At 40.7% G+C, this 238,782-nt stretch overlaps 1 protein-coding gene and 1 pseudogene across 2 annotated transcripts; one reads left to right on the top strand and one right to left on the bottom strand.

The window, feature by feature from the left end:
• Positions 1-7,270: 7,270 nt before the first annotated feature.
• Positions 7,271-7,803, bottom strand: LOC101427969 (protein tyrosine phosphatase type IVA 1 pseudogene; annotated as a pseudogene).
• Positions 7,804-48,772: 40,969 nt separating this feature from the next.
• Positions 48,773-212,030, top strand: TMEM131L (transmembrane 131 like). 2 transcript variants are annotated; one of them, XM_004471448.4, is made up of 35 exons: positions 48,773-48,985; positions 49,732-49,802; positions 56,530-56,573; positions 121,221-121,289; positions 133,559-133,682; positions 134,719-134,835; positions 135,694-135,804; positions 155,955-156,032; positions 156,234-156,387; positions 157,685-157,743; positions 158,050-158,158; positions 159,821-159,920; positions 160,427-160,580; positions 161,163-161,333; positions 162,642-162,711; positions 163,815-163,932; positions 165,443-165,584; positions 167,657-167,766; positions 168,759-168,831; positions 170,757-170,884; positions 173,238-173,380; positions 175,742-175,928; positions 176,127-176,312; positions 177,620-177,769; positions 178,095-178,714; positions 184,840-184,991; positions 194,036-194,160; positions 196,441-196,607; positions 197,624-197,809; positions 202,017-202,095; positions 203,014-203,096; positions 208,332-208,452; positions 209,546-209,637; positions 210,809-210,948; positions 211,620-212,030. In XM_004471448.4, the coding sequence occupies exons 1-35, from the start codon at positions 48,862-48,864 to the stop codon at positions 211,893-211,895; spliced, it is 4,833 nt and encodes a 1,610-aa protein (XP_004471505.2). In that variant the 5' UTR covers positions 48,773-48,861; the 3' UTR covers positions 211,896-212,030. The 2 variants fall into 2 exon arrangements, with proteins under 2 accessions (XP_004471505.2, XP_058136389.1); XM_058280406.2 differs by having other exon boundaries at positions 48,780-48,985; positions 210,848-210,948.
• Positions 212,031-238,782: the final 26,752 nt, after the last annotated feature.

Raw genomic sequence — 238,782 nt, 5'->3', positions numbered from 1 at the left:
CCCAGAGAGACTGATGAAGCTTCACACCCCTTTCTCCCCTACCTGGGGCATGGATGAAGCTGCAGGTGTGGGCAGTAATCTGTGTAGTACAGGTCCATGATGACCACAGTTGCCCCAGTAGACTTTTAATTATTCAGTTAGTGCCAGCCAGAGGTACCCTCAGTTACCTGGATAGACTGGTGCTGAGCTAGCCAGCCTCCTCCCTGCCAGAGGTGGAACTGAAGCCTAGGCGGGCTGCAGGCTGATCTGGGTGAAAGAAACCAATTCTTACCATCACTGTGGTATTTGGTCAGCCCGGATTCCCCTCAGGCTGGGGGTGAGTCAAAATGGTGGCCACTGACCTTTTTCCGAATTGGACAAATTTACACCCCAGCTATTCCTAGGGTTATTCCTTAGCCATCCGAGGCTTCCAATCAGTAGCTGAAATTGGTGGCCAACCGTCTCCTCCTCCCCTGTTTTTGGGAAATGGAGCTTCCAATTCCCGTCACAGAACAGCTCCTGGGGCGACTTGCACCACCAGAGGAGGACAATCACTGGCTTCCACGGCTTGGCCGGCAGTTTCCTGGAGAGGCTGACGCAGGTCCCTGCAGCTTCCTCCCTGTCAGAGGAGGCACTGGGTCTTAGGCTGGACCTGCAGACTGACCTGGATGGAAAGAAGCTGGTCCCCACCAGCACTGGGATTTTTCAGTCTGTCCTGCTTCCCCTTGTGCCAGGCGTGGAGTTAAGATGGCGGCTCCCTGCCTCTTTCTGACCTGGACAGGCTCAAACTTTAGCTGTTCTCAGGATTATACTGTAGCCCACTGAATTTACTCATCAGTAGCTGAAATTGGTGCCCAGCCATCTCTTCCCCCCGCTTTTGGGAAGTGGAGCTTTCAATTCCAGCTCCGGAACAACTCCCGAGGTGCCTTGTGCCTCCAGTGGAGGATGGGCGCCGGACTCCGGGCCGTGGAGCGCTCTACTTAAGAGTCTTCTCTGCAGATGGGCAGCCTCTTCCTTCCACTCCTTCAAGAATGTTGCAGGAGGCTCTTCTGGCCTCCTGGAACCCCCAAGCAGGTGCTTCAGCTAGCTCCAGAGAGCTCTGGGTGTTTGCTAACTGCCCGGTAGCAGGAGCTGACTGTAGGAGCTCCTTAGTCCGCTGCCATCTTGCTATAATCCTTTCTCATTCATTGTTAGCTACTTAGAATTCTACTGGCATATATTCCGAATTTTATTTAACCAATCTTCTGTTTAAATATTTGATTACATCCATTATTTTGTAATCACAAATAATGCCATTATGAATAGTGCTGTGCATATGACTTTTAATTTTGTTGGAGGTTTTATCTTCAGGGCAAATTTCAGGGTGTTTCTCCTTCAAAGGCAATTGCATATGTCCCGTTGTTATCTATTGCCAAATTACTCTCCATAGAAGTTGTAACATTTTGCATTCCTGTGATATATGAGTGTGTGTTTCACCATAGATTTGCTGGCAGAGAATGTTATCATTTTTTAAATTTTGTTAATCCGATGGGTGAGAAAAAGTGTAGTTCCATTAGTGTAGTTTTTTGTTTGTTTTTTATTTCTCTCCCCTTCCCTGCCCAACCCCTTGCTCAGTTGTCTGCTCTCTGTGTCCATTTGCTGTGTGTTCTTCTGTGTCCGCTTGTATTCTTGTCAGCAGCCCGGGAATCTGTGTCTCTTTTTACTGTGTCATCTTGCTGCGTCGTCTTGCTGTGTCAGCTCTCCATGTGTGCAGCGCCACTTCTGGGCACGCTGCACTTTTTTTTTTTTCCCCACAGGGCAGCTCTCCTTATGGGGCGCACGCCTTGCGCGTGGGACTCCCCTTCGCAGGAAACACCCCTGCGTGGCATGGCACCCCTTGTGCGCATCAGCACTGCACATGGACCAATTCATCACACAGGTCAGGAGGCCGTGGCTTTGAACCCTGGACCTCCCATGTGGTGGGCAGACACTCTATCCGTCAAGACAAATCCGCTTCCCCCATTTGTATAGTTTTAATTTGTATTTCTTTTGTTGTATGTGTGTTCACTTTTTTACATTTAGATCTCTGATCCATTTTGGAGTTTATTCTTGTATGTAGATGATGAATGGATCTAATTTCATCTTTTTCCAAGTGGCTATCCAGTAGTTCCAACACCATTTATTAAAAAGTCAATCTTTGCTCCAGTGACTGAACATACCACCTTTATCATAACCTAAATTTATGTATGTACTTGGGTCTGTTTCAAAACTTTCTATTCTGGTCCATTAGTCCATCTATTAATGCTCCAGGACAACACTATTTTAATTATAGAGGCTCTGTAGTATGTTTTAATATCTGCTGGAACAAGTCCTCCCTCATAGCTCTTTCTTTTCAGGACTTTCCTAGCAAGCCTGACATGTTTACTTTTATCTATGAACTTTTGTTCCAAGTTTTCTAATTCCAGAAAAAAATCTTGGAAAAATGTTTTGAAGATTATATTAAATTTATAAATCAAGGAGAATTGATGTCTTGATGGTGATGAAACATCATGTCTCTGAACAAGGAATATTTTTCCATTTGTGTCTTTCCAGGGGTTTTAGTTTTCTTCACAGAGATTTTTCACTTTTCTTCTTAGATTTATTCTTAACTATTTTGTATTTTTTTCTTGCCTTTGTAAATAGTTTTCTCTTCCATTTTATCTCCTAAGTGGTTATTATTTATGTGTCTGGAAGCTATTAATTTTACATATTAATTTTATATCCTGCTATCTCCTTAATTCTTTTTTGTTAAAATTCATTTTATAATTAATTCTCTGGAGTTTTCAGGTATACTCTACCATCCTCAAATATTTATAGTTTTAATTCTTCTTTTCCAATTCTTGTGCTTCTATTCATTTCCTGTTGTTAAATTGCTTGACTAATACTACCCATAATGCTGTAGTAGAAATAGTGAACTTCTTTGCCTTTCTGCTGGCCTTAGTAGATATTCATTTAATATTTCTGCATTAAGTAAAATGCTGGCTTCTTATAATATGTAATTTATAATGTTAAGGAAGTATTTATCAAGTACTATTTTCTCAAACATGTTTTATAATGAATGGTTGTTGAATTTTGTAAAAGGCTTTTTTAGCATCTATGGAAATAATCTTATCTTTCTCCTTAGACCTACTAATAAGTGAATTATAGCAATATATTTCCTCATACTCAACCATCACACATACCTGGCATAAAACTCATTTGGTCACATGAATTATTTTCTTAATGTGGTGATGGAGTCTCTTTGCTAACATTTTTTTCTAGAATATTTGCATCAACATTCATATGTTATATTGGTCTATAATTTTCTCTTTATGTATTATCTTTACGATTTGGGTATCGATGTTATACTTCATAAAAAAGTTTTGGAGGTTTTTCTTTATTTTCTATGCTCTTAGACAATTTATGTAACATTGAGACTAGGTCTCTAAAGGTACTCAACTATATTTTTAAAACAGGAACAAAAACAAAAATTAGATCATTCTGTATTTATTGGTCAACAACTGTTTTGTCTTTAATCTAATTCTATTATTGGACATCTTTACATGTCAGTCGTATAAATTTACCACATTTTAAAACTTGCTATATAGTATTTCTTTGTAAAGATATGCTGTATTTAATTTAGATGGATGGAGATTTAGTTTGTTTCCAGTTTTGTGCTGTTTCAGACAATGCTTTCAAAGAGTATTTCTGAACATGTCTGTTCTCACATTTGTGGGAGTCTTAAGGATGAATTCCTTGACCAATATAAAAAAGAAAGAGTACCTACTAATGAAGAACTGACCCTCAAAAAGCAATATGGGCAATATAAACGATATCTGAATTTGACAGAAAAGAAGAGTAAGAACTTTGAGAACTTTTAAAATTGTTTTTCCCATGGGTTTTCAGAAATTAACTCTAATTTTTTATTAAAATGATTTGTATAAAATAAGCTAAGACTCTATTATCAAAAACAGATTTGTAAAAATGACTGCCTTTTGGCTGAGAATTATAAATGAAAAAGAAAAATTTGCAGTTAATACTCATGTATCTTTAGGTTAAAGCTTTTCTTGGCTTTTGAAAGCCCTAAGTGTTTTCTGAAAAACCTCTTTAAAATATACCTTACCAATGTGGACACTAGATCTGATGCAGAAAGGGTGAGTTATTTTGCAAGCCTGAACTTGGAAGGCATTCTGTTTCTCATAATGTTCTTAAAATTGACTATGGGAACTTTTTACATATTTAAATTAAACAGACATGTAATTTTTTTTCTGTCCAGTTGTGGTTGTTATTGTGTTTAAATAGGCATATTTCTTACTTACATGCGTTTGCTGTGTTATGTGAGGTCGGGGGCCCACACCTGACCAAGTTTAACTTGCTTGGTTAGTTTCCATCTGAGGAGATTTGGTTTGAGTCTTTGGTCAACTTGAGTACCCTAGTAAAATCAGTTTGTATCTACCAGGATTGAAATTATTTATTATGGGGCAGTGGGGTTGAATGGGACCTCATGTTTTTGAATGTAATATTTTTTAAAAAAATGAATTAAATAAAAAAAAGAAATTATTTATTATTTATTTTTTTATGATAAATTCATTACATTATTTAGATGTTTAAACTCTCACACTAGGTTTTTACAAACAGGTGAAATTATTTCTCCCACAGAACTATTACCACACATTCTAAGACAGAATTATATGGTTGATCTAGCATTAATGCACATCACCATTTTATCAATTACATAATAAAATAAATTATCAAGGAGAGTGGATTTGGCTCAGTAGATAAGAGCGTCCGCTTACCACATGGGAGGTCCAGGGTTCAAACCCAGGGCCTCCTGACACATGTGATGAGCTGGCCCATGCACAGTGCTGATGTGTGCAAGGTGTGCCATGCCACACAGGGGTGTCCCTCACGTAAGGGAGCCCCACGCACAAGGAGTGCACCCTGTAAGGAGAACCGCCCAGCACGAAAGAAGTGCAGTGTGCCCAGGAGTGGTGCTGCACACATGGAGAGCTGATACAGCAAGATGACGCAACAAAAAGAGACACAGATTCCCAGTGCCGCTGACAATAATACAAGCGGACACAGAAGAACACACAGCATATGGACACAGAGAACAGACAACTGGGGAGTGGGGCAGGGAAGAGGAGAGAAATAAATAAAAAATCTTTAAAAAAAAATTATTAAGTATCCAAATATTAAGTTACACAACTTAGAAGGCCTATAAAATATTAGATGTCTGCTGAATTCAATAGCAGAAACCTGATTTTTTTTCTTTTTTTTTTTTTTTACTGAAGAGGTTGGAAACGGGAAAAAATCAGAGTTAAAACAAATTAATAGTTGGTAAACAACTTCCAAGAGATATGGAAAAATTTTAAGAATTTCAGAAATTTTATGATTAAGAATTATTGTAGCTACCCTAACAAAGCATCTCTATCATTTAAAAATGATTACTAAATTAAAGAGCATATTCTCCATGTTCTGCACAAGACAAAAACAACTTTTACTAAAAAATTTTTATTAGCCCCTCTTACTCATTGGCAGGCCATCCCTCTTAAGTTGTAACCAAAATGTAAACCAATTAACTGTAAGGTTTTTTTTTTGTCTGGAGACATTAAAGACATTTAGACTTTCAAAATGGAGGTTTCTGTATTATCACAAAATGAGATTTATAGATAGACAGTAAATAATCACCATAGAAGACTCCGTAAAAATCCAACAAAATTCAGTGGTTGGGGAAGTGGATTTGGCTCAACTGATAGAGCATCTGCCTACTATATGGGAGGTCCACGGTTCAAACCCAGGGCCTCCTGACCCATATGATAAGCCGGCACACGCCCAGTGCTGATGCGTGCAAGGAGTGCCATTGCCACTCAGGGGTGAACTCCACGTAGGGGAGCCCATGCATAAGGAGTGCACCCCGCAAGGAGAGCCACTCCATGTGAAAAAGCATAGCCTGCCCAGGAGTGGCACCGCATATAACGAGAGCTGACGCAGCAAGATGATGCAACGAAAAGAGACACATATTCCCAGTGCCACTGACAAGAATGCAAGCAGACACAGAAGAACACACAGCCAATGGATACAGAGAACAAACAACTGGGGGGGGGGCGGGGAAGGGGAGAGAAATAAATAAAAAATAAATCTTAAAAAAAAAAATTCAATGGTTTTGTAACCTGCCACATATACTGGTACAAATGTGGGAGATTTAAACATAAGTGAACAGAAAAGTAACAATGTAGGCCCTATTTTCAATGTTTGAAGTGACTGAAGGAATAAACCAAATAAGGTCTAGACTGGTCATAATTCCTGGGACTTTAAGTTCCAGTATGATACTAAAAATATACAATTATTGTTCTGGGTATTTTGACACTTAATGGTGCTGCAGGGACAGATGCTGGACATTGTATGTTCTGCCATGGCCCACTGGGTGGGCTGGGGGAGAGTGTAGACTATAGTGTGGACTGTTTCCAAGTGGTACAGTGGTGCTCCGGGGTGTGTTCATCAAGTGCAGTGGATGCCCTGCAATGGTAGGGGAGGTGTTGATATGGAAGGAGTAGGGTGAAGGAGGTGGGGGGTATATGGGGACCTCTTATATTTTTTTAATGTAACATTTAAAAAAAAATAGAGGAAAAAAAAAAAAAGAAGACTTAAAACTCAATAGTCTGGGAAGCGGATGTGGCTTAAGCAATTGGGCTCCCGTCTACCATGTTGGAGGCACCGGGCTCGATTCCTGGGGCTTCCTGGTGATGGCAAGTTGGCCCGTGTGGTGGAGAGCTGGCACAGCAAGATGATGCAACAAAGGGACACCAGAGGAGAAACAGTGAGAGACGTAGCAGACCAAGAGATGAGGTGGCTCAAGCAATTAAATGCATCTCTCCCATACTGGAGGTCCCAGGAGCAGTTCCTGGTGCTTCCTAAAGAGAAAGCCGAGGAAAAAAAGACAAGCAGATGTGGAAAGAACACACAGCGATTGGACACAGAGAATAAACAGCAAGAGCGCAAACAGCAATAAGGAGGGAATAAAAAGAACCAACTCAGTACTCCATGATTTCAGAAAAGGTCAAGTGTTACAAACAATAAACACGTTTTCAATGCTGAGCAGCAAAAATCTTTTGCTATGTGTCCAAATAGACTGATTGTAACCCAAACATAGAGATTGAAATTCTGTCAAATTAGCTGAAACTGCTTTTCAATACTCCTGTGAAAGTTTCATTTGACTTACTCACCAACACGTTGGCTAATATGTATGACAAATTTAGGTCCTCTCTCAAGTTCTACTTCCAAGGCAATAGCATCAGGCACCCCAATTCCATTGAATTCGGCAGTTGTCGCTATGACAACTGGAATCTTTGAAGCACAGCCGCATTTTAGGACCATACTTCTCCAAATATAAAAGTTGCTTGCTGTTAAAAGTTCCCCAGGGCTTTTGTCTTATCCACGGCACTGCATCTTCATATTCCATTCCACCTTAAATCAATGCTAGGGCAACAAGCACTGGAGTACTCCCAAGACCTGCAACACAGTAAACAGCAATACAGCAACCAGGTTCTTCACAAAACTTAATTTCTAAAGGACTTAACCTGTCATCTGTAATCTGGTAGGATGGAGGTACACCATCATCCAAAGGGTAATAGAGAACATGATTTCCTTTCTCCACAAGAGCAGTGTTGTAAGTTGCTTCACATACTCTTGCTATTATGGTAACCTCATACTTCTTAAATTCCTCTATAAATTTGCTCAAGGTTGCATTGGTTGGATTATGTGTAATAAGAAATCTTGTGTTCTGGTAGTGACTTCCACAGGTGCTGGGTGATTCACTGGAGCCATGTAAATTTAGTTGAAAAACACTCAATGGGGTTATGAAAGAATTCCAAAAATTGATACAGAAATGATGTAAAGAAGCCGAAGTCTACCTCAATATACTGCACTTGAAATTCTCAGTGCTTTGAGTTTGAAGTTGGGAGTAATGGGACATGAAATGAACCTCCTAAGAAGAAGCAGCGATCATCCATCCAGTAATACTGGGGCAGTACAGAGAAGTGCACTGAGGTTTACCCCATCCGGGTCAGAATTCCTGTAAAATGCTCTGCGGATTTCAATTCAACACTTGTGTGTCCAGGATGACCACTCCAATGGGGGCTTCCTGGTGGAGTAGTAGCGAATTTCAATTCATTTCTCGGTGTAGAGGCGGTGCTGTGCCCGGCAGGAATCTCCATTGCCCTTCTGAAACTCCATAGATGTGTAACTAGAACACCACGGAAAGGAATATGTTGGCTCGGTGAAGACTGTGGCCTAAGCACCCACCCAAGGCCAACAGACGGCTGTGGCACAAGGCCCTATGCGGCGGCGAGGGGCTCTAAAGGGAGCCCATCGCCCAGTCAGCGGCCGGGGAAGCCAACACGAGCGCAAAGGCCTCTTTGACTGCTTTTAACAGATAAAAATATATTGTTTATAACAACGCTTCCCTTAATGAGTCCAGAAAGGTAATTTCTCTTTTGAAGCCATATTAACATTTGAGCAATACAGCTTCAGGAATAAAGTGCCTGGATAGTAAAATTATCTTACGTTACCATAACCGAAAGTATCTAGCAGGTTGCTTAACTTTTCTCATACATGGACAGAATATTTACAAACAGTGACAGCCATGTTATGTTGCAATGTTGCCTATGTTACAATAAGACAATTTTAGAATCTTAAGGTGGTAATGTTGGAACTAAATAATATTTTGAAGGTTCAGATGCCCGTGTCCCAACTACACAAAAGCTCTTTGAGGGCATGTTGAGTTTTCATCTCTGAAGGCCCAGAGCAACTCATGTAATATTTGACACAGAAGAATTACAGATTCGTAATCTTCAATGTCAAACGGACTTTCAGCATTGCTTATCAACGTTTTTACATTTACTTAAATTATAATTGGCCTTATTCCAGAAAGTCTATAAGGCAGCTGTTACTTTCAATCAGCTTTTCCTTTCAGCCCCTACAACTATTTCAAACATTTGCCACTCTCCTCAGTCCCCCCCCCACTCAACCCCATTTTCCTCAGTATTCTCTTCCAATTTGTTAATTTTTAAAAATTCGAGCCCTTCAGACAAAAACTATCTCAATCTCCTTCTCCTACCTACAATGATTTCATACTTCCTGTTCAGGCAAACCTCTCCACCACTGCCTGTGACCCAACCCCTCCTGGTTGCTCCGAGACCTTGCTTTATTTTTTCCTCTGCTCCCCCGTATCTTCACTCTTTCTCCCTCTGCTGCCTGATCTTTCTTAACACATCTACACAGTATTTTACCAAACTACATTGCCATATAGAATAAAATACCATTCCTTCCCCTATATTCAGATACCCCAGACTGTTGATGAGATCAGCTAAAGAGTACCTGTTATTCACATTCATTCAACAAACATCCAGTAAATCTTTCAAACCTTCATTTAATATCTAATATTTGCTAGTCTTTATATTATATGTTGGTTATATAAAAAATAAGCTCTATAGTCCTTGTCTCAAAGAATTCACAGTTGAATGACTGAGACAGACACATAAGCAGGTAATCATTAAAAGCAAAGAAAACCAGAGTGAGATGAATATAAGGTAATGTGGTAGCAGTGAAGAGGAGCATCCAACTCACCAACCTCAGCCCATACTCCTTAGGAAAGATCCATCGATACAAAATTGACTCTGGGTTTGTCCACCTCTGGAAGTTACTGTCCCTATTCTGGACCCCAACTCTTGGTATTTATTTAATAAAAGAACCCTGGGAAACAGCATTATATGTTAACAACTAAACTTAATCATTTTAAATCATAAGTTAAAAGCCATTTCTCCAGACCACATGTTACATTTTAATAAAGGGAAAATAGAAATATATATTTATAATTGTATATGCACAAAAACTCTGATAGGATGCACAGGAAGCTTATTAACAGCGGTGATCTATGGAAGAAGGGGAGGGCTCCTCTATTCCTTTCTATAAATTTTATTTTTGAGCTCTATTATTATATGAATTGTTTAAAAAATTAAATTATCACAAAGAAATGCTAGAGATCTCTGCACCTTCAGGCGTTAACTTTTCCAATCTTATTTTTAACTGCTTTCCAACGTCAAACATCTCAAGCTAGTCTCATCTCTTAATTAAACCATCATTAGCCTGCATATTTTGCTGATTAGGGCCCTTCATTGGGCCTGCCCTCTATCTAAGCCCATTTCTTCAAGACCAGCTCAAGTCCAACACCCTTTGTGGGACCTTCCATGATAGCGTCGGCTCATGGTAGCCTCCCTCTGTTGCTCTGAACTATATGAGAATTTAAAACTTTGGCAATTCATCTGGCACTGGTCATGTACTGCTTTGTAAAAATCACCTAAATGTTCACGATTGTATGTTTTGTTGTGTCCACTCGATTTCAGGCACATGCCTCCACCTTACGTCCTCCACACAGAAGGCATTTAATAATGAATCAATTAATGCTATCTGTTCACTGAGGGGGATTCTTACTGCCTTAACTATGGAACAGTGGATTCAGAGTCAAGTGGGCTTGTGTTCAAATCCTGACTCTTAACTGTGTGACTTTAGGCAAGTTACTTAACATCCCTAAACCTTTCTTCTTTCTTTTTTTTTTTTAAGATCTATTTTTTTAAATTTCTCTCCCCTTCCCTCCCCTCCCCCCCCAGTTGTCTACTCTCTGTGTCCATTCACTGTGTGTTCTTCTGTGTCCCCTTCTATCCTTGTCAGTGGCACCAGGAATCTGTGTCTCTTTGTTGTGTCATCTTGCTGTGTCAGCTCTCTGTGTGTGCCATGCCATTCCTGGGCAGGCTGAACTTTCTTTTGCGCTGGGCGGCTCTCCCTACGGGGCGCACTCCTTGCGTGTGGGGCTCCCCTAGGCGGGGGACACCCCTGCGTGGCACGGCACTCCTTGCCCGCATCAGCACTGCACATGGGCCAGCTCCACACAGGTCAAGGAGGCCCGGGGTTTGAACCGCGGACCTCCCATGTGGTAGGCAGACGCCCTATCCATTGGGTCAAGTCCACTTCCCTCTTCTTTCTTAAATGCAGGCACAACAATTGCCTTCAGAGATGTTGAGATTGTTTGGAGAAATAAGTGAAATAATTTAGACCCAGCAATTAACACACTTGCCTTAGTGTGTGCTCAATAGAAAGTAGTTACATCATTCTGGATACTTAGGGAGATTTTGCCAGGAGAAAACAAATCCTCCTTAATGCAAGTACAGTGATAGAGGTCACTGCCCTCTGGGGCGGGGGCCCCACCAGTCCTCTCCCCCATCTCGGAGCCCTTGCTGTTGTCCTGGAGGAGTCTACTTATTCCCACCCCTCCCACTTTCACCAGCACCTCCTCCCAACCAGCCTGTGCATTCAGGGCTTCCCCTACTCCTTCCAGAGCAAGAGAAGATGTGTTACAGAAATCCCAATTCAGAAGTCAGGAAATATTTTCTTCTAGAAAAATATTATTATATATGGTGGTTAGGGTCTTTAGTAAAATTGCTTATGGGCAAATGGGTTCTTTGGCCATATCTGGAAATCTAAATCACCATGTCTAAAATTGTTTCTATGGGAAATTGTTCCAAGTTCCTAACAAGTGACTTAGAAATGAACTATTGGAATGCAACTTGTTTAGAGACTGTCTGTAGGTCAACTTTCATAACTTGTTAGTGAAAAAGGAAATGACATTTATTCTGCCATTACTGAAGCATACTGCACATGTTTTCCTATAACTATTTTTTCAGGACACTGAGTATCTGAAGTTACTTAAAATAGCAGCTATATACATTTAAGGAAAGATGCAATCAATAGAGAATTCAGCTATGGCTTTGTTTAAATTCTTGCAGATTGCATGTTCTTACAGTTGCCTGCTGTTCAGGAAAGGTATTTTTCCATGAAACTTTTTTTAACCTTTCAGAATATTGGCACATAAAAATGATGTAATGGGAAAGTGGATGTGGCTCAAGCAATTGGGCTCCTGCCTACCAGATGGGAGGTCTGTGGTTTGGTTCCTGGTGCCTCCTAAAGAAGACAGCAAGCTGGCACAATGGGCAGGCATGGCAAATTGATGCAACAAGAGACACAAGAAGGAAAACGTAATTAGAGATACAACAGAGCAGGGAGCAGAGGTTCCCTTTGCCTCCTAAAGAGGATGAGCAGGACAATGAGCTACCATAATGGGCAGGCACAGTGAACTGACACAACAAGATAATGCAACAAGAGAAACAAGAAGAAAAACATAATAAGAGACAGAACAAAGCAGGGATTGGAGGTGGCTTAATTGATTAGGTGCCTCCATCCCACATCAGAGGTCCTGGGTTTGGTTTCTGGTGCCTCCTAAAAGCAACAAAGAAGATGAACAGACACAGCAAGTGCAAACAATGAGGGGGTGGGGAGAGAGAAATAAAATAAAAAATCTTTTAAAAAAATGATGCAACGATTTGTTGATGTGAACTTAATGATGTTGCTCAATCAGTTTACTTCCAATGTGACCTCCTGTCAGAGGCCCTAAGACCAGTGAAAATTAAAAGGATTTCAAAACTTTCTATTCTGGGAGGTGGATGTGACTCCCTCCTACCACACGGGAGGTCCAGAGTTCAGTTCCCGGGGCCTCCTAAAGAAGATGGGCTCACAATGAACAGATATGACAAATGCAATGAGGAATTACAGAGAAATAAATAAATAAAATAAATAAATCTTTTAAAAAACCCAAAACTTTCTATTCCTACCTTAAACCTACTAGCAAACTAGGACTGTGATAGGAATGAATGATATGAAGAAGAAAGTTTGACAAGTTTTATTTTTCAGAATCTGCAATGTATCCTTTTAAGAATGTTGGTGAATGAGTGTGAAGATGCTAGAGAAACAAGGTGCTGATGCTAGAGAAACAATGTTCAGATATCCATTTTAAGTGTCCTTTCACCACCTGTATGTTGTAGAATTTCAGATTAGGGCACTAATCATATTTCTTTAATAAGAGGGTTAAAATTACAACAATCTTTTTAAAAAGATGATACAGTTCTATATTTACTGTGCTGTTCCTGGTCCTAAGTGGAGCCACTTAAACAAGTTTCATATGTATTTTTTCCAGTGTTAATTCTCATGCATTGAACCCTTTGGAAATTTCCTTCCATCCTGAATGACGAATGGAAGAGGTCATATATATTACCATCTGCAGCAGTTTGATATGGTTATGAATTCCAAAAATGGATACTGGATTATGTTTGTAATCTGGTCTGTACCTGGGCGTGATTAAGATATGATTAGGGCTTTGACTGGGCCACGTCATTAGGGTGTTGAGTCCCTGCCCCTTTGTGGGTGAGGACTCAGAGATAAAAGGCATGGCAAGGGACAGAATTGAGGGTTTTTGATGTTGGAATGTGATGCTGAAGCCTAAGCTGGAGCCCTGGGAAGTAAGCTCACAGAGGAAAGAGAAGCTAGCCCCAAGAAGGAAGGAATCTTGAACCCAGAAAGACGCAAGACCCTGGAAACCAGGGAGCCTGAACGCTCACAGATGTCGGCAGCCATCTTGCTCCAAACAGACTTTGGTGAGGGAAGTAACTTATGCTTTATGGCCTGGTATCTGTAAGCTCCTACCCCAAATAAATACCCTTTATAAAAGTCAACCAACCAATTTATGGTATTTTGCATCAGCACCCCTTTGGCTGACTAATACACCACCTTATCCTTGGGATTTCACTATCTTCGTGTTGAAAGTTCTGTATAATTGTTAAAATCTATGAAAGAATAAAAAATGGATTTAAATTTTTTTAAAAAAACAGCAGCCACATAAGCCGATTAGGTTGAATCAGTATTCTAGGTCTAGTTATATTTTTACTACTAACTCCAACAACTCAGATATGCTTGTTAGGTGTCCTTTAGGCATTTTTAGAATTTAACATTTTTTAAGGAAGGCTGAAAAACCTTTTGCTTTTGCAGCTCCCCTTGTGGTTATGTAACTGCTGTGGTGAAGACGTGACCCCCTCCTCCACTGCCCTCCTCGGAGGCTTTTCTGCCCGTGTATGGTAACTGTTCCACAGCAGTTCTTGGTACTGAAGTTAGCAATTGAACCCTTATTAGGATTCAAGCTTAGGGGCTGAACAGCTCAGGGACTAAGATGAAAAATCTCCTGTGTAGAATCCTGTGGATACCCTATGATTTGGGACAGTTTTTCAAAGAGAAAGGAAGAAGTATGAAAATGAATGATCTGGATGAGGTTGGTGTCCTCACCAAAACCAATCTTTTGCCCTGTCTTACGTTCATCCTGTCTTAAGTCCCAAAGAAAGCATTTTTCTGAGGCTCTTTCCTATTTTGTCTAGCTACCACAAAAAGTATCAGCTATGTCCTTTCTTTACTTTTTCTTCTCTTTTTTAAAAATAACCATAATTTTAATTTTTTAAAAAAAGAGCAAGAGACAAGTGGAAGAAGGCATCTTCCCTGCACTCTCTGCTATTTGTGGCAGGTTTACACTCAGCCCCCACGCTGCTCACTCTCTTTATTTAAATTAGTTGTTCTACCAGGGAAGAAAAAAAAAGCAGAAGTAGACAGAGCATTAATTCTCTCCACCCTCTTGTCAAAGCCAGCTCTGAAGAAGAGTAAGATAGAAGCATTATTTAATACGCACGACAACACTTAGTAAACTACCCCACACAAAGCGTTTGCCTTTCTCTAAGGGGGTAGATGAACGTTTTTCAAAATTATAGAAATGAAGCGAGCTGAAACTTTTCTCCCCAAAAGAAATTCTTAGAACACCAAGGATCTCCAGTCACTTATGAAATGCCTCACTCACACCTTTCACAAAGATGAACGACAAGGCCTAAATACTGGGGGAAAAAAATTAGGCTTAGTGCAGAATAAGAAATGGAAATAGGTAGTTATATATCAATCAGTGCTGTAATAAATATTTCAGAGTTTGCTGGGGAGTCCAGGAGAAAGAGAATAACTGTCCAAGGAAGTCTCTGAAGGCCTGGTGGAAGAACAGAGGGCTACTTGGGCTAAGTCTTAAAGGCAAGGGGTGTTCTGGAGCAGGGCAGACCGACAAGAGAAAGGCCAGAGATTCCACGAGGTGATCTCCAGATCCTCCAGGCTCTCGTACTCTGTGGAAGTAAGTGTGGGGTGAGTGTTGGTATCTTTTCAACTTTCATTCAACAAATACTTATTGGGCACATATTAGGTGCTGGGAGTTACAGTGGCGAACATGCCCTCATGGACGTTATACCTTAGCATGTAAGAGGTTGGCTGTAATAGCAGAGTGCCATGATGGAAAATGCAGGGTGTAAGGAAGAGTTTAACTGATGGACCTTTTGTATTAGAATGGGATGTGCAGAGGGGTGGGGATGTGTCAGGGAAGGAAATGACATTGGAACTGAGAGGTTGTGTGAAGGCAAGGGAACAGCAGACTATAGCCCTTCACATAAGGTGGGTGGGACAGAGTCCCATGCCTGGGAACAGGGGAAGTAGGTTGTAGGGGAAACCAGAAAAGTAGGCAGATCCTTCAAGGCTTGTAGGAACTGTCATGATTTGGGATTTTGTGGACAATGAAAAATTAGCAGTTGAAGCAAAAGTGTTAACATGATCAGATCTATATTTTAAGAAATCACTCTGGCTACTATATAGAGTAGTCACCACCAAACTTTTTTTTTACTGTGGTAGCATGTATATAACATAAAAATGGCCATTTTAGCAATTTTTAAAATTGTCATAACATATGATACAAAATTTCCCACTGGGACCATTTTTAAGTGTGCACGTCAATGGTGTAAATTACATGGACAATGTTGTACCAATATCCCCACCATCCATTTCTTAGACTTTTCCACAACCCCAAACAGACACTCCATACCTATTAAGCTAAAACTCCCATTCTCCTCTCCCCCCGGCCCTTGGGAAACTCTAACCAACTTTGTATCTCTATGAATTTGCTTATTCTAGATATTTTGTTTAAGTGGAATCATGCAATATTTGTCCTTTTGTGTCTGGCTTATTTCACTCAACATAGATTATGCTATTCACATACTTCCACAAAAATGTTAAAAATGGAAGGAATTATGATTATTACAATATGTAGCTGGCAGGCATGCATTGCATATTTCTGGAGAACTACCTGGGAATCCCCTTAATAGGAAGCCTTTGGCTCATTACTTACCCATAGGCAAATGTCAGCTACAGATAATATTGAAAAAAAAATCCCTTTAAAAACTGCTTACCACTTATAGTGGTTATGAGAATCTGAAAAGAAATTGAATTATAAAGTATTCTGTGATTTTTTAAGTACTCCTGGAGTACTGGAGTAGCAACTTATATAGGAACTTTATACATCAACAAATGAAATCTGAAAAGCTCTCATAGCACAGTTTTGTGCTATAATTTAAAGTCTGCTAGAATGATTTTGAATTTGGACTGATATTTAGGATAGAAGCAGGATGATTCTAGATGCATATTGAGGAAAATTAGGTTTTCTATGCCTTGTTAGATGTTTGCAATTATTTTTGCTTCACTTTCTTGATTATCGAATTTAGTAAGCAAGGCACAGATTTGGACCTGTTCAGTGGCCCTGCAAATCAGAGGAATATTACCTATATTCTTAGAAATGCTTGCTAAGTTTCCCCAGAAAAGATAGTTTGAATAACTCTTGAACTAACTTTATTACTCTACATATACATGTTTACATAAACAAGGGTCTTCTTAATCCTTTAGATACCTAAAAATCATTTGTAACTTTCGCTTTCCTGTTTGTACTCAAACACTGCTGCTGAGAAGTGACCTAAAGTTATCCTTGGGCTCATCTGTTTCTTGCTTTTCAGGTGTGGCCTGGTGCTCATTGTTTCATTGGCAGTTCTGGGAAGCAGAAATCCCAATTTTTATTTTCAAGGACCTGGGCCCTAGAAAGGGTAGTGGATTCATGGTTGTAGATAAACCATATTGCTTTAAAGCAAGGGGGAGAGGATTAACTGGCAGAGTCCAAATAGCTTGGCCAGAAACATGAAGGGAGATTTCCTCATTATTAGAAAGAAATGCACCTGGACTGGGAAGAAGAGGAGAAAGAGAGGGCAGTTTGTGTTCCTGAGAGATGAGAGAACCAGTGCACTGCTTCTTAACTGCACTTGCAAAGGAGAAGGTAATCCCAGAGAGAGAAGGCTACGAGGTGTGCCTGGGCAGACGGGAACATGAGGTGCGAAGATGGGCAAAGATCCCCACGTCCTAACCATGGCGCTGAGGCAGCCAAGAACGGCTAGACCTGAGTGGACAGCTTCACCGCAGCTTGGGTCTATGAAGAGACACAACTCTCTGGAGCTGGGAAATGAGGAGGGGAGAGCCGCAAGAAGGGCTCAAGTCTCCCTGTGGGTAGAATTGGGGCTTGAAATGGAAAATAACTAGATGTAGAAAATAAAGTTATGGTTCTTGGGAACATGAATTTGTGGACTGAGATTTATAACTATTGCACAGGGTAAACTTTTTTTTTCCATATGAAGTGCAGAAATAAACCTGAATTAAGCATGCCCAGGCAAGTGTCCACATTTTGGAATAGTGGCATATGAATGACTGAGGTTTATCCATGCAGCTTTCTAAAATGAATAGACATGGAAAGTGTTCTCATGCCAAGCCAGAGTCATTTCAACAGTCAACTGAAATGGGATTTGGAAGCTTGTACAGGACTGGAATTTTTTATATAGGTAGCAGAGGTCCTGGTGATTTTAGGCTTCAGAGGCAGCTTACCCAATAAAACTCTATTTCATTTCTGCTTTCCCAAGATAATAGCAATAAGGTGAAATAGGGACTGATAGCTCCAAAAAAACTATGGGAGGTAATGTCTTCCCTAAGAAATCCTTCTTTGACTAGCCAAAGAGCTCCAGAGAATTTCATATGCATGGAAGAGATAATGAGGTTATCTCCCTTTTACCCCGCATATCTGATGGTAGTTAGCAAAGGAAAGCAGTGAGAAGGTGAAAACGTGTCAGGAATCGCCAACTGGGACTGCAGATATTAAAGGTGATATTGAAAGTAGAGTTGGGTTTGGTACAGAAACTGCTTGTCAACACCTCCGGGGAACTGGGACTCAAGATCTGAAGACAGAGAAAGTAGCAGTAGTGGGGGAGAGAGACAAACTCAGCAGAGGCAACAAGGAGGAAATGAAAGGGAAAAGACAGGAGAGGAGAAAGCATTACCATGGCATGGGGATTTCTGAAGGAGGGGAAGTGAAAAACGACAGAAATGGAAAGAGGAACTTGGGGACCTGAAGGTCTCATTTCCTGCCAAGTTCCCCCAAAGAAGCAACCATATTAGGGGAAAGATACAAAGGAAATATCCTTTTGCTCTTGGAGCCTGCTTTTGTGACTGGATAGGATGTCATTTCTTTAATAGGGATTGCCCGCCTAGGTTGGAATGGTATGGGGGAATGTTCTTGGAGTGGAATGCCACCTGTTGGCATTCAAAAGAGGCAGAAGTTCCCATCCAGTTTTGGTGCGATACTTGAAAAAAAGGGGAAAAATGACAATTTGTCATTTTTTTAAATGTAATACTCATACAGGCAAGGAAGAGAGTAGGAAAACAGGAGGGAAGCCGCATCAAAATCAAGTCTCCCAAGAAGTTATTTTATCAAGTCTTTCATCAGCTTTTGCTCAAGGCATTGTGCTCCTCTACCTTCAGCTTGCAAACTGCAGCTGTGACTGGAGAAAGTCACTGTTAAGTGAAGATTCAAGCGATGTTTACTGAGAGCTAAACCAAATGCATGAGTCTCACCCTGTGTTTTGGGAATGAGACATAGGTCACCACCGCTTAAAACATCTCGAAATGAGCCAGCATGGAGAACTGTCACCAGATGAGGGCCTACATTTTTTAAGGGAAAGGCATGATACACAGAATCGTCTTTTTCTAAAAATAATAATAATAATAATAATAAATAGATACACATGTCTATATCACTTTTTAAAGACTGTCAAAGCAATGAATGGTTTGGGTGTTTTGCTTTTTAGTATTTATTAGGTTAGCAAAGGAGGCCGGAGCTGCACTTCAAGGTGGGATATTTTCTAGATTGTCTTAGTTTCTGAGATGGGCTCTTTCTAATCTCATAAAAAAATCAAACCAGATATTTTTCTCTTACTGGATGAAATGGTGCTCTTAGCTAACACTCAGTCCCCCGTGATCTCTGCTTCCCCTCCCCCTACCTCCGCTGACCCTCTACCCGCAAAATAGTTTTCTGTTTAGGATATATGGGAAGAAAACTAGCAGGAGTCAGGCCTCCTTTTTTTTTTTTTTTTTTTGCTTTTGATCTTTTTATTACAAATATTTTCAAAATGCTATGGAAATTTTTATTTTCACTTGAAGAAATTACTGAAGGATATCATTCATACATGAACATGCATATTACCATGCAGGGCTCCAACACGTCACCTCACCACCACCATCTCGTGTTGTTGTGAAACATCTGCAGCAAACTGTGAAAGAGCATCATCAAAGTATTCCTACTAACTATAGTCCATATTAACATTTGGTTTATTTTTCCCCAACCCACTCTATTATTTTTTTTTTGTTCATAAACTATATAATTTATCAAAAGTGTACAATCAATGGCATTTGGTATAATCACAGAGTTGTGCATTCATCACTTCAATCAATATTAGAGCATTTTCATTACTCCAAAAAAAGAAAAAACAAACCACTACCATACCCATATGTTAGCACTACTAATTACAAATCAGTCACTATATTTTTACAAAGAATTCTTTACAAAGGAATTTCTTTCCTGAATTCAGGTTTTGGAAATTTCTATTCTGAGTATTGAGCTAGATTTTGGTCTTTAGATAAAGAGAATTAAACAAATTAATAACTTTTCTCCTCTCAACTCTAACTTTAAGCTTAAAAGCCTATTCCTTTTACTAAAACAAAATTCTTATCAACTGTAACATTGCCATAGTAGTGACTTTAATTAAGAAAAGTTCCTTTTTCTTCAATTTGCTGCAGGGCCTCTGCTATGATAGCAGATGGAAAGGCATGTTCATTCTCGCCTTGCATATTTTTTTGTTTTATATTTTTAAATTTTTTTTTAAATTTAATTTTTATTAGAGAAGTTGTGATCTTACAAAACAATCATGCCTAATATGCAGAATTCCCATGCCTCACCCCTCTACCAACACCTTACATTGTTGTGGAACATTTGTTTCAGATTATGAAAAAACATAATCAGGCTATTACCACTAGCTATGGTCCTTAGCTTACACTTGATATTTTCTTTTCCGTACACACCCTAGTATTAACACTTGTTATAATTCATAAGAGAACACTTTCATATTTGTACTGTTAACTGTAGGCCATCTACCCCCACATGGTTCACTGTTATACAGTCCCATGCCTTATACATTCTATCCAAAGTGTACACTCAGTGCCTCTCACTTTCCTAACAGAGTTTTGCAGTCATTGCCTAGTAAACCTTTGCACGTTTTCCTTAGTCCAAAAGAAAAAAATCCCATACCCCCTATTATTCTTGCCTTGCATTTTGAAATGACCTAGCCAGCCCTGAAAATAGCCTCCAGAATGCATTAGGCTCTGAAATTCCTGTGACCACACACAGCATCCCGGCAGTACCAGGATTTGTCAATAACCCACTGGCCCAGCCACTCATCCCTAGAGCAGGAGCCTAAGAAAATATGAACATTTACTTAAAGCCATGCAGATATGTTTCCCATAGAAATAAATCAAAGGAACTAGGAAAAGGAAATGGTGGACTTTACAGTTTATATGCCTTTTTAACTTTAAAAATATTTTAGATTTATTTGTTGAGGGTACCCTTTCAAGTGCCCTACAAGTTATTGGAATTGTTTTAATCTAAAATTATTTTCAGATATATTTTCCAGAACATTGAAACTAGTAAAGCAGGGCTAGAAAGTCAGTGTATCTTCTACCTTTCGAAGATTAATTGAGGAAAGGAAACTAAAGCTCCTTGAAGTTTTACTTTACAAGTTAGTTATCCACTGATTGCTCCATGAATAAAGCTGGAAGATCTAACTCTGGGAGTAGAAGGAAGGGGATTCAGCAAGGAGAAAATTGGAGGATGAAAAGTCCCAGAAATTCATAGTTCTCAACTCAAGATGGCTACAGGAGACAACAATCATGGACTTTTTTTTTATTAGAGAAATTGTAGGTTTACAGAAGAATCATGCAAAAAAAAAAAAAAAAATTAGAGTTCCCATAGACTGCCCCTATTATTAACATCTTGCTTTGGGGATGTACATTGGTAACAATTGATGAAGGAATATTATTATAATTGTATCATTAACAAATAATAATAGACTTGTAGGCTATTAACGAACATTTATGGTTTACCCCAGGATTCCCTGTTAGTGATGTACAGCCCTATGCTCTTTTTTAAAATTTTATTCTAGCAACATATATACAACCTAAAATTTTCCCTTTTAAGTACTTAAAAGAAATAATTTAGTGACGTTAAATACATTCACAATAATGTGCTACTGTCACCACCATCCATTACTAAAACTTTTCTACCATCCTACATAAAACTTTACCCTTTAAGCATTAACTCCCCATTCCCTACTCCCTCCTGAGCCCCTGGTAACCTGTATTCTAGTTTTTGACTCTAACAATTTGCTTATTTTACTTATTTTTCCATCAGGGAGATCTTGCAATATTTGTCCTTTTATGTCTGCCATATTTCACTCAACAAGATGTCTTCTAGATTCATCCATGTTATTGCATGTTCTGGAACTTCATTCCTTTCCACAAATAAGTAAATAATATTCCATTGTATGTAAATACCACATTTGCTTGTTCATTCATCTGCTGATGGACACTTGGGTTGCTTCCATTTTCTTGGCAATTGTGAATAATGCCACTATAAATATGGGCATGAAAATGACTGTTCAAATCTCTGCTTTCAGTTCTTTTGGGTATCTATCTAGAAGTGGTATTACCAGGGCATATGGTAACTCTACACTTAATTTTCTAAGGAACCATCAAAGGGTCTTCCAAAATCTCTTCTAGATATTGCATCATTTTACATTTCCACCAACAATGAATGAATGTTCCTATTTCTTCACACGCCCTCTCCAACACTTGTTATTTTCCATTTTTTAAAGTAGTAGCCATTCTGGTGGGTGTAAAATGCTATTTCATTGTGGTTTTGATTTGCATTTCCCTAGTGGTTAATGATGTTTAGCATCTTTTCATGTACTTTTTGGCCATTTGTATATCTTCAAAGTAATGTCGTCTTTTGCCATTTTTTTAAAACTTTATTTTTAAAGAAGATTTAGATTACAGAAAAGTTATATTGAAAATATAAGGGATTCCCATACACCCCAACCCTCCCCTTTTCACATTTCCCCCAATTAATAATATCTTACACAAGTGTTGTACATTTGTTATAATTGATCAACAAATATTGAAGCATTACTACTAATAAAGGTTAATAGTTTACATTATGGTTTACACTTGGCACCATACAATTTTATAGGTTTTGACAAAATGTATAATAGCCTGTATCTGTCATTGCAAAATCATGTCAAACAATTCCAATGCCCTAAAAATGCCCTACCTTCCACTTATTATTCCCTCCTCCTCCCCTCAGAAGCTGTGGTAACCACTATCTTTATATGAATATAACAATTTCTTCCATTACTACAATAATAATAAGTCTGCTTTGGTCCATGCTTACATTCTTCCCTTATGTTTGTTCGATCCTCAATCTTGAGGATTTTGGAATGGTGATGCCCACCCTGCTTCAGTTTGAGAGGGAGTTAGACCTTATGGGGCAGATGGAAGGAACTGTTTGCCTTGTAGTTGTAGATACTCTCTGTTTTTGGGGATGGGCATTGTCCATCATCATAGTTTTGTTAGTTGTGCTGGGCGAGTCCTATGAACTGGAGAGTAGGTGTTGGCTGCAACTCTGCTGAGATTCAGGGCTCATCTGGCATATGAACAGGCCAAACATTTAAGTCTCTGGGACATATATTTACTGGGTATAGTGCTAATTATAAGTTCAAATAAAAGAGGTAGAAGAATCTTGTGTAGGGAAATTATAAGAGAGACTAACTCTGTTATAGTTATATATTCCAAGGAGGTGCTCATTTCATGGGGTTGCCTGCCTTTCCTGTAATGTCCAGATGTCCCTAGAGCCCTTAGGAAAACCTCTGTTTGAGACTTTGTTTACTGTGACAGTTAGTGAGATCTGCTTGAGATGTGCATAAGTGTAACTTCTGGAATAACCTCCTCACTCACTCTGAAATCTCTTAGCTATAAAAACTCATTTGTATTTAATTTGTGCTCCTTTTGGTCAAGGTCTTTTTCCAAATGCCTTGCTGGTTGGTGCTTGGTAATAATCCCTTCGTGCCGGGGAGGCTCATCCCCAGGAGTCATGTCCCATACCAGGAGGAAGGTAGTGAGTCTATTTGCTGAGTTTGGCTTAGAGGAGGCCACATTTGAGTAACAAGGAGGTTTACAGGACCTAACTCTTAGGCAATAGATATTGTTTGGTTACATTTCAATTGTACAAGAATAAGGTTCATAAGTACAAGTATTAATATCGAGGGCTTAAGGAATACAGTACAAACACATGGGATAACATGGATGAATCTTGAGGACCTTATGTTGAGTGAAGCAAGCAGGCATTGAAGGATAAATACTACATGACCTCTCTGATATGAAATAAGCATACCTAGCTGTCTCAGAGAGCTATAGACTGAAATTGGGAGTCGGGAGAGGAAGGTTGTGAGCTGATGCCTACATTGGTGAAATCTATGATAAAGTAGAGGTAAGTAGTTGTACATGGAAGGGATAAGACGAGGGCATAGGGATACTATTGGGTGGGGCTTTGCAGGCTTGAGGGGAACTAGGGTTGGGAGAATGGGTCAGATGGCCCAAGGAATTGGCCGGGACAGTGTAGTGTGTCAAGCCCTCAGCATTGTTGCAAGTACTGTGAAATCTGGTCCTTCAAGCAGTGAAGCTTGGTTGCCACTGTGGGCCCTGAGGGGAAGGCGAGAGAGGAATAGAATAGATGGAAGCAGGGGTAACTGGGGAGCAATAGAAGTATTCCACAAGATTGTGCAATGATGGATACAGGACATGTTAAATTTTACCAAAAATTTATAAAAGTGTATAGTCTAAAATATAAACTATAATATAAATCATAATGTAACTAAAAATTTAGAAAAGTGTACAGTCTAAAATATAAACCATAATATAAACCAAAATGGAACCATATTTGGTAGCTATGTTTCAATATCTGTACATCAGCTGCAGCAAATATAACATGAACATGTAAAAAGATCATTGCTGGGTAAAGGGGAAAAGATTTGATGTTGGATATATGGGAGTCCCCTATGTTGTGTTATATCATTGGGTGGAGACCCAAACACTGTGTGGGAAGGTGTACCCCTATCCTGGGGAGGCCTGATGTTCTCGAACATAGGGAATTGTGTCTCAAGAGAATTGGTGGCTCACAATGGGGGAGGATAGTCTAGTGTGTCAAACCTTCAGCATTGTTGAAAGTATCTGTGAATCTGGTCCTTCAAGAAGTGAAGCTTGTTTGTCACTTTGGGCCCTGAGGGGGCCCTATTGGGAGCCACCAATTCTCTTGAGAGACACCCTTCCCTCTGTTTGAGAACATCAGGCCTCCCCAGGATGGGGGTACAAGTTCCCACTCATTGAATGGGTCTCCACCCAATGATATAGCACATTATGACAAGATGAGCAATCACACACTCCCTAGAAGCCTGCCCCTGTGCCAAATGCCCCCCATTAAGCACCTTAAACAGGTAACCCTTCCTTATTATATTTTCTAAAGAGTTTTCTCAACATTACAGTTTCAGCCACATACCCAACAATCTCCCATGTTCATCTGCTACCCCTAACCCTCTCCCCAATTCTTGGGCCATCTGACACAACCTCCCAACCCTAGCCCCCTCAAGCCTGCAAAGCCCCACCCAGTAGTATCCCTATGCCCCCGTTTATCCCTTCCCTTTACAACTACTTACCTCCACTTTATCATTGATTTCACTGATGTAGGCATCAGCTCACAACCTTTCTCTCCCCTGCAATTTCCTGTAAGCCTATCATCCAGTCTCTAGCTCTGTGAGACAGCTTGGTTTGCTTATTTCATATCAGAGAGGCCATGTAGTCTATGTGACTTTACTGTGATCTAAACTTTTCTGAAGACAAAATAAAAAATTTTAAAAAGAGGATGTGAACACCTAGGAAGAAATGAAAGAAACTGCCTTGCCACTGTACATACAGGGCAACACCTATTACAGTGATGAAATGCAAAACGTCAAACCCAAAGTTTTATGATATTTTTCATTTTTTAATACCCCAATTTATTTTTCGCTTTATTTTAGTTTTTATAAATTAGTATGTATTCTATTTCTAATCTTTAAACCTATCATTACTATTTCATTTTCCTACTAATTGAATTTGGCAATATATTAGGCTCCATTTTCGAAGAAGTTTTGTACCACAGAGGGGTTCAACTATGGCAGGGGAGGAACACTGGTGGGGGTTCCTGAGGAACCGCCAATCCATTCTCCACAGTGGCTGCACCATTCCGCATTCCCTCCAGCAATGTATGAGTTCCTGTTCCTCCACATCCTCTCTAATACTTCTAGTTTTCTGCTTTTTATTTTTAAATAGCAGCCTGTCTGATAGGTGTAAGTTGATATCTCACTGTAGTTTTGATTTTTTTTCCTCTCCCCTTCCCCGCCCTCCCTCCCCCAGTTGTCTGCTCTCTGTGTCCATTTGCTGTGTGTTCTTCTGTGTCCACTTGTGTCAGTGGCACCCAGAATCTATGTCTCATTTTGTTGTGTCATCTTGCTGCGTCAGCTCTGTGTGTGTGTGGCACCGTTCCTGGGCAGGCTGCATTTTTTTCGCACAGGGCGGCTCTCCTTATGGGGTACACTCCTTGCACGTGGGGCTCCCCTATGCAGGGGACACCCCTGCATGCCCTGCACTCCTTCACGCATCAGCACTGTGCGTGGACCAGCTCATCACATGGGTCAGGAGGCCCTGGGTTTGAACCTTGGACCTCCCATGTGGTAGGTGGATGCTCTATCCATTGGGCCAAATCCGCTTCCCTGTAGTTTTGACTTGCATTTCTCTAGTAGCTAATGATGTTGAGCATCTTTTCATGTTCTTTTTGGCTATGTATATTTATTCTTTGGAAAAGTGTCTATTCAAATCTCTTGCCCATGTTGCCCAATTTCAAATTGGGCTGTTCGTCTTTTTGTTGGAGAGTTGCAGGGTTTCTTTATATTTTCTGGATATTAAATCTTTAATGGATATGTGGTTTCTAAATATTTTTTCCCATTCTATAGATTGTCTCTTTACTTTCATGATAAAGTCCTTTTTTTCTTTTCCTTTTTTTAAAAATTTTTTTGAGAACAACAGAGGCTATTTATTCACATGATAAAGTCCTTTGATGCAAAAAAGTTTTTAATTTTGAGGCAAACCCATTTTTCTTTTAGGAGTTACCAGAGATTGAACCTGGGACCTCACATATGGGAAGCAGGTGCTCAACCACTGGGCTAGACCTGCTCCCCTCCATTTTTCCTCTCATTGCTTGTACTTTGGATATAAAGTCTAAGAAACCATTGCTTAACACAAGGTTCTAAAAAAGCTCCCCTATGTTTTTGTTCAGGAGTTTTATAGTTCTGATTCTTACTTTTGTATATGATATGAGGTATGAGTCCACCATCATTCTTTTGCATATGGACATCAGTTTTTTCAGTATGATTTGTTGAAGAGACTATTCTTTCCCCATTGAGTGTACTTAACACCCTTGTCAAAATCAGTTGCCTGTAGATGTGAGGGTTTATTTCTGAACTCTTAATTCAATTACATTGACTTATTTGTCTATCCTTGTGCTAGTACCATGCTGTTTTGATAACTTTTTGCTTTGTAATACATTTTAGGAGGTACCCAGGACCTTACACATGGTAAGCAGATGTTCAACCACTGAGCTATATCCACTTCCCAGTGAGAATTGGGTTTTTCATTTGTTTGTTTTGTTTTTAGGAGGTGCAGGGATCGAACCCAGGACCTTGTGCATGGGAAGCAGGTGCTCAACCATTTGAGCTACATACATTCTCATGTAGTAAGTTTTAAAATTGGAAAGTGTGAGTCCTCCCACTTTGTTCTTTTTCAAGATGGCTTTGTCTATTCACGGCCCTTTACCTTTCCATATACATTTGGTATTGGCTTTTCCATTTATGAAAAGAAGGCTGTTGGGATTTTGTGGAATCGGTAAATAGCTTTGAGGAGAACTGACATTTTAACAATTTTTAGTCTTCCAATCCATGAACATGGAATGCCTTCCATTCATTTAGGTCTTCTTTGATTTCTTTTAGCAAAATTTTATAGTTTTCTGTGTACAAGTCCTTTATTTCCTTGGTTAGATTTATTCCTAAACATTTGATTCTTTTGGTTGCTATTCTCATGGAAATTTTTGCCTAGTGTAATAAACCTTGCTCCACCCAGCTAATTTCACTGGTATACTTCTTCCAGTCATGACTGAAATTCCACATAGGTAGACAAGAAGAGAATGTATTGATCATCCATTATATGCCTATTGCACTGTATCCAGATTCAGGTCAGAAGTCTATCTTCTAACAGTTGCCATCTCACCTTCTAAGAGCATTTTTTGCAGGAAAGCTAATAATGTTACTAGAGTCTTAGGAAAAAACAAACAGGGTAGAATATTTTCAGGACTATAAAATAAGAATTTTCCTAAAAGTGACATTGTTCAGTAATTAAAAACATGTTAGGGGAAGTGAATTTGGCCCAACAGATAGAGTGTTTGCCTACTACATGGGAGGTCCAAGGTTCAAACCCAGGGCCTCCTGACCCATGTGATGAACTGGCCCACGCACAGTGCTGATGCGCCAAGGAGTGCCGTGCCATGCAAGGGTGTCCCCCGCGTAGGGGAGCCCCATGTGCAAGGAGTGCACCCCATAAGGAGAGCCACCTTGTGCGAAAAAGTGCAGCCTGCCCAGGAATGGCACCGAACACACAGAGAGCTGACGCAGCAAGATGATACAACAAAATGAGACACAGATTCTGGATGCCGCTGACACAAGTGGACACAGAAGAACACACAGTGAATGAACACAGAGAGCAGACAACTGGGGGGGCGGGGGCGGGAAAGGGGAGAGAAATAAATAAAAAATAAATCTTTTAAAAAAAAACAAAACGTGTTAGTTCAAGCTTTCCTTTATGGGTGCTTTAAAAATCCTGTACCTCTAAGTGCAGAGGCTCCTTCATATTTTTTGTATAAGCCACATCCGGCAGATAGTATTTAAGAACGCTTCATTTCTCAATTTTGTTTTAAGAAAATTTTAAGTAATTCTATCACCTCTTTTAAAAATTAAAGATTCTAAAATGGAGTAGCTTAAGAACTATGTCTTTTTCTTACTGGTTCATTACTCTCCTATGACCTCTATCCACTGAGGAACACTATTAGGCTGACCCTAAACTTTCTCTCCCTTCAGCTAGATGATTTCAATTCCTTTGTCTATTAATAGACACCTTTGCCTACGCTTTAGTTATGGTGTTTCTCACAGCGGTTCTTCTCAGAGCCCAGCCCAAGTTATTTATATCACTTTAGTTTTTAAATGTAGTAATAGTGTCTGTTAGCACTACTAAAAATAAAACAAAACAAAACTCACCGAGAGTTTACCAAAATAGGTTTCCGGATTAGAGTCACTGGTGAAAGGCATTACTGCTCCAATTGGGCCACTGAATTTCACTCTTTCTCCCTGTGACTTCCTCACTCTTAGTCCCACTCTCCCTCTGCCACCTCAAGTGTGGTCTTCTCTTAAGACCCCAGTCCAGACTTAGATATACACTTCTTTCCTTAGTTCTCTACCGTTGAAACAGTTGAAAGTGTTAAATTACATTCTCCAAAGCAGACCTGAATTCAAATATTCTGACTATTATTATACCTCATGTCAGTTGGTGTGATTTGCATTTTTGTTCAGAAGATGTTGTCCCACCTATTAATAGAGGCTTAATGCAGGAAAAGGCCCTGAAGCATCCTAAGAACAAGGTTTGTGTCAAGATCATTGTGGTGTTTACTCATGCTTGTGCCCCCTCCCAGCCTGGCCCCTTGAACATGGGTCCTCAGTGAATATTGGTGAAATAAATGAATGAGAGATAAGTAGGTCTTAGGAAGGTCATAGTCTAGCCCGTGGTAAACAAAATAATCAAAAAGTAGAAGCGGGAGCAAGTAAGGGAAGTTAGAGTGAGAATAACTTCTGACTTACAGTGAGGATGTGGGCCAGGTAGGGAAGGTGCTGCAAGCCTGAGTGGGTTTGAATTTGAGTGTATTAGCCAGGCTGTGACACGTCAGATGATGAATAGAGATGCATAGCAAAGAAAGGGCTAAGGTGCTATATGTGGAGCGAGAGCAGCATAGCAAAAACATGGAGATGGGAGATTCAGTGAAATTTTCAGGGAATGCAATTAGTTCATTCCTGGAGGTTCGGGTGACTGGCAGAGAAGACTGGGAGTAAAGGAAAGTGTGGCCAAGAATTAGAGTGTGGATGCCTGTCCTGCCTCAGCTAAGAATTTGGACTTTATTTTGTATGCAGTGGGCATTCTTTTAAAGGGCTTTTAAAACAAAATTTTTACTGGGAATTATTAAGTATTTTGATCTTAGTTAATCTGATGTATGAAAAATATCTCATTTTCAGATTTATATTTCTTTGATTATTATTAAGTAAGGTTCAACATCTTATAATTTTTGTATTGGCCAAGACTGTGAATTGCTTTTTGCACATCTTTTCATGTTTATTGGAAAATCTGTGAATTGTTTATTCCTGCTCTTTTCCATTTTTAAAAATTGTGACTAATAAATTTTTTGTATTAATTTATAGGCATTCTTTGATATTTTGTATAGTAATCTATCATATATAAATTGGATTGCAAAAAAATTTTTTACTATGTTTCAATTTTACTTATGGTGCTTTTTAGTTTTGTTTATGAGCATTTTGCTGTAGGACATTTAAATTTTTATGTACTCAAATACATTGATTTCTGGGCATCAAATCATTATTAGAAAGGCTTTATTGTTGTAAAATTATACTACATATTATATATAGTAATTATATATTGTTATGGTTACATTTAATAATACATAAATCAACATTTTTATTGTGGTAACATATATACAACATAAAATTTCCCATTTTAACCACTTTCAAGTTAGCAATTCAGTGGTATTAATTATATTCACAATATTGGGCTAGCATGTCACCATCTATTACCAGAACTTTCCATTACCTCAAACTGAAACTCTGTACTGATTAAGCATTAACTACCCATTGCTCCCTCCCCCTCTCCTGGTAATCTGTATTTTACTTTCTATCTCTAGAAATTGGCACATTATAGTTATTTCATATAAGTGAAATCGTAAAATATTTGTCCTTTTGGGTCTGGTTTATTTCACTCAACCCTATGTCTTCAAGGTTCATCCATCTGTAGCATGTATTAGAACTTCATTCCTTTTTATGGCTGAATAATATTCCATTGTATGTTTATACAACCTTTTGTTTATCCATTCATTTTTGTTGGACACTTGAGTTGTGCCTTAGTTTTCCAGGTTGCTATGAGAAAGACTACACTATGGGCTGACTTCAACAATGGGACTTCTGTTGCACTGTTTCAGGGGCTGGAAGGCTTGTTTCCTCCTGGGGTTGGTAGCCTTCTGGTGCTGGCTTACTGCGATCCTTGGGGTTGGGGTTCCTTGGCTTTCCCATCACATGGCACTGTCCTCTGCTTTTTCTCCCAGGTTCTCACTGACTTACCACTTCCAGATCTTCACCCTTGGCTGTCTCTTTATAAGGTCTCTTAGAATTAAGACCCATCCTGATTGAGCTGGTCACACTTTAACTAAAAATGGCATCTTCAAAAGGTCTTATTTACAGTGGGTATGAACCCATTGTGCTTAAGGAATGGAATTAAGATTAAGAACATATTTTTTTCTGGGGTATATAACTTAAGCTGCCACAGGTTGCTTCCATCTTTTGTTTATTGTGGATAATGCTGCTGTGAACACTAGTGTACCAATATCTGTTCAAATTCCAACTTTCAGTTCTTTGAGGTATATACCTAGAAGTGGGATTGCTGGGTCATTGGGTAATTCCATGTTTAGCTTTTTGAAAAACTGCCAATTTGTTTTCCACAGTGGCTACACTATTTTATATTCCCTTCTACAATGGAGTAGGGTTCCAATTTTTCTGCATCCTTGCCAACGCTTATTATTATTTTTTCCATAATAGATATCCTAGTGAGTGTAAAATGTTATCTCATTATGGTTTTTACTTGTATTTACCTACTGGTTAATGAAATTGAGCATCTTCTCATATACTTATTGGCCACCTGTATATATCCTATAGAGAAATGTCTACTCAAGTCTTCGGCCCGTTTTAAAATTGGGTTGTTTGTCTTTTTGTTGTTGAATTATAGGGGTTTTTTATATATTCTGGACAATAAAACCTTATGGTTAGTTTTCCAACTATTTTCTCCCATTGTGTAGGCTGTCTTTTCACTTTCTTTATAATGTACTCTGATGCACAAGAATTTTTAATTTTGATAAAGTCCAATTTATCTATTTTTTTCTTCTTGGCTTGTGCTTTTTGTGTAGTCTAGGAACCTATTGCCTAATACTAGGTCCTGAAGATATTCCCCAATGTTTTCTTCTAGGAATTTTATAGCGTTAGCTCTTATATTTAGGTCTTTGATCCATGTTTAGTTAATTTTTGTATATGGTATGAGGTAGGTGTCCAGATTCATTCATTTGCATAGGGCTATCAAATTTTCTCAGCTGAAGAGACCACTCAAAGTTTTAAAGCAGGGAATTAATTAGATTAAATGTATGCTTTGGGGGACCACTGGCAACCACATGGAGATGGACTGGAGTAAAGAGAGGTTAGAGGCAGCAACCATCAGTCTGAGTGGAGAGTGGAGGGACACACATTTAAGAGAAAATTCAGAGTAGCATTATTAGTATTAAAAGAATGGAAAAAGTTGAAGATGATATCAAGTTTCCCATTTGCATTTGAGCATTATGTAAGAAACCAAAATAGGAAATAGAAGAAGAGAGGCAGGTGAGAGGTAGAAAAGATTATTAATTCAGTTTCGACTATTTTGAGTTTGAAGAACCTACATATTTCCAGAGAGAAACGTTGAATATGTGGTCAGCAATACAGAGCCCAGGAGGAAAGTTGGGGCCAGAGGTGTAGTTGGGATGTGGTAGTTGGAGACAATTGATTGAAAAAGAAACCCAGACAGATCTTATGGCGAGAGGAGAAAACAATGAGGCCTAAGGGGACTTGAGATCCCAATCCCCCCTTTTTAAAGTTCAATGCCTTTCTCCCTGTTAGGAAAAAAATTTTTAAATCCACAACTGGCCTTATTCAGTAGAGAGCACATTAACTTTTCCCCCCAAGAAGTTCTTTGTTTTCTGGCACTGTAAGACATGAACTGGCACTTTCAGATTCAGGAGTGCTAGTGAGGATTCTTTGGGAGTTGACTGCAGTGCAGTTTTAGGATCATGCAAGCACTTCTGCAGAGTCAGCTCATCCAGGAGTTTATCAGTGGCCCCTGAAGATGCCTGCACATGAAATCCCAGGTGCAAGAGCCAACCCAACACAGAGGCAAAGCTTGAGTCAGAGCACAAAACAATGGGGTTTTAAACTCCCTTTTATTGTTAACTGTTGAAATGTTTGACGACTCTGACTGCAAGCCTTCTAAGCTGTTTCTGATGGTGACCTAAGGAGACCTGCCACAGGCAGGGGATGAGGTAGGGCCTGAAGGCACAACACAGTCCTGGAACACAGCAGTAGTAACGTCTGTGGAATTCTCGGAGAAGATGAGTACAAGAATTAGAGTTGAAGAATGGAAGAACTTAAAAATAGCTTTGTAGAACCAAACTCAACAGTGATCTCATGAATAATAATATCAATTAATTAAAATATATCATTACAGGGAAGCGGACTTGGCCCAGTGGTTAGGGCGTCCGTCTACCACACAGGAGGTCCACTGTTCAAAACCCGGGCCTCCTTGGCCCGTGTGCAGCTGGCCCATGCTCAGTGCTGATGCGCGCAAGGAGCGCCCTGCCATGCAGGGGTGTCCCCCGCGTAGGGGAGCCCCACGCACAAGGAGTGCACCCTGTAAGAGAGCCGCCCAGCGCGAAAGAAAGTGCAGCCTGCCCAAGAATGGCGCCACACACACGGAGAGCTGACACAAGATGACGCAACAAAAAGAAACACAGATCTCCATGCCGCTAACAACAACAGAAGCGGACAAAGAACATGCAGCAAATGGACACAGAGAACAGACAACTGGGGGGGGGGCGGGAAGGGGAGAGAAAAAAAAATGAAAAAAAAAATCATTACAGATAGCACTATTAAATGAAATAGCAAAAGTATATATTGCTAGGGATATGCCAGGGTAGGTTTCTGGGAGGGTGTGGAACTGGAAGTAGTCCTTCAGTGATGGGCACATCACTGTGCCCATCACTGTGATGGGCAGAGAAAGAAGGGTGGGGGTTGATTGTTACAGGCAGGGAGAATGGTGTGAACACAAAAGAACAAGTTTGTGTACACACTGGAATGACACAGGGATGTTTTAGCTAAGACGGAACTCAACCACTGAGCCACATCAGCTCCCCTCCGTTGGTTTTATCATTTGTTTTTTTTTTAGGAGGCATAGGGAACCAAACCCGAGACCTCCCATATGGGAAGCAGGTGCTCATCTGCTTGAGCCACATCCATTCCCCTGGATATTTCATTTTATTACCACCTTAGTTGATGACAGTACCACTCTTCCAATTGTTCAGGTCCAAAACCTTGGAGTCATCTTTGACTCCTTTTTCGTTTTCACACCCCATAGCTAATCTCCATCAGGAAATCTAGTTGGCTCTACTTTTAATCTGGAATCTGATTACCTCTCAGCTGCTCCACAGCTAACACCCAGTCCAAGTCAACTATAATTTCTAGCCTGGATTACTTATTAGCCTCCAAACTGGTCTCCCTGTTTCATCCTTGTCCTCCTACTGTCTACTCTCAACACTGCAGTCAGAGGGATCTGATGACATATATGTCAGTTCATGTCATTTTCCTTAAAACCCTTCAACAACTCCCCATTTTACTGCAGAGTAAAAGCTAAAGTATCCACAGTGGCCCGCGAGGCACTGTCCAACCTGCCTGACACCTCACCCCACACCTCGCTCTCTGAACTCATCTTCTGTTCTCTCTCCCTACACTACTCCAGCCACACTGGCCTCTTGTAGGCACTCTCCTGCCCAGGGCTCAGGCTGTGCTTGCCTGGAGCGTTCTTCTCCCACATTGTTGCAAGACTAACTCCTGCTCGGTGTCATCTCTTCAATGAGGCTTGCCTTGACCTTCCTTCTTAAAATTGAGTCTTCCCCTATCTGCTCCTTGTACCACCACTAACCGTATTCCCCAAACCCCAAAGTTATAGTGGAGAAATTTCTCCAGCTCCGACAAAGGTTACTAGGATACCTCGCCTTAAAACCAGTCGGAGCAGACCTCCTTCATTTCAGGGAGTTCCCATGTTCTACTTAGGGATGCAGTCCTGAGAATCCAATGGCTTATATTAATGGCTTTGACAACAAAATGCTAACCACAGTATCTGTCATAATAGAATAAATAGAAATAGATGTAGAAGAACATTTCTCAGGAGGAATTTGAGTATATAGACTTATACCTAGATATTTAAGAATAATCTACTTTTATTTTTATACACTCTAAATCTAAGTTTATAGCCATTGTTCATAATTGGACTTTTCAAGAAATGAAAACACCTATTATACTTACACTGACTTGAATTATTCTTTCCTATTACAATCTTATGTGTTGCCTCCCTCAAATAGAGGGAGTGTGCCTCCCTCTTTTAAAAATTATGTGATCAGGTTAGAGTTCCTTTATTTTGATAATATACACACCTCCCTCAAATATTACTGTCTTCATTCCCCAGAGATTTTTAATTAGCAAGATCAAATAAAGCAACCTAAGAATGCACATTAAGATCTTTCAATGCAGAGAAGAAACGATCAATAAGGGAAAGAACCATTGCGGATGCACCACCAGCCCAGCTCCTTCATTTTGCTGTTAAATAGCAAACCTGGACAGCATTAAGTGGCTTGTCTGGTTGGTGATAAGCTGGTCCTGGAAGTCAGGCCTCTTGAAGGCTGGTGAAGTAATGTGTTCATTATCCCCAGACCACCTTCAAAATAGTGTGGGATCATTGTACACATAGCCAGATTTTATTTTTTTATGAGTTAGTACTAGCTAATAAATTTGGGGAAAAAAAGGCAAAACCACCATTACATTAGTCCTCTTCCATAATAATGAAATTTCATTTGAAAACATGCAGAGCACTCTTCTATAAAGTCTGAGTATTTGCTCTGGCAATTCACCTTCTGGTATAAGCCCATTCATCACTAACTCCCTGTTCCTATGTGTGGCTATGTGAAAGAGTTGGCCCAAAAGGGATAGGCTAATGTTCACCATGTGGACAAAAAACGGTGACCTGGTCAGGTGAATTTGTTGGAATGGAATGGTGCCACCGTGGTAACCAATTTGGGACTCCTCAGAAACAAAGGAACTGGGGACTTCTGAAGAGATTCTATCAACCTCCTTGGTTGTCCCAAGATTTTCCAATGCCAGTATGCTTACTGGCACTTACTCTCTTGACTCTTTCTTCCTGCATTGTATTAGCATAGTCACGAAAATAAAGACAAGTTTTGGCTATGTGTGTTTGCTGATCATGCTTATTTCAGGCCAGGAATAAATCGACAGAAAACCCAGGTTGTCAATGTGGTATAGCCCAGAACTGAAAATACGTTTATTCTTTACAATGTCATCTGTGCTGAGAGTTTGTTTCTAGAGTAATTGCAGAGATTTTGAAACTGTTTATATAGCACTTGAAATCCTAGACTTCCACTCCCATGAGACTATCATAGTCAGACTGTTTACGTCTCTCATCGGTTGAATGAGGGTCTCTATTATCTTAAATGTGAGCTCCCTTCCATCTTGCTCTATTTCCTGATACCCAACCTTCACCAAGAGATTGAAAGTAACCTAACAATTGAGGGGACTGGAGATCTTCAAGATAAATATTCACTAAGGTATAGAGATTTTGTCGGCTGCTCTATGTGTTCAGATAAAAACATTCTAAGAATCAAAAATGTTTAGCAAGCATGTTCATACTTACACCAAATTAAAGGGGGGAAACATGGCATATTTCTATTCTACAATTAAGTGCCCCTGGCCCTTGGATATTTGGAATGTAGACTGTGCCCTGTTGGCAGGGATTTGGAATCAATTTACAGTGTGTGATATGATAACACATGTTCTGGATCAGTGGCAGGGGAATGTTTGGAGCTGTAATTCTGTCTGCCTCCCCATTAGCAGGAAGCCTCACTAAACTCATAGCTGGAAAAGTGCCTAAAAAGAACAGGCTTTTTGTGTGTGCGAGTGTGTTTATTAAGATAACACAAAACCCAGCCCCAGGGATAAATGCTTAGTTAAGGTTATTAAAAATGAAACAGTACTTTCATCACGTGGATAAACGTGATGTCTCTGATCAAATCAACTACCTTTCTCAGCTAGAAGTGCTGGTCTACACTTTCATACATTTGGGCTTAATGTTACTGGTGATATTTAATAAGAAATCCCCTTAGCTCCAGTGGTGACAAGAAGAAAATCAAATGAAACGTGGTTATTCTAATAAGGAATCAGGTGAGGTAGACAAGTTTCAAACAATGTGAATTGAAACCCGATATCCTCGAGGCAAGAGGTAAAAGCTGACTCTTGGCTCCAGGAAGCCAAACATTAAAGAAACATGTAAGTGCGTGTAAGTGCAAGTGTGTAGCTAGCGTGATTCAGAAGGCTTCATGAAGCCAAATCCTAAGCTTAGGCAAGAAAGATCTAATGTTCTTCTTGGAAAAGGTATCGGTTATTTCCATACTGAGATAGCAGAAAGAACAGTTTATGTAATGTGGCCCTCCTTTTATATTTCTCTTTTCCTGAAAAATGAGCTTACCACTTTTACCTTACTTACATAGACACAGTGCTTTTTCCATGGTTATCGTGAATGACTGACTGTGCATGTGATTTAATATATTCAGACTAGAAAAGTCATTGAGCAAATTATGGCTGACTTTGGAGTTTTTAGACTATTTCACTAATTCACAACATGATCATTTATGGCTTACAGATTCACCGAAAATCTCAAGAGAGTAAATCAAACTAAATAGTAAAGATAAAATTACAGCTTCAGGTAGAAAAAAAGATTACATTTGCTAAACTATGTTACCATTACCGGTTCAAAAATTAAAACTAAGAATTTTGGAAAATCATCCGCTGAATTTGGATTATGGTTAAAGAACACACTGACTAACTTTGCAGTCTTTTTTTTTTTAGAGCGAAACATTAGACTCCAAGGCAAGCATTTATGAAGCTATTCTTGGTTGGCAAAGTGTTTCCATACACAATATTTTGCCTAATCCTCCTGACCTCTGACCGTTTTATGCCGAGATACCATCTGGGCTACTTTCTGGAGGTGGTCTGAAGTTTTGAGTCTATTTGAGCAATGTATTTCCAGAGTCTTGTCTCTATTACATCAACTTCCTCTGACAACTAAGAAGACTGTCTTAGCCATTTCCTGCTCAGAGCTCTGCTTCCTTGAGCCACTGAGCTGGGTACCAGCTTCCTGTTTCAGAGATGCCTTCAGTTCCCCACTTATTTGAAGTCCAGCGATTGAGCTCCCTTCCCATTTAGGTTACCAACTCTACCCTCTCACCCATCTCCTGTTTAACCAACCATTCTGCAGTCTTCCAGTCAGGATCCTACTAAACCATGTAAAATACCCCGTCCATGCTTCGATTGAATATTTAAAATAATTTGAGAGAAAAATGTGCAAACTATTCGCTTATTTCTATGGCGGCCCATACTTTTGTGTTTAAATCCATATGCCTCATGTATATAGATCCTCACCCTCACAGCTTTTGTGGAGCTGCGCCTACCTTCTTCTCCTTCACCAACCCCAGGTTCTGCCCAAATCGAAATGCTTTCCTCTACTTTTCCTGATTTTATAGCCTAGAAGTCATGTGTGCATGTAGCATTCCCTTCTACTTTTTCTCTTTATGGTATTTCCCAAACTCTATGTATTTGTCATTTTATTGAGTACATGGCTTTCCCACTGAACCTTTGACATTTCCCGGTTAATAGGCTTATTTGGGATGTTTCCAATTTGGACCTATTATATCTAGGAGTGCTGTGAATATCTTGCAAAATTCCTTTCATTTAAAATTATTTTCTCAAAATAAATTTCCAAAAATACTACTGTGTCAAAGAGTATAGTCATTTTTATGTTTCTTATTTCATTATTCAGTTTGCCTTGAAGAAAAATATCAACTTGCCCAGCCCTTGGTGCTATAAGAGTGAGCTTCTTTTTCTAAATCCTTCCCAATTTTGGATTTTAAAATGATTTACTTTTTTTTGTAAATTTAATTATTTTATAATGAGACTTCACAGTTGCCTTAATTTATATTTCTACGTCTCTAGCGAGGCTGACCTATCCTTCTACAATTTCAGGACTGAGATAATCATTAACATACAGCAAAAATCATTTCCAAGGCAGTGTTGGGGTGGGGAATCATTCTTTCAGATCTCCTGGGTTGACTCAGGAGTATTTGTTTACACATGGGGGAGGGAACTTTTGATTGCTGTTTTGTAAAATCTCTGCCTCTGCTCTCCAGGTGCTTATCTCCTCACACACAGAGACATAGTCAGTTGGTCAACCTACCAACCTTCAGACTTATACTCTCCAAATCATCTATGATACAACTTCCAGGGAAACAGTGCCCTAGAGAGGGAGGCGAGGGGCACGAGGGAGGGTCCACGCATGCTGCCACTGAGAACTGCCACCTATGTCTCCCTGATCCCAGGCCAGTGTTCCTTCTCCATCTCATACTTGTCACTCCTTTCTGGGCGTTCAGAAGTCTCAGAAGGGCCTTAAAGCCCCTCCTTACAGTCCTTGGCTGCAGTAGCAGCAGCTACTGCCTGAGGTTCACGCTCCTGCTGTTTGTGATTCTGCCCCTTTGCCTCCTGCAGGTCCAGAGCATACAGGCCTCTCAGAGCTGCGCTCCCGCTCCTGTTTGAGATGCTTCCTGCTGTTACCTTCCAGCTATTGTTGGCAGTCTACTCGCATCAGATTGTGATCCTTACATCCCTGTGGCTTCCCGCGTTGTTCCTCTCCCTCTCTACGTCTGCCAGGGTACCGTGCGGATTGTGAGTGGCATCCACCTGCTTTCTCTGTGCTGGTGGAGGCCCTTTCTAATGCCTCTCTGCAGCTTCTGAACCTGGGACTTCCCATGTGGGAAGCAATCGCTCCAAGCCACATCCGCTCCCTACCTCTATTATTGTTACTACTTGAAGAGGAAGGGAGATTTTAAAAAGGACAGACACATCTCACATAAGAGGCTCCTTTTTCATTTGGAGGTCAATTTATTTTGCGGGTAGAGAGAATTCAGAATGGTTGGGGGTCTAGAATTTAAATATGCCTCTTAACTGGAGGCACAGAGACATTTTCACAAGCTGGGGGCATTAGTTTCACATTGACCTGGCATACAGTTGATTTAGCAGAAGCCTCACTTGCACTCCTCTCCTGCAGTGCCCATCTCAGCCCTTAGGCTCGACCTTCTTCAAGTTCCCACTTTGGTTTTCTTAATATTTAAAATGACAACAGCACCAAAACAACATTAGATACCAATTACTCTGTGCCAGGCACAGTTCTACATACCAAGTAATTTCATTACACAACCAATGAGGTAGACACTAGTACTAGCCCCATTTTACAAATGAGAAACTAAGGCACAGAGAGGTTGAGTCACTTGCATAAGGTCCCACAGATAAGACTAGATTCTACCAGCTGTAAACTTTGTCAAATGGCCCTGGACTGGCAGTTCAGGTTTGCACCTAAGGCAAGAACAGATCCCCCTTTATCACTCCTGTTCCATACCATCTGGCTCCCTGCTGCTGACTTGGCAGCTTTTTATTTGAACTTCATGTGCCAAAGTTAACAGAACTGTAATCTGAAGGCACGCAGATTCAGGAAGCTGTGAAATTGTTTTACTCAGTGGATTTTGAAATAGTAAGAAATGATGAATGTAAAAGTTTAGTCTTCTTGCTTTCAAACTATCAGGTCAGGGCAGAATATCATATGACATCGGACCTGGTAGGGACCTTAGAAGTCTTATCATTTTATGCCTTTATTTTTAAGATTTTATTTATTTCTCTCCCCTTCCCTGCCCCACCCCAGTTGTCTGTTCTCTGTGTCCATTTGCTGTGTGTTCTTCTTTGTCCACTTCTGTTGTTGTCAGCGGCAAGGGAATCTGTGTTTCTTTTTGTTGCGTCATCTTGTTGTGTCAGCTCTCCGTGTGGGCGGCACCATTCCTGGGCAGGCTGAACTTTCTTTTGCACTGGGCGGCTCTCCTTACGGGGCACACTCCTTGCTCATGGGGCTCCCCTACGCGGGGGACACCCCTGCGTGGCACGGCACTCCTTGTGCGCATCAGCACTGCACGTGGGCCAGCTCCACACAGGTCAAGGAGGCCCGGGGTTTGAACCGTGGACCTCCCATGTGGTAGACGGACGCCCTAACCACTGGGCCAAGTCCACTTCCCAGCCTTTATTTTATAGGCAAGAGAAAAGGCCCAGGGAGGTGAAGTGCCCTGTTCAAGGTTGTGAAGCATATTTTTCATAATTACAATAGGATTGTTTAGATGGGTAAATCAGGTAAGGTTTGTTGAAATACCTATTATTATGATCTTATCTGGTTATGGAAATTGATACATGGTGTTAGTTTGGGGAGCTCATACAACAACATGGGTTCTTAATTCATGACTTAATTCATATGCTATATCAACTTAACTTACCTGGACAGAAAATTCCAATTTCCATTACTGAACTTGCCATTGTTTCTTGAAGCACAACATATTCAATGCCTAGAAGTTGGTTATGCAGTATTGGCATCCTCTTAAAAACAATGTTAGTTTTTGTTTTTGTTTTTAACAGTCTGGCCTTATTCAGTGTTTCCAATTTCACTGTGCTTTGTACACATATATAATCATTATTCTTACAAGAATGTTCATAAAACTTAGGCAGGCATACCCTACCTATCTGTGCCTCTCTCTCTCCATTTGTAAAATCGGGATCATACTAGTATATATACTCACATGGGGTTGTTGGAGGGATTAAATGACTAAATATATGCAAAGGCTTGGCATGTCAAAAATGCAATATGAGGTTATCAGTCATTATTTCCAGAAGAGGAAGCTGAGTTCCAATAGAATCACTTTGGACTATAAATTGGTGATGAAGCTGTAAAAGTACTTAGCAATTCTGCCTCCCCAACTAGGTCTAGGCCTTGTTTTAGAGCTCAAGCAGAACTTTAAATAACAGTTTTTTCAAGATCATCTGCAAAGAAAATGACTAAACATACATCATTACAATTCTTGCAAACCTTCTGAAGTCTACTTCTATATCTTTTCCAACAAGGAAGAAAGGAAGAGAGAAATAACAAAAGGAAGGAATGACAGAAAAAGAAGGGAAGGAGGCAGGGTGGGAGGGAAGGAAATGAAAAATAATTTCCATTCCCTGGTAGGCATATTGAATCCCTAAATGGACGATTTTAATAATAAATGCAAGCTATCAAAAAAATCAGTGCAGTCACTATTTTAGAGGTTCATACAATTATATTTCCCAATAGTCTGCAACTATTATGCACAAAAGTTGGAAGAAGGGGAGTTTGGCATGTCCAAAAATACAGTGGTTCAAAAGAAATACGTCAAATTTTACGAGATTTTGTATTGACCTTAATTTGTCACCTGGAAGGTGTATAGGTGGGGGGAGTTTTGTGGCTATATATAGCAATAATAACTTATTCCTAATGACTATAGCTGGACCTTCATAGATTTTTCTAACTTTCCCAAAAGCATTCTAAGAGAAAAAGAAGAAATTAAAACTTTAAGAAAATGGAAGTTTCCAAGAGAATTCTTGCTTCTTCATCTTTAGAGAGTATGGTGCAATGGAATTAAGTCAATTTTAACTCTGGATTGGCAACTTACCTCTCTCAACTTCCATTTCCAACATGTAAAATAAGGACAAAGATAGTAATCCTATTGTTTTCTTTGAGGTTTACATAAGACATGCAAGTAAAATAAATGCCCAGTGGCTGTCAGTTCTCCCTCCCCTGAGATATAATATATATATATTTTTAAATCAGAAATATGCACTCACTCTAGGAGCACATGGCATCACAGGCAAATGGCTTGGCCACCCAGTTTCTTTGTGGAATTAAAAGATGCTTCTCTTGCTCAGGTAGCCTCAAGTCAGGATCCAAGCTGGTGAGTCAGAAGAGCTGGATTTCAAGCCTCTACTCCTTGTGCGCTCCATGTACAATCACACATGCAGCCCTGCTTAAATGAGGAGGAGCCAGACGTATGAAAATCAGAAAGAAGAGCCTTCAAGGTGGAGAAAACGGCAAGCACAAAGGTCCTGAGATGGTGTCTCGGCTAGAAGGCTTGAGGGACAAAACGGCCACTGAGCTGAAGAATAGTTACCAAGGAGAAAACTGGTAGAAGATGAGGCCAGGAATGTAGGGGGCAGATCTTGCAGCCCCTTGCAGGGAAAGGAAAGGGAGTCACACTTTATTCTAATTGTCTAGGAAATCATTTGTGGATTTTATGCATCATCTGAATTCTATTTTTCAAAAGATGTATTTACTTATTTCTCCCCACCCCCTTGTTGTTTGCACTTGCTGTGTCTATTTGTCTTCTTTGTTTCTTTAGGAGGCACTGGGACCTGAACCCAGGACCTCTGATGCAGGAGGGAGGTGCCCAATTGCTTGAGCCACCTCCGCTCTCTGCTTTGCTGTGTCACTTATGTTTTACTTCTTGTGTCTCTTGTTGCGTCATCTTGTTGTGTCAACTCGCCACACCTGCCTGTTGTGCCAGCTTGCTGTCTTCTTTAGGAAGCACCGGGAACTGAACCAGGGACCTTCCATGTGATGGGAGGGAGCCCAATCACTTGAGCCACCTCTGCTTACCTGAATTCTATTTTAAAAAGATAATTTTGGCTCTTGGTTAACTGAGAAGAGGGCAAGAGTGGCAGCAGAAAGATCAACAGAAGCCAATTGTAGGAGTCTACATGAAGGATGAACTTCTTAGATCAGGGCAGTTGTAGAAAATGAAGAGGATAAGAAAGGGAACTATGGAGGTGAGCATCATAGGACTTATTGATAGACTTGAGATGTGTGAAGGAAAGAGGAATCAAATGTAACTCCTTGGCTTCTGGTTTGAGCAACTGGGTAGATGGTGGTGCCAGAGACTTGAAATTAGGAAGACTGGGATAGATTTGTAGAATAGATTTGGATAGGTGGAATCAAGAGTTTTGAAAATAATGGGTTTGGGATGCTTTTTTTTTTTTATTTTTATTTTTTTATTTTTTTTAATTTTTTTTTTGGGATGCTTATTAGACATTCAAGTGCAGTTGGCAAGTAGGCAGTTGGACATTTGAGTATGGAACTTCACATTAGGGTTAAAAATATAAATTTTAAAAAATATTTTTATTGTGGTAACATACATACAACCTAAAATTTCCCATTTTAGCCACTTTAAAGTATACAAGTCAGTGGTGTTAATTACATTGACCAATGCTGTGCTACCATCAACATCATCCATTACCAAAACTTTTCCATCATCCTAAACAGAAATTCTGTACCTATTAAGCATTAACTCCCCATTCTTCAGCTCCGCCCCTGCCCCTGGTAACATGTATTCTAATTTCTGACTCTATGAATTTGTATATTCTATTTATTTCATGTAAGTGAAATCGAACAGTATTTGTGCTTTTGTGTCCGGCTTTTCTCACTTCAAGGTTCGTCCATGTTGCAGTATATATCTGAATTTCATTCCTTTTTATAGCTGAATAAGTATTCCATTGTAGGTAAACACCATATTTTGTTTATCCATTCATCTGTCCATGGACCTTGAGGTATTTCTACCTCTTGGCTCTTGTGAATAATGCTGCTATGAACATTGGTGTGCATGTATCTTTTTGCATCCCTGCTTTCAGTTCTTCTGGGTAGAGAGTAAAAATACAATTTTGGACTCATCAGCTTATAGATGGTATTTAGACACTAGGGCTGGATGAGTTCATCTAGAAAGAGAAAGTATAAAGAGTGTCTGAGACCAAGCCCTGGGATATCCTTATATTTACGGGTTGAGCATAGACTGAGGAGGTAGTGGGAAAATATCACAGTAGTATCCACAGCTGTATTTTGCACAAGCCAGGAGTGTCACTGACACAGATTTAAGGTGATAGTTCTGGTGGTAGCAGATTGTCCTTTTGGAGAATAAACTAATTTACTAAGTGATAAGCATTGTTTCTCTGCTGCCATCTAATGAGTAATTGCTTTTGTTACTTTTATTTTCCTAATTTGGTATAAAATGATGCATGATAGTTTTTTTTGTTTGTTTTAGGAGGTACTAGAGATTGAACCCAAGACCTTGTACATGTGAAGCAGGCACTCAACCACTGAGCTACCACTCATTCCACAATGATAGCTGTTTTAATTTGTACTTGTACATTAAACTAAATACTAAATACTAGTTTGCTAAATACTAAATACATTAAACTAAATACTAGTTTGCTATTTATTCTTTGTTAGATGAACAATCTGGTTTTGAGATGGGTTATTGTTAATAATTTTCTTTTGCTTTAATTTTTGTATTGGTTGCTTAATTCCCCACCCCACATTTGGGATTGCTTTTGGCTGCAAGTAACAGAAAAAACTGACTACAGTAAGGGGTTAATTTTGCTTGCAAAACAAAATGTCTGAAAGTAGACAATCAGACAATGCCTTACTTCCATCAAAATCCAGACCTTTTCTACCTTTCCAGTCTACCATCTTCAGCACGGAGCTTTCTTCCTCAGGCTTGGCTGATGGCTGCTGAACCTCTGGGCATCACATCTGTCTTCCAGCAGGAAAAAGGACACAGAGCAAAAGGCCTGCTCTACTTGAGTCTATTCCTTTTCATCAGACTTCCTTTCATTCTAGCTTTTCTTGAAGTCAAACCAATAGATGTATACTTGTATTTCATTGACCAGACTAGGCCAGATGGCCTAGTCTAGATGCTGGGCCAGACTAGGCCAGATGCCATGTTGCAAGGGAGGCTGGAAAGGTTTTTCATTCATGTGTCACTCATCTAATCATATTTAAACATTTAGTAGGACTGCACCCAAAGCATCTTATATAAACTACATTCTAATCTCCCTTCAAACATTTTTAAGGTCTTTATTTTCTAATGTACACACAGAAAGATTTGCTCTTCTTATTGTATAGTTCTATGAATTTTGAAAATAGCAGAGAGAAAGGTGACTATTTTTAACTGTGAATACACCTGGTCCTCCAAAATTGCCTGATGTTCCCATAATGGAAAAAGACAATTACTCCATGTAATAGAGTGGTTTTAGAAAGGAGAGAATCTTTATGCAACACACTTAAGCAGAAGCTTCCAGAGATGAGATGAAATGATACACTTTGCATCTCAAGAATACACACCTATAATCACTAGGTTTCTGCAATTATAGAACAATCCCTCCTGGGCATTTCTTCCCCAGGCAATGACCACACTGGGATCCCATCATTGGTGGTGATGGTGGTTTGGTGAAACACTTGATTTTGTTGTCTTGATTGGGGAAGGCCCAAAATGGATGGGTAGATGAGCCAGCAAACAACTTGCCCATCTACATTACCATTCATCATTCCCATTTCTGGCATGTCTAAGTGAGAAATGATATGATAGTGATCGATAATAAATGCGTAATTCAAGTAATTTAATAGTGGTATCAAAGATACCATTTTAAAGAAAGGTTTGGCATGCCCGTACAATGTGACTACAGGATGATGTCATTACTATCATTCACGGAGCACCTATACTATATGCTTAACACGCATTATCTCATTTAATTTTCATAACATTCTTGTGACTGGTGTATATTGCATCTTCTCTGATTAGAGATAGACGATTTGGGCCTGATACTTCATTGTTAATTTTATGTAGGATACATTCATTGAGTGTAACTCATTTAAAGCTTTGCTTGATTTTCATCTGTACTCATTAAAACAAAAGAACAAAGCAAGTTGCAAGCATGGTCAACATCTTGCTTATTTAAAAATAAGTGTAGATTTAGCTAAATTATAGGTGTGTTTTTTATAAACTATTTTTAGTTTATATAGATCTAACTTAAAATCGATTTATTCAAAGGTATCTCTTTGTTGCCTCTTCTATGCTTAGCCATGTATATATAGTTTTCATATTGATTAAATTCATGTTTACATTAAATATTTTTCACTTATTATTCCATATATACCTTCCCATAACTGCCACTAAAAAGAACTCAACAACTTGGATATTTCTCATCATCTAATGGTTTCAGTTTCTTCATCTGTGAAATGAGGCAAATGGGCTACTAAATGATTTCAAAAACTTTTTCCAGTTCTAACATTCTAAGACACAGCATCTACTATCTACAGAGGGATAATGGAAATACAGTATAAATGAGACAAGAGCCTTCTTTGGAGAACAAGTTTACTCCAAAATATGGATGCTGTTTAATGGGCCGTAACTTTCCTGTTGTTCATGAGTCAGCATGAAAAATAGCTCCAGAGAAGGCTAAGTAGGTCAGATTTATCTAAGAAGACAGCTGTGTAATCCTGTATCCCTCTCCAACCCCATGGCACTGCAGATACATGCTTCTAGCTTTTTGAACAACAGTCAAATAGCATTACTCACTTAGTAAAGTCCAAAAGACCACAACTTGAAAAAGCAAGCTGGCCTTAAAGCTTCAGCAGGAGAACAAAGTAGAGTATAATTTACATATGGTCCACAGCAATGTTTCTCTATATTTTTAAAAAGTCATTTCCATTAATGCTATGATATCCTTTAGTGTGGGAAAGACTTCAGTAAAGTTTTGCATCATGACTTATTATTAAACCTGTTAGGCTATCAATGTTCGTTTGCTTTCCTTTTTAAGGAGTATAGTCATAAGAGGACTTGAAATTACATATTGTAAATAAAGATGAACTTTTATTTAAAAACAAACTTTGAAGGTGCAGTTACTACCTAAGTGAGCTGTGCAAGTGTTCTTGTCTTTAGAGGTCCCTTTAACACAGTGGGGGACCTTCAGGGCTCAAGGGATAAATACAAACCTGAAGAGGTGAAAAAGGAGGAAAAAATGAAAGGTCACATTGGGACGGAGCTGGAGGTCCTTGATAAGGAAATGAAGTTCAGGGAATACAGAAAAATAGAAAGAAAAATTTAAAAAGGCAAGGAACAGAGAGAATGCTGGAGGTGGTCAAGTGGGATAATGCAAAGTGACCTTTTTTTCCACGTAGAGGACTTCTATGCTAATTCTTTTCTTCCAGATAGAGGGCTTCTATGCTAATTCTTGAAAGTTAAGTTCTGGCCAAACAATTAAGGTATTTAACCTGGTTTACTGTTATTTCTAAACAGTGTGAAATTCTGTTAAAGGTACTGTACCATGTGCTTAGAAGCGACTGGGATCCATAATTCTCAGGCATCTGTCCTGCTATGCAACCGCTGCTTTCCCATTGTCTAGACTGTAAGGCACCAGAAGCAATTAAATAGAGGATCAATGCTGGCAGACAGGTGTGCACCGGTCACTTGCCCTCTCTCCACTAGATTGCTCCTATTCTCTGAATTTTATAAAAGCGACTACGGAAGCTGCAAATTGATAAAATATTAACTAGGATTGCTAATACCTCCAGGTTTTGCAAACCAATTGCTGAATAAATCCTTGTTTATGACACTGTTAGCAAAGCCGTGACATTGAGGCATCAGATCTCTTTTTGGTATAGGCACCAAGAAGATGAGCTAGAATACACAATTCCAAGAATTACTCTTATTATCCTGTTAATGTTGGAAACAAGCAACCGACCATGTTTCAGAGGAGGGTGACTGATTCGGAATATGATTCCGAAAGGGAGTATTTGCAGGGCCTTTGAAGCGATAGATCCCCTAGGAAGAGGCTTCCCCACCTGTCACCATCTGGACCCTCTCCATGGAGGGTGCCGAGCGCACTACCGCCACGCGGTGCTGAGGTCAGCTTCCCGGGTCTTGGGAGTGCTCTTTTTATTCTAAATTACAGACTTTGCAGCCACCGGATATCCTTGCTGCATAACTGGCAGTAGCCATGTGGCTGCACTCGCGTTTCCTGACAACCACTGCATTATTTCCATTAATATCCTGTCTACTGCCTCACACTGGGCGACTCCTCACTCCCACCACCGCCGCCAGCCCCCCACCCCAGGGCGAGATAACCTGCCCGTGGCCAATGCGTCCAAACAAGGCGGAAACGACCAGAAAGTTCATTAAAACGCAGCTGGTGAATGGGGCCTCCTATTGCCTCCGACAACCTGAAGCCTCAGACAGGGTCTCCACGCCGCAGTTTTGGGAAAGAAGCCGGCTTGGGATGCGGGGCTGGCCCACGGCCCTGTGCTCAGGGCGCCGGGGCGGGGCGCACGCGGCGGCCGCGTTCGCCCGGTCGTCGTTCCCCGCACCCCTCCGCGTCCCATCTCTCCCTATCTGCGGCGCACACGCGCTCAGAGCGAGCGGCGCGCCCCGGGCTGGGGCGGCGGCGGGGGCGGCGGCGGCGCGGGGCGGCGCGGCACGGCGCGGGGCGGGGCGGGGCGGCGCGGGGGCGGGCCCGGGGCGAGGAAGCCCGGGCGCCAGCGAGTGAGCGGCGAGCGCCGCGAGCACCCGAGAGGAGCGCGAGCACCAGTATGGCGGGGCTCCGACGCCCGCAGCCCGGCTGCTACTGCCGCACCGCCGCGGCCGTGAACCTTCTTTTGGGCGTCTTCCAGGTCCTCCTGCCCTGCTGTCGCCCGGGAGGGGCTCAGGGACAAGGTCAGCCTTGCGCCGCTTTGCTTGATTTCCCTCTCCACCCCGCCCCCCCTTCTCTTTCTTTTAAGGAACTGCTGAAATCTATGAGAAGGCGAGGGGAGGAAAGGGAAAGGGGCAGCAGGAGGAAGGAAAGCTGTTGCAATTCTCGGCTGATAACATTTTCTAACCACATCACTCCTTTCCATTCCCCCTTCCCCCCAGACACACAGAAAGACGGGAACTCGTGGGGCTCCGCGCAGACCGCTAGCCGCGCGCGTCCGGGAGTCTTTGTGCGCGGGCCCGGGGCACCCCGGGCGCAGCCCCCGCTTTGTGTGGCGCGCGCTGGTCCCCCTGCCGCGGCCCGGGGCGCCGCGCTCTCCCGCCGAGCGTCCTGCAGCTTTGTTCCCCTGACCCTGCCTGTCCGGTAGCCAGACCCGCCAACGCCCGCCTCCAGATGCTGCGGGATGCGGGGCTGAGATGCCCGATGGGGTGGCTTCATCCTTCCCCCGGCGCGGTAGACCCCGGCGCTGCCGAGGGCGGAGCGCAGACCTCTCCCCTTGCTGTCAGAGGGGCTGCGGGCTTACACCCCAGTCCATTGTGTTTTTATCCTCGTCTTGCTCTTCTGGTGGCTTAGAAGGAAAATGGGACTTTTTTTTTTGGTGAGGCGGTTGGCATTGGGGGACGGCAGTGGAACAGGAAGCCTTTAGTTTCCATGCATTAAAAATGCAGTGCAGTTGTATTTATTTATTTTATTTTTGGTGTTCGTGCAGCGATTGAACCCTTGCCGAACGTGGTGGAGCTGTGGCAGGCAGAAGAAGGGGAACTCCTGCTGCCCACTCAGGTGAGGACGACCGGGTGACGGGCGGGTGGGTGTGTGTGGGAGGAGAGGCTGGAGGCCGCGGGTCCCCAGGCCCCCCGCGGCATCGGCGCTCAGGCCACTTTGCTAGGCAAATAAAACGTCGGGCCGAGCCCGAACACCTGGCAACGGTAGCCTTCCCGGCCTCCTCCCGCTCCATGTGACAGGGCGTGAGTCACGCTGGGCCCCTAGATCGGGAGGTGGGAACCCGAGCCACTTCAGGACGAGGGAAGGGCGTGTTCCCCGGTCCCCGGCGTGTGGTCCTGGGTGGGCGAGGGACGTGTGCACTGTTGTTTCTCAAGAGGAGCTGGTGCTTTGTGAATGGCACTGCAGGCTGGAGGGCTGAGGACCTTTTGTGATATAAAATCACTTATATTGATTTATCAATATTAGTGAGTGATACTTGATATTAGCGTTAAGTAGCTTGCGGATGAAGATGGGACTTTAAAGGATTGTAATCGTGGATTTTTTCCAAATGCCTTTAATCCACGTTAGAATACACCCTCTTCAGAACTTGAATTTCGGGTTTGTTTGTTTGTTTTCTATATGATAGAATGATTGCATGTGGGAAAATAATTACTAGCTTGTTTGGGAATCTGTCGCATCATACAGGCATTTTGCTGCCATAAGACAGTGCTGCCCAGTTTTGCTGTTTATTTTATGACAAAGTTTCATTCACTGCAAATGTATGCCTTTTTCTGCAGCGACTTAAAATGAATTTTGGGGGTAGTTTTTTTGAATTAATAAGGGAATGGTTAGCTTGTGTGTGGTTATTTTTGAGATGTAAATTACTTCCCACATTGGTGGTATCACTTAATTCTCTATTTCTTGTGGCTGTTTAGAAAAGCAGGAAGTCCAGCTATAACCTCACTGGAGAGGCTGTGAATTTTACACTTCAGTTTTCTCTTTCCTACTGAATCATTGAGAGTCCTGGTTCTGAGATTTTTGGCATATTCGCTTTCACCAGGACTAATGAATAACAGCTTCACAGGGAAGAGGTGGTTTTAGAGGGAAGTTTTCCTGGACCTTCTCTGCAGGCCAGCAGGCTGAGTGAGGCCAGTCCTTTGAGAAAAGGCCCCGTCAGATTGGGGAGCAAATAATCTTCCCTCCCTTAAAAGTTGTTCCTAACTGGATTTTTTTCCTGATTATGAATAATACATGTGTGTTGTAGAAGGTTTGGAAAATACAAAAGATACAAAGGAGAAAAGGGAAATCATTCCTAAGCCTGCAAAACCACACTCCACATTTGAAGTACTTATTTTTTAAAAAAAACTTTGTATTTGTGTAGATCAGGGTTGCTCAAGAGCAGCACTCTTGGTGTTTCTGGCTGGATGATTCTTCGCTGTGAGCTGTCCTGTGCATTGTAGGGTGCTTAGCCGCAGCCATGGCCTCTGCCTGCTAGATGCCAATAGGACTCCCTCACCCCCCTCTTGGGGACATTAAAAATTTCCCCAGACATTGTCAGGTGTCCTTGGGGGACTTAACTGCCCTGGTTGTGAACGACTGGTGTATATCTGTATGTATTTGCATTTTTACTCAACTGTAGCCCCCACATCTTACTGGTTAGTGTTGGAAGCCAACCCAGACCAAAAGGAAAGTGCATTATAGACTTGCCTAGTTTCAGTAGTTGAAGATTTAGTCACAGTGCTCAGAGATGGAAATGTCAAGGCCTATGATATGATTTAGTGATTTTATTTACTGCTTCAAAAGTTATTTTATAAAATTCTTGATTTTTGTTTTGGTTTTTACATATAATACAGCTTGTTTTGGTTAAAAAAAAAAAAAGGTTGGAATGGAAAAGCTGCCCTTCTGGAATACTCCCTATGGAGGCACTTATAGCTAGGTTATTTTAATCAAAGCTATAATGAAAGTGAAACTGGCATTCAAAATAATTTTCCAGCTATTTCATCTCTATATATACACCTTTTTTCCCCCCTTTTTCTTTTTTGAGGTGCCAGGGATTGAACCCCAAACCTTGTCTGTGGGAAGCTGGCGCTCAACCAGTGAGCCCCAGCGGCTCCCTCTCTGTACCTTTTGGAAGCAGTTTTACCCTGTACATACCTGGGCAGGGGTGAAGGGATAAATGTATGGCATAACTGCAGAGACTTCTGAGGAAAGTTATTTTTGAGAAATTGTTTTCAAAGTATTTTGAAATGTTTTCAGAAAAAGTTCCCTTGTGTGTCATATAGAATTTGTTGAAAAGAGAGTATATTTATAGGTGCTTTTTGAGTTTTCTTTTTCAGGTAACCAGAGTTTGGGCTTCTTTCCTTGAGGAAGATGGATTTAGAACCTAAGTTGAAATAGGAGCATCAGCAGATTTGGCATTGAATACACAGAAAAGAACACTAATAGATTTACCAACACTAATTGTTTATACAATTATTTGTTTTGGAAATATTTTCTGTTGAATCAGGGCTTTCTTTCCTTTCTTAGTTTTAACTGGGTTCCTTAATGATGAGGAACTTGAATAATACGTCGTTGGTAAAACAAGAGATAACAGTTCATTTGTTATACACTGCTAGATCCTCTGCCCTGGCTGCCTAGGTTTGAATCCTGGCTCCATCCTTTTTAGTTCTGTTAATTTCACAGAACTCAGTTGCTCCTCAGTTTCCTCATCTGCAGAATGGGGGCACTAACAGCGCTACTCTCAGAGGGTTTTGTGAGGATTAAGTGCCTCCAATTTAGTAAGTACTTAGATAATGTTACCTTTTATTTTGGCGGTATCTCAATGGACTTGATCACAGTAGAACATGGAGCAGCTTTCCTGCTTTGGAGGGGCTGAACCGGAGTAGATCGCTTAGTGCTGTTAAGTGTTTTATAATACTATACATAAGTCTTATTAGTTGCATCTTTTTGTTATGTATTCTTTTATATGTTGTAAAATATTTTGGTGTCAGAATATATGAACTGTATTTCTCCATGAAATGATAATGAAATGATACTGAGAAGAATGAATGAAAAATGTGTCAGTGATTTTTTTCCTTAGAGTTACAGAATTTTTCCTCTCCTCTAATACTTCAAATATGTTTCAGAGTGGTGATGGCATAGAAACCACACAAGTGGTTGCATTAGATTATTGTCAAGAAGAAATTGTGTGTGTGTAAGATACTACATTGTGTTCCTTCTTGCTTCATCTTCAAGGTCAAAAGCCTGGGATTCCCGTTTTCTGCAGAGTGATACCTGCTTGACCTGCACTGGGCTCCAGGCCCTCTGGTTTTACCCTTGCCTGCTGCTCTGGTCAGGCCTCTGGGTGGCTCGTTCCAGCCTGGCCCTTGGCGAGCAGCTGAACGTCTGTTCATCTGTTGCCTTGCTGTTGTTCAGGGCCCGTTCTTCCTGGCATGCTATTTGCAGTGGCATCGCCATACCCCCCCTCCGCCCAGTTGAGTTTCTTGTCACATCTTGCCTCTGGATTTTTTCCTTTGTTTTGTGTATGCGAGTTATTTTCCCTAACTGGGTCCCTCTTAAGAAGGTCTGGGTTTCTAAGACTTGGTGGCTCCATTGTGACCTCAACGTTCTCCATACAAGAGGCATTCAGAAGTCAGCTGAGGACGTCTTCCTAGCGGAGGAGAGGCACTTTTCCCAATCTCCCGCCCAGTTCCCTATCACGAGGTTAGTTCTGAAGATGACAGGCAGAGTGCCTTAATGGTCAGATTCCTGTTATTACTTAGTAATCACATTTTCGTGTCAGTTCGTGCAACAAGGAGGGCAATCTAGAATTTGTTTTTTTAGTCCATTCAAACAGTGCGGAGAAGTCTTACTTCTGGTTAGCAAATTTTGGGCACAGACATGTAGCATGCAGGAGCAGCTGCCACCTGCTGTCAACTTGTGTTGATTCTCAGGTCTGGGATGAGGAGGTTCTGGCCTTGTTTATTAATTTACTGAATTCTATGGGCCTGGCCCAGTTGGGCCCCAGGATACAGTGATGAATAAGATAGTTTCTGTCTTTAAAAACCTCATGTCTCCTTTATTTTCTTCTTCTTCAGCCTACGGGTAGATAACGGAAATTGGTAGAAAGTGAAACAGGAAATGGTACACTGAACACTTGGGCTTTCTTTATCATCTCAGGTACTTTATTATGAAATAGTATCTTGCTCCAGTTGGTGAATCATTGACTAGTATTTGGAAATCTTTTTGTCATAGATATTTATTTTTCATGTAATCTACTTTGCTACTATCAACATAAAAAAATAACAGCTGACATGGGTTGAGCACTGCCACCATTGTGTAAGCGTTTAGTGAGTATTAGCTCATGGTAATGTACTAAAATCTATGAAGTATTATGACCTGATTTTACAGGTGAGGATATTGAGGCACAGAGAGGTTAAATAACTTGCCCTAAGCAGTAAGAAAGTGTTGGGTGGTGGGATTTGAACCCAGTAAGTAGCTAGCTCCAGAGCCCGTGCTTTTAGCTACCATGTTATTGTAGCACAATCTGACCAGGAGAGTGGTTTTGTGGTGATAACAGTCCCTGTGTCTGAGGGAAATAATTTCATGTTCTCTTTTGATTTAGAAAAAAAGTTTGCTTCATGAAATTTTCAAAAATAGTCATAGCCTCTGGCACATAGAAGAAAACTAGATTGTACTTAGCTCTATAGAAACTTCCTAAGCTGCTTTTATGGGCCAAGCACTGTTTTAAAGTACTGGAGATATCACGGTGAGCAAAACAGAAAAATCCCTGCCCTTGTGGAGCTTGCAATCTACTGGAGGTATATGGATAATAAACAAACATTTTAATAACTTAAAAGTTATTTTGTCTGTTAGGAGGTGATAAATGCTATGGTGGCAGAAGAGAGGATAATTTTAGAGGTGGGCTTGTGGTGGGAGTTGCAGTTTTACTTGAGTGGTGAAAGTTGGACCCTTTGAGAAGGTCATATTTGAGCCAAGTCTTGAAAGAGGTGAGAAAGTAAGATCAGCAGGTGCAAGGGCCCCGAGGCACTGCCAGGAAGGCCTCGAAGAACTTCAGGATTTGGTTCCCTTTGAGAGCTTAGTTTTATCGGTGAGATAATGCTGGTAATACCCGGAGACAAATTCAAGTGGAGAAATGTAGGAAATGAAGGAGGAACAGTATCAGTTAAGGTTTAGGGGAGGAAGCAGTCCTAAGATTACATCAGCAAACAAGTGTGAGGGGTCTACCCAGCCCAAAGCCTCATGGAGTAGAGTTCCGTGCTTTCCCACTGACGTCATAAATGAGATCCCAGAGCGTAGAGGCAGGGGATGGGGATGAGTATGTCAGGCCTCTGTTGAACGGTGCTGGTCACAGGGTTAAGGAGCTTGGAGTGCAGCTGTCTAGCAGGTACATTGTAAATTCTTGATTGTGGATTAACACGATGACATTGAATGCTGGGTCTGTACCACCTGCCGGGTGATGCACAGGATGGGTCCAAGGCAGGAGAGTCTTACTTAGAACACAGCGGAAAGCCCTGCCTGTTGTGGCAGTCGAGGCATGGGGTGCTAACGGTGAGGGCTGGCCTGGTGGCAGGAGGGATGGAGAAGAAGGCTCAGGCCTGAAGTGTTCCAGATGAGCGGGGCAGGTCTTTATGTTGGAGGTGACAGGAGGAGAGCAATGCCGGATGACGCCAAGGTTTGCCCCAGGGCTAGGAGCTGATGGTGTTGTGGGTGGTGGGTTAAAACAAGCCAGCTGGAGGGACGCTGGAGGTTGGTAAGTCTGATATTGGTCATAATTGTTCGTGGAGAGCCGAGGGTCACAGTGCATATAACCTGGTGGCTTTGAAAGTCAGACTGGAGCTGTGATGAGTTCATTTGACAAGAATCGTGGAGTACCTACACGTGCTGGTTGGGGGGTTTTACCTGTGCTGAAGGAAGCCGGCTGAGTCTTGGCTTTTGTGGAACAATGGGCGTTTATCAAGTATCTGCATGTGCTCATTGGGTGAGAAGTTGGGGCTGGAGATAGGGACTTGGGCCCCCTGGTGACACCCATGATAACCTTCTGAGGTCATTAGTGCGGGGGAGCCTTATGAGGTCCCAGGCTGTGCCCCGGAGGATGAGGCAGTGACAGGTGGGAGGGGCAGGACAGCCAGGCAGTGCTCCGGGGAGCAGGGGCGGGGAGCAGCTGGGGGCAGGAAGGGTCAGTATCCCTGAAACCGGCTGTGGCAAGCTTCAGGAAGGAACAGCCTGGTCTGAGGTGAAAGAGCGTGATCACAAGTGTAGCCTTTCGTTGGATCTGCACTTTTGTTTTTGCTTCAAACACCTCCTCTTTTTACCTTCACAGATTTCGGCATGGTAAGCCTGGGAGATAATTTTGAGAGAGTTTTTAGGTACGGTATTTATGCCATTTATAGAACAATCAACCCTTTTACATTGAGGTGGAGACATAACAGCTATTCACTTAAGAGGTTCTGAGTTAAACAAAAGACATATTCTATATTTGGGGACTTTAGTTGCTGTTAAACATTTAAAAAAGGCTCTTGGAAAGAAGTGGTGCCAGCCCTTATTTTAAGATTATGTTTAGGTTGTGGTTTTAAATGGGGTAGAATATTTACTTACAGTGCCCGTCTAAGGGATCTCTTAGCAATTCGTGACTTATTACTAGTGTCAGTTTTTCACATAATACTTATTGAGTATTATCTGACACGTGCCAGGCGCTATTGGGGCATTCATTACAAGCTCATCACCTCTAAGATTTGAAGAACTGTTTGTTTTGGATATTTTGTGTTCCTTTGAAGCAACCGTTAAATTGTGTTCTTTTCAACAGGATGATTCTGAAGAGGATTTGGAGGAGCAGTCTCAAGAACAAAGGTAAAGAAATAAAAATGGGAACAAATGCCTGCATGCTGCATGACCCTGCCCTGGGGTGCCTCCTGAAGTCTTTTATATATATCTATGTTTGCGTATCTAATGTGTTCAGTAATATGCCCTTCTCTTTGGCGTTTGTGGTAACTATACTCTAATATTCAATATTGCTTTTGTTTTTAAAATGAGGTTATACAGAAAACTGTTAGACCACTCACCCCTCCCCAACTCCATTTGTCCTGTGACACGCTCATATCCTCCCTCTTGTTCATAAATACCTACTGAAGGTCAGGCGCTGTGCTGGATGCTGGGCATAAAGCATTGTAGAAGACCTGCTGTGTGTGGTGAGAGGCTTTACTGTAAGCCAATAAAATAATAGTGCTTGTGATGAGAGTTCCCAAGAATCAGATGCCTGTAGAGGAGAATGAGGTAGACAGGGTTGTCCAGGGAGGTGACGTTCAAGCCGACGTCTGGAGGATGTGTAGTTAGCGGCCAAGCAGCAAGCGAGGATGAGTGTCCTAGGCAGAGGGAAGAGCAAGTGCAGGGGCCCTGAGGCAGGAAGTGCTGGCCGTAATCCAGGAACTTGGAGAAGGCCAGTGTGGCTTGTAAGGTCGTGAGAAGACGTAGGAGAGGTAGAACCTTAGAGGCCATTTCATTTCAAGTGCCCTGTGAGTTGTGAAAGGACTTTAAGCAAGGGATTAGCAAATCAAAAAATGTGAATTGCGTTTTTGAGAGAAAACTTCCCTCAATTGTAATCCAACTGGGTGACGTCTTCTCGTGGAGGTATGAAAACTCTCTAAGTGGTATCTGGGTGTGGGGCTTTCTCTCAGGGAATCGACGTCTAGATCCTCCATATTCATCTAGCCTCTTCCTTTACTACCTCTCTTTTCACAGTCTCACTTCTCCACTTTCCAAAAGGAAGGCAAATCTCTCACACATCCCTCATCCTCCTAGGGATAGGTCGAAACACTGGTATTGGTTCGGAGAGAGTGATTAACTGATTGATGGCAGATTAAGAACTCTGGTCGCTTTCAAATCTTTGCTTTTCGCAAAATTGAAGGGTCACCTAATCAAATTGGCAGCTGATAGATCTACAAGTTATTTTTAATGGTAAATCACTATACGATTTTTTTTTTTTTGTAGAACACTGAGGGAATTTAGAGAATTTAGGGACAGCGCTATAACAAAATACAAAATGCCTTCCATTTATATCTTTTTACTTGAACAGATTTTCTCAGTGATACTAACTCTGTCTCATTCTAACAGTAGGTATTGTTCATTCAGAGATACATCAGCCAGTTTGGGGTGGGGGTGAGTGGCCTTATACCGTGATGGTCACAGGAAATAAAAAAACAAACTCAATTTATATTCTTAATTTGTTACAAAAGGCTTTGAACATAAAGATATATTAGATTGAAATCTGAGAATAGAAATGAGTTCAAGGAGGAAAAGGAACAATGTAGAATATCCAACAATAAAGAAGAGCCTATTCATTTATTTTCAAAAAATGAATGATAGATACCACTGCTGTGGTATTTAGAGTCCATCAAATATATTTAAAAGAGTGGTTGTATTTTCAAAAGTCAATATTTATAGTATGCCAGAAATTACCTTCTTTGCTACCATTTAAATTCATAGTATAAAATTTGAAATGTGGGAAAACGTCACGGTTCAGAATTTGTCAGCATCCTTTTTGGGTCTATGGGAGCAAAAGACAGTGAGGACTCTTGGTGGTTCGGGCTACGGTGGTAGCAGTGAGTATGGAGGGACGTGGAAAGTTTTGAGATGTACTTTTGGGGTGGAACAGATGTATTACTGGTCATATTAGTTTTGGAGTATGAGGGAAAGAGAAAACTCTTAGAGAACTTCTAGAATTTGGCTCGCACATCTGGGGAGATGATGGTGACTGTGACAGTAAGGGATTTAGTGGGAGGGAAATCAAGAACTGTTTGAGGGGCGGCAGACTTGGCCCAGTGGTTAGGGCGTCCGTCTACCACATGGGAGGTCCGCAGTTCAAACCCCGGGCCTCCTTGACCCGTGTGCAGCTGGCCCATGCGCAGTGCTGATGCGCGCAAGGAGTGCCCTGCCACGCAGGGGTGTCCCCCGCGTAGGGGAGCCCCACGCGCAAAGAGTGAGCCTCCGTAAGGAGAGCCACCCAGCCTGCCCAGGAATGGTGCTGCACACACGGAGAGCTGACACAACAAGATGACGCAACAAAAAGAAACACAGATTCCCATGCCGCTGACAACAACAGAAGCGGACAAAGAAGACGCAGCAAATAGACATAGAGAACAGACAACTGGGGTGGTGGGGTGGGGGGAGAGAAATAAATAAATAAATCTTTAAAAAAAAAAAAAAAGAACTGGTTGTTTCCTAGGAATCTCAGACTTGAAATGACACATCCAAGTGGAGATGGCAAGTAAGAAGTTTGAGGGTGTGAGTGGAGCTTGGAAAGACCTTGGCTGCAGATCCAGGTGTGGGCGTCCTCAGCCCACAGAGAGCCTTGCTGCCTGGGCCTTCCGATTTGTTCTCTTCTTTGGTAGATACATATGCATCTCTCCACTTATTAAGTTGACCTAGTTGTGTCTCACCAGTTTTCTATCAAATATAGAGGTATTACTAGCATTTTGTCTTTCCTGGTCATTTGACACAGGTTTTCAGAATGGAAGGCCTGGAGGTAAGAACTGTGAACAGTGACTTTCACAGTTTTTGATAGCAGCTCAGCAAAGTAAGAAATAACTTGTACATCACAGCTCTGTACTTACACACAGGTATATATTTATGGATATATGAATATGTGCATCTATATATATTTATAAAAAGAGAACTAAAGCTTCACAAAGTAGTATTTACCCTTATTACCTGTGATGTACTGTTTCTTATTACATTTCCTTTCCTTAAAAACTACTTGCTACTACCAGTGTTGATTTTAAAACTCCTTAATGGATCAAAGGTCACAGCTTGATCAACTCTGATGTGTATGCTCTTTTCTTCCTGATAACAGATATTCCAGTATTTTGCTGTTTCCCTGCTACTTTTCTTTTAACTCGACTTCCAAGTTTCTTTGGCTTTTTTTTTTTTTTTTTTTTGAGATCTGTTCCTTGTGGGCTGCTGCTATTAGAAAATCTTCATTGTTTCTGAAAATGTAGGTTCTGGAGTTCTGTAAAGAAACTGTCTCTGTAAGTGTAATGCTCTATGATTGGTAAATTAGTCAACTCAAGTATTTTCTTCTCCTGCACCATTGAGAATTTTTTTAAAATTAAATTTTCATTTTCCTGAAACTCCATATAATGCTTTTCTTCCTTTTGAATAAACTTTTAATTTTAGAATAGTTTTAGATTTACAGAAAAGTTGCGAAGATAGTACAGAGATTCCCATATAGCCAACATCAAGTTTCCCCTAGTGTTAATATCTTACATTACTGTCGCACATTTGTCACAACTAAGAAACCTACATTGGCACATCACTGTGAACTGAGCTTCATGCTTTTTTCAGATTTTACTGGTTTTTTCCAAATGTCCTATTTCTGTCTCAGGATTCCATCCAGGATACCACTTTACATTGAATTGTCTTGTCTCCCTAGGTTCCTCTTGACCAATAGTTTCTCAGCCTTTCCTTGTTTTTGATGACCTTGACAGTCAAGAGGAGTACTGGCCAGGCATTTTGTAAAATCTCTCTCAATGTGGCTTTGCCTGACGTTTTTCTCATGCTTAAGTTGGGTTGTGAGTCTTTGGGAAGGAAGACCACAGAGCTGAAGTGCCATTTTCATCTCATCATATCACAACTATCTCCTGCCATGTTACTTGTCACTTTTTTTCTCATTTTTGAATTAGAGAAGTGAGCTTACAAAGCAATCATGCGTAATGTGCAGAATTCCCATACCTCACCCCTCCGAACACCTTACACTGTTGTGGAACATTTGTTACAGATTGTGAAAGAATGTCATCAGCCTGTTACCACTAACTGTGGTCCACAGCTGTACGCTTGGTATATTTTTTCCATACACTCCCTGTTATTAACACTGTGCATTATTATTGTACATTTGTTTTGAGAACATGCTCCCATTTGTACTGTTAACCACAGGCTGTCTTCCACCACATGGTTCACTATGGTATACAGTCCTCTCTGCCTTGTACATTCTATCCAAAGTGTGCACTCACTGGCTCTCACTTTCATCACACAGTTGTGCAGTCATTGCCCCAGTAAACTTTTGAACGTTTGCCTTAGTCCAAAAGAAAAAATCCCATACTCCCCATTATTTACCCTTAGCGTTGATATAGTACCTTCTTTGACATTGATGGCAAGAATATTACAATTTTGCTGTTAACTATAGTCTATAAGTTACATTAATTGTATTTTTTCCATACCTCACTGTATTCTTACCACCTGGTAACAGTGACTCATCACTTTCGATGGTTGTTCTTGATCTGGCTGAGTAATGATCATCAGGGTTCTTTCCTGTAAAGTTACTCTTTTTTTCCTCCTTCATTCTTTGCCATACTCTTTGGGGGCAAGTCCTTTGGTGTAGCCTGCACTCAAGGCTCTACTGCCTTGAGGGTGGAGTATCTGCATAAATTATTTGGAATTTATTTGCTCTCATTTATTCAATCATTAATTTATATCAGTATGAACTCATAGTTATTATATACTTGTTGTTATCATCCAGTATCCTAGGTTTACCCTGCTATTTTAATGTCATCTAGTCTTTTTTTTTTTTTTTTTTTTTACAGGTATTGAAAAATTTTTTTTAGAGAATCTTTAGATTACCTAAATGTTACATAAAAAACATAGGGGATTCCCATATACCCTATTCTGTCTCCCTCCCACACTTTCCCACATTGACAGCACCTTTCATGAGTGTAGTACATTTGTTACAATTGATGAACACATACTGAGCCACTGCTCCTAACCATGGCCTGTAGTTTACATTATAGTTTCACATTTTGCGCTGAACAATTTTATAAGTTTTGACAAAACGTGTAATTGCCTGTATCAGTCATTACACTGTCATGTAGGACAATTCCAAGGTCCCTAAAATGCCCCCATGCTACACCTAATCTTTTCTCTCCCTCCCCTCAGAACCTCTGGTGGCCACTGTCTTTATATTAATGATACAAGTTCTGCCATTGCTAGAATAATCATAAGTCCACTTTAGTTCGCAGTTTCATTCCCCCCTTATGTTTGTTTATTCCTCAATCTTGAGCATTTGGGGATGGTGATGCCCACTGTGCTCATTGAGAGGGGGCTTAGATTCCATGGGGCAGGTAGATGGAACTGTCTTGCTTGCTATTGTAGATACTCTGTTCTTTTTTTGGGGGGTGGATGTTGTCCATCATCAGCCTTAAGTTAGTTGTCCTGGGTGAGTCCAGTGAACTGGAAAGTAGGTGTTGGCTGCAACTCTGCTGAGATCCAGGGCTCAACCGGCATATGAACAGACCAAAGATTTAAGTCTCTGAGAATGTCATATATTCTTAATCTTATTTATGAAGTCAATAGTATCTCTCTACATTTTTTCCAGCTTTTTGTGGTTTTGATTTCATTTACTATCCCATAATGCCAGTTCTTACTGATAGTAAGCTGGACTTGAGGTCAGTAGAGCCAACACTTTAAGTGTTGAGAATGAGTGTATCTTCTCTGAAAAAACCAATATAAAAGTAGTTACTAACTTGGGATTTGAGAAATAAGCTTGACTACAGAAACAGTCTCACTATGCCTCAGGAAAAGTATAAGTGTTAACTGACCTCAATCACTGGACAGAATGTAGATCCTGAAGAGAGCTCTGTGTTTTACCTCAAGGCTGCCCAGGGTGGGTCCAGAACCAGATCTCCATTAACTCCACAATGGCGGGTTCTAGAGCAGCTTGCCTATTATCTCAGATACAGTTGGGGAAAGCTTTCAGGGTAATTGGCCTCATTGAAGTTTTTGTTTGTATTATCTTGACTTCATCTTCTGTGGATACTATGTAATTGCACTTGGTTGAAAGCCAGAAAAGCAATATTTGGAAAACTTTCTTCCCTCTTTCCTCTCCCTCCCCACATTTCTCCTGGGTGTTCTCGAATATCAGCAGTAGACTATTCCTTTGCTTATTAAGAAAGGTTGCTGTTGGGGCTTCAGTGATGAGAGCAAATGGGAGCTGACTTCAGCTCTTACTCAAATTCAATACCCTCTGGGAAGCTTGTCTGGCTTTCTGTGTATATAACTCAAATAACCTCCCCCTCCCCTCAGTGTATTTGGTAAAATAAGAAAAGTTGAATGGTAAAGTGTGAATAGTATATTATTTTATCTTTTTAAAATGGGTATAAAAATCGTAAATACTGACTAGCTAGGGATGGTGTCTATGAAAACTTTTTTTTTTAATGTACTTTTATCTGGTTATCTAATGATCGTCAGGGTTCTTTACAGCAACAAAAATGTATTCTCCTGAAAGATTTTATGACAGGTCCTAAGAGTCAGAACCTGAAGAAAATCTTCTTACCCTTTGAATAACAACATACTGAAAGATATAATTGCAGACAGTAAATGACTTAATCTTTAGGGAAACTTCCTTTTGGCAGTACAGGGTATCCTGGAGCCCCCATGGGGAATCGAACTTTTCACTTCTCTTTGTTCTTCAGAAACAGAGCTCTGTGTTTTCAACAAAACCACAAAGGTCCTTAGCTGTTGATAGGATCTTATACTCTTGAACCTGAACATGGCACTCCCCAGGGGTCCACCTTGGACCCTCTTCTCTTCCCATTCTGCCATCTCCCTAGGTAATCTAAATCTCACCTGGTTTGTTGGTTTTTTTAAATCTACATAAGGAAGTTGGGCATGGATTGTACCTTCTCCCCAGGGGTCTTGCCTCATTCCAGGTGGGTCGATTGCCTACAGAGATCTCAGGTGTCCCACAGCTAGCGTGTCCTGACCGAGCTCCCAGCTCCCTGCCTGTCCCTCTCCACCAGGCCCCTCTTGGTGAATGGCAGCCTCACGCATTCATTTGTAGAAACCAGAAATCAGGATGCCTCCCTTGGCTCTTTTCATACCCTCACCTTCCCAGGATGTGGCTGGATCTTCTTCCAGAGGTCCCATGCCTCCACTTTGTAGCTACCCTAGCCTGTTCTCCCCAGTCCCACCAGTTCCTTTAAATGCAGCCTTTGTGGACTACATTACCTAAGTGCAGACTCAGCTTGTCCTTTTGTGGTGTAGGCCCCGCTCCCTCTTCAGCCTCCCACTCGCACTGCTTCTCGCTCTCACACCTGTTTGCTGAAGCACTCTTCTCTTCCCTGAACCCCCCTTCACCTGGCTCACTCACTTGGTCTGACTTCACATAGCACCCTGGGCACTTACTCTTCTTCAGAAATTGCCTTTTTCAGAACACCCAAGTTCCTGTCTGTGTCTCCTTCATCTCTCCCTTTTTTTTTAAGCAATCAATTTTATTGATACATATTTATAAAGCGTAAATCCATCCACAGTGTACGATCAGTGGTATTTGGTATAATCACATACTTGTGCATTCATCACTTCAGTCATTATTAGAGCATTTTCGTTATTCTAGTAATAATAATAATAAAAACAAACAGACCAAAAAAACTCATCCCTTGTTTCTTTACGCTTCCCCTGCCGTACTTAGCTGCTATTCTGTTTTTATCTCTATAATTTATTTGTATTTATGCTTTGTAAAAACAGTCTTATATATGCAGTATTACCCATATTTGTATTTCACATGAGGTTTCACTGTGTTATTCAGTCCCATGTTACATTCTTCAGCTTTCCTTCTAGTAATATAAATGTCCTAGGCTTTCCCTTTCAGCCACTGTCACACCCATATTCTCATTCATCTTAGATTCCCCAGGAATACATAGGTAAAGGGCTGCTAAACGAAGGAATGAATACAAGTTCATATTTTAGAATTTTTCATTTTTTAAAGCAAAATTCACATTTTATTTAGATTAAAATTGTGCAACATTTTGTTCACCAAAAATAACAGTTTTTCCTGTTATTCCTAGATAAACCACAAAACACTTATTTTTGTAGGCTTTCCAGGTTTTGCTTATAAATCAAGATGAGGCAGTAGATACAGCCATGGAAATAGAAAAAAAAGACAAATCACTTGTCCCCATCCATGGCCTCTGATGCTATCTTGACCATGAAACAGAAGTGATCAACACATACCTGCTAAAAAGCTTAGGAAGCTGTAGGCTGTGGAAAAAGGGATTCGAACTTTAACTGCAACTTGTTCCTTTGAAGGTTCGTTTGATAAAGACAAAATCTACACTGAAATCCTTGCTTGGCAAGCTCTGTTTCTCTCACTCTCTGGTAATTCCCTTAATTATCCAATATAAATTTTTAACAACATACTTAAAACTGCTACTAGTTCAAGGTCATTTGTGAGCATGGATCACTTGTTCCACAACACATGTTCTTTCATATTCATATTTGCCATTGAAACCACACTGTTGGTATTAGACGTTGTGGTTTTTAAGTCGGTTGTTTTATTTGATGTGTCTTTAAAGAGAATGAGTCATTAGCTTTCTCCATGTGTGCCTGAGGTACCATCTACTGGGTTTGGGGACCCTGTGGACCCTGAGAGGTTTGCAATGTGAATATGCTCTTAGTCTTTGTGGCTGTAACAATGTAAAGTGAATTTTCTTCGGCTGTAATAGATCTCATAATTTAGATGCTTTCCTTAACACAATACAGGTGTTTAAACAAGGTTCTTGCTTTATATTAAAATTGTTTTCAAGCCACAAAGCCCTTTATAGGCTTTTTAGGTTGTGAAATCTTTTACAAAGTTCTCAGCGCTTATGTATATATTAATTTAGTTCTTAACTGAAATCAAGTAGAAAAATAGTACTTAGTACAATAAGATCGGAATCCAAATTTTTGTTTTCATTGACATTTTTACTTCTCCTAAATATATCTTTTTACACAATCTGGAGAGAGAGGGTCTGTACTAATTTTTGTCTTGACGAACATCTTTGAACCTTTAACTATTCAAGGTACATTTTGAAGGATTAACTTAGAATAAAAATAGGCAAAACACTTCATTAGTGTCAACATTCCTGAAACAAAAAAGTGGAATTGAATTCTGTAGAGGCTGGACATTGTAGGTCAAGGTGGCAAATCCAGCACCAGAACCTTGGCATTTGTTATTCTAGACTAGCAGTCTAGGGGTAGTGCTTTAACCCACCACTTAGTCTGGCTCTGCTGGCTTCCTTTCTTAGGCCACTCAGGGGCTTGACTGGTTCTGTGTTGCTACATGGCACAATGTTTAATGGTAAAATAACTCTATGGAATCCTTTTGGTCAGATGTGCATTCTGAGGAACAAGCCAGGGGGATTCAACAACCCAGAAGACTTGCCCATATAGTTAAAAAGTACAAAAAAGACTAGTAAGAAGTTGATATCAGGCAAGAGTGAAGGTACGTCTGTAAGCAGGACATGGACTTGGGGCCCAGTGAGGCCTAACTGATGTCTTATTAGATATAAAAAACTCTTAGTCACAGATGAGCTGACATCACAGATGAGCTAGCATTTTGCTTGTTTTAGGGTTCTTTCAAGCTTTGGTTTCTTCGTGGGTTGTCATGATGGGTTGATGAGGAAAAGTATTTTCTCAGTATTGATTAGTTATGTAAAACTGATCTAGATGCATTGTGACACCAAGTTTCCAATGGTTTAAGAAGGTGGCAGGGCTTAGGTGTTAAAGGTTCAAAGGAGAAATATAATTTCCCAAGGTAGTATTCTCTGTCTAGGAATACTAATATTAAGATAATGGGATCTCCTGGGGCTTGTTACTTAGTTTTAAATGAATTGTCAGCATATTATTAGTAGGTGTTAGAGTGTTCCACAAATTAAATAGGACTCTAGAGTAATAGTGATTTCCCCTCAATAAATGTAATGAAAAAACGTTGTCACTTTATAGATAATTACCATGGTAGTCTAGACAGTATTTCAGTGGTGCTCAATCAGTATGTTCTTGGAACCATTGTTTTAGAATTCCTTTGTAACCAATTTATAAATGAAACAAGGAAAAGTCTTGTTTGTTTATTGTAGTCTTTAACGTTTTCCCCCATAGTGGGGATGTAGTTTGAAGCTGTCTGCTGTAAACATGAAAATTCTTCAAATTAAAAAAAAAAAATCAAAATATATTGAAGATTTTCATTCATTTAAAAATCACTCACTGTTGTTTTTTTTTCCCTCTCAAGAAAATCTTCCAGTAAAATTTTTGCTCCAGGAAGATGACCTCCTTTATCTCATGGTATTGTTTTCTCTAAAATACACATATACATATTCCAGTTTGAGAAACATGGGTTTCGTGTGCCATGCCTGCTTTTTTCCCTTCCTCCCAGTTCTTTTTGTTTATAACCCCAGTTTATACAAATACAAGTATGTCATTCAGAAAACATGACTGAATGACATCTGGCTTTTGAGCTAAAATTAAATTTCTTTAGGAAAGACACTTTTCCACTTCTGAAATGGTCAAAGGAACCCAGTGATAGATTTGAAAGGAGTGCCAGAGAATAGCTCCAGTAAAAGCAGAGTCACTGTGTGTGGCCTTCCAAGATGACCATTGTGAAAATATACATAGTAAATAGTTTGTCATGCTGATGTCATGCCTGGTACAACATTGTCTTTTAGGGTTGTACTGCTTGTGGATATTGGTTCATTTAGCTGCCACTTAATGATTAACAGTAGGTGAAGTTCAGTTTGAATAACAATGCAAACAATGTTCCAGTTAATAGTTTTGGAAGATTTCATAGTGAAATAATTCCTCTGGGATCATGATTAATCTTTATCTAACAGCAGGCTATGTTAATCCAGTTAATCCATTAAAAATTGGATTTAAGTAATTACCCTTTTATTGGCCCTTATGGTTTACAAAATTCTTTCACATGAGTTACCCTTAAATAACCAGGTAGATATGTGGTAGTATTCTGGTTTTAGAATTGAAGAAAAGTTCAGAAAGGTAAAAAAACAATCTGTTCAAGATTTAGAGCTCTGAAATGACAGAACTGGCACATAATCCTAGGTATCCTCTTTAGATAACACCTGACTACCTTGTCATATATACCTTTCCCTTAAGCTGGAAAACGATTTTTTTCCTCCAATTATATATACTGTAGTCTCCTCTCTATAGAAAGAGACTAAGTCTAAGATTGATTTGGGGAAACAGTTGGATTCTTTGGTCGTAAACCCCGAAAGAAAAAGTGAACATGGCTCATAGAAGAAAAGGAATTAATATTCTAGACTTTCAAGAGTCAGGTCTACAGTAATACTTAACTGTATATTGGAGAGATTCTTAATTGTAATTTTACATTATTTCTAATTGTTGGTAATTTGCTGACTTTCAGTTGCGTAGCTTTTGAAATAAATCTGGAAAATTTAAATCTGGAGTTCTAAGACGATTTTGTCAAACCCATGCCTTTGTAATATGTGCTGAGAGGTTGCCTTGAGTCCTCAGACATGCTCTTGTTAGCTTGCTTTGCTTTGTGATTAGATATTTTCTGCTGCAACTAACAGAAAACCCTGACTCAACCAGCTCAAACAATAAAGAGTATTAGGTCACCTAGTAAGAAGCCCGGAGGCAGGGTGGTTCTGGGTTGGTTTGCTGAGCAGGTGAGCGTCATCACGTCCTGCTATGCTCAGTGGGAGCTGCCCAGCTCCCTCAGGGCTGCAGGAGGGCTGCTGGCTCACAAGCTCACAGCTTCCCCCTTGAACATGGAGGTACGGACCCTCTTCCTTGTGCCTTTCTCAGATGCACCCTTCAGCACGCTTCTTCTCACATCTCACAGGTTAAAAATGGGTCCTGTATCCAGACTGACCCGACTGCTGACTAAGGAGTGTGGGACCGCCATCACCAGCGTTGCCCAGCAGTGTTCACCCACATCACAAGGCGGGTTGTGGTCTCTGGAACAGCCAGGGATTTGCCTGTCCAGGAGCAGAAATGGGCATTGGGAACGCAAACAGTGGTGTGTGCGCCGCTGAGTTAGTCACTTGAACTAAATGAGGGAAGAGAGGCGTAGGGCAGTGAGTCTAACAGTGTAGTCCCTGGACTAGCAGAATCAGCATCCCCTGGAACTTGTTAGACAGGCACACTGAGAACTCACCCCAGAACTCCTGAATCAGAAGCGCTAGGGGAGCGGCCCAGCTGTCTGTTTTAACAATCCTTCCCCAGGATTCTGATGCATGCTAAAGTTTAAGAACCATTGACAATCCATGGAATCACATTTCAAAATGTACTTTGCGTTGAAGATTGAATAATGGGGAGCAGAAATGGTCTTATAGGTAAAACCTTGGAGCGTGAGTTGGAAGGTACAGGTGGTTTTTTTAGCCTTGCTCACGGACTCTTGCCCAGGATTTTAGCAAACCTAAAATGTTTTATTCTCCTCACGCGGCATCGGGTTTCAGCCAAGTGATCCAACTTCTGTTTCTGCAGAGGGTGTTCCAGGATGAGTCCTCCTGCCCAATTTGGGATCCAACACGCCCAAGCACTCCTGGTAAACAGGTGGATTAGGCTGTCGCAGTTTGGTTTCCAAGGGAAAACTGAGGAAATAGCTCAGGCCTAGTTCATTCATTATAAGGGAAGTGAGTCTGGCAGAAAACCTTGTCGCAGAAACAAGAAGTCTCAGTTATTGGATGGGCGTGGCCGTTCCTAGTCCAGGGTGGTGTGTACTCACCTGAGTCCCCGGCCAGTCTCCTGCGCGCAGGTGGCTGAGGGTGTGTGTGCACGCGTGCGCCCGTGCAGAAGGGCTTGAGGACAGGTCCAGAAGTAAGTAAAAACTGAAAAGTATTTTACTAAAAATTCTGTAAGAAACTGGTGTGGACGGAAGGAGCACAGATACCTTCCACACCCAAGGGGACTCCCGTGTCCTGCCCTCAGGAGCTTTAGTTCCTCTGGGGCCCAAGTGCCTGAGATGATGGTGGGTATTGTGCAGCAGATAAGGTGGAACAGAGGAGGCCCCTGGGAGCTGGAGGGGAGGATTAAAATTGAGGTGTGTCATGGCAGTGACCTTGGGTGGTCCAGCTTGTTGGGGCTAACCAACCCAACCACAGACTGGGGCTTCCCTGCAGCTTCGCGTGGTGCAGGGGGTGCATTTGCCAGTGGAGGGAGCTGTATGGAGGAGAAAGGAAGAAACTCCAGTTACATTGTGGCCAGCAGTGAGACCCTTCGTGAACCTAGGATGGGTCCCTTCCCCTTCTCTCCCTCCTCTCCCCTCTCTCCATGGCTCCCAGGAAGTAGCTTTTATGTTATTGGTCTGGTGCTCTGTTACGCGATAGGTTGGGGCTCTTCGTTTCTTAGAGGTTCTTGGAATTTCATGTCTTAAGACATCTGCTGTGACCTTGGATTTGCCAGTGTCCCAGCACAGGTTTTCTTACTGGCACTCTGAACCTGGACTTTAGGTCGAATGGGTTTTATTTTTAAATTATTTCTGAATGTATTTGTAGGCGTATTCCGAGGGAATTCTTTATTTCACTTACGCAGGTTGTGAGCACGGAGGGAAAGTGTTTTGTTTTGTTTTTTTCCTTGTGGGAAATCAGTGGGAAGATTTCTTTCAGGAATATTTCTATATATCCTGGAGCTTAATGAGCAAATAGGCATAGCCATGAAATCAAACCACATTCCTTTGATTAGAATTCAAATAAATACAGCTACTGAAACTGCTGCCAGGCTGTGTGTTCTGTGGTGTGGCTGTGTATGTATCTTAAACGTGTTTTGTTACCAATTTAGACTTAGTAAATAAATATGTGTGTGTTGATTCACATTCTGAAGCAGATCCTGTGGGTTGTGGAGGGAGGATCCTTTTGTTGTTTCCTGAAATTCTGTGAAATGCTTGTATCGAAATGCATCTCTGCTTCCTATATTTTAACCCAAGTTGTCCTTGGGCTGGGGGGCGTCTTCATATTTTAACTAGTTTTCCTAGTGTATAATGGTGCTACCCCACAGGGTTACTGCTGTTACTGTGAATTTTAGTACTTCACCTATAAGTTTCCTTTTAGCTAGAGAAATGTCACCCCCAAATTGCCTGTTAATTTGACTTTCATGTAACCTAATTAGCAGATTCATGTTTTGGGAACATCTCATCTTTGATCCTGAAATTGGTTGAGGTTGGTGTAAATCGCGGGTAATTAGGCCCCTTCACAGTGACTTCTCCATTCATCAGAAAGCTGGGGTAATTTAAGGTCGAAATGTAAGAGTGAGGAGGGGAAGGCCCTTGCCCTCTCTGCCTTAATCTTTTAATCCATTTAACCTGGCTAGTAAATTCAGGCTTCATTTAAATTCGAAAGTAGGCTTAGATAGAGAAGTGGTTTCATTAATTCACCACATTTAGACCATAGCTGTGGGAGGAAGTTTACTGCTAATGCCTAGTTGGGCAAACTTCTTCAAGTTTGCAGCCATGAAGGGTCCAGGAAAGTCAGCTTGCTCCTCAGTGAAGACAAAATTCTAGATCTGAAAGCTGAGCTTAAAAGCAAAAGAAACACTCCGTTCAGAGCTCTGTCTTGGATATTGTCCCTGTTGAATTCAGGAGATTTGGAATTTAGGGAATAGAGTTTAGGGATGCCCTGCTGTCGGTAATCTGGGCTCTTGCTGAGTTTGAGGCCTCTCTGCCACTTCAGTGCACACAGTCGACACTATTTACATTTTCTAATTTCTGCTTTCACGTGGGGAATGAAAAGGGAAACTGGAGAAGGAGAGCCGTGTTCCAAGAGAACTGAACACCTGTACCACTGACAAAGAGAAAGGGGAGTAGTAGGTGGGAGGTCAGTAAATAGGAAACTGATGAAGAAAAGCAGAAACCCTTTTCTACGCATTGCTTAGGGAGTTTGAATTGCAAGTGTGGGGTGTTGTGTTTTGTTTTGTTTTTCCCTGTCTCTGCACCTCTCCTCCCCTTTAGGGATTTTGATCATGTAGATGCTGTTGATAGGTATTAATCATATGACACTAAACCACCAGTCTTTTGTATTAAATGTTTTCTCAGTGATCTTTGTCAGTTTTCTTTTTCCTTGTGTAATCATTCATGTCATCAGTAGAAATTAGTTTTATTCATGTAAATCTGTTTAGGACAACTTTAAATAATCATTTTATTCCAGTTTGTACGGTTTGTGCATATATATGTTTTTAACATTATTGTATTGTAAAGGCCCTCTGTACACATTTAATTTAGTTATTCCCTGGACTGCTTTTTAAGGAACTTGTTTTGGAGGTACTGGGGATTGAACCTGGGACCTTGCGCATGGGAAGCAAGCGCTCAACCACCAAGCTACATGGCTCCCTTTAAGGAATTTTGCGGTAGAGATTGAAAAAAACCAAACTCTTAGCATACAAAAAGTTATTTAGGCTCTTATAGTATGTTGTTAGTTTTCTAAACTTCTCACTTTTGGAGTTTATTCCTACTGAAAACGAGAACTCTGATTAAGATACTAAAGCCTTCTTACTGTAACTAAATTATTTAGTTTTTAAGGTAATTCTTGGAAATTGAAGATGTATTAAGAGTTAAATTTTTGGTGGCCTTTGGGGAGTGGGACTGCAGGGGGGTTGGCAGACTTGAGCTTTTTACTTCTTGCCACTCCACACAGGGTTGCAGGACCAGCTGTGTGCATGTGGAGCTGTGTCCTCCCAGAGGGTGCGCCTTATTCAGATTCGTACAAAAGCACCATATGGGCAAGTCCTGAACTTGACTCCGCTTTAGACAGTTCGAGTATTTTTATTAAAATGCACATGTGTTTTTTTGGGAACCTAAAAAAATCACTTTAAAATTAAAATGTTCATTTTAAAAATGAAATATACTTAAAGCATGCTGTTTTTCCTTTGTAATTGCTCACGTTGTATCACGCTTTTTAGTTTAAAGCACAATGGTGTGTATTCTCATAATCTTGTAAAGTGGATCTCGTCTGAAAAACAGGCACAATGAAACCAAGATTCTGGGTGCAGAGAACTAACATTTATCAAACACTTCATTTTTTGGTTGTTTTTTTGTAAGTACTAGCTTATTTAATTCATAGACCCTTCCATGAAAAAATAAACTCTTCCATTTTACGGGTGACTCTTGAGACTCTTAGATTCGCTGTTCCTCTCTCTGCTTCTCACGGTTTCAATTCTTGCCACAGCTGAGCAGCATGAGAGCTGAGAAGGAGCCAGAACAGGCCACCGGAGTTAGAGTTTCTCACATTTACAGGTGTGAAGGCAATGGAAATGATGTGGAAATTTTCACTTGCACTCATGTCTTTCTTTTAGTCTACTTGTCCCCTATCCTAAAATGAGGAAAAGAAAAGCAAGATGGGATAGTATTATTTATTTACATATATCTAAGTGTTAATTCATATAAACTGGGAAAAATGACTTAAAGATTATTTAAAAGGACAGTTTAAATAAAATGAAAATACATCATTTAGCTCAAGGGGGCTGATTAAAACATCCAGGATGATAGCGACTTGTGAGTAACATCAGTTTGTTTGTAGATAATACTTAATAGTTAAAGGCTTATTATCTTTTTTCTCTTCTGTTCGCCTGGATTAAAAATGGAGTTTGTTAAAATTTTGAATCCAAATCATTATATTTTCTGAATTGATGAGGTTTGAACTAGAGACATTTTCAAAGAATATTTTAATCTGTATTATATTAACAAATATATGTAAAACTTTGTTTAAATCCTAGTCTGAGTGTCAGGGTTCTGCATGAAACATTCCAAATGTGGAAAATAAATATTCAGTTATGATCGATGGTTAGAAAATAATATACAGGTAATAAGAAACTGATATAATCTTGGTTATTAGAAAGCCCCTGAAGCATATTGGTTAAACTGGTAGGCTTTAAACATAGTGTCAGCTCTCAAGAGATGTAGTTTTTTTTGGGGGGGGGGGAGTGGGGAGGAGGAAAAGCCTAAAATTATTATTTTGTCTTTTTGTTTTTATTTTTTTTAATTTTTTAAATTTTAATTTATTATTAAATTTATTTACAAACACTCCGTATCCACCAAATGTATAGTTTTAAGAGAAAGAGCACATGAATTTGAATACACATAAAAAGTAAGGTGTGGTGTTTATGAGCTGAGTTTTTTAGTTTTTTTTTTTTTTAACATGTCTTTTCTGACCTTGTGTAATTTGATTTAGGGCTGGGAGAGGATAAAAAGAATAGAATAGAAAATGAGGACAAAATGGGAGGGTTGAGTTAGTCGTAAGAGAGCAGCAGACTGAGTAGGGAAAGGAGGGAAGTTAGGAGATGAGCCAGAGTCAGGATTCTTTCTGGCAGGAACCTGAGATGGTTGTGGGTGGGTCTGAGAAATAAGATGGCAAGATATAGGTGGATATGGTAATGATTATCTGCGATAGTTTTTTTTCTGACTCCAGGGTAGGATCCTGGCTCAGTGGTTAAATATTGTGCTTAGAACCAGATCTGGTTTGAATGCCTTCACACTTATTAGTTGGTGACTTTTGGCAAATCTCCAAACTTCTCTGTGCCTTGGTTTCCACCTCTGTAAAATGGGTGTTAATAGCACTTCCTCACAGATGTGCGGGGCTCATCATGCTCTCATATCAGCTGCCCTGAGACTGAGAGGGATGCCTTTGTTTTAGGTGTGGCTACTGTGTAACGGCAAGGTACTCTTAAATTGCCTGCATCCTTCCCTGACTTCCAGGGAAGAATCCTTTTTAGGAATTGTTGCATCTGAGAAACCAGAACTAGGGTGGTTAAGGACCAGGGCTTTGGGTTTGAGTCCTGCTTTGTGCTGCTACTAGCTCTTTTATCCTGTGCCTCAGTTTTCTCATCTGTAGAATCAGGACAAAAATAGTACCTACCTCACGGCTTTGTTGTGAGGATTAAAGAAGTTAATACAGATTAAAGGAACTCTTAAAAGTGGAATTTGCAGGTAGCAGTACATAGCAAAGTGTGGGTTTCCTTTGACCCAGAAATTCTACTCTTAAGGGTTTCTTAAATAAACAGTACAAGTTGAGAGATGTGTTTACGAATTGTTTATCTGTTTCTGTAAAGTTAGAAACAGTCTAAATGTCCAACGACACATCCATAAAGATAATGTAGTATGGCAGTTGGCAGAGGAAGATGTTCGTGATCTGGAATTTTTATTTAAAAAATGAAATCCCTTGTGCAGTCTGGAAGAAAACACTCCAAAATGTTGAGCATTTTGGTTTGGTAGTGAGATAGATGTCATTTTCTTCTTTTTGTTTGTGTTATGAGGTACATTAAAAAATAAGACAGTCTGCCTTGGGGAAACAGTGAAGAGAAGCAGCAGACATATAGAAATACCTAATTATAATACGCGTTGTAACAGTCTTATGTACTGAGTGCTAGGGAACTGGGGGCACGTCTGTTCTAAGTGTGTTTGCATCCAGTTGCAGGTCTGTCTTAAAGCTACGGCACCTGAGGACTGGAGGTTGTCTTTTTGCAGATGAGGAGTGATTGTAAGATGTGGGAACAGAAAATGTGTGAAAAGCTGTTTTCCTTGAAGAGGGTTTGTGATGTTGATGTGTCTCTCACCCCTCTCCCTCTCTGTAGGAGAGGGGAGAGGAACTCCAGGAGAGCTCATGCCACCAGGACTTGTTAGAGCGCTGCTCTGACCGTCTGTCCTGAGGGGGTGGAGTGGGCATTCTGGGGGCCCTGCTCTGCCGGGTATTTCCCCTTTCGGTGGTCAGTGCTGGGGAGGAGAGGAGTCTGGGGGAAGAGGCAGCAGCTGCTTACCAAAGAAGTATGAAACTGTTCCAGCATGGTAACAAGGATGTGGCTGTATCGGTGCCTTGGGACTGGATGTCAGCCCTGGCTGGGAAAGAAGTCTGAAGACGGATTCCTGGAGTGCCAGCCTCACTTCTAGGGTGGTGTAACTGAAAATCAAAAAGTGGTTGATTTAAGAGAATTGCATTTAGAGTTAAGGTACCAAAACAAGTTAGGTTCTGGATTTAATGGATAGGAATTATTTAGAAAGTTATTAGGATTGTACTTGCCTAAACGTTACCTCCAAAGCTTGCCCTAAACTACAGGTTTTGGAAAACAAAACCTTTTTTTTTTTTTTTGAAAGCCACTGAACACTCTGTTTAAACAGAATTTTCTGTGGGAGCCTGGTACACGAAAGATCAATGCAGGGCTGCTCTCTTGCTTTGGAATAGGGGAAGCCTGGAGGCGCACTGAGGCAAAGGCATGGTTGCCTTTCAGCAGCCTCCCCTTCCCCTTTCAGTATGTTCACATGGGGCAGCCGCATCCTGCAGGGAAGACCTGGCCCACTCCAGCCCTGGGGGTGGATCGCCATTAGTCTGTCAGGCGCGGTCGTTCCCTTCAGTTTTCCCAGCCAATGATTAATACTTGGGTGTTTACAGAAACATTTTTGAAGGGAATGTTTGAGGACTTTTAGGGAGTTTTTTTCCCACTTATAAAGGACATCAGTGAGGATGTGATGCTAAGGGGAGAGCCTGACGGCAAAGAGGGAAGGATGCACAACCTTGATACGTCATTGAGCTACTACTACTTCAACCTCTCCTGGACCCATCTGCTTCTAGAATTCAGCTCATATGAAAGAAATACTCTTATTTAAGTTGTTCTGAGTTAGCTCTCATGCAACTTGATGCAGAAAACTTCCCGTCACACCGATGTTTTAGGCATCTCCTCCTCTGGCTCCTGAGATAAACTTCTGAGGAAACCTGTGGCTCTGTAGCCCAGTTTGAGACTTCCTACTCCATATGTTATTCCTATTTTCAGGGACATAGTTTTGTAGTCTGCATCTTAGCTAAAGTATTATCCATTTAATAGATTGAATCACGAGAGGTTCATGTGTCTGCTTGTGCTGCTTGTGTCCTGTTCTGGAAAAAAAGATGTGTGCCGAGCTCACAGACTTGAAATTAGAGAGTGATGATGAACATCAGTGCCAGCTGTTTCTTTTTATCCTAGCGTATGTACTCTTTTCAGTTCTTTACTCTTGCACCTGTATATTATGTATTTCAGAATACAAGAATACTTCATTTTTGTCTCTTTGTTATGAAAATTTTCAAAAATAAAGAAAAGTTGAAAGAATGGTACAGTGAACACATACATCTGGATTCTGCTTCTGTTGACATCCTTACAGTTTCTGATCGCAGAGGCCAGGGTGTAAGCATTTTGATGTTTCTGACTAAATATAGTAAAAATGTTAGGTTGCCTTCTCTGCCTTTTAATTTTGTCACATTTAAGGCACAGCTCCTTTCCAGTCTGCTTGCTATTCTCTGAGTTTATGTAAGTTTGAGGAGGTGGATGGGAGCAGATGTAGGAGGATGGAAAATGAGCATCTTGCGTTATTCACAATCATCGCTCAGTAGGGTAGGTCCTGCCCAGAGAAGGGATTTTGAGGAGTCCTGAGCAGGGTGCCCTTTTTCTGCTTTTGCACCCTATAAGGGTAAAGAGATTTTGAGGGGCCCTCCCCTGCTGAGAACTTTTCCTGCAAGTGTGCTTTGGGCAGAGAAGCAGGGATTGTAGCAGCAGAGCCAAGGAGGGCCGAGGCCAACTTTCCCTGCTCTCCCACTCATTTCCGGCTCACTGTTTAATTTGAAATCCTGAAACATGTGTTTTAGTGAATTGGTTCATAAAAATGTTTTGTTTTTTTTTTGCAGGATTCTGGAATAGAGGCTGCACATTCTTGAGTACAACATACATGGATAATTGCACTATTGAAGTGTGTGTTTTTGGAGGTGGGTAGGGAAGTAGGGAGCGAGTACAGTTTTTTAAAGAATGCAGTGTGTTTCTTTCCTTGGTATCTCTCCCTGCACTCTTGGCATGTGTGAACAGTGAGGAGTTGAGATCCTTGACCCTCTGGGTCCCCGGAGTCTTCAAGCGCGGCCTGTCTTAGCAAGGCTGGAGTTCCCATTGCCCTCATCTTTTTCCATCTCAATCATTTTGGAAACTTGTAGTTAGAAGCTGGAAATTGAGAATTTACCATTTAAAAGTGTATGCAACATATGCAAAAGAGAGTCTGTTCCAAACTTTGCAGTTCTGTCAACTGAGGGCTTTTGCCGACTTCTTGGAAAAAACCCCACTGGAATAAAAAAGAAACCTCACAACACTGCTCGGCATAGCCCGTTCTGCATTTCTCGTATTTAAGCCTGGAATTGTGGAAAGTTGGAGGTTGCCCCTTAGCAGCACTTCAGTGTTAATGTTTGTTTTTTTTAAATTGTTCTTTTCCTTGTATTTATTCTTAGGTAGAGAATTTTGGCTACCTCTGATTTTCTGATACCTCTAGATTTGGCTTATCCTAGGTAAACTCATCTTTTTCCATCTCTTTGTGTATATGGGTGGGATTCCAAGACTGCTCCTTGTGTCTTGTGAGTGCTTGTCCTAGGTAGTCACTTCCCCACCACTTGCTCCTGGTTCTGCTTTCTGAAGCAAAACAGAACAAGTCCACTCCCTCGCTATATAGTACAACTCTTGATAAATTTGGAGACAGTTATTAAGTCTCGTTTCTAGATTGGTTTAATTTTTTTTTTTAAACTTCTTTAGGTTAAATTATACCTCATTTTTCTCAGTGCTAATATTAACTTGGTCAGAACTTTTCTTTTAGTTTGGCCAATACTAGGTAGACATCCAGCTATGATCTGAATTGTGCTATATGGGGTGACTCCATTTCTTTCTTTGTCTGGGCTCATTGACTTTAATGAAACCTAGTATTTCATTAGCTCTTCTCATGGTTTCTTCCTACTTGAACCATGCTGATTTTATGGCCAACAAAAATCTTAGGTCTTTTTATTTCTTTTTCTTCTTTTTTAACAGGATCAGTTGTTAAATTCTCTTTCTCACTGTACACTTAGGTAATTAATTACCTCTTTTTCTTTTTTTAAACACCTTAAATGTAATTGCTTACATTTAGGCTTGTTCATTTCATCCTTTTGGCTTGGAACTATCAGTCTGTGAGACTCAGGAAAAATGCACATACCTTTTTCCCCTTAATTGTGAAAATTGATTCAGTTTTCTCTTTCTCCTGAGACCCCATTTGATATGGGAGGACAAGAATTTAAAAGGTAGGAAAAAAGCCCATAATGAAGAAACATTTGGGAGGGGAGCTATCAGCTGGTAAGTGGATTTCAGAAAGATTCTGGAAGGTAGAAAATGGATGAAGAAAATAAGAAGGAGGCAGAGAAAAGCCTGCAGCACGGAATAGGACAATTATGAGGGAGCACTGCGTACCCTGCACAGTGGATTTAAAGACTCATCAAGCATATTGTGAAATTTCAGAACACCAAGGACAAAGAGAAGATTCCTCATTATGGAGAGGGAGTAGGATAGTGGTGGGGAATTGGTCACTAAGAAAGAAACGACAATGGGCCTTCTCAATGGAGAGGGAGTAGGATAGTGGTGGGGAATTGGTCACTAAGAAAGAAACGACAATGGGCCTTCTCATTTACCACACTGGACCCTTTAACTGAGGAAATGGAGCTTAAGCTACCTACCTCTCAGGGTTGTTGTATTGGAGGAGATAGTGCATGTGAAACGGCTGATGTTTTATCTGGCATACAGCTCTCAGGACTGTGTGTGCAGGTGTCACCTTTGCTATTCTTACCATCACTGCTACTGCTATGACATTAAGAAGGACATCAGGATTAGGATCAGCCTTGTGGGATAGAAAGCCCAGTGGCATAAAAAAGGTGTAAGTGAAATAAACTAGATCATTTACCTATGGACTACTTCTGTGATGGCTCCATGATTGGGGTGGTTGCTGCTGCTTCTGTTGTGCTGCCTCCTAGCTGAGATGACTGCTCAGCCTGCAGTGTTAGGTGGTCATATCTTCTGCCGAAGAGAGGAAGGAGATGAAGTAGAATTAGACCCCAGCCTCTTCTAATGTTGCGTCCTGGTTGGAGCCTACCAAACACCTCTCTGTATTTCCAGAACTTAGTCATATGGTTGTATTTCAGCTGCAAGGTAGTCTTGGAAAAGGAGTTTGTCTTCTGGGCAGCCATGTCTCTATCTCTAGCTCAGAATTTTTCTCTAAGGACGAAGGGAAAGATAGCTATTGAGGTTGGCAGCTAGCGTTCTTGCCACAAAAAGCCTTTAATTATCAATACACTACATCCTAAGCTTCTGGGATATAAAATCTGTTTGAACTATTTGAGTTAACACAAAGGTCCATTGACGTATTAACTTTTACTTTAGTTGAGATACGAATTATTATATGCTAAAGTAGGCATAAACCATAAGCTTTTAATATGGCTGGAGGGCATTTGAATGGCCCCTGATGAAAAAGTTCAGCTTGACATAACTTTTAAAAAGATCTGCAGAGTAGGAAAAAATTGGAGGGGCCTGAAACTATGTTGTTAGACTAGTATTAGTAATACATTATTATCCTTTTGGTATAGAGATAGTTCATGTGGATTGATTGTCAGAGGACGCTTACAGCATTTGGTTCATAACTTATTGGTCTCTCAGCCCTGAGACTGCAATAACTCTTGCTTTTTATTCTTGGAAAATCTGCATCTAAGGTTTTTCATATAATTCCTTTCTGCTAGGAGGATAACTATGGGTCCATGACGCTGTTTCTAGATATGAAATTCCTAGAAAGTCCGTTGCTGCAAGATCTCAGCTGTATCATCTTTTCCCCCCTGCTCTTCCTGACAATGTTTATTTCTGTTGACCAGTATACTTGAGATATACTTTTAGTTGGAAAAACTCAGAGATGCCTAAAAATTAATCTTACACTCTATAAAATGTGCATTAAGACAAACAAAGACATAATTTCAATTTCTCACACTTGGAGAGTGCTTTCTCACTTTGGAAATTTCTCAAGAACCTTAACACTTGTCTTAATGCACATGTGATATTTTCTATTGCTGTAACTTTTCTTTTTTTCTTCACCACTTCTTGCTCATTTTTAGAATGTAAAGAAATTTTCACATTTCAGAGGTTTAGTTATTCCTTCTTGCCCTTGGTGTATAATGTAGCTTGTAAAATCTTACATAAACCACAGGATTAACCATTTAAGCATGGATAGAGGGAAGCAGATGTGGCTCAACTGATAGAATGTCCAGCTACGATATGGAGGTCCAGGGTTCTATACCCAGGACCTCCTGACCTATGTGGTAAGCTGGCCCACGTGAGTGCTGTCGCACGCAAGGAGTGCTGTGCCACGCAGGGGTGCCCCTGCATAGGGATGTCCCATGTGCAGGAGTGTGCCCTTCAAGGACAGCTGTCCCACTTGAAAAAAACGCAACCTGCCCAGAAGTGGCGCTGCACACACGGAGAGCTTATGCAGCAAGATGACGCAACAAAAAAGAGACAGTTTCCCAGTTCTGCCTGGTAATACAGGTGGATGCAGAAGAACACGCAGTGAATCGACACAGAGAGCAAACAAGGGGAGGGGGAGAGAGATAAGTAAAATAAATCTTTTTTTAAAAAAGTATATAGAATATGTTTAGGTTAAGTTCCATGATATGGATACCTGTTTAAAATATAGTAAAATGAGTAGATTCTGTTGATTTACCATCATTTTCAAATTCAGACGTAATTTATACCAAATTCTCCTTTAAGCAATTATGATACAGCTTTGAAAAATCTGTTAGGATATACTGTTAGATAAACTGAAATATTAATAGCCAAGAAAAAGCATTGGGTATATATTAAATTGATGGCTAAATTCTGTTTTGTGGCTGGAGCCAGGACCAGGAGTCAGAGGATCTGGGTCCTGCAACTTACATATGATGTGATTTGGGCAAGAAATTTAGCCTTTGAGTCTGTTTCACCCCAAACAAAATGAGACTAATGTCTGCCTTGCCAGCCTTATTTCAAGAATGTAATGAGATACTGGTTATGAAATTTTTGAAAATCATCAAGGGTCATGCAAATGTAGGTTATATTGAATAAACACAATGTCTTAGACTAGAAGTAAATCTTGCATAAGGAAGGAAAAAGTAATTAGAAAATCCTTCTGTGCTCCAAGTTTTCAATAAATATTGAAAGCCTTGCTTTTTAAATGTTTACCAAATGTTAAATGCATTTGTTTTTTGTTTCTTATCCCAAGCAAGAGAAAAGTTGGCTTATTAGAACTATGATTATTTTACTTCTTGGTTAGTCTGAGTTGCAATATAATTTTTCTTATAAATGACTTCTTCCAAAGAACTAGTGAAATGTTAAAATTATTTTAAGTAGGTTGTCAGATTTGCTTCCATAAAAAAACTTTTCCACAAACTGATGAAACTTACAGTATATAAAAAATTGAATCGGGGAGCGGACTTGGCCCAGTGGTTAGGGCGTCCATCTACCACATGGGAGGTCCGCGGTTCAAACCCCGGGCCTCCTTGACCCGTGTGGAGCTGGCCCTTGCACAGTGCTGATGTGAGCAAGGAGTGCCCTGCCACGCAGGGGTGTCCCCTGCGTCGGGGAGCCCCACGTGCAAGGAGTGCGCCCCGTAAGGAGAGCCGCCCAGCGCGAAAGAAAGTGCAGCCTGCCCAGGAATGGCGCTGCACACACAGAGCTGATGCAGCAAGATGACACAACAAAAAGAGACACAGATTCCCGTGTCACTGACAACAGAAGCGACAAAGAATACGCAGCAAACAGACACAGAGAACAGACAACTGGGGGGGGGGGGGTGGGAAGGGGAGAAAAAAAATTGAATCTTTGACTTTTTGCCTCTTCATCTCACTTATCAATGACAAGATGCTGTCGTCAAGAGTAAATATATTCACTTGAATCTCAACTTGTTTTTCCAGAGCCTTGCTGAGTGGGAACAGAAGTTAGAGTTGCAGAGAGTGATGTGGAAGGAGATGATAGGGTTTGGTTCATCGGGTATAAACTGAGCAGGGTATGGAGAAAGTGTCTGGGGTTTTTGGTGGAAGGATGATGACAACTTCTGGAATGAACTCCAAAACTGTAAATTCATTCTTGTACTGTAATTTGAGTGTGCACATGTTTATTATCATTCAGATTAAAATTTGAATGCTAAGGGGGGGAAACCACCTAGGTCATGCTTCTTAGTATTCAGGTTCTCATTTTGTTTGGCAGATGAGTTTTAAGCCCATATCACATTAATGGTATAAGACAGTACTAAGATTTTATTTCCCAACTAAAATGTCTAATACTAAAGGGGTTAGGCAGTAAATTATAAAAATTCAGCAAAGGGATGTCATTTAGGGTAAAAATGGTGAGAAAAGGACTCATGAAAAACTCAGGACAAGACTTGGGAAGAACCAGAGATGTAAAATTGGAAGCAAGTAACAGTGGTTTCAGGAATTGGTGAAGAGACTGCCTGGCCAGAGCTAAGGACTTATTTTGAACACAAGTTTCATAGATGCGATGCCAGATTCTAAAAGCTTGACTTCTTGCCCAAGAAGTTAGAATTTTTTCCTGAAGTAAAAAGGATCAGAGAGAAAGTTTTTGAAGTAGAAGACAGACAAAGAAAAAACAGCTTATGTATAATTGAACTGCGAAGAAAAAAAAATAGTGGAGTGGAGCAAATACTTAAAACTAAGATCTGAGAAGACTCTGAAAATAAGGAGACCTGAATCTGTATATTGGAAGACCCCACCTGGTACCTAGGAAAATTGACTGAAAATTACCAACTCTGAGACATTTTCTAGTAATATTATTAAACTTAAAAAAAAAAAAAAAATTCTCAAGGACTTCATGCAAAAATATTGAATGACTTACAGGGGCAAAAGAATTTGACCAGCATCACATTTCTCAAAATGACATACAAAGCAAGGCCATCATGGGAGCGGCATTTAAAAAATCTCTTAAAGAAGGTGACAGCCAAGGATTTTATATCTAGCCAAGCTGTCCTACAAGTACAAGGTTGGAAAAAATTTAAACGTATACAAACCCAGGGGATCCTGTACCTTTGAGCCCTTTTTGAGGAATCCATTAGAGGACAAGCTCATTCAACCAAGAAATGACTGGGTAAACATCAGCAAAATGACTGAAGGTGACCATTTAATATTTTATTTGTGGATCCAAGACCAAAATGGAGGTAGGGACAAGGATGTAAGAATGAAAACCTTCCCTGTAACCATAACTGGACACTCTGGGAGGTTGTTTGCCATTGCAGTTTGGGTTCTCTGGTAGGAGATGTGGAGACAGTTTAGTGTTCAGGGTATTTATTAAGGATTAACACCTGTGGAAGGGAGGGGGTGGAAACAAGATTGGGCAGAGGGAGGAGTTAGAGTGCAGCATGAAGGTCTGCAAAGCCTTGGCCAGTACTGCTGGAGGCTTTGGAGTGTTTAAGGCCCAGCAGAACTTTCCAAAGTTGGGCTTAAGTAGCCAGGCTTTCCTGCCCCTGCCTTGAGCCACCGGATGTGGACTCCCCGTTTGAAGGCCATGGTTTTGGCTGGCTGGCTGGCTCTCTGTAGCTGAGGCAGACTCTGAGGGACCTGACTGCTGGTGGCTGTCATCTGACAGCTAAGGCAGCGGGTCCTGCCTTGAAGGGCATCTGGGTAGTATATTCACCTAACTTGCCTTTTCTTTAGTGGAAAGCCATGATCATTTAAGAAGATAAGTGTCTTCTTATTGCTGTAGATTTCTATTATTTTGTGACTTTCTAGAATGATTTGTACATCCTTTCCACATTTGGATAGCTCTTTACATTGTGAATCCTTACTTCCCAACAGAATATAAAGCAAAAACCCAAAAATGTGAAAATCAGTAGAACTGTATTACCTAGCTCTTCTTACTGTTACGGTACATTTACTGTTTAGATGATTTAAGTTCTGCCAGTTGGAGTGAAGACCTCCTAGCAAGACTTGGATTCAGAAGGGAAATGTGAAAAACCAGGCAAGGCGTATATGGTACCCGTTTTGATGGTGCTGGTAGCTGCAGAGGCAGCTGCCGGGTCATTGGAGAGCTTGGGTGGTTCTGGTTCCTTTCCACATCGTTTCTACAGTGTGGTTCAGCCCGGATCCTAGCACTGGGAGTGACCTAGTACCCTGCTGTAATACATTGCTATAAACTATGTAGAATGGACACTGTGGTTGACAATTAAAACTCCTGACATGCAAAGGGTGGGTTTTGGGGTTGAGGGCAAAAGATTGAAGGTGGGGAGATCAATTAAAAGGCCGTTGTAAAATCAAAATATGAAGAAAAACAAAGAATGAAAAAAAGACTTGCATAGTTCAGGTGAGAACTGGAGGAGACCTTCGCTAAGATGGACTTAATAGAATGTGAGAATGGATTTAAGGAGAATACGAAAGAAGGACTGAATCATATTTATTGATGGCTAGAATAAGGACATGAAAAAATATCAAAATGTCTTTCAGTAGTTACCCTTGGGGTGTAATGTAGACTTTTCAGTTTTACCCTTTTCTATGTTGTGTTTATTATATACTTAACACTTTTCATGATTTTTTAAAAAAGGTACCTTTAAGGTTTGAACTAGAATCACTAGAATAATCATGGTATCCAAATATCAAATTTTAGGTTGTGTATTATACCTGAATTTGAATATATATATTTTTTCCTAATCTGAAAAGTCATATTAAGTGAAATGAATGAAGACTGTTAGGCTGAAACTGTAGAGTTAGATCTTTTCCATCTGATTCCTAAATACAGAACTTAAAAAAAAAAAGAATTACTGAGTTTCTGCTGTGTTCAAGCAATGCGCTGAGTTCCTTATATATTTTCTTAGTTAATGCTTTCTTCTCATATCTCTATTGTAAGTAATGTCATCCGATACATGGATTCCCAATATGAATTGTTTAACAGTGTATCACTTAGGTTTCCTTGAATTGGGGATGTGATTTAGTGTTTTACGTTAGAAGGTCTCTTACCAAGTAAGTTAAAAAGTAGTGAATTATTATCTGCATAGAACTCTACCACCTATAATGCTTTTTATTAATATAGGTTAATCTTGAATTAATCTGCTAATTAGGTAACATATACTATCACCTCCACAATTAAAAACAAATTTTAATATATGGGTATTAATTAGTTCAGTGATTCTCAGCTCCTGTTCACACTTAAGAATCACCTGGGGAGCTTTTTAAAAAATATGGATTCTACTACCCATACCCTAATGTAATAGAATATGGGACGTCAAAGGTGAAACCTTTGCTTTGATTTTGCTTCATTGGAGTTCTTTTTGTATTAGAATGGCAGCTGCTTTAAGTACCTTTGTTTTATTTTTTCTACCTGGAATATGATCCATCAGGAAAGGAACTGTGATGTTCATTTTGTGGAAGGCTAAATCTTTGTATCTTCATTTTAAAACAAAAGCACATCTGATGATGTGAAAAGGTACGAAAACTTTCATCTTTATATTAATTTTGATACCTGACTCTCATTTGTCGGAGACTATGTGTATGAAACTGATAAAATTAGGATCTGCCTTTGGGGTGATTTTTCTGAGTCTGCATCCTGTGCTTCCCAATCATCCCCATCTGCCTTTGAACTTAAGGTCTCTCCACACAGGTGACTTAGAGCAGTGGGCTTCAGACTGGAGGATGCGTGTGTACCTGGGAGTACTTGAAGACTTTTCAAGAAATATTCAGGCAGTGATAATCTAAAGGGAAACGTTTGGATTCTTGGATCTCCCATGTGATCACTCCTAAAATTGTCCTGCCAGAGAAAGTACCTCTGGGGCGCAGTGGTCTCCTGGTTCTTGGAAGGCATACCTCTCGCTCAGCCCTAATCTTCAGGGTGCCATGCAGAGATAATTAAAATATTGCTGTGGCTGTTGAGAAAGGGAATGACTCTAATGACTGAGTAAAGGATCATTTTACAAATAAGTTGGTTTTGCATTCTTTGCTTTCAATAAAATTGAAAAGACTTAATCTGAGTTTGTGTCAGCTGTTAATGTTTTAAAATATTCTACCCATGGATGCATTTACTTTTTACTAGGAAAATCTTTTTCTGTTTTCATCTACCTACTTAGGTGAATACATTTTCTCTTGCTTTAAATCTATAAGAATTAGACATAATAAATAATAGATTTGGGGATGAATCTTCTCATTTCAGTAATAAGTAATATTCTGCAAAGAATGAAATAATTGGAGGGAGAGTTCCATCTAAAGATATACATTTTCAATAAAATTCACTTATGCTAGATAATTATAGACATTTGTAATATTTCTTTTGGTCAGTTTTGTCCTTACCATAATAAACTGTATTTAACTCAATTTAAGAAATTTTAACACTGAGTTTTATGGTTAAATATGTAAGTTTCAGTTTGTTTACAGAGTAGTATGATTGACTTTAAAATACATTGTATTAGGGTGGAATACTGTGGGGGAGGTGGAATGGAAAAATGAGATCAAGGAGAAAGGGATATGATGTAAAATTTCCAACTATTAAAAAGTTTTGTTCATTTATTTTTTTAAATGGATACTGGGGTATGTTGGAAGTGGTTATGGCATTTAGACCAGAATGGATACATTTAAAAGTGATGTAATAGTTTTATGTAAAACTCAGTATTTACAGTATGCCAGAAATTATATTCTTTGCAACCATTTAAAATTACAATGTAAATTTTTGAATGTTAACTTAAAAAGGTGTGAAGTACATAGTTTTTCTAAATTCTTTTTAGGGTCATGCACACAAAAGTGGGGAGAACTCTGACTCATGTCAAGTTGAACCCTGGGCACGTCCTGTCATGAGGCCTGGGGTGATGAGGAACGCAGTGGTCATTTATTTTTCCTTAGTTAAAATATCTGAAAAGGTGATCCGATTGGGTGTTTTTAAGCCTGTCAGCAATACATATTTTAACAAAAGAGCATAATTGTAATATACCTAAAAACGCACTCTTTTCTAGCCCATTCCACTTCCCTGAGCCCATGTCTGTGTCATTCTTTACTTTTCTGTATCTTCCTTCCTTCCTTCTGTTCAAAATTCTCTTACTTTTTTGAAGATGTTGTTTTAGATAGTCAGGCCTTTCGCATTATGAGTAGAGGTCAATGGCCCCTGTCCTGCTCCTGTATGCCTTATCTCTTGATGATTTTCTTTTTTCTCTGATGGTTTTAGTTATTGAGGAGTAGTTAGAGAGATTGGGGAGACCGGAAGTGGTACAAGGAGCCCTGGGGTAGGAGTTGGAGTTGTGATCTGATCTTGGTTCTACGGCTAGCAAGCTTTTGGAATTTACAGATGACTTTGCAGGCTGTTATGTTAGCCTAATGGGGAAAAGAAGTGACGTTTGCCTTTTTTTGCTGCCATTTCCAGAGCACATTTGTGAACTTAATACAGAAAGCTGTGATACGTGACTGTGATAGGCTTATTCTGCTGGCTCTTGGTCTCTTTTGGGTGGGTGGGGAGGTCTGTAATTTTCTAGTTGACAGTTTGGGGAAGATAGAACCATAAAAAGTATTTATCAAATTAGTAAATTAAAGATTGATGTAGGGCAGAAGGGGTTCAGGTTGCTTTTGCTTTTCAAATTTCTTAGAGACATTAAGTATTAGGAAAACAGTATTGTTTTCTTAGTCTGAGTTCCGATTGTTCTGAGGTTGCATGGGGATGCAGAAGCAGACATAACATGAAAATAGTAATAACTGTGTAATGATTTGAGACTGTGTGGATCCCAGAAAAGAATATTCTTGCAGCTCGTCTATTTGTGGGTATAAACTTATGATAGGTGGGGCCTTGTGATTAGGTTGCTTCAGTTAAGGTGTGGCCCAGGGTCTAAATCCTCTTTATACACGGGATGAATGTGGAAAAGAGAAAGAGAATGCCATAGAAGCAGGGGGCTGAAGGCTCTGAAACCTGGGAAGGAAGGGCAAGATCAGCAGACGCTGCCATGTGCCTTGACATGTGACAGAGTCGTTCAGGATCACCAGCAGCCAGTCTTTGGGAAGAAGGCTGATGATACCTTGATTTGGACATTTCTCAGCCTCAAAGCTGTAAGTGTGTAAGCAGATAAATACCCATTGGTGAAAGCTAACATAGTTCACATTATCTGCATTTTGGCAGCCCTAACAGACTAAACATGCAGCATTTTAAAATTGATCTCTGATGGTTTGGAGCTGTATGTACCCTAGAAAAACCTCACCTTAAATTTAATTCATTCCTGTGGGTGTGAACCGGTTGTTTGTAAGTAGGGCCTTTTGATGAAGTTACTTTAGGTAAGGTGTGGCCAAGCCTGATCATCAGGGTGGGTCTTAATCCTCTTCTTGGAGACCTTTTTAAGCGGAATGAAATTCAGACTGGGAGAGAAAGCTACAGGAATCAAGAAGCTGAAATTCAGTGGAGCCTGGAAGAGAATGGATAGGCCAGGAGAGCCAAGGACAAGGATTGTCCCACAACACCACCAGTCTTTGGGAAGAAAGCATCACCTTGATTTGGACTTTATCTTAGCCTCAAAATTATGAGCTAATAAATTCCTGTTGTTTAAGCCAACCGTTTGCATGGTATTTGCTTGAGATCCAAAGAAACTAATGAAACAGTCTCCATTCAGACTTGTCTATCTGCTTAATACTAGCATCTCTTCCACCCATTTCTCATCTGGGTAGCCCGTGTCTTCTTGTGTTGGCAACTGAAGAAGATAAAATGGACAAGGGTGAAGTCTTAGATGCAAAAGATGGTTTAAAAATCATAATCTTAAGAGAGGCCCATGTGAAAATTAATGTGGCCCTTAAATATTTCAGCAGAAATTACCAATCTTTGACCCTTTCTCTAGCATATTGTGCTTGTTTACAGTTTTGTTAAGAATTATGCTAAAACTCTCAATTTTTGACTCATTATTTGTTCCTATTAAGACCTAGGTAATGGCTGGGATTTTAACTTTCAAAAACTTAGGTTTTATTTTTTGAAAATGAAGTCTCAACTAAGTTTTCTTCTTTTTTCTACCACTATTGTGGATTTTAAGTGGGCTACTTTGGCCATTTCCCCCTCAGTATCAGTTTTTCCTTGGATACTACACAACACAGGCTTTGGAATCATTTGGGTTTGACTGCTGACTCAGCAGGCAATTCTTTGTAGTCAGTAGCTTCTCAGAGAATAGCTGTATCATAGTACATCAGTGTAATGAATGTATTTAGGGCATCAGAAAATATTTTGGCATTTAAAGAAATTAGCTTCCATAAGAAAACGAATTTATATACATTAATTAAAAAAACACTTGGACAGATCAATCTCTGCAAGCTTGGATTTCCTCCTCTGTAGAATGGAATGGCTTTTGAGGAGGTTTAATAACATAGAGCATGTAAAGTAGATAGCCTAGGGCCTCTACAATAGTAAATGCTCTCTAATAAGACCAGAGACTGTCAATAATTATTTGCCATGTTACTCTTGTATCTCAGTTGTTTTTTCCCTTGGCCTTTTAAGTGAAGAGAAATGAATCAAGAATGTGTAGTGATGCAAGTGGGATGGCATGTTTTGATTTCAAAATGGAAATAGCTTTTTTAATTACGATTGCAGAGGTTATAATCATAATAGCTAATTTTTGAGTGCTTGCTGTATCCTAGATACCCTTTAAAGTCTTTCACATGGAGCAGAGTGGACATGGCTCAACTGATAGAGCGTCCGCCTACCATATGGGAGGTCAGGGTTCAAACCCAGGACCTCCTGACCTGTGTGGTGAGCTGACCCACATGCATCACTGCTGCACGCAAGGAGGGCAATGCCATGCAGGGGTGTCCCCCGCGTAGGCGAGCCCTATGTGCAAGGAGTGTGCCCTGCATTGAGCCACCCCACACGAAAAAAACGCAGCCCGCCCAGGAGTGGTGCTGCACGCACGGAGAGCTGACGCAGCAAGATGACATAACAAAAAGAGACACACATTCCTGGTGCCACCGAGAATGCAAGTGGACACAGAAGAACACACAGTGAATGGACACAGAGCAGACAACGGGGAGGGAGGGAGATAAATAAAATAAATATCAAAAATAAATAAATAAAGTCTTTCACAAGGAATCTCATTTAATCCTTTCAATAAAACTATAATATAAATACCATTAAGCTAAAATAAGATAAATACCATTAAGCTGGATACCGTTACTTATCCTACTTTTAACATAAGGAACCAAAGTTTACTAACTCACTCAAGCTTGCCTAAGTGGTTTAGTATAATGCCTGTTGCTAATTTTTTTTTTCTTAATAAAATGCTGTAAGATATAAAGAAGAAAATAAAACTACTACAAAAACATTACTTAGAGTTAAATACTGAAAAGTTTTTTTTAAGAAATATAATGACTTTATTGAGATAAAATTCACAATTCACATATCATAAAATTCACCCTTTTAGAGTGGTTTCTAGTATATTCACAGAGTAGTGCAACCATTACCACTATCTGATTTCTGTCTAATTTCAAATACTTTTATCACCCCCAAAAGAAGCTGTACATATCAGTAGTTGCTTCCCATCTTTCTTCCTTCTTTTGCTCCAGCCTCTGGTAATCACGAATCTACTTTCTGTCTCTAGATTTTACCTATTCTGAACATTTTTTATAAATGGAATCATACCATACACAGTCTCTTGCGACAGGCTTCTTTCACTTACGATGATGTTTTCAGAGTTTATCCATAATATAGCCTAAATCAGTATTTCATTCCTTTCTCTTGCCAAGTAATACTCTATTGTATAGATTTACCACATTTTGTTTATCTATTCATTGGTTAATTGACACAGAGGGTTTTCCATTTCTTGGCAAATATGAATAATACTGCCATAAACATTCATGTACAGACTTCTGTGTGGATATGTTTTTGTTGGGTTCAAGTGGAATTATTGGGTCAATTAGTAACTCTGTGTGTAACATTTTGAATAACTGCCAAATTTTTCTTCCCAAAGTAATTGCACCATTTTACATTCCCACCAGCAGTTTAATAAATAGGGTTTGATTATCCACATTCTCATCAGCACTTGTTTTTGTCTTCTTGAATTTTAGCCATGCTCATGGGTATTAAGTGATATCCCATTGTGTTTTTTTTCTCTCCCCTTCCCCCCCAGTTGTCTGTTCTCTGTGTCTATTTGCTGTGTGTTCTTCTTTGTCCTCTTCTGTTGTTGTCAGCAGTACAGGAATCTGTGTCTCTTTTTGTTGCGTCATCTTGCTCCCTCAGCTCTCTGTGTGCAGCGCCATTCCTGGGCAGGCTGCACTTTCTTTCGTGCTGGGTGGCTCTCCTTACAGGGCACGCTCCTTGCGCGTGGTGCTCCCCTACGCGGGAACACCCCTGTGTGGCACGGCACTCCTTGTGTGCATCAGCGCTGCACGTGGGCCAGCTGCACACGGGTCAAGGAGGCCCGGGGTCTGAACTGCGGACCTCCCATGTGGTAGACCGACGCCCTAACCACCTGGGCCAAATCCACTCCCCCTCCATTGTGATTTTGATTTGCACTTCCCTAATGACTAATGATTTTGAGCCTCTTTTCATGTGCTTATTTGGCATTTGTATATATTCTTTAGAGAAGTGTTTATTCAGATCCTTTGCCCATTTATAAAATTGGATTATTTACATTTTTATTGTTGAGTTGTATACTGTGGTTTTACTGTAACCTGCCAGAATTTTTTCTTTGCATTAATATAGTATAATATTCTCAGGGGGCACAAAAAAAACAAAACAAAAATGTAGTATAGTATTATATTACTGTGTATTTTGAAATGGGATTTTATGACACATGATTTTGTAACTTGTTTTTTGAACTTAGTCTGTTGTGACTGTATTTTCATGTCTCTAATTATATCACTTTCAGTGGCTGCCTTTTAGTTCATTGTATGAACATTCCATAATTTAAAAACAGATTCTTTGTTTATGGTAATTCTTTAAAATGAAAAATATAGCCCACTACACTGCATACGTCTTTGAACATTTGTGCAGTCTTTTCCTTAGAATGCATTACTAGAATTGAAATTGCTGGGTCAAAAGGTGAGCACATATGTCCAAGGATTTTGAATAATATTCCCCAAAGCTTGTTCCAATTTATGCTCTCATGCCAGTGTCTTGAGATTGTCAGTTTTCCCACAAACTTCTCAGCGCTGGTTACCAGCATTGTTAATCTTTTTTTCCTCCAAGCTAAGTGGCTGCAATTGGTATTGTATATTTCTTTTCATATGCATTTATGTGTTAATGAAGTTCATTGATATCTTTTTTACCTGGAACTTTCCTCCAAGGTGTCCTCCACATCTGTGCCTGGATACCCCTTATCTAGGAAGCTTTTTTACTCCCTTTTCTAACTGTACAGACACAGCACACATTCTCTGAGATACTATGAATGTGTTCCCGTGGTTGTGTTTTTAAATTAAATTTGCAAAAGTAAGATAATTGTGGGGGTTTTAAGTACTTTCTAGTACCTCTGCCTTCCCCAGTAAGCTTCAAGCTGCACAAAAAGAGCATCTGCCCTGCCTGGCACTTAATAAGTGTTAATGCAGTGTTGAATTGAATGGAATCCTTAAGTTTGGCGCTCATTAGCTTTTTTAGCATTTAGGCCTTTTGTTCTTCTGAGGTTTGGTTCCTAGAAGGCGCATGAAAAAAGGTAGCAATAAAAGAAATTCTCTTTGAAGGTCTTTAAGCTTCGCGATTAATTTTATGTGCAGTGTATGTGTTTATGTGTTCATGTGTCCCCAAATCTTGTTAACCCAGAAGCCGAAATACCAGTTTTGGCACGTTTCTGACTTCTTACGATATATATATCCCAGTCAAGTTACTCAGTGCCTGTGTAGCCTCTTTCTGAACTCTCTGTGTGACTCACTTCTTTTAAAGCCTTTGCACAGAGTAGGAGTCTTTTTTTGGACCCTGTTTTTTATTACTTGAAAATTTGCCCAACTGGAGTGATGGGACTTTGAGGTGACTTGTTTATTTACTTTACTAGTACTAGCAGTGTGTATTTTAAAATGGAAAGAAAAAACTCAATGATGTTTTGTTGAGCAGAAAATTTCTCCTTTGCTTTCAGTGAGAGCTGAGGTTGAAGAGCAGGCAATGAATGTGCAGGACTTCAACATGACTCCGGCCAGCTTCGTATTTAGAATTGAGGTCAGCCAGCAGGTGTTGAGGTCTCACAGCTTTCCTGGAACCGTGCTAGGCACTGTGACTGTGGGATTGGGCACTTGAATGTGAAAGTGCCTTTTCATTTTCTGAGCCCATTTTATTACCACTGGTGGATATGGCTCAGTGTTTCAGAAGATAATGCATTACTAATGAATTAATAGAAAGTGGGGGCAGCCAGGAGTGAGGAAGGGGCACAGAAGCGCAGACCCAAAAAGAAAATAGACTCAAAAGAGCTTGAGCCCAGTGTTGAGGCCTGTGAGTATAAGAAATAGGCATAAGTAGCTGAGAACTTACAAATGGGTGAGAAGAGCTGAAAATGTAGTGAGTAATTTAGTTTTTGTGTGAGCACTGTGTCATCCTGGTGAGAAAATGTATAATGTCTATAATAAGGGTGACGTTTCTGGGTTGGGGTATAGAATAGGGAGACTCTAGCATATGATATGTGGAAAGGAAAAATTGGGTAAGTTACTGAGAAATTTCCTATTGATTGAAATCATGTGTTGACAATTTTTTAAATGACAGGCTTTGGTACATGTGGACTCCAAAACATCCATAGCCTACATGGTACTCAGGCTTCGTTTTCAGTATCTCTAGGATATGTCAAAACCAATTTTCAGCTTTTTGATGGAACATAGGTCAGTGTGGGTGACTTACCAAGTGAAGGAAGACACATGGGCAGATTTCTGAGCTATTTCCTAATGGTAACTGCTTTTTTCTGTTTGCTCCGTGTCCCTGAGGCTCTTGGAATTTCTTCTTGTTGGGGCCCTTAAGACACTTTTTACTTGTGATTCATTTGCTGTGTTCTGAGCTTTTGAACACCTTTTATGCATTTCCTGTAATCAGTCTGTAGTCTTTATGTATAATACTTTTCAGCCCTCCTTCCTGGGCAGAAATTTTATGTGTAAAGGACTTGTTAAATCGATGACATGATCAGACAATCTTAGGAAAAATGAGGAGCTCTGAGCATTTAAAACCTATTGGTAAGCTGGAGGGGTCAGGAGTCTGTGTGGGATACTTTTTATTCTTTACTTAGAGATTTGGTAGGGAAAATCGTCAGATTTCAACAGCAGTTTTTCTGATGTCATATGTAAATATTGTCTTTTTGAGTGGCTTACTTGGGGCCAAGCTTTCAGGGAAAGTTGCTAAAGTGATTAAAAGCTGTGGAAGAAAATTACTAGAGACACAGCACACTTATTGCTGAAGTTGAAGACTCTATACCCCAATTTAAATGGATAGATTTCTTGCTTTTTCTTCTTGCCACAGATATTCTGAAGTTTTACTTAAAAGTCAGGCTACATTTAAACCATAGAAGGAGAAAAGAAGCTAGGATAAAAGTGTGGAGACACTTAAAATTGCTGTGGAAGGAGTTTAAACATATCTCCCTGCCTAGCTCTTTATCAGTCAACAGATTCAGAATATGGAAAATGACTTGGTGCAATTTTAAACCTTAATACTTAGTTCTGGGGAAGAGGGAAACAACAGGCAAATGTACTTTTAAGGCAGATGCCGTGAATTTAGTATGTACATAATTTGGTCCCTTTCAGAGGCAGGCGAAGGAAAAATTGCTCCCCCAGGCAGTAGAGCATTTGCTTACTATGGCCATCAGAATTGAGGGGCATACCAGGCCTTGAGGCAGAAGTTCATGGTTTCCTTCCAGGAGGAAGGCCTGCTGCTCCTTTCACACTTAGTCTTTTACACAAGGACTCTTAAGAACATGTTATTAGAACCAGGAGTAGGCACTGTGAATGAGTAGGCGAGTTTGACAGCCCTTGACCATAGGGAGTTTATACTTTTTCTACAAAAGTAAACTGAAACTACCCCAGTAAAGGGTGAAGGCCAATCCATAAATGCCAAGGGAGTGATTGCTCAGTAGTTCAGGCGAAGAAGTCTGAGAAATTTGCCTAGGCATCTGCCTTGGGGAACTCCTTGTGCTGGGACAGCTGGACCTGCTTCCTTATCTGGCTTACTTTGGGTGTCCCGGGTCCCTGAAGGCTTTCAACAAACATGGTACATCTTTCTAAGCATCAGTTTTTACTCGATATTTGGGAAGAGGGTTTTTATGTTAAACTCAAAAATTAGTATGCTAAATTTGCATACATTTTAAAAACAGAAGGGTAGCCTTTAAATATTTTTCATGCTTTAGTCAGGAAACTGGGGAGGCCCTAGATTCCCAGTGCAGTTCTTTGTACTCTGTCAGGGGAATTTAGTTGGAAAGGTTTGAGAAGCACTGATGAGATAAAAAGGCCAGCTCAGTACTATGTACTCTCCTCTCCTTTCCCTAATGCCAGAGCAGATTTAGTGACACATTTTCAGAAAGGTGAGATGGGCAAACAGATGTGCCAGGGATTCATGATTCGAATGAGTTAGTAATGAAATGTGGAAAATCAGAGTACTGCTTAAAATAGTTTTTTTTTTCATTAAGATATGGACTATAGTTAGTGGTCATATTCTGACAATGCTCTTTCATAGTTTATGACAAATGTTTCACAACGATGCAAGGTGGTGGTGGTGGGATGGTGTATGGGAGCCTTCTGTGATTATATGCATGTTTGTTTTATAAGTTCACAACTTTTCCTATATACTTACTGTGGATGTATGCTTATATATGAATAATATACTTCAGTAAAAAATCTTTAAATGAAATAAAATAGTTTTTTCTTGAGACTTGCAAGAACTGATGACCTTTTCCCAGTGGTAGTTGTAGCTCCTGCCTTTTGTTTGATCCTCCGATGCAGCACTTGGAATAGTGTCCTGAATTTATAGAGCAGGTGTTCAGTGTGTACCCAATAGAGTCCACCTTGGGAAGCCAGTTCTTCGTATGATTATTAAATAGGTAGTTTGATTTTGGGGAAAAAGGTGGTAATGGGAATGCACATTGGGAAGCGGCACTCCCCACCACTTGGCGATTCGCAGACTTTGGCCACTCTCCAGCTCTGTAATCTTGGGTCTCGTTTCCTCATGTGTAGATTGGGGATGATACCTGCTCTTCTACGGTCATTGTGAAGATTGAGAACACCTATCAGGTTCAGCTAATGGTGAGGTATTAACGGTGCAAATTCCATTGCGGGGAGAGGGGGTGGCTCTTTCGCTGGGGAACGTTCTGGGCCCTGGCCTTCCACGCAGGAATTCTTCAGGACATGTGTCCAGCCTTGTTCTAATAAGGGAATTCAATGTCTCCATTGTAATTTCTAAAACCTTTAGTCGTGAACTACTTGAGAAAAATGTATGTATTCTTCAGTACAGATGAACTCAAGTTTAAATACCTTCCTGAAGACTCTTCTTTGTTTATTATATCTTGTTCTTATTACAGAAGAAATTTTTATTTTATAGAGAAGAATAAGATTGCATAATTTCCCTACTCAAGTAATTCGTGTAATTTGGTGCTTCTACTGAGACTTAAAATAGAATGGCTTAGACTGAAATCCTATATATTCTAGAGCTTCTCGTTTCTCTGGACATGATGGAAACCGTTGACTAAGTTTTGAAAGGCCGTGAGAAATTGAGGGTGCATCTGTATTAGGCCGTGGTGAAGGAGCTGAGGGGAGAAATGTGTAGCAGTGTAGTGGGAACCCTCAACTGCCTTTTATGAAATGGGACATTCTCACCTTTGAAGCTTGAGCTTGTGGGTTGTGAGTTCCTGTTTTGTGCTCTTTTAGTTTCAACTTTCTAAGTTCAAAAATTTGTAGTAAATAGGTGTCCTGACTTTCATTTTACACACATATTTAGGAGACCTCAAAAGGGTAGACTCTTTCCTTCCAAAATGGGTGAGTTGTGGGCAAACTGTATGTGTTGGTGAAGGAAGAGACCCAGGACAGAAATAAAAGTAAATGCAATGCAGAGAGGCCCGAGGAGCAGCTCTCTGGGTCCCGGGAAAAACAGGCTGGTAAGCCTCTTCCAGGAAGCTAGACCGCTCCCCCAGCCACTGTGCCGCTTCTGCCTAATTCTCTATTCACTTGTTTATCCTTCACCCAGGGAGGTGAGATTCATTGGCACAAGATACTTCTGTTTTTTGTTTTTGTACCTCCAGCTCTTTTCCCTATGCCTGGCCCTAGACGGTCTTTAATAAATATTTCTTTGAGTGAATGCATGAGAAACCTGCCCAGAAACTGGTCATTCCTACGTCTCATCCTGCACCAGTACATTTCCTGTCTTACCTCAAGTCTTCTGACCCCTGGTTTACTCTGTTCTTAATGCTCTGCCCACAGTGGGCATCCTGCCCCTGTCTCCCCCACCTCCCCACCACTTTTAGCACTGGTTTTGCTTGAGACCCTGCAAGACGATTTAACTAAGGCAGAGGAAATCCCCAGCCCAGCCTTGGCCTGGGCTGCGGAGCACATGGGCTTTCCCTCAGCCCCATTCGGACACATGGTGGTTAGCCCTTGTAGGACTTAAGATTGAGTAGGTTTTTGTGGCCGTGTCAGTTCACTTAACCATCATGTAATATTTCTTCTAAGGCCTTGTATTTCTTAGTTCTAAAAAAATACATAAGGGCCTTGTTGACTTTTGGAATACCTGGGTTTTTTTGGTTTTTGTTTTTAATTTTGTGATACCTTTAATGTTTCATAATTATAAATTATACAATTTTTATTCCTGTAAATATAATTCCCCAGTGCTGTGTCAGGCAGTGGAAAACCATGTCATATATATCTGCCAGGATTATGTTGCTTTTTATCTAAAAGTATTCATGAAACTTGGGAATGTCCTAATATCTGTCACCATTGCTGTCTTTTGAATGAAATTCCTTTTATCAGACATAAGATAAGGCAGTTTGCCTAAATCTAGAGAAGTGGGCAGTTGTCTCAGGATGAAATGGAGTGGGAGAAAAGCATAATAACAAAAAATTAAATTTCTGGAGGAAAATAGCACTGCCTTGTGTAGGAGGAAACCAAATCGGTGATGTAAGTCTGGAGGTAAGACTTGGGGTGAAACAAAAGGGAAGTTAAAAAAAAAAAAGTATTGAGGAAGATGGATTGAAGTTTTAGAAATGCAGAGGCTGACATTTGCCAGGTTAGTTGGCTAACTTTTCAGGGGTGTGTGCAGATGAGAAACAGAAAGGAGGTTGAATGATTCTAATAGGCCTCCCGATTTGCAGGTGAATTTTCATGTAATCATTGATTTTCTATCATTGATGGGATTGTGGGAGACAAATTTATAGTTAGCTAGTATTAAAAGAAATTAAAATCTATTTCCAAATTCAGGCCACACCCTGTAAAGATCCTCACCCTTGCCCCTGTAGTCAGCCACATGGATTATAAGGAAAGCTTTATTTTGTTTTTTTACCCCATACCCAGGGGACTAGCCAAGTTCCCAGCCAATCAGAAGAGGCCTTAAACAATCAGTAAAGGATGTTCAAGTTGAATATCAGCCCTGGACTTAGTTCATGACATATTTTTCTCATTACAAAATGTATTCATGTTTGTTGTAGGATTATTAGATAATTCAGAAAAGAACAAAGAGAATAAAAATCGTGCTCCTTCCCACTGTCCTCTCTGAAACTTTTTTTTATCATCACATCTCACTTTACATGTGCCGTGCTGTCTTACAACTTTCCTATGCTTCATTTCTTTGACTTCAGTTTTCAGTTTCTTCTTCAGAAAGTCTACTAGGGAGTTTGGTGACTGGCTGCTCTAGATTGCTGCTTTTTTTTTGGAGGGGCTAGGAATTGAACCCAGGACCTTATACATGGGAGGCAGATGTTCAACCACTGAGCTACATGTGCTCCCCAGTGAGGGTTGGTTTTTTTCATTTGTTTGTTTTTAGGAGGTACTGGGGATCTACATGGGAAGCAGATGCTCCCCTCTAGATTGCTTTTTGCCCCTAGAGTTTCCTTGTGTGGTCCTGGAGAAGGACTTCTATGGTCCTTGGATGGGGTAGAGCCATGTGGGTGGTGGCCAAAAGCCATGGATGGATGCTACCATATCTTCTCCCACAATATTTTGTAAAATTTAAAAAGGCCAAAGAGAAAAATGGTTGCTGAAGCAAGCACACAGATACATATATGACTGGCATTTTTTTGTAGGTAAAATGAATTCTGTGGGAGAATCATATTTTCACATGCTTTATGCATGTCTTATTTGGAGACAGCTTATATGATTATGGGGTACACTTTTTGACTATTTTAAGTGACTTTTGTAAAGAAAGGGACTTAATTTCCATTTCCTATCCTGGAGAAGGAGAGATTTGGACCCTATGGTCTAAATAAGGTCATTTCTAATATCGAACTCCAATGTTATGGCTTGATGCTAGATTTTATCACTTTATATTATTTAGGGAGTTTGTAACTGTAGTAGATTTTGTGCAGCATCATCACTCTTGTGATTTATTTGATGCCTTTGGCTAGAATGTAACCCTTCAATTAGAGCACATGCCTGTGCGAAGGTATGATTGGCTTTAGGTCATGGTTTCTAGGAATGTGCTGTGGAGGTAACGCAGAGGCTGTCTGCTTAAATATAGTCATTGGTGGCTCTTTTTTTTTTTTTTAAGACCTCAATATTGTTTGGCTACTGAAGCATACTTGATGGTAAGTGTGCTCAGTAGCACACAGTTCAAGTGTTTGACAGGTGTCTTGTTTGGTTTTTAGGCACACACAATGACATTCTGTCTCAAGTATGTGTGAGTGATGTAAACAGTCATATGGGCATATATTCCAAAGTTGGCTGTTTGATTTTTTTTTTAAGGATTTATTCCTTGTTTTTTTGAAGTGATTCTTACAGGACCTCTGGAGCCAACATGTATTCTTCCATCACAGATTTTAACAGACTCATAAATCAGGCTTTTCCATCCATGTATTTCTTTTTATTCCTTCAGCTACTGCCTAGGTGCAACTGGTTTTCATTGGTTAATTGCCTTCCCAGTCAAATCTTTTCTGGATCAGTGCTTCTCAGACTTGGCAGAGATGGGTGGCCTGGGGTCTTGTGAAGGTGGGGATTCTGCCTCGGTTGGTCTGGGGTGGGGCCCGAGGGTCTGCATTTCCTGCCAGCTCTGACCTGGGTGCTGCTGGTCTGTGGGCCACACTTTGAGGAGCAAGGGCATAGAGCCTTTACAGTCCAGCTGCAGTTCCTCCTCTGCTTTGTAGGAAGCTCTCCTCCTGTGTACTACTTTTATTTGTGGAGATTATTTACAGATCTCTTCATTCAGTTATCCAATACCTGGTTTTGAGCACTTCCTGCTGCAGGTGCTGCTTTATTAGAGTGAGGAGGCAAGGATGAGGGACACACTCCTGCCCTCAGGAAGCTCGCCATCTTGTGATGAGGCAAGCGGGGCTGTACATCGACGGTAACTGTGCAGCGAGCTCTAGGAGAGGTAGGTGTGAAATACTGCGCAAGTACAGACAGGAGGGAAATTGTTTGGGGCGAAGAAGTTCTGTTCAGGAAGGTTTCACATGTCTGCTCTGGTGAGGGTGTCTGGATTCCTGAGAGAGCCTGTGTTTAATTAATTGCTGACATAGATCCTGTATCCCTTGCGTCTGGGCAATGCCTGAGACATGCTAAGAGCTTAATAAATGTTGAATGAAGAAGTTATTTAATCCTCACAGAAAGGTCAAAAATCTTTCTTCAGGCCTCAGGTCACAGTTTCTTCCAGGGGACACCTCTGGCATACAGTTCGTATGTAGGACACATTCACACGATGTTTTCAGGGTTTTGCATACTCCTAGGCAGCCAACTGTGACAAAAGTAAATGACTCTCACAAAGGGAGACTGAAGTAAGTTTCACTTTAATTGCTGGGTGACTTTTCTGAATTCCCCATTTCTTTGCATCCTTTCCTAAGGGCAGTGATCAACACCAGGCGGACTCCTCACAGGGCCTGACCGGCCACAGAGTCTGCGGAAGGCTCACGCCCACCGTCATTCGCCTTCTTCATTTTAGTGTGTACCCTCCCCCGCCTGACTTTTCTCCCTAGTTTCCTAATGTGTGGCCAGTTCAAGAACCAGATTTGGGTGGTCTTCCTTTTAGGTTTGAGGAAGTTGAGCCCCAGAAAGGATAACTGACTTGACGACCTATAAAGTTTCTAGCAGAGCCTGGTCTCTAAACCTTGGACCCCTGGTGCCCAGGGGAGGGCTCACTCTGCAACATTTAGACCTAGTTACATCCATGCACTGCCCTCCTGTTAAGTTTTCACGCCTAAATGGGCCACCTTGCATACGTTCCTCTTCAGTTGTATTTCTTTGGGATCATATTTTCATAATTTTGAGAGGCTGCTTTTGCTTGTTGGTCCTGTTTGTTTTAGGGCTTTTAGTCTTACTGTTAAATTGTGCAGCTGCTTTCCCCCGTGGTGTTTTGGATTTCCTTGGCTTGCCCGTCATGCCCTTTACATGCATTAACTCGTTGATTTCACCCATCTCCATGAAAAGGAGAACAGTCTAGCTAGATCCGTATGGACTTTTAAAACTTAGAGGTGAAGTATTGTAGCCTGCAGCTTACTTCCAGATGTTTTGGCATTATATGATATGAAACAGGCTGTGGCTTGCCGATTCAGGTAGGTTATTTAGTTTTAAAAATGGAAACTTATTGCAAGACTGCCTTTGAGCTCCTTGCAGGTGGCATTGGTAGATTTGTGTGGGCTGAAAAGACTCGAGTCTTATTTTAGGTGAATCCTTTTGCAGTGACTGGAGAAAACTCTGTGGCATGCTTTAAAATATTGAAAATACTGATTTTAAAACTGAGCATACAGTCTGGTTGCAGTAGTGTAGATAAACCATTGACCTGTGGAAACTTGGGGAAACCCCTAGGTTCATAAGCAAAAAACCAGTTAACCGTATAAATTTAAGATCAGGTAAAGGAGAAAATAACTCTCTTATGTCCATTTTCAATTACGTTCCCTCTGCTTTCTTTAAGATCCTGGGTCTTTGCTCTTTTAGGCTCTCTCCCCAGGCGTGGCTCATATGTTTGTATCAAAGTTTAGCAGACAAAGCAGTTACAACAGCATGCCCCATTTTTGAGAGTTCCCAAGGCTAATAAAAATACTATAGGGAAGAAAGGGATTGTTTGGGGGAGCCGGACCCGCTTGGGGAGGGTGGACTAGAGATAGGGCAGACTTGGAAACATCAGCAGTGGTTTCTTACCTGGCGATGCATGCCGTAGTCATACCAGGCTCTCACTTTTTGCTCCACTTCTGTAGGGGACCTTTTTTCCTTTATCATCTGGTCAGGGAAGGTGGTATTCTCTGGATTAAGGAGGTGGAATCCAGTGAAATGGGGAAGATCCTTCCACCTCGCTACCCAGAGGGCTCTACTCAATGATTGCCTGTTCCACCATTGTTAATGATTTCTGAGCTGTTTGGTGATAAATTTTATCTTGCTGCTCATGGAGCTGTAACACTTAGCCTAGTGGCTGTAAACTTGACTTTCATCTTGGGAAGGTGGAAATACTCTGTTCCATGTAGTCAGTGGTACTTGAAGTAGTAAAAGAAATGATTGATTATTACTTTGAAAATTGTATGCAGCTGACACAGAAACATTTTACAGAAGAAATGAAAGTACAATTTCCATTTAGAATTTAGCAAGCTTTTATGGGTGTATCTCTCCCATTCTTAGCATAGCCCAAGGAGAAACTTATTCAATGTATGTGTTTCCACTTACTGAAGGCACATATGTAAAGTAATGAGATCTACAGGGGCTATTTATTTAGAAATAGGTGTTGTTACTTTGGAAGGGAGTGGGCTGAAACTATTGGAAAACCAACAAGGAAAGAAAATTGAATCCTCAGGAGAAAAAAGAAATCCTAATGCAAACACCAAATATAATACCAAATTAAACCTAGGAGCAAAAGTAGTTTGCTAACAGGAGAAAATAAATATAAAAAATTAGATGTACATTTTATTTTGTACTGTGGTAGATTTTCTGGCTCGATTCAGGAATGATTTTAAAAAGTAGTTTGTTTTAAAGGTGGTAGATTTTCTGGCCTGATTCAGGAATGATTTTAGGAAGTGATTTGCTTTAACGGCCTCCCTTCACTGTCTACCTCTTCCAAGTAACCGGTAGGAAATTTTAAGTATTTGACATATGCTCATGTTTTTAAGTCACACGGTGTATTGTATTAAGTAATATCTGATTGCAGAAATGGACTCTGTGGGCTGTTTCACAAGATGTTCCCATATGTTCATTTCTTGACACTTCACACATTTTAACAATAAGAACAACTGCTATCATTTCATCTCAGTAGTTTATGGTTTATATTGGGGTCAGATATGCTAGTATTTGCAGCATCTAAAATTCTTGTTGTTACTGTTCTTCTTTTCCTTATAAGACTAGCTGCTCTTTGTTTGGGTCTCTGCTGCCCCGGTGAAATACCAACTCCTTATGGTCAGAGGCTGTGCTTTACACCTAAATCCATTTGTAACACCTAACATGATGGGCAGGGGTCCAGAAAATACTGTTAAAAATGCTTATTGAATTTGGGCAGATCTTGATATGTGATTATTATGATTTTCCCATGGTAATGCTGTTGGTGTATTTTTATTAATCTCATCAATAGATTAGTTCAAGTGGCATGAATTAGGTGATGGTTTTTGGCGGAAACAGCCAGTTTATTGGGTGATAAAAATCACAACTCTAAAAGATCTGGACAGGCTGCCTTATGAGCTGAATCAAGAAATTCAAAAGATTTTGTTAGATACAGCCCTGGGACGCAAATTAGCAGTTGTCTCCACAGGACGGGAAGTAGAAGGAAGCTTGAGGAAGCAATGCAGGTGGGTTAGCCTCCAGGGTGCTAGAGACCGCCTAGAAAGGAAACGCTGCCCCAGTCTGCATGAGAGTTGACGCTCCTATTTTGCTCCGTCAGGGTAGGCTAGCATGCTGGACTCCTTTCTGGCCACCACCTTTAAAAGGTATGCAGTGGAGTAGCATCATAAGTATGTTAAACTCACACGGATGCAACCCCAGGGGCAAAGCAAAAAGTAATTCCTCCCACCATTTAGTGGATATCTGACCGAGGACCACCCGTGGTAGCAGAAGCAGCTCCCATGTCCTGGGGTCCTGCAGCCGCCGTTCCTGGCTCTTTAGTTCCAGGAAGGCTTCCTGAATCCCCTCCTAGCCCGTGAGGCAGAGGTACCAGCACCCCAGAGGCCAGTGCCGTGTTGTTGTGGGAGTCCTTTCTGGAGACCCAGCATAGAGCCTGCTCCCCCAAACCTTCCAACTATCTTACAAGCACCTAATTCCCTGTATTAGATCCTTTTCTGCTTAAAATAGCTACCCCGTTTCCTGCAACCTGACTCTGCCTGATATGGAACGGTACCATGATGGGAATGAGCTACCTTGGATACGGAAGTGTCATTAGGAGTATCCCAGAATGAGCAGCTCACGGATGGATAAATAGATCAGTGGTTCCTAAATGTAGATCTTCTGATTCCTTCTGCTCAGGATCCTAATGGATGCAAGTGCCGTGGCATTGCTTGGGGGAGGGTGGTACACTCTTCCCCAAACAGATTCCTAGGCTCTTTGACCAGAGATCGTGATTCAGGAGGAATATGTGGAGCCCTGCAATTCATATTTTTAGAGAGCTTCCCCTGGTTATTCTGAGACTCGGTCAGATTGGATACCAGGAGACTAAAATTATTTCTTGGCTCTGTGAGTCTCTCTTGTTGCTTATTGTTTTAAAAGGGAGGGAATGTTTAGGAACTATACCTTTAAAAAATTTTTTTTAATTCAATACATATTTATTGAAGTCTTGTTTATTCTAAATATTGAGCTTCACAGGAGGATATAAAAAACATGAGAAAAACATAGTCCCCCTGTGGAAGGTGTTCATAGTCATGTTGATTCAATATAAGATAACGAACTCTGCATTTATTCCAAATACATACTTAAGTAAAAAAAGAAAATTATTTTCTACATGGTTGTAGGACAGGAACTACACATTTTTTAAAAATTTTATTTTTATTTTTTGTCTTTATTTTTTTAATATTATATTCAAAAAATATGAGGTTCCCCCATATACTCCCCACCCCCCTCACCCCACTCCTCCCCCATAACAACAATCTCCTCCATCATCATGAGACATTCATTGCATTTGGTGAATGCATCTCTGAGCACCACTGCACCTCATGGTCAGTGGTCTACATCATAGCCCTCACTCTCCCATTTTCCACCCAGTGGGCCATGAGAGGACATACAATGTCTGGTAACTGTCCCTGCAGCACCACCCAGGACAACTCCAAGTCCCGAAAACGCCCCCACATCTCATTTCTTCCTCCCATTCCCTACCCCCAGCAGCCACCATGGCCACTTTCTCCACACCCATGCCACATTTTCTTCGATTACTAATCACAATAGTTCATGAATAGATAACAGTAAGTCCACAAGGCCCATCCTGTGGACCTTGGAATGGTTGTGTCCACTCCATATCTATATCAAGAGGGGGCGTAGATTCCACATGGAGGCTGGATGCAATCCTGCTTTCAATTGTAGGCACTCTTGGCTCCCTGGTGTGGTGGTTGACCTTCTTCACCTCCATATTAGCTGAGTGGAGTAAGTCCAATAAACCAGAGTGTAGGAGCTGAAGTCTGTTGAGGCTCAGGGCCTGGCTATCACATGGTCAGTCCAGAGATTCAGGTCCCCTGGGTATGTATTAAACCCCAGCACCAACTACAGGAACTACACGTTTTAAAAGATTCCGCTACAGGAGGTTTACTTGTTCCTAGACTTAAAGGGATTGATTCTGTCACTCCTGTCAGAAAGTAGAAGTATTTCCAGTGTGGAGAGTACAGGATTTCCCTTTTTTGTTATTGTTGAAGGAACAAAATCTGTATTTCAACAATGTAATTGGATACAAGAAAAATTGAGTTATTGTAACGAGAGTTAAAACTCGAACAGAATACTTTATTGGACAGTATTTTATTGTGTAACTGTGGCCTTTTGCAAGAATGATACATTATTTCATTGAATAAAGTGTTGTTAGTGTATTTTCTTATCTCTGTTTATGGTTGAAGGAAAAACACAATGAAAGTTATTTAAAATACGGAAATGTCCCCTAAGCAGAGAGGCCAGAGGATTATTTGGAGAACTGGTGGATTCAGAGTAATTTCGCAGCCCTAGGCTTCATTGAACTGTGGAGGCCAGTTGGTGTAAGGGTTAAGGCTTATATGTCCATGAAGATGAGTACATGATGAGGACGGCAGGGAAGGAGAAAACGTCTTCATGGAAGCACTTGTTTCACTCCTCTTTGATTCCTCCCCACAACCCCAGTCCTGATTTGTGCCCTTTTCTTCATCTTCTCGTGCTGGCTCCTTTTTTAAGGGACATTCTTACAGATGAAGAAGTCAGCAGTGTCTCAGATCCCATAGCAACTGCTTAATTGAAATTGATTATCTCTAGATGATTGGAGTCCTTGTAGCGGCAGGGGTTATATGTTAAATGGGCCTCCATTGAGGGGCAAGGCTGTTATTCCTCTGCAGCTGCCTGGCTTTTCGAAATTAGGCAGAATGATTTTGCACTTGGGTAATAGACAAGAATTAACTGCAGCTTACAAAGTGCTGCATAATGATGGGAAATGTGGACAGTGCTAATCAAATGTGTCTGCAGATGGCATTTTCATTATGCATAAGAGGAGCTTGTATGGGTACACGTTTGAGAAGATGCATCTGCAGAAACGTCTTCTTTTTTTCTTCCTGCTTTGAATCCTGACCTGATGATTGAATTAAGAGGCCAGCATGTATACTTGCTGTTGTTTTTTTTTAAAAAATAGCTTTATTAATATATAATGTACATACTGTACAATTCACCCATGAAAGTGCTTTCACTATATTTACAGCGTTGTGTACCCCAATCTAATTTTAGAACATTTTGTCTCTGCTAAAAGAAGCTTTTGGTTCTTTTATAATAAAAGAAAATCTCATTTGTACTTGTAAAGGGATTCGTTCATCCTTTTTTTTTTTTTTTTGGCAAGGCTGCAGATTACTTTAGGCTTTTTGCAAATCATCCTATTTTGCAGAAAGCATTTGTTTTCATGCATATTCATAAAATGTATTTTAATGTTCTCAGGGTTATCTGCTTTTCTGACTTTTGGACCCAACCTCATGAGTTATGTTTTAGTTACTGGTTTCATTTTTCTACTAGGTGGCACCTTTTCAGTTTCAAATGACAGATTCCACTTACCTAGCTTAAGCATTAGAAGCAATTTATTAGCTCTTGTAACCTGGAAAGAAGCAGGGGTGTTGGCTTTAGGCACAAGTGATCCAGGGATTCTCTCTCACATTCACCCCCATTTAGCTGGGGGAATGATGCGCGGGAGGGGTGTATGCAGCTGAGCAGAGGTGGCTGGGTGAAGCCGAGTATCTAACGCCTCGCCTAACCTCACCCTGCCAATATTTTTATGTACCTGTTTTGTAAGTTCACAACTATTATTTTACACTTATTGTGTATGTTTATGTATGAGTGATATACTTCAATAAATTAATTTTAAAAAAAGACTATAGGTTTTGAGTTATTTCTTTGTCCTGGGATTACATATCTGTTCATTCAAGCAGTGGGACCAAAATAACCATCTCAGGCAGGTTGCAGTAACCAGTATCACTGATTCAGATGATTAGTCAAAGGATTTGAACCTGGCTCAGGCCCTGAGTGCTATTTTCAAAAGGATTCTCCCTAAGCTGAGGATTAGCAAACTGGATCTCCTCTTACAGCCTGACTCTGCTGATCATAGTTTCTAGCTTAATCTTTCCATGACGTTTCAGTGCCTGGTCGTCCTCAGTAAGATTCTACATGTCCTGTGTTTTTAAATTTCTTGCTTCACCCTTTTATTAACAAGTGGAGCAATTGTAATTTAGTAAATCCCTAATTTCTGCATACCCTTGACATGAACTGACTTTTTAAAAAAAGTTGAATAGGAAATAAAATTTATTGGATGTTGGTTTTGAAAAATAATTTATACATAGTTTCATTTTTTAAAATTAGATTTGGGAAGCATTTTTTATGATCATGTGGTTTCTGACATGTTATGGTAAGGCTTGTTGGATACTGGATAGTTAAAAATATTCTTATGCCTGAATATTAATTTTATAATAACTTACACCCATTCAAAAGGCTTTATTTCATTCAACAGCTGTTATTGAGTGACTGTTCTCTAAATGCTTGGAACACCTTAACAAACAAAGCAGAGCAAAATCAAGGTCCTAGGGAACTTGCAATCTAATAAGGTGTGGGAAAAAGTCAACAACCTAATAATAAACAATGAAGTTTTATGAGTGTTAGGTCGTAATAGGTGGCCTGAAAAAACTGAAAAAAAAAAAAAAAGGCAAGAGAGGAGGACTGTGGAGTGAAGGCTGTAATTATAAACAGGGTGTTGCGGCTCATTAGGAGAGTGAGATTTTATGAGATTTGAAGGTGGCAAGGACGTTGGCCGTGAGAGGAATAGTCCAAAGGGAGCAGCTGGTGCGAGGCCTTGCAGGGGCCCTTACGCCTGGGTGTGCAGAGCAGCCAGCAGACCTTTGTGCTGGAGCAGAACGGGGCCAGCCAGGGGAGGGAATGGAAGGTGGGGCCAGCGAGGCCTGGGCGGTGGCGGGCACTAGAGGGGTGAGGCCTTTGGAATGGGGGATTCCGGGGCTGGGGGGTGAGGGGGTGGCCAGAGGAATGACGTCATCTGAGTTACCTTTTAAAAGGGCGCTGAGACTGTGGGAGGACCACTTGCAGCCAAGGTCAGCATTAATCAAGGCGAGAGATGATGGCGCTTGCTTGGCCAGAGTTGTGGCCGTGGGGGTGGTGAGCTGCAGATGTTTGGGGTTTTCGAATGGGTTCAAGTGGGCTGTGAGGCAGAGACAAGTCAACGATGACGCCTCCGAGGTCCCTGGCAGGAGCAGCTGGAGGTACCACCAGCCAGGCTGGGGGATGGCTGTGGGTGGAGTGGGCTTGGGGGTAAACCAGGGGTTTATGTTGGACTTGTTGCTTTGGAGGGTTAGGGGTCTTCTAGACATCCCAGTGGGCATGTCAGGTGGGCTGCTGGAGTGCCAGAGGTGGGGAGGGGGCTGGGCTAGATGCGCACTGGGGGTGATATTTTAAAGCCTCAGGGCTGGGCGAGATGAGCAAGTGAATGAGGAAGGCGTGGAGCAAGTGAAATGAGGAAGGTGTGGAGCTAGAGCCAGGGCGCTCTGCTCTGCCCCCTAAGAGGAGGGACCAGCAGAGGGGGAAGCAGAGCAAGGTAACGGCAGAACGGAGGGTTTTAGAATGGACTCCTTCCTTTTAAAGAGTTTATAAAGGTGGCAATGTTTTTCTAAGAGTTGAAAGGAAATAGTTACAACCTGTATTTAAGAAGACTGCAACTTTCTATTGCTCTTTAGCTTTGTAAAAGCCTACCACTCTTACAATTTTTAATATTATCAAAGATGCTGAACCACTTGACAATTTTGGAAAATAAGGGAAATGTCCCCGATATCCCTCCCATACTTAACAGGCTCTTGACATTTCGCTAATTGCCTTGTCATTTTCTTTCCTCTGTATACTCTTTAGGTGTAATCATGTTGCACACGGCACTATTGTTTTTCTTTTACTTATTTGTCATGGCAGCATTTTTTTTCATGTTGCTATTATAATCTGGAAAACAATTTTTATTGAAGTAAACCCCTGAGAATCACAACTGTTATCAGTGAAAGGATTAGATTGATAAAGCAACGTGGGTACCACCTCGTGGTTGCTGTCTCCTCCGTTCCTGGCAGATGCCTCCTGTCGGTCCCTCGTGTCTCTACAGAATTTTTTACTGTGTTTTTTCTAGGGATGAGAATGCTGGAAGGAGAAGCAAAAATGTTAGAGAAGAGCTGGGCTGAAGAAGAGACCCACGGGCAGCCCTGGCCGGTGGGAGGGTCACAAGCCTACGGGCTGGTGGACACTGGGGCCCTCTGGCCTGGGCGGGAGAGACTGGGAGCCATTCTTTCCTTATGACATCTTCAGCCTAACACTCAAGTGCCTCAGCGTTTGAAAGAAAAATGACAATTTAAAAGGAAAGCCCTTAACGTCCTATTTGCATATGAGTGGCTTGTATATAATTAGGAACAATTAAATTTCCTGGATCAGATAAGAAAGGGAGATTCCTGCCTGGGTTGCTGCTGTTTCTGGAGTGCAGCCTTTAGCAGACAGCTCGCTTGAATTCAGTTGTAGGCATTTGCCTTTCCCAGTAAATGAAATGCTGAAACAGATACTTTTAGCCTTGTCCAGTATTTGAGGGGAGAAGCAGAGTTTGCTTGTGTAAAGTCCTCGGAAATCAGAACATGACCCCCCCCCCCGTTTTCCTAAGATTTATTTTATTAAACCCCCCTCCCCCAGTCATTGCTTGAGTTTGCTGTCTGCTCTCCATGTCTGTTTGTTGTGTGCTCTTTGTGTCTGCTCTTCTGTTTAGGAGGTACCGGGGACCGTACCCGGAAGCTCCCATGTGGGAGGGAGGCACCCAACCGCTTGAGCCACCTCTACTCCCTGCTTGTTGTGTCTCTCATTGTGTTTCCTTGTTGCATCAGCTTGCTGTCTTGCTCATTTTCTTTAGGAGACATCAGGAACCAAATCCTGGACCTGCCATGTGGTAGGCAGGCTCCCAACTGTTTGAATCATATCTACTTTCCATGAACCACTTTTGTTTTGCTTTTCTGCTGACCTTAGAACCACCTGAATCCTCCCTCCTCCCCCACCTGCCCTATGTAGTCTTCTGGACACTCTGCAAAGCTCTTTACATACAAAATTTCATTTATTCCTTAAAATAGACTTACGGGTATTACCTCTGCTTTAAACTAGTGCAAGTTGAAATTCTGGTCACAAGAATGTTAGATGATCTCTTGAACTCATCTTCCTAGGTAATTCTCACCTTTGTGGGTTGGCCCTGCTGGGGACTCAGTGAGGCGATAGGCCCTAGGTATGTAGCCGTGCTCCTTCTTTCACTGTTGCAACCTTCATAACCCACCGACTCCTTTCTCCCAAGACTGACCAGGAAGCAGGATGCAGTTTTCCCCTTCTGGCTTTGCAAGGGCTCTGCAGTTTGACAGAGCACTAGGAATGCAATCCTTTTCCGTGGTATGGTTCCTATCAGCCACCCCAAGGGAAGGAAGTAGTGTTTAGCAATAATTGAGGAAGTTTCAAGCAGTCTTTTAAAAAGTACCGTGATTTTCATCCCTTGCCGTCACTGCGGTGTGACGGGTGGTGGGCTCTCACTGGCCAGGTGGGAACGTCACTCTTGTGTGCCTTCTAGCACCTCTTTTTATCCTAGGTGGGGTCACGTCAGTCTGGAATACCCCCTCACCCTTGGCTCCTTGAGCGTCTCACAGAGACCCTTGCGTGTCCCTGCCTGTCTAGCTATGAGGGGGAGTGACAGGTACTGGACCGGGAGGTAGTTTCTGTGTGCGTGCTCTGAAAGGCAATTCATAAGTATTTCTGTTTGCATCATTGTATGACCAAAGCCATCATAAAACCACCACCTCAGTCAGTGGTTTTTCCTCGTGAAAGGCAGCAGGACTTATCCTTTCCTTATTTGGGGTTTTCTTTCTTTTATTGCCAGAATAGGTTACATTTAGGATGCTTTTATTGCTTTAGCCATTTAACTTTCTCATTTATTGGGAAGCTCTGGTCCTGGAAGACGTGTAGGAACCCATCCCCCCCTGGGCAAGTACAGGCAGGGACAGCGGGTAGTTTTGTATGTTATTAGTTCCACTGAATTGTGGCCACTGGCAGCTTCTGCTGTGAATATATTTCAATTATGTTTGGCCGTAACAGAGATACAAACAGCAGTGGTTGCCAGGGGTGGTGGGAGGAGGGAATGGTTATTGCCAAATGAGTATAAATTTTGGGCGATGAAAAATAGTCTGGAAATAGATGGTGATGAAGGTTATACAGTGTTGTCAAAGTACTTAATGTCAAAGAATTGTCCCCTTAAAATGGTTAGGATGATTTTTATGTTACGTACGTTTTATCACAATTAATTGAAAAACAGAACATTGGCTTAAGCAAGGTAGAGTTTTCTATCAGGAGAGTCTAGAACAGGTTCTTAAGGGGTCTGTGAGCTTGAATTGAATTTCAAAAAAAAAATACCTCCTGTGGGGGAGACTTGTTGCGGGTGTGATATATTTATTAAGTAATACACAGTGTAGTGTGGACTTAGTGAGGGGTCCATGGTTTTCACCTGACTGACAGAGGGGTCCACGAAGTAAAAAAGGTTAAGAACCCCTGGTCTAGAGTTATGCAGCCTCGGGCTCCAGGAAGCCTGGTACTCATGGTGCAAGGTGGTGGCATTTACATTCACTGCAGCCAACTGTAGGAGGGGATGGAGAAGAGGACCAAAGGCTTTTTGGAAGCTGCCACAGGATGCTTCAGTTTCATCCCATTTGCTGGAATTTAGTCCTGTGGTCATATCAAGCTGCAAGGGAGCCTGGAAAATGTGTCCAGTTCATATGAAAGAGAAGTGATAGGAGGGACAAATAGCAATCTCTGCCACAGAACCCTGAGAAAGAAACAGTGAATAATCCTTATTTCTCAAGAAAGAATTACTTTTGACATAGACATTTTCAAGTTACACGCTTCCTGACCCCAAAATCACCCTCTGGCTCTTGTTAAGTACTTGTTTTTCTGTGCAAACTCCAGACTGGTTTCTCCAGAATCAGTATTCCTTGAGTTTCAACATGAGAAAAGTCAGCATAAACCGTTCTGACAGTGGGATTATATAAGAAGTGAGCTTGGCAGTAGTGAGTTATGCTCTGTGTGCAAGTGTGTGGTTTATGTTGGTATGTTTACTGCACAGTTTGAAAGCCCAATTTAAAAGGTTTCTGCTACATTCCCTTTAAAATTATGTTCAGAGGGCATTTTTTCCCTTTTTTTTTTAAAAAAAAAACTATTTATTTATGCTCCCCCCCTTGTTTGTGGTTTGTGCTCATTGTCTACTTGTTGTGTGCTCTAGCTTTTGGTGTCTGCTCGTCCCCCCCCCCTTTTTTTAGGGGCACCAGGAACCCAATGGGACCTCCCAAGTGGGAGTGAGGCACCCAGTTGCTTGAGCCACCTCTGCACCCTACTTATTGTATGTCTTATTGTGTTTCCTTGTTGTGTTTCTTCTTTGCACCATCTCATTGCGTCATCTCATTGTGTCAATTCGCTGTCCTGCTCATCTTCTTTTGGAGGCACCGGGAACCAAACCTGGGACCTCCCATGTGGTAGGTGGACCCCCAGATGCTCAAGCCACATCTGCTTCCCTTGTTTGTTTGTTTTTCCTTTTAAAGGAAGAAGACTTGAACTTTTTGTGTAGTGACATGTATTCTGAGAACCAGGAACAGCCCCCCCATGAAACATTGGTATATGTGTTAATAATGTACAGGACTAATTGCTATCACTGTATAAGACTGTAATAAAAATTTGCTGCAGCTTCTTGCTGTGGGCAAGGAGGCCAGTAGCCCTTTAAGTTAATAGGTATTTTCCAGCAGTGTTACTTACATCCTTTGAAATTGTGTTAGGTTTCTTATCTATTTGCCGATATCAGAATTAAAAAAAACAAAACCAGCTTATTGTGTTTGAATTAAAATATTCTTCTGGGACATAAAGTTATATAGGATTATTCTTTCATCCTTATAGAAACCCCTAAGAAATTGCCTTATATGCTTCAGTTTTCTATTTAGTCTTTTTGCAGTCTTCATGTCTTAATTTGTCTTTTTTCCTTTGTCTGGAACTCCTTCCTGCATCTTCACCTGATGACAGCATATCCAGTCTTCTACGCCCTACTCACATGCCACCTCTTCCAAAACACCTTTCTAACCTAATCTGCATCAGGTGACCGTTTCCTCTTGTGAGCATTTTTTGTACAGAGCATGTTCATGATATTGTAAGCCTATGAAAGTTAGGAAACTTGTCGTCTTTGTATTCTTAATAATTTCCTTGACCACGGTAATACCTTAATGCAGGTGTAATGAAGAAATTCATGTCGGTGGGATTTGGCATTCCAACATGAGCAAGTTTAGTGACCAAGTTGCATTAAAAAATGCCTGGCTCACCATCAGGCAACTTCCATCTCAGCTTATATGAACACTTTGAGAACTTTAAGGTGATTTTCCAAAAATAGATACACTATTGCCTGAACTTGCATTATCCTCCTATGATTAAGGAGGGACACACCCTTAACCCCTAGTTTCTCTGATTAACTTATTCACAGTAGTTCATGTGAATTTCTGCTTTGCTCTCTTCTTTCCTATGTATAGCAGCTGGCCAACTCTCTCACAGATGTGTGTAACACTGAATTCTTTTTAATGTAAACTTATCTTAGAGCTGAATGGTGATGCAAAATGGATTTTGTATCTTGCAAATTTAAAAATCATATTTAATTATTTTGACATATAATAGAGTGACCTATCCTAAGGCCTAGGAATGATGCCTAGCTTTTTAAACCACAGAGAAGTCATAAATAGCAGTAGGGAGAAAGTTGGAATGGGAGTTAGGAAACATGAGCTTAATTGCTGGCCTGCTCTTTTATAAGTTTTTGCAAAGTCATTTAACCACTTGACTAAAGGAATTCTTTATAGCATTAGGTCTAAAGTATGATGAAACATATAAATGTAATCATCTATTTTAAAATTCTGTAAAATGTAAATATATTAGCTTTTGAGTGTAAGGTCTTAATAGTGAGACTAGGGAGGAAGGGACAGATTTGAGAGGGGTGAAAGTGTAGAAACTCCAGAGAGCCCTGAGTATCCTTTGCATGTAGGTTCTCAGAAAGGCAGAGGAGACAGGGTATCAGCTGGGCTCCCAGCGGGGCAGCTGGGCTGAGCCACTCAGCAACTGGGAAACAGCAAACCAACAGGGAGTGGTAGGCAAGATGACAGGCTCAATCTTGGATTCCATTTGGAGCTGCCTGTGGACCATCCGTAGGGAGGTGTCTGGCACAGATGGAAACCTGAGTCAGAAGCTTAGCAGAGGAGTCTAGGCTGCGGATAGACAGGTTTGGGAAATGAATCAGTCAAACCACAAAAACCAACTCTGGCCGATGTAAACAGAAAGGGAATTTATTGAAAAGATGCTGGGCAACTTACAGAATCTCTAGGAAGACTTAAGAACCAGACTGAAAATAAGCAATCAAAAAGCAGACTTAGCTGCTAGAATCACAATCAAAATTGTGCTCCGGAGGTAGACTTCTGATGACACTGCTACCCTGGCTCTTATATCTGCTGTACAGTAGCTTTGGTTATCCCTAGAACGAATTCTCCACCTTTGTCCCTTCCTGGTGGCATCGGCCCCTGACTCTCTGGGGCAGGTGATCGATTGCCGGCACCTTGACTGCAAGCAGGGCTAGTAAAACCAGTAAATGGCGCTTTCACGATCCAGAAAAGGTGACAGAATGGGAAATCTCCAAATGTAGTAAGGCACCTTCGATGCTGAACAGCCACAGAAATGACTGATATCTGTGGAGGAAGCATCAACCTATTGGTGATAGGTAAATCTAGGGACTGGGTGCAGTTGGCCAGTGAAGGTGGGAAAGAGCCTCGGAAACAGGACCGTGGAAGAAATGGACAGAGGTGGGAGCAGCCACAGAGGTAGGAGGAAAACTTGGGAGAGTTTCCTAGAAATCAAGGTGGGCACTTGAAGAGAGAGGAGCCATTTGGGAGACTGGGTAAGGTAAGTAGCGAAGCGTCCACTTGATTTCACAGCTTGTAGTCGTCGAGGACCTCAGCAAGAGCAGTTTTGGTAGAGTAATAGGACTGGAAGCCAGAGAGAAGTGGAATGAATGGGAGGCAAGGAAGTGTAGTGTTTCGTATTGTGCTTTCAGCTTCTCAGACAACCATTCGATAGCTGAGCAGGCTTTGGCAAGTTGTTTCAAACTCTCCAAGCTTCTCTTTGTGTGTGTGTTAAATTGGGGATTATCGTATCCACACAGGGTTCTTAAGATTAAATGTGAAAATAAAGATCTTGGCACAGCATCTCATACACTGTAAGTGCCCAGTAAATTTACTTGTTTCTTTCACCAATAGTGTGGCTAAGAAAGGAACGAGAGTTTGAACCAGCTAGAGAAGGTCATAGGGTCTTTTCAAGCAAGAAGTGCGTGAGCCTTTTAACGTGTCTAAGTGGAGGGGAAAGATGGAGCGGGGAGGCATTGAAAATTCTGCAGAGGACGGGATAGGGGCTTTGAATCCCTGAAGAATCAGCCTGGGGTCCCCCAGAGAGAGGGGCTGTGAGATTAGTTCTTGAGAGAAGAAGCACCATTTCTGTGGGTGATATGGATGCAGAGAAAGTTACCAACAACCTGAAAGACAGATGTCAAGGACTTATGTTGTAGCCTTAGGAACACCCGGGCACAGGCATCAACTCACTGCTACAGATAGCTTGGTGTCAGTGAGAGTGCCCCCTGTAGACCACTGTTGGTATTGTTCCAAGAACTAACTTCCACGTTTGTGCCCCCCGGTTTGTTGAGCTAATGCTTTGGCCTTGAAAACAGATGCTTTCCACAGCGGAGGGCGCTAGGAAAATCATGTTTCTACCAAATTACTTTTCATTCTCCTCTTTAGGATTTTAATGGGGGAAAGTACTGGTTTCTGCCTCCATTATTAAGTGGTTCCTTGCAAGTAGTAAATTCACCTCAAAGAATAGTAATTCTAACTTAAGTAGAAGTGCCTGTGTATTGCCTATTTTTCATATCAATTTCCTGGTAGAAGTTTTTAAGGTTAAAAATAAAAATAGAAACCAACTTGTAGTACTAAGATTGTGATTTAGAATTTTTTTACTCATGCAGTTGCATAAATGATTTTTAAAATCATGTATGTAGTTCAAGCCATTTGGTTTTCAGATGAAGGCCCTAAAGCTCAGGGCCTGGCTGCAGATCCGAGGAGTATTTATGATTTCAGCATTGCCGAAGCTGTGGATGGGGGCCTGGGGGAGGGCCGCATCACGGAGGAGCCCGTTGAACTGCTGGGCAAGCATATGTGCGGGGATTGAGTTGAATTCTACTTGCCTAATGGAAAGTACAAAAATCCTCAAAAAGTACTAAAAAGTACTAAATTCTTCCCTGGGGAGAGCAGCTGAGTCCTAGAAATAACCTGTTTACTGCTCAGGGGAAGACGGTGACTGTCTGCGTATTCCATTGGATGCACTTTTTAGAAGAATGGATACAAAGGGGATTTACACATAAACCCCTCCCTCCACGGAGTCCGCAGGTCTCCTACGGCATTTCCACCACGTGCATTTAAATAGGCACTTGCGTTCTTGTGAGCGTAATGATTACAGCTCAGCAAGTTCTCATTTAGCATAACATGTCTTTCCTTGAATACTTCAGAGTCTAGATAATAGCGTTATTTTGTTGTGATCTACTTTGCTACCTTTCTGGGGTAGTAGGGATTTGGGAAATGGATAGGAAATGTTTCTCTGTGCAGCCTTTTTGCCCTGGTCCAGTGGCCAAAGCCATTGTTATAGCCTTAAAGTTTTTTTTTGAAACATATTATGCTCTTTCCAGGTATTGAAAGAGTTCACATATGAAAGACAGCTAGCTATTGATGTCGGGGTGTCAAGAGACAGATTCTTGCTTGAAAACCAGTCCTTTTAGGAATATGGAAAACCAGACAGTTCTGCCCACACTGCAGGCAATTGCTCTTGTGTCTCAGATCCCTTTTACAAGGTCAAGTTATTTTTCATTTGTTCAGAAGGCCCTCTGACCTCTGTAGACCCTCTTCTGAAGCACTGCAGTGTTTTCCAGAAATTAGTTCAACCTCTGGAGTAAGGTCCATCACAGATGCATAGGATGTAAGACCTGTCTCATGGAGTGTCACGGTGAGCGTCTGGTGACTTTTCCTTCGTTCCACTGTTCTCATAGTTCAGTAAAAGCCTTCAGCCTTAGCGGCAGCTCTGAGTCAGCATTGCCCTCTCTTCTGCTTTCTCTTTGTTTCCTCGCTGCTTCCATTCACCTACCTTGCTTTATGCTTCACACTCGTGCTCAGAGCCAACAGGCTGACTTTCTAGTGTGCTTCCCCTGCTCAGACTGTGTTCTCCAAATGTGGAGGCTTTTCTCAGTCTCTCCATCTTTTCTCATGCCTCCATTCAGTTTCCATGCATGCTAGCCATTCCTTGAGGGCTTATCTCAAATAGCCTCCCTTCTTTGAAGCCATTCCTGACCTTTTCAGGTGGGTTTCCCCTCTTCTTTCTTTGAAGTCTCTTGTTGTTTGAGTTTTGCTTGTTGGTGTAGGAGCCTCATCCTTGTCCCTAGAATGTGACCTTGACATTGGGCCTTCTGGAGCCGGCCATGGTCCCAGGTGCAGCCCAGCCTCACTAAATTGCCAGGAGCTGTGAGGCTGGTTCGTGAGTCACTGGGCGGTGTCGCTTTCTCTGGAGAGATGGAGCATTGGGTTTGAAATGATATATTTTGGTCAGGTAACATTTGCCATCAGCCAGAATAACTGGTTATAGCTAATTCATTTCCATATCTAAGTTACTGGACTGATTTTTTAAAGGGTGTGTCCAGTGTCAGCAGATAGATTTAATTTTCCTAGGAAGAAAGAGGCTGGACATCCAAACGTTTTTCTAAGCACCTCAGGGTAATCCAATCCAGCTCCCTCATTTTGCAAAAGAGGAAACATGGGAAGCTAATATCATAGCTGGAACCTGAACTAAGATCTTCTTTTTGCAGTGAAATTCCTTTTCTCTTGTACTAATCGCTTTTTTCAAACCATGTTTCTTGGTTTTGTATAACGTGGACAAAAATGTGGCCAAAGTTCAAAAAGAAAAAAAAAAAAGAGAAAAGGAGATGAAAGAAAAAACGGTTAGGTGATCTTAGGCAAAAATAAATACTCTTTCACAATAACACATGTGGAATTCCTTGTCCAGATGTCCCACTGCTGAGGGAAGACTCGGCTCTGTGCAGAAGCTTGGCAACTTCAGAGTAAGGACTGGGAATGGACCAGCTTAATAAGAGCGCCCCTCGCCTCAGATTACTTCACTTTGATTTCTTAAATCTCTATGCAGATTGCCTTTTATAGGGCAAAATACCCTCTTTTAAAATGTTTTTCTCTTACTAAAGATGGAATATTAATAAGGAAGAAGAAAGGGGAAAATTAGAAGGATATAGCATATGTTTATCATTTATTTTTATCAGGTACGTGTGTTTAGTTGATGCCGGATGTGGGAGCTTCTGAGAGTCAGAGAGGCGAGGTGGACTTTGACATACAAGGACCATCCGTATTGAGGGTAGATATGGTAAAAGGTGAATGCTGACTTTTGAGTTTTCTTTGGAATTCTGGCCCTTTCTACCTTTTTATTTTTGGTGGGGTCTTAAATATCTGGTTTGTGTTGGGTGTGTGAAACTACCTATTGTGGGGTTTAATTATCTCTTTTGTGATATGAGATACTCCAGGTTTGTTTTTCATTCACACTGTTCAGAGATAGCTACTACCACATTTGGGGACTCTTAAATGCAGAAGTTAGCTCTGACTCTCAGCTCAATTGGCTTCTCCATCTGTACTCATTGCTTTTCTTGTTACATGAGTATCATCATCTGTAGTAACATGATCTAATATTTATTGCCTTTAACTATGTGCCAGGCATGAAACAAAGCATTAACTTATTTTATCCTCATGATAACTGCAAGGGAGATATGTTGTCATCTCCGTTTAAGGTTGGGACTTAAGAGAAGCTAAGTGACTTGCCCTTGCAGGACCAGAAAGTGATGGTACTGAACTTGGAATCCAGGTTTGTCTGGACTCTGAAGACCAGGCCCTCACCCAGAAGGCTAGCCTGCATCACTTCGGTGGAGGGCTACTTGGTAGGAAGACAAAATGGAGAGGTTGGATTTTGGAAGGCTTGCTCAAGGTTTTGGAAACACTTAAAATGTTAACTTTCAGAGCTTCTTCCTGTTAAACATTTTTGGATTACATGGCTTTTAGATGTCACATGGCATTTGGTAGTTTCCTGAGATTATTTGTCCATCCTTCCATCCATCCATCCATCCATCCATCTCAGGAAACTACCAAATAAATAAGTATATAAATATTTGTATTTTGGGTCTTTAAACACATAGATTTATATATTTTGTCATTTCTTTGTTATGTTTTTCTTTTGCATATTTTCTTTACATGTTTCTTGATAATGTTTTCCCCTGTAATACTTGTGGCTTTTTTTTTTTCTTTGAAGTACCAAGGTAGGGGATTGAACCCTAGACCTCAATTGTGGGAAGCCAGCACTCAACCACTGAACTAACTGCCCTGGCTCCAATGAACCAGTTTTTTTGTTCGTTTGCCTTTTTTGTATTTTTTTTAAAGGAGGTACTGGAGATCAAACCACAGGGACCTTGTACGTGGGAAGCAGGTGCTCAGCCATTTGTGCTACATCTGTTTCCCTCATTTGTGACTTTTAATTAGAAATTTAAATGAAATTATAATGACTAACAACTGCTGAAAATGTGTCCTGCCATGTGAGCATTTATGATTGTTATTCTTAAAAATAAACATTTAGCCCTGGGATTTCAGCCTTTATGAGCTACTCAGTGTTGCCCTATCCTTTTCCCTGTTATAAATCTAACATTTCAAGGCCAGCCATCCCCCCAAACCCTGTCTTACTTGTATGCCTTTTCTTGATTTGGATTTTGTGAAAATTTTCATGTGATCAGAATTCATTCAGAAATGAAGTCTGTTGAAAATTAAATCCATCTTTCTTTCTGTCAGTGCTTACGGTCTCTGTACATTTGTTATGAAATTATATTAACCATGGATAACTTAAATTTTTGCATCCCTAGAATTACTAGACTTCTAATAATTCAGTGTTGACATTTAAAACCTAGTTCAGGCTCATCTGTACAGGACTAAAGTGATACTTCATGCATTGAGCACCACTGGCATAAGTGTATCAGCCTAACTCAGCATCTAAATTATAAAACTGTAAGAAAATTTAGTTTCTGTTTTCTTTTCTTTTTTAGCTTCTCGGACAAACTATTTAATGGAAAGGGCTTACATTTTCAGCCCTCAGTTCTAGATTTTGGAATGCAGTAAGTATCTTTTATTTATAATTTTTAATAACTCATTTTATTATTTGCATGCAAAATCTTTTATGTGTATGTACAGTGTTAAATACAGTTTTAACTATTAATATTAAGGGATATTGATTCTAGCACTTGTTAAAAGGAACATTTTTGAGAAAAGAAAGGTGTTAGATTTGTTTTCAGACCCATCTTCTGTTTCTACTAAATATACCTTGTAATATTTTATAGTAATGGGAATTTAAAGGGTAAGAAGTCAATATTCTTTGTTCTACTTAAACAAGATTCATTTACAACAAAACACTTTTAATATGACTTTCTGAATTCTTTTGAGCTAGATTCATTTAGTTACTTTGTTATTACTGCTTGCTATGCCTTGGGGATTCTAAATTGCCCTGAACAAACCTATTAGTTATTGTTAAGATTAATACAGAGACCTTATCTTTGAGGAAATCAGGTCAAGTGGGTAAGACAAAGTGTAAGAGAGTAATTACAGTGTATTGTACTAAGTACCACGAAAAGAAGAGGTTGTGATTTGGCTTGTTGAGGGATCATCTGGAACCCTGGGGAAGAGCTGGGTGAGGCTGTGGAGGGGAGGGAACTTAAAAACTCTAGTTGGCTGTGACAGAGAATTAAAAGTGTTACCCTCCCTGGGTGCAGATTATTGCAGCACTGAGAAGTTATAATTTCAAATTAGAGTTTGAAGGGTGAAGGTACAAGAGAAGCTTCAGGTATAAAAAGCTCTGCTTGTTTTAGCAAACTGGTACGTTATGTTATTTTTACGAAGAGCTTTTCTGAGTTACAGGAGAAAGCATGGGAATGATTTGGCCATGGCAATAGAATGTTTGGGCTGAGTTAGAGTGGTCTTTTGGTATAACCTTCTCTCCGTTTCCTTCTGACCATTAAAAGCTTAGAGCTGCAGGGGTGGAAAATGGACGTTAATTTTAAAAGTACTCTTTTGAGCTTTGTAAGGAGATTGTCTAAAAGGAAGAGGAGATAAAAATTAATACCACACCTACTTTAAAGAGCATATTATAGATTGGTAGATATAGTAAGATGGATAGTAGTAAATATAATTAGATTAGGATAACAATTCTGTTCATAGGATCCTGGCTGTCTGTAATCTCTTAACTCTTCTATAACATAAACATCTTATAACCAACACACATGGGTGTATGTATGTAGTAGTTACCTATGTTAATTAGTTATATACATCACTTGCTGATCCTGATAGCTGGAAGCATGATAAAGAATGTTTAAAGTCTTTTTTGTATTAGTTGTTGTTGTTGTTTTAACATTTTTAACTTTATTTTGTACATTTAATAATTGAAAATATAAACTAATTAAAAAATATAAAGAAAACTGTTAATAAAAATGTACATTTTTCAGTTAAATGTTCTGGAGACATATAAACTTTTTTTTGAATATACAGTGTGTTACACAGTATATTTGGGTCATAGTTATGCAGATACAGTATTTGTCCTTTTGTGTCTGATTTGCGTTGCTCAATGTAATGTCCTCCAGGTTCATCCATGTTGTCATATGCTTTACTACTTCATTTCTTCTAAGAGCTGCTTGGTATTCCATTGTGTGAATACACCAGTTTGTTTATCCTTTCATCAGATGATGGACATCTGGGGTTATTTGGCAATTGTGAATAATGCCATTATAACATCTGTGTACAGATGTCTGTTTGTGTCACTGCTCTCAGTTCTTCTGGGTATATACCCAGTAGTGGTATTGGTGGGTCATGTGGCAAGTCTGTATTCAACTTCTTTAGGAACTGCCAAACAGTCCTCCACAGTGGTTGTACCATTCTTCATTCCCACCAACAGTGTATAAGTGTTCCTATCTCTCCACATCCTCTCCAATACTTGTAGTTTATTGTCTTTTTAATAGTGGCCATTCTGATAGGTATGAAATGATATCTCAGTTTAGTTTTGATTTGCATTTCCCTAATCATTAGTGATGTTGACCATTTTTTTCATTTTTATTTTATTTTTTGCAGTTTGTATTTCTTCTTTGGACAAGTGTCTATTCAAGTCTTTTGCCCATTTTTTAATTGGGTAATTTGTCTTTTTATTGTTGAGTGGTAACATCTCAATATATCCTGGACATTACACCCTTATCTGACATGTGGTTTCCACATATTTTCTCCCATTGACTCAAAAGCTGCCTTTTCACCCTTTTGACAAGTCCTGTGAGGTATAAAAGTGTTTAATTTTGAGGAGGTCCCATTTACCTACCTTCACTGTATCCCATAAGTCTTGATAAGTTGAGTTCATGTTTTCATTTGTCTCAATATATTTACCGATTTCACTTGGAATTTCTTTTTTGACCCACTGATAATTTAGGACTGTGTTGTTCAACCTCCACACATTTGCGAATTTACTTTTTTCCTGTTATTGATTTTTAGTTTTATTCCGTTATGATCTGAGAAGGTGCTTTGTATAATTACAGTCTTTCTATATTTATTGAGCGCTCCATTGTGCCCTAACATGTGGTCTATCTTGGAGAAAGATCCATGGGCACTTGAAAAAAAAGTATACCCGCTGAGTTGGATGCAATGTTCTGTAATATATCTGTTAGGTCTAACTTATTTATTATGTTGTTCAAACTCTGTTTCCTTGTTGATCATCTGTCTAGTTGTTCTGTCTAATGATGTGAGTGGAGTGTTGAAGTCTCCAGCGATTATTGTAGAGAGATCTATTTCTCCCTTCAGTTTTGCCAGAGTTTGTATCATGTATTGGGGCACCTTGGTTAGATGCATAAATATTTATGACTGTTATATCTTCCTGGTGGATTGTTCCTTTTATTAATAAATAAAGTATCTCATAACTTTTTAGCCTTTAAAGTCTGTTTTGTTCGATATTAGTATAGCTACTACCCCTGCTCTTTTTTAGTTACTGTTTGCATGGAGTATTTTTTCCCAACCTTTATCTTTCACCTGGTTTGTATCCCTGGGGCTAAGGTGAGTTTCTTGTAAGCAGCATATGGACGGCTCATGTTTTTTTTATCCATTCTGTAGCCTGAATATTTTGATTGGGGAGTTTAATCCATTCACAGTCAATGATATTTCTGTAAATGCATTATTTACTTCCACCATTTTATTCTTTGGTTTTCATATGTCATCATATTTTTGTTCTTTTACTCTTTTGGTTATCCTTTCTCCACTCTTTCTTCCATATTCTCCTCTAGGCCTCTTTCTCCTGTCTTTTTATTTCAGGCCCTAAGGCTTCCTTTAATATTTCCTATAAAAGAGGATTCTTTTTTGCCAACACAATTTCTGTTTGTTTGTGAATATATTATACTCACCTTCATATTTGAAGGACAGTTTTGTTGGATAAAGAATTTTTGGCTGGCAGTTTTTCTCTTTCATTATCCTAATTTTGTCATACCACTGTCTTCTCGCCCCCATGGTTTCTGAGGAGAAATCTGCACTAAGTCTTACTGGGCATCCCTTGTATTAATATATGATGGTTTGCTTCTCCTTTGCTGCTCTGAAAATTTTCTCTTTATCTTTGGCATTTGACATTCTCAGTACTATGTGTCTTGGAGTAGGTCTATTTGGATTTACTTGATTGGGGTTTAGTGCACTTCTCGAGCATGTAAATTCATTTCTTTTGTGAGAGTTGGGAAATGTTCAGCTGTTATTTCCTCAAATACTCTTTCTGCCCCTTTTTCCTTTTTTTCTCTTCCCATGACAGAAGGATGTTGTGTTTCATGCATTTCATATTGTTACATTTCATGTTGTCATTCAACTTTTTGAGCCTCTGTTCATTTTTTCCCATTCTTTTATCTCTCTCTCCTTTTCTGTCTTCAATTTCAGTTCTGTCTTTGGTATTACTTTTTCTTTCTTCTGTCATTTCGAGTCTGCTGTTGTATGCCTGTAATATTTTTTGTTTTTTGTTTTCCTTACATCACTGCTGCTTTTTTTTTACATAAACAATAAGTGTATAGCAATAGTTGTAAACTTACAAAACAAACATATATAACATCATACAGGACTCTCATAACTCATCCTACCACCAACACCTTACATTTTGTTAAACCTTTTTAACCAATGATTAAAGAACATTGTCAAAATATTACTACTTACCAAAGTATTTTCCCCCAACCCTCCCTATTATTATTATTATTATTTTAATTATTTATTAATTATTTTTTTAAAAAATTACATTAAAAAAAATATGAGGTCCCATTCAACCCCACCGCCCCCGTCCCCCACTCCCCCCACAGCAACACTCTCTCCCATCATCATGACACATCCATTGCACCTGGTAAGTTCATCTCTGAGCATCACTGCACCCCATAGTCAATGGTCCACATCATAGCCCAGACTCTCTCTCATCCAGTGGGCCCTGGGGGGATCTACAATGTCCCGTAATTGTCCGTGAAGCACTATCCAGGACAACTCCACGTCCCGAAAACGCCTCCACATCTCCTCTCTTCCTCCCGTTCCCCACACCCAGCAGCCACCATGGCTACCGTTCCCAAACCCATTCCACATTTTCTCTGTGGACATTGGATTGGTTGTGTCCATTGCACACCTATGTCAAGTGAGGGCTTAGATTCCACATGGGTACTGGATGCACTCCTCCCGCTTCCAGTTGTAGACACTCTAGGCTCCATGTTGTGGTGGTTGACCTTCTTCAACTCCATGTTAGCTGAGTGGAGTAAGTCCAATAAATCAAAGTGTAGGAGCTGAAGTCTGTTGAGGCTCTGGGCCTGGGTGTCCTATTATCAGTCCAGAGATTCAAATCCCCTACATATATCTTAAACCCAGCACCAACTACAATTCCAATAAAGTAGCATGCAAGTCTTGTGAAAAGAGATCCCCTCTGAGTCCAATTCCATCACGCAGAAACACCAGCTCCAAAGAAGGGCCATCTGTCATGGCAGTGAACCCCTTCTGCCATGACCATAGAACCCGTGGGTCTCTTTATCCCTCAAAAGAACCAATACCTGGGGTTGTATCTACCTTATCTGTCTCTTAGACTCTGTTCAGTTGTACATAGGGGTATTCCTTCTGACAACCTCCAGACTCTTTTTTAGAGACTCACAGCCTTATAATCTCATTTCTCCTTTCCATTTCCCCCTTACATTAGGTCAAACAGCTTCCCGAAGTCATGTTATTATATGTAGACAGGTATATTCTGCTGTTCCGCATTGAATCTTTAATTCAAGGTCATTTTATAGTTGCTTCTTCAGCTGGTATGTGGTAGTGATCCCTCGGTGCCAGGGAGGCTCATCCCCGGGTGTCGTGTCCCACGCTGGGGAGAATGCATCGCATCTACACGCTGAGTTTGGCTGTGAGAGTGGCCACATTTGAGTAACATGAAGGCTGTCAGGAGGAAACCCCCAGGCACAATGCTATTCTAGGCCTTGTTCTTATTGCAGGTATATAGGCTCAGAAGTGTAGCCATTAGTATCAAGAGCCCACTGTTGGGCCCTCCTTCCTTCCTGGTTCTTGCCCTTGCACCTGGAGGATTGCCGCTGCTCTCCCAGGGCCCACAACAGTGACCCCCCGGCCAGGAGCCCAGTACCCCCCCAGCTGTTGTTTTTAATTGTTTCCACTATGAGTATATATAGACATTACCATATACCCTGGGCATATGCCCTGTATAACTCCCTGTCAACCATATATATCCTGTCAATAACATCCCATATCAGTATTCCTCCGCTGCCATTGTTGAACCACTCTGTGATCCAAAACTTCCTGTAAAGTGAATCCCAACATAATGTCAGCTTCAGAAGAGTCTTAGATCACCGAAATTCATATATACAATATACAGTATTTCCCCAGATCCACCATAAAACCTTTTCCCTTCCACAGCAATAATCTTTTAACTTATTCATATCATATTTCCTGAAACTGATGTACAGATTCTGAAACTATAGTTTTCAAACAAGGTGCCATTTGTGCTTACTATGTGGTCCATACTTTAGGTTGTACAGTTTTCTAAATTTTTTAGTTATCCTATGTTTTGTCTTATGGTTTTCATTATTAGTCTGTCGTCCCCTATATATTATTATTATCTTTGTGTCATTTATATATGAACATACATAAACAATTAAGTGTATAGTAAAAGTTGTGACTTACGAAACAAACATGCATAACATCGTACAGGGGTCCCATACATCAACCCTCCACTAACACCTTGCATTGTTGTGAGATGTTTGTTACAAATTACGAAAGAATATTGTCAAAATCTTACTACTAATTCTAGTCCTTATCTTACATTTGGTGTGTTTTTCCCCCAACCCACCCTATTAGTATTTTTTAAATATGTTTTTTATGACAGAAGTTGTAAACTTATAAAACAATCATGCACATGTGCAAAATTACCAAGCAACACCTTTCTATCAACATACCACACTGTGGTGGAACATTTGTTACAGATAAGATAATATCATCTGATTGTTACCATGTCCATGGTATACATTGAGCTCACATTTTCCATTCTGCCCCATTATCAACACAGTACATCTTTGGCATAGATGCAAGAATATTATATTATTACTGCTAACCATAGCCCATAGGTGATTCCAGTTGTATTTTTCCCATCCATTCCCAACACCCTGCAGTAGTGATATACATTTGCTCTAGCTCACAAAGGACACTCTTGCATCTATACCATCAACCACAGTTCTCATTGACCTCTTGGTTTACTGTGCTATTCAGTTCTTAGATTAATCTCTAGCATTCTGTCAATTGGCATTTACATCCCTAGACTACCATTTTCAACCACATCCCCATTTATTAACTGGCTATTACTCACTATTTGTTACCATCCATTCTATACATTTCCACGCTTTTACAGTAAAACTAATTAAAACTTCTACATACATTAAACATCAGTAGTCCACTCAGTCCTTCCCTTATCTCCATTAAGACTCCACCACCTACCACCAGGTCTTGAAGATATTTTCCTACAATTTCTTGTAGAAGTTTTATGGTTCTTGCTTTTATTTTTAGGTTTTTGATCAATTTTGAGTTAATTTTTTGGATAAGGCTTGAGATAGAGGTCCTCTTTCCCTCTTTTGACTGTAGATATCCAGTTTTTTCAGCACCCTTTTGCTGAATGGATTGTTCTGCCCAGCCTTTGTGGATTTGACAGGCTAGTCAAAAATCACTTGCCCATACCTGTGAGGGTCTGTTTCTGAACCTTCAGTTTGGTTACATTGGTCTACATGTCTGTCTTTATGCCAATACCATGCTGTTTTACCACTATAGCTTTGTAGTATGATTTAAAGTCCGGAGATGAGGGTTCGCTTTTCCTTTTATGATGTTGCTGGCTATTCAGGACCCCTTACCCTTCTAAATAAATTTGATCATCGTATTTTCCATTCCTTAGCCATCGGAGTCTACCAATTAGCTGAAATCGGCTGCCATCCATCTCCTCCTCTCCTGTTTTTGGGAAATGGAGCTTCCAATTCCAGTCATAGAACAGCTCCTGGGGCAGCTTGCACTACCAGAGGAGGACAATCACTGGCCTCCACAGCTTGGCTGACAATCTCCGGGAGAGGCGGTGGCAGGTCCCTGCAGCTTCCTCCCTGTCGGAGGTGGCACTGGAGCTTAGGCTAGAGCTGCAGTCTGACCTGGATGGAAAGAAGCTCGTCCCCACCAGCATGGGATTTTCAGTGTGCCCCACTTCCCCTTGTACCAGGTGCACAGTTAAGATGGCAGCTACCGGCCTCGTTCTGGCTTGGACAGGCTCAAACTTTAGCTGTCCTAAGGATTGTACTTCAGCCTGCTGAAATTTACTCATCAGTAGCTGATATTGGTGCCCAGCCATCTCTTCCCCGCTTTTGGGAAGTGGAGCTTTCAGTTCCAGCCGTGGAACAGCTCCGGAGGTGCCTTGTGCTTCTAGTGGAGGATGAACACCGGCCTCCGGGGCGTGGAGCGCTCTACTTATGAGTCTTTTCTGCAGACGGGCAACCTCCTCCTTTCATTCCTTCAAGGATGTTTCAGGATGCCATTTTGGCCTCCTGGAGCCCCCAAACAGGTGCTTCAGCTAGCTCCAGAGAGCTCTGGGTGTTTGCTAACTGCCCTGTGGCAGGCGCTGATTCAAGGAGCTCCTTACTCTGCCACCATCTTGCTGTAATTCCTGTAATGTTTTTTTGATCTCACCTATTGTGGTTTTCATTTCCCATGAGTTCTGTTACTTTTCTGTTCAGGATTTCAAATTCTTCTTTGTGCTCACTCAATGTCTTCTTTTTTTTTTTAAGATTTACTTTTATTTATTTAATTCCCCTCCCCTCCCCTGGTTGTCTGTTCTCTGTGTCTATTTGCTGCGTCTTGTTTCTTTGTCCGCTTCTGTTGTCGTCAGCGGCACGGGAAGTGTGGGCGGCGCCATTCCTCGGCAGGCTGCACTTTCTTTCGCGCTGGGCGGCTCTCCTTACGGGTGCACTCCTTGCGCGTGGGGCTCCCCTACGCGGGGACACCCCCATGTGGCACGGCACTCCTTGCGCGCATCAGCACTGCACATGGGCCAGCTCCACACGGGTCAAGGAGGCCCGGGGTTTGAACCGTGGACCTCCCATGTGGTAGACGGATGCCCTAACCGCTGGGCCAAAGTCCGTTTCCCTTAATGTCTTCTTGATGCCGTTTTTCTCTTTAGTTGTATTGTCTTTCAACTCATTAATTTGATTTTGGAAACTTGTGTGCATCTCGCTAATTAATTCTTTTAAATCCTGTCTCTTTTCTGGGACTTTGATATATATATTCCTTTTCTTGGGCCATGTCTTCCATTTTCTTCATATGCCTCATAATTTTGTTGCTGATGTCTAGGCATCTGATTAGGAAGTCGTTTACTCAGCTGTTCAATTTCTTAATCTTTCATAGGGATTTAGTGGCAGGAGGCTATGTGTTCCCACTGCTCTTTGATTCTTGGTTCAGCCTGGATTTTTCGGATTGTCCCTGCTAGTTGCTCAAAACTGAGCTTTGGGCCCAGTAATTGGTTGCAGATCCACTTCCTAGGGCCTTGGGGAAGGAAGCCATAAAGGCTGGAAAAACCCTGTCTTACCTATTTTTAATTTTCTCATGTGCACTCACTTGGCCTGCCAGCATTTGGCACTCTTTGGCATCTCTCAGTTCAGTGCCTGGTTGGAGTGTATTTGTTGCAACACAGATGAATGTGATAGTGCTTTCTGCCTGGGGGCTGAGAGCCTTGTGATTGGAACTTTCTCATAGACAGTTCTCCAGCCTTTTCTGGCAGCCCCGTCCCTTTTCCTGGGTAGGAAATATGTCCTCTCCCCTCTGAGTCCTCAACCATCAGTCCAGGGTATCTGTAGCCCCTTGCTGGCTGCCAAGGCAAACAGTGGTGTGTGTGGCCCCACCTGGCCTGGAAGGGCGCCTGGGACACAGCAGACCAAATTTTTGAGTCAAAAGCTGAGCTAGCTTCAGGCTGTGTCCCTCTCTCTCCCCTTTCTTGTGGTGGTGGATCCCTGGAAGCCCCTTAGTCTGTAGCTGCAGGCGCAGTGACCCAAGAATTATGAAGTGTCTTTAATGTGGGAATGGGTGCTGGCAGCAGCAGCCGCTGGTTTCCACTCACAGTTCTATTGTCAGGATTCCCCTCCTTTGTCCCTTTTCCCCCTAGACGGTGTTCAGCCTTCGCCTGGTGTCCTCAACCCTAGAAGATCTTTTTCAGGTGGTTTCAGCCTGTCCTCTATTTTTCTGGAGGAGAAGAGAGTCCCATGTCTTTCCAGGCCATCTTCCCGAAAGTCTTGTGAAGTCTTGGATTTGAAAAGATTATGAATTTTCAGATTTGAATAGGTTTCAGTGATTTGATTATGTTTTTGTCATACTTTACAATTATTGAGTGCAACCATGTCTTGTCATTTGAGCCTCGTATCAATTCTGGAGGGATAGTGAAGGCAGGTATTATGCAAGTATACGTGTGTGTATCATTTTCAATTATCTGAGTGTTAGGATGTAATACAAATGTTCATATATTTCTTGCAGATTTGTTGCAGAGAAGTAATAAGGTTTGCCCAAGATCATTTCACTAGAAGTTACAGAGTTCATCTTCTGATTTCTAAATCAGTGGTCAACATGTTATTTTTCTTATCAGTGAAATCCTGGATATGACAATGACAATAAGTTATTTTAAATTAAAAAAAAAAAACCTCATTAAGAACAAATTATATTTAATCTAGATTAGCACGTACTTGAAATCAATCATTTTACCTCCGAACACATGGCATAGTTCATAGGCATGAGATTAAAACTTTTGCCAGAGCGTTCTCTTCCTGATGTTGTCTTTACTGCCCTGAATTCAGCTTTTGCTTTTAATGTTTGTTTTAACGTTGACTGTGGGCAAACCCCATCCCTTTTCGTAGCTTTGGTTTCCTTCTAGGATGCAAAATCAATTTATTGATTTATGTTGTTCAATTGCCCTCTTCGGCCTTATTTGAAGGGTTAATATTCTACTGGGTCTGAGATTCTTATCAATGTATTAATCTTGCATAAGAGATTTTAATTTCTTTTAGTAGTATTAAATTAATAGAGTATCCTCTAGTTGTCACCAGTGAAGGAAATTCATATCCTCATAACACTTTTAAAAATAGAACAACAACAAAAAATAGAATAAAAATAGCGTAGTGGTTTCAGCCCGCATTCTCTGTTAGGTCTGGTGAGCTTCTGGTGTATACAGAGGTAACCAAACTCTGAAGCATTGCAGTTTTGTAGTCTTTTTATTTTCTAACATGTTTCTCTGGGAAACATTTTTATCTTTTGAAACCAAAGATCTTTTATTATAGTTATGTGAATGGGTTATAAAGTTTTGAGCATAATTAACTTGACTGATTCTTATTATTTACTTGAAACCTAAAACTATATTTAGGTTTTCATTTATTAGTCCTTATTTATTTAATTTAATTGAGGGAAAAAGGCAACCAGAAGTCCAGTGCTCTGAAATAGGCCTTTCTGAGGTGACCTTTTGTGTTTAGGGTAGTGTAAAAATTTTAAATGATATTTTTTAAAAACACAAAAAGGCAAGGTTTTAATCACACTGATGGGTATTTTATTTGCAACTGACTGTAAAGTACTCATTTTTAAAAGTACACTTCAGCCATATGAAACCTTCAAATAAGACTTGTGATTAAGAGTAGGAGGAAACACTAGAAGAAAAATTCCAAGGACTTGATGATTATATAGTATTCTGGAAACCTTATTGTATGAGAGAAACAATGTACATTTCATTTTTCCTAAAGCCCATGTTTTTAAAATCAGTGAAATCATAAACAAGAATAGTGGCATAATAAAGGAGACTTTGCTGAATTTAGAATGTAATTTTATTTCTGGGCCATACTTTGGTGTGAGGGTATTAAAGCTGGGAAAATTACTTCAGTGAAATTTTTCCTGATTATTTATTACGACATAATTTACCTAGAGTAAATTTGTTATTAGGCAGTGGGAATAAGAAATAAATGATTGGTAGGACATTCCAGGTAGTTCCAGGTAGGTGAGTCAACCAACTTGCTTTCCTCTTGTAATTCCTTGGTTGAAGCCAATGTTGTATGTGGAAAAAGCAGTTGAATGAACATTAAAGTCTTCACCAGTGTATCTGTAGAGCAGGAATTCTTTTTCTGAGGCTCAAAGAAAGTTTGGGAGTTAATTTATTAAACTTTATATGTGTGCATGTTGGTGGAGGGAGAAGCCAGAGTTTTTCAGAGTTTTCTGAAAGGGTCATAAGTTAAATGGGGCAAGAGCCACTGCTATAGAGTGCTGTAGGCTTTTCATATTTCTCAGAAGAGTGGCCTTTAGCAACAATTAAATTCTTTTTTTTTTTTTAACCCAGTAAAATAGTCTCTTTGTGAGTTGAAAATCTATACCCCAAAACTATTGGTTGTCTTTAAAAGTGGTTCTTTAAATTTATTACTCAAAAAACAAACCTGAAGAAAATGAGATTTTTCTTTGAGTACTATTTCTTATCTAAACATATTTTCATTTGAATTATAGACCTAAGTCAAAGAAGTGCCTAGTTCCCAATATGTGTTTTTTTGCAAGCATTTAATGGCCCAGATGGGTTGAATTTCACTGACAGCTACTGTGGGTTGTGGCAAACCTTGTAAATGGGAGGGTTTTGTTTTGTTTTGTTTTTTTGTTTTGACTGTTGAGGATTACATATTTTATTACCAATAGAATTTGATAACTGTTGATAATTGTCTTTATATTTCTAATGAATATCAACAGCTTTCTGGGTTAAAGAAATGTATGTATACTTATATTTAAAATCACACAATGCTTTACTTTTTCTCGTTTCCCCTCCTAGGTTCCTGGGACATCCTGCAGCAAAGATCCTCTATGCCTACAACCCTAGTCGGGAGAGTGAGGTCGTGGTGAATTCAGTGTTTACAGCTGCTAGACATTTTCATGTGCCTCCTGTTCATTGCAGGGTGAGTGTTGATGTACTCTTGGAAACTATGCTGTGGCAGCCTGCCAGGCTCTCTTGCTTTCTTTGGCTTGAGATTTTTACTTTCTGCTCTCCGTCTCCCCTTTTTCTCCTACCCCATACTCCTTCCTTCTGTACGTTTGCTTTATCGTTTTTTTTTCCCCAATGTTTCATTTCCATAGTTTTGGTGGCTCTTTATCGACATAGGATACACTGAGAAAAGTTTAAGGACTCTAAACTAGGTCATAATGTATGCATGCTTAATATGATTTTCCATGGCTCAATCAACTGTATATTATTTGTCTTGAAATTACTTCAAATTCTGAAGCAGTCAGTAGCTTATCCAACCTTACAACTGTGATTTCTTCCACTTCCAAACTTACTAAGAAATTTAGGTCCCCTGTTTGAATGGAGGGTTGCAATGTGGCCAATGCCTCCTTATAAAGCTAATTTGCACCATAGCATTGCTAAAAACCGTGGTCGTCTTTGTTTTAATTTTAGTGGCTTTTTAACCTTTAACGAAGTTCCTACTTGCTTGAAGACTTTTATTTATTTATTTTGCTGATGACTGCTTGGCATTCTGCATTTCTTTTTTTCCTAATAATGGGACTAAGGGAATGATGGTAGAAGAGGAAGCCTTTTGTTTATGACTGTCTGAACATTTGTCCCTGAGTTTTTACTAAGCATTAACAAGTCTATACATTGGTCATTCTCTGTATTTAAGTAGAGACAGAGCTGTTTTAGGTAAAGGCAGTTGATCTGGTGGATGTTCAAGGAAGGAAAAGGAAAGATGGAAAGCACACCCTGAAGTGAAAAAATTTGGCAACTGTCTTTCCATAATTCTAGTATATGTTCTTCTCTATCTTAGATTGCTGCATGTTGATCAGTTAGAAGATTCTCAGAGATTCAAGATGCTTACAAATCAGTGGTGCAGTGTCAATTTTTTTGACAGAAATTGTCAAAAAGAGAGTCTGTGAAAGATTACCTATCAAAGAGGAGAAGGGTCATTCCAAAGAGTTAATTAGTTACCTTTCTTTCAGGTAATTCCAGCAATGGGGAAAACTTCCTTTAGAATTATTTTCTTACCTAGTGAAGAAGGAAGCATTGAAAGTTCTTTATTTATTAATACCTCCTCATATGGAGTCCTTTCCTATCATGTAAGTAATTTTTTTCTTTCTTCACCTAATTTTGTTATTGACTTAAAGAGGTTTGGATATTAAAAAAAAAAGACTTTTGGAAATGTCAGATGTGTGCTTCACAGAGGACTGCAAGTGAGGGTAAGATCATCAGCTTTCACCCTTCTTCTGCCTCACATGCCACCATTTACGGACTTTCGGGTGAGTGCAGAGCTATAACCCTTACCACAGATCTTTGAAGGGTATTGGAACAAAAGAAAGGAATTGCTCCTTGTGTTCTAGTATAAAACATAGCAGGCTTTGAAAACTCCTGACTCACACTGCACATACAACTCAGAGGGAGGGAGCTCTTGGTGCACCGTCCAGTGATTTTGCCCGCCTCCCCTCCTTGGCTTAGGACTATTCCTGATCAGGAGGCATTGATTACGTGATTGGGGCCAGTTCCCTTGGAACTCACTATTAATAAATATTAAGGCACACTAGGAAGGGAGCATGAAGAATTTTTCTGTTGTTCACAAAAGTAGTTAGGATTCTTTACCATAAGTGGCGTCCGTGACATCTTTAACAGAACGAGGCATCAAGTAACTTATGAGCCAAGATCAGTCATTTTTGGATTTAACTGAATTCTCTTAGCCACATGGTCCCATGTCAGCAGAGTTGTCTGTTCGTCAAAAGATTTGCTACAGGAAGGAAAGTTTATCTGAAATTTAGCAACATATTCCTTGTGTTTCCTGGAGAGACAAAGGTAATAGTTGGATTAATAGAGTCCTGAAGGCCAGAATGATGAATAAAGATTTCCTTTGAAAAGGTATTTTAGCACTGTGGTAAACGTGCTTTAAAACTTTAACAGAGGAGTAATTCTTATCCGCCCCCCCCCAGGTATCAGGAATTGGCACTCGCAAAATTTCTACAGAAGAGTCTGCAAAGCAGCTACCAAGTACTTACTTCCTGCTTCCACAGGTCCAGAGCATTCAGCTTTCACAAACACAGGTAATAGCTTTATTTTGAATGCTGGTGAATACCAAATTTTGTAGCCCTTTAAATTTATTTATCTTTTATAGAGTATGTACACCCATTTACACAGGGTCAGAATTGAGGTTTTACTATTTTTTTTTTTTTGCTATCTTATTATTTTCTGATTTAAAAAAAAATTCCTGATACGTAAAGTCAGTGGAATCCATGTGCTTACTTTTAAAGACTAGATAGCCCAAGGTGTTGATCCTCACTTTGCTTGGTTCTATTTTCGGTCTTTTGAAATGTTTCCAATTTTTCATGATTACCATTAAGCTATGCATGTATTTTGTACAATTCTATTTTTCCCCTTTTGGGTTATCTGTTTCCTTGGGGTATGTTTCACAAAGAGAGAGTCTGTAGTTAGCGACTAAAGCTGTTTTATAGAGCTTGTTAAATCTTGCCAGGTTGCTTTTCAGGAAGACAGAACTACCGCAGTCACCAGCAGTGACGTGCCTCCAGGAATGTCTGTCTTTCCGTTCTCCCTGCTTCTGACTCTGTCTGGATATGGCTTAAAGGAAAGAAGTGTTTTTGATGTTTTAGTTGGTATATAATGATACTTTAAAATTCTTTTAGCATGCATCTCGTTAGTCGCTTATAGGGTTAATCACTTTCCCCCTTTTGCTTATCCATATTTCCTTGTAACTGTGGATAACTTTTTTCAAAGAACTCTCACACCAGAGTAGTAATAAAAAACATAACTTCAGTTTTTAGTAGTGGTAGTACGTTTATTCAGCAGTTTTATTGAGCCTCTGCTGTTTGCCAAGCCTTATTCTAGAATTACTATCTTTGTGGAGCTTGCATTCCAGTGGAGGAGACAAGCAAAATCAATTTACCTGTAATGTAATGTCTTAGAAACTTTGCCACCAAATAGATAATTCTTAATATTAATTTTCACTTTTATAAACTTGAATAGCCAACCCCTCCTACAAGGATTTTAAGGAAGATTGCTTTTAATGTGCAGATCTGGATTTGGTTTAAATCCTAAAATCAGTGGGAATGCATTGAAAGGTTTTAGGCAGGGGGATTGATGTGATCTGCTCTACAGTTTGGAAAAGGGGCTGGAAAGGGCTAGAGTAAGTTTAATTTATATATGCTGAGAGTGTGGATTTCAGCCTTTGAACATTTTTAGCCTTATCTCAGGGCTGTCCTTCAGTAAAGAGGGCAGCTAAGAGTGGCTATTTCTCAGAAGGCTGAGATTGGGAATTTTGAGTTCCAGGTGCCATGATAGTGGTGATAGAAGTATTGAAATAGAGATGAGTGTTCAGGTTATCTTAGATAGTGAGGGTTAATTTAAAGATATGGGGAGTAAAGGGAGAGAGGAAACTGACCCTGCAGGCGTCATGGAGGGGATAGTGGGCAAAATGCTCCAACTCTGCTGGCAGATCCTGTCTCCTTCCCATGATGCCTTCTGCCCCCTCCTGCGTCCTGACCACCATCGTCTGCAGACAACTGCAGAAGCTTCTTACTTGGTTTACCAGCATCTGCTTTGCACCTTTGCAATTCCTTTCGCAAAAATGCAAGTTAATCACATCAGTCCACTGCTTAAAACTCTTCAGGACATTTCTCTCTATTTTAGATTTAAACCAAATCCTTACTGTGGCTGTAGCACCTTGCGTAGTCTGGCTTTTGTCTCTCTCTACTCTCCTTTGCTCTCTGTGTTACAGCTACACTAGCCTTCCTCTGGTTTCTTATTCATGATGCCATGTTCCATCCTGCCACAGGTCCTTCGTGTCCACAGTTTGCTCTCACCATTACCCTTCTCCCCTCCTTTTCTCCGAATTAACCCTATTCATCCTTACTTTTTTCACTCAAGCTCCAGTTCCTCAGGATATCTTGCCTATCTCCCCTGTCTATTTTAGGACCTTTGTTGTACTGATAGAACGATGTTCCTTCCTCTTTGAACAGTTCTCCTCCTTAAATAATCACACTGCCACTTATTTTCTTTGCTCCATGGAATTTAAGCTCCATGAAACTGGGAATGGGTCTGATTGGGCTCTTCCCCTGCACCTAGCCTAGTGCCTGCAGTCAGAGGTAGCCATCTACAACATTAGACCCGTGTTGAGTGAACTTTGGCCCGAAGGTAGCTCTGTAGCTATTCCCACAGCGGCAGGTTTCTCTTGCTCCCTGCCCTGTGTCTGCCCTTGGCGGTGGCTTGGCTTGGCTTGGCTCTTCATGATCTTTCCATCTGCTTTAGCTAGTAACCAAGCTCTGGCTCTTTTCATCTCTTCCTCACTGTTTTGTGTCATCTCACAGGTTTTTTTTCCCCTTGCATTTTTATTTAATTATATTTTAACAGTTTGAGATATAGTTCATATACTGTATGATTTACTCATTTAATAGTGGTTTTCATAATATGTTCACAGAATTATACGGCCATCATCACAGTCTAATTTTAGAACCTTTTTATTACGCCAAAAAGAAACACCGTACCATTAGTAGTCATTTCCCCTTCCCCCAAGCCTCTGACAACCACCAGTCTATTTTCTGTCTCTTTTTATTTGCCTATTCTGGAAATTACATATAAATGGAATCATAATTTATAGTCGTTTGTGATTGGCTTCTTTCACTTAAAAGTTTTCAAAGTTCATCCATGTTGTAGTATGTATCAGAGCCTCTTTCCTTTCTATTGCCAAATAATATTTCATTTTATGGAAAATACCACATTTTGTTTATCCATTTATCAATTGATGACATCTGGGTTGTCTCTACATTTTGGTTATTATGAATAATGTTCCTGTGAATATTTGTATATAAGTTTGTGTGGACATATGCTTTCTGTTTTCTTGGATATACACCTAGGAGTGCAGTTGCTCAGTCATATGGTAATTCTATGTTTAACATTTTAAGGAGCTGACAAACCGTTTTTCAAAGGGACTGTGCCATTTTACAACCCCACTAGCAATATATAAGGGTTCCAATTTCTACATCTCTTGCTAGAACTTAATATTCTCCTACTCCTTCCCCACCCCCTTTTTTATAGCCATCCTAGGGCATTAAGTGGTATCTCATTGTGGTTTTGATTTGCATTTCCTTAATGACTAATGTGTGTATTGGCCATTTGTATTCTTCAGAGAAATGTCTATTTAGTCACTTGCATTCTTTGTCTTTTTGTTGTTGTGTAAGTAGGAGTTCTTCTTGTATCTTGGATGGTAAACCTTTATCAGATACATGGTTTCCAAATATTTTCTGCCATTCTGTTCATTGCCTTTTCACTTGTTGATAATGTCTTCTGCACAAAAGTTTTAAATGAAGTCCAATTCTTTTTTTTCTTGGTTGTACTTTTGGTGTCCTATTTAAGAATCCATTTCCTAATGTAAGGTCATGAAGATTTACCCTTAGATTTCCTTCTAAGAGTTTTATGGTTTTAGCTCTTATATTTAGGCTGTTGATCCATTTTGAGTTTATTTTTATATATGATGAGAGGTAGGGGTCCAACTTCATTTGTTTGCATGTAGATTTCCAGTTGTCCCAGCAACATTTGTTGAAGACATTATTCTTTCCCCATTGAATAGACTTGGTGCCCTCTTTGAAAAATCAGCTGGCCATAGATATATGGGTTTTATTCTGTACTCAATTCTATTTCATTTGTCTACTTCTCTGTTTTGCCAGTACCACATTGTTTTTAATAACTGTGGTTTTGTAGTTAGTTGTGAAATTGGGAAGTGTGAGCTCTCCAACTTTATTCTTTTTCAAGATTGTTTTGGCTCTTCTGGACCCCTTGCTATTCCATATGAATTTGAGGATTAGCTTTTGAATTTTTACTAAAAGCACTGTTGGAATTTTGATAGAGATTGTGTTGAATCTGAAGATTACTTTGGTTAGTATTGACATCTTAACAATATTTAGTTTTCCAGCCCATGAACACAAGATGCCTGTCTATATTATTTAGATTCTTTAATTTCTTTCAGCAGTGTTTTGTAGTTTTCATTGTACAAGTCTTTCACCTCCTTGATTAAATTTATTCCTAGGTAATTTATCCTTTTAGATGTTATTGCAAATGGAATTGTTTTCATAGTTTCCATTTCACATGGTTTCATTACTAGTGTTTAGAAATGCAACTGACTTTTGTGTGTTGATCTTGTACCTGCAACTTCGCAGAATTCATATGTTATCTTTAATAGCTTTCTTGTGGATTTCATGGGATTTTCAATATATTGGCTCATGCTATCTGTGACTATTCTTTCTTTTTCCTGCCTAATTGCTCTGGCTAGAATTTCCAGTATGATGTTGAAAAACAATGGTGACAGTGGACATCTTTTTCTTGTTCCTGTTCTTTGGAGGAAAATTTTAAGTCTTTTACCATTGACTATGATGTTAGCTATGGGTTTTTCATGAATGCCTTTTTTCATGTTGAGAAAGTTTCCTTCTATTCCTGGTTTTCTGAGTATTCTTATTATGAAAGGATGTTGGCTTTTGTCAGATACCATTTCTGCATCAATTGAGATGATTATGTGGTTTTTCCTTTCATTCTATTAGTGTGGTTTATTACAATGATAGATTTTCATGTTAAACCACTCTTGCATTCCTGTCATAAATCTCACTTGTTCATGGTGTGTAATCCTTTTTATATACTGTGGGATTTGGTTTGCCAGTATTTTTTTTTACTTTTTTTAATTGAAGTTTATCATTCATATATGAACATCCATAAACAAGTATATAGTATAAGTTGTGAACTTACAAAACAAACATGCATATCATTCATCATACAGGGCTTCCATAAATTACTCCACCATAACACCTTGCATTGTTGGTGAAACAGTTATTACAAACTATGAAAGAGCATAGTCAAACATTACTATAACTAGCCAATGTCTCGGATTTGGTATATTTTCCCCAATCCACCCAGTTAATAACACCCTGTATTAGTATTATATAGCTGTTATAGTTCATGAGAGTGTGTTCTCATATTTTTTCTATTAACTACAGAACAAGCTTTTTATGTTATAGTGAGTATAACTAACAAGCTCATTCTTTTTGTTGGCTGAGATTTTGACCAGGATTTTGTTCAGGGTTTTTACATCTATACTCAAAGGAATTGGTCTGTAATTTTGTTTTCTTGTGTTGTCTTTATCTGGCTTTGTTATTAGGGTAATGCTGGCCTTATAGAATGAGTTAGGAAGTGTTTTCTCCTTTCTATTATTGGGAAGAGTTTGAGAAAGATTGGTGTTAAATCCTCTTTAAATGTTTAGTGGAATTCAGCAGTGAAGCATCTGTTGGGAGGTTTTTGGTTACTGATTCAATCTCATGCTATAGGTCTTTTGAGATTTTTCTATTTCTTCTTGAGTCAGTTTAAGTAATTTGTGTGATGCACAAAAGTTTTAAATTTTGATGATGTCTAATTTATTTTTTCTTTTGGCACTTGTGCTTTTGGTGTGATATCTAAAGAAGGCTTTTCCTAATCCAAGGTCCCAAGATTTAATCCTGTGCTTTCTTCTTAGAGTTTTATAATAGCTCGTGCAATCGGTATTGGTCCATTCTGATTTAATTTTTGTGTATTGTGTGTGAGGTAGAGGTCCAGATTCATTCTTTTGCATGTGGATATCCAGGAGTCCCAGCAACAGTTATCAAAAGGACTGTTCTTTCCCTGTTAATTTGTCTTGGCGCCCTTGTAGGCATACCCAGACATAAAGAGGCTGACCTAGGTTCCGATTATGTGACAGGGTGATTAGAAGCTGGAACTCTTAACAGTGCCTAGCCCCTAAGTGCTCAGAATGAATGCTGTGTATTGCCTGCCCCCACTAAATACCAGCTCTGCAAAAGCAAGGAGCTTTGTTTTGTTCGCTGACTAGCATTCTCTAGGTGCTCAGTTAGTATATGTTGGCATGAATGAATTAAAGTTATTTTTACACATACTGGATAAACAGGACCATTCCTATCAATTAAGATTATAAAGCACAAAAATATAAACCAGGAGGCTTTAGGAAGATTTTTTAGACAACAGTATATAAAGAGGCCATTTAATTGGAGCTAGGTCTACCCAGGGGACATTCTCAAACCTTCAGGGTCACTTTGGCATGAGCATGAACTTTTAATATCCATATGAAGAAGTGCTAGAGTACAGAGAACTCTTTTCAGTAGTGATTTAGCTAGCCATGTTGAGTTTTTCCTCTTACAGGGGATTTTCACTGGCCTTCCACCATACTTCCCTAAACTGCTTCCTAAGGTAGCGGCTAGCAATTTTACATGGTCACAATACCCAGGCTCTCTTTTTCTTGCAACTGACTACACATTACCTCAGAATGATGTTCCGTGGCAGCAACTGGTCTTGCTCTTTCATATAAGCTGTTACAACATTTAGATAGCTAGGACAAAAGTCAAGTTCAGTAATGCTCAGAAAGAAATCCTCTGTTTTTCCAGAGATACATCCTGGAAGAAAAAGTAAATTAATTTGCATGAGGTCAAAAACCAGTTTCATTCCCTGTGCCTGTCTGGTTTCAAGTATGTGTTCTCTCCATCTAGAAATACTGCCTCCCTTTGAAAGGATTAGATGAGCACATGTAAATCACCCAGTAATACAGAGCTTAACACAAAGTTTGGAAAGTAGAATGTTATGAAAGCACTCTGAAGAGTACATTTTTTCAATGTTTTGGCCTTCTTTTCTAAAATGGCAAAAATTTAGGAAAAATGGCCAAACAAAATAAGTTAATTTTATGTGCTTTTATTTTCGTTTATGGGGAGAAATAGTATTACTATTTGTGATATCATATTAGACTGACATTGGTTCTGCCCTCTTAATATAAAGCTTAAGTTTAATTTTTTTTCCAGAATAACAAAAAAATCTGTCCACATAAACTAGGGTTCTCATGAATAATTATTTCTAAGAAGATCTCTTTTTCTTTTTTTTTTGTAGCATGAGCTCATTGCGGTTCTTTTAATCTGTTTATATTACCCATTGGTATTTGATTTTTGTGTTTTTCCAGCTCAACTGAATTCCACTAAGTGGCTTACTGATTATCTTCTGCAGAAAACTGAGTGGATATATCTTCTAGCTAAATTCTTGCTGGTCCTGATTTTACTCTAGGAATTGCTGAGTTCAGGGGAGAGGAAGGTGTGCATTTTCATTCTTTTTGCTGTACTTATGTATCTGCTACTGGGAACAAAGTAAGGGAAACATGAAGAATAAGATTTTCGTGAGAACGTTTGATTCTTTTGTTTTAACCTTTATGAAGCGAGATGTCTTAGCAGGTACATTATTATTGCAGTGGATCTGAATGAGAATCTGTGGTTCCTCTGCTTTAGTTGCAGTTCTTGTCATCATTTGTCACCTGGGTATTCTCCCACTCAGTCTCTCTCCACTTGTCTGTGTGTCACCCTGTGGCTGGAGGTTGCTTCTTAAATCAGTCCTTATTTCCCTGGTCACTGTATTAGCTGGATCCCCTGCTGTTTGCGTGATCCCCTCCAGGCTCTCAGAATGAATACAAGGTCCTTCCTAACCTGTCCCAGCTTCTCTCTCTAGTCTCACCGTCCACCCCTCTCCTCTGGCCTCTGGCCTCACATAACCCCTCACATCCCAGAACATGCCATCCCTTTCTGTAAGCTGTCCCACCCTGGTATACTTTTGACCCTTTATTTGCCTGGCAGGCTTGTCATCATCCTTCAAGACCCAGCTCAGATAGCACCTCTGGGACCTCTCCTAGTGCCCGGGATATCTGTGCTCTGGGGCCTTATGGCACTCGGTTTGCAGAGTATCCTGTTGTCTCTCTTCCCTGCTGATCCATGATGTGCTTGGGACAGTTTCTTTTTCATTTTTATAATCTCAACATCCAGCTCAGGGTTTAGTACATGGAGGGCCCCCAGCATTTGTTAATAGATAGATGAGTCAATGGGAATCTGAGTTGAGATCCCCAAATAGCATTTCTACCAGATGTAACAACTAAGATTTGTGTAACTTCACCTTTTCACCCTCTAAACTCGTATGACCTTTAACAGATTTACTACCAGAGCAGGTGATACCATTCTTATTTTAGAAATTGTAGAATGAACTTAGAGTTTAAGTTACGTGGTGAAGGTTGACAACAGAGCCAGAACTGGCAAAGCTAATGCAGTGTGCTTTAAAATTTTCCCATGTGTAGTAAGCGTCATAATGATGTTTGTATGTGTTGACTTAGTTATTCGTGGTCTAAGAAAGATAAATGCAAATAAATGGTCTTTGTAGCATTTTTTATAATGACAAAAAAGTAGAAACAGCTTAAAGGTCTAACAGTAGGAAAAAAATTGATAGATTAGAGTATACCAACATAGTAGAATATTAACTACTTCTTCCAAATTGTAACTATAATTATGATTATGTAGAACTATTTGACAAGTGAATAGAAAAATATAAGCTAGACTATACTTGATGATTATAACTGATAAATATATGGTGAGACTTAGTATGGAGTTGTTACTCATGAGAAAGTCAGACTTTGTTTTTTTGATGCTTTCTTCAGTGCTCTATTGGGATCCCAACCATTGTGATCTGGAGAGTGTCTTGGGTGACTTATTTGGACCAAACAGAATATTTGAAATGTTCACTGACTGAGAATCTGGCATACATGGTCACTGTAGCAGTACGCTTTTCTCAGAGATTTAGAAGTCATTAAATTATTATTGGGTTCATTGTAGAACAGTGTTTATTTTTAATAATGTCATTATAAGACAATGTGGGAAACTCAGAGAAGTTTAAAGTTAGAGATAAGACCCAGGGCCCAGTCGTACCAAGTAAAGGTGGTTTGGTGTGTGTGTTTGTGAACAATTAGAAATAAAATCCAAGGCCACAGTCACACTAAAGCAAAGATAAACATGATTAATATTTTGTTATGTCCTTTCAGTGTTGTTGTTTTTTTTCCTGCATGTGTCAGTGTATGAGGTTCCCTTCCTCCACCATGGGATCATAATGTTGGCTTGTGCAAAGAACTTTTCTCTGGGTCTTTAGTGTGCTATCTAATACGTTTCAATCCTGGAGTTCCTAATCTTTTAAAACTGGCCCAGCCTTTCCTTTGGGTGTGGCAATGTCAAGCCCTTGTGTCTAAATGCCAGTGACAGGTGTGGGGCAAGGAGCCCGGTGCCTGCCAGCTTGAGGCGAGGGTGCCTGGCACACTTACCTGCCGCTTGCCTCTTGGACACTGACCCCCATTGCTTCAGTGTGGCAGTCTGGAAGGGAAGGTGTAAAATAAGTGTAGGGAAGAGAGCAAAGGACGTTTTTCAGTCACAGTTTGACAGAAGAGAAATGGAGAGGTCAGACACCTCACTAAAGCTACAAAGGTCTGATCTTCAATTTGAAGATGGAAAATATAGAGCAGGGAAAGGTCGAAGGCCTCTGTAGCTGTCCCCTTTTCCTGATAGGCTTCCATAATTAATTGAAGGGCATAAAGAGATTGTTCTGAGTGTCATAGCTGAGGATTCCTACAAATATACGTGTCATTGTAATGTATTTAATCACATTTCTTTGCATGATAGAAGGCGTTTCATCTTGTTTACATAAAAATGATAAGCTGTCAGATTCTATATCCCATTATTTAACTTTCCCTATCTGCCTTTAAATATAGCTTTTAAAAGCAAGGAAATTAATTAAATTTTTAAAAATTTCCTTTTTTTCGTTAGTTCCTCAAGTGAGAATGGTTCAGTGGAATGGGAACTTGAGAAGAGGGGAGATGGAGGAGGGTTGGTAAGTGGAAGGAAGGAAGCATGGTGAAGAGAAAAATGCCAAGATGTGGGTATGGGTGTTTCTCTTCCCTCGTTCCTCTTTTTTTCTACAGTAGTGCCCAGTAGTCAGCTCCTTCCCCTGCTACCCCTGAGAGCACAGCAGCCTCTGACTGCACAGTCAGCGATCTTTTCACTCCCTATCTTCCTCCCATTCGCTTCTTTAAAGTCTCTGCTGTTCTTTCAGATCCTGTGAGAACACAGTTTCCCAGTTCTTATTTTAACTCAATGTTTGCTCTGTCTTTTTTTTTAATCTCCCAGGAGGATTGACTAGCTTCTTACTGAAAACCCTGAGAGATCCCTGTTGGAGCAAGTATGATACTCCTCAGAAGCTCTTGTTTTCATGTCTGTGTTTTCCTTTACTAGATTATAAACTCCTTAAGAGCAGGAGTCATGCCCAAATCAATATTTGTTTCCTTGTCACAGTGCAGTGTCTAGCAACGTAACATGTAACATGTAGGAAATAAATGCTCCATAATCAAATACGTGAATCTGAAAAAGGAAGAAATTATTACACGTTCAGCTCCTTGTGAAGTTACGAGATGGAAATCTCCTTTTACTTCTTTCAAACACTCATTATATTAGAATAGTCCAGAAACTTTCATTAGAAGATTTGAAGATGCCTAATTCTTCCTGCCAAAGTTCTGAACCAGTTGATAGATAAGAATTGGGAGTTAGAGAGCTAAAATATCACCTTTATCTTGAGTTTTTAAGGGCTAGAGGAGTGGAGAAGGAATCCTTTCCTTAATAAAATTCCCCAGTTTACATTCTCTTCACCCCTTCACTACCTGGTCTCTCTGGGAGGATCAGCAGATCACCACAGGAGATGCCATGGGACTTCTTGAGCCAGTGCCATCCCTGTGCCAGTCCCCCTGGTCCTTTGTCGACCCCCCTCGGACTGCTGGGGCACACCGTTGAGACTGCCCCTGAAAATCTCTGAAGCGGATTAGAAGAATTCATAACTAATCTGCACCAAGGCCACACTATACCCACGGCTGAAAGGCCACTTCCTCTTCTATTTCCCATGCCAAATTCTTTCCAACTATGATGTCTACTGCAGCTTATCAGAGATTTTGCATTGGGATTAAATACATTAAGATACTCGAGTAAAAACAACCAGCCGTATCAGGATGCCCCCTAGTAGAAAAGCATAGTAAGTGAATAAGAAGATGAATTCTAAAGCCAAACCCATGGAGACCATGCTGGGTTCTGAGGGATCTTGGCCAAGTTACTCAACCTCCATGTGTCTCAGCTTACCTGTAAAATAGATAATGATAGTCCCGCCTCATAGCACTGTTATGGCTAGTAAAGAAATTAATGCCTGTAAGGAGCTTAAAACTAGTACCAGGCATATAGCTAAAATATATTCAGCACTTTAGTTCAAAACAATTATTTTTGATTATAAACCTTCTCCTCCTATGAAACTCTCAAGGAAAAATTAAAATTCAGAGATTAAGTCCCATGGCAGGACGTTAACGTTTCAGGCTCTGGTCCCGTGAGCTAACATTCAAGGAATGTAAAGTCCTCCCCATTCCTTATTTTCTTTGGTCTAATCCAGAGAAGTTCCAGATGCCAGTGTGGTGCTAGAGAACCTTCAGCAGCTGCAGATCGTGCTGTCTCTCACCAGAATGTGTGTGGTTTCTTAGCGTTGCACAAGTTATATCACGTTTCCATACTAATTCTCTCTTGAGCCTTGCTTGAGACATAATATCAGATCATCAGCCTAAGGTCCACCAGATTAGGAAAACATACCCCAGTCCCAGCCCCCAAGGCACTAATCCTAAACAAAAGGGTACCCAGTGCTTCAGTTTGCCAGCGAAAGAGGAGGAGGAGGGACAGAGAGAATCACCTTGGTTTCGGCGTCAAAATCAAGACCTTTGAACTTACTAGGGAGAAATCTGTCGGGTGGCAGGAAATGGGAAGTTGGGGAAGAGCCACCTGCGTCTACCACCTCCTCTCCCAGGAAGTGGGGCCTGAGACACCTGGGCCCTCTCCTCAGAGTTTGGAAATTTGTGGTGGTGGCAGCCCCATCGCTTGGCCTGACTTTCTGTTCCTTCCCATGTGTCCAGGTTCCCCTGTTCCCTGAGCCCTTGTTTCTGGCAGTCCTGTGCTGCGTTTAGTGGTGGACTGCTGCGGGCAGGGCCTTCCAGACCTGTGCCCAGTGTTCTTTCAGTTGCCTCTCCCTGGGGATTTGCTAGGCTTACGGCACCTACTTCGTAGGAAAGGTTTCTCCCGTTCTGGCCCATTCATTTCGGTTGGAGAATTGTTTTCACTCTTGCTGGTGCTGGAAGCTTGTGTGTCCTTGGGGGCGACATGGGGATGTCCTTTGGCTTTGTGCCACTCGTTGCATTTCTCCAGTTTTTGAGCGTTTGTTGTCTTTTCCTGCAGTGGTGGGCTGTGCCTCTTATTCTTCCTCTCTTCCTCTAAAAGGAGTGCACTTGAATTTTTCCAGCTGTTCCGTCAGCTTCTTTCGTCGGTCTGTTTCTTCCTCCAACACGTGTAGACTAACACTTACACTCTTTGTTGGAATTAACGCATTCCTTTCCTTTCTATTTTCTTTACTTTCTGTTCTAGATTTTTTCCCCTAACATGCTCCTATTGATGTTTCCCCATGAGTTCTTGCATAAAATACATAAAATCAGTATGTTCTAGGTCTGCTGAAAACATCTATTGTTCAAACACATCTTCTTTCTCTTCCTTGTGCTGGATAATTCTCCACAGCCTGGGCTCAGACTGCCTTGTCCTGTTGGGTTCCTCTTTACTGTGTTTTCTCTTTGCAGTGCCTTCACTTAGACTGAGTCCTTATAACATACATTTCTGAACTGTGTTCCTTCAGGGCACAGGCAATAAATATCTCTTCCTAATAATGCTTGGAGCATACTAAATTGATCTTCCTGGTTCCCCCTCTCCCATCCTGCCCAAATTTTATATAAATAAGCCTTGCTTTCTGAGTCTTGGAAGGTACAGATTCTCAACTGCCCCTCTATGAATTCTATTCCTGGTTTTACAAGTGTGCACTTCATGTTCCTAGAACTGGCTTCCGGATCCTTTTAGGGGAGCAATTCCAGTCCACTGAGATCTTGCCTAGCTCCCTTTATTAGTAAGCATTCTTTTTATGCTCCAGTCAACACAAAGATGCATCTTCCCCTGTTTGTAAAACTCTCTCAACTAGATCCCAGTGTATCTCCATCTCTCTTCTCTATGACTGTTTTCTCTGGCCTTCAGGGTCTCCTTTTCTATTTCATCTCCAGTTATTCCCCAAGGTGACACCCTGTCTCTGAACGGGAGCCCTTTTCTTCCTCCTGCTTCACCAGGCTGCTTTCCTTTTGTTGGTGTTGTTCTTTACCTGATAGGAAGACTGAAATGTGCTTCTCTCACTTCTAGCACCTCTTTGATTCTCTGAGTGAACCTGGTTGTTCCAAGGACAAGCCTTCAGAGTTGACTTCTTTGGGTGTGCAGTAATCTTCTCGAATTGTTTCTCTGACTCAGCCCAAGATAAGAGCTTATCTTCTTTATAAGGACACCCTCATGTTGCTTCTTAATTTTCTAATCTTCCATCTTTCTGTGGATAGATTGTTTTGGATCTTGACTATTTAAAGCCATGGTTAGCGCTCATGTGATATATTAATTTAGAATCCGTGCATTGGTGAGTAACTTTTGAGTCTGCGGACCAACCAAGTGAATTTAAGCTAAACTCTTAATAGTTTCATTTCTTAGCCATGGAAAAAAAAGGAATAGAATTTGGAGCTGCCTATCTACACTACCTCCTTGGACTTGGCCCCAACAATTTCTTTAAGACTCAACTGAAAAAGCAGCAGGTAGTGTTCTAGAAGTGCTTTCTCATCCTGGCATTGCTGTGCCTACTTAAGTAAAAGCTTAAGTTCAAGGTCAAACTACCACAGCTTGCCTCATAAAGCCTGAACCTTTGTCAAGCTCTGCGCCCTGGCTCAAGGCTTGGGCCAGGCCTTTGGACCCACTTGCCATTTGCTTACGGCCCAGCATCATCCAACAGTATAAAAATAGCTGCCTGCCTTTGGACAGAGCTACCCCATGCTGCATGACCTCCCAAGGTGAGAATCCCACATGGCTGACCTCAACTGCCAGCCCAGTTTGTAGCAGTTAAAAGCCAGCTACCCAAGTGTAAAAACCAGGCTGTCATACAACTGACTACTGACACTTCATTCCATCAAAAATCTCAATTTCTAAGTGTTACTTTATTTCCCAGATTACTTTTTATTTATCTTTCAGGGCTTCTGGCACAAATTTTGCTTGGTGTAGAGTGTGTGTGCGTGCTGTAAATACTTTCTCTCTCCTTGGATTCTGAGTCTATTGTGAAATAATACCCTCCCCCCAAGAAAAAAACAAACAAACCTGAAGTATTTAAGGGAAAAAAAACAAAACAAAACACCTTTCCTTGGAAAACAAAGGAGTGGGGAAGAGGAATTGGAATTTCCCTCTAAGAACTTTCATGTGATGCTACCCACAAGCATATAAATAATTTTGCTTGTGGGATTTTGCTGAGTAAATACATTAATAGTGAATGAACAAATAAAAATAATAGTGTTCCCCTTTAAGGGCCTGCTCTATGCCAGGTGGTTTGCATACATTTCTCATTTAATGCTAATATCAGCGTGAATTCATTTATTCCATTTTCTAGAAGAGGATGCTGCATTTTGGAGAGGTTAGGGAATGTCCCCAGGGTTTTATCATGATTTTCTCTCTCTTTTTTTTTTTTTTTTTTTTTGAGGCACTGGGTCTAGAGATTGAATCCAGGACCTCATATATGGGAAGCTGGTGCTCAACCACTGAGCCAACTCAGTTCCCCTGAGTTGGTTTTTTTGTTTGTTTGCTTGTTGTTGTTTTCAGGCATCACCGGAACTGAACCCCGGACCTCCCAGGTGGGAAACAGGTGCTCAACCGCTTGAGCCACATCAGCTGCATCATGATTCTCTGTTGAATGCAAAGCCACTTGGCTACACTGCCTTTTCTTAAAAGATGCAGATAAGGAAAAATGCCACGTGTATGCATTAACCCCTTTTTCCTTAAAACAAAGCATAAAAACCTCATTTCAACCAGAGCCTAGGTTTTTGCAGTTGATTTAGTGAATGAATTTGGCAGCTTTTTCAGTGACTTAAAGATGTAAGGAATAAGAAGGGTGTAGTGGTAGTGGATGTTGGTTCACAGTTGCTGTTTGATGTCAGGGTAAAACAACACATCTGTTTTGCAGGAAACACTGAGTTAAGACTTTGGTTATAGAGCGTGAGTGTGTGTGGAGGGGGCCAAGAAAGCACTCATTATATATAATATCATTGACTGTATAGAATGTACATCGTGCTGGATGCGTGGCCATTGGGATGGTTGCACAGCTTATACGAAACTCAAGTTCCTGCCAATGACACACACGTTGGCATAAGAGATTTGCTTACATAAGGATCTCTAAAATTTACCATTGAAAAGTGTAAAAGGGGTGCAAAATTCTTAGAAAAATAGAATCCAAGATTGGTTTTTATCTAAGTCATTTTTTTATGTTTCAGAAGTTATGTTCGTTAAATGAAAAGTTTTCATGTGTGGTCATTACTGGGAACGGCATAATTGACACAAGTCGCTGTTCCATTCTGTCTGGATCAGTGCCTTACATGACAGACTTCTTGTTTACATTTGTTAGGGTATGGTTTACTCTTGTTAGTGCAAGTCATCTAAAGTGCCTGAGCACTTTAAGCGTATCATTTTCTTTCCAGTTTAATTGCACATTAACTGTGCAATTGGCCCAGTGCACAAATGAGGGATGAAGATTCTTTGTCTTGCATCCAGTTTCCTAAACTTACATCTCTTTACCACAAAGCTGTGGAAACACACACCATGCCAAAAGGGGTTAACCTTTCTGTTTTCTTGACTGTTATTACCTCTTGGTATGGTTATCTAAAATGTTTCTCATGAAATTTTAGGCCTTTGGATAGCTAGGAGGAATAGACTTGGTGTATTCTGATTTGGTAAAAGTACTGACAAGTTAAAAGACTTGCTATTTATTTATTTTTGCCAGTAATTAACCCGGGCACCTATGATAAGTCATTTAACCTCTTCCAAGTCACATTTTACCCACCTATTTCACATGGAAACAACCAAGGAGTTATTTGTATGGTGTTACTTTTTCTTTCATCTATAAATTTTATGGGATAATTAGTTCAAGGAATGTGGAAAGTTTCAGAGGTAGAGAATTGGTCTTTTTGTTTGTTTTTCCTTTATAATCCACCCAGGCACACTGATAGATGAGGGGATGTCCAGCTACTGTCATAACGCGTGCTCAGTTGGTCTCCTTGAGGGGCAACTTGTAATCCCATTGTGTGTGGCTGTTCCAAGTGGCTCATATTTTGGTTAGAGTTTATTTTTTTTAAGTCAAGATTGCAGCAGCAAGTGTTATTCCTTTGAAAAACACATGAGCTATTAATTTTCTCATTTAGAAAAATTAGCGTACTGAAACAAAGGCAGTTTGGAGGTGCTAGAACTCCCCCTTGTGGGATTCTGAAATACTTTCTTCAGCAAATGAAACACTAGTGCTTTATTTTTGTTATGCTTCCAGATAGTAGAATCTTATTGAAAATTATAAATTATAAATTTCATCCACCCAGAGTTACAAAATATTAGGCTCTAAATTACATCAAATCATGGAGCAAATAGAAGTTTTAATCTCCTCAAAACCATAATTTTGAACTTTGAATGTTATACGAATATTTGAAGAAATAGTTTAAGGAAGAGAATTGCCTTGTCAGGTTAACACCTATAGTTAAATTGTTGTAGATTTTTAAAAAAAATCTTAATTATAAATGGATACTTTGAAAGTATGCCTGTGGGTTCTTTTCTTTAAACTTTCAAAAGAAAGTTTCAGATTAGAAGCATACACAGAATGTCAGGTTTTGATATTTTTTATAGCTGCTGGGTTTTTTTTATTGCTCTTTTCCAAGCATGGCCAACTCCATAGCTTATGTGGCCATGTTCACACTTCCATTCCTTCACCTCTATGTTGAGTGCCCATTAAGTGAGGGGCATGTGGTCAACTAGACAAAGTGTTTACATCTACCATGGGAGAAAAAGTTGCTACGTATATAATTAGGAGTGTTACAGAAGGTCAAGTAAAGGATGCTCTCGGGATAAGTCATTGGTCTGCTCTCCCAGCTGTGGTGTAAGAAAGCCCTCTCTGGGAGTGATAGGTAAGCTGGGGCATGGAGGGTGATTAGATTCAGCTAGGTGAAGGAGTGAGGAGAGGGGGCGGGGGGTAGGGGAGAGGCTTCAGGGCAGAGGAACAGCACATTGAAAGGTCCAAAGCAAAACAGAACTGAAAGTAGACTAGTGAGGCTGGAGCATAAACCAGGAAGAGATGGCAGGTGCCTGGCTTTGTAGCTATTGTAAATGATTTGAGACTTTTGCCAAGGGCTATGGGAACCTTTTGAAGTGTTTTAAGCCGTTAGTGACATGACCACATTTGCGTATTTGTAAACTCCCTGCTCATGCTGTGTGAAGAACGGGGTGCAGTGGGCTGAGGCACTAGGAGGAAGTTATTGCACCAGTTCCTTTTTTATTTGTTTTTTGTTGTTGTCGTTTGGTTTGGTTTGTTTGTTTTGTTTGCATGAACTAAGGGGCAGGGATCCAGAAACTTTCTCAGTAAGGACTGGAAAGTATTTTTGGCTGTGTGAGCCATATATACAGTCTCTTGCAACTACTCAGTTTGGTTATATTACAAAAGCAGTCATAGGTAGTGCATGAAGGAATTGAGTATGACTGTATTCCAATAAAACTTTATTTATAAAAATAGGTAGCAGCCTGGGCTTTGGCCCTGGCTGTGGTTTGTTGACCTCCAAACTCCTCTAGGGTATTAGAAATGAAGAGAAGTGAATGGGTTTAAGAGCATTTAGGAGGCACATTCAGTATGACTTGATTATGGTCTTGTTTGAGAAGGAAAAGTGAGTTCCAGGTTTCTGGCTTAAACAACTGTATGGATATGAGTGACCTTTCCTAAGATGAGGCACACAGCAAAGATAGCTGGTTTGGAGCATGTGAGGATTCAGGTGTATGTCCAGTTGTCTGTTAGACATACGGCAGGTCTGCAGAGAGGTCTGAGCTGGATATGTAACAGTAGGAGACTCAGGATAGTCAAAGAGCTCCCTGGGAGAGTGGGGAAAGAGGGCACAAATAGACTAAAGAAACTCTAGATTCTGATGGTTAGATGAGGAAAAACTAGCAAAGGTGGACCCAGAGGAAGGAGGAAAAACAAGAGGAGGAGGAACGATTAAGCAAAATGAAAAGTTTCTGCTGGATCGGGCCCCATAAACATTTGTAACTTTGGTTAAAGCAATTTTAGAGAACAGTAGGCTCTTTTTGTTTGTCTTTGGTGGCATTTGTGCACAGAAAAGACTTAAAAATCTGGTCCTTTCTTTAAAAAATTTTTTTTAAAGATTTATTTATTCCACCACCCCCCCCAGTTGTCTGCTCTCTGGGTCCATTCACTGTCTGTTCTTCTGTGACCACTTCTATCCTTATCAGTGGCACCAGGAATCTGTGTCTCTTTTTGTTGTGTCATCTTGTGTCAGCTCTCCATGTGTGCAGCACCATTCCTTGGGCAGGCTGCACTTTCTTTCGCGCTGGGCAGCTCTCCTTACAGGGCGCACTGCTTGCGGGTGGGGCTCCCCTACATGAGGGACACCTCTACGTGGCACAGCACTCCTTGCGCGCATCAGCACTGCGCATGGGCCAGCAAAAAGTGTGCAGTTGAGTGCCATTTTAGTACACTTGCTGTGTTGTGCAAAGGTATCTGGTTCCAAAATATGTTCACCACTCCAGAAGAAAACTGCATACTCATTAAACAGTCTGTCAGCAATCCTCCCTCGTCACAGCCTTTGGGGACCACTAATCTGCTGTGTCTGGATTTACCTATTCTGGAAATTCCATAGAAATCATACAGTGTGTGAGCAATAATTTTTTAAAAGAGCCCTAGATCAATGTTTGGCCCATTTCCAAGCTTCGTTAAATGCCTTAAATATTTTAAGTACATTTTAAAATGTATTATATTTTATTCCTTTTCGGTACTTTAATTGCCTAATGGCAATTGAAGTAGTTAAAAATGATCTTGTACTTAGATATTTCTTATAAATCTAACAAATTAAGCATAATTGTGCTGATTCTACTTTATCAACCTTCCTGTGTTCATAGATGTTTACCCAATAGTTTCATCAGGCTGGGCTGTGGGATACCTTCTTACCTTGCTGAAGTTCTTGATTTTCTCACTGGCTGCCAGGCTGAGCACCTTCTTAGGATCACTTTCCCAGTGCCTTCAATCTTTTTTTTTTTTTTAAGATTTTAAAATTTATTCTCCTCCTCTTTGTGCTCACTGTCTGCTCTCTGTGTCTGTTCATTGTGCACTCTCTATGTCTTCTCGTCTTCTCTTTAGGCAGTACTGGGAACCAAACCCGGGACTTCCCATGTGGGGGAGAGAGACAATCACTTGAGCACCTCTGCTCCCTGCTTTGTTGTGTCTGTCATTGTGTTTCCTCTTTGGTCTCCTCATTGCATCATCTTGTTGCGCCAGCTCACTATGCCAGCCCATCCGGTCAGCTTGCTGTCTTGCTCGTCTAATCGAGGAGGCATCAGGAACCAAACTCGGGACCACCCATGTGGTACACGGGCACCCAAATGCTTGAGCCACATCAGGCCTTCAATCTTAAAGAAAGAGGCATCTCCTAGCCTGGCCCTTTGGAGTCAGTGCTGTGTGACCTAATTTTTGTGTGTTTTCACACATCTGCAATCCCCGTTGTCCCACCCAAAGGCTGAATCACTTGATTGAATTTTGTTTTTGTCTTGAAGGTATGGCAATATCATCCCATGTGATTAAGATGTTTGAACCTGACGAAACCCTGCAAATATTTCATAAACTCTGTCTCTTACATCCTTGGTTACTCCAGATATTAAAAATGATACCCAGTTGAACTTTGACATCTCAAATGGCTTTGTCTGACTTGGGGCGGGGCGGACATAGCCTCTAAGCTCATTAATTGGTTGTTCCTGGTCCAGTCTGCTTTAAAATAAAAGTAGGTTTTTGTGTTTAAACAAAATGTTCAACAGGTGTAAGACATGCCAAACTACAGTGTTTTTTGTGTTTAGAACATTTTCGCCTGCTGATGGCCATAACAGGAATATTCATGTTGCTGAAAAAGAGCTTATGATTTTCATTAGACTCTTAGTTCAGAGAAGTACAGATTTTTGTCTCTTTTGTTCACTCTTGTATTTCCAATAAATAGAATAATGCCAGTATTTATTAGATACTCAGATATTTGTTCAGTGCATAAATAAAAGAATGAATAAATGAGTTTCTGAAAAAATGATAGTTTGTTTACTATTAAATACAAGATTAAGCCTTTTGTGTCCCTTTTAAGTTCTTTTTTTTTCTCTTCTTTTAGGCAGGAACCACTAATACTAGCCTCTTGCAGGTGCAACTGGAATGCAGTTTACATAATAAAGTGTGTCAGCAATTGAAGGTAAAATACTGTAATGCTTTCTCCTTGCCTGCCTTGCTGTGCCTCTTTGCTTAAAAACAAAAAGAAAACAGAACATTCTGTTCTCAGAAATACACATGCCCTCACCTTAAGTACTTTCTCTAAAATTTGAAACTACAAAGTTAAAAGGAGGATTTTTTTTTTTTCTTTTTCCTTTTTTTTCCCTCCTCCTTTGGATCTCAGAGTTGTTATCTGGAATCTGAAGATGTTTTACGGCTACAAATGAGCATAATTGTAACAATGGTAAACTCCTCAAAAGAATTTGAAGAGAGCACACAAGATTTGTTAGATCATTTCTCTGTTGTTTACGTAGCTACAGATAAATCTGAGGCCTCAGGTAAGGTGGACTTTTGAAAATTTGATTATGTTTATGTTAACCCATGTCATCATTCTGTTGCATTTACTTGCAGATAGTAGTATCATAGCAAACAAGACAAAAAAACTTTGCTTTTATTATTAAAAGATTGTGATGGTAACTGTTTCTCAATCTACAACTGGTTATGATTTTGGGGGGAAGTAAATAGCAGCTGTAAAATATTCTGAGCTTACTGTGGAATAATTTTTCTTGCCTTTTTGGACAGAGTGAAAAATTAGAAGGACATGCCATTTAATATAAATATCCACAAATTATTTGAAATCTGTGTCCCTTGTTCCAATTTTACTGATTTGAACAAGTTCATTTGACCAAATCATCCTGTTTTCTGTTTTTAGTAGTCATTTAGATATTGGTTGCTCCTGGATGCCTGACAAGATGTGAATTTTAGTGTTCATTTCTAGAAATTTTATCTTGAGTGCACACTCTGCTTGACAAAAATAACCTAGTATATTGGTTTAACTTTCTAAGAACTTTTATGGGAAATATATTATATGAGCCATGAAATTTATATCATGTAGGTTTTGCTGTTATTCATTGATCATACAGACTCTTCTGTGATGTAAATATGTGTGTGAGATATGTGATTATATATACAGATACAGATACAGAGAAAGAAATGGTGCCAAACAATAGTTTTTATACTGGCAGTGTTATTTGTTGGTCAAGCTTGGTTTACTTTCTAATCCTCACAATTGGCTGTAGAAGTGATAGATCAGCAGAAGAGCTTTCCTGTCCTCAGATTTATATTTTTTTGATGATTTCCATAATGGTCAAGAGAACAGTAATGGAAGGAAGACTTTGCTGTAGGGAATTTTTTTTTTTTTTTTTTTGGTGAGGGTCAAAACAGAACGTGTGTTTTGAGACCCCAGGGTTCTTTTCTTCTCAAATGTGGTTGTCTGCATAAGGAGTTAAGGGACTCTCTAGCCAACAGGAAAGCATCGCTTTATTTGAAGAGGTCCAGTTGGTTACTTTTATCTGGAGGAATGGTAGGACATCCATAAAGTTATCATTTCTCTCCTGATAGTTCTTTATCATTTAGATGGCTGATGTTGAGAGGTAGGTCTTTTTGTAAGTAAACTTTTTCTTGTGACTTAAAAGAATACAAAATAAAAAGCAGCTTCTAGTTTCAATTTTGGTGTTGAAAAATGAGTTACATTTTTAATAGAAATGTTAATGTGATGTTTTAATTACTGCATTAAGCTGTGAGAAGAAAATGGCTCTTTGTTTTAATCTTACTGCTCTGGTTCTTTTTGGACAGATGATTCTACAGTAAATATATATATATTACATTCAGGAAACAACCTCATATGGATACAGGTAATTATAAATGCCCACGTAAAGAACATTTTGAAATTGCAAGGGTTCATTTAATTGCAGAACATGAATGTTTTTCAGAAACACCTGTTTCCATTCCCTTTTGCTTTAATTTAAAGTCACTTTCCCTTGCTTGACCCCATGTTTTTGTGAAGTTTGTTAGCACCCCTTGATGCTGTTATAGACACATCTGCTGAACAGTTGCTGTATGTGTTGGCGTGTGCTACTTGGCTCTTTTGGCAGTTGATCAAAACTGGGCCATATATTCTGACAGCTGAAACTACTAATGTGTAACCTTTCTTGTTGTAGGATGTGCATCATTTTTCACAGAAAGATGCTCTGTCTCTGCAGTTTGAACCAGTACTGCTACCTACTTCTGCAACAAACTTTACAAAAATTGCCTCTTTTACTTGCAAAGGTACAGATTTTAAAAATATTTGAAATTGTCTTTTTATTTTTATTACCTAGTTATGATGGCCATTCTTTCTGTAAAATGAGATATAATGACAGATTAAGCGTGGTTTAAAGAAAATACATGGGTTTCGTTTCAGTACCACAGCCTTAGTAGTTCTAAGAGGCGGTGTGGTGTAAAAGCAGTGTTGATGCCACTCTTACTCTGCTGCCTATGAGGATTTTGAGCTTAAAGCTGAACTCAGTTGGTAATTTGAAAGGCTTGAGTAAGATGAGGTGCTGCTTGTACTGATAACAACCATATACTGCCCTAGGTTTGTTTCTTTGTGTAGATTGTGATGCAGGATGTCTAGTGAATATAACCCAACCCAATCTTTCATTCTCATCATAAAAAAAAGTTTCTTATGGTTAAAGAAATGCAAATGGGCTTTAAACATATAGAAACATGCCCAGCCTTACTTATATTTAAAGAACTGTAGCAAAAAGTGAGAGACAGATTTTTACTTGGATTGATGAATAGCAAAAAAGTTACTAATATTCTGGGTTGGTAACATGTAGGGAAAAGAACATGTATTTTTGACAGGAGTATACACTGATGTAGGCTTTTTTGGTAGGGAAAATTAGAAATCTATGAAAATTTAAAATGCTCATATGTGGTCTTTGATCCTTAACTCTAATAATATGAATTTATTCTACAGAAATACCCCTGCATGCATTCAAAGATATACCCACAAAATTGTGCATTGTTTGTGATAGTAGAACAGCTAAGCATCCATTGATAAGTGATTAAATTGTCGTTCATCCACAGGAGAGTATACTCGGCAGCTATTAAAAAGCATACACAGGCATGTAATGCAAGCTGTGTGTGTACATTTAGTTTTTTCTTTTATAAGAAAGAGTATCTATGTGCTTCCGTCTGCATAGAACTCCTGGAGAGGTGCTCAAAAAACTGCCAGCAGTTGTTTCCTTTGTCTAAGATAATCAGGAAACTCGATGTCAGATAGAGTTTATTTTTAAATTGCTTTTGTTAGTGTTTGAATTTTTATTTTGCACCGTATTTATAGCTTTAAAAAAAAAGATTTAAGTGTTAGCATCACAGTTAAGAATGCAATACCAGTGATTTAATATTAACCTACATCTAGCATAGCTTTAGAGTGTTGTTTTGGTAAATCAGCACTGTTTTGAAATACATTCCCACTTTTTACTGTTGAGCTCCTTTTTACTGTTTTATTCTTTTCTTACTCATGCCTCCACATGCTCCTCTCCACCCAACCCAGTTGAGCAGCCTCATTTTTCACTTTTGTCATCTCTGGCAGATGTAAGGAATTTCTTCTTTCTTAGGGTGAAGACAGATCTTTGTAAAAGAAAAGACACGAAGTATTGACTCTAACCACCCACCCTCCCCCAAGAGAAGAAAGGAGAGGTTTGGTTAAAAAAAAAGTAGGCAGCAGTTTCCATATAATTGGCAACAAACTTGTGAAAAGGAAAGAAAGATTGGAGCTTTTGAAAGAGATTTACTACTATTTCTATCTGATTCATCATTTTTAATGGAGTGAAAATGGAGACAGAAAAGTGAAGCAATCAAAAAGTTGTAAATAATGTTATTTTTGTTTAGACTTAAAGAAAAGGCATTTATGTTTCACATTTATTTCTTTCCACCTCAAAACAGCTACATCATGTGGCAGTGGACTTATTTATACAGAAGATGTGAAGAAAACCAAAAACACGCCAACACTAAAAGCATGCCTCTCCATTCCTGTGGTTCAAGGGTAGGTTACTTCTATTTTTCCGAAAGTCATATGATTTTTCTTTCTTCAGAGATGATTTAAAATATGGCTCATATGACTGCTTGATTCTGTTTCTTTCTGGACCATCTCCCTTATCCGTTAGCTTTGATAACAGTCCCTGAGAAAGGGGTATTGGTGGAACGGGGAAGAGGAAGCCGATTAATTCAGTTTGTGAGGCGGGTTTTGCCAGTCAGCCAAGCGAGGCAGCCGGGCATTGTAGAGGAAATGCTTCCTTGGTGTGTCTGCGTTGCGTCTGGCTCCTGGCCTTGCCCAGGTGGCTTCCGTGGGCCGCCCTTGTTGTGGCCCATTTGCTTCCCTCTGGCCCTCAGCTGTTCCACATGTGAGCAGGAGGGCTGAAGGAGGTGATCCCGAAGGACACTTCCAACGGGCGGGTTCTGTGGGCTCCACCGCCCTTCCTTCTCTTGTTGGTGAGAGTGCTGACAGCGCCATGCACCGGGGCTCACAGCGTGCATCTCCTCTGTCCACAGGTATTTTAGAATGGACTCCTCCACAACCCAGTTTCACATAGAGACTCACAAGAACACATCGGGAGTTTGGTCAATATGGTATCTCAATCATTTTGACCATAGTATTGTGTTAAACAATGTGTTTGTTTCCAAGGAGACCAAGCACATTTTAAAGGTACATCGGTATTGTTCTCCATGTTATAGCCTGTTTTAAGCTTTGTTGTAAGGGTCAGATGCTATGAAATTAAGAATTTTTAAAAATCAGTCTTTTATGCTTGTGAAGCAAGTAGTTTTAACATTTTCAGCATTACTTAGGAGCTCTTTTCTTTTTATTAGTTCAAGGAGCTCAAAGGGATCAGGATATATCCTTTAAGAATATCTGTTGTTACTATTATTCTAAAATATTTTAGTATATAATTTCTATCAAAAGGATTGTATTTAGTAAAATTAAACCTGGCTCATGAAAAACTAGTCGTTTTTTGCAAAGTACCACCTATAAAAATTTCCAGTTTATTTTCGTAGAATTTAAAAACAGTAGCATATTAAACAGAATTTAAAAACAGTAGCATATTGATTAGAAACTTGTTGTTCCTTAAAAAAAAAACATTTCAATCCTTGACCTGAAAATAATGGAGTAAAATTACTTTTTTCTAAAGAACTTATTCTACTCTAAAGAACTTTAACATCATACTTTAGAATGAGTGTCATCATAACTAGTGTTAGGGAAAGTAATTTTTCTTGCTTCTTTTCTTTTTAGATTCTGAATTTCACTGGCCCTTTATTTCTACCTCCAGGCTGTTGGAATATATTTTCTTTGAAACTTGGTGTTAAAGACATTGCCATAAATATATTCACCAATGTATTTTTGACTACAAACATAGGTGCCATTTTTGCAATACCTCTACAGATTTACTCGGCACCACCCAAGGTATTGTTTTCAACACTATATGTGTAATTTTCTTAACTAATGTTTCTTTAATGACTAACCTTATGGTGTTTGCGTTTTATTAACTGGGTTAAGCTCATATTCTTCAAGGGTGTTTAAGAAATTAAAGAGTTTACCAGACCAATCTTAGATGATAAATTGTTTAGATGCCATCTTCCATATTTGGAAGGATTTTATATTTTTCATAAAGTAATTTGAGTTTCTTGACTCAAATAGCACATTACAAGTAGATTAATAAGTCTCATTTTCATTTATTTGCAAAATTTGTAAAGCAGGGAATATGTGCTACTGTAAAAAACTAGGTTGAGCTTTTAATACTTGCCATGACTTCAAATAAATTAGATTGTTAAATGCTTTATTTAGACCTCTGAGTGCCTCTCAGTTGCTCATATTTGAATTTCCTTCACGGGCCAAATCTAAAGCTTAAAAGGATTCACAGTTAAGAAAATACTTTCAAAGACCTGGGGCAAATAGTATTTAGCTTAGATCTTATCTTAAACACGTCTCATTTTTTTCTTACTGTTTATTTATTTTCATTTAGTTGTTATTACTGCTTATTTTTGATCCAAACTATTACGTATAACACTGGATTCTAATTTTTTACTATGAGACATTCATGCAATCATCTTTATGATTTTTCTCACTGGCGTTGATGTTTCTTAGTTAGAAATGCCTCACGCTTAGCTATAAGCTTAAAGATAGGACTTCTAAAATTAAACCGAATAAAATGCAAGGTTAATTCCATTCATCTGTGTTTTGAGCAGGGGTGATTTCTTAGTTCCTTTTTTTTTATCAAGAAATGCATGTAAGAGGAGGGAACAGACAGTTTTCAGGTATGTGTGGAACTAGCAAGTCTCTCCAAACTTGTAGGAAATGAGGCATTCATTTAAATGTTCTGATTAGCCAGGGGTTACTATAGATTTGACTTACTGTTTTTCAGAGGAATAGAGTAGAGTTTTAAAGTAATGTATATAGCACTGAAAATGTCTGGAGACTAATTTAATCTTGAATTCAGAAGGCAGCTCTGGGTCTCTTGAGCTGCCAAGTCGTCATTATGGTTATTGATTATTGAACAGAATCCACTGAGGTCTTTCTTCTTGTCAGAGGCAGCTTGTGTCCCTCATTTAAGGGTAAAGGAAACCAAGAAATGTTTATGTTCTAGTTGGTTGGTGTCTGGTTAAAGGGAAGTTCACTGAGTGGAGGCCAATGTCTGCTTCGCATTTTAGTGCATTAGGATTTTTGTGTTTAGTTTTGTGTTTTAAGTTATTCATATATTACTTTTCAATCTAGGAAGGGAGTCTGGGTTTTGAAGTGATAGCACATTGTGGCATGCATTATTTCATGGGAAAATCAAAAGCAGGTAAGTATTTTACCCTTAGGCTTTCTGTAGAACTGTAGTGTGGTGGGTGGCGGGGGGAGTAGTGAAACAAATCAGCATTTGTAGATGGAATAACTATCTGTATATATAATTGCATCATATCCTAAGAGAGCATGATCATTAACAGAGTGACTTGAAATTGTTAAGAGTCCACAAAAAACATGTGAGGTACTTCTATAAATAATGCCCCCTTATCCTTCAGTAGCTCACACTTTTGTAATGGACTTTTTCATCTTCATTATTTCCTTGATCAGCATAGCATCCTTGTTGCTTAGAAACATTGGAAAGCTCTGATTTCTTTTATAAAAGAGCTGGCTAGAAGTTAGTAAAAATAACTTGGAATTGCATTGAGTTAAGCTATAAGACTTGAGGTACAGCAGCATAAAAATCTTGGCGGAGTGGTTGTTTGTTCTTATGTGAAGCAGACGGCCATAATGTAGATATAAAAAGTAGCTTCTAGTCTCTTCTCAGCTTTTGATTGATTAAAGTATTTGATTGTTAAAATATTTAAGGGAAGTTTTAAAATACAGAGATTTCTTGATTGGCACATTCTTACTTGTCCTTCCTGATGCCCTCTTTAGCAGAGACAGGACAGAACAGATAAGTAGAGAGGGCGCGGTGAGCCGCAGACCACGCTGTAAGCATGCACCTTTTATGGGCCCACTCTCTGACCCGTGCGTGCCCCCTCTCGAGAATTACCCTGTGTCCACCAGCACCCGAAGGACTCCCATGACGCGCGTCCACATGGAAGTGGGTCCGCGTTTTAGATTCCAAGCTGTTAAAAGTGATGGGAGTAGAGTTGTAACGTGCTTCAGGCTGTATTCATGAGCCATGTGTCTTTTATGTTGTTACCTTTACATAATTCGATTTAGTTTTGTTTTACACATGTTTGTTTGATTTGATATATTATTTGCCAGATTAGAGAAGGCCTTTCAGTAAAGTGATCAGAGGAAAGAGGTGGCATTTATTCACTCTACGGTCCTCTCAATTTGAAAAGTTTTGCAGCCAGCCCTTGGCATTATTCACTAAGTAAATTGTATTCTCTGTAACTCTAAATATTAAATCTGATCTGATCTAACTTTTAGAAATTCCTAATTGGCAAGAGACCCTTTCTCTGGATCGGTCTACCTGGGATGTGGATTCTGAACTTGCAACTAAATTGTATGAAAGATGGAAGAAATTAAAAAATGGTGACGTCTGCAGGTAACTCCTCAGGGTTCTTCATTTCCTTTATTCAGCAATGGGGAAACAGTTGTGTAGTGTTGTATTGAACTTTCAGGACTGGGTTTGTAATACTTGATTTCTCTCCCCAGCTTTTTATTTTGACAGATTTCAAACTCAGTAAAGTTGAAAGAATAGTGCAGTGAATACTCATCTCCTCAACTAGATTCACCAGTTCACATTTTACCGCCTTTGCTTGATTTCTCTCTACATATATTGAGACCTGTGTGTGTGTGTGTGTGTGTGTATAAATATGAACACACATGTACGTTTTGCAGATCATTTGAAAAATTGAAGAAATCCAAGAAGTCAGAATCCTTTGTTTCCTTTTTGTCTCATTTAATCACAGAGCCTGGCCTTATGTTTAACTTCAGTGCAACTCCCCTCAGGAAGAGCGTGGTGAGGATAGTTATTCAATATATGAGTAACTCATCCCTCAGTACTTTAGCATGAATTGCCTGAAGATATTCTCCTATGGATAACTTTACCACCTTGTCATACCCCAGCACTTAACATTAATACAGTTATAAATGTAATATGTGGTCCATATTCAGATTTCCTTAATATCCATTATAGTTGTGTTTTTTTCCTTCTTTTAATCCTGGATCCACTCAGGGATCATGCATTGCATTGGCTTGTCATGTTTCCTTAATTTCTTTATATTGGGGTGTCTACCTTTATTCATTTTTCATTATGTCTTTTTTTTTTTTTAAGAGTCCAGGTCAGTTATTTTATAGAATATTCTACTTTCTGGTATTTTCTTATTGTTTCCCTAAATTTATATTCAGGCCAAACATTTTTGGAAAGACTACTACTTACCTAATTGTATCATTGCATCATTTTGGGAAGGACATAATGTCAGTTTGTCCCATTATTGGCACTGCTAAGTTTAATCGTTTGATTTAGGCGATGTGTGACAGATCTCTCCATTATAAAGATACCCCTTTCCCTTTGCAATTAATAAATAGTATTTGGGGTGATAATTTGAGATTGTATAAATGTCTTGTAACCTAAGCATCCCTAATAACTGAATCAGTTATTAGATTGGTGGCTATAAAATGGCTTTTTTTCTGGTTATTTTATTCATTCTGTAATTATTAATAGGTATTCTAAAAAAGAACTTCTCTCACTCTATTTCAGTGTATCTATAGATTCATGGATTCTTTAGTCATTGTGTTGTAATCTCTTTACCATTGTTATTACTTGGTGTTGCCAAGTCCCAGATTTGATCCCCTAATCCCAGATTTGACTGATGGGAGCTCCTGAGTCCTTTTTACGTATTTCCCTCATTAATTGAGCACTTCCTGGCTTTCTGGTAAAACAGGATCATCTAGGCTCATCTGGTACTTTCCCTCTCAGAGCTAGAATAATCCATTTCTCCCCTAAGGAGCCCTCATTGCTTTTAGTGGGAGTGGTATTCAGTGATTTTCCTTTTTTTTTTTAATGTCAAAATTATTTTTTGTAATAATTTTTTTTTTCCTTTATCAAACAGGAGGACTGTTTTAGGAATGACTCAGTTTTCCCAATTGAAGAAATCCAAGGAGTCAGAATCCTTTGTTTCCTTTTTGCCTCGTTTAATCACAGAGCCTGGCCTCGTATTAAACTTCAGTGCAACTCCCCTCAGGAAGAGCGTGGTGAGGATAGTGTATCTTTCAACCTCTTTGTCCATGACCAAAAACCCTTGTTTTTTTTCAGTGTACCAGGGTATCTTTACTATAAGATATTGTTCTAGCCAATAGTTATTAATTGAAATTCACTTTAAGCGACACTTACTATGCTTTTCAACACTTGGTTAGTAGGGAGGTGTCAGAAGAACACAATAAGGAATGAAACTCTAAATAGGTAGAAAATCGTCGTGTGGGCTATATTACAAAAAATGCATTGCATTTATGACGTTTATGTTGAGTTCCAAACCTTTCAGTTCAGTATATCACCTATCTATTCAGCTGTCAATGACAAAGAGAATCTTGAGTCACACTGGCATCCGTGGGAACTTGCTTTGTAACAAGAAGCCCGGGGAAGGGAAGCCCAAAGCTGGTGCAGCGGCTCTGCGATGCCCTTGGGGAGGGAGGTTTTCTGTTTATTCCCCATTCTTTGCGTGCTGGCTTCCTTCCTTGTGTAAGAATGGCAGGAAGAAGGGCCAAGGAAAGAGGTGCCAGCAGCAGGCTTCCACCTGCTTCTCACTGGCCAGAACTATATCACAGACACCTGATTTTAAGAGGCCGGAAAAGAAGAGGGCAGAGCCAGAGGTCGGGTCATCTAACCCCTGGGGTCTGCCACAGTACCCTGAGAAGAGGTGCTTTTGTTTATTTTCACATCGAATTTAGCAAACGCTCGATCAAGAATACTGATGACATTCATTTTCTCTTCTGAGTCAAGATATCATTATTTCATAATCTGAATACAGTTTTCTTAAAATACTGACCCAACCTTTGACGAGTTATTCTCATTCCTCTGACAGTCTTGTCGGGTATGTTGAACCAATCGTTGAGTCAGACTAAAAGTACTAAATAATTTTATTCTTTAGACCCTTAAAACTCTTGAGTGGCTTACTTGTTTTAAGAGCTTGGTTCTAGAAAGTAATTGTGTAAGTGGTGACTCCATTTTCAAGTAATTTTAGGACTAAGTTAACCAAGATCTTTTTTTTCACCTGTTTTTGGAGACCAACTTGAAAATGAACCGTTCTTTAAAAGGTTCTATTTTGATGGATTTTTATGCCTATATACTTTCTTAGGATAATCAGCTTCTATCAGGACTCTTTGGAAAATGTAGTACCTTTTTCTTAGAATGAGATATGATGACTTTTGTCTGCCTTTCCCTGGAAACTGGCCAAGTTGGAAGTGTATATGGAAATCTGGTCATTCTTGTTACTGAGATTCGTGCTTTCCAGGAGTTTCACTTGAGTCACCAACTTTACAGTTGTTAGGATGGGTTCTTCATATAATTAAAATTTGAAAAAAGTGGTTAGCATTTCTTTTTGTCCTGTGATCCAGTGAGTATAATAGCCTTGCCTATACGTTTTATTCATAGATCCCAAAATAATGATTAGTAAAAATGGTCTGCATTATAATTTGTACTTCATCAGGTGCTCTTTGAGTTTCTCAGTCTCTAAGACTTTTTTAAAAATTTATTTTGAAATAATTTCAAACTTAGAGAAAAGGTCACTAGAACGGTACCAAGAACTCCCAATTACCCTTCACATAAATTCATCAGTGTAATGTTTTGCCAGCTTTCCTTTCTCATTCTCTTTCTTGTTTTTTCTACACACGCATTTTTTAATGAAGCATTTGAGATGGTTTATCTCATACTTAGGTTCATCTCACCTTCCTGAGAACAGAGTATAATGATCCAAATCAGAAAGTGTAACACTAATTTTAATACTGATACCTAATTTGGAGACCATACTCAAAATTTTCCACTCACCACACTGATGTACTTTATAGCAAATTTTCTTGTGGTCCTGAATCTCACATTGCATTCAGTTGTCTGGTCTTCTGAGTCTCCTTTACTGTTCCTCAGCCTCTCTTTGCCTTTCATGGCACACATTTTTGAAGTGGGTAGGCTATTTATTTTCTAGAATGCTCCTCATTGTGAGTTGTGTGCTGATTCTTGTGATTAGATTCATGTAATGTGTTTTTGGAAGGAATACCTCAGGAGTGATGCCATAGCTCTCTCAGGCTTTTCCTTTTCCTCTGCCCATCTCTAGGTGAAGTACTTCATGGTGAAGAACCCTTCTTCTTTGCCAGTCTCCTTGCAGCTCCTGCCTATCTCCTTATATCCTGACCCTGAAGCTGCGGTGCGCCTGCTCCACAAATGGTAATGCACCCCTTCATGTGGAGACTTTCCAATGGTGGGCGGTTTGGGAAATACTCTTAAGACTCAGAATTCTTTAGAGTCCTTTGCTATTTTTCACCCAAGTCCTGCGTGTGAATAGAGATAGTATTTACTCATTACTCCATCAACCTTGGTCATGAAGCCCCCTCGTGCATGTAATTTTATGAGAATTACCGGCACTATCTGATACGTGACATCTTCAGTGGTACTGCTTCAAGTCTATTTCCCAACAGAATATTCTTTTCTAGAGAACTTTTATCATCAGGATTTTTCACCTATGCTCCTAATATTTAGAATCTAAATCATGTTGCTCCCTGGGCAACACAAGAAATGAGTTTTGTGTTTTTGTATTTTCTACTTTACAGTTTAAAAAGCTAAGATTGTAATAGTATTAGTTCATGTCTGTTATATTTTAGTTTATTTTCAGACAATCTCAGTTTTACTTAGAATATTTACTCCTTTTGGCTTAGGAAGATCTGCTTTATCCCACAGTGCCTTGGCACTGTTAACATTTTGGGCCAGATAATTTTTTGTTTGAGAGAGAAAGGATGTTTAGCAGCATGACCTCTACCCACTTGATGCCAGTGCCACCTCCTCAGTTATGACAACAGGAAATGTTTCCAGACATTGTCAATTTCCCAGTGGGAAATTTACCTTCATATGGTAATCATTGCCTTTCAGGTTCCATAGCTATGAGCTATTTGGAGGGGAAAAAAGTTGCTTCATATTTAGAGCATTTGTCACCGTATGTGTCTTTATATTCTGTGCTACAAAAATTATTCATTCGGCAATATTTATTGGGCCCCTAAAATATGCCCCAGGGATGATGGTTCAGGGGCTGGTAATACACTTCTGACCGGATGGGATGAAAGTGTGTTCACATATATGTAATAAATATACGTACATGCTTATATGTGTTTTTCTTTATTGACAAACCTGGATGCTATTTTAACCATCTGTTTCCTTCTTTATAGGTTTGGTGCTAATATGCAGATGATTAATTTTACAACTGGTGAATTCCAGCTCACCAAGGCTTGTCCATACCTGGTAGGATATTGTCTTTAGACAGAAAAAAAGAATGCTGACAGGCTAGGCACATAAGCGAATGTCCTCTACTGATTTACATTTAAAGTATCATTATGTGTTTTATGTGACTCTCTTATTTTTATTCTCCAGGCACTAAGTATAAAAAGCAGATATTCCCAGTTATCTAATGCAGCAGGAGTCAATGGTTCACTTTAGTTGTAAATTATTTTAATTTGATGACCTATCTAGTTTCATGTGAGTGAAGAAATAACAATTGAATCAGAACTATAAAACAAACAGAAAAAAAAACATAAAACTCAAAACCCCAGAATTTATAATTTCCTAAAGATTCCTGAGCCTTTCACATTCTTTTTAGGGCAAGATAAAGTAAAAACAAATGCATTTTTTAAAGCTCTTCTCTTACTAAATTATTTAGGCTTTGTGGTTTTAGTTAGCTACCCAATTCTTTTTTTATTTTTTAAGATACTTCGATTACATAAATGTTACAAAGAATATATAAGGGATTCCCATATGTCTTGTTCCCCACTCCTCCCACATCTTCCCACATTAGCAACATTTTTCATCAGTGTGGTACATTGACTGGAATGTACACATTTTGGAGCATTGCCACTAAGCATGGGTTATCGTTTACATTGTAGTTTACACTCTCTCCCATTCAACTTGGTAGGTTGTAGCCAGGTATATAATGGCCTGTATCTGTCATTGTAATGTCATTCATGTGATTCCTAAGTCCTGAAAATGCCCCCCTATTACACCTGTTTTTCCCTTTCCCTAACCCCAGAACGTCCATTGGTCACTGCCTCCACAACAGTGGTGTTTCTGCCATTGCTAGATTCACAAGTAGTCTATAGTAGAATACAAGTAAGTTTCTTTTAGTCCACTGTTCATTTCCCAATCCTGAGGACTCTGGGATGGTGATGCCCACGCCACTATTAATTGAGGGGGAGTGTTTCAATCCCATTCATCCAATAGATGAGACTCTCTTGCCTGCACTTGTAGGCACTCTTGGTTCCTTCAGCTACCCAATTCTTAAGCTTTTGGGCAGTCATTTACGTATACCTTATATGCCAGTGACTGCCATATAAGAACCACTTACTAAATGCTATTATTATAATTTTAATACCAAAAGCCATTACTTTTTCTTTAGTATGAATATTTCATGATATAAAGCAGAGTGTCTCCCTTCATGAAATCAAATACCATCACCATTTCTTCTTTCATATGGCTTGGGAAATGCTATCAATAATCAAAAGATAAATTTTAAAAGTGAACTATTACCATACGGATTACATGATAGCTCTGAGAAATTAATAAATTGTTTTTAGCAACAGGGAACTAGGAAAAGCAATGGACAGAAGGAAAAGCCTATTTACCATCATGATAAAGAATTAAAATCTTAAATTTAGAACATGGATTTATTCAGGGAAAATTTTAGAAATCTTGGAAAGAATAAAGGAGCATGTGAGTAAATAAAAGATCTTTCTTCTGACTGAGAACACTGAATATAATAAAGATGATTTATAGATAAATTCAGTGTTAAGGAGAACTTAAAGTTGTCCAGCATGGGTTGGGTAGTTCTTGGCAGGTCACTGTAGCACTCAGGCAGAGGCTTTATGGTCTGTTTTCTAATTGAGGTTTTACATGCAAAGCGTCTTTTCATAGAAGGCTAGTTCCAGCCCCAGCTCCCAAGCCTGGAGTAAATCCTCCCAGTATCCCTGTCAAGCTATCCTGCCGCTTCTGCTGGTACATCTGCGCCAAGGCTTGGGAACTGTTGGTGTGAACTTTCAGGATAAACAGGTTCAATAGGTTGCTTAGGGGGATCGACTCTGGACATTAAAAGTAATTATGTTTATATACTAAGATATGCTTAGTGAACATGGAAGCTTGCATTATAGAATTTAATTGTATTCATTAATAATTTTCAGGGTATTCATTCTGAGGAATCCAGATTTGGCATCCTGCACTTAAATTTGCAGTCTTTAGAAATGAAAAGGGTTGGTGTAGTTTTTACACCAGCTGACTCTGGAAAAGTGACCTCACTGATATTAATCCGGTAGGTATCTCTCCTTCACAGAGTCTGTTTCTTACTCGCTAATTCATCTGTCTAAATCTCTTCCTCAAGAATACATATCTCTCTAGCTAACAGTTGACAATGTATTGACAATTTATTTCTCAGTCGGGTCCCCAGTTCCTGAGATTCATCATCACATAATCCTCCCATGCCTCAGTTTCCCCCCCTGGTGTAGTCGGGAAGTGTTCATTCGTCTCAAAGGGGCAGTACCTTTCACAGTGCATCTCGTCTGTCACAGAAGGCAGAATATGCACTACTTTTGTCTTTAACTTTGAAAAATATTTGAAGCACTTCTGTGAATATCTGTAGCGGTTTGAACTTACACCACTCTCATATTTCTGTCTTGCTCCTGGAATTCTCTGTAGCCCCAAGGGGCAATGGAAAAAGTGCTTCTTTGGGCCCATTGATGCTAATTGTTCCTTGTCTTTTTAAATTATAGTTATTGATAACTGATTTAAGCAGCCAAATGTTTTTTATTCTGAAATTTTCTTCATCTTTAGGTCATCTTACTGAGAGTCTTCTTTTTTTTAAAGATCTATCTATCTATCTATCTATCTATCTATCTATCTATCTATCTATCTGTCTGTCTATCTATCTTCCCCCACCCCAGTTGTCTGTTCTCTGTGTTTATTTGCTGCGTCGTCGTCTTTGTCCACTTCTGTTGGTGTCAGCGGCACAGGAATCTGTGTTTCTTTTTGTTGCGTCATCTTGTGTGTCAGCTCTCCGTGTGCACGGTGCCATTCCCTGGCAGGCTGCACTTTCTTTCGCGCTGGGCAGCTCTCCTTACAGGGCGCACTCCTTGCACGTGGGGCTCCCCTACACGGGAGACACCCCTGCATGGCAGGGCACTCCTTTGCGCGCATCAGCACTGCGCATGGGCCAGCTCCACACGGGTCAAGGAGGCCCGGGGTTTGAACCACGGACCTCCCATGTGGTAGACGGACGCCCTAACCACTGGGCCAAGTCCGCCACCAACTGAGAGTCTTCTTGCAAGACTTCTAGTAAATTCAGATCAGTGTGAAAGCTCTCTGCATTGGAGAAAAGTCTAACTCAAATTTAGTTTTTCAAAAATTACATTTTCATAATTTTTAAAGCCTTTCTAGTATTGGATCAACTACAAAAGATATCCCTGAACTTCTTTTATGTATGAGTTTGTTCTTCTGCAAGTAAATACTACTGGAAATAAAATGTGGTAATATAAAGTTCTTAAAAGAGTTTTCCCTCTGAAGTGTTTTAACTGAGATTCCCTAAAGCCCTATTGACTAAAGTGTTTCCATTTTAAACTATTCTTCATAGAAGAGCTAAGATTATAGGAAGTGCAGAGATAAACTTTATCTCATCCCAGGTTAAGATGCCCCAGACTTGCAAATAAAGTCTGAATTTTTTATAATAGCTAATTTAGTTTTGATGGTTTCTGTACTGATAGACACAAAATATTTCCATTAACAGTATCGACCATTTAATACCTTATTACTTAACAACCTAAATAATTCATTTCAAGGTTTCTGGATTTTAGATGAAGATGGTAAAGATCCTGGAAACCATTTTTATCAGTTTGTCTCAATCTGCTAGTGGTTCTCTGTGGCCCCCAGTTCATTTCTTAAGGTTTTTTTATTTGTCCCCTTCAATATCTGGTTTATCAGACAACAGTGGTTTTGCAGTCTAGGTGTTTGGTTGAGGAGTGACCATCATCACTCACGCGTCTTTGCTGTGGTCAGCTCGCGTTGACTTCTCTGGCCTTGGCAGCTTCTGTTGCCTGTGGTGCACCCTTATTCCCTATGCCATGCTCTTTATTTTATTTTATTTTATTTTAAAGATTTATTTATTTATTCCTGCCCTCCCCCTCTCCCATTGTCTGCTCTCTGTGTCCATTCACTGTGCGTTCTGTGTCTGCTTGTCTTCTCTTTAGGCAGCTCCAGGAACCAATCCTGGGACCTTCCACAGTGGGAGAGAGGCGATCATTCTCTTGCATCACCTCAGCTCCCTAGTCTGCTGTGTCTCTTATTGTCTCTCCTCTATGTCTCTTTTCATTGCGTCATCTTGCTGCACCAGCTCTCTGCTTGGGCCTGCGCTCCGTGCAGGCCAGCATTCCTGCGTGGGCCAGCTCTCTGCTTGGGCCAGCTTGCCTTCACCAGGAGGCCCTGGGTGTGGAGCTGTGGACCTCCTGTATGGTAGATGGGAGCCCAGTCACTTGAGCCATATTCACTTCCCTATGCCACGCTCTTTAAATTGATTTTTTTTTAAACTTTAAAAAGGTCTTTGCTAACTAGGACTATTGATGATATTTTGTGACTCTCTTGTGAAGCCTTTCTATTTATGTGTCCTTCCCCTGTAGGAATAACTTGACTGTTATTGACATGATTGGCGTGGAAGGATTTGGAGCAAGAGAGTTACTGAAAGTGGGTGGACGACTTCCTGGCGCTGGAGGTTCACTGCGATTTAAGGTGCCCGAGTCCACGCTGATGGAGTGCCATCGACGTGAGTCCTTACGCTTGGCGCTCTGCAGGGAAGCCTTGGAGCTTCCGCCAAGGGCAAAAGGGTTCTATTCTATTGGTGTAGCTCTTAGATTAGGCAGTCATTTGAATATGGAAACACTGGTGCCCCTTGATCAGAGCAGTATCCTTAGATATTTAAACCAACTTACAAATAGATCTAGAGGAAGGAAAAGGAGTATAGCCACTAAATATCTAGTGAAGTGTCATATATGTTAGATTAATAGTATGAGACTGTTAACTTGGTTATCAATTACTAGACGTAGACAACCACCCCGCAATGATAGAACCAAATGTGCTGACCAGTAGACATTTTTGTGATGGAGAAAAAGTTGCCCACCTATGTCATCAAGTATAGTAGCCACTGACCACATGGGGCTAATGAGTACTTGGAATGTAATTAGTGTTACTGAGAAAGCAAATTTTAGAATTAATTTAATTTTAATTAACTAATTTGAATAGCCATATGTCAGTGGCTACTGTATCAGACAGTGCAGATTTAGAAATTTATTTAAATGTTCCCCTAGAAATCTCCAAAATGCATACAGGTAAATTAAATGTCTTCAGATTATGTAAATTAGTTTGAAGAACGCGAACATAAATATAAAATGTTTTTGGTAAATTTTGTCTTATTTTCCTATTAGTACTTTTAACTTAATGAAAATACTGAGAGCGTTTTAATATAACAGTATGTTTTCTGCAGAGCAAGCCGGTAGGTGAAACTGTTGGGTTAATTGTAGCACTAACTTTTAAATGGCTAGTTGGAATGATTTTTTAAAAAGAAAAACTAAGCTAAATGAGCACAGTTTGAAAAGATTTATTAGCCATTTTTCATTCAGAATTACTCATCAGAGTATTTTTTTATTTGTACAATTTGAAGTTGACCTAGAAAGAGAGAATTTAGGAGTAATATAAAAACTAGTATAAAATAAAATATTTGTCCTTATATGAAGTAGATTGTGGATTATAGAATTTGTAGAAATATTTTAAAATTGTATCTCTTTTTTTTAATCCCCAATATAAAATGTGCTTTCATTTATTTGCAAGGGCTTATTTTTTTCCTCTGAATGTAATGAGTGTTTTGAACTGTTCGTAGTAGCTGTGATAAATTTATACAGAAGTACAAACATGCACTCTTAGTTGGTCTCTGGTTAATGTGAGTGAAGGCCACATTTGTGAGGGAGCCAGCGGTGGCATGGAGGACATGGTGGCTGCGGGTACACCCAAACTATTTGGCTTCTGAGAAGAATAAACTTTTTTTTGTTTTAATAGCTTGTTCATTTTATTTCTGAGTAGACCTCCCAAGATATGGATGTTCCACATTTTGTTTAACCATTTGTCTGTTGAAGGACATTTGGGTGGTTTCCAGATTTTGACTATTAGAAATAGAACAGCTCTGAACATTTAGTGTACAAGTTTGTAGGTGAAAAGAAGTTTTCATTTCTCTGGAATATATATCTGTTTGTGCACTTGCTGGATCATATGATAAGTCCATTTTTAGGTTTAAAAAGAATTTTCAAAATAGATATCCCATTTCATTTCACACTAGCAATACATGAGCATCTGAATTCTCTATATTCACATCAAAATATGGTGTTATCAATTAAAACAATGTTTTATATTGAAAAAATTTCAAACTTACAGAAAAATTGCAAAAATAATACAAAAACAACACATAGAATTCCAATGTACCCCCATGTATATAACCATATTTATCAACTATTAGCATTTTGCTACATTTGGTATATTATTCGATCTAATTATATCTAGCTATCCTATGTATTTATCTGTATCTATCTGCTCTATCTGTCATCTATCACCTAATCATTTGAGAGTCGGTTGTATATATCATTCTCCTCTAATATTTGATATGGCCATATATCTTTCCTTAGAATAGCCAGCCACGTTTACACTTACATTGTTAGTCATACTCACTATAATGTGTTTACATGAACTCTATCCATTTCCACACATTTACAGTCGACCTTATTAAACTTCTACATACATTCTGCCTCAGCTCCCCCCTCTCAAACCCCCAAAGAATAAACTTTTAACCTTAGACTTTAATAAGTAAAAGACCAAAGAAGGGTTTTGATTACTTTCGATACCTAGATGGAGCGTTTAACTTAAGAAAGACCTAAACTATTGAAGTATTTTTATTGTATTATGGTTGTATAACAGAATCTATAATTGTTCTACAAATTAAATAAAAGTCATTCTTAACCCTCATATTGATTTTTTTTCACATTTTAATAATATAGATCATGGTTTGTTGATTCAGTAAATGGAGATATTAAATAAATTCTGTAGTTCGTATAAACTAAATATTACTTTTGGTCCTCACTAGAACTGAAAGACAGCAAGCAAATTTTATCTATTACAAAGAACTTTAAAGTTGAGAATATCGGACCTCTTCCTATAACTGTGTCATCTCTGAAAATTAATGGGTATAATTGCCAAGGTTATGGATTTGAAGTGCTGGATTGTCATCAGTTTTCCCTGGATCCAAACACATCCCGGGATATCAGTATTGTGTAAGCTTTGGGTTTCAACTTTATTTCATTTTCGCAATGTGGGGAATAAATTTTTTCCATTGGTGAGAGGTTTTAAGTTCTTTACGTGTAGGTCTTTATTTTGAAGAAGTAAGAAATGTTGCTGTCTTTATGATTATTTTGTGGTGTGCCTAAAATTAAGACAATTAAAGTACATGCAGATGAATCCTGTGTTGTCAGGTTTACTCCAGACTTCACCTCTTCCTGGGTCATCCGTGAGCTGACTCTTGTAACCGCAGCAGACCAAGAGTTTCACTTCACTCTCAATGTGACCCTCCCTCACCACCTGCTGCCCTTGTGTGCCGACATGGTCCCAGGACCCAGCTGGGAGGAGTCATTTTGGAGGCTCACCGTTTTCTTTGTTAGGTAAGCTGCCACCTTCTCCACTGTTGTTCTCTCACTGAGTAAAGAAGTCAGCATGAAAATGTAACAGGGTGAAATCCTGATGCTTGAGACAACGTGTATACACCTTGAAGACATGGGGTTGAGTGAAATAAGCCAGATACAGAAAGACAAATATTGTATGATCTCACTGATGGAGCAAACTAGAATAAGATAGAATAAGTAAACTCATGGAGTCATAAATCAGAATATTGCCAGGGCCTGGGGTGGGGTTAGGGAATGGGGAGTTAATGCTTAAATTTACAGAGTTTCTGTTTAAAATGATGAGAATGTTTTGCTATTGGCGGTGGTAATGGTAGCACAGCATTGTGAATGTAAGGAATAACACTTTTATATTTGAATGTGGTTAGAAGCATTAATTTTAGGTTATATATATGGTACTAGAAAAAAAATTTAAGAAGAAAAACCAGTAGGACTATATAACACAAACTGGAGCCCTTATGTAAACCATGGACTATATGGTTAATAGTAAAATTATAAAAATGTTCTTTTATCGGTTTTAACAAATGTATGACACTAATGCAAGGTCTAACTATTATAGTGATATATAGGAACTTTGTATTTTATGAATGATTTTTCTGTAAACCTATAACTGCTCTAATTTTAAAAATTCATCAAAATGTATAAATTGAATTGGAATGTAAAACTTGTAAATATATACATTTTTTAAAACTTAGTTTTTTAATCTTTAAGAAATGTCAAAAATTATAGTGTCTTTCATCTGATGGATTTTTTTGTTTGTTTGGTAAAAATGTTATGGGTTTACAGAACCAAGCATGCATAAAATACAGGATCCCCATTTACCAGCCTATTATTAACACCTTGCATTGCTGTGGTACTTTTGTTACAATTGATAAACGCACATTTTTATAATTGTATTAATTGTAGTCCATGGTTTCAGTCACTTGGAGATCACTGTAGTGAAGATCCACGAATTATACACTTTTTTAAAATTCTGTTAGCATATATACAACTGAAAGTTATCCATTTAACCACATTCAAATATATATTTCAGTTAATTATGTTCACAAGGTTGTGCTTTCATCACCACCATCTATTACCAAAACATTTCCATTGTTCCACATAGGACCGCCAGACGTTTTAAACCTGAGCTCCCTATTCCCTGTCTATAAAACTCCATCCTATAGAATTTTAATGCCCTATTTTTAGATGGTTCTCATCAGTCAGTTACCACTCCCCTGGAATGAAGTTAGCTTTTTAAATGGCATTCAGAGCCATGCAGTAATGAACCTTGCTGCTTTCTTCCTCAGTTTGTCCCTGTTGGGTGTGATTTTAATAGCCTTCCAACAAGCACAATACATTCTCATGGAGTTCATGAAAACAAGACAGAGGCAAAATTCCAGCTCCTCCTCCCAGCAAAACGACAGTCCGATGGATGTAATCAGCCCCCATTCTCACAAGTAAGAATTCCTGTAGTGCTGGTGTATTCTTTTCTGATTTTATTTTAAGGTAATATAAATTTCGACTTCAAATTTTCACCAATTTTTTTAAAGTCATCGTGTGACCAGCTACAGTATTGCTTTTGTTATAATACAGTTTGCCTGTAGAGACTTAGTCTGTTGGTGTCCCCACTGGCAGAAATCACACGAAGCATTAGAAGATGAGAGGTGAAATGCCTTAATGTACACAATGCCAATTGCTATCTCCTTCTCATGGACCTAGAAACAAATAAGTAGTTTTATTTGGTTTGCCCTTATGTTAAATTTTTTTTCTTCTTAAATTTAGAAGCAATTGCAAGAACTTTCTCGAAGCCTTCGGCTCCCCTGATAAAAGCAGGGGGAAAAGCTGCCTTCCAGTAAACACTTCCCAAAGCAGGATCCAGAATGCTGCAAAGAGGAGCCCAGCAACCTATGGCCATTCTCAGAAGAAGCATAAGTGCTCGGTGTATTACAGTAAACACAAAAGCAGCACGTCCGTTGCCAGCAGTGCCAACACTATTACTGAGGAAAAACAGACTTCAACGCTGGGCAGCTCTCTGAATGCTCCTAAAGGGGACGTTTGCACTGATATTATGGGTGAGAACTGGATAAACCTCAAATACGCAAGTGGCATAAATGTCAACCTGCAAAAAAATTTAGCCCTTCACAAAAACTTACTGAATAAAGAAGAAAACACACTGAAAAATACAATTGTTGTTAATAATCCTTCTTCAGAATGTGATATGAAGGAGGGACTACAGACATGTATGTTTCCTAAGGAAACTGACATTAAAACTTCAGACAATATAGCTGAGCTCAAGGAGCGGGACACTTTGAAGTCCTCTAAGAAACTACCTGAAAATCATTTGTCGAGAAATTCACCTCAGTACCAGTCAGACTTGCCAGAAATTTCCAGGAAGAATAATGGTAAACGTTTCATCCTCTTTGATGACTCTTCTTTCCTGTTTGTTCTAAGCCTGTTTTTAATGAACTTTGTTCTCACCTGTGGCTTTAGTTTTAATTGTGGTTGCTGAATTTTTTAGTTCATGCAGAGAGTTTTACCAAAGGTATAAATATTAAGATGAGTCATAAAATGAAACGCTTACAGAAAGACACCAAGTTTTTAGAATGTCCTGGCTAAGAAGCTTAATTAAGTACATAAGTGTAGAGGGGTGTGAATATCTTATTGTTGGGCAGGTATGGATACTTTTTCCTAATTATTCCTTAGCTCGGCTTTTCAGACTATGTGCAAAAACTAGCCCACGAAATGTCCCTGGCTGAACAAAGCTTCACCAGCTTTAACAGATACTCCCACCTCGTGTTCCCTAGCCCTGGTTCTGCTAATTTTGTCCCTTGGTTTAAAGGAAACAGATGTTCTCTTTGTAGCAAACACAGTTAATGAAAATGCAAGGAAAACTACACTGGGATGACTATACATAACATTTTCATTAATCTTAAACTGATCCTTTTGGCCTCTGGCTTATTTTTTCTGTCCATCTTGACCATTTTTAATATGCACATTTTTGTACCAGTTAAAGCCAGATTTTTTTCTTCTTTTTAATCTGGAAAAAATCAGTTGCTTTGATCATGCTTAAAACATCTAAATATAAAATAACTTCATGTTTTTCCTTCCTTGATATTGTTGAGAGAGTACGGAAATGTTATGGATGGAGTCATCCTGATGAGTTTTATGCGTTTAGTAAAAACCCAGACTGAATTTTAAAGGTTCCCTATAAGGACATTTTTAATTTAAAAGAAAGGCGTCCGCATTGACATCCTCTAAGTGGAACACGGTTTGGGTGCTGCACACACATTCCTGGCACAGCCAGCCTGGCAGCAGCATGCATGCTTCCCGTGGACAGTGTACACGTGTCGTCTCCACCTGGCATGTGAGTGTGCCTCTGAGAGAATGCCCTCTCATCAGGTCTTTAAATAAAGTCACAGCATACCTTGTCTGCAGATACTTCACAGTGAGGTGGTGGGGATGCCTCTTCTTTTTCTTCTCCAGACACTCTCTAGGGCCCAGATGAGGGAATGCTTGTGGAAGGGTGAATTTTGGGCACAAGTCCTCCTGGGCTTTTTCCTTGCTTTGTGAGTCTTTACGCCTGAGTGCAGTATTTGCAGTAGGATGACTTAACGCAAACTGAAAATAACAGCTGTTGGTGGGGTCTTCCTTCTAGAAGTGCATTTCTTGAGGCCCATTGTGTCCGCCAGGTGCCCAAATAAACGTGCCTGCAAAATGCCTTTACTGTGCCCTTACAGGTGGGTGGAGGGACCTTCCGGCCACAGCATCACAGCACTGCGACGTGTTTGGGCTCCAGTGGCATGGATCAGGGCAGGAGTGCCCGAGTGGGCTGGGCAGTTGGGATTTGTGCTTCAAGATCCTCCTGTCACACACGAGGTTTAATGCCAATAGTTGAGTCAAGGTTACCGTGTGATAAACACTTCAGCAGTGTGAGTCAGTTCAACAAGGGAGTCCAGAACCATAGGGTTTGTCTCTGTTGTGGAAAAGTAAACCTACCCAGAATCTTTCCTTCCTCTGCAGATTGCTCTAGTGTGCTTATATTGATTTAAATGGAAGTAAATCTCTATCCACAAGAATGTTCCTTTGTTTTTGTTTGCTTTGTTTTGTTGTTTTTTTGCTTCCACTACTTTTGGATCAACAGCAAGTTAAGTGGTATCAGGATTATTAATGGATCACATCAAATAAGAATTGATGAAGGAACTTTGGCTTTCTACCAAGTCCAGACCAGCAAATTCAAAGATGCTAATCCAGAGTCTGTATTTCTCCACAGAATTAGTGTGTTGGCAGGAGATTGCTCTCACAGCACTCCATTCATTGTCGTAACTGTTTTGTGTTCACATTACTGTTCTAGGAAAGTAATGAAGATATTCAGAGGTTTTTTTTAGTGCCTGCTATTGATTTTTAATTTAAAAATTTTCAAGTATTAAGACCTTTTTAAAGTAAGAAATTTGGGAGGAACAAACATAAGGACTGAGAAATCTAGCAAGAAATCTAAGTAGCAAGATAAATGTAGTTTGAAGGTAGGACTCAGGAGTTTTTTAGTAATATTAAGGGATTGGGATTCTTTTGTCAAACTTGGGAGGAAGACATAACAGTAAATTGGCAGATGGTGAAAGGGCATTATCGGCAGGGAAGCCATAATATGTAAAGACTGCTTAAGAGGGAGAAAACAGTTTATGTAAGGATCCTCTGAGTTTTCACTTCCACCTTTGAGCATTAGTCCTTTTCTATTTTAAAAGTATTTTACTTATGAAAAGCATGCTGTTTACTTCTAAAGGTCCTTTCTAGAATCTGAGGAAAACAGCTTTGGCCTCTGTGAGCTGAACTTTGCCCACCTCATGGTTGGCGATTCTCAGCTCTGGGCACCTTGTTTCCCGAGTGGCCCAGCAGAATCAGGAGCTTCCTGTTGGTGTGTTGGCTACGCGTTAGCTGCTTCTCCCAAAGCATACAAACATTCTGTAGAAACAAGTCCAGTGATAAGATTGCCTTTGGGAATGGGGGGCTCTGTCTCCTAAGAGTAGCTTAACTGAATTTTCTAAGCTGTCCTCCAGGCACCCGAGGAATTGTGCCTTCTATTCTGGGGCATTATTTTTTTCTGGGCATAACTTATGAGTGAGAAGAAAATGTTTCAGGGTGCCTTAATGCCCCTGACTCACATGCAGATTGTCGGTGTCGTCGAGAAATGCATAATATTTTCTGAATAATGGAAAATGTGCCTCATCCCTTTCCTGCCCTTTTCCCTGTCTCCTTCCAAGGGGCCTGTAGTGAATCATAAATTTAAATTCCCGATAGAAATGAAGTCTATTGACAGATTCTTCAGTGCTCTATTTTCCCACACTTTTTTTGGCTTCAGACTGCCAAACAACTATGAAACAACTAAATTTTTCAAACATTTGCTCCATGTTCCAGGATCTCTTAATCAGCTGTATGTGTAATGAAACTGATCTTTGGAAATATATCTCTTTTCAAATATTTATTACTATTGTTTAAACTTGTATACTCAAAATAATACAGATTTCAGAATATGGCTAAAGTGGACAGACTGCTGGTCTTGGCACTACTGAAGAGAAGTAGTTAAATTATTTCATTACTTTCTGTTTATAATTATGTAAAGGATAATTGACTTTTTCATTTAATAATACTGAGCCTCAAAATTAACAGTAGGTGAGTGTTCATTGAATTAGATAAATTGCTGAAATAAATGTTATATTTACTTATGGATACAATAACTTTAAATAAAGATAGATCAGATTATTCAAAATATACCATATTATTAGATTTGATAAAGAAAATTGTAAGGGTTTTGGCATGTTCACTTTCTCCTTGTTCTTCCTTTTTTTTTTTAAAGATTTATTTATTTATTTTTCTCCCCTTCCTTCCCCACACCCCCCCAGTCTGCTCTCTGTGTCCATTCACTGTGTGTTCTTCTGTGTCCTCTTCTATTCTTGTCAGCGGCCTGGGAATCTGTGTTTCTTTTTGTTGCGTCATCTTGTTGTGTCAGCTCTCCGTGTGTGCGGCACCATTCCTGGGCAGACTGGACTTTCTTTCGTGCTGGATGGCTCTCCTTTATGGGGCGCACTCCTTGTGCATGGGGCTCCCATACGCGGGGGACACCCCTGCGTGGCAGGGCACTCCTTGCGTGCATCAGCGCTGTGCATGGGCCAGCTCCACACGGGTCAAGGAGGCCCGGGGTTTGAACTGCAGACCTCCCATGTGGTAGGCAGATGCTCTATCCGTTGACCCAAGTCCGCTTCCCTCCATTTATTTCTTTTTGATATTTACCTATGGCTTGAACACTTACTCTGTGAGGTAAAGGCAGTAAAGTTGCGTAATACTGTAAGTAGACATGCTTAATGGGATGACGTGACTTGGGACCATTTTTAAATGAGCTATGTATGCACAATATTCCCAAATTCTTATTTTCATGTTAGAGTTTCTCAAAGAATCTGTGAAAGTCTTGTTATTAATGTTTATTTTTATTATTTGTTCTATTCTTGGCCCTATAGAGTGCTTTACTAATTTTCTAAGAGCCTGTGTTTTACTACTTTTTGGGAGGTAGTTTAGTAATGGGCATTAAATTTGGATCCTTCCTAAGATGTTTGGTAACTAATACTTTCACTGTATTCTTAGCATGAAGAAGGCCTAAGGAAATCCATTTTCTCATGAATTAGGACTCTAGAAAAGTAATGGCACAAGTTTTGAGGAGAATATCTGTATCTGTTTCATACTTATGTATTCCAGAATTTGAAATAATATTTATGATTTCTTTTTATGTTACATACCCTGTCTCCATTGCTCCTGGTTATTTAATTTACCTGTTCGTAGTGTTGGATATTTTTGTTTGTGGATGTCTAGTAGCCATTCTGTATTACGTAAGGAATTAAATTTCAAAAGTAATTTCTGCAAAAGAATGACTTTTAATTTTGACAGCATGTAAAGGAGGAAGTCCTAATGATTCTACAGGGTTGCTGTTGGGAATTTAGTGCAGATATGTCTAACTTTGAAGGGGATTTGAAAGCTGAATCCCAGCTGTCCTCTAGGTAGGTACATCTGTAAACCAATCCAGGCAGGTGGTTGACTGTCCTGTAAGGACAGAAGTTCCGGAGGGATTCCTTAGTTGCCTCTGATTGAGATTCTTTACAAACCCTACTGCTCAAGTTATTCTTGTGGTTAAAGGAATCATTTGATAGTCATCAGATTTGCCTCTGGTTGAGACTGGCCATTCCATCTTCAGGTCTGCCCCATCACTGCCAAAGGCACTGAAACGTCCCAGGTTGTTGGATTTTATGCAAATGATCCTAGCCAAAAGATTAATTTTTCTGTGTTCACCTTGTTCTGACATTTGGAGAACATAATCTGAAATTAATTTTGAGATAGAGCCTTTTCCTGAAAGTATAAGACCTAATATGCCATGGTTTTGCTAAAACCATAAAACCTGCATTAAATTACAAGGTGTGTGCCTTTTCCTTGTCCAGCATTTTTATAGTCAAATACCATTTATAAGATTTTCTGTTAGCAGACTAAAAGTATGTTTGGCTTATAAGAGTTATTTTAAAAATGTATGTATCTTGCTTAAAGTGAGTTTAATTTGTAGCTCAGAATGTTAGAAGCAGAGGGGACCTTCCAGCTCCTTTCCTTTTGTGAGATCAGCCTTGCCCCAAGTCTCGTAGTAGGGCTGTATCAGAGCCTCAAGTTTAGTTCTCTAGATGCCAGGTCAAGCATCCCACCAGAGTCTGCAGCCTTCTTTGCTGAGAAATATTTTTGCACTTTGGCCATTGACGCTGTCTCAGATTTCAAGGGTATTGTTAGAGATTCTCAGTTAAAAGGAAAAGGGTATTGAAATACTTTCTGTTTTAAATTAAAACCCTGAGGCTAATTATTGTAGGTTTGAGGTTAATTTAATCAAGCCACTATTGTGAGGTAAGCGAGAGAAGAAGAAATGTACTTATGAATGCAATCACTTGAGAGAAAGTGGAAAAAACATGTTTTCAGAGGAGGGTCCCCTACCAGTATCAACCCGTGTGGTGTGAGTCGTCTACCAGGCATTTTTCAGCTTACAGGCATTGTTCACTGTGGGGTAGGGTGGGTATTTCCAGTAGAAGCCCCTTCCCTGAAACGGTTCAGTGCCATTGGGCAGTGACACTTTACATTCTGGTGATCACAGTCTAGGGCAGGCAGGGAAGGTGGTGGTATCTCCATTTTATACACAGACGACACCCACTCAGGCAGGTTGAGACGAACTTTAATTCACAACTGAGTCAAGACCAAAACCCAAGTCCCTACTCCTCTCCCCCAGACTTTTCCTTGACCTTTTTAAAGCTTGTTTGTACAACTTTTAATTAAGTGCATGTTGATCGATCTATAATAAAAATAAATTTCTAAAGTATTGGGGATGTCATAAACAATCCTCAGGTCTAAATGTTACTAAAACAAAGTGTTCCTTGTTTGGTGTGTGAAAGAGATTTACATGTGGGGAATACGAATGGAAATAATTAGGTAGAAATTGAATCATTTTTATTTATTCAAGGGAATAACCAGCAAGTGCCTGTCAAGAATGAAGTAGACAGTAGTGAAACTTTGAAAAAGCAAGTTGACACAAAATCTTCCTCTGAGAAGAAGATTCACAGAGCATCTAAAGAAGACACATATTCTGAGAAACAGGACATAGCTGCTGTCGAGGTCTGTATTCATTTTCTTTCTTGCTTGTTACAAAGAACAAATCCCATTTTAGGTCTCACAGGACTGAATAAATATATGTACTTGTATATTTTCTTTCTTTCACGGGGTAGTTACCATTCATTTAAATCTATATTGATAATGGGTGATTTTAATATGATTAATCAGAAAAAGATTTACTCATCTCCTAATTCTATAGGATATCCTAAAATAATTTTTAGTGAAACCGAATACCTTTTACTCTCAAGAAAAGCTGTTTGTAAGCTCAGGGTCAGCTGCTGTGTGAAGATGGTGGTATAGAGCCAGATTATAGATCACCTCCCCATTTGGCACCTGACCTCCATTTTTTTTTAGGTCATAGTCTTGCCAACTTGGGGGAATAATGCAGTATCCACAGGAGAGGGATGTGTGTGTCTAGCAGGGAAGTAGAGGACTTCTAACAGAATGCCAGAAAAGAGCAGAATCCAGGTTTCCCAGCTAGCTGTCAGAGCTAGCTCATGCCTTCCTAACTGTGCCCTCATGCTACTGAAGTGTCTAGAAAGCAGAAACTAGCCCTAACGCTGTGGTTTATAGGGGAAAACAAATAGGTCCCAGATAAAGGTGGAAAAAGTATTTAGGAAGATTTACCTAATTTACATTAGAATAGAGTGATCTATATTAGCACAAACACAATGAAAATAATAGCATTTCAGCTATGCAGACACACTGTAGTAAAAATGAATGAAAGCAATGGGATGTGCAGAATACAGATGAATATAGATTTCTGCCTGGCAAAAATCTAGAAGAAAACAAACCTAAACAACTAAGGAAACTCTGTGAATATTTCACATTATAAAATATGAATGCAATGAAATAAGAGCTTTCAAAGTTAAATTGCTACACCAGGATGAGATTAAAAAGAATATTATGGATATACATGGGAAATAAATGAATAACCAAATGACAGTATGCATAAAATAGCCCAGAATTGACTTATGATGTGAAGGAAAGTCTTTGAGATAATCAGAATGAATGTGAAAGAAAAAATTAGAAGATTAAAGTGTTTAGAGAGAAGATAACAAATGGGACAAAGAAAAGACAATCCAGTGTAAGAATAATGATTGTGTAAGTAAATAGCTCAACAAATGTATCAGAAATAAATTGAGAGATGTAATAAATGGACACTTTCCTGATGTTAGGGAAACACTGAATTTACAGATCAAAACAATACACTGTACCCCCGGAAAAACTGGTGCAAAATAATAAACATAGGCACACCCTAGTTAAAGCATAAAAACTTGTGCAGAAGAAGGCAAGGAAATCAAGAAATACAAACTTAGACTGGCTTCAGACTTCTCCAAAGGAACATTTAATACTAGAAAACAGTAGAACAATATTGTTAAGAAAAGGAAAAATGTGAAGAAAGACTACTATTCCCAGGCAAGTTGATACCGATGTACAAAGACAACATGTAAACATCTTTAAACACAAATCAGCTCATGAGTCCTTGAAAAATGAAGATGACAGAACCAAGACACAAAGACTGAAGAAGCCATGTTAAAAGTCTATGATGCGTTTCAGTTCTTTTCACATCTAGAACTAAGACTCAACCATCAGTAGTTAGAATCTTATTACAGAATATAGCTATAACTTCAATAAAGTAAAAATGGTAATATAATCTGTAAAAATGGGAAGTGGGATTGAGGTGAAAAGTATGTTTTAGTTTTATCTTTCTTGGCAGAGAATCAATACTGTAAAATTGAAACATAGTTAAAAAGGGTGAAAATTTTTGAGAAACTTTCCCCAATCTTTTTCTTAGCTTTAGATCCTTAAGGAATTTAACACAGCATGTAGAAAAGAAAGTTACTGAAGTTAGCAATTCCTTTGGTTCCACTTCAATTTCTTTTTCTCATGTTAAATTCAAATAAAATTGTACCTTAACATTTTTAATTTATAGTAATTTTTACTTTAAAATAATTTCATTTAAAATAATATATGGTCCCAGTGTTATAAATTGTTTCCATCTGTCTGTTCTGCCATAATGTCCCACATACTATGTGTATGTAAGTGCATAGGGACACATCCAAAATAAGATTTGCCACATCATCAGTGGAAAACCCTGGTGTTTCTGAATGGTGAGATTTTGAATGTTTTCCTTTTCCCTTCTTTGTACTCTCTGCTTTGCTTAAACTTTATAATAAACAGCAATCTTTTGTTTAAATAAAATGGAAGTGATATGCAGTGAGTATGTCATAGACATTCTGTACTAAGATGTTATTTATATAAACAAACGCATAGAAGAGGGTATTTCAGAGCTTGAAAAATCAACTTAGGCTGTAGTGACATAAAGATAGAGGATTCTGAGTGATGTGTTCAGTTTTATATCTGTCGAAGCAAAGTCGCTTAGGTTAAGAGCATGGACTTTACAGCCCAGCTTCGTGAATTTGAATCCAGGTCACCACTTAGGAGCTGCCTAATGTGCGAGTTACTTAACATTGCAGTTTCCTAATCCTTAAGATGAGGATGATAGTAATATACCTGTACCTCATCGAGTTGTGAGGGCTAACGAGTTAATACAATACTTGCTTAGAAAGCGGCATTTCTTAAGTACTGGCCAGCAGTAAACACCAAAGAGAGTTGGTATGATTCTGATCATTAGCCACAGAGGTGTGGCTGGACTTTGAAGTGAGGGTATACTAGGTGGCAGGAGATAACGGAGCTGGACCTTCCATGCCAAATCAGGGTTGAAGTTTAGATCGGGGGACTTTCCCTGTGGAGGTTAAAATGGAACAATGACATGGAATACTCTGAGGTGTTTACAGAGAGAGGACCAGGGGCCTAAGTCTGAGGATTGGGCAGTGTTGACATCGTGGACAGGCGGAGTGTACAGGTTTAGCAGATGTACAAAAAAGCCAGACCAAAAGGCACAGCTAGGGCATGCTTTCGGGAGCAAAGGAACAAAGCATTGAATGGGGATAGAGGGAATGATTGGAGTTAGGAGAGGAACCTTGCAACCTCTTCACCTGAACTTTGGAGTCTTACCCACTTCCCTGCTGAGATGCACTGATCCCACCAGCCCCAGAAGTGTGTCTGCTGGGAGGAGAAGCTGGAACTAACTACTCCAGGGTCCCCTCAGCCTGAGGACCCCGGGGGAGATGTCCCTGAGGAACGGCGCGCCCCTCCTGCCACGTGTGGGGCCCCATTCCCCTCTCCCAAACTCTGCCTCCACCCGGAAGTCTTCTCTGACTCCCTGGGCCAGACTGAGCCCTGAAGGCATGTGCCCTTAGCAAGGGCAGTTTTCTTAATTTGTTAAAGGTATTTTCTTCTCTGTCCATCCTCACCGGTAGATCCTTGAGGGCATGGACCTTGTATTTTCTCTCTCTATCCCTGGAGCTCAGAAAGCTCTAGTGCCCCATTCCAGTGGCCATTGGCTACGTAAAGGCATGCCTGGTGTGAAGCAAGGAGGACAGCAGGCCAGGCCTCTGAGGAGCGGCCAGAGAGACCTGTATACTCTCCTCCTTCCTTTCCTGGCCTGGGCCTATGTGGGACGGACTTCAGCTCCCAGCGGTGGCAGCCTAACTGATAGGAAGGATGCAAGTCTGAGGAGTTTTGGGGGACTCCGCCTGAATTTGTGGGCCAAGATTAATTTTCAGGTGCAGATTTGGGGACTGTACGTTGTCTTTTCTTTGCTGTCTCTGTAATTCACTCCCTTTTTCATAGAACTGTTCTTTAAAATGCCACGTGTGTACTTTGCATTTCATTGTTAGTTTGGAGAAAAGCATTCTCGGTAAACACATTTCCAAGTGCAGTGCTCAGTGTTTGTTTTTCTTGCGAATTCTTAGGGCCTAACTTTGCAGCTTAGGAAATTGTATAAATCTGTCTTTAGTACAAAGGCAACATTCCTCTAGATTTATTGGCAATGAAGGTTGAAGCCCAGGTTTGGAAGTCATAGACTAAATTTTAATCCTAGTCATGGCTGTTTATTTTCTTTTAAACAGACTTTTTTCCTTAGAAAAATAATATGTAAATATTACAGGAACTTAAAGGAGGAAAAAATCATCCATTGAAAAATGAACTGCTTTTTAACATTTTGCTGTATTTTCTATGCGAATTTTTAAAATTGGGAATGTTGTGTATATGTAGCTTTGTTAAAATGTCATTTTACTAAATTTTCTCACATCGTTAAAAATTATTAAGGAACTTTGCTTTCAATGATTATATAACATTCCATCATTTATGCCGTAATTTAAACCATTCCCTGCCTTTGGTGATTAAGGTTGTTTCCAGCTTTTTCCTTTCATACGTAACACTGTGATGAGCAATCCTGTTCATAAGCCTAAATACCCAATTGTGTCATTGTTAAAGATTTTGAGGAACAGAAATAAAGGGTGTGAACTATTTACCACGTCTTCTCATGTGTGTTGCCAAATTGCTTTCCAGAAAGGTGGCACTGATTTACATTTGCATCCTTGGTATATGAGAGAGCTAGTTTCATTCTCTTCTCACCAACATCAGTTGTTGTTTGCAAAGTCTTCGTCACTATGATAGGTGAACAATAGTGCTTTGGTTTTTTTCTTTCAACATGGATCTCTTATTAGGTGCCTTAGTTTCCTTGGGCTGCTGTAACAAATGACCACAAACTGGATGGCCTCAGTTTCTGTTCACAGAGATTTATTGACTCACAGTTTTGGAGGCTGGAAGTCCAAAATCAAGGTGTTGGCAGGGCCACGCTTCCCGCTAAGTCTTAGGGGAGAATCTGCTCCCTGCCTCCCTCGTGGCTTTTGGCAGTGGTTTGGTGGCAGTCCACAGCATTCTCTGCGTTACTCGTCACATGGCCTTCTTTCTCTGTGTGTCTCTTCTCACCAGCCATGTTGGAGTAAGGGCCCGCTCTGCTTGAGTCTTTTAACTTGCTCATTCCATCTGCACAGACCCCACCCTATTACCAAATAAGGTGATATTCTGATTAGGGGATTAGGACTTCCACATACCTTTTTGGGAAACACAACTTGTATTAGCCAAAGGGGTGCTGATGCAAAGAACCAGCAATCTGTTGGCTTTTATAAAAGGTGTTTTTTGGGGTAAAAGCTTACAGTTACAAGGCCCTAAAGAGTCCAACTCAAGGTACCGTAAGAGGTACTTTCTCACCAAAGTCAGTTGCCATGTGTTGAAGCAAGATGGTGGGTGAAGTCTGTGAGGGTTCAGCCTTCCTCTCTCAGCTACAGGCTGGCATAGGGCTGGCTTCTTTCCAGCTCAGCTGCAAACAGTTAGGTGAGTGGCTCACGTCTCTTCCCAGGGCCACATGATCCAAGCTTTCTCCGCCATGTCTATGGAGCTCTCTCTCCCTCCTCTTGTGTCTTCTTGAGTGAGTGTTCATTTATATTAGCCCACCAAGGGGGCGGGGACTCAACCTGAGTCAGGCCTTACTGATGTGGTTGAATCAAAGGCCCTAAATCTATTTAATCAAGTAGACTGAAAAACCTTTAAATTTAATACAGTCAAAGGGTATCATACCCAGAGGAACAGACCAATTTACAAACATCATCTTTTTCTTTTCAGGGGTTCATAAATAATCTCAAACTATCACACAACTCTTAACACTAGGGTAAGGCAAGTATATGCCTTCATTTTGTTTTTTTTGTGCAGTTCTGAGAAACACACAAAAAAGTAAAAAATCATTAATCTAAAATCCTGCCACTCAAAAAAAGTTCTCCAGCCCCTTTCCATGCCCAGTGTTGACAGGCAGACACTGAGAACAGCACTGCGTACCGTACTTCCCCAGCTCCCTCTTAGTCTTTGCGTATAAACATATCTGTACTTTTGAAAAACCAAAATGGAATGAGATACAAGCTGGCCTTTTTAAAAAACATTTTATTATGAAATGTTTTAGATGAGGTCTTTCTGATTTGGGGCCCTTTGTGAATTTGCATCTCCTGTCCCTTGCCCACTTTTCTGTTGAATGCTAATGGTTTTTTACTTTCTTTGAGAACATTGTATATATAAAGGTATTAATTAACTCTTTTCTGTCAGATAGTGTGTATCAAGTTTTTTCTTAGTTTGCCCTTTCCCTTTTATTTTTATTTGTTTTGACTGCTGTACAAAACTGGCTTTAGAAATCCCTTAACTAATCTGATTTTTCTTCAATTTTTTCTTTTTTTTCCTTTAAGCAAACTTTTTGTTTTTTTTAAATTTGTTTCTCTCTCCCTGCCCACCATTGTCTGCTCTCTGTGTCCCTTTGCTGTGTGTTCTTCTGTGTCTGCTTGCATTGTGGAGGCGGCACCGAGAACCTGCGTCTCTTTTCTGTTGAGTCATCTTGCTGCGTAGGATCTCCATGTGTGCAGCGCCTCTCCTGGGTGGGCTGCGCTTTTTTCACGCAGGGTGGCTCTCCTTGTAGGGTGCACTCCTTGCACATGTGGCTCCCCTACGCGGGGGCACCCCTGCGTGGCAGGGCACTCTTGTGTGTGGCAGCACTGGGCTTGGGCCAGCTCCACATGGGTCAGGAGGTCCTGGGTTTGAACCTTGGACCCTCCCATATGGTAGGCAGACACGCTATCAGTTGAGCCACGTCCCTTTCCCTTCTTTGTTTTTGTTAAAGTTTAGGAAAGCCTTCCCCATCCTGGGATCAGTTAAATTGCCATCCCTGTCAAAGAGAGCAGAGAATGTAACTAGTTCAAATAATTCAGTAATAATAATGATAATGGCTTACTCTTTTTATATGACGTGTTTACTGCGTGCCAGGTAATTTAATATTCTCAGCAACCCCATGAGGAAGACGTACTATCACTGGAGGCAAAGAGAGGACAAGTTTATGCAGCCTAATGATAAACAAAGAGTGAGAGTCAAAACAGGTAGCTTGGACCCTCCTTGCCTGTGGCCTGAACTGTGAGTCTGCACAGACTCCCTTAGGCTAGTACATTATCTTCTTTCTGTTTTCCTGGCTAGTCCCTCCTGCAGCCTGTAAGTGAGATCCTCTGCACCCGAAAGCAGAGAGTCAGGTTGTGTCCGTCCTACTCTTCCCTTGCCGTTCTGACAAGTCTCCTGTTCGGTTCCCAGTTTGCAGGCCAGTGCATCGCTCAGCCTGAGCCCTGCCGTCCTATCTCTGGACTCCACCTCCCACCCCACAGTCAGGGAGAACCGTGTAAGCTCTGCCAAGTGCCTCTTCACTCTGCGTTGCTCCGGAGGGTGCTGTCCCCACCTCCCCGTGGTAGTTTTTCCTTGCTCGCTGCACCTTCCACCTTTTCCTGGTCCTGCTCCCCGCTGTGTTTGCTCATTGACCCTGCCTCTGGGTCCTTCCACTCGTGCCTCTGAAACCAGCTTGTCTCTCCTTTCCTTTTTCAAAAAACAGAGAAAGTGGGGCTTCTGATCTGCAGACCCCATCATTTGAGAGTCCTAAGTAGACTCACCCTCTCTCACTTGCACATGGTGGCAGTTCTGACCAGACTGATTTGAGAAAGGCCGCCAGTGTCCGCGCGGCTGCCGGCCAGTACCCCCTTCTCTGACTCCAGTTAGAGACCGATCCTTCATTTGTCCATGACCCTGGCACGAACAAAAAAGCTCAAGTACTTTCTGTGTTGAAAAGCCTTTCATTGGCCCTTAGGTGGAGCAAGGCAGGGGATTTTTTTCACAGAAAACTTTTTTCCCCCTCAAAAGTTGGAAATACACAAGGGAACAGTATATGAGCAAATATGGTGTGTATGTAGTGTTTAACATTGAATCGTATGTATTAAGTATTTAATATGTCTGTTTAACATCAAACTTACGCAGTCAGGTCTAAGTTCTATACGAGGGCTTTGTGTGTTTTAACTTGTCATGTTTTTAAAATACCTGCAGAATCATAAAAAAAGTTAATGCATACTTATTAGGAAAAAAAGGAGTATAAAGAAGAAAGCAAAAATCCCATAACCTCATCACATGCACAGTTAAAATTTTTTCTTTGTAGCATTTGTTTATCTTGGTAAGCCTGATGCTTCAATAGGTACATGAAGCTTTCTGTATCCAAGAGTATAGTACGTGTGGGCATCTAAAACCTTTTATTGAATAGATTCCTATTCTGATTTCTGGACCAACCTTCTGAAAAAGAAGGTAAAATGAGTCAAGCTTTGCCTTTCATGAAATGTGAACCCTAAGGCTCAGTAGGAAGAGAACTCTCCGGATGACGAGGGGATTTGCCTCTCTGAGGCCTTGGTGGAAGCGTTTTCTCCCCAAAGGACCCCGTGCGCTTTAGAGTCTTCCAGCCTGCAGGGTTTCATTGTGAGCTCCCATCACCTCCCAGTTGCCCACAGTACCTCTGCTTTTAGGGAGCATTGTGGTGGAAAGAAGAGATAGAGTATTCAGAGAAGTCAGACATGAGTTACTTTAAAATTTAAAAGAGCAGGGAGATTTCTTCCACGTTGGCCTGTAAATAGGTCATGCCCAACATTAAAAAGAGGAAAAAGTGCCCCCCACTTATATATATATATATATATATATATATATATATAATTTATATGTACATACATACTTTATATATCCGTAACACATGCTCAATTAAGTTTTGTAGAACCACGTATTTAAAACATCAAGCAAATTTGCCTTGTCTACCCAAAAAGCTTGAACTAGATTGGAGCATTCTATAAAGATTTAGCTGTTCTCCTAAAGTTCATCCGTAAACAAATAAGAACATAAATACAAAAATGATTCCTATATTTCTTTTTAACCGATTTTTCTTCAGTAGTAATTGATGTGAGTTGCACAAACCAAATTACCAGGTGAAGGTTGGAGGATTTATTGCTGCTGAAGTTACCGGCTAGTTGGCCGTAAATTACTAGCAGATGTTTTTCCTTTTTAGCCCCTTAGGAATTTTATAGGCAACTTTTTTCCCTTCTCTTTATGCAGAGATTGAGGGAAGTAGAGAGAGGAGGGAAATGAAAACAAACTAGAGATCGAGAATCTATGTCTCCGTTTTCACCATTGCTGGAAAGTTCTGAACTCAGATGGAGTTGGTCTTCTAAAGTTAAAAAAATATGTATCACAGAGGTTTTTATTCACGTTTAGTCAGTTAAACCACTGAAGGTTTTCTTTTTCCTCTTTAGCAAGAAGATCCTTACAGGAAGAAAAAGCTTCAGGAGAAAAAGGAAGGAAATTTACAAAATTTACATTGGAATAAAAATCGAACATGTAGAAAAAACAAGAAAAGGGGTGTTACTCAGGTCTCAAGGTGTGTAACTTTTACAGTCCTTTTAAACATTTGATCAGTTTTTTTCACTTTCTCATACTGCCTTTGTTGTCTTTTAATCTTATTTCAGTTTTGTTGGTATACAGCTAGCTACTATGAGAGCGCAGTTGTTTGTATTTTGAGATGAAGATGTACTCTTCAAGATTTTTTCTCAGTATGCTTTTACTTATTTTTTTAATACCTAAGCGTGAAAACACATTTTATCTTTCCTTTACTAAATGCCAAAAGCTATAGAAGATTTTAGGGGAAAAGTGTAAGACATCCCCCATGCAAGACCTTCCTTCTGCCTGTGAAATGCAGAAGTGTTTGTGGCTGGCTCCTCCAGTGGCATGGAGCAGGCCCTGTAGAAAACCACCGGCCACATCAGGCCGTCTGCAGACACGATAGTGAAGGACAGTGGTCTCCCTTCATGTATTCCTGTCTAGCCCTGCAGAAGGTGGAACCCTGAAGAGCTGTGGAAACCCAGGCATCTATTAAGTGGTTTGCTTACAGCCACAGAGTTTGTAAGGGGAGGGCCAGAATGGAACCCAGGCCATTTGGTATTCTCCTTTGGAAACCTTGTCTCCTCCAGACACTTCATCTTTCTGGAGCTTCCATTTTCTTACCTGTAAAGTGAAGGAGCGGGGTATTCTTTGTGTGGGCATCCCTTATTGCTGTGGCTCCAGAAATAGCCCTCTAACTGAAGTTCTGTGTACACCACCAGGCCAGCAGTGTGTGCATTCTGACTCTCCCCGTGGGGTGGACTGGGTTTTGATTTCTTACGTTAGACTCAACAGCACCGCATGCACACACGCCCAGAGCCTCCAGCAGGGGACGCCGGCTTGCCTGTTGCGGCTTCCCTGGGCCCGCGGGTAGAGTTTTTCGGGCTGTCTTGCGCTGAGGATGGCGCCCTTCAGGGCCCGGGTTTTTCACGGCCCCGCTCACTTCCAGCTCCTGACTTCCGTAAGAGGCTGTCCTGGGGCGGGTTTCAGAACCCACCCCCTGGGCATGGAGTCCTCTGGAGCTCAGAGCTCCCCACGATTCTCATCCTTGCGCTACTGTTTCTTCAAGCCCTAGTTCTGTACCAAGTTCACTTCAAGCAATAATCAGAATACGAATAGGGAAAGAAACTACCCATTATTAGTTAATTTTAATACTGAATTCTTACTGCCGATTCGTGTTTATCCTACTCATTTGAAGGCTGCAATGCAGTGTACTGTAGAATGGGGGAAAAAAACAAATCTTGCATTCTTTTACATATATTTTCATAAAAATTTGATTGACTATGAGGTAACTTTAAGGTGTTATTTATATTTTCCTGATGTGGGCATATGGAAAGACATAAAATTAAAGTGGAATTTCACCAATTAAACATTATGATTTATTTTTAAAAGCAGATTTCTGACATGCTTCTGACATGCTGAAGAATTTTATACTGTTAAAAAGTAGATTTAAAGTAGCTTATAGCTAATCAGAATGTTTTGAGAACTTGATGCTTACCAAATGTGTTGTTGGATTTTCTTTCCTTCGTGCTTGTTACTATCTATAGATTCTTTTTTACCCAATCAGAAAACAGGGAAATCTCATGTATTTGGTCTTCTTACCTGCCACCCTACAAGCCTAACATTAGGTACTGAAACTGTCCTGTGCAAAATAATCATCTAGACACTCCCATAGCATTACCTACCCATTTCTATGTTGCCCACTTAGGAAACTTTATTACAGTTCTTCCTTCAAGGAGTACACAGTCTAATAAGAAATATATTCTTATTAGACTGAACTCCTTAAGGAAGAATGTTATTCTTTTATTGTGGTCCCTGCATCTTTCATAAAAACATGGTATTCACTCATGTTTGTCAAATGAATGAACGGAAATGTATTTAAATCACTGCTCAGTACCTTCCCTCATATACCAAAGAGCAGGTTCATCTATTAAAATCGTATTTTACATTTAAAAAAAAGTAAGTCAAGCATCCTGAGTTCTGGTTCACCTCCAGTGACTCATTTACTCTTTCAGTCTTATTCCTTTGACTGTAAAATAAGAACATAGATTAAATGAGTTCTAAATGAGTTCTGTTCCTAAATAGGCAAAATCTTTTTCTTCCTAATAGCTCCCCGTTACACTCATCCTACCCTCCTGCACCCGCTCCCCACAGACCCAAAGAGAGGTGGCCCTCTCTTTGTCCCAAATTCATCCTTTTCATCTCTAATAAGTGTCATGGAAAAGAAGTATAGATGTATGCATGATAAAATACGTTTTATGATTTTTTTGTGCTCTTCCAGGCCTTCAGAACATAGTGAATTAAAGCTTGTGTGCAATGAATTTGAAAGGTGTGAGCCACGCAGCGACAGTGATATAAGAAACTGGTGTATACAGGAAAACACGGGGGGGATTTGTAAAACAGGTGCTGAAACTGGAAGTTTGCCTGCTAAAAAGGGAGAAGAAGAAGGTATGTAACGATGTTGAACTGTGAATAGTCCCTCTGTTGGAATTTTTCTTTCCTCAAGGAAGCATCCAGGGGCAGAGAAATGAGGTTCTAATGAAATGATCACTTTATGGGTAACTTAGCTTATAAAAGTTCAGGTATCAAGCTGAGGTTCTCTTGAGCTGGCACAGGTCTCTGGCGTCATCAGCCCACCTGCCTATAATCTGGCCATTCCCTCGTATCCTCTTGCGTAATGCTTCCAGGACAGATGGTTGCTTGCTCTAGGTAGGACTCCTTTGGTGATAGAGTAGAGTAGTAGCCAGGTGAGAACCATGCTACCTCCACCCCTGAGCAGTTCCCACAGAACTAGGCTGCTACCCCACCCAAGGACCGCCAGGTAGTATCCTAGGAGTGGGAGGCCGAGGGGCACTGAATGCTGGGTCCAGGTAGGGCAGAGGACAGCGTGAGGCTCAAGGGCTACTGAACTTGGTAGTGCACATGGGGTACTTACCCACACACAGGCTGGCAGAGTTCATTGCTTTCTATCTCCGTCCATTCTCATTCCCTTGAGACCCATGTTGTTTTTTTATCTTAGTAGATGTTCTGCCCACCCACACATAAATAATATTTTGAAACTCTTAGTGGACGTTTTTGTAAAAAAGAAGGGGGGACAATTATCTGCAAACCCCTAGTTCTACAAAATAGCTTTAATTTTCTTGAAAGAAGTGTTTGTTACTTTCTAGAGCCATTTTTTGAATGAGATTATAATTGGTTTTCCTCTCAGGTTTGCATGCCCGTCCTAAAAGCAGAGTAGACCTTCACTTGCCCTCCACTAATTATTAAAGTTCTATTGTTAGTTTCAGGAAGTTTCTTCCGCCTCCTTGCTGGATGAGCCAGAGGTAGGAATCCCTGAAGTTGAACCTTAACCTGTTTCATAATTTCGCCTCTCCTTGTGTGAGAAATGGCATCAAGTTGAAAATTATTTTAGTGAATCTAGACTTCTCTGCTTGGGGTCAGCTCTTCACTCTTACTTCCTCCAGAGGGTCACTTCCAGAAGCCTGAGAAGAAGTGTGTGGAAAAGTTTTGCTCAGATTCTAGCTCAGACTGTGGGAGCTCCTCAGGAAGTATGCGTGGCAGCTGGGGCAGCTGGGGCAGCTGGAGTAGCACCTGCAGCTCTGATGGGGACAAGAAACCTGTGGTGGACCCTCAGCACTTCCTTCCAGTTGGTGAGTGTGAGAATGAATCCGGGCTTCCGGAATGCCTCCTTCTTTCTGCTCTCCCTCCTGCCCCCAGTAGAAGCCTAGATCTGCCTTCCAGCACCCAGGGAACAACTGGGACCAGGGATTTGAGTACTATTTATTTACTATTGGGTTCACGCCACCTTTCCCTGAATTAACAATTTCCGTCACTCAGAATTAACAGTTCTTAATTTTTCACATTCATTAATGGGTTTTGTTGTTCCTTTTGTCTTTAAAAACAATAATACTTTACTCCCCCCTTCCCAAGAGAACTACTGTTGTGGACTTGGTGTGTCTCAGTTCATTTTTTTATTTGGCTGCATACATTAATTCACTTTTTAAATTGATTTAATTTTCTTTTGAATTTGTTTTTTAAAATTATTATTATTAAAGATGCTTTAGATTACATAAATGTTAAATAAAAAATATAGGGGATTACTGTATACCTCACCCCCACCCCCTCCCACACTTTTCCCCATTAACAACATTTTCATTAGTGTGGTACATTTGTTACAATTGATAAACACTTTCACAAATTGAAGTATTGCTGCTAACCATGATACATAGTTTACATTATGGTTTACACTTTGCACTGTACAATTTTAAAGGTTTTAACAAAATGTATAATGACCTGTATCCATCATTGCAGTGTTATTCAGAACAATTCTCAAAATGCCCCATGTTACACCTCTTCTTCCCTCTCCCTCTCCTCAGAACCTCTGGTGAGCACTGCCTTTATATCAATGTTAAAAATTCTTCCATTATCAGAATAATAAGTCTACCTTAGTCCATAGTTGCATTCCCCCCTTATGTTTGTTCATTCCTCAGTTTTGAGGATTTGGGGATGGTCCTGCCCACTTGCTTCTGGTTGAAAGGGAGCTTAAATCCCATGGGGCAGATGGGTGGAATTGTCTTGCTTGCAATTGTAGACACTTTCTGTGTTGGGAGATGGGTGTTGTCCATTTTCATCCTTTTGTTAGTTTTCTTGGGTGAGTCCAATGAACTGGAGAAAAGGTGTTGGCTGCAACTCTGCTGAGATTCAGGGCTCAACTGGTATACCAGAATATTTAAGTCTCTGGGACACATATTTAATAGGTATAGTGCTAATTATAGGTTCAAATAAAAGGGGCAAAAGAACCATGTGTAGAGAAATTATAACTGAGTCCAACTCCAGTACACTGGGGGGCTAGGTTATCATATAGTCCAAGGTAAGGCCCACTGACAGAATGCCAAATTCCTGTGTTGTTTGCCCTGCTTATAGTGTCCAGATGTCTCTAGAGCCCTCAGGATCCCCGTTGTTTGAGACATTGATTACTGCAGCAGTCAGTGAGATCCTTCTAAGACATGCATAAGCATAACCTCTAGAATGACTTCCCAACTCATTTGAAATCTCTTGGCCATAAAAACTCATATGTATTTAATATTTCCCCCTTTTGGCCGATGTCTTTTTCCAAATGCATTGCTAGTTGTCACTTCATAATAATCCTATGGTGCCAGGGAGGGTCATCCCTGGGAATCATGTCCCACACTGGGTAGAAGGTAATGAGTTTGAAAGAGGCCATATTACAGCAACAAGGAGGCATTCAGGAGGTAACTCTTAGGCAATATAAAATACTAGGCTAGGGAATAGGACTTGGCCCAGTGGTTAGGGCATCCGTCTACCACATGGGAGGTTCATGGTTCAAACCCCGAACCTCCTTGACCCTTGTGGAGCTGGCCCATGCGCAGTGCTGTTGTGCGCAAGGAGTGCCCTGCCACGCAGGGGTGTCCCCGTGTAGGGGAGCCCCACGTGCAAGGAGAGCCGCCCAGGGCGAAAGAAAGTGCAGCCTGCCCAGGAATGGCGCCGCCCACACGGAGAGCTGACACAACAAGATGATGCAACAAAAAGAAACACAGATTCCCGTGCCACTGACAACAACAGAAGCGGACAAAAGAACATGCAGCAAATAGACCCAGAGAACAGATAACTGGGGCTGGGAGGGGAAGGGGAGAGGAAAAAAAAATACTAAGCTAAGTCTCAGTTTCACAAGAACAAGGTTCATAAGTTCAAGCATCAATATCTAAAGGGTCTGGTGTAATGGTCTGGTAAATTAAATCGTATTTCAGTGTAGCATTCTGCATCTTGCTTTTTTCACTCAATGTTGTTTTCTAAGCTCTGTGTCAATATAAAGTTTTAGTTCATTCTTCTTAGTTGTTACTGCCAACATAGCAAACTTTTCACCTTTGTAAAAGGAAATGGCAGTGAAGGTCAGTAATGCCTGTTTGTATGATGCCCTACAGCTTCTTTAGGCACATACGCACTCCGTGTGCATGCAGTGGTGACATGAGCTGGGCTGGTGTTCCCGTTCCTGTCTCACCTGCGTGGAGCAATCAGCTGCCCATGTCAGCATGATAGGTTCAGAGAGGCTGTATGTTCTGTTTACCCCATACAGTTTACACAGCAGCAGCTCAGGCTTATGCTTAGGTCTCCTTTCCCCCAAGTCCAGGGCCCTTTCCAGCACATCTTTCTGCCTCTCTACAGATGGGTTGATGTGATGTCAGCAAGCGGCAGAGCGTTTCCTTCAGCAGCTTTTGGGCTGTCTCTCTACCCTCTCTCTTTACCCGTAATGGTACCCATGGCTTGGAGGGACCAGAGTAGGAGTGTCCATAAAAACCCAGGTGTTTTCAAAGTCACTGTTTCTCTCCCTTTTTATTTTTGCCCCTACTACAACCCTTTTTAGACATTTTCCCTAATTTCCCCATATAGGCTGTATATTTGTTTATTACTGTATGTTGTACTTATATATATATATATAAAGAATAAATTATTTCAACTCCCAAGAAACAAAACAGTTTTGCTCCTTGGGGATACTCTTGTCCACATGATGAATGCATGGACTTAGATGAAGGTACGCAGTATTTTGTTTGATAAAAGATTGTTAGGTGGCGGACTTGGCCCAGTGGTTAGGGCGTCCGTCTATCACATGGGAGGTCTGCGGTTCAAACCCCGGACCTCCTTGACCCACGTGGAGCTGGCCCATGCGCAGTGCTGATGCTCACAAGGAGTGCCGTGCCACACGGGTGTCCCCGTGTAGGGGAGCCCCACACGCAAGGAGTGCTCCCTGTAAGGAAAGCCGCCCAGCACGAAAGAAAGTGCAGCCTGCCCAGGAATGGTGCCGCACACACGGAGAGCTGACACAACAAGACAACGCAATGAAAAGAAACACAGATTCCCTTGCCGCTGACAACAACAGAAGCAGACAAGACGCAGCAAATAGACACAGAGAACAGACAACCAGGGTGGAGGGGGGAGGGGAGATAAATAAATAAATAAATAAATCTTTAAAAAAAAAGAGGGAGAGATTGTTATTTTGGCCGGAGGAGGCTTGGTTTCCACAGCTGCAGCAGCACAGCTCTACCTACCTACCACTGACGGCGGAAGGTTGCCTGATGATGCTTTCACTAGATATTTTTTTCAATCAATACTTGGCATTAACAGAAGCATAGTAGAGCTTCTGCTTGAGGGGTAAGGTCAGCAGTAGAAAAATGTTTAGCAATTGATAATATTGCAGTCCAGTGGCCTGGTGTGCAATCTTTTGTGTTTTAAGGTCATACAGTAGCAGGAAACTGTCCCGCATTAAATAAATTCTGTAAAAGACCAAAAAGACAGTGTGTTTGTGGAGTATGATCCCAATTTTATTTTAAAAGTTTGATACACATACAAAAGAAATTGTGAGGAAATATATGTAAATATTGATAATGGTTGTATAATTGTAGAGGATTTATCTTTTTCTTCTTTGAACTTTTATTTTTCTAGATTTTCTACAATGAACATATATTACTTTTGTAATGTGAGTGATAATAAGAAATATACTTATCGCTAAATTTCCTTTATCAAAAGAAAAAATTTTATTAAGAAATTTAGCTCGCATTTGGTCTGTAGCTCTAATATTGATAATTTCAATATTATAGATTTGTGATAAATATATTATTAATCCAAAAACCAGTAAATTTTAAATGTTGAGTTTTGAGTATTCAGTGAAAAGATAAATGATAAAAAGCCTTTAAAACTTAAATTACTGAATTTGTGAATATCAGTTTACAGTGAGAAATAAATCCCTCATTAGAGATTATTGATGTTAATCTGCACATTTTAATACAGAATCTATACGGTTGATTTACATTTGTAAAACCTTGTGATAATTTTTTTATGCAGGAGACAAAGTTTCACAAAATGACTTCCCTTCTGAACCTCCTATCTCCTTGAATCTTTCTCATAACATCTGCAATCCCACGTAAGTTTTTGATTTCCCAGCTTTTACTACTTCTGTACTACTTTTTCTATAAACCATTGTTTCTTCTTTGCCCTTGGTGCTGCAGGGCTAAAACCTGAAAAATTTTTGCCTTTTAAGGATGCATGAGAGCAAAATATACTTGTTGTAATAATTTTAAAAGAGTCTTCCTTCCAAGTAAACTGGGTTATGTGGGGGTGTGTCTGGTATTGCCTTTTAGTTCTATAGCTCTGTTAGAAAAACGGCACATTTCTGAAAGTAGAAAGAAGAATCACTCTTTAGTATATAAGGATGGAAACGATCTTCTTTTTGCTAAGACTCAAATTAAAACAGCTTTGGTGAGAATAGAAAATGTCACAAGAACCTAGTCAGTACCTGCACATTTACAGTACCACTGTATGCAGATTTCTGCAGCAGTGGACAAAATAAAAGAAGTACCTTTCATGGAGTGGAAGAAGAGGAAGGGGAGAATAAGCAAGGAGGAGAGAGCTTCGGGGCAAGACATACACGTGGGTAGTGAGGTGGCAGGTAGATCTAATTAAATTGGTGAATTTGTGGGAGAAAGAAACTGAGCTAGTGTACAGTGAAGGAAAACTCTAGGTGAGTGTTGTTAGGGGTAGAAGGAAACTAAGGATTAAGAATTGCTGCTAACTGGGAGTAGGTAGATTTGAATCTGCAGATGACCTCGGTTGCCTTAACTCCACAGAAGTGTTGTGTTGTTTGTCGAAACAGGACTTTGCTGGATCTTGGGAAATGTGCATTTTCAATGCTTTTCTGGCCATGCATCTTTATGTGTCTACTATGTCTGTGTTTCTTGGGGAGGAATTAATGCAAGAGTTCGATCAGACTCGGTTATACAGTTTCAGAGTTTCCTTGATCAGAAAAAATCAGTGGTTCCTCCTTTTTTCACTTTCCCTGCAGAGATACACACAATCTCCCACAATATGCAGACCCTCCCTGCCCCGGCCTTCCTGACATGCCTGCAGACGCTGATGAAGAGAAAGGTGAGGCGTATTCTGACTAGATAGACCACAGCCTGGTATAAAGTATCGCTGGCCAGGGAGCTTGAGAAGGACAAGCGGGGTGGGCGGGGCGGGGCTGTGTCCCAGTGCCCTCTCTCCAAGTCCTGTCCCAGGGCTTTGGGCATTTGGAAGGCACCCCTTCTAGACTGGCGTCGTGGGGGGCCTCTGACTCCTGCTTGCTGAGGTCCTTCCTGGCCCATTTGCCTCCTGGGGCACAGGGGACTACCACTTTTTTTCTGAGATGAAGGAAACAAAATAGAGGGCAGTGGCGGGACCCAAGAGAACAGAGGCAGGGCTGGCAGCAAGCCCAGAGTAAGGCGGCATCCTTGCCTACTTGCCCTTTCCCTGAGCTCTCCTGCTCCTGCCCAAACCCACCTTGTCTCAGAAGCTGCACATCCTGCTCAGCGGCGGGTGCTGCCCTGCCCTGCCCTGCTCCAGGGCTGGAGACCACAGCTGCTCTGTGCTCTGTGGGGTTGCTCTGGTGCAAAGATTAGGGCTCCAGCTCTCCCTTGTTTTTCTTGTCCTTTCTCCTCCTCTTCTCTCTTTGTCCTGGTCTTTTGTTGCCTCTTTTAATCTAGCACCCCTTTCCCACCAGATTAAGGGTCAGGAATTGTGAGAATCTTCACTCTCCATGGCATCATTTATCTCTATGGCATCGTTTATCTCTAATGTACATATTTGCATTTTGGTTCATACATATGAAATCCTGGACTTAACAGTTACCACATTAGAGCATTTTTACTTGGAAAGCATAAGGCTTCTCTACTGTTCCTTGGATACATTTTTGACTTATCAAATTAGTAATGGGAATAAATTATTTGCAAGCTGGAGTTAAAAAATTTTAAATTCACTAATCAGTGATATGTTAAGGGTTAAGGCAAGGTTTGGGGGAGGTTTAGATGGTATTTCATTCTTTCCTTTCAGTTAATAGAGATAGGATTTCACTCATAATGTCAAAACAGATGCCATTTAACATGTTTTGCTGTCCATTGGAGAGAATTCTATGTAATCTAGTGCTCTATTTCATGTTTGTGTGTGTGTGTACGTGCCTTTTACTTTGTTCTAGTTAAGAAGCTATCTTCAGTTTTGTTTTGATCACTTGTTAAAATCCTTGGTTAGCTACTAAAGTCATTAAAGAACTAGATCTTGTTCACAATTTGTTTTCTACGAAGTGCTGGTCCCATCACCTCTTAACTGTCCTCACTTCCTCATAGCCACACTTTGGTTCTTGCACAGCTCCAATTCCCTGAATCCATCCGTACAGTCCTTCTGTTACCCTAGCAAGACCACAGTCATGATTGTACCCCGTCCCTGCCCGCGCTCGTTCCCTCACGGATGAGTGAAGCTGGAGAGGCGCCCAGGAGCACTGCCTGGTGCGGGTGTAAACTCATAACCGCCAGCTCCACGTCGGCCCTGCTGCTGCTGCACTTCCCCGCTTCCTTCCTTGTCTAGCCTCCTCTGTTCTCACTCTTCCTGTGCCTTCTGCCTCTTGCTCTCTCTTAGAGCTTCCTATTTTATGAAAAAGAGAGAAGCAGTTAGAAACCTTCAGAGAGCTCCCACTGCCCATCCACCCACCTTCCACCATCGTGCCACTTTCTGCTTCCAACCTGCCCAATCTTTAGTACAGACCTTCCCTCCAAGGATATTGTTTGAGCACATTTTCGTGTCCTTCCTGCATCATCATTTCCTCTAAAGGGCCATTCCTTTCAGCGTACTGTATCTTGTAATACCTCCCGTCTTAAAAAACAGACAACTAAAAACCCTGGGGCTTCTCCAGCTGCTGCCCTGTTTCTCTATTCTTTCTCTGCTCTGTTTAGAAACTCCTTAGATGTCTGATGACTCGTTTCCCTTCCTGCTCTTCTCCCTTGCAATCACTCTAATCTGGCTTTTAATGCTGCTTCACTGAAGCAGAACCCGAGGGAGTTCACTGCGTGTTAAATCCCGTGGTCTCCGCGTTGCGCTGTTACAGCCGCTGGGCATTTGTTCGCCTGCATCTCCATTCACTTCCTCCTCGCTCCCCCGCCTCTCCTAGTAACCAGGTACCTGGGTGCCGACCCTGGTGCTCTTGTCTTCTCTTACTGATCTCGTTCAGTTTAAAAGCTAAAATCTTACCTCACAGGTCCCAGGTGATATCTTCAGCCTAAGCCTCTCTCCTGAACTCAAGTATCTTATCGCCAACTGCCAATCTGACACGTTTATTTGGGGATCTAATGGGTCCCAGACTGAATGCTCGGTCATCTTCAAACCTGCTCCTCTTAGTCTTCCCACTTAATCTTTCTAATTGCTCAGGCCAGAAGTCTCAGGGCCATAATGACTTTTTTTTCTCTTCTATCTCTCATCTGACCTTTGTCTTATTCTTCTAGCTCTCTGCTTTGCAAAGATATCCAGAATCTGACCTCCTGTCACCAACTCCATGATAATTACCCTGGTCTGTCATCAGCTCACTTGAATCCTCACAGTAACTTCCTGACAGGTGTTCTTGCTTCTGCCCTCACTCCACCTTACACTCTATTTTCAACATAGCCAGAGTGACCGTGTTACAGTAAAAGTCAGCTCATGCCCGGTCAAGAACTGGGAAGAGTCTGCAACCCTCCTTGCCAGCTAACAGGTTAGCCTGCCCCCGCTTTGTAGGTGCTGGCAGGGACGAGACTCCTGGGTCAGAGACAAGGGACTTGGAGCACAGTAAGCGGCAGGAGCATCCGCGTTATTTGTGCCACTTGGCCTTCTCCTCTCCGTACCTGCTGGGCTCTAAGTGTTTCCTCCTCGGGTGCCAGGTTCGTGCTCTACTTCCACGACCACAAAATCCTTGTGCCTTATTCCAATAGCTAAAATTTCACTGTTTTCCCACCACATCCCACTTGCAGGGTCACGTGCAAGAGTGAAAAAGGTCTTTATGAAACTTCTTTATGAACTTTGAGAGGCCTTGGGCCCGTGCGGGCACTGCAGGGGGCTCCGCGAGCAGTGCACTCGACCAAGAGGTTGTCCCCCCTTACGATCTCGGACCCTGCCCTTGCGGTGAGGCTCCGGGCGACTCACCCAGAAGCCTCACCCCAAAGCCACTCGGCAAGCTTTGGGCCCGGCTCACACTGCCAGAAGCAGTGCCGGCCAGCTGGCCTGGGACTGCTCTAAGGAACAGGAAGCAGCAGCAGGTTTCAGGGAATGTTTGGAGCAGAATTTGGAAAGTTCAAGATAGGCCCATGTCACCACCCCCTCTACTCACATACACACACCCCTTTGGTCCTGATCATTGCCCAGGAAATAACGGAGAGGAAACGATCCTCTTTCTAGGGACAGCTGCAGCCAGTGACGGCACTGCCTCACGGAGGTGTGAGGTGGGAGAGTCAGAAATCTTCTTGAATCGATTTCTTGAGGGGGCTTTTCCGATGCTCAGCCACGCCAGAAGTAGGGAGTGTGTGGAAGGTGCATCGGCTGTCTTGACTGTCAGACCACCGTTAGGAGACTTTTGATCTGGAAAGCCACAAAAGCACAATACAGATGTATTTCTGAGGGCTGCCATGGTGCGGCTGAATTGGCTGGTTGGATAAAAGAGAAACATGTTAACCTGCAAATGCGTTAACATTAGAGGCCCCCCTGAGGGCCCGGAGGGGGCTCAGAGGTCCAGCATCGTTGACTCTGCCCAGTCTTCGATGCTGGAAGCACCTCAATGTCCAGGCAGCCGTGAGGGCCCCTGGGCAGTGCAGGCTTCCCAGGAGCTTGGCTCCAGAGAATGGCCCTCACCACGGGCCACTACTGAGGACGCTTAATCAGAGGCCAAGCTTGGTTTTTACACTCACAGTTCCAAAGAGGGATTGATTTTCCAATCTGTCATTTTCCAAGTGGCAGGCCAAACCTGTCGACCACTGGTAAGAGCTCAGGGGTCAGTGAAAACACAGCAAGGGTCATCGGGGGAGAATTGGCCAGAGTTACAAGAACGGCCTTGGGCCCTGCCCGCTGGCTGGAGCAGCCACGTCCGTTTTTGGTTCTGTTCCGCCGGCACTGACTTGGACAGCTGCTGCAGCCCGTGGACACCATCGGGTTTCAGCTTAGCCAAACCTTCCGTGAGCCAGGCCCAGGCATTTAGGGGACCTCTGTGGATCAAGGGCCCCACTGAGCTAGCACCTTTGCATCAGGTGGCAGAATCGGGGATAAAGTTTTCCCCCCGGGGGGGGTAGCTGCTAGTTTTTCCCTTAAAGCTAAGATGAGATGGGTTGGGCCGGCCGCGTGAACTCCAGTATATTTGCATCAGTTTCCCTTGCTGCCAGGCGCCACTGGGGTGACCCAAACAGGCCTCGACAGAGGCCGGCACGTGCAGTGGGTTGTGTTCTAGGAGAGGAGCTGAGCTTAGGGAGCCCAGACGGTCAATCACAGGCAGTAAGCAAGCAAGCATGCCTGCCCTTTGCTCTAGGGCGACACTACATCTTCCAAGGCTTTTGCTGAAAATCTTCAAGAAGATAGCCCAGGGCATAGGTAGCCAGTGCCTCTGCTTGTGAGAAGCACAAAAACCTGAGAACCTTGGGGAGACTGTCTACTAAGAACCTTCCCGCGGCTTCCCACCTGATAGGAAACGCCAAAGCCTTTGAAGCAGGCTCTGCTGGCTGGCTGCCAGGCTGCTCCCACCTTGCCTCCCACTCTTCTCCGCCCCCATTCCTTTCTGGCCCTGCTGGTGTCCTGTCTGACCTGAACTCAACAGGCAGGTCCCACGTCAGGGCCCTTGTCCCCTGCCTGCAGCACTCCTCCCAGGTACCCACGTGGCTCCCTCCTTCACGTCTTTGATCAGCCACTACCTCAGGGAGGCCCTGATTTAAAGCGCTGTGCTTTTGTCGTCATGGTGCTCTCCGCCACCTGTCATGCTGTACTCGTTATTTCGTTTGTTATTTCTGCCCACTTGACTGTAAACTTGTTGACTGCGCTGTCCTTGGTATCTTATAACGGCGCCTTGCACACAGCAGGACCTCACGTATTTATTGTGTGAACAAATTGTGCAATCCAGACCAGGAGACGAGGCGTGCACCGTCACAGCAGCTTGCTCTGTTTCGGCATTATGTCTGGAAATCATGTCCCGAGAGCAGTCAGAGGAGGCAGAAGGCAGCGTGTTGGGGGTGACACATGGTAGAGTTTTCTGGAGGAAAGAGAAGTTGCGCTGGGCTTTGCAGGAAGGGTGGGGCGAGGGCTGGGTGGGGACGGAGCTGGACTGAAAGGCCTTGTTCTCTTCCCTAGGTCTTTACCCACCTGGAGACCTGTGGCCCACCCAGCCAGTGTGCCTGACCAGCAGCTTAAACTGCAGTCTCGAGAACGGTGTGCCTTGTGTGATGCAGGAGGCCCACCCGGTTCCTGATAGGTATAGCTCCTCATCTCTTATCTGTGCCCTGCTTAGCAGGAGGGCTTGTGGTAGGAATTTGAATTCTGCTCATTTAGTGGCCCTTAGGAAAATGAGGGCCAAGCTTCCTTCTTCAGTGCACATTGGCTGTGTTTCGGCCACTTGGAGTTGTAATGTTTTGGAAAACAACAAACCTGACATTGAGAGGAACGTGAAAGGAAATCAGATTATAACTGGTTGATCATGTCATTATTTTCCTTTTTAAGTTGAAAAAATGAGTGAATATATTAAAGGCAAATTTGAAAAAAAGTCACTCATATTTCCTACCCTGGCACTGAGCAAATATTTATGTCCATTTTTCTGTGGCAATGATCTTCAACATATTTAAAAATTTAAATGGTCAAATAGTTTGAGTATTGAAAAACACCTGTATAATGACAGTTGCTTAGATTTACTATTTGCTAATATGTCATTTGATTAAAGAAATGGGGGGAAATGTTACTATCTTTGTTTAATCACATTCTGTTGGAAGGGTTTTTGTTCAGATTGTTACAGGGTATTTACTTTCTTATTTCTGCTTTACGTAGTGACAGTTCAGTTTGGAAGAGTGATCAGAGTATCATGAAGCATAGTCTTTATAGTTGTGGTTTTCCTAAGATGAATGTTGGTATTGCTCTCTGAGTGAAAGGTGGACATTTCAGGAGAATAAATTAAAATCCTTCAGGTCTTGCTGCGGCACCTAAACATGGTCCATTCTTTCTTCCATAGGCGGGTAAAGCCAAGGCCTTGGCTTCTGCCTCTAGCTGTTAGGCTCAAGAAACAGTTGTAAGTAAAGTAGCTGCTGGCCCCATCCATCCATGCTGAAGACTGTAGATGTCACTGGTTCTGAGCATTTAGTTAGTAAAATTAGTAAGTCTTTGAACCTGTGACTTTAGAAAGTACATATTTATTTTCCAAAATTGGGGAATTAGTAGTGATTTAGCCTGCTGGGCAGTATAGTGTGAAAATGCCGTTGGAAAAGAGAACAAACTCTTAAAATGGGTTGTTTCCTCCAAATCTTGATCCCTATTGATACCCTGTTTCTGAAATGAGACCTCTTGTTTTTCTTTTGTAGCGGTTTCATTGATTGGAGCACAACTTGTGAAGGCCAGTTTCCCAATGTGTACTGTCCCTTGGAATTGAACGATTACAATGCCTTTCCAGAAGGTAAAAGCTGTTTGAACAATCCCAGTGCCATTCTGTTATTTTCACATGATTGAAGCAGGCAGTGTGGACTTAGGCACTCACTGGAAGAAGAACGTGACGACTTTGAGAAGATGTTAGAGAAGGCTGCTGAATGGCCTCGTGGGGGTCCCGTTGGGCCTGCCTGCCATATGCAGACTGATGTGACTCTCAGAAAGCTCTCCAAATCTGGGTGTCTAATCCATTTAGTCCTTCAAATTAGGTAGAACTGGGTCGTTTGAATTTCTGTGGCTCTAACACTGTGGATTATCTCCTGGGGGTGTAGGGTTTTACTTGTTGGCTAGACTTCTCAGGCAGACCAGTCGGTCCCATGCCAAGTAGAACCATTTATCTCTTTGTTCCTCACCCAGCAAGTACTGACTTTTCTGACCCTGGTGGTGCACCAAAAGGAAGGACAGTAGTTTGGAGGGGAAATAATGGGGCATTGCAGATGCTTGGGCTAAGGATTATAAAGGAGAGATAGGGGGTTTCCCTAATATGCTGGGAAGTGTTCCTGTTGCCATTCGTTACTGGATAGGGTGCACAGTACAGTCGATCATTATTTCGTTTGCCGCAGGTTCAGGCTTTAGGGAAGAGGTAAACAGTTAATTACTGGGTTTATTACTGGACCTGGGTACGTGCGTTGCTCTATGCTAACCACCAGAGGGTGCTTTAGTAGCTTCTTCCACATGTCATTGCGAGGCTTTGTGTTTATCATCATCTTACTGTATCTAAGCGGTGCTTGGTCTCAGATTGCTTTTATTACTCCATATGGCATTGTGCAGGTGGCTGAGGTGGGCATGACCGGTAATAAAAGAAAATTTTAGGGACTGGTAAAAATCTTGAGAATATTAAAATCTTTAGTAGTGTTTTAGTGTATTTTGCATATTAGATTCCTGTCAGATTGTCAAATATAGAAAAACAAACCCAGAGAAAAACCTTTCTCCCCAGGGGCTCCCCAGGTAAGTGTACCTTATTTACACTTTCAACCTTGCAAGTGACAATAAAATGATCCTCCCAATTCATGTTGAGTTAGTCACGTGTGTCTTTAACTGCACCGTCTGGTAAGGCCTTGTAAAGCTTTTGTGCCTGCAGTGAGAATTCTGTCCTCTCCATAAAAGTGTTTACCTGTGTTGATGTCTCCCATTCTTTGTAGAAAACATGAATTACACCAATGGCTTCCCCTGTCCTGCAGACGTTCAAACAGACTTCATTGACCACAGCGCTCAGTCTACCTGGAACGCCCCGCCCAACATGCCTGCTGCTTGGGGGCATGCCGGGTTCATCAGCTCCTCGGTCAGTGTCCACCCCTCCTGTGCCGGGAACCTGTCGCGGGCGGCGCTGCGTTGTTTCTGGCATTTCTTTAGTGCTGGTCTCAGTTCGTTGGGGTTGGATCCGCCAAACCCTGGTTTATAGTGTAGCTCACAGAATCCTAGGCTGGCACCCCTGGAGGAAGCCAGCACCTCATCAGACAGGCTCTGCATTCTGGCCACCCCTGAATGAAAAACACCTCCTGCTACACCGGCGAGTGACCCTTTGTCGATTAAATCGAGTGTAGCGCCACTGTCTCTTTGTGGCTTGCTGACCTCGTTGGCTGATGAGAGGAGATGAATTTTCATCTAAGGAAAATCAGTGGTCAGTGATTGGGGTCCTGACAGCTTCCTGGTTGTGGACACGCCCTTCATCCTAAAAGCCCGGGGCCTTCTCCTTTCACATCCACGCAACCTTTTTTTCCACAGGTAGTGGGCAGTTGACCTGTAGATCCTTTCTGGGGCTGGAAACTAAGTTGTATCTAGTCTTTTGAGAAAAACAAAGTCAAGGCAACTCAGATTGTTGATAAGTTTGGTAACTTCCAGAGTGACTTGGATATTGTGATATCCACAGGTATATATACAACTTCAAGCTTGTCTTTCTAAAGCTTTGTTTTTAAGCATTTTTCTTTCTTTCCTTCCCCATTTATACTTCAGCCCTACCTCACAAGCACCCGAAGCTTGTCTCCGATGTCTGGACTTTTTGGTTCCATCTGGGCCCCACAAAGCGATGTGTATGAAAATTGCTGCCCCATCAATCCTTCCACGGAACATCCAGCTCACATGGAAAACCAGGCGGTCATGTGCAAGGAATACTACCTAGGGTTCAACCCATTTCGTGCCTATATGAACCTGGACATATGGACTACCACGGCAAATAGGAATGCAAATTTTCCACTGTCTAGAGACTCGAGTTACTGCGGGAATGTGTGAAAGGAATTTGAGTTTTAAACAATGTGAATAAAGATGCTTGTGTTTTGATTACTAGCATAAACTGGCTGTTAAGATAGATGATGACATTGGTGGATATTTTGGCACTTTTATATGAAAATAAATTTTTTTATGAAATCTGGGTGCTCTATTTTTTTAACCCTTCATAATTCAGTGGTAGAAACAAAGCATCCATATGTCATAACGTCATAATTCAAGAAGAGTGTCAAACATGACAGATGTTTTAAATTAGAACTCTGGGAGACTCCTAAGAAGGTAAGAGTTGAGAAAGAAGTGGCTGCTGTGCTTGCGCCCCCCCTGAGCATCAGAAATGCCTGAGGGAGCTTTGAAAAATGGCATTGTTCTGGCTCAGTTCCCAGACAGTCTCATTTCATTGGCCAGGGCCCAGGCATTGGAGTTTTTTAAAGTTCTCCGTTGATGACAGTGTGCGGCCAGGGTTGAGAACTACTGCTTAGGGCAGCCCGCCAGGGCAGAAAGTCACTTGCTTGGACTGACTCTGCTCAGGAAGGGGGAGCAGCTCCTCCCGGGCCTGGGGGCCTGGCTGCTGGGATGCCGCAGAGCCTAGCACTGCTCCCTCCCCTCCACTATGTGAGTCGCTGGGGGCAGCGACAGTGGCAGGGACATTCTGGTAAGTGTGTGGTTTCCCTCTGAGTGATCAGGCTTATCCCGAACTCAAGTACTGAGAGGGTTAGGTAGTTGATGCATGTTTTGCAGACCGGTGTGTATCTGCTTATCGGTGATTTTACAAGTCCATATTATGGTGGAATTATCTATTTGCATGTGTACCTTTGAAAACATTTTTAACTTTTAATAAAAATGTCTTATTTTCATATTTTGTTTTGTCTTTATTGATTGGGAAATCAGGAGCGATGTTTGAGGATGGAATGCTGGGTCTGCTGGCTTGGAGTTCTTCACGTCCATTTGCAGTGGTTGTGTGGGGCCTGGGGTGCCGAAAAACAGGAATGCTCCTCTGCAGGGCATGCTCCGAGGATGCACAGCTCCTGTGGTGGGGTTCCTGAGGCTGCCAATTAGAATCCTGGTTTGGGTGAGGCATCTTCCTCACATACACACACACACACACAAATATCTAATAAGAATGATGACAGAAGCCCCCAAACATCTCCAATATCAAATGCAAAACTCTCATTGGAGAGAGTTGGAACCATTTAGATATAAGTTCTGCCCAACACTTGTTAATCTATTTTTCTGCTTTCATTGATCCCTTAACTTTGCCATCAGGAAAATACTAACTAAAATGTTTATTCCGGAATAGACAAGAGAAAGTAAAAGCTTTCACCCTAACTGGAATACCATTTTTAGGCCTCGCACTAAAAAATCAATGATAGGGAAATTGAAAGTTAGTTTTCACACACTTAAAAAATATCTACCGAGCTAGAATCTGTCCCAGGTGCTGTGGCTGTAATAAAAAACCAGGCAGCCAATCTCCTGCTGTCCTGTCACTTACATTCCAGAGGGACAGAAAAGAAACAAGCAAAGACTTAAAATTTTTCAGGTACTGACGAGTGTAGTGAGGGAAATTAAATGTTAATTTGATAACGGGGGGAGGCAGGAGGTACTTCAAGGCACTTAGGGAAGGGCTCTCTGAGGAGGTAATTTGACAAGAAAGAGCCGGCCATTTCAAGATCTGGGGGCCAAACTTTCTTGAAGAAATGGCAAAGTGAAGGCCCTTTGGCAGGAGGCCAGCGTAGCTAGAGCCTCTTAAATGGCAAATGGAAGGAGGGAGGACCGAAGAGGTGGGAGAGGTCAGCGCCTGAAAGGCCTTGCAGGGGTGGGCTTTACTCAAAACGCAAAGGGAAGCCTTTGGATTGTTCAGAGAGAAGAAATTCGCCTGGTTTAAGTTTGCCAAGTCATGGATGGCCGAGTGGAAAGTGGCTTCCAGGAGTATGGGAGCCACAGGAACAGCAACTAGGGGTCTTGCCGGCGTGCCTGAGGGCAGTGGCATGGCTTGGACCAGACTGAGATGGAGGTGGAGGGAGTAGGCTGGCTCGTTGGATGTGAGCGTGGTGGGACCTAGGTGCGTAGGAAGGGCAGAAACCCTGTGTCAGCCTTGAGAACCGGCTGCTGGTGGTGCTGACAGCTGAGGCGAGCATTTGGGAAGGGTCTTTTTGAGGCAGGGGGTTGAGATTTCTCCATTTCATACATTAAGTGTGAGAGAACTGTTAGGTTTTCAGGTGGAAGCAGCAAGTAGGCACTGGCACATACAAATCTGAAGCTGGATGAAGTCTGGGGCTGGAGAAATAAAATTGGGGCATCAACAACCTATTGATGGCATTTAAAGTAATGGCAGTGAATAAGACCGTGTGGGGAGAAGTGTGAAGGACTAAGCGTGGGACCGACCCCTGTGTTTAGAGGTGGAGCAGAAGAGGCAGCAGCAGAGAGAAATGCTGTCAAGGTTGGAGGAAACCAAGAAGGACTGAGCACATCAAATGCTGTGGGCTGCCCCCACCCTACCACTGGAAACGGCAAAGGTTCAGAGGTTGCTTCCCCAGGAACTGGGGACAAAGACCAGGCAAGTTTTTCATTATACTACAGTTAGTTATCAATTGCTGCATAACAAACGCCCCAAAACTTAAGGACTTAAAAGAACCAAGTTTATGATCTGACAGTTTCTGTGGGTCAGGAATCCTGCAGGGCACAAATTAGCCGTGTCCTCTGTTTCAGGGTTGCTCACGAGTCCAGTCACCTCAGGGCTTGCCTGGGGAAGAATTCACTTCCAAGTCACTCAGGTGGTGGTGGGCAGGATCCAGTTTCTCACTATGTTGGCTGCAGGCTGCGCTTAGTTCTTGCCACGTGTGCCTCTCTATTAGGTCAGCTCATATGATGCGTCAACCAGCTTCATGAAAGCGAGCGAGTGAGAAGAGCTGGAGAGAATGCCAGCAAGATGGAAGTCACGTTTTTTTATAACCTCATCTCAGTAGCGATATTACACACTTTCGCCCTATTCTGTTTGTTAGAAGCAAGTCTCTCGGTCCAGGCCACACTCAAGGGGAGGGCTTACACAAGGGTATGGAACCCAGGAGGTGGGACTCATTGGGATCCATTAAGGAAAAAATAAGACATAAACATGAATAATAAATTCTTACTTGCTTCCTCTGCTTAACCTACCCACCCCAAGGGTTCCAGTGATTTCTGTTAGTATTGACTAAATCCAGGGGACACTTTTCGGTCTTCATCTTAATGTGTCTGGGGCAGTGGACACTGTTGACCCTTCCTCATTGGGTCATTTTGTTAGGCAGCAAATTCTTGGATCTAATGAAGCATAAGCTTGTTCTCCTTTCTCTTTGACTCTCTCATCTGCCCTTTTATCAAGTGATGCTATTAGTTTTTCTGGAAAAATAACACTGAGGAAAAAATATGCGATTACAATAATAAGAGGCCAGTAGGCTTATGGAGCAGAGTAGGCAGAGACCCAAGTAGGAATGAGAATTTGGCATGAGGTAAAGGAGAAATTTTAAGTTAATGCAGAAATGAAAAACATAGATTATTCAATAAATAATCTTGGAAATTGGCTAGTTGTTTGGAAAGAAAAAAGATGTCAACTTAATTCTTACACCAAAATATATTCCAGAACAATGAAAGATTTAAATTTTTAAAACTAATCCATAAAAGTTCTGGGGGAAAAAACCTGAGTGATTTAAAAAAGAAAAGAATCTTATTGTCTGGAAGGTCTTTCTAAACATTACCTCAAGCCCAGAAATGATAAATGAATGCATTCAATTACGTAAAATTAAAAATCAAATGAATTCTATGTGGAAAAATACCTCTAAATAGTTGAGAAAAAGGAAACTTGGAAAAGAAATTTTTAGCCATTATGACAAAGGATGAATTTCCTTAACAGACAAATACTTTCACAAATATAATTAAAAAGACAAAAAAAAAAAAAAAAAGAAGAAAAGCAAGGGAAATGTGAACACATGGCCTAGGGTAAAACAATGAATGGTTAATAAATATGTGAAAAGAGATACAACTTAAAATTAATGAAATAAAATAAAGGTGCAATATCACTTTTAATTTGTGAGATTAGCAAAGGTTAAAAAGTTTGACAATACTCTCTGTGAGAGAGATGTGAGCAAACAGACATACCCATACAACGTGGGCATGTAAATTTGGAGAACATTGTTGAGAGCAATTTGGCAATAGCAAATCAATCAATAAGTAAATAAATGCACATACTCTTTGAATCATCTGTTCCACTTCTCTCCCATCTACACAAAGATTATCATTTCAGCATTGCTTGAATTTGTAAAATACTGAAACCAACATAAATATACTTTGATAGGGGACAAGTTTAAGAGAATACTGTGCAGGCATACACATGGAATACTATGCAGTTACCAAAAGGAATGAGATAAAATATGGAAAGATGTCTGCGATATATTCATTCATTCATTCATTCATTCGACAAGTATTTTTTGAGTCCTCAGTGCTTGGCACTCTTCTAGGCTCCAGGACTCTGCAGGAAACAAAAGAGAAAAAGCTCCTTTGCTCATGGAGTTACATTCTAGAGGGGAAGATGAGCAATAAGCAAGTAAATAAATATATCATGTGAAAGGGCCATGAGGAAAAATAAACTGGGATATAGAGGATAAAAACTATTATTATATATTGGGCTGGTTGGAGCAGGTCTTTGAGATTATCTGGTAGCCAAGTGGCTGCTGTGTTTTGAGTCTCATATCTACACATCACTGGTATTTATCCCAGAGAAATGAAAAATTATGCTCATAGAAAAGTGTGTACAACAGATGTTCATAGCTTTATTGGTTTTTTTTGTTGTTGTTGTTAGTTAACCAGACTTCTATTGATTGACATTTCATAGCTTGATCTTTAATGCCAAAAGTGGAAATAACCCAAATGTCATCCAGTGGTGAATGGTTAAACCGTGGTACATTTGTACCATGGAATACCTAACAGCAATAAAAACTGAATAACCTTGAAACATGCAACTCCTTGGGTAGATCTCAAGGGAATTATGCCATGTGAAAAAAGTAACCTCAAAAGGTTACATTTTGTGTGATTCCATTTACATAACATTCTTGAAATGACAAAATTATTGAGCTAGAGAGCAGATTCGTGTTTGTCAAAGATTAGGGAGTGGGGAGGGAGGTAGCTGTGGCTATAAAAGGGAAGCTTGAGGGATTCTTGTGATGGACCAGTTCTGACCGTGGTGGTGTGGTGGTGACGCAGCTCCATATAAGAAAATTGCAGAAAAATAAAAAAATGAGTGCGTTGTGACAGTTCCAGGTTCTGATAAATTATCCTAATTATCTTATACCTCTGTAAGATGTTACCATTAGGAGACACTGAGTGAAGGCTGTACTGGATCTCTCTGGAGGATTTTTTACAATTGCACACTATTCTATAATTCCCTCAAAACAGAAAGTTAAAATCTGAGCATCAAAATATACAGGTCTGCATTTTGCTCTATTGGGAAAATCTGGACCAATTTCTTTGGTTTTCCTACTACCCCCCTGTAACAGTTTGATATAGTTATGAATTCCAAAAATAGGTATTAGATTATGTTTGTAAACTACCTGGGAATGATTAAGTCATGATTAGGACTTTGATTGGGCCACATCAGTAGGGTGTTGAATTCCCACTTCTCAAGGGGTGGGGACTCACAGATGAAGGACATGGCAAAGGACAGAGTTGGAGAGATTTTGATGTTGGAGTTTGATGCTGGAGTCTTGAGCTGGAGCCCCAGGAAGTCAGCAGACAGAGGAAAGAGAAGCCAGCCCCAGGAAGAGAGGACCTGAGCCCAGGAGAACAACACAGAGGAGTAGAGATGGCTCCTTAGACACGGCAGAAACCCCGGGGAGAGAGACAGAGCCGTTCACCTGATAGTCTACAGCTGACCTTGTGGAGAGAGGCAAAGTCTAGAGAGCCTCATAGTCTACAGCTGTCCTTGTGGAGAAAACAGAGGACCTGAGCCCAGAGGAACCCAGGAAGCCTGAACCCTCAGAAAAGTCGGCAGCCGTCTTGCTCCAACACATGAAAATAAACTTTGGTGAGGGAAGTAACTTCTGCTTATGGCCTGGTATCTAAGCTCCTACCCCAAATAGATATCCTTTGTAAAAGCCCAAAAAATAAAAAATAAATAAACAAGACCGCTCCAGACCATGTTCCGTGCTAGGAGGACGCTTACGTGGAGCTAAGACGAGTGTGCCTGGGTGTACTGGGGAGTCCCCTCGGCTGAGTGGTCAGGAAGGGCCTCGCTGAGTCGGTAACAGGTAAGCGGAGAACTGAATGGCAAGAAAGAGCCTGTCAGGGAAGATCCAAGCCTTCCCCACAGAATTGGGCGTGCAGAGGACCTGACAGGAGAAAGAACTTTGCGTGGAGAACAGTGACATGGAGGACAGCGAGCCTGAGGGAGGCGGGTGCCTGGTGAGGTGAGACCCTGAGAACAACCGTGAATGTTAGCTGTGCTTTATACGGAGTAACGTCCCTAAGATCACACAGCGTGTAGTGAAGCCCTTACGTGGACTCGAAGCGGGGCCTGCCTGTTGCTCAAATGCTCGCCTTTGCCGTGCCAGTGGGGGCCCTGCAGGTCACTGCAGAAACCTCTAGGAAGGGATGATGGCGGGTGGTGACCAGCCACCCCCAGACGCCCAGGCCTGAGCGGGTGCCCAGGCTGTGAGACTTTGAGGGCTAAAGCCCCGGAGCGAAAGCAGGACCCCAGGACTCTTCGATGTGAAGTTAACCCCAGGTGGGCCGGCAGCCGTGCATCAGCCCAGCAAGGGCCGGTGTGTCCTTTGTTGCCAGGAGAATAAACTGTGGCATAACCCCCACCTTGTTGGTAACACAACATTTAAATCCTTCTGTTTTGTTGTCGGTTTGCTTTTTCTCCAGTCGTCCCTGGAAGCAAAGCTGGCCCAACACCCAGGTGCAGTCCCGATTCTTAGGGTTAGGGAGGGCCTAGGTCAAACCCCGCCCAGTCCCCAGCCCCTGGGGAACGCCCGAGCGGCAAGAAAGGGGTTCCTGGTTCCTCAGACATCACTGACTGGGCGGTCTGCTTTTGGGGTAGCTATTGCTACAATCCTTCATGCCAGCTCCTGAATTATACCTACTCCCTTCTCCCTGCAAATGCCCACTGCTGTACCTGGCCCACGGAAGTCCCTTCAGAAAAGTTGGGTGAATGGAAGGCTGGACACTGACTCTGAGCAGCGGCGTGTGATGTGACTGCAGCGGGCACACCAGCAAAGGATGGAAGCCGGGCTACAGAGGTTTCTTTTCTTTGCCGTGTTCACTTTACCATAGCCTGATGATCTGAAACAGGGCAGTGGCTCTGAAGGTGAGATTTGGCCTCACTCATCAAGGCCACTGAAATGTCCTACGCCTTCACTTCTCCCTGAGATGTGACCCTGCATACCAGCCCGCCTTTACGCATCTCTCCTCAACAAATTCTGAGACCTTGCAGTTTTCCTCTGTTCCTCAAACCCCTCCTCTTCTAGCTCCTGTCCTGTTCCGCCTACTTCCCTTAGAGAAAGCGGGCTGAGCTCTGCACAGTCTGCGCCTCTCCTTCCCTAGAGAACTCCCGCAGGTCAGCGTCAACCTCTGCCTCTATGCTGATGCCCTCCAAAAAGATATCTGACCAGACTGATGGATCTGATTTAGAAACCAGAGTGGATTATGCCCACTCCCTCGCCTGGGAGGAGGAGTGCCGATCTGTCGGTGGAATTTACTTCCCTGCCCCGTGACTGCCCTTGGCCAAGTGTCCTGCTTTGGCTACGGAAGGTGGACAGTAGAGACAACGTGTCAGTTTCCAGCAGGAGCTGTGACAGGCACTGCGTGGTCCCATCTCTCTTATTCTTCCCCTTCTCCACAGAATGGCACCCCCACATAGAGGCTACTCGTTCAGTCAGGGATCGGAATTAGACAACCTCATATCTACTCTGCTTCCCTATACAACATCCAAAGATAACGATATAATAAAGAAGAAGAAAAAACAGACTGTACAGTGTCCATTTGCAAGTGGGACTACCGGACAGGCAGTTTCTGCCCCAAAACTATTCAAAGTGAAGTGCAAAATTGATACATTCTGAAAGAGTAAATGAAATAATACAAAGGCTCAATAATCAGATACTAATTCAAAGGTGTTATGGACTGAATTACAACCCCACAGAGACATGTTGAAGGTCTAACCCCAGGTCCTGTAGATGTGAACCCATTTGTACAAAGGATCTTTAAAGATGTTATAAGTTAAGGTGAGGCCAAGCTGAAAGAGTGGGCCTTAGTCCAAAGTGCCTGGAGTCCTGAGAAGTAGAGGAAACGTGAACACAGTCACAGTAGGAGAGAGAAGGAGACGGTGAGAGACGACCGTGTGAGGGAGGCAGGCAACCCCCCACCAGAGCACTGCAGACTTCAGAGAAAGCCCGGCCCTGCTGACACCTTGACTTTGGACTTCTAGCCTCCAAAATCATGAGATGATAAATTCCTGTTGTTGAGGCCAACCAGTCTCTTGTAATTTATTGCAGCAGCCCTGACAAACTAAGACAAAACCTATCTCTGAGAGATACAAGCTTTAAGAGAAATCTGCCTGCACACCCAATCAAGGTTGGATAATAGGGTGTGGGACTTCTAGGTTGACAGACCAACTATTGCGATATTCTGCCCTCAACAGAGCACCCGAGAGTTGTACTTTCAATATAAGTCAGATTGTGTCACACTTCCACTCAAGACTCACCTATGGCTTTCCACGAATCACATTAAAAAGCCAAGTCCTTGCCAGAGCCATGTTGTAGAGTCTCTTCTGTGTCCTTCTCTCTGGCACAACAATTGGCCTCTTTGGAAATGATGGCTGGGTTTCTTCTGCATGTGGCAGGCAGATCCTAGGGCTTCTCATTAACAGAATATTGCAAAGGTGATAGGATGTCATTCCCATGTTCTGCTTTGTTGCATAAGATCTCATCATTGTAGAAAATGTATTCTCTCTCTAACTCTCTCTCATTCTCTCTGGCTCTGAAGAAAGAACTGTCAGAAACTAAGTGGTCGTATTGGAGAAGCTCAACTGGCAAGAACTGAAAATGGTCTCTAGGAGCTGAGGGGACTTCAAGCAAAGAACCGAAACCCTCAGTCCAAAGCCACAAGGAAATGAATTCTGCCAAAAACCTGAGGAAGCTTGAAAGTGAATCTTTGCCCAGGTGAACCCCTGATGAGACCACAGCCCCAGGTAACCCTGGTTTGCTGCCTGAAGGAGCCCCACCTGAGCCAGGTGAGCCTGCCATGCTGGTTTACTGTCTCCCCACCTCTCTATCACCTCCACACAGGAATAAAATTCCAGTGCGGTAGAGAGTTTCTTTTGTTCACTTCTATATCCCCAGCACTTAGACCAGTGCCTGGCACACAGAATGTACTGAATCAGTATTTATCGGATGAATGGATAAATGGGAAGAATTTTTTTGTTGTTGAGATATAATTTTCCATAAAAATTAATTATATGTATAAGTTGTATTGAAAAGTCTATAGCAATTAGATCTTTGTTATAGGATTATTGCTGAGTCCCAAGTCTCATATGCACAAAGAAGATATGATTTGACCCAGTGTAAAATGAAATTTGTGCTAATTATTTCTTTTTTTTAAAGATTTATTTTTTATCTATTTCTCTCCCTTCCCCCCCCCCCACAAGTTGTCTACTCTCTGTGTCCATTTGCTGTGTGATCTTCTGTGTCCACTTATATTCTTGTCAGCAGCACCAGGAATCTGTGTCTCTTTTTGTTGCGTGTTTCTTGCTGCGTCAGCTCTCTGTGTGTGCAGTACCACTCCTGGGCAGGCTGGACTTTTTTTGCACTGGGTGGCTCTCTTTACAGGGTGCACTCCTTGCGTGTGGGGCTCCCTTATGCGGGGGACACCCTTGCATGGATTGGCACTCCTTGCATGCGACAGCACTGCGCATGGGCCAGCTCCACAAGGGTCAAGAAGGCCTGGTGTTTGAACCGTGGACCTCCCATATGGTAGGCGGACGTTCCATCTGTTGGGCAAATTCCGCTTCTTAGATAATTATTTCTCATCTCATATATATATAATTCAATTTCCATAAGTTTGAAAATATATGAGATATTGGCTGGAAAGATTTTCACCAAACCTGGAACAATATGTCTGGAAGAGAATGACATAATATCCAGACTTCCTGATGTATAGGAAGTCACTTTGTTTGTTTTTTTTATTTTGTTTTATTTTGTTTTCTTTTTTTTTCTTTTTTCTTTTTTAATTCATTTTTTTAAAATATTACATTCAAAAAATATGAGGTCCCCATTCACCCCCACCGCCCCCACTCCACCACTCCCCCCACAGCAACACTCTCCCCCATCATCATGACACATCCATTGCATTTGGTGAGTACATCTCTGGGCATCACTGCACCTCATGGTCAATGGTCCACATCATAGCCCATACTCTCCCACCTTCCATCCAGTGGGCCATGGAAGGATCTACAATGTCCAGTAATTGTGCTTGCAGCACCACTCAGGACAACTCCAAGTCCCGAAAATGTCTCCACATCTTATCTCTTCCTCCCATTCCCCACACCCAGCAGCCACCATGGCCACTTTTTCCACAGCAATACCACATTTTCTTGATTACTAACCACAATAGTTCATGAATAGAATATCAGTAAGTCCACTCTAATCCTTACTGTATTCCTCCTTCCTGTGGACCTTGGATTGGTTGTGTCCATTCCACATCTATGTCAAGAGGGGGCTTAGATTCCACATGGATCCTGGATGCAATCCTCCTGCTTTCAGTTGTAGGCACTCTAGGCTCCATGGTGTGGTGGTTGACCTTCTTCAACTCCATTTTAGCTGAGTGGGGTAAGTCCAAAAAATCAGAGTGTAGGAGCTGAAGTCTGTTGAGGCTCAGGGCCTGGCTATCATATTGTCAGTCCAGAGATTCAGATCCCCTAGATACATCTTAAACCCCAGCACCAACTACAATTCCAGTAAAGTAACAAGAAAGGCTTGTGAAAAGAGATCACATCTGAGTCCAGTTCCATCATGCAGAAACACCAACTCCAAAGAAGGGCCAACTGACATGGCAGTGAACTCCATCTGCCATGACCATAAAACCTGTGGGTCTCTTTAGCCCTCAGAAGAACCAATACTTGGGGTTGTATCTACTTTATCTGTCTCTGAGACTCTGCTCAGGTGTGTATAAGGGTAATCCTTCTGACAACCTCCAGACTCTTTTTTAGAGACTCATAGCCATATAAACTCATTTGTCCTTTCCATTTCCCCCTTAATTTAAGTCAAAAAGCATTTTTAACTCCTGTTACTATATGTATACAAGGATATTCGGCTGGTCCACATTGAACCTTTAATTCAAGGTCATTTTCTAGTTATGTCATTAGCTGGTACTTGGTAGTGATCCCTCGGCACCAGGGAGGCTCATCCCCAGGTGTCATGTCCCACACTGGGGGGAAGGCAGTGCATTTACATGCTGAGTTTGGCTTCGAGACTGGCCACATTTGAGTAACATGGAGGCTGTCAGGAGGGAACTCTTAGGCACAGTGCTGCTCTAGGCTTCATTCTTATTACAGGCGTATAGGCTCACAAGCATAGTCATTAGTATCATTATGATTTACATTATTAGTCTGTTGGCCCCTATATGTTTTTGGTATAATATTACAAGTTTTATATCCATCCTTGCATACTCTTGTGAAACATTTCTATTGCCCTCACAATTACATTGGTTCCATCTATTCAATATCTATTTCCCCCTCCCCTTGGGGCCCACAGTGACAGTCAATCTTCATTTCTTGAGGAGCCATGTTCAGAGATACTTGCAACAGTGTTGAGGGCTTGACTTGCTCAACTGCCCTAATGCCCTGGGAGCCACCATTTCTCTTGAGAGATACAGTTCCCTCTATTTGATGGCATTAGTTCTCCCCAGGATGTGGGTATACCTTCACTCTCATTTTATGGGTCTCTATCCAATGGTATAACCCACTCTGGCAAAATGAGCATTCACATATTCCCTAGGAGTCTGTCCTATATCAGATTATCCCCTTTAAGTATCTTAAACAGGTAACTTTCCTAATTATATTTTGAAAAGGTTTTCTCAGCATTATATACTCTCAACCAACACCTGACAATCTCCTATGTTCATATGTTGCCCCACCCGCCCCCCAATTTCTTGGGCAATATTACCCATCCACCTATCCCTAGCCCCCCTCAAGCCTGCAAAGCCCCACCCAAAGGTAACCCTATGCCCCCATTTTATCCCTTAGGAAGTCACTTTGTGAGCTTTGGGAATTTCAATTACTGAGCCTCAAAATGGAAGTCACAAAGACAGACACTGATTTGCAGTAGAGACCTTTCTCAAACAGGCAAATTTGCAAACATGCTATAAGGGTTTAATATATCATGATAGTTATGATGCTCCTGAGCAATGCAAGAGATTAGGAGACAGCTAAACAGGAATGTGTAGATGTTTTGTTGCAAAGATAACATCACAGAATGGCTTCCTTTTGTCAACTCTCCTGCTTCTGGATTCCTTCCATACCACTCGTGGTGGGCAGAATAATGGCCCTCAAAGCTGTTCATAGCCTAATCCCAAGAACATTGAATACGTTATGTTATACAGCAAGGAAGAATTAAGGTTGCAGGTGGAATTAGGTTTGCTGATCACCTGACTTCGCAATGGGGAGACTATCTTCTATTACCTGGGCAGGCTCAGTGTATCTCAAGTGTCCTTGTAAGTAAAAGAAGAAAGCAGGAGAGTCAGAGGGAGATTTGAAGATGCTATGCTGCTGTCTTTGAATATGGAACCAGTCGAGGAATCAGATGGCCTCTAGAAGGTAGAAAAGATAAGGAAAGGAATTCTCCCCTAGACCCTCCATAAAAGAACACAACCCTGACAACATCTTGATTTTAACCCAGGGAGACTCCTTTTGGAATTCTGACTTGCAGAACTATAAGATACTAAATTTGTGTTGTTTTAAACCTTTAAGTTTGTGGAAATTTTTTTACAGCAGGAATAGGATAATATACCACTGTCAGGAACAATGAAGGGTCTGCGATTTTACCCTCCTTGCAAGCTAACAAGTTAGCTAACTGCAACTGTTTCATGGATCCTGGCAGAATCTCCTGGGTCAGAGACAAAGGGCAATTTATGACTCACAGCAGTGGCAGCAGCTGGAGTCTCAGCATTCTCCCCTAGTTTGCTAAACCCACCATGTAGAGAAGACCCAGTGACACCTACACACACACTGAGTTGTGTTAGAGGAGAAGAATTCTGAGCTTGGGGAAACTGCCTCTTTTAAAATGGGTAGATAGCATGCTTGTCCTTTGATCCTGAAAGAGATGCTAGATCTTTAAAAGCTGTAAAGCAAACCTGCCCGCTACAGTGGAGGGAGATATGTCTCCATCTTCCAGGCTATTTACTATACAATCATTCTTGAACAGATAGTTCAGAACAAAGCACAATCAATATCTCAGCCCCAAATCGTACATATTAGGTTGAATATATGGAAGTTGTCTGGTCATTTGGCAGTACTTAACTGCAAAGAAAGCTGAATAATGTACTTCTCAATGCCAAGGTTTGGTTTTTGGGCAACAGGGTAGAATGAATACTGGAAGGCCACCTATAGTTTTTAGTATAACCAGCAAGACTATGTTTACACCACTTTTCAGGATATAATGCCTTATTAAGACTGTATCTCCAAAGGAATAATAAGGCAGGTTAAATATAGTTACAACTGTGTCCTTTCACAGCCTCAGAAGAGTCTGAAAAACAGAATAACCCAAAGCCCAGTAAAAACAGAATGGCCATGCACACGAAAAAATTACTATGTGGAATAATGTTTAGATATAAACACTATATATAAAATCCAGCTATATAAAATAAATACATATACTTTGTCTTGAATCCAAGGAATACATGAAGAAATGTACACTGTAGCATAATCTATTTTTTTAAAGGTTCTAAAACACACAAGCATTCAACATTTTAGCAGCTCTTGTTGGCAAATTACCTCTTCATTTTTTAAAATACATTTTCAAGGCAAATTAGAGTTGTTCTTTACATAGTTTGACTAAGAAATTCAGATGTCTCAAGAGGCTCACGGAACCCAGCAGAAGTGACAAGATGGGAATGTAAACAGTTTGATATATATTCTTTCTGCCTCCTCATTTTTATGAATACTCTGTGAACTGTCTTTAATTGCATAACTGTAGTAATAATACAGACTACTTTTCACCTCTGTTAATCTTTAGAACAACCCCATAAAAAAGAAAATATTATTAAAAAAAATAACATGCCTCACCCTGGGGACATGTATACGGTAGATACTAAATTTAGCTTATTGTCATAGAAAGAACATGGGTTTTGGAATTAGATCTCTAGAGTCCAAATCTTCACTGTGTTTCTTATTATCTTCTTCAAGCTTTCTGAGCCTCGGGTTGCCCAATTGCTTAATGGGGATAATAATTATTTCATAAGGCTCCTAAGACACTTCTGCATCATGTGCAGAATAGTTGTACGTCTCGGAAATACTTGCTCAATTTATTTCCTCCCCATTAGAATGGGAGCTCGCTGAGTGCAGAGTCCCTGGCTTTCTTGCTAGCCCCAGCAACTAGCACTGTGCCTGACACACAGGACATGCTGAATAAACCTTTGTTGATGGGAAGAATGTGACTGGCACCTAGTAGATATTTGATGGGCATTGCTCTCTTCCCTTCCTCTCTTCTCCACCCCTGCCTTTCTGAATTGGCTTTCTGGACAAGATGGCCGTGTGCCAGGTGTGGAGCAGTTCTGATATTGTAGGAACTTCAGGTCACTTGCAGCAGTCATTTTCATTTCCTAAAATTGAAATTTCTATGAAACATGTTATGCAAGAGTAGAATTTTAATGTAGCCACTCACTGAAATCCCTGGGGGAAATACAAAGCTACTCCTGTACCAGTTCCTGGCAAAGCCAGTGCCATTCCACTTAACGCAAGTTTCTGAGGTTTAAGACAGAACAAATCTTCCTGTGTTTCTATAAGTGCCTGGGCAAGCTTTCTCAGCAGTGTTGTCCCTCACTCTTGGGAAAGAGAGGAATGTCCCTTTTCTTCCCAAAGCCAAGTCCCACCTCTCCTCTCTTTTGAGAGCAGTGATAATTTATTTTTGTGCCTACAAATTGAGCCTGGAGCTATTCCTTGAGAAGTCTGGCAAATTCTGGCAAATACTCAGTGGTGAGAACTTACTGTATCATCAGGGTCCTGGTAGGAAAGAGATGGTTTGCTTGCTTAAATTGAGAAATTTGAAGATAGTTCTACAAAGGAGCTCTTTATGAAGGTGTGAACAGTGTGTGGGGAAACGGAAAGCCTGAAGTGGGGAAGGGAAGGAGGGCCAAGGGAGCTGAGGACGGAGCTGCTGTGTGAAGAGGGCTGCCTTTGGGGAGGGAGGCAGAAGGCAACCCAGAGGGATGGAGCCTGCAGAATAAATACCTGGCCTCGTTCTTCTTCCTCCTTCCCATCTCCTGCCAGTGCTCTCCGTTGGATGAAGCCCATTGGATGACAGAAAACAGGCCAGCATCCAGGGCAGAAGGAGGGTGGAGAGAGGATGACGACGTCACCACTCCTAGCCAGGTATGTCCTCCCATACCATCCCAATGGCGCATGCGCAAACCAGAACAGGGCTCTGAAGAAGGGAGGCAGAGAAAGAGCTGGAGGACAGGACCAAGACTTCCATCTTCTGTCCTGACAGCCAAGTGGAAACAACCACCAAGTCTCCACATCGTATTACCCTAGTACAAGTCTCTGTATTGTACTATGTGGTGGTATTTTGCTTATTTATGCTCATTTATTGTTTAGTGTTTTTATCCATTCAATCACTAATTATTTTATACATTTATTACAATCTCCTAGGTTAATTTTATTTTTTTCATTTGTTTACTGTCTATTTCCTCCACTAGATTGGAATCTCCATGAGAACAAAGATCTCATCTGCCTTCTCTACTGCTTTACCTACAGCATTTAGAAGAGTGCTTTAGTAAAGCCCCTGCCGATGCTCGCTCTATTTAGATGAGTGAATGCCGCTCGTACCTGGTCTCTGGACAGCCCTGCTTGGGCCACGTGCCTGCCCCCTTCTGGGGAGCTGCCCACACCTGTGGTCAGACACGGTCAAGCCCCGGACAGCTCCATCCAGATCACACCCAACGGAAAGAAACGCGGCATGATGAAATCACGGGGCTCCACTGCAGAGCCCAAGCCTGCTCCTTTTGGCCCCCAATCCAGCTCCTTGACTTCCGTTTCCTACTGGCCTCCTTCGCATTTGTAGTTTTGGAGATGCCCCACTTTTCCTCCCAGCATCCACCTCTTCTTTGGACCAGAGCATCCCTTCCCCTCCCCCGGGGAACTGCTCTTTTCATGCTTGCCTCATCTCCTCCTAGCACTGAGAATGCAAGTCGCTTTTTTCCCACATGACCCTCCCTCCCCATCCATGAAGACTCGTCTTGGGGGCCCACAGAATCCTTCCACAGGATTATCCAATTGAAAACAAAGGAGGGAGGCTCTTTTCTCTCTGGAGGTAAATGCTGGTTGTAACTTCTCGTGGTAGACACAGGGGTTACATTCCAGGGTGCTATAGGAGACAATTTAACCAGCTGCTGCTTACCTGCAAAATCAGGATGCCGGCTTCCCAGGATCCTCATTGTTTTCCACCCCACTTCCATGACTCTATCAATTCCACATTTTAGGGTTTGTGGCTGTAAATGACTGAACTACTTGCAAGATTAAGTTTTCTGTTACCAGGCAGAAAAAGTAGCCTAAGAGTTAAGCGGATTTAAATTAGGGATAATGAAAGTGATATTGCTGCACGCCCCTGAGACTACAGTGGAATTCCTGCCTGGTATATAAATTGAATATAAAATTGATACCATTTTACACTTACTTGCACGTGTATCTGTAATAACATAACTAATTTTGACGTTCACTGTGTATCAGTTTATTTTTATTTAATGTTGGTTGTACCTCAATAACCTGTAAAAAAAATCCAAGAGAAAAAAAGTTCAGAAAAACTTCCAAGTGTTTAACTTAGAGCTAAGATAAAACTCAGGTGATGCCTATCTCCTGAGTCCAGCGCTTGATATGAGAAGGACATCTGAGTTGAAGCAGTGCCGCAAATGAAGTTTTCATTAAATGGGCTCCTGGACCCCTGTCGTCTGTCCTTCTGGGAGGGTCCCCCTCTTCCCTAGTACTTCTCCCTGCACTGTCACACTCAAGCCTGCACGAGGCAATACCCCCTGCTCCAAAATTACTCCTCCACCTCTGCCACCGACCCTCTCATTTCCTTAGAGCATCTGAGTTCATCTAATCGTTAAGAAAAGAGTATGGCTGACAAAATTCATATTAAAGTGTGAATGACTGAAAGCTAAATCATATTTACATTCCTTAGTGTACTTGCCTTTTTACAAAAGGGTCTTATTAACCCAAATGAACTCTTCCTTTGGTACAATTTTCAGAGAGAGTTTTTGGCCACTTAATCCTGTCAGGTCCCTCAAGAAATAACTTTTTCTTGATCATGTCTGTCTCTTCAAGAGTAAAACTTTTAGGAGGGTTGATGATTTTATATTTGGTCTAAATGCTCAGGTAAGGTCTCTCCTCCCCCTCTGTGTTCTGTGTCTTCAGTAAGACAAGTTTGGGACCTGATTTTTTGAAAGGCAATCGATATCTGGTAATTTCCTTTTAATCGGCTTCGAGCTTAGAAAGAAATGCTTTCTAGGAAACGGTGAGAAAATAATCAAATCTGTTTAATTTTCTGTCAGATTTTTTTTCTGTGCCAACATAGCCTTGAAACTCTACAATATCATGTATCTAAAAGTTCCTTCTGTCATATGACCTACAATTTCCTTTTCTCTTCTCATTCATCCATCTGCACTTACAAACTTTTGTTAACTGTTTTCATTATTTATATGCATATATTAACATTTATATTGACAGATGAGTTTTGCTTCTCCACTTGATTTTCCATAAAACAAATGCATGTTTCATTTGACTCTGCTTACAAAATCCACTCATGTCTAGCTCTTATGTGCACCAGGCACTGGTTAAGTGCTTTCCACATGGTACCTCACCTAAGTTTCACAGCAACCCTATGAAGTTTATTTTACGAAGATGGCAAATAACTGTTAACAAGGAGTTTCTAAGTCTCTATTCATAACCACTACACAACACTGCCTCTCTATTTTACCTTCATGTTGTCAGAAATGTTTTAAAATCACTTTGAAATACTATTTCTCACAACAAACTACAGTTATGGAGTCCTAACATTCTAAAACCAGTCTGGACAGTTTGACAAAACAAGAAGTTAACGTAGGACTGAGACCCTGTTGTTTCCCTTAGCAGATCAATGCTATGCTCTTCTCTTCCCTAGTGACCTGGCAATGTCATTGCTAATTCTACTAATGCCAAGGGAACACAGATAAGGGGCTGGGTGGGTGGGGGGTAGCAGCTTGAATCAGGAAATGGAAGGGTGACTGACAGCAGAATAAATAATTTATTCCTTTCCCCTCAGTACAAATGTTTCCATTATTTGCATTTTGATCCATCAACAATTTGGTTAGACTGGCTGGTCCCACAGAACACTAGAGATGGAACTAAGTTCCCATGGTTAATTCCTAGGGCCTTTCTTAATAATAGCTGAAACAGTATTTACCAGGTTCCAGGCACTGTACTCTGGATAAGAAACATTATCCCCATTTAACAGATGTGAAAACTGAGTTTGGGATCTACTCAGTCATAAAGCAAGAGACTAGATTTTGAACCCGTCTGATTGCAAAGCACATTCCCTAGAAAGCCATGGCCATGCTACAGTGCTCCCATAATGCTGCAGAGCTTCGGCAATCAGTCGACACAACTTGGGATCTGTGGGACTTGGGCCATGGTGGATGGTGCCCTGAGTGAATGCTGAAGCTGATTTACAGCAATGATTTCTAGTGAGTCCTTTGGAGCCAGTGCAGAATTTTTTAAGAACCTATACTTTAATATGGGTTAAAAAAATAAATGAAGAGTTGCAATGAAAATTACTCATTACTGCTCAGACCAGAAACAATAATTATAATGATAATAGCAATAACTAACAATTATTGCGCTCCCTTTGTGTGCCAGGCAATCTTTTCAAGCACAATTATATGCAGAATCTCATTTAATGAAAAAGGAAAATCAGCTGGTATTTGAGTGGTGCCCCAAAGTTGAGCAATGATTCATTAATCATCTAACTTCCTTCTTGGACTTAAGATAGTAAATGACATTGTTTCAAGTAAAGTTTGTTTTTGCTTAAGATTTCCACATGAGGCAATCATACCTGAATTGTGCAATGCAGTTGGGCAACATTAATATAAAGAAACCTGGCGACAAAAAGTGTATACACACACATGCACAAACATACATACACACACACACACATACTATAAAACCTGAAGCTTTTCATACTGAATGTTCTGTAACATTCTCAATAAAGCACAAGGCTAGCAAGATTATGAAGTACAGGAAGTTGGTCTGTGGAGATCTAGTGCAGTGCACAGCACTTGGGCTTTGAAATCAGATATGACATTCCAACACCAACTATGTTATTTGGCAAGATCCTGAATTTTTCTGGGCCTCCCTGACTTTAAAATGTGCCGCATAGACCTGTTAAAAGGATTAAACAATTAAAATACACCTAAAGCCACTAGCAGAAGTCTTAGTACCAGATAGGGTCTTAATAGATGAAATTGCCACCCCCAGCCCCCCTTTGGATCCTACCTGCCAAGCTTTTACAGAGCTCACTGACTTCTTTTCTTCAAAATCTATTATGTGCCCCATTTTGTAGTTCTTTATTTCCTATTTATCTTGGTTTATGCACTTATTTATTCAAAAACATCTGTCGAGCCCTGCTGTGTACCCGGTACTGGGCTGAGCACTGAGGATGCAATGGCGAGCAAAACCAAATGAAATTGCCATTAATCACGCACGCATTAATCATGCAAATGAGCTTGAAATTGCAAACTAAGCTAAATGTCAGGCAAGAAAGGAACACATTTCTAGGCTGAAAAAGAAGAGAAATAAAACTGAGGAAATCTGAAGGAGGAATGAGAGTTTGGTACCAGTGGAAGTGATGTTGATGATGGAGGGGGTGGTGGTGGCAGTGGTGGAGGTGGGGTAGTGGAGGGGGACATTCACAGCAGAGGGAACTACATATACAAAGATGGGGCTGCTTTAGATGCAGTGTAGAGAAGGGACTAAAGAGAAGACAAAGTACATGCTGTGAGGCCAAGTTGGAGGCTGTTTTCAGAGTCCAGGCAAAAGGTGAAGCTAACATGAACTAGGATGATGGCAGTAGAAATAAAGAGTTTGGTGGAGGGGAGTGGCTATAGCTCAAATGGTTAAGCACCTGTTTCCCATGCACTGGTGCTGGGTTTGATACCCAGTACCTCCTAAAAACAAAAAGAAAACAAACAAATCAGAAAATCAACTCTCATTGTGGAGCAGATGTAGCTCAGTGGTGGAGCACCTGCTTCCCATGCAAAAGTTCCTAGGTTCAATTCCTAGTACCTCCCAATAAATAAAATAAAGAGTTTGATGGATTCAAGATATATTTAGGAGGTATAATTAGCAAGACTAGGTGATGTAGCAGATGTATCTGGATGGATGGTGGTGTCATGTGTTGAAATAAATTATGCTAGAATAGGACCAACCTTGGAGAGAAATACCATGAGGTCAGATGTGTTGAGTGAACATGCTCTGACATAGCCAAGTGGAAAAATGCAGTTGACTCTCTAGGTCTGGTGCTCTTTAGGCAACAGACTTAAATTTGAAAGTTACTGGCATATAGCTAGGCCTGAATGAGATTCATTAATAAGAAAGCATCCAGTGAGAAGAGGCTGCAAACCTAGACTTGAGAAACTTGATAGGGAAAGATTAGCATGAAAGGAAAGTTGAAAAAGAAAACTAATTATGTCAAGTTATGAAAGCAAAGGAAGAGAAATCTTTAAAAAAGAAGGAGCACTGTCATCACTGTTATTCAACATTGTACTGAAAGTTCTAGCCAGAGCAATTAGGCAAGAAAAAGAAATAAAAGGGATCCAAATTGGAAAGGAAGAAGTAAAACTTCCATTATTTGCAGATGACATGATCTTATGTATAGAAAGTCCTAAAAAATTACAACTACTAAAGCTAATAAATGAATTCAGCAAAGTGCTTGGTACAAGATCAATACATAAAAATCAGTAGTTTCTATAAACTAGAAATGAGCAATCTGAAGAAGAAATAAGAAAACAATTCCATTTACAACAGCAACTAAAATGATCAAATATCTAGGAATAAATTTAACCAAGAATGTAAAGGACTTATACATGGAAAACTATAAAACTTTGCTATAAGAAACCAAAGAAGACCTAAATAAATGGAAGGACATTCCATGCTCATGGATCAAAAGATTATATATTGTCAAGATGTCAGTTCTACCCACAAATATTTACAGATTATATGCAATCCCAATCAAATCTCTAACAGCTTACTTTGCAGAAATGGAAAAGCCAATCATCAAACTTACTTGGAAGGGTAAGGGACCCCAAATAGCCAAAAAAACATCTTGAAAAAGAAGAAGAAAGTTGGAGGACTCATACTTCCTGACTTTAAAATTTATTATGATCCTAAAGTGGTCAAAACAGCATGGTAGGGAAGTGAACATGACCCTATGGATAGGGCGTCCGCCTACCACATGGGAGGTCTGCAGTTCAAAACCCGGACCTCCTTGACCCATGTGGAGCTGGCCCATGTGCAATGCTGACGCATGCAAGGAGTGCTGAGCCACGCAGGGGTGTCCCCCGCATAGGGGAGCCCCACGTGCAAGGAGTGTGCCCCGTAAGGAGAGCCGCCCAGCGTGAAAAAAAAGTGTAGCCCGCCCAAGAATGGTGCCGCACACACAGAAAGCTGACGCAACAAGATGACGCAACAAAAAGAAACACAGATTCCTGGTGCCACTGATAAGGATAGACGCAGTCACAGAAGAACACACAGCAAATGGACAGAGAGAGCAGACAACTTGGGGGGGGGGAAGGGAGAGAAATAAATAAAAAATGAATCTTTAAAAAAAAAAACAAAAAAACCCCAGCATGGTACTGGCACAAGGATATATAGAAATAGACTAATGGAATTGAATTGAGAGTTCAGAAATAGACCCGCACATCTAAGGCCAATTGATTTTTTTAACCCACCTCCTCCCCTGGAGATGGCTCCCTTCTCTGTTTGCTTGTATTTTGTGCTTGTTGTCTGCTCATTGTTTTTTGCTTGTTGTTTGCTTATTTTCTGTTTATTGTAGGAGGCACCAGAAACTGAACCTGGGATCTCCCATGTGTGCGGCAAGCACTCGATTGCTTATTTGTTTTTGCTCGTTGTCTGCTTGTTGTTTGTTTGTCTTCTTTAGGAGGCACCTCCCATGTGGGAGGTGGGAGCTCAACTGCTTGAGCCACATTCACTCCCCACAATTGGTTTTTGTTTTTAAGATTTATTTATTTCTCCCTCCCTCCCCCCATTGTCTGCTTTTTGTGTCCACTCGCTCTGTGTTCTTCTGTGTCTGCTTGCACCCTCAGTAGCACTGGGAAACTGCATCTTTTTTTTATTGTGTTATCTTGCTGCATCAGCTCTCCATGTGTGTGGTGCCACTCCTGGGTGGACTGCACTTTTTCCAAGTGGGGCAGCTCTCCTTGCAGGGTGCACTCCTTGCACATGGGGCACCCCCACGCAGGGGCATACCTGCATGGCACAGCACTCCTTGCACATGGCAGCTCCGAGTGTGGGCCAGCTCATCACACGGTCAGGAGGCCCTGGGGATGGAACCCTGGACCCTCCCATGTGGTAGGCAGACATCTATCAGTTGAGCCATGTCTGCTTCCCCACAACCGATTTTTTTTTAAAGATTAAAAAAAAATTTTTTTTTTTAAATTTTCTCCCCTTCCCCCGACCCCAGTTGTCTGCTCTCTTGTGTCCATTCGCTGTGTGCTCTTCTGTGTCCGCTTGTACTCTTATCAGGGGCACCGGGAATCTGTGTCTCCTTTTGTTGCGTCATCTTGCGCTTGGGGTTCCCCTACGCGGGGGACACCCCTGTATGGCATGGCACTCCTGGCGCTCATCAGCACTGCACGTGGGCCAACTAGCCCACACGTAGGTCAGAAGGCCCTGGGTTTGAACTTTGGACCTCCCATGTGGTAGGCAGATGCTCTATCCATTGAGCCCAATCCTCTTCCCACAACTGATTTTTGACAAGCCTGTCAAGTCTATTTAATTGGGAAAGAATAGTCTTTTCAACAAATGGTGCCAGGAACACTGGACATCCATATGTGAAAGAATGAAGGACGACTCCAATTTCACACCATATACAAAAATTAACCAAAAATGGATCAAAGATCTAAATATAAGAACCAGGACTATAAAACATCCAGAAGAAAATGTAAGGAAGCATCTTTAGGATCTTGTGTTAGCCAATGCGTTCTTACACTTTATCCTCAAAGCACAAGCAACAGAAGAAAAAAAATAGATAAATGGGACTGCATCAAAATAAAAAACTTCTTTGCATCAAAGGACTTTATCATGAAAATGAAGACAACCTACTCAATGGGAGAAAATATTTGGAAACCACATATCTGATTAGGGTTTTTTCTCCTCTTCCCTGCCCCCACCCTGCTGTTTTTGCTGTCTGTGTCCATTCATTGTGTGATCTACTGTATCTGTTTCTCTTTTTGTCTTCTCTTCTCATCTTTTTCCTCTAGGATTCACCAGGATTCAATTCTGGGGTCCTCTGATGGGGAGAGAGATTCTCAGTCAATTGTGCCACCTCAGTTCCTGGTTTCTGCTGCACTTCACTTTGACTCTCCCCTTTGTCTCTCTTTTGTTGCATCATCATCTAGCTGCATGACTCACCTGCACTGGCACTGGCTCACTGCATGGATACTCGGCTCACTGCGTGGCACCTGGCTTGCCCCACGGGCATTTGGCTCACCATCCGGGCACTCATGCAGGCACTCCAGCACTCAGGCACTCATGCAGATACACCTTCTCTTCTTTTTCACCAGGAGACGCCAGGGATTGAACCCAGGTCCTCCCATATGGTGGGTGAAGGCCCTATCACTTGAGTCACATTTGCTTCCCTGATTAGGGTTTAATATTCAGAATATATAAAGAAATCCAACAATTCAACAATAAAAAGACAACCCAATTAGGAAAAAAAGAGCCAAAAACTTGAATAGATCTTTCTCCAAATAGGATATACAAATGATAAAAAAGCACATGAAAAGATGCTCAACGTCATTAGCTATTAGGGAAATGCAAATTAAAAACACAATGAGATCCCATTTAACAACCACTAGAATGGCTACTATTGAAAAAAAAAAAAACAGAAAATTACAAGTGTTGGAAAGGATGTGGAGAGAGAGAGGAACACTCATTTACTGCTGGTGGGAATGTAAAATGGTTCAGCCATTTTATAAACTGTGGAAGACAGTTTGGAAGTTCTTAAAAAAGTTAAATATAGAATCACTTTATGGCCTGGCAACCCCACTACTAGGTATATACCCAGAAGAACTGAAAGCAGGGAATGGAATAGATATTTGTACACTGGCCTTCATAGCAGTATTATTCACAATTGCCAAAAGATGGAAGCAACCCAAGTGTCCATCAACCAATGAATGGATAAACAAAATGTGATCTATTCATACAGTAGAATATTATCCAGCATTAAAAATGAAGTTCTGATTCATGTGATAACTTAAATGAACCTTGACAATATCATGTTGAATGAGTAAGTCAGGCACAAAAGGACAGAAAGAAAAATATTGTATTATGTCACTGATATGAAATAATTAGAAGAAGCAAACTCATAGAGTTAGAATCTGGTAACTCATAGGTTACTAGAGGCTGGGCTGGGGGTAGGAAATACTGCACAGAATTTCTCTTTGGGTTGATTGTAAAGATTTGGTAATGGATGGTGGTGATGGTAGCAGAACATTGTGAGTGTCATGAACAACACTGAATTACATGTGTGAATATGGTTAAAAGGGAAATTTTAAGTTGTATATATTACTAGAATCAAAATCAAAAGATAAAAACATAGGACTGTTCAACACAGTGAACCCTATTGGAAATGATGGACTATTGTCAAGAGTAAAATTACAAAAATGTTCTTCATGAATTATATCAAAGTTACCTCACTAATGCAAATTGTTAGTAAAGAGTAGAAATGAGAATTCTGTATTTTATATATTTTATGCATGACATTTCCATAAACCTACTTCTCTAATAAAAAATAGAATAAAAAGAGGAAGGAGTGCTTAGCAATAAGATCTGCTCTGACAGGTTAAGCAACACGAGGACAAAAAATGTCTGGGATAGTTAGCAATACAGTGGTCAGCGATGACATCAGCGAGTGCTGTCCAATGGCGCAACAGGGGTGGAAGCCAGATTGGATGAAGTAAAGACTTGTTAAGAGGTGAGGATATAGACACAGTAAATATAAAGAACTCTTCCCAGAAGTTGATTTTTGATGGGGGAGGGGTCAGGGGCACAGCGAGAGCCAGAGAAAGAGAGAGAGAGGAAATGAGACATTTGTGTGTGTGTGTGTTTTAAAATAAATAAGAGACTTGCACAGTGTGAATGTTGACAGGAGTGATATGGCTGACAATATGGGAGGAAGAAGAGAAAACAAACTGTTTCTGAAAAGGCAGGGAGGGAAGCATCTAGATGGGACAAGGAGGGAGGTATCGACTGGAGCTAGGAGGAGAGCCCCCTTTTCTACTAAGGCTGAGGGAGAGAATGAGGAGGGTGAGGGTTTAAGCAAGTTTGTGGACATGGAAATGGGTACTGAGGAGATTTCTTAGGATGGCTTTAATTTTCTCTGTGAAGTAAGAGGTAAAGTCATCCCTGGACAGGATGCAAGGAGAGTCAGAGACTGCCAGTGACTGGAGAAGGGTGAAGAAAGCTTGAAATAGTCATTGTGGAGAATGCAGGTGAGATGGGAAGAGAAACGTAATAAGAGTGCCTCGTCTCCTGTAAGAAAGCAGGCGGTAGGGTTCCTTCAGGTTTGGGATTTTGTCATATAAGAGGAACAAAGATGTAAGGACAAGGAACAGTGGTGGGTCTGGAGTTTCTCTTTGGTAGAGACACTCTTGAAACTTTTTTGTATAGCATTTTAAATTATATTGAGAAAACACAAATTGTTCATATCGAAAAACAGAGAAGGCGGATGGAGATTGGAAATGAACTAAAACCTTCCCCTTCAACCCGTGTCTGGCAACACCACTAGGAAGTCCATGCTGTTGTCAATGCTGTTATGGACATTTTGAAGTACGGGAACTCTCCCTCAGCCCAGCAAGAAGGGTTGTACGCTATCCAAATTCCCTAAGGCCCCCCACTCGCCCCCCAGCACTCCCGCAGCAGCCGGCATTCGTGTTCAGGTTATTTGGGTAAGCACACTCAGGCTATTTTTTCTTTACAGAAAGGGGATAAGATCCCTCTCCTGGTGATACTAGAAACTTTGGAGGCCATGTCTCACCATTCAATGCTGAGAAAATGGGAGACTCGTGGATCTTCCCACCAGTTCACCAAGCTTTTGCACAAAACCAATGCATGCCAGAATCTAAAGTAGATAAGAGAGGAGACGATGAATGAATAGGTTTGAGGAAGAGGAGGGATCATTGGACTCTGGTCAACATGCAGGGCATTTGAATTAGTAATTTTGAAGGTTCAATGATTGTAGGTAATGACCAAGTCCACTGAGGTAGTCTGTAGGGGAAGATCTCTGGAAATGAGGAAGTGAAGAAACTGAGAGGCCAGGGTGTTAGGGGCTGTCTTTGTGAACACTGAAGTCGCATAGGCTCCTGCAAGATCTTGGGAAGAAGAGGAAGA

This window comes from Dasypus novemcinctus, chromosome 1 (genome assembly GCF_030445035.2).
Source record: "Dasypus novemcinctus isolate mDasNov1 chromosome 1, mDasNov1.1.hap2, whole genome shotgun sequence".
NCBI classification, from domain to species: Eukaryota; Metazoa; Chordata; class Mammalia; order Cingulata; family Dasypodidae; genus Dasypus; species Dasypus novemcinctus.
The sequence above is the reverse complement of the archived record's forward strand: the minus strand, read 5'-3'. Positions and strand labels throughout refer to the sequence as shown.

Bases quoted from the DNA above. Each gene is read 5' to 3' on its own strand.
- TMEM131L (XM_004471448.4), top strand. From the start codon at position 48,862: ATGGCGGGGCTCCGACGCCCGCAGCCCGGCTGCTACTGCCGCACCGCC. The intron at 163,933-165,442 runs GTAACTCCTCAG...TTTATCAAACAG, and splicing joins AAAAATGGTGACGTCTGCAG to GAGGACTGTTTTAGGAATGA. The intron at 210,949-211,619 runs GTCAGTGTCCAC...TTTATACTTCAG, and splicing joins CCGGGTTCATCAGCTCCTCG to CCCTACCTCACAAGCACCCG.